Here is a 288358-nt window from a genome sequence, read left to right as displayed (position 1 = left end):
TCTTCTGCCTTCGGTTGCAACCAGCATCTGTTGGAAACTAAAACAGAAAGGGCCCCCAAAAACGTTACTGTAACTCCAGTAACGAATTCCTAGACTGTCAGCAAGGATGCCAAGCAATGCGTTATACCAACTACCACGAGTGTCCTGTAGGTTTTAACATTACAATTGATATTTTAAAATATGGAAGTACTTTAAATAAGGCATGTCAGGACAGCTCACTTTCCCACTCAAAAATATGATTAACAAAGACAACAGTTTTGCACAATATAAGGAGGAAGCCTCAGTTCTGCTGTCTGTATACAGACTACCCAGCAGTACCTTGCAAGTGGGCATAAAACTTTATTTATTGTTTTAAAGGCTATTACAGAATCTGGTAGGTGTTCAATTAAATCAGTAAAGTACTATGGTTAGGTTAATTTTGTATTCTATCAAAAATGTGATGAGAAACTGAATAGCCTAAACCAAACAATAGTATGATTTAACAGGAACTCTTTGAGAAACCAATTAGGAAAAATATAAGAGGACGAAATTCACAACTAGCATAATAAAAAGTCAGGCAAGTTAAAGTGAAAAAGTAACTAAAGATAAAATGTAGAAGAGATTCTATGACCATGCTAGAAGAAAGGACAGATCGAGTATGCTGAAGGTGAATAAATAGTTAATGACAAGATGGCTAGGATGTTTGGTTAAAGAGCTGTCAGATTCTTCAGAGAAGCATGGGACTGGGAAAACAACCACTGAGAAGAAAAGTGTTGAAGATGGCAAAGCCTGGCAGAATTTGCTTAATTAAAGTTCTTCTGTGTTCTAGAGCATGCTCTAAGTCATTAGCAATTATCTTCAACTCATAGGGCTGGAAAGGTCTCATTGACTGAAAAATTAAAAATAAGGATCCCCTTTAGATGTGTGACAACATGAGAAGAAACCAGAATAAGAGTTAGAAAAACATTTAGACTATTCTCCCCAATTTTAGCTTCTAGAAGGGTATTAAATATTGCTGATTCACCACCACCACCAAGCCATAGCTGTTTGAAAGGAAGATAAAACTTTGGTTTGAAAAATCACCCATAATTTTTTTTTTTTTCCTGCTTTGGCAAATTAACTGGTCTGATACACAAGAAGAAAAGCAGTGAGTGGGCTATAGATGGACTTAAGTTATCCAACTGGCAAAAAGCCTTGCTAATTTCTTTAAAGACAGACAGACTGTGGAAATACAGTCCAGGTAAGGAGATTAAAAGGCTATTACGTGATGGTAGGAAGAAGATCACACATGTAAGGAGCAGGTTTCTAAGGTGCAACACCAGACTGGGATAACGTACTACACTGGACCCAAGAGAAGGTATTTCAAATTCCAGGACTCTCTAGTGTGTTCTTTACAGAATTAGGTGACGGACTACAACCATATTATTTATAAACCCAAGCTGAGACATTGCATGAGCATTATGGGGGGAGATGAGAATTCGCCGTTCTAGTCCTAAATTGGAGCGCTGGTCTAAAGTTCAGCAAGAGAAAATTCAGCAGAGCTTAGTTATGAAATCTTACTCTTAAAACAGAGCAACTGAACACAAAAATACGATATTCCTGTACATCTTAAAACAATGTTAACTTCCCCCCCTCAAACAACAGACCTGACCTCAGTTCGTAGTCAGTCACCCCTACACCCTTTTATGCAGTGCCACTGCCTTAAGTGGTTATTTACCAGTTTGTATTGGTGCAGTAGTTGTCCTACTCTTAGTCTGGTACATGCTATTGCATGTATCGTACTTCAAGACAAGACAGAAAAGAGGCTTAAGGGTATGAGGACTAGTTATTATAAAGAGATGAGACTGAGAGGGAACACTTCTTTTCCAAGTTTATCAAAGCAAAAGTTGTACTAATTGGTTCAATTTGCAGCAAAGAAGGTTGTTGCATATTAGGGAAGAAAAAGTAACCTTAAAAAACTTACGTACCATAGACCAGTTTGCCACTTTTTAAGAGGTTAAAAAAAAAAAATACATATGCCAGGAATGGTCTAGGTATAAGAATATCCGGTCTTACAAGAGAGTAGTCATGAACTATGTGACCTCTGAGCTCCTTCCAGCCATATATGCAATTTCCACATGAAAGAGCTTATTACTCATTCAGTCTCATCATCTGAATACCAAACCAAGAGAAAATTCTTAGTTAAGCATGTATGCATCTGCAGGATTTAAGGCATAAGACAGAACAAAGTTGAGTTTCGGGGGGAGTTTTGGTGTTGTTTTGGAAATGAGGTACTTCACAGCAACTGCTCAAAACACATGATAACCTAGATGCAAAAAATGTCAACACATAAATCAGTTTATTTTAGGATGTATACTTTAAGTATCAAGTCAGAAAATCAAACCTGTAATGCCGACTATGACCTGACAATGTCAAAACAACAAAAAAGAAAACCTGTATATCCATGGTGGGAGGACAGACACAAGTACTCCCCCCTCAAGTAACTATAATTACTCAGATCAGGATAATTACCAACTCTGAAGACACACAGTTTAAGTGGCACTTACACTATCATATATAACTCAAACACCAGACTCTATAACTCTAATTCAATGGTAAAAGTTGCGTAGTGATCTATGATTTATTAGAATTTAAGGGCTAAGGTACTGGTTGCATCCCATTTATGCTCTCTAATGAATTCTGTTCCCAAAATAAATTCCTCTGTATGGTCTGTTAATTCTTATCACTTGCTGGGGACGGGGAAGAAGCACCTGACCGGTCTTTATGTGCAAGGTTATTAGTGTTACATTGCTTAGAGAAGCTCTTGGTGATCCAACAGTGCTCCTCTAGTGGTCTGCTGCCCTGGAACCACTGGAGATGCCTGCAGAAAGATGGGAGAGCATAAGGTGGTGGTGCTGAGGATGCCTATGCACCGTTGGCACTTTCTACATTTCCACAGAGATTATGCGATGGTGTCAGACAACAACAACAAAAATGTGTTTTCCCTTTCCTTGACAGAGGATTGTCTTGATCTAATAAAAATGACTAACCTACAAGCTCTGAAGGACAAAGGGCTCCTCCTGGGCACCTCCAATGACAGAGTTATGTGGGAATGGGGCAGGTACCAGTGGAGAGAATAGCTACAGTTACTGCACTGTCTTCTTTGAAGAACTTCCAGAAACCACATAAGAAAAATAACAGAAACATATTTTTTGCAAGGGAACATTCAAAGTAAAAGCAGGTCTGGACTTCATTACATAGCTTTTGGTCACAGGTGCTACATGAATCCACCTGCTCAAGGTGTCATTTTAGAAACACACGTTAAATAAATAAATAAATAAATAAAGTTTTTGCCACCTCAAGAAAGAAGATGCAAAACCCCACACAGCCTTGCTGCCAGAGGAAGGAATGGAAGAAACACAAGACAAAAATGGAGAGCCCTGGAGGATGCGCTCTTCATGTTTGCATTTGAGAAATAGGGGGGTGGAAAGATGAGAACGGTCACTTTTGTTCTCTGCCCCATCCCCTCCAGCATGCACGGACAGTGTCCAGCACAGACCTCGCATAACCCTGTCTCAGGTCAGCAGTGGGGACATGACTTTTGCTACACCTTGGTATCCTGCCTTTGCCTATACCCAGCGCTGGAGAAGGAGCGAGTCTGGATAATTCCAGTTCCACTGCTGCTTCCAGCAGCCCTGTGCAACGTTACCGCTGAATTCAGGAAGGTTTCACAGAAACCCGGCAAGCTGAGACAACCCCAAGGCCTGATGACCAAACATTTCATGGTAATGGCAGCTGGCACAAGAACCTCAAAAAAATCCCAAATATGAAAGTCAGAAGCTGGTAGATCAGAGGTAGCCCTCCAAGATTTTATTTGGACAAAGATCTGTAGTAGTCAAGGCTACATACACTTTAACATGTCCCAAATTCATACCAATATGTATCTCCGTCAAAAGATACATCTATGAAAAGCAACTGACAGTCTTTGTATTAGATTTATCAATAGAGATCAAAGGACAGACTTGGGGTCAATAAAGGGACTGGTCCATCTTTCATTCAATGGCTTTGAAGAAGCTAATTAAAATTAAATAATGTTCAAGAAAACCAACAAAAAGTTTGTTAATATTCTTGCCTACATGCAGGAAGAAGTCTACAATATAACTACCCAAAATACATTATACCAAAACAAAAAATGGGTACAATAAAACATTTCTGAAAAATATATTCAACATTATTTGAAGACAGCTTATTCTGGAATGAAAGGTTTCCCTTATGAACATTGTAATGGCAAGCTGAGAATCCCTGCAAAATATCTTCTGAATCCTCGGGATGTCACAATACACTGCAATGGAAGACACTTATTTTAATCAAATCTGAAAACTTTGCACAAAGCGAAACTGGATTAAGTAAGTAAACATTTTGCTGGCTAATGGGAGTTTTTGTGAGCAAACTTGTGATACCAACATTTCTGCTAAAAAGGAAAAAAAATGCTACATGTGAAAAATACTATGGCAGAAAATTCTTTGTAGCTCTTCATAGTAAAGTAGTTTTGCAAACATTGTAAAGACTTTTGTGCTATTCAAAAAAGCACAGCAGCGTTCAGATTAACAAAAAATAACTGACAAAACATCAACTCTACTCCTTCCTGTGTCTTGATCCTATTTTTTCACATAAATGAAACATTTGTGAAATTCATAGCATCTGAACGCTGAATACACATTTTTTCAGTATGACATAGCGAGGGCTATTTTAAGATGCTGGAATGTCATTAATTTGTGCCCCTTACCTCAGCAATTTGTAAATGATTAGCTCTAAAGCACCAAAACAAAGTAAAGCCTGTCTAAGCCCATTGCATTCAACTACTGGCGTTTAATTTAAACACGATTTCAAGATCGACTGCAAAAACCCAGCATATACTATTTATCATAAAATTGAAAAGGAAGCCTGAGGTATGATACATACCCACAGGAAGACAAGAACAACTTTTTTTTTTAAAAACCTAAAGCTTGGCCCTTCCAGTTTCCCAAGATTTCAAACAAGTACCTACATTTCTGCTGGTAACGAAGCCCCTGAGGAGTAAGTTTAGCTTGAGATCTCACTATCAAACCTCTTCCTATAGCATCAATAGGAAGGGAGGGAAAGAATATGATTAAGCATAATGGTATTTAAATATCTATTTCTCTGGGTACAAGAGATTCCTGTATTTAACGGCAACCTCACACCTTAAGGAGGGAAGAGACTTACTATCAGATTCCTGTTGAGTTTTATGGGAAATAGCAAGTCCTTGGCTGTTGTGCTCCATCACAGGGGGCTGCACGAAGGGTTACAGGACTGCAGCAGCTCTGTAGCTCTGGTCTCTGGAAAAGCCTTAAACTCTCAAGAGGTCATAAGACTCCCCAAACAAGGCTAAAATGAAACCATCCGGGGAAAAGTCAGGAACTCCAGAAAGATTATGAAAGCTTGGCTCTCAGAGAGAAGCTCTCCCGACAGCAAACCGCTTTGAATGCAGCAGCAGACACTACTTTGTGTTTGTTTGTTTTTTAAATCCATGAAACAGAACACACCTACCACTTCTTTTTTCATCCCAAGCAATTCATTCAAAGTCAAAGCTTTGGTCTGAAGCTTAAGGCCTTTTATTTTATTTGGTTCTGGGCTAGCCTTAAAGGAGCAGTGAGAGAGGTTTAAAACTGGCAACATCATTCACAAGGAAACATAAGTTACCTGCTATTATGCACCTATGGAGTACACTTCTTTCAAGTTCTTCAAGTTTGAGAAAAAAATCTGGACTTCAGAAATTCCCTACTGTAAATAATGACTTGCTCTAACTTGACTTTAAATGTGTTTAATCACTATGAAGGAACAGTAAGAAAAAAAGTTCGGCATCACCTGATATTTTAAAGTAACAGCTTTAAAATGGTACTTTACTGTTTAACCAACCTCCACTTCGAGCCACAAGACCTTCACACTAGGATTCAAGAAGAAAGGACAAGAATAAGCAGTGAGCACATTGACACAATTCTGAGACTTGGGTAAAAAGAGAGGCTGAAGATTCCAAGTGGCGGTGAATGGTCCCGCTGCATGGTCCCACTCCTGGCCAGCTCCTCTCTGGTGGGGGTCTCTGTCCTCACAGCAGGAGAGGACAGAGGGCCCCTGTGGCCCCCTTTACCTCCAATCCAAACATTTCCGTCAGATAGTTTTAATTCATATGTACATGAGAATTAGGTTTTTAATAATTCTACAAGTCTTCCTTATTCAAAAGGATGCGGAAGTCAAAGGAATATATAAGTGAAAAGAAATTTTGAGAAAGTATGATATAGAATTCTCCACATTTAGACAAAGAGAAATAAAATTTAAGCATCCAATTCTTAACTTTAAAAAAAAAAAATATCTAAAAGAGCTCATTTTTGTTTTGAATAGTTACCTGGATTTTTTTCTAAGTCCTTATCCACCTAAAAGAAATTTTAATGAGAAAGGTATCACATTGAAGCACTGAAACCCAAGTCAGATAATTTCCATAACCACAGAAAAGACATTTCAAGTTTCTTTTCCCTTGCAACTGTTTATCTCCAGTTGGAAATATCTTCTCTCTCTTTTGTGCTTGAAGAAAAAAAAGTTCAAATATGCAGGCAGGCTGCTATAGCAGCTCCGAGTTGAGTTGTTCCTGTTCAACTCAGTTGGGCAATCTCCTAACTCTGACTGGTGCCACTAAAGCAATCAGATTGTTTAACATCCTATGCAAATTACTGGACATGAATGCTCAAATCCACCAGCACACATACAACTGGAAATTACCAAAAAGCAGCAATATGATAATTCAGCATGATGCTGAATTTAATACAAACATCTCTAAAGGAAACCAACAGGAGATAGGAAGCAAGACAAACTTTGGGACTATAGCATGAGTTACAGCAGAAGGCCCACATGATGATATTCAAAAACAGAAAACCCCACTCCGTAGACTGTTTTTGGGTTTGTTTTTTTTCTTATCTGGAACAAAGAATACTTACCTGCTCCTAAAAAAACACAAAGCAAAACAAAAAAACCCCACCAAACCTCTGCCAGCCATGAGTACATCTTGAAGCTGTTGTGGCAGACATACAGTACTAACCACCTTGAACCTCTCCCCCCCCAACTTAATCTCCAAGTAGCTAAACAAATACTAATAATTGAAAAGCACACAAAGTGATTTTACTAAGGGGCTAATTAACAACTTCATTTCAGTTTAGCAGCTGATTTTTAGTTGGCGTTAAACCAACAGAAGCTTAAAAAAACCCTATTACACACGGGTAAGATTCTGAATAACCTTGTGAGTTACTAGTCGGCAGTTTGATGTGGCCCTCAGACTTCAAAGGTCTCTTTTATAAGAAAGGAGGACAAAAGGCAGAGAGGTCTTTATCATCATTTACGGTAAATAAGATAGACAAATCCACTATGTACTAGAAAGCTGATGTAAGGAAAAGACTGAACTTTGCATGAGCTTCATCAATGTTTTAGGAGCCCTACGTTACCCAATAGGTTTTTGATTAGAAGATGACAGTAATTTGGGAAGGCAACAGCAAATAGTCCAGTAGCACAGAAGAATCCAGATAAAAAATTTTCTCCTACTTTGCTATCAGCAGATGCTTGGGAGGACAGATTGCAGCAGAGCATGTGCCCAAGCATTTCCTAACAACTTAAGTGAACAAATCCCATCCTGGGCACACACAGCTCAAACTCTCTTCGTTTTCTACTGCTCAGGCTAAACGATTCTTATTCCCCCAGTCATGAACACACAGGCAGACAGGCAAAACTGAGGATCCCTGGAGTCGGCGTTAGAGGAATTGCATGTTAAGGTCTACTCACTAAATACACACACTGCTGATAATTAGGCCATGCAGAAATATAAGGATCTTCCCCTTACCAGAATTCACTGATGAAAAACCAGCAATGACATATGACTTAAAATTAACGTAGTATGAAATGAAAAGTACAAACCTTTAAGTGGAAAGCTGCCTAATGTAATTTTCACAATTAGCATTTAATTTAACAAGCAGATCAAAGAAGTGCATCATTTACATTTTCAAACATTAAGCTTTAAAGATCAAAGACCTCTAGTATTTCCAGACTTCATATATGTGAGTAACTTGGTTAGAGTAATGAATCTATGCAGAGGGAGAACGAGCCGCGTGTTTGCTCCATGCAGCTGTTTCCCCATCATCTGAGACTGTAGCAAGTGGCATCTGCAACAAGCATCATCAACAAGCACCTGTTGACACAATACATAAATAGAAGCAAGGGGCTTCGGGGTCTAAAACAGCATTATACCAAGTTCTTGACTGCTGGAGAACTCTCTCCCTGAAACTAGCCACTGCTGCAGAGATTTTTCACAACTCCAGCCTGACAGCTATGACTTAACAGTGCTTATATGATGTTCCAGAGGTCATTACAGACTTCACTTCATTGTAGTGTTTAACCAAAACCATGTTTTCATGACGGTGCTGTAGCCTAATTATGCCAAAAAGTTAAATAGAGAGAAGTGCCCTATGTAAATATTCCAAAACATGTCAGTTAAATTCGATGTAGAAATGAACTCTCAGCAGCAAAACTGATGTTTTAATGACCACTGAGAGTTGCTGCAACAGACCCTCGTCAAATTCAGTGTAAAGTAGAAAGTGTCCTGGAACTTATATCCAGGAAACAATCAAACTTTTAGTTCATATTGAAGACTCATGCTTACTTCTGTGTGCCTCCCAAAAAATGCAGCTTAGAATTCAAGATTAAAACCAGATTTTTCTCAGCGGAAAACCAGAGAGCATCACAGCCATAAAACCTAGGCTAAAAAACCAGACGATCATTTAAATTGAACCAGTAAACAGGAGCTGCTCATGGAAGTTGAGAAGATGGCCAAAACTTCTCTTACTGAGTTGAGCAATGTGGCAACACCACATGTTTAACGTGCAACGATATCTGGTACCTGATTGCTGGTGTTACAGTAACATTCCATCCCCACAGTCTTCCTTATTGTACGCTAAGATCCTCAATACATCAAGCTGCCCGTCAGACTGGTCCCAACCACAGGATGGATTTTTATCTGCATCTGCCTTGTGTTACCCATTTCCCTTCCAAATCACGGGATTAAAACTATTTTAAAAGTAGATGGGAGGGGATATATAATGCTAACATTTACACAGAGACTTTTATTCTTATATCACGGTATTACACATCTAATACAAGAAAGAAAGGGGCCTATGAAATCCGCATACCTACCTCTAAACATGAGAGGATTTAAAGCAGCTTTGTCAAGAGAAACTTCTCCGACAGACACTTCTCATGCTAAGGATGTTGCATTCTGTAACTAAGACTATCAAACTCTTAAAAAGATGAACAGCCATTACACTTTTACAATAGTTGAGGAACCTGTGTATTAGTACTCTGGGAAACAGTCTTCCTGACAGACAAAAGAAGTTATATAGAAGCAAGTTTCATACTTTAAATCTTCTCCCACAAAATAGAAACGTGAGCAATATACAGGCTCTTCAAATGAAGAAAATTATGAGCTGTGTCCAGCTGCAATTAACTCGTAGCATCCTAATCTCAAAGGCTGTTTATGTTGCATAACACAGTAGAATAGGTGGGTATTCTTGCCAGACCTAAACTGGCTTACATGGATTTCTGTGTGACAGCAGCCACGCTGCTTCCAATTCCCAGCCTACATCAGGCAGGGAGACACAGTCAAAGCACTTAAAAGTCTTAATCTGCATCTCTGACAAAAAATAAAACCACAATGTGCAATCTAAGCAACATTATATGCATCGGTAAATGAAAAAAATTAGTAAAATTGGTGCATGTCACATCTCCCTCCACTAGCAATCTGCACAAGAGTGCCCCTTCCCAAAGGGGAATGTATATCCCCTACCTCAAGAAGACACAAAATCACGTACGGTTCTTTACTGCAGCGGAGAAGCACGTACTGGTTGGGATGAGAAGGATCTGGAGACCCAGATCTCTCCTCTGTATCCTCCCCCCCAGGAGCAATGTCTGTTAAACTGAGCCTGCACCAGGTTCATCCGTTCCCAGACTGCGCAACAGGGCAAGAACAAAGAGAAGATGTGGGCGAGCTACAGTCATGGTGCAGCTGGGCTAGGGATAACGCTCTAAGGAGATAAAAAAAATAAGACCGAGGTGAGGAAGACTGTCATACCTTTAAAAACAGCCGAGACACACCAATATCCTTTCCATATTTCACTCCCCCGTATCTGAAAGGTAGCGTGACATTAGAGATGTCTTCTACTGCCTGAGAGATACCATCCTCTACCCTACCTCCTCGGCTGATCACAGAGGAGAGAGAAAACAATCAGATGAGTCACCGCTGGAAATCTGCACGGCTGGATTGCATCTAACCCATCTACGCACCAGACACAGGAAACCGAATTACTGCCGGCCTCCCCACCATGTCTGCTTAGACGCTGGAAAACGCTGCTTTAACCTTATGCTTAGTTACCGTGACCAGTAGATACGATTCTTGCAAGAGACCTGCCCACATGCAAAGACTGAATCTTGTTGCTGAAATGTGCATGTTAAGTATTCTGTATTCCGACAAAATTAACCATTATATTGAGAACCAGACGTGATTTAATAGCATTACTCTTCTTAACTATGGTATATGTAAGTAAGTTTAAGAAAAGAACATTCACCTTTGTACTGTAATTTTCAAGGGGACACAGTTTTCACAAAGAAAGATCGAAGATTCCACTGGAAAATGGAATGCCACAAGATTTTAATTACTACTTTAAAAAAAAATAAAATATATGTATTTTAGAAATTCTTAGTTGGGGAGGTAAGAAAGGGAAGAAAACAAAAAAGGAACCATAGGTACACACATACAAGCATTTTTCAGCCAGGTCCAACAGTAGGCTTCCATACCCCATGGTAGGTAAAGCAGATGAGATACTGATTTTACAAATATGCAAGTGAAAAAATTAAAATAAGTGTAATAACACATTCAGACATTTAGAACAGTTGAGACTGTATTCTGCCAATCTTTTAAATTACCAAAATGCAAAACAAATGTAAAAAAAAAAAAAAGCAGATTTAAAAAGCCAGTATGTTCTACAAAATTTCGTAATTTAAATACTTACGAGGTAAGAAATTCACTCCAGTAAGAAGGAAAAAGTAGCTATTTACCAATAATCTTAGGTGCACATTTCTCCTCTTCCAAGCCTCTCTCCTCTGTCATTTCTCCACAACACAGAGCTCCCAACCCCATCCACTGACACGTGACATGCAGAACTTTCTGGAGTCTTTAACGATGCTCTCAAATGGGACTACAGCCCGTGTCTGCAAAACCTACCCCAACGTCACAGAGGACTTTTGGATTTTATCAGACGCATGAAAGCTAGGTCATTAGTGAGCAACCCAGTCTGTGCATTTTAAAGGGAGATTTGTCTTTGAAAAAATTCGTCGACACGTAAGACTCGTAGTTGTGAAGCAATACCCTCCTGAATAATCATCGAGTCGATGTTTATTATATCAGGGTTGTTTTTTTTTCCCCTACACAGCATCAGGCAAATGTCTGTGAAAGATATCCATCTGTACCTGGAGCTCATGCCTTCATCCTCACCCCATTTTCATTCAGTCCAAATAAGAGCAACTCCATGCAACCTCTTTATTGAATGCCGAGAACTCGTAATGAGGATGCACACCTGACATTTATAAAAAAAAATTATACAAAGGTGAGACCTTTGTAGCTAGCTAAGACAGTCAATGTCACTTAGTTACAATCCTGCAATCAAATGTCTGGCCCATTTTTGTTCAGGATTACACTCTGAGGTGCATGAAAAAGGTAAATATGTCAGTGGCAACGTTCAGGCAAACGGAGCATGGTGACACAAGGAAGAAAAGAGGTTTTTCCTAGAGTGGAAACGCAGTAATGCCAAGCTTTGTCCCCAGCTTCACCTAACCTGAAATAGTATCCAAAGAAGCATTTTCAAGGCAGTGCAACAGCTGTTGCTGCAAAAACCCCTACCCCTGTACTGTCAAACCTGGATCATAATTTTTCTTCCTCTTCTCCACAGCCACTTTGACATCTGGCTTCATTTGCTTCCGTTCTTTATCACATTGTGATTTACTAGCTGACATGGTCATTTGACCACATAGAAAGTCTCAGATCAAACGCCGCAAGCTAGATTTTTCAAATTCCTTCCTGAAGGAAAAAAAAAAAACCACAAAACCCCCCCAACAAATAGCGGGGCCAATAAAGTACTTCCAGGAAAGAATTTGCAAATAACACTGGAGATTAGATCTGGGATTAGATTGCACCCCTGAAGGGCAGGTGATGATCACTGCAGAACTGCCGGGCCAGATGGCCCAACACCTCTGAAGGACCATCTCCCAACTAAGGAAACTCCAGCAAGATGCAAGGGGTGCTTCTGCCGTAGCGGAAGTCAGTGTATAAGCATATCAAATACTTTCAAATGCTTTGGTCCAGAAACTCCTGGCAGTTTCTATTTAAAACAGCTCCAACTGTATTTATAAGCCTTATGAAATTCATCCTGAAGAAGTTATTTATGGCTGGAAGCCAGCCTCCCTAATTCAGGTGTCTAGCTTATAACTCGACCCCAGGCGCCTAGTGAACAGCTCCCGAGTCCTACAAGGAAAAGAGCCAGGCAATGAGCAGAAGCAGGTGGCTTGAGAGGCCTCCAGGGAAAGAGACGGCTTGTCTAAATTCAGGTGTCTGCCTCTCTTCATCCCACTAGCTCAGCTGCAACCCAACAGCAAGCTGCCACCAAAAGGCCAACTTGCCATCACCACCTCTTCCCTGGCACGAGCACTGGCACCCATCTCGCCTCCCAGGAGCCAAGCGAGTACCATATAACACAAAACAAGCAGAGTTTCCATCATCAGATGAACTCCCTGAGCCAAATCTCCAGAGGGTCAGACAAACACCACTGCCACCACAAAAAAGGCAGGAGTTTCAATGACACCTTGCTGTGGTAACGGCCCGGCACTAACACTAAACCACGTCTTTGTGGGACTTACCCTAGGAGGACAGCTTGGCCCAACACCCAACGTCTTCACTGTCTGTGCTAGTTCAATTGATTCCATCCCAGACATTCCTTTAAAGCTGTGTTACACGACAATGACTGACTTTTTTGGCCAACGTAGTAATGACGATTTCCCAAAGTTAGTATATCGAGTTTCTTCTCTAACAGTAATACTGAAACCTGAATCACATCCAGAAACAAAAGTTTGGACTTTCACGTGAGCTGGTGCAAAACAAAAAAAAGTGCCAACACACTCAACACTGGCAAAAAAATAAAGCAAGTCTTATAATCCTCATGCCCTTCTAAGATATTCCCAGATGTTTTGTACTACAAATGCAAAACACTGTTGAAATTAAGTTTCTCTATTCAATGTAACACAAATTAAAGTTTTACAGCTAAATACCCCACTGGAAGCTAACACACTGTGAGTCAGATGCATACATCTTTCTTTTTGCTGCAAAAATAGAAATTTAGCCCTATTCATAAATGCTAAATTTACAACTGTCTGCAGAAGCTCACAGCATGAGGAACCAAAGAACCTATTCTTATTCACTACATTCCTTTAAAGTTAGTTTTTTACTTGGACTGACAGTATTCAGATATGTGAAAAACAGCAAAACTAAAACACTCTTTGTAAGGTAACGTGGATAATACGTTAGGTGTGTCAAGCACACCTTAGACCAGCAGAAGCACTTCTAGTACACTGGGTCTGAGGGCATGTGCTGTTTTTCATTAATTTGCTGAAGTTGGAAAGCCCATTCTAAAAATTATAGTTAAGAGTTATGTTAGTCTCGTTAAGCAGAAAAGGTTGAGGGTTTTTTAAGAGTTTGGGTTTTTTTAAACAAAACACAAAAAAAACCTCTTCCAGAAGTGGATAAAGGAACTTTAAAGAGGAGGAGTGATAGGTACAAGAAACAGCTGGAATGTATCTGGTTCTTACAACACAATAAACCCTAAGTGGTTTCCAAAGCTCAGCAAGGTCACCCTCTAATGTAATACACCCAAGTGCTCATTAAAAACTTTAAAATTTGGACCAAAAAAAAAAAAAGTGTTTGACAAAGAAAAGGTGCTAAAAGGGAGTCCATAGTAATGGGGGGAGGGGGGAGAAGCATGCTGAACACGGAAATCATCATCTCACCTCCTCCTCAAACTATGGGAGGAAAAAAATACATGAGTTCACAAAACTGAAAAAAGGATCAGGTCACAGTTCAAAAAACAAACAAACAAAAGGACAGGAGGAAAAAAACATAAGTAACACCATGACAAAATACAGAAGAGAAAAGTCCAGTCAAAATTGCTCGTAGATCCCCTTAAGCTGCAATGCATTTCCCCAGTATAGAAGACATACCCATTTCTACAATCAACAAGTTAATTCTTCCTCTTAAAGTGCCTGCAGATGCTGCTTTCATGCGAAATTTTAAAACAACGCTCAAAACTACAAAGAGAAACCATCCACAAAGGAAACTACACTGTGAACTCAGCTCAAAGCTATGCATGCCCATCGCACAGGACTGCGTGAAGACGGACTTCAAGCATCTCTGAGAAATCCAAATACAGACTCAACTTGAAAATATATAAACCCACCTTGCAGAAACCAGGAAATAGATTTTACTCTCAAGCAAAAATCAGTCCCCTTTTTCTCTCAAACACATCACCAAATACAACACAGATACCTTGCCTGAGGTCCAGAAGGAAGGGGACAAGGTAAAAGAGAGAATAACGTTCAGCCACATAAAGCAGTATTACTGTCACCCTCTCCCTCTGAAACATTATTGCTAGCCCTGTTATATGACATTCTGTCACAGCACTTTCACAGTCTGCAGCCAGAGAACATTATTTCTAGGATTTACATTCCCACAGTATTTACTTAACAGCATGTATATTTATGTATCAATTCATATTTATATATTAATTGGATACACTTAGATTTACTTCATGCAAGGGCTCACTATACACAATATCTATACACAATAATGAAAAATTGATGCATCCACCCAAAGGCGGGTTAAATACATGCCTTATGTAGACGTGAGCCAGGACTTCGGCAGCAGCACTGTAAGAAGTTCTCCAGAAACTAGCCCACCCAGGTTTTATGACTTGACAGAATTACCCAGTATTAGACATGGTTTAGGCAACACAATATATAGATTTTGCCTTTTTGTTCACACATTTTTCATTCTGACACCATCCAGGACATCGACTGGCTCTCTACACACTATTTGAGAATACCCTACCCAGAACAAAGAAAAACCTTTTCGTAATGATTAGTTCAACTGAAATAAAGGTACCTATGACGAGAGGATTTGAACTGTAAGATGAGTCTGCTATCTCTAGAGTTATTCCTCCCATCTGCCATACCAGACTGTATGCATTAGATTCATGCTTGGGGGAAAAACAAAACAAAATAATCACAGAGGTAAGGTCTCTATGCACATACAGGGAAAACATCACTGCTAGACCTCTTGCTGCATTTGCAGAAGCCATAAAAATATACAGTAGAAATGCAGATTTCTAACAGTTTCAACAAACAGAAACATTTGGTGACCACATGTCAGAGACCATTCACTGGATTTGATTGCTGTACTGTTGGTCCAAACCAAAAGACTTCAGTAAGTAGTCCTGGCTCTCAAGTTCTATCCTCAAGCTGACTCCTCCTACCAAGCTACTTTGCAAATTTGCTTTTTTTAATCTTCTGAGCAGACGGGGCGGGGGGGGGGGGGGGGGTAAACACACATTTGTTTTTTCCTGTGAAAAGACAAAAAACAAAAGCCCCCAAACAATTTTCCAACATTCAAAATTTAACAGATACTTTTAAATCACAAAGGAAGATAGTTTTGGACTCTGAAAAGCACACTGTAATGTGATAACAAATGAAGCTGTTTTAGCACATAAAACAGCATTCAGATAAATTAGGCTATTTCACTACCTATTTAATGGCCATGGCAGATATGAGCAGCAGAGGTATCTTTAGTTGCCATCCAGACTTGCTGTGCTCTCCTCCTCTAACGCTGCTTATCGAAAATGATAAAAACTTTATCTTGCTACAGAAATCCTAACGGTGACAAACCTCTTTCCATCAACATGGGGTAGTGTTAGCACTGGAAAGGACTTCTGTTCTGCTGCAGTGCCCCTGCATGAGGAGCAGTCCCAGGACTACAGGGTCCTACTTGTGACTCTGAGACTGATGCTCTCGATGATGGTATCAGATGACATTAGCAGCTCTCAGAACACCTGACTTTAACAACTCTAGATCAGTTATTAGGGGAAGAAATTCAGCTCCTGAGTAGGCCTCGTAATAGCTTGCGATATTAAGAGCTACTTGGCTCAACACCTATGTTTCACTTCAGTGGATTTTTCAAGGTTGCTCCACATGCTTTCCTACAGCTCTGCTGCTTCTCTCCCAACAATTCATTCAGGCACACGCTCGCTGCCTACCCTCCCTCAGACTCAGACGGCATCTGTAGGTTCGACTACTTCAGGGGAAAAAAAAAAAATGCAAGTGTTATTTGCCTCAGGGCACTCCAACTAAAGATTTACAGACTTTGTGGGTCAGGTTTCAAGTTGCTTTAGCGAACAATTTCAAACCCCAGACATTTACCTGAGGATTAGGGTTCATTTAAGACACAGAACGGGAATCAAAAGCTGAGATGTTTTACAAGAGAACAGCACACACTCTTCCTTCCTCTCGAACTCTTAGAGGGGCATCACCCCTAAAATGGTGAAGGGTGTTTTGGGGGAGAGGGACCATGTCTCCCCTTCGTCTACAAGGACGAACTTTATGGTGGACTGCAGAGAGGAAGACGCAGACTGCCCTCCCACATCTTGAGGCAGGAAAACAGACTCGGCAGTCTGGGATATTTAATAGCTTGGGAAGAATGCTTTGGTTTGGAGGAACAGCTTTTGGCTTGCTTAAGTTATAATATGGAACAGAACGCAGTAAAATAATTTTAACCCAGCTATTTCTAGCTTTGGCAAACACAGCTCTACCTTAAAGAAACTATGTCTACGCTGTGTTGTTTCAGCGTTTCATTCTGGTCTCAGCACGCACCATCTGTCCAGCTGAGGTGCAAAGTAAAGGCTGAGCTGCATGTGAGCGTGACCAGCACCAGTTGTTACAGGCAGAGGTCAGAGGACTCCAAAAGTCCCAGATGCAAGAACCCAACACCACTAACCAGTGCTGGGTTCTGGATAAGGGACACCTGAGAAGAGCTTGAGTTTTGCACAGAAAATGAGTACTCTTTCCCCAAAAGAAGTAGATGTCCCCGACAGCCCGCTCTCCCAGAGTGACTAACCGTCTCCAGCTAGAGTAACCGATGCCGAGACAAGCAACATTATCTCCCCTCCCAGTTCACCACAGCACACAAAACACAAGAGGTTGAGGACTACACTTGAAGAGGTCTCTGCACTGCAAAGACTATAGACCTGCCTTGTCCGCATTATCATAAACTATGCCTCAACATGAATCTGAATTAAAGAACAAAGCCTTTCATTAACCAACACCAGATATGAGATGCAACTTTTTGTTGTTATTACTCTTAATCAAGTTGTTGGGTTTTTTGGTTTTGGGTTGGTTTGGTGGGGGTTTTTTTGTACAGTGTAAGCACTAGGATCAAATGTTTGAGCTCCCACCAGCCAGTGGCTGCCATACAACACAGAGACTCCAGCTGGGAACAGGCAGAAGACAGTCCTGACCAGGACACAATTTTCTCTCACCAAAAGCTTCAGGAACAGATGGGGTGAAAATTTTTGATGTTTTGGGGTGGTTTATTCCCCGAGATCTGACAAACACAGCTGCCCATTCCTGCTACAAAAAGCCCTCAGCTTCAAGGTTTGAGCTCAGGTCTTCTGAGGTTTTTTTAAATCTCAGAGTCCAAAGGGCTCTGTATTGAAATATGTTAACACAGATTTCATTAGCAAAGGGAAATAGTAACAGTTTACAAAGAGATTTTTGCTTGTTCTTTTAAATACATAGTAGCTGGTGTTTGTATGCTTTCATCTTCCTCTAATGTTAGGGGGAAGCTGGCACACAAAACCTTACTAAAACAGAAGAACTTCAAGTTCATAAATATTTGGAAATCTGCCTCATCTTCAAAACTAATTGCTTAATCATTAGGACTCACCAAGTTTCACTCTCAATCCTGTACACACCACTGCGTTTCACCAAGACTCACAAAACCTTGGGACACATCTCATTACTCTAAAAATATCTCTACTCTTCTCATACAACAACGGAAATGGTTGGTCCTGGCTTTTTAATCCATCTGGATTTAAAGAGTAGAGAAACACAATGGACTCTCTGAAACGCAAACCTCATTTCACAGGGAAATAAATATTTACATTTTCCTTCAACATTACGGAATTCTTAACATCCTGTTTATCGATACCTTCAGGTTTTTAAGTTACTCAATTTACAATAAAACCTTTCTCCAAGGAGTAAGTTTAAAAGTTACTTTAAAATGAGAACAGCTTTCACGTATCAGAAAGAAAGTACAGCCACACAAATTAGATGGGGAAGGGGGGAAGCTGAACATACTGTTTTTATGCTACACGAACAGCGCATGCTGTACACTTACACCACGGTGCTAGTGCTCCCACGTGCTATTGGCAGGCAAAGAGGGTGCCTTTTGTAGGAATGGTACAACCAGCCAGTATCAAATGAAAATTAGTATAAATAAAAACAAATCCCCGAACCCTTAAAATAGGATTTTCAAAGACGACATCACATCAACATAATGAAACTATTTAAAGAAAGCAATGCAAGAAACATATGGGAGAGAGGAATGCTTTAATTACCTAAACTCACAGCTAGCTCTTACAAAATTGACACTTGGGGAAGCCACCATAGCTTTAATTACCTACATTCACCGATGGCACTTACAGAATTGACACTTGTGGAAGTCATTTGCGATACCCTCGCCTACGGTGCTCTCGGTTCAAAATTCTCAATAGATTTTTAAGCACTAGATGTCATCGTTTTACAGAGGAAACAAAGAAGCCTGGACTTGGGTCTTTGACAAGCTTGCAAAGATGGGGGGGTAAAAAGTAACAAACACCCTCCTTTGAATATTTACTCTTTTGAAAGTTGCTAGAATAGCATTTCTGAGAACATAAGTTTCACATTGAGTGAATGGCTGCAAAGAAGTAAGTTTACGTTATTTAGCTGTTAAAGTACGCATAAACCAGCACGCTAAAGCTCCTCTTTAAAACCACGCAATGACTCTGAGTGAGGCCGTTGAATATTTCTAACATTTCTCAAAACGCCTTCCGTGCCATCAGCCTCGCTTACCCAACTGCACACCGCCCTGACCCTACTCACACACGGACAGGCACTCAGGTACCCCTCTGAGCTGCCTCCCTCCCCGTGCGTTAGCATCCACTGCGCCACTGTGATTTAGTGTAACGATACAGAAACACAGGTATTTACGTCAAGCGCTATGTGCAGTCAGACACTCATGTTTAAAAATAGGAGAGAAAGAAAATGACTGTAATTTCAGGTTACTTTCTGTCCTGAACTCTTTTGAGACAGGAAGGAGTGCCTTTAATTCAGACTGTCTCAGAGCAAGCGCTGGAGAAGTAATTTACAAGATGGCAAGAAGTTACAAGCTTTAATTACAGGAGGGTAGCCCTACCAGCCTTTAATTTGGATTTTGGGGAGGGGGGCGTTGGCGATACTGCAAAGACAGATCTCTGCAAGCTTTCACGATACCTTCTAAAAATAGCAGCCCGCAGCTACTGACAAAGAAACAAAGTTTGGGAGCCGCGTCCCTGGCGCTCCTGCCCGACGGCCGACGAGGGGGGTGCCCCTGGGCCGTGCGGGGGGTGCAGCGAGCCCCCCGACCCGCGCGGGGGACCCGGGGCGACGGGCGGCCCGGCCTCTGCGCGGGGAGGGGACCGGGGGCGACGCGCGCAAGAGGACCGAGCGACGCCTCACCTCTACCCATCGCCGAGCTTCGGCAAACGCCGCCTGGCAGTCGCACTCCGCGTCCTCTCTCCCCTCCATGGCCGGCAGAGTAAGTGAGTGAGTGAGTGAGTGAGGGGGACGGCGGCGAGCGGCCGGTCCTCCGGCGGGGTGGGGGCGCGGGGAGCAGCCGCTGTCATTCAGCTGCCGCCTTTTAACGCTCCCCGCGCCGTCTCCTCCCCCTCCGCCTCCTCCCCGCGGAGCTCCCCCTCCCGGGAGATCGCCGGCGCTCAGCGACCGCAAGAATGTGAAGGAGCCGCTGCCTGTAAAGCAACGCCGCGCCCCCCCGGGGGCAGCCGGACGCCCGGGAGGGGCTGCGCCCCCCGCGGCGGCGGTGGCGGCTCCGTCCCGCCGGGCCGCGGCGCCCCTCGCCCTCCCGCCCGCTGGAGGCCGCCCCCGGCGGCTCCCGCCCCGGCGCATACCAGGAATAGCTGGGGACAATCGCACCTTTCAGGGCCGGCCACCTCCGCCCCGGCCCCGGCCCCGGCCACCTGCCGCCCCGCGCACCGCCCCGGCCGGCCGGGACTACCCCGCGGGCCGCCGCCTCCCTCCGGCGGGGCAGCGGCTGCCCTGACCGCGGCCGGCTCCCTCACCTCCTCACCAGCGGGTCTTCCTCCCTCGCAGCCATCGACAGGCGGGAGCCGGCGGGGGACACGACTCCACGCTCCTCTGCAGCGTTGTCCCGTTCGGGGACGAAGTTAGAAGCCTCTTCCGCTGCTTTGGAAGACGAGAGAGGTCCACGCTTTGTTTTGAACTCTTTCCACGCAGAATGACAGAAGCAGAGATGCCTGGGGCAGAGCTGGAGCTGCACAGCTCAGCCTCTGGGCTTCCCTCCTGCCCTGAAGAGCGTCTGCAGCAATTCTGGTGTTGCTCACAGTACCCCCGCTAGTGCCCATTGCTTTATTTCACTCATGTCTCTGCCCCCTCCGATACACCAACAGTTGCTTTGTGACTTCTCCACTCCCCGCACTATCCTGCGCTCAGGCTCAGAGCTAAAGCCCTGTCTTGGTGAGGCCCTTCTCAGCCCAGCTCCTCCTGAGCCGGGGTGGATGGCGTGCTGGCCTCCAGCCCCTATGGTAACCACAAACATGGGGCGAGTTGGGATTATGCTACGCCACAGGAAAGTTTCTTCCCCCCGACCTAGCTGCTCAGGCGGGAGGCAGGAGGTGTGCTGACTAAACACAGCAAAACCCTTTCTTCCAGTAGAGCAGTAGAAAGTAGACACATTCAGAGCAGAAAAGGTAATGAAATACCAGAAAAAGAGCCCTTTTCTAGAATATTCATGGACAGCATTAGGGGTTTTTTTAAAAAAGTACTTGATTGCCTCTTAACAGGGTATTTAGAATGATCTTTTTCTACTTGAACCGTTAATATTTTTCTTTCTATATCACCTCTGTAAGCAAAACTGAGTTGCTGCACGCATCTTGTTTGTAGTGCCCAGGGCAGAACATACCATCATTTTTTAAGGACTATTGAGAAAAGGTAACTTAAAATTTGTACTGCACACAAATTAGCTTCTCCCAAGCTGTTTACCTGGGAGCACATCTTATTTCTACTCTGTAAACAACCTTCTTAGAATAAGAAAGAAGAAAAGAATGAGAGAAGAGGATTTTAGGAGATCAACTCAACATACCAAGAAACTATTAGCCATCAGTTTCTGCAGTACATGGAAATTTGTGTTACTGGTGGTACACAGAGGAAGGAAAACCCAGTGACCCTAGCTGAAATAAGTTCCACAGAAGATGTGTGCCATTTATTAAAGTTACAAATGCATAGAAATGATGTAATTAGCTCCTCACAGTGGTACGACTTGAGACATCCATGCTGTAGAGCCAGTGATAAATAAAATTATAATCAAAGCTATAATTCTTGAAATTTTTCCTACTCCTTTTTCCTGCTCCAAGCCAGATCAGCCACAAGACCAATTACAAATGAAGAATCTGCCTTTTGCTTGAGTGGGAAGCCTGAGCATCAGAAAACAACCCTCTCATCTCACTATTTAACATTCATGACTACAAAGGCTAAAAAAAAAGTCTAAATAAAGCGCGTATGTGCTGCTGCTGCTGGCTGACATCAGTTTGTGTTAGCTGCCATTACTAAACATTTTTCTGGAAAACTACTGCAGCCTTTCTCGGCTGTTTAAGGTCTGCCTTTTCACTTCATATAAAAATATGATGCTTATCCCTAAGTAGGAGGAAGTAACTATGAAAACTAAAAAGTTTAAATCTATTTGAGAGTAAAATTCTATGAAACAGGTTTCAAAAGAGGTCATGTTTAGAAGTTTCCAAGTTCTCGCTTATTTCTGGCTGGTTTATTTCACTTAATGGCAAATCAAATCACTTTCCTTGTGAATCAAGTGTTTAATGTTTTAGATCAAATAATTCAAATAATTTGAGTAATGAAGTAATTTGATTATATCCTCCTTTTAGTAAAAGATGCATGGGCCACAGCAGATTTCAAGTCAAAGTTATTCACTGAGTAAAAAAAAGTTCCAACATGCAGATTTTTTCCTCAAAGTGAATCTTAAATCACTTGTCACAGATAATTTATCTATGAAATCCCAAACAACCAAAATAGTTTAATTTTCCTTTGCACTAACAAGGTAAGTCACCAGACTCCTAGATCAGAAAAAGACTATATATACCAGGTATGACTGCTAATTGTTGGTGTGAAAAGTAGCAAACATAGTATTGTTCTACTCAGCAACTGTGTATGCTCCCAGGGATAAGTCAAGCAACAATTTATGTCATATTCTTTTCACAGAGAGTTCTACAAATATTTGATACAATACTATTTTCTACCAAGGCAGGCTTCTTCCCTTAAGGAACAACCATATTTTTTAAATGTGGGCTGTTAAGTGTGTTTACTTTCTAAAACTTACATTTCAGTGACAGACAACACTTCTTTCTCCTTTCCTTAGCTGAATCATGCAGCCATGATTGAAAGGAAAGGGCATTGTACTGGTTATTAAATTCTTACGGTTTCTCAATAAAATCCTTGTAATAACATGGGAAAACTTACACCAATGTACTTAAAAGAGTTTGAACAATCCTGAGTGATTAATAGCACACCAGCTCCACTCAGCTAAAATTAATATAAGTGCTGAGCATGCATCATCACTTCACTCCTACATGCACCATTTCTGTAAGATGATGTGCAGGGCCAGCCCAGACTGCAAGAGCTGAAGAGGGATTTCCTGGCAGTCACTAGCGCTGCATGCCTGTGGCCAAACCATGCTCCACACAAAGGTGGCAAGGCTCTGGCAGGGCTGCACAAATTTGGAAATACAGCATTATTTTCCCACAGAGCTTGAGCTAACAGGCACAGACTGTACAGATAAGGCAATGTCTGCATGGGCATCGCAGAGCCAAAAGCACCGTGTGGCTCTGCAGGGCCCATCAGCCCCTGGTCAGGACCTTGCTGGACTATGCAAGTTGGCCAAGTGTTTGTACCTCACTCCTTGGATACAAGTGATACAGGTTCTGTCAATACCAAAAATATTCCAGCATCTTGTAGATCCCTTTACTTCCTGTGCTCCTCAAGATGGTCACCAATGCCTATGTCAAAGCATGGTCTTACAAGCACCAGAAGGCCATCACACCGTACATGTAAGGAGAGATAGCATTTCTGCAGTGCAGTCTTTCAAAATTTCAATCTAGCAAGGGACCATGCAGTGAGCAGATACAGTTCAGCATAAAAACTGGTGCATTGCTCCGCTTTTGTCATCTCAAACTTTTGAGAATCTTTCCAAAAACAATGTTCACTACAAAGTACCATTTTACGTATTAATAAACTGGAAATTAACACTGAAAGTACAACAAAATGGAAGGAAACCTTACCCTGTAGGACAACTGATTTGAAGACTACGTAAAAAACACTGAGCAAAACTATCATATTGCCAAAATACTAAGGATTCTTATAAGTTTTTGCTTAAGATGCAAGATGTATTTTTCCAGAGTGACCATGAAAAATTCCACCCCAAGTTTACTATTCTAACCTTGATTTCCTTTGTTGTGAATTCACTTCATCAGTCCTCATATTCAATTAAAGCTCCAGTTCTGAAGTGATCTTGCAATAAATAACTGCTCAAAACCAGAACTCCTCCATTTATTACCTAAACCCATCGAAATCTTCTGAAGATTGAAGAGCATATATGGTGTGCATATTTCCCTAACTGATCTAGCTAGTTTAACAGATTTGAACTGCACTGCCTCTTCCTCTCTTTCCTCACCCTCCTCCCTGCCCTAAAAGCACCTTACCTATAGTAACTATGGCTTACTTTAAATGTAATCCTTCAAGTCATCTTTAGCATAAAATATGCAACATCCCAATTAAATTGTGACAACTTTTATTTGATTTTTCTCATATTAGCAAGAAGACAGTGCAGTTGCTTTGGTTACTAAAGCCTTTGAATTTTATTTAAAAGCAAGTTTCAGGGCTTTACTAATGAGCATGGCAACATAAAGCAAGTCTTAATGATACTGCATTTTATTGGGGTGAAAAAGTGCTCAAAAGTAGAAGCTCATTAGTGTTGTTCTTCCCCCTCACTTTTTCAACCAGCTCACTTATAGAAAACAGACTCTTGTTGTTAGTGGACTCTCCAGGTGACATGTTTTAGACAGACACTCCTACTTTTTCTTTAGAGTGCAAAAGATGTTCTTAAGTGATAAGACAGACTCCCAGGCCTCTTTCTTTTCTATAAAAAAGGAAAACTCTGCCAGATTGCTTCTGGCATAACCCCATTCGTTTTTCCTGCAGTGACAATTGATAGAGAATGAAAGCACCCTCTGGGACCTGGAGGGTTCAGTTTCCTTTGGCAGCAGTCTTGATTGGAAGCAAACCTGAATCATTTCACTTCAAAGCAACAAATAAGGAATATTTTTCAGGAATGTCAAAAACATGTACATTAACCAAAACCAACCTTCACAAGAATCCTAAAGCATAAGATTGCTTAGATAAAAAAAAAAAAAAAAAAAACAAAAACACAAAACCACCCAACCAAGTTGTTACTAATTCAAATGTAGAAATTGGTCAACTGTACCTTAAGATCCAGTGGGTGGGGTGGGAGGGATGGCACGGGGGAAGGGTATCACATAGCATTCAGTAATGCCACCTGACAAACTTACAACAGATATTCCTAAAGGGAAAAAAAGTATATGACCATCATGGATATCTTAAAATCTATAGTCTGGTTCTGTTCTTGTTACACAAAACTTCATTCAACAATCATTACTTTTCTATCATTTCAGTTAGGTGAGATACTTCACATTGCTGTATTCACCTCTGTGTACCCTCCGCAGTCCTACCATTTGAACCAGCATTACTAGTGTGGCTTTTCCGGGGCAAAAAATCCATGTTGTTTTTCCACATATACAAATAGCAAACACTGGTTTAACTAAAGCTTTTTGACAATTTATTAACATTATTAGGGTTGAGAAACAAAATTAAAGTTTTATTCAAAACTTAAAGATTAAGATAATTTTAAAATGTTAGTGCTCACCAGCGATAAGAAGAAACAGTCCTTTTTCTGCCTTTTTTCTTCCATATATTTATTTATAAATAATGTACTGAAAAAATGCCTTTGTCTTTTGAGTCACCTGCAAAAGTTCTTATTATATTCTTGTATCATTTTAATTAAAAGATGGAGATAGCGTATTTCAAGTTTTTAACCGTTAACATACCACATACTCCACTCAGAATGTTATCTGTGAATGATACAAATGATAATCCTGCTCTGAACTAGCTCATCATTATTATGATGAAACATCACAGACAGTAACTCCCACAGCTTTTAAGGGGGTGGAAGGAGAAAAACCCACCACATAGAAGTCTTGCACAAAATGCATGCGTGTATACAAATACCCGAAGTTGCTTTAGGAACAAGCAGCAAGATACAGCAAGGACAAATGCAAAGTTTATTCCATGTATGCTACAATTAATCAACATGTTAGGGAAGTATCAAAATTTGTACTATTAACATATGGCAACAGTTTTATTGTTACAATACATTGCAATAGATTATCCCCACTGGAAAAGGCTTTTAAGCTGCAGACAGTGCAATTGCATTAAATCTTAATTCTTCTGGGTCACGTTCCATGAATTTCTTGCAAACTTCTATTGCATCCTAGGGAAAAAAGTGAAAAACAAACAAGAACAAAAAACCAAACAACAAAAAACAATATAAATCATACTTATTAAAAAGCTCCACAACTGAAATATGAAGATACGCTTTATACAAACTATGCTCAAAATGGATTTTTCCATAAAGAATTACTAAATAGTGTGATGAATCAACATAAACTGTATTTCTGATCTGAGTTACCACTATTCAAGATTATAAACAGCGCTCATATGGGCAGCATAAGAGAGCAAGAGTTTTATGTAGAACCTTAGCAACAATGATTTTTCTTACTGAATATTACTTTGTGCAACAGATGTGTTGCTTGTCGGACTTTCTAAATGCATCTCTGAAGTTTGCCTTTGCTAGTACTGCTGTATTCAGAAATTCTTCCTTTGTCTCAAGATGAAACTAAGCTGTGTGGGGTAAGTGAAAGATTATAAGTAATTCCTTCATCTAGCTTTAGGGTGCAATCTGGAGAACACATGTTATCAGTAAAACAGAAAAAAGCCACATATGAAAAAAGGAAAGCTTTATTCAACTTCTCCCCCTGCCCAAACAAACACAAATTATATGCAAACTTTACAGACATAAGTCTATGCTACTAAACTATAAAAGGTTTTTGCTTGTTTGTTTTTTAGTTCCTCTGGTTTCTTCCTTTTGTAAAGCTAATCCAGACTGGATACCATAAAAGTCAGATCTCTGCATTGCCTTCTCTCTGCTTCAACTTCGCATCATTCTGTGAGGATGACAGTTTATCCTCCCAATTCACTGTATTCCCTTCCAATTCATTTCTCAACTAAACAGCTCCCGACACAAAGAAGAACCCAAAAGAAGCTACAAAACTGGAGAAAAATTATTAGCAAGTGTCAAAAAGGAAATCAACTTCTGTCTAGCATGGCACCTATCAAGCTGTAACTAAATCAAAGGAAAGAATGAAAAATTATCCTAAGTTTTCACTCTGATTACTTCATCTCATGTACAGTTTGAAAGGAGCAGGAGTATATGAAAATCTCAGCACAGAATAAAAGTCAGTCTGATCATCTGTTATGGTCAACCCTTCTGACATTTCTTGTTATCATGTTACGATACTCTGTCATCCAGAGTCACAACATAAGCATTCTGAAATACGTTTCAAAACCGAGTAAACCTAATTTTGTCTCATACCACTCCCTCTATTCCTCATCCAACCATAAATATAGCAAGACTTTTGTATAAATATTTTTATAAATATTTTTTATAAATTTTGTGGCAATATAGCAAGAATTTTGTGTAACAAACACCATTTAAGAAGGTTTTCTGTTCCTACCTCTAAAAAAGAATCGTCACTAGTTTCCCCGTGGTTTATTGGAAATGGCTTGCGCCCGTCTGTTGAAACACAAAGCAGGATTGAACAATACATTTATAAAACTAGAAAAGCTTCATTTTTCCAGTTAAAACTATTTGAATAGATTTTTTGCTCTTCTTTTACAAAAATGCTACCTCATTTTTCATTAAAGAATCACACATGCAGCTAGCTATTCCCTGGTCTCACCTCCACTGCTGACTACTTCAACAGGTTATCATTATATAGTCTATTACATTAAAGAAATCCCATCAAAACAATGAAATACTTTTTAATATTTTATTTGAAAACTTTAAGGGTGTAAGTTGGGATTGTTTTAGTGCTGGTATAGTACTTCAGTTTTTCAAGTAGAGAGGAACAATTTCAACTACACTTAATGGATTTACCCAGACAGATAGCTGTATGTCTGTGGTCTTTGACAGCTGTGATCAGGGACTCCACGACAGAACAGAACACCAAACCCACCAGTTTGAAGAGTCTGGCATAACTGAAATGTTACTCTCATTTAAAAATAAATAAGCAAACAAGCCCAATAACTTCATACTTAAAAGTACTTTCACAGCATTTAAAAATGGATGCTATAGTTAATTATTTTTTCTCTTATTTGCGATATAATAATGCTATCATTCTCAGTATTTTAAAAACAATTTCATTCCTCAAAATATGTTTCAGGTTACTTGTGAAGAGCTAACAGTATGAGAACATATGTCAGGATATCCTAAGTATTTGCTAGACCAAATTCCCTTTTGGCTCTGTCTTCCCTTTTAAAGACTTTTCCGTCCCCAAAGATTCCACTGAAACTGGCAATACTTCCAAACTACATTTTCCATAACTAAAAATAGATTCGATGTTAGAAAACTTTTGGATTTACATGAACAAGAGGTTGTTCATTATTGTAACAACCATGATTGAAGATACAACAATGCAAAACCTTCAGAACATGCCAGGGAAACAGAACTGAATGCCCTGTACTGTTGCAAGCTAAGTTGGATTCGATGGCTTTTTTGTGTTGTTTTTCTTTTCTTAACATACATCTTGGCAGAACAGCATTTTAATTTCGTGTGCCTATAAATAACGTGTTTTCTATGGCAAAAACATTATAAGCATTTAATATGCATGTGCTTCCTTAGCATTTTCTGCCTGCCAAAGCCCACATGCTGGCCACAGTGACTGAAGCCAGTGAATCAATTGAAAAACCACCTCCCATTTTCCTACTTTTAAGTATTTTTTGCTTTCTTCCACTGGTACAGAGAGAAGTTATTTTAAGAACAAAGGAAATAGTAGTATTGCCATTCCGCTATACAGTGGAGCTAAATGTCTTGTTTGTTTTTTGTTTTTTGTTGTTGTTTTTAAATTTAAGCAAAAAATTCAAGTGGGTTTTCTCTTGCATTATACTTATGGAAAATAGGTAAACATGGTAATCATGGTCTGTAGTGCGCTTTTTAAGCAGAGCAAATTAATGCACAATGAAAAGGTAACATGGAAATAGTATCACACAACTAAAAGAAGAGCGAGCCATCCATCGCACCTTGACCATTAGAGTCGTAAAAATATTTATATTGCATCCTACAGTAGTTGCCTCATTATTTGATCTAGTTCACTGACAGACATACAGCATCATAAAAATACAGAAACATGTGCCTATTGATCATGACTTACCAGTGATAATACTCCTCAGATCACCTTTATATTATCATAAGCACTTCTAATATACCGCTGATGTACCAGGTTGTGATTAGTTGTCACCTGTTAAGGGCATTGCTTAACTACACGTAGATTTTCAAAAGATGAAAATATTCTCACCATGAAGTACTGCAAAAATTATGTTAGGAAAGACCAGTGACTTGCAGTTTTTAAATCCTGATCTACTTGCTAGCTTTCTGAAGCACCTGCAGCAAAACCTAGTTGCCCAGCAACATGTTTAAGATTGGAGTCATTAAAGAATATCTGGGCAGAACTTGGTGATACACAATCTGAAGAGGGGAAAAAAATAGCTGTAGTTCAGAAAAAAGAGACTACTGTTTTACAGTTAACTGTCTAGTGACCGCAAAAAGGAGTTACATAATATTAGTATCTGCTAGTCTCCTGACTACATAATTTTAGTTTAAACTGTATCACACTATTTAATAATATAGCTAACACTTCTGAAGTGGCACACTGTTCATTTATTAATTCCACAGCAATTCAGGGACATAAGTATAACAGTAATTTCCTCTTAAGTGTTCATCAATTCTTTCTTGCCTCTTGTGCTTGTAAATCATAAAGGAAGTTTAGTGGCAGTCTAGTGTTCTGTACCATGTTATCTTAATAGGAGGGAGTTGAGGGAAGGAGAGTCCAAAAAAACAATGGGAAAAAGGCTGCAATTGTTCCACAGAAACCCCCACCCCCCAGACCTTATGATTCAGTTGAAAAGAACCTAAGCCCTACTTTACATCAAGTAATCTCTCTCAAACTTTGATAGTTAACATTACTACTTGTATTTGTTTTAAACAAATGGAGAGAGCAAATGAAAAGTGTTCTTACCCAATTCATAGAGATGACCACCTACATTAACTAATGCAATAAAGTGAAGATCTACTTTTTCATCTATACTTGGTGCCTGCAAGACAAAAGAAAACAAAAAGAAATTGTGCTCACTAAAACTCTTATCACAGTATGATTAATGAGAACATATCATCATAATACGTAAAACACCTGGCCAAGAGAAATCACAAGTGAGAAGCATATTCTGGATCTATACAAAATGGCGGAATGCACACTGCAGAACATTTCAGAATAAAAAGAAGCTTTCTGCAATGCACAGAGCAGTAAGAATCCTTTCAGTAAAGTATCTGGAAGTACTTCCAATTATAGCTCTACATAAAAGCTTTATTTTTCATTATTGAATTAGAAGTAGTATCAGCTCAAATACATTAACGTTAAAAATAGATACTCATATAAATAGCAACTCCTTCACTAACCCATCTCCCATAACAAAGTAATGCAGGGCTGAACTCTGAACCTGTACTATTTTAAAACCAAAAATAGTCACTTGGTCAAAATAATGTTTTCCTCATAAGCCATGTATAGTGCAGTTAACCTGTTCCCTCTTCACAGGCCGTCAAAAGAAACAGTTCACATATCTTAGGTAGGGAGGAAGGAAAATAACCAGAGGTGCCTAGACTGAAATTTCAAAGTGGCATCATACCAAGAAAGGACTGAAGTGCAGTGACAGCATCAAGTGACATGACATAAAAAATGGTTACAGTTGGTAAAGATCTATCTAACCCAGTACTGTGTTGCCAACTACAGCAAGCAAAAGCTTTTTCAGAAGAAAAACAGGGCATGCACAGCATTGTACTCTGCCAGCACACAATCCCAGCATCCACTAAGCAGTGGTTTTTGAACCTCTGAGACAAAAGGTTCATCACCACTGTTGTGCTCAATAGCAGTTCATGACCTTGTTTCCTCAACAATCTGTCCAGTCTGCATCTGAGCCTCAATCCACAATTTAAGAAGATACTGTTTGAGGGAATGGGAAAAAGCACCTCAGTTTTTCTTAAATTATCAAGAATCTGACTTCTGTGAAAATGTAATTTCATGCAATTTTCTTCCATCTGTAATTACTGTTAGCCTTATGTGAATTTCTTGAACCACCCCAAAAATCTAAGAATTTGCCAGAAACAGATTAGAGTGTAAAAGGAGTTGTAGAACCTTACAGTCGCATCATGTTTTCAGGACTGGTTTAAAAGTTTTCTTCTTCCTGATGGTCATGAAAAAAGACTTTAAAAGATGATCTAAATGGAAGAAACGTAGCAAACAACCAGAACAATAAAGCAAAGGACAAGAAGTCACCAAGTCCTTCAATACATCAGGAATGCCAAAGAACACAGCATTAGAGGAACTGCCAACAGCTTACAGAAATTCTATGTAGCAAGCTCAAAAACAGAAGAGAGAAAAAGAAAAAAAAAAAAAACCACCACACAACCTCCCCTCACCCTCCTTTGAGATTCATCTCCATGACCAGTTGAAGTGTGAAAGGCGTAAATACCCTGTTTCATCTCTATTTCTGAAGGCCTAGAATGGAGAAAGAGCATTCCTGCTGTTGAAGATGAGGTGGCTATCAAAGGGACAAGAGGACCTTTTCCCCAGAACTCCAAGGAGTCTTTTTCCCCTATGGCGTAAGTGAATTGCCTTTGAGAATTTTGCTTTACAGAAGGCCAAACAGAGCCGGGGCTTAGAAAAAAAAACAAGCAAAACAAGCAGCCTCTAGAGTTTGGCTACCCCAGCTGTAAACTTCCAAGGACCACAGGTTTCTGTAACTTCCTGAAAACCGCACAAGACAGTAGGTGGCAACCAATGGGAATAACAACAAGGCGCCATCGATCAACCAACAGCTAGAGGCATCTAAACCATGGTGCTACAAAAGCGTGCAGGCAGGCAAAGCTGAGAGCCCTTACCAAATCCCACACTGCCATCTAATCCCTGTGTAGAGATAAAACTTCACGGCTGTTCACTTGCCAATTAAACATACCAACTGGGAAATCTGGGCTTAAGGAATTTCAGGGTTCGGGGAAAGACTAGTGCCAGTTAGTCTTACTTTAGGAAGGAAATGGCATAGCATTTAAAAGCTTGCATCTGAACCTGGGCTCAAATTGACATTAACTAGAAGAGCTCAAAGTGTCACTATTTCAGAGGACTCTGAGATGTTCAGGATTTGGTTTTGATCATATTTAGAACAAAACACAGTTGTCCCTTTGACCATTTTGAGGGTTGTGTTCTTTGCCAGCTTCTAATGAACACCTTTTCTATAAAGGAACACTTGGCATGCTGAGCCTATATACACAGCTAGAAGATGGATAGGGAAGCCATCAAAAAAAGCATGATTAAATTTTCAGAGTTTACTTGAAGACAGTGCTGCTCCTATAGAATCCTGGTGAGTTTTTGTACATGCCTAATCTAAATAATGTGCTTCCATTAAGTGCTATTGCCACAACCCATGAGAAATGTTGGGTTTACATTTTTAATTCCCCAACCTCATAGAAAGAATGAAAGTGCCACGCCATTATTAAAGTTTCTACCACATGTTCTAATGTAGGCAGTCTCCTTCCCTTGTGATTTCTTTTTATCTAATGTAGATAGTAGTGAATTTATTACCAAGTAGATCTATTAAATTTCTTGAAAAATTAGGATTTCAGTCATTTTTGACAGACAATTATTTGCATAATCATAAGCACAGAGAAACAATAGGGTCTGAATAGTCAAGATGACCTAAAACTTTATAATACAAAATCTGTTGCTTATGACTTCGGCAAACAAGTAACTGGATTAAACTTTCCCAATGTGATGAATCTGATTCAAAATCCCCCCACCCCTCCTTAGGGACAAAAGACATACATTGCATACGTGTGCATGCATGTGCACACACAGACACACACATGAGAAGCAGCCTAGTCAGGCCAATTTCTACTTCACTGGAAAGACCCTAGAAATTCTAACACTTGAACCAGAAGATTTTATATTTCAAAAGAATGGAAAGAAGAGGGAATGTTAGCTTCAGGGAGATGCCTTTTGTGGTCTCCTTGAAAAACTACACCTTTGGCCAAGTTTTCAGCTTTTAATGAACAGTCTGAGTGAATGCTTAGAACTAGGTTCTGTTGTTCTTTTAAGAAGGCTGCCTGCATGTTCATCACTAACTAGTGTTTTCAGAGCAATTACAGATTATTTTCTCTTGATAACTCTTCTTGTCAAAGACCACTGTAACATCAACATCAGTAAAAAGCATTGAGATGACCTGTTGCTTTGATTTTTTTCCACTTAGAAGCCCACTCAGTGTGCAAAAGGAGACAGCAGTTTTGAATGACCACATGTATGAACCACCAGGAAGGAGAAAGACACAGGAGTCTAAACAAAATGATTGTCTAACCAGGATTTGGAACTAACCTCTGGCATTCAAGACTAATTTTTCAAGTCTTCCGAATAGTTGTAGCAGTCAGTGAAAAAAAATTTATATTTCTTTCCTATCCGGAAAAGACAGAAGGAGGACAAATACCTTGGACAAGTATCTTGGGTCACTTACAGAAGCTTATGCTATGGTTTCAACCTTATTATAAGAAATAAGTTTTGATAGCATGGGTTAGTGGACATCACTTTTCCAATTCATCCCTTCAAAAGAAAAAAAAAAAAAAATCTGAAAAAAATGACCAGTAGACTTGAAACTGATTTGAAGAGGGAAAATGCAAGAAGTTTAGCACTCGAAGTGATGGTTCTGAGAATATCTCAGCTGTAATTTGTTCTCAAGGTATTAAGATAACACTCAATAATAATATAGCATATCTTCATGAATACCCTGTCTCATATACAAAAGTGACAGCCAAGGTTGTCGTGCCCTCTAATCATGGATACCACATTCAAAGCACCTAAATAGAATCACAGAATCATATAGGTTGGAAAAGACCTTTAAGATCGAGTCCTGATTTTTCAGAGGATTTGACTGCCTTCTCTGCTAACCTGGACATTCAAATTAAATAATAAGCAATTGCTGACTGCTGTGAGAAGTCAATTTTAACTGACTTTTCTCAGGTCAATACCCATTAGTTCATGTTATCGAAACAGCACCTCTACATTTCTTCTTCTATTCTCCACTAGCAGATTTCCAATCGGTAATTTTTAAAATAGCACTTCCCAAAGTTTTTACTGTACAAATGGTAACCCTTCCTACCCCCTCTTGTTGTACTGAGAAATTCCTTGATTTTACCTTTCACCACTGCATGCTGCCCTCTTCTCATGAACTACAACACTCTTCTTTCTTGTTGTTGCACTAACCTTCAGAAACTCAGTGGTACACCCCTATATCACGGTTTGCCCAATCACAGCAGCTGGTCTAATAAAGTATATTTTATCACCTACACAAGTTATCTTGCTAATGCACTTAGGCCATTATCCCAATCTAAACGTCAGTATTCAATTTTCATGCATTTGAAATCTTTTCCTCTTCAAATGTTGCTAACTTAGAACAAAACTGTTCATCAAATTTGATGTGCAACAGGTTTCTTTTCCCCAAAACTGCATTTCTGGGACAAAGACACAATTGGAGGGGAAAAAAAAAAAAATGTCTTGCTCTCATGGACATCCTGAACAAGTCCTGACCTCATCCTGCTTAAAATTTATTTATGAAATATTACACTGTAAAAACAGGTTCAATGTTACATGACAGATTTCAGGCAACTTCTTCCAACTAAATCTTGTATTTTTATTATTTCCTTACACTTGCTCTTGAGAGAATGGAGTGAAGCAAGAAGTCTCACAAACCAGTTTAGTAGAATGCTTTGCATTACAGGTAGTGACTGGGAAAGAAAAAAACCCACCACTTTTGTTAAGTCAAAAAATTGGCATCAAGAGTCAGGTTCTGGAAGAAGAGCAGTAAAGACTGATAAGGAAAAGACAATTTTGCAGAACCTTGAGGAATAAGAAGTTTCAGATGCATCCAGTTGGAAGATCATGACAAAAATAACTGAAGTCTAAGAGAAGAAAAAACCTTAGGGGTTTAACTATACAATTTCACTCACAAGTAGGTACAAGAAGACAAAGAAAAACATATTAAAAAAAGAAGTTTACATAACAGAACATTAGGTATGGTTTGGATTCAATAAATTTTGAAGGGGTAAAAGTGATGCAATTGCTATTGGGTAGATTAGGCATCTGTAATTTCCATTTTGAAGCATGGAACATGCTTGGGCAAATGTACTGTATAGGCCTGTGAAAGGCATTTGAATCCTGGTTAAAATACTGCAATTAAAACAAAGACCACTGGAATGATGATCACAAGTTTCAGCAAGATTATTTCTGGCTCATTCTCAGAAAACAACGACATCTCTATTCATGCTCAATATACTGCAGTGAGTTTGAAATGCTCTGGAGTTTCACAGTTGAACATACATAACTAATTTAGATCAAAGTATCCCTTTTCCAGAGTAATGAAAAAGAATTTCTTTAAGAAAGGTGCTGAGGGACTGTCTTGAGTGCTGACCCAAGAACAGACAAGAAGTTCCCTTGTTAAGCACTGCCTTATGTATTTTTCTACCATGCTGTCAAGGTAGACAAGCTGCCTCAAGCTTATTAACTCTATGTCCCCAACTATAGCTGGAACACACAAGTGTCAGGTGAGGTACAATTCCAAGCTGCAGGACAGTAACATCTGATTTTGAACGGGAGAATGTGAAGCAAGGAGGTGAAATTCAGAGATGGGCTCTATCAATGACCAGAGTATCCGGATACAGAATGTTCATACAAACACAAATCTCCCTTTAGATCCATAAGCAAGAGGGATTATTCAACAGTATGCTGCTCTAAATAGGCATTTGGTTTTTTTAAAGAACAGGAACTTTAGTCTGACACAAAGTAAATGGGAGGAAAAAAAAAGAGCATGTTTTCCAACTTGAAAAGTATAGGAAAGAAAAATTAATTAGGAGAGTAGCTTGACATATAAAAGGCAGCAAAATGATCCTAAGGCAAGCAGAGAGGCTAAATTAAAAGAACCGATGAGCTGGAAGAATAAGAGGTCATTACAAGGACTGAGGAAAAGTCAACATTACTAATGAAGCATATTGTTACCTATAGCTTAAAAAATTGCCACATCTACTGCAATTTATCAGGTTTGCATAGAACATTTCAGGACAATATTTTCAATTTTTTTTTTTTCTAGTATATGTTCTTAATTCATTTGGAGACCTTATCTAAAAAGTCAAGAAAAGTTTTCAAGCAGAGAAAGTGGTTTTATTTAAGGAGCATAAATACAGTCTCCCATCATTAAGACTTTTGGTCTTAAATTGGAAACAATCTATTCTCTGTCTGTCAAAGTTTAAGTAGTAGAAATGTACTTAGAACTACAAGAAAGTTCAACTGTATTTTAAACACAATATACATACAGGATGTTTCCTCCCCTAAATTTAAGTGCATAGATTTCTTAATAAAAGCAATACTAGAACATTTTCATACAATGCTGAGACCCATTCAGCCTGTCTCTACAACTAGCAGAATGATCAGAGCTTGTTGAAGGGCACTGACAGGACAAAATTTGAAAGACAAGGTACTATTTATTATCAAGCCAACTAAGACAGCTTTAATCCCCAAAATGCTGTCTGGTTTTTTGCATATTAAACTAATTTTCATATAGTTTGAATGTTCTTGAATCTTTTTGGAAAGGTATGTTATACAAAAGTATAAAGACAAGAACAACATATTAGTAACCAATAAATATCAGACAATATTGTATTCAGTGATAAACCTTTGCATATAGGACTTATAGTTTTAATCTCAGACAGGCAGGATCTCAGTGGAGTTAATGAGTAATATTTTAAAACTGTTTTTATTCTGTTTTGCCAGATACAGTTGTGTTGAAGGCCATTTATTCTTTTGAATTCATTTTTTGAACATTTATGAAGCAAATGTTCACTGCTCATGGATGAGGAGCTGGTTTCGGAAATTTTCTTAAGTAAATAAGACTCTCAACTTGCCAACAGTGGTTTTCTGGTATAATCACAACAGATTATGCTGTAATGTCCATCCTTGGATAAGTCATGGTTTATTTAGTGTAGTAAACTCACAGTCAATTAACGTTTTTGTTCTAGGCGGGGACACTCAAGCTCAAGTCTTCCTCAGTAAGCCTTTTGTTAACAACAAGCTTATATAGGTTGAATTCATATAAGATCCCAGTTTCAAATTACAGAAATACGATGCAGAATTTTCTAAGTTTTGCTAAACAAACAAAAAAGTCTCCAGGTAAAATGTCAGAGGTTTGCCAAGGCTAATGGCATAAATACTAAATGGAGGGAAGAAGCATGAGTTGGAGAGAACTTAACTCTGTGCGTCCTCAAATCCCAAGGTATTTAACTAGCTCCAAATGATAACATCAAGAATGTTCCATAGTTCTGAAGATTACAAGAGAGCTAGATACTTAAAAATAGCAATTATCATTCACAGAAAGAGAAAGGAGTCTGGGAAAAGGTCTCATCTTGAGATACTTATCAGGGTAAGAACATAAAAGCTGTAAAGGAATGGAAGCATTCTGACACTAATTTTTAATAGCAATAATACATTAAGAAAGATTCCTACACCTGGAAAGACAGATCTGTATGAAAAAGGAAATTATTTGGACCACAATCAGAATACTTATTTCACCTCAGTAAAAAGATCCACATACCTCAAATAAGAATTTCTAGTAACATAGGTGAAACGTGGTCATTACCCAAGAATGATAAAACAAAATCACTGTCCCAATTTTGCATTCACTTTTATATATCAAGAATTTTTTTGTGTGTACTAAAAGTGTGATCACTCCTTAAAAGTTGGATGAAATACCACTAAACCATTATTTCAGTTTAGTGTTTCTGATGGTGGTCATAGCACAGTTTAGAAATATTGGCTATTCTGTGCATGTAATTTGTTTCTACATTTTCAAGATATGCTTGTGCCCTGTGACTGAAGAAGGAAAAAAGTGTAAGTATGTTATTTGATGACAAGCTTTTACTTACTAGAATGTCTTCACCTTCAACTAGAGAATGTCTACAAACTGGATAAAGAAACAGATGTCAAGTGAGACAGTAAGCCAGCCCCTTGGGATTACAGGAAACATTTCATCTTTACTGAAATACCCAGGGACCATTAAGCAAGACTTAGAATGAAAGAGAAGGAGACTAGGTTTAGGATATGAGAACATAAACCAGGTCTCAAACACAGAAGAAATAATATCATGTGACAAAGAATTAGAGGCCCCTTGGTTTAGCACATCCAAATGAAAGATCATGAAGATGAGGTGAAAAGTAGAGACTGGATGTGGAGCCTATGGCGAAAAAAAAAGCCTCTTCATGAAGGGCAAACTTCATCTATGCTTTGAAAATGATTTGGCACGTGTATTGAATCAAAAATACCTGTACAGCAAAGCATGGAGTGATGTACTTTTGCTGTCTGACATGGGGGAAAGGAAAAAAAAAGAAAATAGGAAGAAAGAAATCCTAAGAATGGTTGAGAAAAGGCCCCAACAAAAAATGATGCCTTGAAGACTGGAGTTACATGGCAGAAGGCCAGTCATGTCAGAGTAAGAAAAGACTGAAGATGGACTACACTTACAACAGAATGAAGCCCAACAGATGGAAGGCGTATCAAGGGCCGCCAACGACGGAGACGGATTGACGGACTGGTAGCCTTTGCAGGACCTACATGATTACGTTTGGCCCAGGAGAGGGATGCAGAGTGACACAATGGTGAAGCCTTCGTTCTGCTGTGGCTAACCTGAGGCTGCGATGAGGATGGTGGTGAAGACAGCGAGGACGATGACGACTACATAAACATTAAAAAAGAACATACTTAGCCCACTTAAACTTGAAGTAACATACCTAAAAAGGCAACTGCAAAGATGTCCACTATTTATTATACTGTCCTTTAACTGATCAAATCTACACAGATAATAATCAAGAGCGTGTTGAATTTGAATGAGAAGACAAAAGAACAATGAAAATAAGCAAAGACAAGGTCCAAATCTGAAGTTTATCACCAGATAAGCTAGAGGTTATTCACACCCAGTGAACTTCATAATATGAACACAAGTTAACTGATTCATTCAAGAGACAGACTGTTGGAAAGTGAGGAGACAGAGGATTTAAGTACCATCTCATAGAAGAAATAGCTGAGAACAGAGAGTGATCAGTTTTGTCTACAGCTACAAAAACTGTAAGCAACAGTTCTTTGGTAATTTGGGAAAGCTAGGTTGTGCTACTCTGGGATTTAAAATTAATCAAGTAACTACTGTAACAGAACCCAGAGTTTCTTTACTGTTCCATGACTAACATAAAAGGAAAGCAAAGGAAAAGGGAAGCTTACCGTGGTGAGGTATGCAACTTCCTAAGTTTTTCACCTATTCTTCTAAAATAGCAGGCCAGTGGCAGTATTGCCATTAACACTCAGGATCCCTTTAGTATCCGTGGAAGCAGTAGGACTATGTTAAACCATTCAAATTGTTACTATTAGAAGAAAGACCACAGAAGTATTAAAAATGACTCTCTGCTGCAACTGACAAAGTTACAGTATATATATTATGACCAGAAAGGACCATTGTGATGATTTAGTTTTGATCTTCTGTCCCACACAGGCCACAGGACCAATCAAGTTCAAGTTTTGTTTGGATCAGAACACATTCACAAAACAAAACCAAACTTTCAAGCTTAACAATTTTTTTTACTACTGAAGTAAATCAGAACAAGTCAAGATTTCAATCAATCCTGTCTGCAGCTACAGAGGCAGTAAGTGGTAACATTTTCATACAGTTTACTAAATACATTAGTGCTAAATGAAAAGGCAACCTTTCTGTTCCCACTTAATGATTATATGAACATGGAACAACGGATTACATTAGTTCATCTGGCCACGATGTCAAACCAAGGGCTCAGCTTCAGCTTATCATCCACCATTAGTATTTCATCTTCAGTCTTTCAGAGAGTCCCTCACCTTCTGCCAGGAAATAAAGTTTATCTTTTCTGCTAATTGCATAGTTTTTATTTGGCCTCAAAAAAATACTCTTTTGTTTGCCCTAAAGGGCAATTCAGATTGTCCTGTGTTGATGTCTTGTGCTTTACTGTCTCTTGATTTTACACTGCCTGTAGGTTTTGAGGTGTATTTTTATTTTGTCTTCCATGTCACTGATAGAAGTTCTTTAACAGTACAGGCCTTAGAACCAAACCCTGCAGAGCCCTACTAGCAAACAAAACTTACTTGTCAATAATACCTCACTTAGCTGCACTGAGACCTGCCAGCTGCTTGTGAATCCATTAAAGTTTTGCAAACAGAATAGAAACTGCAGTTCCTTAAGGTACGTCCCACATTATGCACTCAATGGAACGATTCTAGTAGACTTCAAAAACCGATAGTGTCTCTGAAAAAATTAGTTTCACTGTTTAATGAATGCATAAGTGCCAGTCAAAACCATTTAATTTCTTTGTATTATTTTTGAAGCAAGTCACCTTCTTTCCCGTTCAATTTTATTTTTTTTTCCTTTTCCAGTCAAGAGTGGGACAATGAATTGGTTCTTTCTGCTCCCATATTCCTGACCTTAAAGAACAAAGACAGGGATAGGAATTCTTCATGAAGGGCAAGCACCAAGTACAGTAGAAACTGTAGAGCTCAGAGATAAGCATGGAGTGTTATAAAGTCTCATAACCTGTCCAGAGAATAGAGTTTTCCACAGGTTTGTCACAGGTTTTTTTTTCAGTTAGCTTCTGATTTTCAAGCATTTTGATCCACCCCTAAATCTCAGCAGCTCCACATAAAAGAGGACAAAATCAGAAAACCTGTAGCCCAAAAATGTAACTATTAGAATAAAGAGGAATTTAGCAATGACAATACTTGTAAGAGTCTGAGGAGCTTACAGGAGTTTAATGACTATTATACTTCATCTGTATTATGAATTCTTTTTTCAAATTCTTCACTTGAAGAACTGATTTAAAACAAGATATTTTACATTTAGATAATGTACCAGATGGCTTTAAAAACAATTGATGCTCGGCTTGCCTAAGAAAATTCCAAAAGACGACAGATAAAACACTGCTCCTAGAAGTCCTCATAGTCCACAGACCTCCCTATGGAGGGAGGAACCTGTAAGATTAGAACCTGCTGTGGGGCAGAAATTTAAGAGAGCTTTGCTGACTAGAGTTCACAATAAAAGGCAAGACACACTACATTATGTTTTATGATTTTGTAAGCTTCTGCTATGAAAACAGACAAGACTGCTAGTCTTCCTGGAATCTGCAATATAGTAACCGTTTACTTACAAATAGTTTAAAAAATGGAACTGAAAAATGTGTTGAGAGTAGGAATTTACTCCGTCTTTGATGCATTCCATTGACTAGAAGCTATTAAACTGTATACTTCTGCTCCGAAAAAAACCCTATCTTGTAGCACTCCTAGTATAACTACTATGAAATCATTAATAAGACTTTGAACAATACCAAATTTAAGATTTGTTTAACAGTCCAGTGATGACCAGAATATCAGAAGATAGTTTTTTATAAAGCCTTTTTTATTTTTTTACCACATTTACCACAATTCCTCCCTTTTACCATTCTTAATGATTGCACTTATTTCTTTGTTTTCTGGCTAATATTGCTAAAATATTAAGAATATATTAAAAACTCCCCTCACGTGGATGTAATGAGACCAGAAAAGACTTTAAGTTCTCAAAACTGAATTTATAACCTAGAATGCTGTTTAAGGCAACTATTACTAATATTTTAGTATTTCTAGGTCAGTATGTGTCCTCATTTTAAATTCCATTCATTGCATCTTTTTATCCTTTATTTCCTGTACTACTGGGTCCCCTAGTGAGATCAACCAAGACAAAGGGAAACTTCCTCCCCACTGAAAATATACTTTTGCATTTGTAAGAGTGAAATTTTGACAGACAGTATATAGGAATTCTGGAAAAGCAAAATTAATACTGGATTATATCTAATTAACAAGGCTGCAATAGCCATAAAATTCCATGCATCGCTTTAATAATAAGCACAAATTAAACTGTGTCAACTGAAGTTGTTTTCAACTGAATATTAAAAAAATATATTAAAATAGAATTACACTGCAATATTAATATGAAATGAGTGTTAAATACACATCTCCAAATAAAGGATACAAAGTCATACATTTCACATTAAATTTAAAATGTGGAAGACAAATTGTAACTTGAGATGCTCTATTCAAACAAGACATTAACAGCTGGGAACTGCAGAGAAGAGAGAATTAGACTAACTTCACAAGATGAAAAGATCACAGGAGTGTATTTCTGTGCTGAAAATTGTAGCAGGTCAAATATCTGAAGTGGTAAAACAAAAACCCTGAAACAGAATTAAATGTTATTGTCATATAAACCAGTAAGCCCATTAAGTTTATGGTTTGTAATGCAAAAAATACATTATAAACAAGTTAAAAGCTTCATGGAATAGGTCCAAAAAAAAGAAAAAAAAGAATGTTCAGGCAATTACCATCTGCCCCAATCCAGAACTCATTCCTACATATAGCTGTTACTAAAGCCTAGAGCCATTTAAATCTAAGATCCAGGGAAACACCTATAAGTTCCTCAGGCATCAAGAGCTGTGCTTTTGCACATACCTAAAACTGCAGCAGTTTGATAGGGCTGAGTAGCTCATGACTTTGCTCACGCTCAAACCTGTCAGGCTCTAGAAAGAGGAATCTGTCTGCTCAGCTTGTTTGGGGAACTCAATCCAGCAAAGTATCTCAGTCCACTTCTAATGCATTGAAGACCTGACAGGACAAAGTGGCATCTGGTACTGCATGACCACTTCTTTCTAAGAAGAAATATTTATTACTTATTAATTTGCTAGCGGTTACAAAAATTCATCTATCTGGAAGCTGAAGTTCAGGGCATCCTCTCAGTGGAAAGCTCAAGCCCATGCCACCTTCCTCTAAGGAGGCTTCCCTTTCTATGAACTGACGAACTACATTGGGACTGGGGCTTTCTTCTTTCCTCCATTTTGAGGTTGTGTCACTGTGTAGAAAGAAATGCTAGTTGCACTGGGACAGAGATCAAATGAGCTTTAACTGCATACCAACATCACCGCAAGCTTGGGAAACAGAAGGAGATACAATACTTTTAATCCTGGTCTTTGTTTTCAATGCATAACCCTGGGATCAGAGGCCCTGCCACATGTTCTGCATCTGCTCAGATGAGTCGGTCGATGAGCGTGCAATATCTCCTCCCAACAAACTAAGTCTTTACGGCCTCATTATACCATTCCCATACAGCAAGACCTGTAGCAGAGATGGGGGAAGGATGAAGTAACAACAAAAAGCGCAACTTTTCCAGCCAAATGGGCCATATAAGAGCTACTATAGCTTTAAGACTATATTCAGAAAGGATGTACTTAGTATCTATTGTTTTTCCCCACCACCTTTTGAGGCTTTTTTTGTTTTGCTTAAGTAATTGCTCTTTATTGAATTAAACACAATATTTTAAAGGGTATGTATTACAGTTCAAAGTGTAATAGCACTTTTCTTCCTTAGAAGTCATTATCCATAGTGGATTTTTTACATGCAAATTAAATCTATGCATTGCACTGTCTGAAAAGATCCTCTTCCTCCTCCTTCTTTCACAAGTGTTTTTAATCTTTTAACAGCATTTCAAGCCTGTTTTGGTGGTGAAACCTTGAGAGGCATTAAGTTCCTTCAGGCTTTTACAAGAAGGGAAGAGGAGCCTGACAAAAGGAAGTATTCCACAGAGGCAGAAGCTGATTCATGAGTTCATCTCCAACAGTACACCACAGAATTCACATGAGAGACATGAATATTTCTACTGCAAGGAAAGCATTGTTCCTAACTAGAACTTCCTTACATGCAACAAAAGCCTACACAACATGCAAATTCTTCGGAAGTTAAGGTTCATAAACTCCACTCCTCACAGACCCACTTGTTTAGTCAACATTTCAATGCATGTTGATGCTAATAATTGCAACTGAGACTACAGTTTTTAAACTGAATTGGGCTACATCTGCTAGCTGATCAACTTTACACCAGTAAGTTTAGTGTTTCTGCAGCTGGTAAAAAGAAAATCTTTACAGTATTCTCCATGTCAGTTTAATCCATGATTAAGAAGGGACAGTATCCCGAGAGTATTGCTTTGCTAGACATATGGGTGAAGACAGAGCTTAAAGACAAGAAAAATGGTGAGATCAGAGCACCCAAAAAACACCTTTCCAAAATCAGTGATAATTTATCTCTCTCTGAAGACCTAAATTTAAGTTCTATGGTTTATGTTAGGCAAAAGTCAAACTAGATTATCACAATGGTGACTTCTGTGATCAAAAATTGGTGAAATTACAGAAAAGAAAATTCCAAAGGTTAGGGAGCTCTGCAAAACCTAAATTAACTAGATTTTTCAAATAGTTTTTCCTCCACAAGATTTTTTTTCTTAAACTAAGTTGAACAGCATTGTTGCACACCCAATTACCATATTTTCAGAGTGCTTCCTTGAGCAAAGTCGGTTAATGCAACATCAATTCTCTGAGTAGTTTTAGTCCACTGTCTAGCTTCGACATATTGGTAAAATGTTAGCAGCCTTAAGGATTGTAAGTTCTTATATTTTTTCCCCCCAAAATCAGCAGTTGGATAAAGAAAAAAAAAAAAAAGAGAGAGAGATCCAAATCAGGTTCTCTTCTACCTGAGGGAAAGAGGTTAAGTGTGAACTCAACCATCACCTGTCATGATCAGCCTGTTAAAATGCCAGTGAGCAAATACATGGGTAGAGCCTGCTGCTTAGTGTCTCTTACACAGATAGTGCAAGAACAGCACTAGAAGCATTATGGATTGGAGAGATGGAAAAAAAAAATGAACCCAAACACCAACGTATGGAAGTAGATTGGCAGAGATGTTGGATGCAAAACTGTAGAAACATTTTGTTACTTTCATTCGTTATTTATTTCTTATATACTTGTTATTTAAATTCATGGGCAGCTTTATGGGTGCGAATATCCTCTATAATTATGCTTCTTCCTAGGAATCAGAGTTCCTTTGTACAGATTTTACGGTTAAGTGTAAGACCCAAAATAACAATTCAGAGCAATATTGTATTAATACCTTGTTAGTTATTTGCTCAGTAGAGTATAGAAATCAGATTGATGCATGTCTCTGAAACACTGACACATTAAAAAACAAGGCAATGCAATGAGTCAAAGACTAACCAAGTATAATTCCCAAAACATTTCACGTGATTCTAGTAAGCTGATTTTTACACATTTTACTGCGTAGGCTGTAAAAGAGAAAAAGCTATAGCTAAACATTTTTAAGCAACATCATTGCCTTTACAGGAGAGCTTACATGCTTGTTCTGTAATGCTAAGCTAACCAAAAATCATCTTAGAAACAGTTATATAATTGATTTTATAGTCTCCTGAGATGCAAATGTTTTTTTACAAGACTATGGATTATTCAGAAGAAACACTGAGGAATATGGGCTATTTAAGAAAAAAATCCCACCATATGTTCTTGGCAGGAGTGAAAGGGAAGCTCCTTTATGCTTCTTCTCTAACGATAAATTGTAATGCCCCAGGGAGCCAGACATCTTTGAAAGTTCAAGTTTTATAGCAGCTGAGAACAGAGTGCATTGACTCCACTTAGTTCTTGCCAATGTTAACGACTGTTACCGTGATCAAAGTCTAACTTAGCGCATTCCAAGCAAGATTATAGTTCTCAAGGCACACTAAACAAGTTTACAGACTACAGTTTGCAGTTATGGTTTGAGTTAAGGAAGAAATCAAGCTGTGGTAGCTTTTTAGTGGCTGCCAACTTCAATTCATCTTAAAAATATTCCTGATCGTATTTGTGAACAAAAAGTGTATCTAAGTATACATACTAATGTGCACAAGTATTTCAGTTTTTTGTGAACATCTGAGACCAGTTCTTACTTGTGACTTTTATACTGACAGAGTCAAATACCAATTTTGATTTTCAAAGGCTAATTTTTCCACCATCAATATTTCTGATGGAGGTCTAATGAGTGGCAAGAATGTTATTTTCATTTGAAGTGGCAGCTCACATGCAGCACCTCAGTCTGATCAGTTCTGAGCCTCATTTAGCCCAACATACAGTTCTAGTAGCCAAAGCTGTCAGTTGGTAAATACATGTATGAAGTGTACTAAATAAAAATCCAAACAAATAAAACAGGAGGAGTTAGAGAACCAAAGGCAGTATTTTCTGTGCTCCCAGAAATACTTTATAATCCAGTTCTGTTTTCTTCTGTCTTCCATAATAACTAGTAACTGAAACACTGTACATTAAACTTCATTTAAGGAAGAGGAAAGAAAAAACAGGAATTTGAGATCTCCTAATTTTCTCCTATGAACAAAAACAAGGCCATGAACAAGATCAAAAGCTCTTACTGTTTTCTAACCAATATCCAACACAGGTATTTCAAGTGGCCATTTCACTTGTATTTATTTGTTTGATTGAAACATTAGTTTGAGCTATGCTATAATAACAGTTAAAGAAGCAAGCTTCCCAAAGACTACAAATCACATTCTGCTAAGCAGTAATGCATAAACCATGCTAAAACTCCCCCATCCAAAAAAATTTCAACCTTAAACACAAAAGTGATTCCATATGCCGCAAGTACCACAAGACGTAATAAAAAGTTCACTCTATCATTTGAACTTTATAACAAAATGTGATATGGAAAGCCATTTGTCAGCAGTTAGTGATACCTTGATGTTGCACAAACAGCCTGCCAAATGCTTAACACCACAACTATTTGAGTATTTGCTGTCCACAGAAGCAAAAAGCTGATCTAACTCTAGCCTGTTAAACCTTCTCCTCTCTTCCCAGGAGCGTGCTTCTAACGCCCCTGTGCCAGCATTAGCTCCTACAAGGCTACAGGATGAGCTGTTTCAGGAAGCTGTTTGGGAGGCTGATGGAACGTAGAAGATATTGTAGATAATCTGACAATCCAGAATGATTTCAACAGCCACAGACACACGCAGCTGGGTAAAACTGATACTATTACCAGAATAGTACTTGAACAGGAGTTAAGCATGTCAAAGCCTTTAGAAATACAGAAATTGAATATAGTTTTTTCCTCTAGCTCTAATTCCTTGACTAAAGGCCAATTAATCTTTTTAAAAGTACTTTATATGGTAGAGCTTGCCATTTTCCTTACTGTAGAATTGATGTGTAATGAAGCATAGTTGCAAAGTAGTGTATATGGATATCAGTAATACGAGAGCAGAACAAAAATATCTTACTACTCACATTATTATACTCACATATTAAAAAAGGTCATTTATTTCAAGAATCAGTACAGATAATATTTTCTACCTGAAATAACTTCCCTCAAGCTATCATAGCATATCATTGTTTAATTGAGTCAAACGATTTCTATTGGTTTATTTCTGTAACAAGTGTGCCTTTGCATTTTCCTACTTTCCTAGTCTCTCAGAAAACTATACAGTAAATTTTTATTATTAATGAAAATTAGTAGGTAGGATACAAAATAAGTTTCTTCCCCAGCTCCAAATTCAAAAGGGCTGTTTGCTCTGCAAAGGACTCTAGACCTGGAACACTCTTTCATGTAATGACACGTTTTCCTGTTTTCAAAAAACTCTCCCCTCAGATTTTCTGATCTGTTACTTGAAAATAGTTACTATGATTGTTTTGAAAGAAAGCAACCCAAGATAGTAATACAAAAAAGTTAGATATGAACCTAACCCTGAGCAGTACTATTAATTGCTACTTTTCCTCCCTTAGATTTTGCCGTAACTTCTTCATTAATGATCATTATAGATTAGACAGCTAATGCGGATGCTCTAGCATCCACAAACGGTATTGTCTTTTTAATATTTTTGAGGGGTTGTGGTTTTTCAGGGTTTTGGTTTGGGTTTTTTTATAAGAGGGCATCAGCAATGTTAAGATGTGTGGTAGTACAGGGTTTCAGCAGTTCATGAACTGCTGAAGGAGGCACAGGAAGAACAAAATTAAAAAGAAAAAAAACAAAAGGCAAAAAAAACCAGAAAAACCTCAAACACTGCTCAGTACAAAGCAACAATATAAGGACCAGATTAGAAGTGTGTGCAGTTCTGCAAAGAAGCAGGTTATATTTCTACATCTTCAGACATCCTAGATACTATAAACAAAAGTATATGCTCAGCAGAAGACTCATGAAAGGATAAAGAGGATCTAGAGTAGCTGGCAACTATTCTAGTCTCAGCAATAGCTGCCTTTCAGGAGCTATCACATAGAAAGGAGAGCGAGCTGGATCCATGAAGCTTTATCATAAAGACCTAGATCCTTTTCTTGGTGGCTTTGGACATGAAATACCTGTCACTTGAGAAAGTGTAAGCTTCAGCAGCATAGAGTTTAACAGAAAGACTGTTACAAAAGTCTTAGATTAATTGCCCTCATTATGGTACTGGAACACGGGACCAAAATCAAACCACCCTTGAAACCAACACCACATTTCTCCTGTGGAATTATTCCCAGATCCTACTGCTTGCTACTAAAGTAATTTTAAACAAATCTACATTTCTTACACATAGACGTACCAATAGGACTGCTTTATCTATTTATTTGCTCTTCTGTAGCAAAAAAAGTGAGTCATGGAGCCACAGAATCCAGGAGTCTTAACACAGAGTTTGAATCAAACCTGGTCCAAAACCTGGCCTGAAGAATAAGTCCAAATTTACAATCCTTTTAATTTGCAAACCTAAAACGAATTAGCAAAATGAAAACTGCTTAACTGTTCTTAAAATTTAATCTCTTCAAAAGAACAAAAAAACTTCTCTATTTTTAAGAAAATCTTCAAGTAGTTTAATAAAAATTCAGCAAGCTTCACTAAAAACCTCACATATTTCAATACAAAAACCTCCCCAAAATACTCAGTTCTAATCCAGTCTACAGATGGCCTGTAGAAGTTTTAAACGCAATACCAGAAGTTATATATAATGGCTAGGAACACAGCCCTTTATTTTTTTGAAACTAGGCAAATTAATCACAGCTATCAAACTTGGGAAGCCTGTTCAAGCACTCATCAAGGCAGAACACTCTATAGCGCTCAGCCTCAATCCATTTGCTTAGCAATTCATCTTAATGCTTCATCTAAATAGATCACACATTAATGATAAATCCCAGAAGCAAACTGATTGCCGTTCACCGTAACTCTTCTCTTCCCAGCAATCACTAACTGGAATATAGAATCTAGCAGTCCACTAATATTAAAGTTCTACTTGGAAGATATTACTTGTATAACTCTTCTTCAAAACATAAGAAATTTAAAAAAATAAATGTGACTACAGATTATTCTAAAACAGAAACAAATCCTACCCACCAGATAAGACAAATAGATGGAATACACAGATACTCTAAAGATAGCATTGCTTTACTCTACTACTTCTAACCTTTTATTTCTAGATAGCTTTATTTCAAGGCTGGAAATACTCACATACATGGAACAGAAACAAAATCAGAAAAACCACTAGCATATTGTACAATTCAAGTAGCCACTGAGATGATAAAAAAGCTTGTGAAGACTTAGAAAGACTGTTAGGAGCAATCAACAAATAGAGGCTTTACTTAAAAGCATTAAAGGCTGAATCCTCAAATATCTGTGAAATCAGAGCCCAGAAGAAAACAAAAAAAAAGTATTATCAGAAGAGAACCTGGCTGTATTCTTTGCTATTTTAAAGCCTTCCACATCTCAAGATTCCAGAAAATTTTAGTTTTATTTCAATGCTGTGATGGTGTGTTTTACATGGTGGAAGGAAAGAACAGGATCTTGAAAGTAGTCACAAAGCTTCTTAACCAAATCAGCAAAGCTGCCTGCCATACATCCCACTTTTGGAAGTTATGCTGTCTGACACAGTTGAGCTTAAGCAACATTTTCAGAAGAATTTGAGTGGACAGTAGTATGCAATACCTATCTAAAGGACAGAACTACCCACAGTGCAGGCTATTCTTAGGAAGCACGCAAGCCAAGTTAATCATCCTAAAAGAGCAGGCCTGCACGTTTTCTGGAAAGGACTTTTTGCTCACAAAGCTACAGCACTTGCTATCATTAAGAAACTACATAAGCCATATGTAAGCAACTACATAAGCCATACATATTCAAAGGAAAGAAAGATTTCTATGCAAAATGCCCTCGCTGTTCGGGGGGCGGTGTTGGTGGCTGAACAAAAAGCCAACAGAGTCATAGGAAGGCAAACATGTTCCTTTTCAGTGCTCTGAAAGGAAGTTTAAATTCTCAGGAAAGTAATCGAAACAATAACGGACATGCAGGAGGAATGGGGTTCTCTTCTCTCTTGCTCCAAAGGTGCTAGAAACTATCAACTTACCCTGCAGGACAAGTCAACATCCTTGTATGACCTGCATATCCTAACTTCAGCATCTTCAAGGACATGCTGTTCATCAGTCCCTTCACCACTACATGAAGAGGCATACAGCAACATTTAAAATGTACCATTGGAAGGAAAAAGACTAGGAGATTAACCAACTCCAACTCTCAATTACACTTCTCAGCATATTCACGCTTCAGATTTTGTTTTGCTTCAAAAGAATTGTACTTTAAAGTAAAGTAATTCTTCCTGTACAGATGAAAGGTAAGGCCTTGCTGCCAATGTAACTACACCACGGTAGGACAGGATCTTCAGGCAATGAGATGTTCCAATAAGATAACTTGTTTATTTCTTCCCTCCTTGGGAAGAACTACTCTGAAAAATGGTCCTAGGACATGTACTCAGCCATCGTACTATTTCAACTTCGGAATCAGAAAGACGGGAAAAAGTTATTTTACCAGTCCCAGGAATATCCATGTTGAATTACTTCCAGGTTCAGTTACGCAAAATGGAATAATAAATATTTGGCAAGGAAACTACCTATTCAGTATTTTTCTTTAGACATGGTTGCTAAGAAAATCTCATAAATTTTTATTTTGAAAAACAGTCTTCATCTTTCCATATAACTATTAATCTTTTGTATTGTGGTTATCTTGATCGGGAAACAAATTAATTTGTGGAAGTTCAAGAAGTTAACTGTCCTTTATTAGGAGATTCCATCATCACTTAGACACTTCCTGAATCTTCACAAAGACTCTCAGGAACTACTAAAAAAACGGCTGGATGGCTGGGCCCAAAGGGTTGTGGTGAATGGAGTCAAATCCAGCTGGCGGCCGCTCACAAGTGGTGTTCTCCAGAGCTCAGTATTGGGGCCAGTTTTGTTTAGTATCTTTATCGATGATCTGGATGAGGGGATTGAGTCCACCTTCAGTAAGTCTGAAGATGACACCAAGTTGGGTGGGAGCATTGATCTGCTTGAGCGTAGAAAGGCTCTTCAGAGGGATCTGGACAGGCTAGATTGATGGGTCGAGACCAATTGTATGAGGTTCAACAAGGCCAAGTGCCGGGTCCTGCAACCCCATGCAACGCTACAGGCTTGGGAATGAGTGGCTGGAAAGCTGCCTGGTGGAAAAGGACCTGGGGGTGTTGATTGACAGCCGGCTGAATACAGGCCAGCAGTGTGCCCAGGCAGCCAAGAAGGCCAATGACATCCTGGTCTGTATCAGAAACAGTGTGGCCAGCAGAACTAGGGAAGTGATTGTCTCCCTGTACACGGCACTGGTGAGGCCACACCTCGAATATTGTGTTCAGTTTTGGGCCCCTCACTACAAGACAGACAGACAGATGCTCCAGATGCTGGAGCGTGTCCAGAGAAGGGCAACAAAGCTGGTGAAGGGTCTAGAGCACCAGTCTTAGGAGGACTGGCTGAGAGAACTGGGGCTGTTTAGCCTGGAGAAGAGGAGGCTGAGGGGAGACCTCATCGCTCTCTATAATTACCTGAAAGGGGGTTCTAGAGAGGTGGGTGTTGGCCTCTTCTCCCAAGTGACTAGTGATAGGACAAGAGGAAATGGCCTCAAGTTGCACCAGGGGAGGTTTAAATAGAATATTAGGAAAAAATTTCTTCACTGAAAAGGTTGTCAGACTTTGGAACAGGCTGCCCAGGGAGGTGGTTGAGTCACCATCCTTGGAGGTAAATTTTAAGACATGTGGACGAGGCGCTTGGGGACATGGTTTAGTGGTGGACTTTGCAGGGTTAGGTTAACAGTTGGACTTGATGATCTTACAGGTCTTTTCCAAGCTAATCGATTCTATGATTCTACATAGCCCTTGCATTTTTTTTCCCAAACATTCCATAATTTCTGCCAGAAGAATGCATAGACAAACCATTCCCTGGATGAATATCACAGTACATCAAAGCAACTAAAGAAGTTTTTCTTTTACACAAGGATCTTAGGAATAAGATTCAGTCTTCAGCAACTTGTTGGAATAATCTCCATAGCCTCTCTCTTACTGAGCTTGCCAAGAATATCTAGAAAAGGACTCATCTGTAAAGAAAACAGACCAGAGTTTTTTGATTTTCTTATTTAGAAAAGGAAGAGAAATATGAATTTGTTCTGATTGTTTCCTCTTGAAATAGAGAACCTTGACTAATTTAGAGAAAGAGATAAGAAGTAAGAGTAGTGGGATTTTTTTAAAGAAAATATCACAAAGGAAGTTGATAGAATAGAAATATAATAGAAATGGTTAAAACAACCCTCTTAATTTTCATTTCCAGATGGTGGGGCAAGGGGGAGCAGAAAGGACTGCTTTGCTTTCTCCTGCATTGTTTAGAAGACACTGCACAAGCCATAAGAAGAAAGAAAAACTCACCTACTGTATTGAAAAAAAAAAAAAAAAAAAAGAAAGCAGATGAGCCACTGGAGTCACAGCCAAACAGAAGGGTTCCTCTCTTTGCCAAACAAAGCAGTGCTAGCAACAATCTAATAAATTTTCTGTTTGGGAAACAGATACTGAAATCTGAACTGGAAATATGGAAAACTGCCTTAGTATGACTGAAGCAGAAAAATGTTGAATGCTAAGTTTATGTTTATTTTAAGGGTTTTTGTTGGGTTTGGGGTTTTTGTGTAGTTTTTTTTCTTTTTTTGTTACCCAACCTGTTTGGGGACAAAAGCTTAGAAATATATGTATTAGTGAGAATTTATCTAAATTAGTATTTGTATACAAACAGCACATACACAATGGGAAACCAAATATTGTACTATTTCTTTTCCTGAAGTAAAACTTTTCTGACTCTCATAAAATGTTTGTTCCACTTGTATGATTACTATGGATCTTACAGTCTTACCTACACATTTGCAACATCAAAACCTCAAATTTCATTAAAAACACTATTACTGGCTGTTTTACTCTGAAATGAAACTTCAAAAGATCATTCATGTCACATAAAAGCTTAAAAAACCCCACCAACAAACAATAACAAAAATAACCCAAACAAGTTTGGTTCCCCCCAACAATGTCACTTGATTTTGTGCATTGATTTTTGACTAATGACACAATACTGCAAAGCAAGCAATAATCTCTGTAAACCTTTAATATATGATTGTTTTCAATTCAATTATATTCAACTCAAAGTAGATGTTAACAAAGATCTTTTTAAAAAATTAATACCTCAGTCTGACCTTCATGGGCACTGGATTCATGAGTGACACGAATAGCCTAAAATTAAAACATATATCAATCAGACTTTAAATTAGAGACTTTCAGTGTTTTAAGAATCACTGTATGGTCTTCATTTTATCAAATGCCATAGATATAACTATTATTGTTCAGTGCTTGTAATAAATAAATGAATAAACAAATAATCTCCACTGACAAGGATCTTGGAAGACCAATATTTCAGTTTCATCACAGCCAATTCAAATCAAATACCTAACAGTTTGTAATGGCACTTTTACACACAGAAAACACTATTTGCAAGTGCTTTTCTTATATATCACTTCTTGAACAGACAAAATACTTCAGACAGAAGCTCTGATTAGACATCTTATGTCCAACATTTCTACAGAAAATGTCATTGAACCTCTATTGTTTCTGGTTATTAACTACTTCCCTCAGTCACATGTTAACACCCTTATTCCTAAGGGCTTCACAATAAGCTTAAATTTAACTCAGACTTGGAAATCATCAAGATTTTCATTTTAAGAAAGTATCATCATTACCATCAGAAGCAACAGCACCATTCCCCCCTTCCACCACTGGCCAGATGTTTCTGCCGCATCCTTTCAAACAGCAGTAATGATCTGGCTAATCACCCTATCAGCTAGCTCATCTAATTGTTTGGGGTGGTGGGGGAAGGAGACTGTATTTCAGCCAAATCAGCTCTTTGTGTGCCCCAAACTGCCAGAGCCAAAGAAAGATGACTAGAAGGCACAAATGAAAGGAGGCAACAGAAGGACCATCCTTTCAGCAATAGCCCCAGATAAGCTTAAATTGATCATTAAACTGCATCCTGAACCCACTGAAATGATTATGCACACATTTCTCATCCATTTCAAAGTAATTTTAAACTAATCCAGTGAATTAATGTGGATGAGGAACACTGACAAAATCCATTCTGCTGACTGAGCTATGGGCAGGCAGGAATACTTTGAACTACCAAAGCAGGGTTTTCTTTGTAGCAACTGTCTGATCACAAGCTCACATGTACGATCAAATTGTTTAAGTGCTTCACTGGATCAAGACCTAAGGACAGTATCTGCTCATGCAAGTAATTCTTACACCATTTTAAATAAAATTAAAAACCACGTGATACTAACTTCATAAGTTTCTAGGTATTTGGCCCTTTCTTCAGGAGTCATAGATAATGAATCTTCTAGGAACTTTTTCAGTGAAGAATTAGTTTCTTAAAATAAAAAAGACATAATTAGAGTCATGGTTTAACTCCAACTTCATGCAAAGCTTACAGAATGCTTATACCCAACAAAAGATTTAAAGATGTAATTACATCGTATCTTTAAGACACTGAAGGCTGACTGCAATTGCTATCTGTTGCAGTTTGCAACATTTTGAGTGCTTTAGTTCATGGATTAGTATGAAATGCTGTTTTTATAATTATAGGTAGAAATGCTCTTTGAATAGACATTGTCATTTATGAATGGTTATATTCAGAGAAAATAGTACAAAACGTATCCTTCCCTCCATGCCTCCCCACAGTTAAGGAAAAAAAGGGAGAAGCCCACAAAAAAAACCCAACCAGCCAACCACCCAAACTTACCAAAGTTCATTTTATCTCTGTTATTTGCAATAGCATGAATTAGCCCAATTGTTCCACAAGCATTGTTAATGGTCTGCTTCATGAAATACACTGATGATTTGACATCTTGCCCCTTAGCTTTTATTCTCTCCTCTTCTTCTGTTCTGAAGGTTTCATACTGGAAGGAAAGTTACAGACATTTCACAAATAGTACAAATAGATAGTAGCTACATTATTCAAGCAAAAATAATTTTATAAAAAGCAAGAGCTAACTAATAAAAACCAAAACTCAACTTGTAATTTGAAACGCTTAACACCTGTGATCCAGCAAGTATATGTAAACTTACTTAACTGAACAGCTCTGTATTGTTTCTTAAACCAATGCCTTGTCACTAGCCAAAAACCAGTCACACTTGAAACATCATTTTGAAATATGTGTTACCTAACGTAATTGCAAAAATGTTCAAAATATTTGCTTGATCTGAGCACCTGTCACCGTCTCTCTTCAATCCAACAAGAAGCTTTTAAGAACAGAAGTCTCAAAGTGCTATCAAGCAAACCATAATATTTCAGGTGTTGAATGAGCATAAAGCATTTGCACAAGTTCCATTTTTACGTTTCATTTTTTCCAGGAATATAAAATAAGATTTATATAATGCTCACGGCCTCAAAACAGGCCCTTCAAAAGCCATATTCATAAAGTGAATGTTAATTTTCTGTAGTACAAGAAAGAATTTAGTTTGATTGAACGATCTAAAGTATTGCTTTGTAAAGATCATAATTGAGTAAAATCCGTTATACTGTGCAACCGTGTGTTGGCTTCGTGGCTTTTTGTTGGTTGTGGTTTGTTGGTTCTTTTGAGGGGGCTGTTTTTGGGGGTTTTTTGTTTGGTTGGGGGTTTTTTGTTGTTATTTATTTATTTATTTTAAGATTTTCATCTCAAATAGAAAAAGAACAAAAGAAAACTGCAAATGTTCCAGACAAAGCTGTTCTTTCTTCCTCCTTTGCCTCTTTTACTAGGTACTTTTGCAAACAAAAAAAAAATTGAAGTAGATGGGCTTTTTATACAAGCATGACAAAAGTAAAGTTTGAATGCAGAATGTTATCAAGGAACTCTTCCTGTAAACCCATAAGAAATTTCTCTCAGACTTTATGTACCGTCAGTGACAAACAGAAACAGGAAATTTTTCCAGCATCATGATTCCACACTTGCAGCTTATCTGAATGCTCAAAGTAATAGCAAGAGCATTTACAAGGCATTTTAATTTGATACCACTTATCTACAAGTTAACAAAAATAGCCTTAATTGAGAAAAAAATTTCATAGAGCATAATTGCACAAGATTATAGAAAGGAAATGATATAGCTGCCATTCACTCCCTGCCAACCAAAACAAACTCCACGGCAAAAATAAATATAAATGTTGACAATACTGAAAGTACGATTTTAAGCAAGGGTTAGATGAGATCACCTCAAGAGGTCCCTCCTAACCCAAGCTATCCCGTGATACGTACTCATTGGACCATGCCCAAAATGCCCAACACTCACTCTGTCTAGAACCTACAATGAAGACTAAGAAAGTCTTTGACCTTTAAACTGGACAATAACCCCAAGATTATCCGTATGCTAACAGGAGTATCTTGTCCTAAAAGCAAGTTCAAGCAAATTGATACATAGGAAACATGAAAGAAAGGAACTTCTAAACAGAAGAACAAAGACATGATAGAAAAGTGTTTACAAAGGCAGCAAAATTAAGTAAGAGGCACATTTTCACCAACTTAGACACAGCCAAGAAACTTAAATAAATAATAAATTAAATAAAAGCAGAATATAACAGGCCATATTGAAACGGAGACTGAAGAGGGGAAGACTACTCCAGAAATACCAAATAATGCTTAAGAGTCTTGTGGAGTTCACACTGAACAACAAAAGCTTCAGAATATTGGGACTTAGCATGAAAGATTCAGCCTTCACACACACTCAGGCTAAACAGTTGATAGAAACACTTGTGTTCCTTGTGTTTCTGAAGGATTAACGTGCTGTAGAAAATCTCAAATATTTGGCCGGTGGTCAAATGCGACTGCTCAATGCAACAGAGCATATGCCATTTCTCTGGTTCTGTCTGTCACACGCTTGCTTCTTCAGGATGAAATCAGATACACCTTCTGGTTCAAGAGGAAGGTTGTTCCTTCCCACGGCATGATGCTCCCGTAGCATGATCCAAGAAAGGAAGTTTGCACAGGCAGGGAGGCAAAAGAAAAGTGACAGTCACAGAAGCTGGTCAGACCTGTAGCTCAAGCAGCCAGAAAGAAACCACAGCACACAGAAAACAATGTCTCAAAGGTGACAGAAAGGAAGTTTCCTGAAGACAGGTGAGGACAGTTAAGAGTTTGCTTAAAATTAAAACTATCAAGGTAGCTGAAATCAAGCCTGAAAAGGAGTGCCTGCATAGCTGTTTTGGAGAAACCGAGAATGCAAAGGTTTACAGGACTTAATGAGTAAGAGGACTGACTTAGTCACTCGCCTCTCTATTTAAACAGGTTGTTAGAGAAGTTAAGCTTTAATAGCTAACTGCTTTGTCCTTATAAACCATGTGTTCTTTTTGAGAGACACATTAGAAGGAAGAAGTTTGGGCCAATTCACCTCAAACTTTTTGGCTGACCTTATGACAATTACGTAAGATTTTTATAAACTGAAAGATCAATATGAATCATGCGTTTCAACCTACATAACACCCGTCGGAGATTCCTAAGATGGCTGTCTTCTCTATACAGAAGCCTATGATGACACAAAATAAGTAGACTGGCAGATTTAACCAAATCAAGTATTTCAAAGTCTAACATAGAGGAAGAAGCTGGGGGGAATTCTCTTTCATCTTAGAAATATGCCCCATCTGTCCAAGAAGCTAAAGCCATATTGGTACTGATAACTGAACTGAAAATGGATTGAAGTTGGGTCAGTGCAACAGTACTAAAACTCAAAAAGTAGTTGCATTTGATATAGTCCTACACCCCACCTCTTATTTTGCTTATGCTATTGTAGCTTTCTGGTAAAAGTAGCAGAACTGAGCCAGTGCATATTTAAAGGCAACCTTAAATTGTCTGTAACACAAAACTGTAAGGCGTATTTCTGTGCTTTTACATTAGCTTTTCCCACTCCAACTTGAAAAGAAATCGGAAATACACATGTAAGGTTATCAAAAGAAGGTTCTGAAGGAAGCATTTTGTTGTTGTTTTTAATTAAGAGGTGTCTTGAATAAGGTTTGAGTCTCATCTTGATTCTATTATGACACCAAAGTACAAGATTCAAACTGTTCATTCTCATTTCATTTACAACAAAAGTGACTAGCTGATTATTAAATAAACATTTACCTTCTCCGTTATTGGAAAGAGAAGTAGCACTGCACAGACAGGTCTTGGCACCATGCTAAGCAGTTCTGGTTCCATACCATAAACATCTACAAATTGCCAGTCAGGATGTATACCTAACTGTTTGAGAAACTGGAAAAGAAAAAAAAAAAAATCAGAATAACATTAAGTGAGTATGTTCACATACCTGTCTTTTTAGAAGTAAGTATAACAGAGTATTTACAATGTGAAATACATTGCAACAACCCATACTTTCCAAAATTTAAGGAGAATAAATGAGATTTAAGTTTTAATAAATAAGGCTGAATAAATCGTAGTGCTAACAAAGACACGCAAAATCCCCACGTTTTATTTATTTAAATAGCTTTAGAAAAGGGAAGTGAAAACACTCCCAGCACTATTTACTAAAGCATTAAAGCATTTCAGCCATTTTGAAAGCGTTTTGGCACAAAATAGAAAAGTACTGAATATTCACTTTAACTAGAAATCATGGGTCAGAGCACACATGAATAAACATATGATACTATTTGACTCTATGAGTACTTCAGAATACCCGACACCAGTGCTCATACTGGAGCTGCTGGGTTTCAGCAACTCAAAAAAATTGTGATCTTCAATGGCCTTTTGAGCAAAGAGATACAAGATACATATTTTAGTAGGTGTACCTTTTAAGGTGTTCTTTTACATGAAAAGTCCTTTCAAACTATTATAGAGTAACATATTTTGAAGCAGACAAAGATTAAGTGTCAGACAATAATCATGAATCTTCAAGTCATTTTCAGTTGCTTCTTTAGAACTTCTGAACGGTGTCTAAGTCAAAGGCTTTCTGATCATCTTTCCTATACTACAGCTATGTCACAACACAAAAAGTGATTTTGGATCTTTTACCCGACATTAAGCCACTTAAGAAGGAAAGAGAGACTGTAGCACCTACTAAGCTTTGACAACCTTAGCCTACAATTGGGTGCTCACTTTTTAACCAGATACTCTTCTTTTACTCAGGTAAGTTATGTACTGCAACAACAGCTGCAGAATTAATAACTATATATGATCTAAACCGATTTGAAACATTTGTGTTATCAGAGTCTAGAAGAACCTAACTGAATGCAGAAACTATCATTACTATACACACACTGACCATTCATAATTATAAGAAAAAGCTAATTGTACACTGTGGCATACAAAAATCCTATTTTGAAACACTACTTCTACTGGTAAAAGAAATACATTTTGGAGAAAAACTTAAAGATGTGGGAACCCTGTGTATTTTCCAAAAAGTTAACATTTCACAACTTACTATATTTCTACTGGAAAAAAACATATTCTACAGGAAAATCACATCCAGTCACCTGGGGCTCTTGAGTTTAAAATAAGGAAAGTCTACTGATAAACAGCTGCAAATTTAAATACCTGAAAAAACATGCAGCAAGTAATATTCCTCTACCCTCTCTAATGGAAAAAAAATGAACTTCTAAAGCATTTCTTTAGCCAGCTCTCAACAAAAGACAACTCTGCAGTTCCCAATAATGTTCCCAAAAGTGATACTGTAGAAGACCTCTAAGAAAGATAATGGGCAAATTACTCAGGAGGAAGATTACTTAAAAAGCTTCATCATACTTCCTGCCCAACGCTATTTGAGGAAATCTATTTATTGATACATTTGCAGTAAAGATGCTTAAGAATCAGGTAAGATGATAAGCCTAAATGAAAGGCATAGATGACTCTCTCTTTCTTCCCATAATTCACCTAGTGAGCAGGTTTACACATACACAAAAGAATTCAGTAAAACTTATACCGTGTTTGAATAGATTCATACCTACACAGATATAACTGTAAGAAATACCCAAAATTAATATTTTATTAAAACAAAACACGAGAACATAAAATGAAAAATAAGTGTCTTCGTCTAACACGAGATCCCATCAAATACCAGTTTCAACTTGTATTGGGCAAGAGGCAAGGTGCTTCTCTTTCAGGAGACATAGCCAAGGGGGCGATTCTCAATATTTAGACGTATAAAGGAGACAGTTTCTACAAAGGCTAAATGTATGGACAAGTATTTATAAAGACTAGGGAAGAGATTTACCAGTAACACTTAGGAATATCTTCTACAAGGGGGCAAAACAATAGAAAATATACATACCCTTGAGTTTATTAAGAGAATGAAGCTGCAGTTTGCAGCCAGTGTTTTGAAAGGTGGGGGGCGGGAAACAAAAACCCCCACACTTTATCATTTGGCTTGTATCAGAAACAGTGTGGCCAGCAGGACTAGGGAAATGATCGTCCCATCCCTCCTGTACTCAGCACTGGTGAGGCCACACCTCGAGTGCCCCTCACTACAAGAAAGAGGTGCTGGAGCATGTCCAGAGAAGGGCAACAAAGCTGGTGAGGGGTCTGGAGCAAGTCTTATGAGGAACGGTTGAGAGAACTGGGGTTGTTTAGCCTGGAGAAGAGGAAGCTCAGGGGAGACCTTATTGCTCTCTACAACTACCTGAAAGGGGGTTGCAGAGAGGTGGGTGCTGGTCTCTTCTCCCAAGTGACTAATGATAGGAGAAGAGGAAATGGCCTCAAGTTGTGCCAGGGGAGGTTTAAATTAAATATTAGAAAAGACTTCTGCACTGAAAGGGTTGTCAGTCATTGGAACAGGCTGCCCAGTGAGGTGGTTGAGTCACCATCCCTGGAGGTATTTAAAGGATGTGTGGATGAGGCGCTTAGGGAGATGGTTTAGCAGTGGACTTAGCAGGGTTAGGTTAATGGTTGGACTTGATGATCTTAATGGTCTTTTCCAACCTAAATGATTCTATGATTTTAAATGCATTATTTTCTTTCCATTTTACACTGGAAGACATGACATCAAAACCAAGGGCAAGTAAAGGCAATTTAAGTTGGAAAAAAGTTTAAAGAGTATCTTGGAAAAATTAATATGGCTTTCTGTGTATCTACAGTAATAACCTATACAGTTCACAGAGCTAGTTCACTATTTGATTCTGGCTGCCTTGCAAAATGTCAAGATTTTCTTTTCATAAGGCCATGTAAATACTTTTTCCCATTTTTCTTACACTACCTACTAATAAATTGACCATAAATTCAAAGAGGAAAAGGGGGATGAGGGGGAAAACAAAGTGTCTTTATCAAGCTCTTAAGGAAATTCTGTTCCCTTATGTAGAGGTTTGTGGGACTATGCACAAGTCATAATTAAGGCTTTGCAGAACCTACCCTTTTTGACCAGTTTAAAAAACAACGTAGTTTTGAAGTACAGTAAGAAAATTCACTCAGAAGATTCCTTATGTAATACACCAAGCTCTTTTGGTTCTGTACCACTTTTAAGTCTTGCCAAGATTGGGAAGAAGGCCAAATTATTATCTTTTAATGAAAATGGGCAAGAGGGAAAGTGTTAAGTATTTACTAGTTGATGAAACAGAAGACAGTAGATTTTTAACTCCTGTTCTAACCCTCTAGGTTGTGAAGATAATTACCACTTTGTGAATAGCAAAACAAAAATTCCGAAGGGGAAGGGAGTACGTGTTGAGTGCATCAAAATATTATTTGTACTGCTAGTACTTTTCTTATCAAGCCAATGACTAATCTTTCCATCATTTTTACTGTTGTTATTCAGAACTGTGGGAAAAGTAATGCAACTGAAAGAAATACCATTTATTATTTTGCAAGATTACATGAAATAAGGGTACAAAAAAAACAATAAAAAACCCCAACAGTCACCTAGAAGATGACCCCACAACCAGAAGAGGCAATGCTAGAAGGATCACATTAAGCTGCTAGACAAATAAGTGATTTCGGTCTCCTGTCCTGTTCGACACCACTGGAGAAAAGAAACCCAACCAACAAAAACCAAACAAAAATACCCCCCACAAACCCCAAATCAACAAAATGCTCCCTAAACACAAGAACAGCTACTCAAACTCCTGAATGAAATATTCAGCATAACTAAAACTCCACAGATATAAAGTGCCTTTCATTACTCACGTTACCATACTGCCTAGAAACTTTACAATCTGAGAAATTATAAGTTTCAGTATACAATGACAGTGATGACTAGAAGTGATGATCAGTACTACAGAGAACAGCAATAGCATAGGCTTAGTATGACAGGCAAGCAGCCTAACAACTTTACTGTAGAATCATTAAAAAAAAAAATACTAAGGAGAGATCAAGCCTGGGAAAAAAAAAATGAGAGATCCTTCGGAAAATTTAGTAAGCAGATGATAACAACTGGCAGCATAAGCCCCTGTGTAAAAGAGACTTGACAGATGGGTAACAGATGAATAATAGATGGCAGGATGGGAAGAACCCTTAAAACAAATATATGGAGATTATTTTTAATGTGAAGACATGCAAAGAAAAAAAGGAGTTCAGTCAATGACACAGCCAGGTAATTAGTATTTTGCAACTGTGTTCTGAATGGATAAAAGCAGGGCAAGACTGTATTTAGCAAGGTCAGGGAAAAGAAATTTTATAGGAATAAAACCAAGCTGTTGGGAACCAGGGAAAGTTCTTTAGCAGGACAAAAATCCATATTAGATGTGACACAGGGAGGTCAGAAAATAGATGTCACAAGCAAGAGCTTCAATTTTGGCAAGTTACCTGAATACTTTAGTAATAACTAAATTAAACCTCCTTTTTTTCTCCCTCAGTCTTTTTCTAGCTCTTTCCTAGGCCAAAGATGCTGGTACAACAAGGAGTCAGTTATGCACCAGGAGATGAAGCAAGTCCTTCCCTGCTGACAAAAGCATTCCTGTTTTAGGACAGCAGGCAGTTCTGTGCATTTTTTAGACAGTGTCATTCATAGGGAGGGACCTCTCCCGCTTTGCATTGCAATTATTCAGTGATTACCCAAGCAATTTTATTCTACAGATACCTACTGGATGGAGCAGTTAGGGTACTTCACACTGTATCTGAGGGCTCACTCACTTTCAGCTGTTTACTTCTTCTTAGCTTATTGATACTACATACTCAGGTTAACATAAAATAGCAGCTTTATATTTCTCTAGATCTGCACAAGAGAGTATTAGATACTCTTTTTCAGTCACTGCTTATCACATTGCTGACTATTCTTAATCTATATGTCTTCAAGTATTTACCTTAGAAAAGAAAAAGATACTTGGCTACATTACAGAAGTCTTACAGGGACTTAGGAAGAACAACAACAGCAGCAACAACAAAAAACTCCACACAGGTCTTATCTAGTTTATAAACTTTTTCAGAACTTTATTTTTAGTGATTGTTGTCATATTTTCAGTTGTCTCTTTTCTTATTGTATTAAAATACCTTCCTGAAAAACACTTCTTGGTTTTTCACTGGTCCAGCTAACCATTAAACAAAAAATCACTTTTGAAATTACTTTCCCCACACACACCCCTTATCTGCACTTCTCATGAATTTATCCTTTTTTCCCCAGTATTCCAGAAGGCCCTTCCTTCTCACCTGATCATTACAGTTTTCAAGTAGCTAAGGGAGAGCACAGAGAAGATGGAGACAGACTCATCTCAGCAGTGCAGAGTAGAACAATGAGAAACAATGGACATAGGTTGGAACACAAGAAATTTAAACTTGATAAGGAAAGCATTTAAAAATAAATTTAAAAAATAACTATCATGGTCTAACACTACCACAGGCTGCCCAGGAGGCTGTGGAGTCTCCAACCTTTGAGGAATTCAGAGCTTCACAAGTTCCCGAGCAACTTGTTTTGAACAGAACATAGTTGAACTACAGAACTCTAAAGATCCCTTCCAGCGTACCTGATTCTATTCTAAATCAACATAAACTGTAAATCTGTATGTCTAAAATGTTAGTTAATAGCAAAAACATTACAATAAGCACATTTAGGCACGTTACCTATGTGGTATAAGCTACGCTGTTTTCATTGTTGGTACCACTACTTTTACCTACTGTTAGGCATTCAAAGAAGCACAGAACAGTTATCTTTAAAACATGATTCTGCTCTGAGGCACACTGGCTACCTTTAAGGTTCATGAAATTTATTTAATTAAAAAAAGAAAGAGTTCATGCCTATTTATTTAAGTGCCTCAAAAGTAGAATAGAAACTCAGTGGACAAAGGAAACCTAGCAACATCTTGACCCAGGCAACTTGACTTCAGCAGTTTAAAATGGTACTTCTGCCAACGCAGTAGGAAGATTTGATGGAGATGTGGAAAGGGTAAGTGGGGTAAGAAAAAGTAAGGGTGCAATCTATTTTATCAGAAAACTTTTGAAGTAGTTGATGCACAATTTCAATATTGTCTGAAGTAGCGATGCTCTTTTCAACTTTATCACTTATATGTAACAACAAAGTGAGGACAAATACTGAAACAAAACGGACTTCAAAATTTAGGTGCAATTAAAGTTGGACAGCATTTGCAAATTATTTCAAGAACGCCACATTCTAAATACTAAGGCATTATAGTCAAGACTTTTGAGTGTACCACATTTTACTGCGGTATTTGTATACAAGTTGAAACCATGAAAACATAAAACCGGCAAAATGCACAAACATTTACAGACACTCAGATGCAAAAGTCAAAGAGCTTTTGTGGGAAGAACCAACTGTTGTAATCCTCTTCTAAATGCAAACTAAGACACCAACAGAGTCCTCATTTTATTGTACTTCTGTTCAGTGGATTAAAGCATTGCTGTATCACAGTTAAGACTTTCGTCTGCAAAAACAAAACATGCCTATGGCTTTAGGAAACTGGAAGGACTACATCTAAATAAACCAATTAAGACAATCAATATTTTGTAACTTTTTCATTAAAGCATAAGAATTTTTGGCACTTTGGTAAATTGAAGCTAGTCTTTTTCCCTATAAAGTAGTAAGACACTGCATAAAATGTCTGATGGAATTATCACCAAGAAAAAATGACAGAAACCCACTTATATTACAATTTATGTAAATCCATAAATAGATGGTTGTATTCAGCCCTTTAAGTATCCAATTGTTATTAAACTAATCTATATTACAAATATAAATGCACAATATTTTGCTTTCAATTCTTAATACATCATTTCTAGAGGCATATTACAAAAACCTGTTTGCTTCAGAAGTGAAACTCCTTTATGGAAATAAGGGACCCACCCAAACAATATTTTATTGTTTGAGCATTATAAGGATATATTTCACAATTCTTTCATTATGACATTTATGGAATTAAAATGAAGGGATCATTTTCCAATACATTTTAGAGAAGGCGCCTTTTAGACCGTTAATGAAAATGACTGACATGACAAGATGGCAGCAGCTGTAAAAGCTTTAGTTCTACACAGCAGGTCAAAAGGCATACCAGATGCAAATACATAGCTGTAACTTACAACTTCTTTACAACTACTCCTCACTTAGAGTGGCCACAATACAGTCTTGCTCAAACAAGAGATGCTCCATTATAATAAACTTACTTGGGAAATTCAAGACCTATTACAAATTCTTTAATATCCTCAAGTGCTATATTTCAGGACCTCATAATAAAGTTCAAGGAATACAGCCCATTTATCATCACAAATTTTTTTTAATTATTTTTTTCAAAATTTGCAATGAAGGAGGAAAAAAGAGAATACTTTCAACTTAATCAAAAATGTGATAAATCTTACACCCACAAAATTCTTATCCTTCCCATTGTGTTAGTTTCTTCAGCATGTCTAAAAGAGCAGCACCGACTTACAGTTAGTGCTCCTGAGAGGTATATATTTTTAAGATATCCATCAAGCAGTTTCAAAACTTAATACTCAGTATGCCCAAGCACCTCATATATATCGAGCCAGGACATCACACAGGCAGCAATGCAAAGCACACAGAAAGCCGGGCTAACTGGCTGACCCAGGCTTCCTCCAAAAACTGCCCTAGCAAGTGATAGCTTTACAATGCTCTGAACAGAGTCCTGAGGTGCAGCTACTGAGCCATTGGTTCAAAACAGGACACCACATTATGCTGTGAAAAACACTTAAGAGACCTGTTTCTATGATCTAAATAATTATTCATAATGGGCACAAGCTGGATCAATCCACTGTTCCAAATAAGACATTATACATGTTATTTTTATAGTATACTAAAGCAACAATTGGATTCTACTGATTCTGCTGGTCCTTTAAGCCAAGGAAAATGGGGAAGCGAGGAACAGCATCTTCAGTGCAACAAGATAACCTATTGCATGAACCACTATCACTTGTTTTCCACTCTGAGGCACTCCATTCACTTAAACAGTGTTGGGGACAGCAAGGGTTTCCTTGTTACAATTTTTAGTTTATACCACTGCAACAGAAATAAGAAACTAAGCAAAAAAGAGTGTAGTAAAAGGCCAGAAGTGGCAAGTACAAATAGAGAAATGAAATACGTGGTTTTCTTAGCTTTCAATTACTGAGGAACGTATAAAGACAGATCTAAGTCAATCTTTGAACTATTCATATAAATAATGCTCTAAACCCCAAAACAAGTTACAATTTTCCCTTTGCAACATACCTATATAACTGAATAACAGGACTATATAGCTTGAGATATTTTAAACTAGAAGAAGCCATTCAACAAGGGATCTCACAGCAGGTATCTACAATCCCTTCATGTTTGTCCTTGTGCTTATTCTTTGCTATGCTGGGCCACAGTCTCAACACTTCCCCTTTGCTGGCTCTATGGAAGGCTTTCTGGGGTATTCCCTTTACAGAAAGACACAAACTGAGTCCAGGTCTTCCACTTTCCGAGGCTGAACTCATAATAACAGGCTGTTTTCCAAGCATGCACACTATCTTCGCTGTTTCCACTCTGCTTACAACAGAAGAGTTAAACTCCACTCCCCCACTGCCCAACTCAAAAAAAAGTAAGCTTAGCTAAGCATTTTCAGAAGGACATCTCTGTTTCTTCACATCCGACATGCTTTCACTCCAACGCAGTAGCTCATCTAAGAGTACTACCACCCAACGCACTTCAGGAATAGTGGGCACTGCCTTTTCAATGACTTTGATCAGTAAGGCTTTCTTTTGGGAAAGCTTGTGCGATCGTGTTGCAGAGTTCATAAAATGGAGAGACATTTTAGGAAGAGTAAAGTTTGTTTCCTCAAGATACTTAATTAATCTCTGTATTTGCCTGACACCTTTAAAAAATTTGTTCCATAATTGGGTGAAGACTAGCTGTGTCCAGTTTCTGCCATTTGTTCTGTTTTGCTATCTTTATTGCCCCTGTGACTTTAAAGTCACAGCTGTCAAGGGCATGCATAGACTAAAATTAATTTCTTTTTGTAGCTGGCTCTCAATACCTTAACGGCTTTAAAAAACCAGAAGGTAGGATCAAAGGCCTGAACATAATGCTGGAAGGTAACTAGGAACCAGCAAGTAAGTCCTATGTAACAAAAGAAACCCAAGCCACAGCCAGCTCTCAATAGTTTAACTCTGAACTACCTGAAGCCAGTGCTTGAGTCTCATAATGAGATGCAGTCAATTACTCTATCCTTATCTGGATATAACGAAGGCATGAGTTGACATGGTACCTTATCTAGGAAGAAAGGATCCTTCTTAGAACATGTGAGATGAAGAAAGGCAAGAGAGATCATGGGAGATCAAGAAAGATATCTGCCAATACTACTTTTTTGTTTATCTACTCTTGCTAGGGAATCAATCGTAGATTGCAAGCCAGACTGAAGGAATGTCATGATGAACAATCAGCTTGTGTCTGATCTTTTCACTCCAAAATTTTGTATGCAGTTTGGCTTTTTTTTTTTTTGGTGGTAGAAGAAATAGAGAACAAGATACACAGCGAAACATCATCCAGTAAACAGTGGGCAGATAAGCCCATTTTCTTGCTTTCTCTCTCCCATCAGTGGGGAAAGTCTCGTAACAGATTCAGGAAGAAGGGTAGCACTGGTCATGTCAAGCCACCCAGCTGAAGGCCAAAGAGAAGAAACCATTCCCTGTCATCACTGTACACAAAGTGGAGCTTTGTAAATGCTGAATCATCAACTCTTTCTGTATCAGAGGTGGACTAACAATTCATTCTACCAGACTGTAGAAGTGGGGGGTGGGGTGGGGGGAGGGAGTATTGTGCCAATTAAATTAGCACTGTATGGTACATTTAACTACGCTGACTTCTCTTTTAAAAAGATCACTACAAATATGTGGCTGTGGTATTCCAAGTGAGTCACTGCCACTGGAAATCTTTAAAGCTAAGAAAGAATATTCCTGTTTATCCTCATCAGCCAGTTTCTGAACTTTTAAAGAATTCTAACACATATGCACAAAGAGAGATCCTATATACACTAAGGATTTAGAAATTCCTAGACTTGTATTATAATATAAATGCTTTCAGATAGAGAAAAACTTTCAAGATATTTTGGAAAGATTTCACATACCCTACAACTGAGAAATATCAGTTCTTCTCCATTATTGTCTGAATTTCTACCACTAAGATTGAAAGAGTCCCAAATTTGCAACTTACATTTCAAAACTAGAGAGCACATAGTATGGTAAGAACATATTAAAAGCAAATGAACCTGCATTTTGTGCATTTCCTTTCTAGCTACTACTAAAAAAAGGAATAAAACTATTGGTACAATAATCAAAATAGGCTAAGCATTTAAATCATAATGACAGTTCTGACTACAATCTAATACTTAAGAATCCACACATCTTACAGCTGACTGGATTTTTTGGGGGTTTTAGAAGTTCACTACCACACCTAGCAATAACATTAACACTAACAGAAGTAGTATGTTCCAAGGATAGTCTAACACTCAAGTAAAACAAATAAAATACAATTTTAAAAAAATAGCAAAAAAACCCCACCACCAAGAAATACATGGCTGGATGTCTGTGTAAAGAGATACATGTATTAAATTACTACTAGACACATATATTATCACTATTAGGACACACCATTTTTTTTTTTAATCCTGAAGGATTCTAGAATATTTTACACAGCATAGAATACCACAAAAATGTCTGTCCTTGCAATTAACACAACAGGATTTTTTTTTTTAAATGTGTTCGCAACTTCATTTGAATCTCAAATTACTATTATTGTTGTTTTAAGCAGGATACGAATAACTGGTGACTAACAGCCCTGTTGTTATACAGTTTACCAGTGTACTGATGAGATTAAAAGAACAATGACTAATAATGTGAGGTGTATTCATATTCAACACTGACCATTTTTTTCCCTTCTCCTTTTTTTAAAAAAATAAATACATACAATTCTCAATCTAGATAATAACAACCACTGCTCAGTTAAGACTGGCAAAATATAGTGAATGAGGAAGTGTAACTGGTCTGAAGTGGCCTTTTCTGTACAGAAATATTAACAAAAAAAATCCTTGCATATAGAAGTTCCTATAATCCATGATCATCCACAACTGATAGATATCATCCATCATCAATGCAAAGCCAATAGGCAAGGGAGATACGTTTTGAACACACTTAGAACTGTTCATTTAACATTCTTCTAGCATTTTCTCCATATAATGTAAACATATAGTGATACAAGATAATTCAGATATTTGGAAAAAGTCACTGGTTTTTCCTCCTCAATTTCTACTTTACAGCTGACAGGACTTCATTTGTACCATGATAAGCTCAACATCTGGAAAGTGAGAAGAAGTTAGAGAATTTGAAATTCTACTAGTCATTTATTCACATTTATCTTCTTCCAAACTGGAATTTAGTCTCTAAAAAAAAAAAAAAAAAAAAAATCATCTAAGACATGAGGAAATTATAGCATACATTCAAGAAAAGCTCCCAGGAAAGGTTGTTAATTTTAAATCAGGACTGGAATTAAAAACTTCTCAAATTGCTCTACAGCAGCAATACTGTAAAAATTATAAAATTATTTGTCCTAGGAAACTATAAAGCCAAGTACAAAACGACCCAGCATCAAATAACCCTTCACTCTCCTGCAGACTCAGTTAGTATATTACAGCATCAACAACAAAAAAAAACCATTCTTCACATACAGAAATTCCTAATTTGCAAAATATTTCAACAATATAGTTTTAAGAATATCATCTTACTGCTGGAAGCTTCAGAATCCTGTGGCTTAAACACCATCCTTAACATTATCAATAGGCCTCCTGGGATCAACATGTGACTTCTAATGCTTGCTAAAGATACTCAAAATTATCACTGAGAACATGATGCAGGGTTGGAGTATGTGTGATTTCCTTTCAGATTTCACTTACATTGTTTTGTGGACTAGAACAAGCTTGTTTTCTCTAGTGTGGATTCTACTACACTAACAAAACCAGCAACAACAAATCATGTAGAAATATGGTAAAATAACATTATTTTTTTATGGTCAGCCAAAGAAGAAAAAGACTGCGATCCATAAGCAAATCCATACAAGTGCACAAAGCCATCACGTACAGGTCCACAACTAGCACACATTCTATACAAATATATAATAATGTTTTAATAATTAATTAATGAATTAAAAACTACCTTGAAAGACATCAGAGATTACACTACATTAATAGCCAGACCACATCTAGTCTCTTTTCCTTTACTGTTTTTTCTTTCACATAGTATGTTTACCTGACACTACGCACTCAGAGGTTTCAGGAGGTGCCAGTAAGGTCCAATATTATAAGACTGAACACATACACCCGTGGGGGAGGAAGGGGCTACTCCCGTTGGAGAAGCAGGAGCCTTTACGATACGAAAATGAAATTGAATGGCCCTAAAGATGCAGAAACACTAAAGCTTACCTCAAATAAAAGCTGCTTACCTGATTCGTGACCTGAAAAGCAAGCAGAAAACAGAGGGGAGTTAAGACCTCAGTCAGACCCGCAGGCTAAGACCTCCCCCGCTCCCTGCCCCCACCAGCCCTCCCTCAGCCCGCGATGCTGAGCCCGGAGCGGCCCCGAGCCCTCTCCCCTCCACCACCCTCCCTCCCGCCAGCAGCCAGGCAAGCAGCTCGCCCGCGCACCCGGCAGCTCCCCCACCACCCCCCCGCCGCACCCACCCCCCGAGCCGAGCACTCACGTCGGGGTTGGCCTCCAGGGGCAGCCAGCGATGGGGCTCCATGGCGGTAGCGGCCGGGCAGCTCCCGATACCAGCACTCGGCTGAACCTTGCAGCTCGGCACTGACAGCGCCTCACGCCGCCTCGCCTCAGACCTGACCCGGGACGGCACCACCGAGCCGCGCGGCAAAGGGGGGGGGGGGGTGGGGGGGGGTGGGGGGGGGAGAGAAGAAACCAACTCTCCCGCACCCCCACGCACACCTCTCCCCCGCTCCGGAGCGGCGAGACGAGGCGGCGTACACGACGATGAAAGCCTTCCACCCCTAGGTGCTCCCGGCCAACGATGGCTCGAAGATTTCCCGCTTCCCACCCTCTTGGCTCCCTCCGGCAATGGACTCTTCCAGCGGGGCAAGGGGTGGTGCCTCGGCCGCCTAGCCCCGCGCTTGCTCCCAAACGTCGGGGCCTGCGTGGTGCGCAGGAGCCGCCAGGGGGCGCCCCGCCGCCTTCCCCTTCCCCTTCCCCGGCCCCGGCCCCGGCCCCGGCCCCGGCCCCGGCCCCTCGCTTGCGGGGAACACCAGAGCGCGTTCCCGGGCCCGCTGCAGTGGCCGCCAGAGCCCCGGCGGGAACCGGGGGTGGGTGGGAAGCAAGCGCCAAGCGCTTGAACAGCCGGGCCCCTCTGAAACGGCCTGCATCAGCTAAACTGAATCCCAGCCGTTCACCGGTGGTGCGGTACATAGAGCGTTCAGGAGAACACACCCGTGGGAGCGGGATAGGCCACGGAGCGAGACAGGACAAAGGGATTCAGATGGAACCGTAAAGCAGGGGCAGTGAGCAACCTCCACATCACCTGAGACGACTTCAGTGTGTGTAGCAGCAAGGACACAGGCAGTGAGGTCCCCATATGTTCTGCCACAAATTACTATAAGATGCATGAAAACCAATTAAAAATAGCATTTCTCTTCTAACGCTGGGAATCCCCTCATCCCTTCCCTTCTCAGGAGCATAAACATACCACTTCGTGGCCCTTTGGCCAAGATCAAGCATGGTGTAATATATACATATCATATACAGTGTAATATACATTTTATATGTATACATATGTATCGGATTTAGTGTTATGCCTTCTTTTGAGTTCAAAAATGAAGGAATGCATCATTTTTTGGCCCCAGCCCTCCCTGACTGCTTCCGCCCACCGCTCTCCACAGACTGCCGCTCACCTATGTGGCCCCTTGCAGCGCTTGGGTGGGGCCTTGCATTTTCAGAAGCAGGCACTTGGACAGGATTTTTGTTGAGGGCCATGAACTGGACCTCTAGGCCTGCCCAGCATGTGACCAGAAAGACCTGGGACCACGGGAAGCAGGTGGTTGAGCATGCATGTATGTCCAGGGTTAGCAGAGAGGCTGCAGGACAGATAGAAACTGTGCCAGTCTACAGGAAAATCAGAGTGCCATGAAAGAAGGAAGCAGTGCAATATGATCAAACGGTGCTTGTAGGTACCGTAGGGGCAGGAGTACCAAAGTGCCAGGCGGCAGTAAAGGCAGGGCGTTGGGGGTACCACACAGTCGAGGGCCCAGGCACTGGGTAAACCCAGTTAACAGATACACTTTCTCCTGTCCGCCTGAAGAGCTTGTTGAAGAACTGTGTGTAGTTCTTTACAGACTGTTGATGCAAATTACACCCTGTTCTGTAAATGTCAAGTTTATGAAATGGAGTAAATTACCTAATGATGTTTTTATTTTATTTTACCCCCTGTAATCGCTTAGCAGGACTATGGTGATGCTACATGCCTGTGCCTGAAGCTTCGGTATTGACCTATCAACAATACAGTGGTGTATCTCTTCAGCAATCGCGTCTACTCATAGCTTATGAGATTTGTCTTCTAGTTTCTATACCAAGTGTCTCCTCATATTAAGTTATCAGTCCTTACCTAGCTAGAAGATGGGCCTGTACTGTCAGATCACCGTCACAGTCCGCATCTACCTTCCTCCGCCACGAAAAGCTTCATAGAGCACACTTACAGAAGGCAGAATTTTTAATGATACACAGTAGATGGGCAGACAAGCCGAAATCATTACAAACTTCACCACCTTCTGTTCCAAATTCAAAGAACTAAATGCACATTTACATGTTGATGAAAATAGCCCCAAAATAACTCCCAATTTCAGCAAATGATTCTGTAATTACCAAACCACCAAGATACTCAACTTCACATCTATCTCCACATCTTGGAGAAAGAATGAAAAGTAACATAACAAATATTAGTCATAGTGCTAAAGGCACTGCTAAAAGACTTGTTGAAATTGTAATGTAAAATAATACATAAAGTTCTCTAGATAACAAAGTATGTAATAGTTACCTAAGTTAAGAACGAAGGGATTGTTAAGTCAAGTCCTTGCTATCACAGACAGATCTTACCAGTACGTACATTGCTAGTGTTTTGACAATCATGAGGTCATAAAAACACATACTACTCAAAAACATTTGCACACTTAATTAGATGCTTTAAAAGGGAGAGGCCAGGATCAGACAGACCATAAATGTATAAAGCTCATAAACACACACCATGTTCCATAATAATTACTCTTTTCCTGAAATATCTTGTAAATTCTTTTAGTAACATTTATTGAAAATGCATAATTTTAAACTAGCAAGCGCTACTGCATGACAAGTTATGCTTTACTTCTCTGTCACAGTCTGTCTTACAATAGATCTACTGAGATTGTAGCATTACAATATCGGGAAAAAGCTAAAAGCAAATGTAAAACTGGTTACCAGAGAAATCTAAGTGTATTTGCTATTTTTAAAAGGTGAAACTGGTGAAGGATCAGCATTGTTTTAGGGCTCCAGCCACACCCCAAACTTACGTAAGTTCAGTATGCAAAGCTTATTGAACATGGTTCTAGCTGTAGTTTTGCAATAAATGGCTATTTTCCCATTAAACTGAAGACACAGTTTATCTACACAAATCATCCATAAACCGCACAGTTTATTTGCAAGTGTACAGGCCAATTCCACAATACACCTGTACAAAGCATGGTCACTCTCTGTATCTGTATCAAGTTCAATATACCACATGTGCTGCACACACACAGAACAGTGCATGATCTATGTACCCGACACTGTAACAAAGAGCACCAAGAAAAGCCCGATGCCAGTTAACAACAAACCGAACTGAGTAAACAACTTGTTGCGCAAACCAGCTGTGACTTGAAACTGGCATTTCCAAAACCCTCCCCAGACAGCTCTCACGCCAGCGCAATTTCCCAAGCCATCGCTCGCGTAAGCACCCGCACGGGCACCCGCAGCAGGAGGCCAGGGCCGGCCTCAGGCCAAGCACGGGTAGGCCCCGGCCTGCAAGGCCCTGCGCCACCGTGTGCAGGTGACCTTTTCCACCCGCTACCTGCAGACCCAATAGTCTCTTAAAAGGCAGTCCTGATTTGACTTGCATCTATTTAAAAAGCGATTTACTTGGAGAAGGACAAAACGCCGCCTCCCGCAGCCGGCGGGGCTCACACCCACCCAGCGTCAAGGCGGGATAAACGAGGCGGAGGACACAGGCCCGCGTGCGGGTACGATCCGCCCTCCCCCGGGGAGAACAGCGCATGCTCCCTGCCCGGCAGCCAATAAGAGCGAGGCCACTGGCCCTGCCTCGCTCTGGTATCTCCCGGAGCCAATCAGGACGGCGAGCGTTGTGTGGCGGAAGTTGGGCCTCGGCGGGTGCGCGGCGCCATGGCTGCCGGTTCTGCGGTGGTGCTCGCGCGGGCGCTGGAGGCGCTGGGTGAGGGGGCAGGGGGGGCACACCGGTGCGGCGGTGGAGGGGAGCTGAGAGGGAGCTGGGCTCACGCGGGCCCGCAGGGTGGGGTGTGGAGAGGAGCGGAACGTGGCGGGCCGGGCCGGGCGGGGGTGCGGGCGCTCCCCCCTCCCAAGGGCTTAACTTGGGGGCCGCCCCGCAGAGCCACCTCACCCAGGGCCCGGGGCGAGCCGTTCCCGGTGGGTCCTGGCGAAGGCTTGTGGTGGGCCAGCGGGGGCTTTTCCGGCCTGTCCGCGGGTCACTGGGAGGCTTCGCCGCCGGGAGGCGGCCTGGATGTAGCAGCGTAGCCTTAGGGAGAGCAGCGGTCCTGTGCTGCTGGTGCCAGAGGGCAACCTTGGGCATGCCCGGCTTCCTGGTGAGCTGAGGGACTTGGTGCGGATACTGCTCCACAGGGTCGGGGGAGTTATTCGGGGCTGTCAAACTGTGCAATTGCATAGACTCAGTCTGGGGCTCTAAGGCCTTGTGGAGTTGCTTCTGTTAGACTATACTTGGGGTGCTGAGCATGTTATGTTGCTGCAATTCAGGACAAACTCCTTTAAAGAAAGCTTTGCTTCTAAGGTAAATGCATGCATGATGACCTAGGAATTCTTCAGAGGGAGAGTAGACTTATTACTGTAGCACTTTAAGGATATGCTTCTGATCACTACTGCTGGTGTTTTTCAGATGTTAGTGGTGCAGCAGATAAGATTAATTTAATACCTCAAGACTTTTTTGCAGAACTGGTAAGTAGGGCAATAAATGGGATGTGGAAGGGCTTCTGGCACTCTTTGATTCTAAGAAACCTTTTTGTTCAAGTTCTTCTGGTTTTTGTCTGTTGCAAAGAGCATCTAATGTATGTGGTAGCTTAGTTTTACGTGACTCATAAAATGGACCAGTCCTGCTAAGAGCAATGGGATTGCTTTAAATTTATGGTTTTATCTCAGAAGATTTTTAAAAATGTCTTTTTGCCTTTCATCTAAATGAGATATCAAGCTAGTTTGTCTAGAAAATATTCAGCTTGTTTACTGTAGTGTGCACTTGAACAGGGTGACTGTTCAATTAGTATGAAAATGGTGTGTTAAGTAGGAACACCGAGTGAGGTAGTAACTGAAAGTCTTGGCTGGGTTTATTTGTTCACTTGGATTTGATCTAACTTTTAAAATCACTCATTTCAATTACTTTATTCTTCACTCTGCATTTAAAGCATCCTCCTGTTGTCCATTTTTGCATTAACAACTTTTCTTTTTTTTATTTTGTAACCTCCAAGTATTCAAACTAGCTTTGTCTTGTATGTTAAAATATGCATTAAGAATGTTTTCAAGCTTACTTTCTTTTACAGTGTGAACAAATAATTCAACATCTGAACCATAAGATCCCAGGTGTAAATACAGCTGAACTGTGTCAGGTAAGTTTGGATACTAGCACTTATAAGCAAGTATATTAGATGTATATGCTGTAAAGGCTAGATTCCCTAAGGTGATTTTATTGGGGGTGTGTATATATGTATACACATACAAAGAGGTTTTTATTAATGCATAATTTATTATTATTTGTAATTGTTTGAACATTCTGTTTCTAGAGAATTCAAACATCTGGGATTGAGATTAATGTTGGTGACCTAGCAAAAATAGCTAACATTGTTTCCTTTCTGTTTAGGTAAGCACAAAATAATTTACTATGCCTCATGTCTTTATTCCCTCCATCCTAACTTAATAGTGGTATTGCAAAGTGACATCAAATGTGGGTATAAAATGAACTGATGTGGGAAAAGGGCAAAAGTTTGTAACTCTCAGTACACAAAAAAGAACTTCTGGGCTTAGTTTATGTTCTTAAAAAATGTGTCGTTATTTAATATATAGTCTCATTTTTTTGTAATAAAAACTAAAGAGAGGAAATCGTTCTAAGATCCTGTCTGCAAGCTTTAGAAGTACTGGTAAAATAAGAGGAAGTTAAGCTCAGTTCTAAAGCTAAGTCAGCTAGGCCTTTGCCTGGAAGAAGCATGTTCTAAAAACTTCTTGTTTCCTGGAGATTAGAAACCAGCATTTGTGCCTGTTTGAAGGACAGACAGTTTTATAATGTTGAACTCTGCCATGATAAAGATAGAGTTTTTAGGTAGTATTTTCAGCTGTTATTGTGCTGTAAGTTTTTCTATTTTCAGAAATATAAAATTTTCAAGATCTTGCTTGTTCTTTTAATATCTAATATCTAAACATTTTCCGTAACATTAATATGACTGAAGAAAATACACGAGTAGAAATTTAACATGCTACTTTTTTCTCTAGAAAATATAAAGACTTAAATTATATTAGACCATGCTACTAGGAGCACCAACTCTTTTTCTCTTTTATTAACGTCTCTTTAAGAGGACTGAATCTGCATGACAAACCTAGGGTGGGAATTTTTTTTACCTGTTTCTGTAGAGGAAATCGAGTGGCAATTTTCTTCTAGACTTGCTGCCTTTTCAGTTGAGGGCTTATTGTATCATTTGACTCCTGGCGATACTTAAATTACCTCTCCTAAATGTTTAATTAACTGCCTTGTTTCTAAAGTAATAGTATTGTTTAACTGCTCTATGCACACATCTTTCACTAAATTATGCCTTTTTTCAGTTGCTACAGCACTTGGAGGCTGTGATTATTTTTGATTTAACGTTGCATGTTGTGCAAGCCCAGCAAAGCTTGGTATCTCCACATTAAGACACATTAAAAGTCAAGTCGTGTTGGTTTTTGCATGTGGATACAAAAGATGAATAAAATATTCTAGGGAAAAAACCCCACAGGCTGCCTAATTATTGTAAAGTGCATAGGCAATTTTTTATTTCTGCTTTATGTGTCTATTTGGGGTGAAGTGAGACATTTTGTTACATTTGTGGAGAATGAAACTGATGCAGTGTTCTTTGGATATACCTATAGCACAGCAGCCAGAAACAATCTCTCTACGGAAGAACTTGTCACCACCTTGGGCAATGCAGTCAGCGCGCTGCCAAAACATGCAGTTCAAGTTATTCGTCATGTATGGAATGAGCAGGGCAAATCCATTAGTGCGTCAGAAGATGCAAGAAATATGGCCACAGTGGGGCAGGTAACTAAATGAGAGTGCAGCTGAGCTAACTATTAGCTTTTCAGAAATGTCAGTGCTTCATTGTGTATGTTGTATTGTCAAGCACATGGTGGTATTTTGACTGCTGAAAGCTTTCCTACATATATGTTGCCAAATGTCTACCCAGATAAAGAAGCATATACAATAAAGGTTGTCTAAATGCTGAACAGTTTTCTAATATTGTTTGGATGATAAAGTCACATTTCATACCTTTTTAAAAATTAGTGCTTCATAGTAGTGTTAGGGAAGGTGAGTGGCAGCCAGTGTGGCAGATAATTGTATTAGCTGGTTACGTAAATCTGTTTTAAATGTAAATGGAATTGTTCTTTAGAGTTGGTAACACCAGCACTTGATTGTTTTATTTTTTGTCTCCCTTCAGTTTAAACTTTTTTAAAGATACTTTCTGTCAATTTCAGCATTCCCTTTTTTCCTTTTCAAAAAAATAATACAGTATATGTGCATTTTAAGATTTCTTTTTCTAACAACAGTTTAAAAGACTTTGGAATTAGTGAAAAAAAAAAAAAAACTTTGTCTGAGGCTTGATAGTAAGCTTCTAAAGGCTCTCTTCTTTATTGAACAGTTCTGCCTATCACAAAACGCTAAAAATGATAACTTACCTGTCTGAAACGTATTTATTATGTACTTTATTTTAGATAAATCACAGTTATGAAATGCCTTCATTTTTTTCCATTATTACTATTATAAAACTTTTGTGCACTGTCTGAGGTTTTTTTCTCGTGTTTCCATTTGATTTAGAAACTTCTAAAAAAAGCATGACAAAACCACAAATGATCTATAAGCCAGGGGAACTCTGGCTCAAGCTCCTCTTACTGGAACTTTAAATAGACTGTACTTGACAGTATTTGAATAAGGAATACAGATTAAGTGAAGTAACTTATTAAATTTCTTTTTTTTTTCCCACTGTTAAAAGAAAGGGCAGATGATTTTGTATTCACAATAATATCTGAGTGTGTATGTTTGTTTCCCATTTGGATATGAGCTCTAGATGTCCTATATTGTCTGTAAAACATCCATCCAACAGAATAGTAATGGTAGGCTAGATCTCTTTCTTTAACACTTGTTTCCAATGATTTTCTTCTTTGTAGTTTGTAGATATTAAATGGAAACTGGGAGTTGCAATGAGCTCTGACACCTGCCGGTCTCTGAAGTATCCTTATGTTACAGTGACGCTAAAAGTGGCAGATCCTTCAGGACAAATAACAGACAAATCTTTTGAAATGACGATCCCACAGTTCAAGGTCTGTAATAGGTGTTACTTGATTCAGTCTCTTAAAAACAACAGTGACATTGTTATGAAGAAGCAACTGTATACCTTGATGCATACGTCTGTTGCTTATTTACTGATGCAGTCATTCAAAGATGAAGCATTAAATAATTATTTAAAACACTGAAGCTAAATACTTATTTCATAGCATTTAGTTCTACATCATTTATCCAAAAATGTTAATTTAGCAGTAAGTAATCTGTTCTCTTACAAATAAGCTAACAACTGAAGAAGTAAAAACTTTTAGATCTTTCTTGTCAGCTGTCACTCTGCCTTATTAAAAACGGACGGAATATTCTAAATCTATGGAACTATTCCCCAGCCTCGAAACCTAAAACTTGGGTTACGTCTAACATTTGCTAATGATTAGGAATGGAGGTCAGTCTGCTTTGTCACCACTGGCTCTTCATTGCTATGCTTTCATCTATGAACTTATGTAACTTTGTTTAATTTTGCACAAATGCGGCACTTCTGTTGTCATTCTTTTTTAAAGGGTGGATACATCACTTAGAATATCATACAAGCTTACAAATAAATCAATCCTTGGAGTTGGACTGGCAGGAATTTGAGAAAGATTCTTAATCCTTCGGTGTTGTGAAATGTTGTATTCGTTCCGGTTGAAACATATTTAATAATTTGCTGTTCAACTACTATAAGAAATGGATGCTATACTTAAGAAGCCTGGATTACTTCAGCTGGGAATAGAAACATTTGTGTGAGAAGGTTTTTTTGGTGGTTTTTTTTTGTTGTGGTGCGAGAGCTACTTTGTATTTTTCTTTCGTAGCATCTTCTCTTCTTAATAGGCAAACCCATGCAAATAAGGGATTACCTGTGGAGATTTAATAGTGAATGTGCCCAAATGCCAACCAGCCCACAAAAAGAAAAGTAGAAACTTTCAGTTCAATCTGCACATTGTAACTGGAGGAAAGAGGGAATGTGAGAAACATGGATTGTGATTTTTGTCTAACGTGCTAGTTTGAACTATAGTTCGAGCTTTTCTTCAAGCAACTGAAATTTATCTTAACTCTTGCTTTTTAGAACTTCTTCAGACAGTTCAAGGAAATGGCAGCTGTTCTCGAAACAGTTTGAAGAGAACTCTTTTTTTTACACTGAAATTTTGGACAGACTTAGATCAAGTAAACTTTCCGTTCTGCACAGGGAATGAAGTGCCATTGTTCAGCGAGGTACGTATCCTTGTCTTTTCGACAGGTATTTGTCAGCATCATCCTTGCATTGCAGTGAAGATTTCTTCGCTTTTGAATACTTGAAGCCAACTCTGCAGTGTTTGTGAAAATGTGTTCAGCTTTGTTCATCCTGGTAGACGAAAGATCAGGATGTGTACAGAGAAGCATCACTGTAGACTGTCTAATATCCAAGAGTAAGAAACTACATGTAAGAAACTACACATTTAACTCTGGAGTGCGGAAAGACACCTGAAAATGTTGACTGGGAAGATACTGAGAGAAGTGTAAATCCCATGTTAACACTCTTGTCTGTAAAATTGAGATGCACTTGGACTCAACAATAATATTAAGTATATGGAGTATATGAAGTTACACATAACAAGCATACAGTTATTCTTGAAGAATAGCAGTGTCAAGTAGTTAGTTGCAGGCATTTGCAGACCTGGCTTCCAGTCATCTTTTAATAACGAGAACGTACTTGCCCTAAGAGCTTGTTTATTTCAAATACTTATTTCCCCACCACCTAGGCTATAAAAACTGAGTTAATGCATTAAGCTTTTCTGGAGACTGAAAATTTATTCTCTGAAATGAAGCCCAGAGGCTAATTTTAAATAAAGGTAGAAAGGTGAATTTAATTCAAAAGCATTTTAATACATTTTTGCCTTTGCATTTAATCCAGCTCTAATCTGTGGCACTCTGCTTGATGTTTTGATCAGTAGTCTGCTTTCTACTTAAATTAGAATATTGATGTAGTTGCCTCACTTCAAGCTCTGAAGAGTCAAGAGGAAACTTGAAGATTCAGGCTGGAGTGTTAGCCAGGCACATCAGAGAACGGACCACACTAAAAGTCAGCAAGATGTCTTTGCTGGTTGTATTGTGTGGCAGGAGTTCACTGGACTGTGTTGCGCTTGCTCACAGAGAATGTCCTAACCATGTGAATTCTGACTTTGATTCTGAAGAATGGGGGCATTTCCAAAGGGGGAGTGATTAATCCAGTGTGCTTGCATGCTCTCCTTTTTCGTTCCCCCCCCCCCCGCCCCCTTGAGTTTTCCATAAACGAAACACAAACTGCAAATATAGTGGGACGTAATAAAAAATGATACTGTTGGTACACAACTGCTGGTTGTGTAGTAGGGCAAGTACATACGAAGAGAGACAATTCGTAGCGATAAGCAGACTGAAGTTTATGCTGCAACTGCAGAATGGTAGAGACTGAGAACCACTTCTGCTGGGACAGATCCTCAAGTGATTTCAGTTCTCCTTAAGTGAGAACATCTACCTTTCTAACCCACTTACACATTTTTCTATTAACTTTTTAGAAGGTGGCTGAAAGTCATTGATATAGGATATGCCTGCCTTCTTGTGTCATGAAAATAAACTGCAGCACATTGTGCGTGCTGCATACTGCAGTCGTTTCAATACAGAGGGATACACACCCACTATTTGGGCATTACGCATGGTGCATAAAAACAGTACTTGGAGCTGCTTAGAAGCCCAAATAAGTGAAACAGTGTTGGCTTTTTAACAAAAGATAGTAAAAGTTTTGGGCCGTGGTCATTGATCTGGATGATACTTCCTTTGTGCTGCTGAAGTCTGAGGTGTTTGCTTTGTGGATGGGGAGAGCACATCACTCTTTTCTGGTACCCTCTGAATGGAATGTCACAAACTGGCCTCAGGAACGGACTTCCCATTTGCCTTTTCCCTTGTCTGTCTGTGAGGGCTCGGGGCTGAACGTAGTGAAAAAAATCCTCTCTGTGGAAAAGTGATGTGAGCAGCTGATTTTTTTTTTTTTAATTTGCAGAAATTGGAGTATAAGTCTGCTATAACTGGAAAACATGCTCATGCTTTGGCCTAGTGAATTAATTGGTTTATATCAATGCAAGAGTTCCAGAAAAAGAATACTTTTTTTTATAGTAAAGCTGGAGCCTTACAAATACTTCCCATTTGTTCTAATGCACTTAAGTTCTTCATATAGCTGGAAATACTTGTGCCTTTGTTGGAACTGGATGGAAAAGATTTCATTAATCATGTCTTAACTTCTAGAAACTATCTTCCAGCATCTACTAAATTGTTCTAAGGAAACTTTCAGTTACTATTTTTGCTTGGTCCATCACTAAGAGGAGAAAGTTGGCAGGCTTTGAAAAGTCTAACTTACATGTTGCCAAGTCAAATATTCTAGAAATATTAATATCTTTGAATGTCCCTGAATTCCAGCATGTTGTAACTCTGGCTGGAAGATGCCTCGACATGTGTGCTACACCAGTTTACTGTCTGAGAATTTTCAGAGGTGTTTATGGACATCTAGGAGATGCAATTAAAAGTTGGCTATGTACTCAAACTTAGGAGATTTGTCCTGATCGCTATCAGTAGGAATTCCTATATTGAGTAATGGAAGAATTAAGTACTTTATTAAAAAAAACAAACTAAAAACAGTTTGCAGGGTAGCAATATTAACATGTTCAAACAAGCTGTTGAATTGTTTGTCTATATGTGCAGAAACCAGATCTTTTTCAAAGAGAATCAGGAGTCCTTGCGTGTTCCTAATTCTACTTGTTGATTGATATGAAATTGTATAACATGAATATTTTTGTAAGTCCACAAACAGTCATTAAACATACCAGTAACAAAGATAAAGATGGTCTGTATTTTGTGTTAAGCCTACCCCACGAAAGTCTGTCTCATAAAGACTATAATGGGTGAAGTTCAGGACTAGACTATGACTAAACTTCTTTCCTTATTAAATTAGGATGAAGTTCAGACATAGGCAATCTTTCTTTGTGATGGGGTACCAAGGAGCTGAGGGATAACTGCAGACTGCAAGGAATATTTGTATCAGTTACTTACAGCTAGACAAAATGGTGTGTTGAACCAGGAAAAGATAGAGGATATACGAGCTTAATGAAATTTTGCAGGAAATCGTAGTCAAGTGTTTTTCTTTCCTTAACTGATTTAGGAAACACGTAAACAATTTTTCTTTCCAACATTTGCCTGGAACAGAGTAAGAGGAAGGAGGGGCGGTGGGCAGGGGGGAAGGGTCTTACACAGTAAACAAACCCAAGGGAGGGAATAATGAAGTAATCTCCTGGTGATGACCGTTGTCTTCATCGCATGACTTTTTTTTTTTTTGCATTAGTTTCAAACACACCAGCCCACTTGCAGAAGGCTATTTTGTAGAAAAATGGAGAAAGGCCCACAGAAAGAGTGCACAAATGGGTGTAGTTGTGTCTGTGCACTAGTGTTTTATATAAATAACTTATGCACACTTTGGCCTAGTCACGGCCAAAGTAAAAGCATGTCTCTGTTCCTGCTTCCACAAAATTGTACTCCCTTTCTTTAAGCATGTTTTAAAGGTATATAACATCGTTGCTCACTGTGAGCCCATCCACCTTTATTTTTTACTTTCCTGTTTTCAAGCCTTTGCACTCTATTTGAACACCTGAAAATACATGAGCTTGGACCAATTAAAAACAAAGGTAAAGAGATGATAAATTGGGGGAGAGGAAGAATGTTGTTTCTTCTTCTTGCTTGCCCTGTTCCCTATCATATTTGAATGTTTTATTGCCCTTTAACTGTGGGTATAATGAGAGGGTAATTTCCACTTCTTTGCAGAGGCATGCAGGGTTCTTCTGTTTAGCCCTTGCGGGTACTACAGTAACACAGAAGTGCCTGAGTCATTTAATCTACCTGTAGCAAAAAATGCCGCTTCTCTGAAGAACTTTTGCAACAGGGGAGGGGGCTTAAAATCTAGCAGCCCCTATCCTATCCAGTACCCTGGTGCTCATTTCCCAGACAGATTTTTAGTAAAATGTTCTATGACTGTTGGTTGGGCTGCTAGCTTACTGGGCATTCACTCGATCAGGAAGTTGGATCTGTGCAGGTCAGTACATGACATAACAAGTGCCTCGACCTGGGTTAAGCTTGCATGGTATACTGCTACAGTCCTACCTTCCTGAGGCTTGGTCACCTCATAAGCAACTGGATTGCTTGTCACTATGCAATTTTGGCCAAATGTTTCCTTTACTTTTGCTTCTACCATACAGCGCTGTCCATGCATACTCATCCAGTTGCACTCTTGGTGCTTGAGTTGCTCGAGTGCATGAGGAAGCATGCATGTTAGAAGGATGATGCTCAGCACTCCTCATACCCAGTCCTGGATGCTTTGAAAGACTTCCTGACTCTTGTTTCTGAGGCTTTTCTGGGGGAAGCTGGAGAAATGACCTGCCATTTGAACTGAGTTACTGGGATGCATCTGTTAGTTTTTTATGACTTTGTGTCATTGAGAAAGTAAGGAAGCTGAGATTGCTGATCTTCTCCATGAAGGCTAATTTTAGTGTTTCTGCGTTTCCTCTTCCCTGTACTGCATTTTCCTCCTATGGCTAATTACGGTCTAGCTGCCCTAACTTGAGAACCCTTTCTGTTCAGTATATTAGGTGTCATAGTTTCCAAATACTATGTTAGTGTTTACATTACAAATATTGTTACATTTATAAACTGGAAATGTCAGTGTCCTTTTTTTACTTCACATACTGAGCTTTGAAACAGTAAGGTTTTAATATGCATATTAAAAAAGAAGGAAAATTCTATTATTTCATACAAGGAATTTCTGTGCTATATAGTATTTTAAGAGGAATCTGTCATAGCATCGGTCACCAGGTGGCACTGCTACATATAGTTTTGATACACGGTAATCCTTTGAGAGCATGTCTGACAATGAGATGAGGACTTCTTCTGGTTTTCTCCCCTGTGTGGCTTATATCTGGTACTGTACAGATTCATGTCACCATAACCTCCATCCTATTTCTTACATTGTAGGGAAATACTCTAACTTCTGTGTTAATTATTAAAAAGATGAGTGTAAAGATTTCCAGTGACATAAACAACATTCAGCATTTGAACGATGACAGCATATATACCATACATTGTATCTTTGCAGTAGCTTAGAACAGTAATTTAATCATACTAACATTTCTGCATTATGACTTGTTCCTTAAATAGTATCATGTTACGTTTCTATTGGGGCCTATTCTCATTTTACATTTTTTCTCCTATTTATTCATCTCAAATAGACTTTTCTAGATCTTGTTCATAGAGTAAGCATTTGCATTTCTCTATCCAAGGTTTTCATGCAGTTTGACCACTCTAAAATCCTTCTTCCGTATTTCGTTATGCAGCGTAGTTTTCAGTGTCTTTATGCCACACTTAGGAATACGCTTCTCTGCCACTGAAAGTGGCCGCATTGCTTAATTCCCCTGTGAATGACCACTAAATCTGAAAAATAATGTTCCGATTGTTCTTGGTACTACTGAAGCTGCAAAGAATTTTTCTGTTCCCTATTAATGGGGCCAGAATGTCATCGCTACTGTGTCTTAGGCAGGTTACAGGTGTCTTTTAAAAAAAATATTCATCTGAGAGCTTGGCCAAATTAAAGCAAGACGGGCTTCCCTCTCAGTGATGCTTCTGAACCGGCAAGTACTGGCTGCTGCAACCACGCATGAAGCTTGAGAGGGGTGTTAAAGTTTACATTTAAAATGGGTAGAGGAATGTAAGTGCATGTCTCGCATGGATCACTGGTGTGCTGTGCAATGCTGCTTCTCGCAGCTGGGAATGTGGGAAGACAAGATGCTCAGCAGTCAACAGAGTCAAGACAACAGATGTCAATTTACCTAGGAGAGAGTCAAGGACAATGAGAAAGACTATTAAGGGGTTCTCATTTGTTTTTTGTTGGGTTTTTTTTGGCAGCTACACTGGCACCATTCTTGGTATTGTGTTGGGACTACAAGTGCCCTGTTGTTCATGGTAAGCTGTACCTTCTCTTACCAGACGTACAGTACTGAGTTGTGAAGCTGCAAAAACATCTTTAATATTTGCATTTTCCTCTTGAAGAGATATAATTTGTGACCTTTGAAGTCAAAGTACTCTGGCCTTCCAAAGCATCTCTATTCCGTATTATTTCTCCACTCTACTACAGATCTGCTAACCTTTCTAGCCTGTCGTTCATCCTTTGTAATAATGTATTTGTGGAATAATATCAAGATGTTCCTTTTAGCCTTGGCAATGAGAAGAAATCCTGTCTTAGTTTCCATTTCTGGAGAGCTGGAGGGGACCAGCATCCCTTCCAAATCACAAAACGAGGTAGAGGTAGTGGGCACCGTCAGAGTAAGAAGTAGACTCCAGCAGCTGCACTACTCTCTTCTTCCTCATTTTTTTCCTTCTTCTTTGTATGTTACTGCAGTGATCGGGGAATAGTAGGGAAGTAAATGACTCCTTTATATAAAAGCAGAAATAATTGGGAATGTGGAAGTTCTTGTTGCAGAAGTTGCTCTATCTCCGGTAATAACTAGCTTTGCAACTGGCCTGAGCTGCTAACAGCCACCAAACTCCGTATTACCTCAACAGCGGGGATTTTAGTAAGCTGATCTGATACCCTTTTTGGGGGGAGAAATCGTAAAAAAATAAATTAAAAAAATTGCAAATGTTCTCACCTGGAAAGTTGCTATGATCACACAAAAGCACACAGGACTCAGGATTGAAACTTAGTTTTAAACAAAAAGCATTGTTGTTCTTCACTGGATTCAAAGTCTGCTGTGCCAGAAAGTTTCATGGGATGACTGTTACATGAAAAAATGACAAAAATAAGAAACTGTTCCACAGTCAAATGCTTCTTTGAAGAGAAATATAATAGTACAATGCATTGCCTCTCTTAATCAGTGCTACAGTTAAGTTGAATAACGATACACTGAACACAGACATAAAATGTGGTGGGTTGCCTTAAGTTCTAGAGATGTTTATGCAATTTCTAGCTAGGGATTATTCTCTTACGATCTTTGCTCATTCCAGTTCCTCTAAGTCTGTTTTGGAGTGGTTCTTATTGGCAGAACAAATTATAATCTGTCGTTACAATCAAAAAAGATTAGTGCCATTTGAGAAGGAAAAAAACCAGCAAAACACCCAACCCCCTAGCAGACTAATTTTCATCGTTTTTATTGTGTACAAATTGCAGTGAGTGTCTCCCGCTACTGACATGTCTCTGCAAGACTGATATGTCTTACTCAAACCTTTGGCATTACATTTTAAACTATAATAACCTTTATACATCCTGCAAAATACACAATTTTTATTATTTCTAGTGATGTTTTTACACACTTAATAGAGGAGGCACCAGAGTTTCTCTAGCAGCTAAAGTTTAAAGCCTTGGCAATATGACCAGTTTACTGAACTTACTTTCTAGTACTTCAATTATATTTCCAAAAGTTAATTCATTAGAGTCTTCAAACAAGACTGGGTAGTTTAAATCAATAAAATGTTTTCTAAAGTAAAAATGTCTGTATCTGTATCTCAGATCTTACTAAAAGGCAATCTGAGAGTAAAATAAAATTTGACTAGCTAAAAATAATGCAAATACGGTAGTGGACCTTGAAATCTCAGAGAGTTAAGTGACAGCATTCTTGGAAAAGCAATAGGATGAGAAGCAATTCCAGCTACAGGGCGTATTACTGAAATAAAGTACTCTAGTCCAAGGTTGTTGAAATTATGCATAAATTATGGGATTGTAAAGTCAAGTCTACGGCTCCTCTAATAATATTTTTTCTGCAATTAAAATTGTGGCTAGAAAGCTCAAGGGGATAGATAATTACTAGCAATTAACAGTCTGATCATGTGAGATGCTGAGGTCTCTCCACTCCTGAAGAAATTAGTGAGAACTGTGCTTGCTTACCTTTTTTCAGGTTTAAATCCTTTAACACTGAAGATGAGCTGATGATCCAGATATGATACATGAAATGTCTGCTGTGGTGCCATGTGCAGAAACAGTGTAATTGTCTTAACGAACAAAACATACCTCCTTTAATAAACAGAAGGAAAATATACTTACCCATTTTATTTGGAAAAACAATCTTTACAGGTAGTGCTCCACTGACGAGCATATTGAATCCAAAATGTTCAGAGGCATTTACTGACATTCAGTTAACTGTATCCATGTTTGGTCACTTGACTAGTATACCTTATTTTGAAAGATTTTGCATCTAATGTCTGTTTAGTCAACAGAAATCAATGGCAGGTTATCAACAATTCAAAATAGTCTGACTGGGTATGCAGTTGGTTTTATTTGACCAACTGAACGTGTATTTGCAGCACATCATATGGCAATTATCAAGCATAGTACTTTATGTACTTTAGATCTTCCAATATAGTCTTTACTTTTAATTTTACAATTTGTTTCAAGAAGCCTGGCCAATAATAATAATAAAAAAAGGAATTTAAAAAAATCCTGTGGCCTCTCGTCAGAGGCATTGTCTGTCACGTCTCTGCATGGGTGTTGCATTTACATTTCTTTCCATTTGGGATGACCTGGAGAGAAACTGCTCTTTCATCAAGAACAGACAGGTATTTTCAAAGCTCTGTGGATAAGGGCTACGGAAAGCTGCTTTCTCCTCTGTCCCAAAGTTTCTGATTCCCATTAACTGAGCTGTAAGGATTATATAGTTTTGGCTAATTCCTAACTATATTGTGCAAATAATTAGAGGATGATGCTTTTATTACCATTATAAACGCTAGGGGAGAAACTACATGAGAAGCATGTCAGAGGTCATGGGCAAGGGAATACCATGCTCAATATGAGAGAAATTAGGAATTTTAACTTAAAGGTACATGAAACCTTACACGTGAAAAGAAAGGAGAAAAAGGGACCAACCTCAAGAAGAAAAGTTATGTAACTAAAGGACTGAGCTTCTAATGAAACACTATTAATGAGATGGGGGCATAAAAAGTGGTAGGCAGATTAAGGGATAAGAAAGAAATGATGAAGTAAATGGATAAAAGTAATGGACAGCTAAGAGGGATTACTATGAAGAATCGATTCAGAGAGACATAAAAAGCTGAAGTGAGAAGAAAGCATGAAAACTTTGGATTAACATCTGAGAATTTGATTTTGAAGGTAGTTAAAATACTAGTGGTAGAGTTTATGTAGATTAATTTCATCTTAAAAGGGATTTGTATAAAGAATTCAATAATAAAAATGAATTAGGTGAAAATAAGCAGCTCTCTCATTATATTAAGCAAATCGCCCAGCTGAAGGAGAAACCAAACAGCTTTACGTAATTGGGACAATGGTGAAGAATTTCAGATTCATTTTCCACATTTCGTTCCTCACAGTTCTACCTGATAAAGTAATTTGTAAAAACTGAAGTGTGTCCTTAGCAGCTGAAAACCCGGCTCTGTAGCGTCTTCAAGTGAAGGCTTCTTGTTCTATTTGAGTAATGTGAGAACATCAATGGATCTGTGATTGCTTAAAAGAATTTCAGCCTCTTTTTGCTGTTTTTTAATGCATTCACATGATTGTCCTCACGTTTCCTGATTATTATTTGTATCGCCACAACACCTAGAAGACTAGGTGGTTGTCTGCAACCTGGTTTGGGAAAGTCGTATACAACTGTAATACAAAGGGATCGAATAGTCTCGGAGATGGTGTTTGTAAGGAGCTGCAGCAGTTCAGTATGTTTCAACCTCTCCCTTAGGCTGCTTCCTTAAGAGCCATTTCATGATTACCCCATCTAAAATCATTGCAACAGAACGTACGAGGAGGTTTCGCCGCTGTTTTAGCGCAAAGCCAGTGTTCTGTTCACTTCCCTGGCAGTTTAAATCGGTCCTTACAGGCAAGCGCAGCTTTACGCTCGGGATGAATCATCTAACTGACTGGTCCCCAAAGGAGCGAGTGGTCTTGCTGCCCTCTTCACCCCCGAGCAGCCTTTCCCGCTTCCTTTCTGCCAACAGCGGTGTCTGTGTGAGCGCTGTCACTTAAATTAGAGGGGGCTCACGGAACCGAACTGGCAGAAAACGAGCAGTTCACCGCAGCATCAAAACAGTGCCAGCACTGCTGCCAGGAAGGAAATGACTCTTCTCCCAGATTGCGCTGTTAGAGGATCCCAGCGGCTCCCAAACCGCCATCCCACAATGCTGGGGCACAAAATCCCACGTAATGTTCTCAGCTAAAGGGTTAATGCTAACTGTGCAGACTGAGGGACAAGAAACTTGTTAGGTTTTGTGATCAAAAATTTCAGCCATTATTCTTCGAACTACCCACCCCAGTTGTAAAATCTACTGTACAACAACACAGTTCAGATGTTGAAGTGTGTGAAAACAGTTAGCTTGGAAAAGCAGTTCCATTCTGGCTTTAACTTGTATCATTGCAGCAAATATTAAAGCTGGTGTCCAGCCTACGTAAGACTTTTTGCATTAGCTGCCCTGTTCTAAGAATAGCTCATTTTAGGATGTTGTGGGAGGAGGTATATTCGAGGTCTTTCCAAGCCAGAACGTTAAAACTGAAAATTACAACTGATAAACCAAAATGCATTCAAGCAGATGATTAAACTGGGAAAAAGAAGAGCAAAGTACTTTGCTCAAGAAATGAGCGTAGTTGCTTGTAACGCTATTAAAGTATTGTTAACGCGACGGTTTTTGTGTCGGTTCAGACTGCTGTGGGTTGTGACCTGCTCTGCTACATGACCCCTCTCTGCCCGAATAATCTAGCAGGCAGCCTCAAATTACGCAGGGCAGCTCTTCAGCTCAAACTACAGATTTGTTTTTCCTAGACAGGGCTAAAACGGTTGCCGTAATAGCATGTTACGGGGAATTATCGCCGCTATTGCTACCGATGTAAGCACAAGGGCAGTCCCTAAAATTTACGATTACAAAATGGATACGGATGCTGGATGACTGGAAAAGCTTTGTCCAGCTACTTTCTCAGGTAGAGGAGACTCGTTACTAACATTTACAGTAGGTGGCGGATTTTTCGTTGACAAAAGAGATGTTATCGCGATAGCGAGGGGGGAAAAAAACACAACTAAAAGCTCGAGTAGGAAAAATAAACCTAGAAATAATTATCTTAAATCAGCCTTCATTAAACTCTGACTTGACAGTGACTCGACAAGGAGCCACTGCTGTAATACAGCCGTGGAGGGACCTCAGCACGGTGGGGAGAAGGCTGTTTCTCCCCGCGTGGGGGAGAAGCCGGCGGCGAGGCAGCGGAGCGAGCAGAGCCGCTGCGGCGCCCGGGGCTGGGGGGGCCTGGGCACCCACTGGCTCCGGGGAGGCTTCTCCCCGGCGCCCCTCCGGCTCCCAGAAAGCAGAGCCGGCTCGGAAAAAGCTTGGGAGCTTTTGCAAACGGGGCGGGGGGCGGCCCCCCCACCTCCTTCCCTCCGCCGCTCGGCGACCTTCCTCCCGCTGCGGACCTCCTCCCTCTCCCTCGGCGGCCGGTCGCGTTGCGGGGCCGCAGGGAGAGGCCGGCACCCCCCGGCAGCGGCGCGGCCGGCAGCACCTGGCGGAGCGGGGCGCGGAGCCGAAGCCACGTTGTGTTTTTGTTTGGAGCCCGGGAGGGCGCCGTCCCGCCCCTCGGCCGGGGGTGGCCGGGCCGCGGAGCCCGCTCGGGGCGTAGCCTCTGCGCTCCTCCCCGGGTCGTGGAGGAGGCGGAGGCGGGTGACTCGGCTGTCCTTCCCCGCCCCGCGGGCTGACCCCGCGCGGGTAGGCAGGGAGGCGGCGCGGCTGCGGGGACGTGCCCGGCGGGATGCGTGCTTAGCGGCGGCTCCGGCCGAGCGCAGGCCACGCCGGCTGCACCTGGCGCCGGAGGGAAGCGGCCGCGGAGCGCCGCGCCCGGGGACCCGCCATGGAGAAGCGAGGGGAGGGCGTGCCGCTCTCCCACCCTCTGGAGCCGGAGCCCGAGCCCGAGCCCCAGCCCGAGCCCGAGCCGCAGCCGGCGCCGCCGGGGGAGAAGCGCTTCAGGCTGTGGTACGTGGGCGCGTCGTGCCTGGACAGGCGGACCACGCTGCCCATGCTGCCCTGGCTGATGGCAGAGATCCGCCGCCGCGGGCAGCGGCAGGAGCCCGGCGGCGCCCTGGGCAGCGGGGTGCCGGCCCGCGAGGTGCTGCTGCTGCTGGGCTCGCCCACGCTGCGCTGCGTGCCCGCCGGACCCGCCAGCCCCGGCCGCCCCACCGGCACCGCGCCCGCCGGCCGCCCCGCCAGCCCCGCGCCCGCCGTCTTCATCTTCGAGCACAAGGCGCAGCACATCGCCCGCTTCATCCACAACAGCCACGACCTCACCTACTTCGCCTACCTGATCAAGGCGCAGCCCGACAACCCCGACTCCCCCATGGCCTGCCACGTTTTCCGGGCCACCGACCCCAACCAGGCGAGTGGCGGCGGGGGCAGAGGGAGGGGGCGCTGCCCGGGATCCCCCCGCTTTGCTTCTCTCCCCCCTGGCCTGACGGGACCCCGGGCGCAGCCCTCCGCAACCGCGGAGGGGGTCGCTGTGCCCGGACGGGGCAGGGCAGCGTTTGCGGGACTCTGCGAGACCGTAACCCCCCACACACCCACCCGCGGAGTGGGGGGAGCCTGCCCGGGGCCGGCCGTGCCCGCTGGGCTCTCCCTGGGGCAGCCGTCCCGGGGCTGCACCTGCGCTTCGCCGCGCCGAGCTGCTCGGGCGGCTGCGGCACTCGCGGGGTCCGCGGAAGGGCGGGGGGGAGCCGTCCCGCGTGACCGTGGGGTGCTCCGCCACCCCCTGCCGCGAGCGCACGGCGCACCCACCTGCCAGGCCGGGGGTACCAGCCTCTGCGAAACGCGGGTGCGCTGGGCGAGGGACCCCCTTCCTTTCCCCCGGTCCCTCTTCTGCGAGGCTGCCTCGTGCCCCACAGCAGCTCGGCGGCGAGCGCGCAGTTTGCTCTGGGAGCAAGATGCAGAATTTGTGTTAAACCGTCCTTATGGTGGCCTGAGTGTTGGAATCGAGTGGCCAGGGTGGTGCTTCCAGGGCTGCGCAGACCCCCGGTGGTGTGGAAACCATCGTTGGCGACCAGCGGGCCCCATTTTGCTCACGGGTCATGCTGAGGGCACCTGGCCGTGCTCAGGCGCACTCAGTAGTGCTACAGACAACCCTGGGTTTGGGTGGAGACACTGTTGGTGAAATGCCAACTGGAAAAAAAGACCTAACAGTAGGACTATTTTCCTGACTCTTCAACAGGCTTTGGGTCCCGCATCAAATGTGCAGGAGAGCTCTTTCTCCTCCCTGCTTAGAGTACATGAGAGGTGGCGGTTTGATGAGTAGGTTTGATCGTTGATTTAGCATAGTGACAGCAAGAAAAAGGCCTTTCAATAAGAATCCTTTTGTTGAGTAAGTTAAGACAGCTCTGCCTGAGTCCTCACAGACATGTATGGAGGAAAGCCACGTGCGATTGGAAATGCTGGATTTTACTGAAACCACTTAGCTGACTTACTAGATCTACTGAACAGTTGCTTGGGTTTCTTTTGGTTTTGTTTTGGTTTGGGTTGGGTTTTTTTAGGTAAAGAGGGTAGGAAGCATTAAGAAAACGACTGAAAAGTTCTCAGTATATTAATTTTGATTTGAGCCAACATACTGCTGGCGATTATAACATTGGAGGGATTTAGATTGCCTACATAGCTGTGGCTTGAGCCATCATCAAAGATAGGACAGGAGGTATCCCAAATGGATGTAACTGCGCTTAACTTGTTGGCAACTGCTGCCACCGTCATGCTCTGCCAGGAGCAGAGGAGGAGGTGAGAGCACGCAGAAGGAGCATGAGATGGAGGGAATCGTGTCTGGCAAGGGAGGAGCCAAAATGTCCATTTAGGAGTCTGACCGTATGGACTGAAGGGAACCGAGGTTCCTGCTGTTGGCAGAAGATGCTGAGTCAAATTTATTTCTGGGGTAGATCTGCTCTGGTCCTGTGACTTTGTAAGACAACCTCATGCTATAAGATGGTGAATCCCTGTTACTCTTCTGAACATGCAGAATACTACATACATTTACATTTGGGAGGCTGTTTCTGACTAAACCTTTTATCCATATGTCTTCCCTCCTTGCCTCATGGAGGAAAATGTCCTTATGTGCATGGAATTAAATCAAATTGATATTATAGATAAAGCCTTCCTATTGAAGGAAGTTATTAGTATCAACAAGTTCCCTTTTAAAAACTCCTATCTTGTTCTGACAATATAGGATAAATTTTATCTGGCAAGATTTTTTTTTTTTGCCTTGTTATCATTCATAAAGAACAAGTCCCTCACACGAGAGTTACTCAGCACATGATTTCCAGACAAAGAACTACAGTAAGGGTAGTAGATGCACAGCCAGCGATGTGATTCACAATTATCTGACTAACACGCAGGTGTTTTTAAGGTATCAAAAGGAAAAGAAGGTGAAATTTGTTTTCCCCTCCTGAGTTTTGTTACTAATCGTTGAGGCTTGGTTGGCTAAGTCTGTGCAGGCCTTTAGCTGTTGATCTGTGCTTAAGCCTAGCCCTGAGCAGATGAAATCAGGCTGCAGGTTGCTAGCTCTGAAAAATCTTCTTTTGAAGCTCTTAATTGTTTGTTATAAAATAGATACTGTTCTTGCATGCTTTCAAGATCTTTAAGTATGTGCTTCTGTTTCATATTGATTATGTGAGCTTCGTGGTGCATATTAGCTTAGAAAGTACTTTTCAACAGCTGTTATTTTAAGACGACCCCATTTTCCATCTTAGGCCATAGTCACTTCCAGCCAATGTAAGTTGGCACCGCTACTGAGGGGAGTGATCCTGTCCTCTTCGGCCTCAGCCCCTCGTTCCTTCCTCTCGGCTGTGTCCTCATGGCAGCGCAACTGTTTGTGCAGGTGCACAGCAAGCAGGATCAGGGAGTTGATGGGCGTTAAACTTGCTTTTCCCCCACCATTGCTGGATTAGTTCTAAACATCTTCCCCTGTTTGCCTTACTATGCAATAGTAAATAATACTATTTACGTCAAGACAGGTAGGTTGGAGGCACAAGGGAGCAATGAGTGGCCAAGAAGGGAAGGGTGGGATAGCCTTTTCAGCGGTTATACTGACTTCAGGCTAGCCGGAGGTGGCCACAAAGCCATGGTGTTATCCGTCTTGGCAGTGTTAAGTTCATCAGCATGCTAAGTCATTCTGGAATGAAGGAAGGGTGCAGGAGATGTCATGTGGTCTTTCAGTTGGAAGACAGCTAGCCGTAATTTACATCCACCATTAAAAGTTACGAAAGTGAGAGGATAACAGTTGACTTGCAAGAGATTAGTGCTAGCGCAGTAATTCAAAAAACAATATAGTTGAGAATGAAAATTTTGGCTTCGAGCCCATTGCTTTGCCCACCAGTGGTATTGCACAGTGCCTAGGATGCACGTGCATTCACTGTGACCACGAAAGGGGCTATTACTTGCAGAAAAAAGTAATACTTTCTTCCAGTCCCTGCAAATTTCTTTAGCAGATGACCAATAAAAAGCCGATGCAATATGTGCTCTGATAACATCGGGTGGGATGATAACATCTTTTAATGTTATTTGCCGTGACCGAGGAAAAATGAGAGAGTGAGGCGGTATGAAATGTCTTTACGTTTTATTTGAAAACCTGCAAATTGTAGGCAGAGCTGGGAAGTAGGAGCCAGTGGGTTGACTCCTGTTCTGGAGCAGTGCTTTGGCACAGTCTCAAACCCAGAGTTCCGCTGTCGCTACGGGGGTGGATGCTAAGATGCTTTTATTGGAGGGGTGTCTTTCTTTTGCCCTTTAATTACAAGGGAAGAGAAAACTTCTGGAACCATCTGACTGGTGAGGATGGGAACAGAAGTTTTTGACTTTTTTCCCTCAGAATTATTACAGTGTTAACCACTCATCCTAACTTTTCAAAGCAGCAGCCAGCTGAAGTGGATTAGGGTAGTTGTCTGTTTTAGTGCTGGCTAGTAGCTTCTGAATAGCAGCCAGAGAATTGTTAGTTTTGTATTGCTGTCATTTGAGAATTACCTAGGATGCACGGAGTCTGTCTGTAGACATCAGATGACAGCATTGTCTCATTTTATATATGGCAGATTTTCTTCACAATGCCAGGAACAGATTTTTTTTTTTAAAAAACTGTAAGTCAGAGTTTAAAAATATAGCAGGCATACCCTTCTCCCAGCCACCAAGAAAAGCCCTTTTGATTAGTGTTTTCAGGCTCAGCTTCAACACATTTTTACCATGAAATACTGGTTTTATTCTCTAAACCAGATTTTAATTGTGTGAAACGAATCAATGCTGTTGAGTTCCCTGTTCTCTGCGAGAGAGGCTTATGGGCTCATCTCTTTCTGCCCTTTTTTTTTTTTTTTTAATTATCATGCTGATCTAGACTGTGCATTTTCTTCTTGAAACATGAATAAGCCTGTTTTGGGGGATTTTTTTTTTTTTTAACCTGAACTGGTATCATAAATCTAATTATACTATAATTGATTCTTATTGGTGAAGATAGTTGTCTCCTCCAGTTAAGCAAGAACTTAGTTGATGCATTTTGTATTTCTTTTAGAAACCTTATAAGCAATGATCTAAATATATTGTTATGGGGTTTCAAAACTAATCCAAGGTGGCTGTGAAAGAAAAATGTTCCAGTGCACAGACCTCAGTAGGGTTTAGCTCTCTTGTGTATAACTTGTAGCTGCGGCGTTCCGCTGTAACCATGCGTTAGGGGGACTAGCCTGTCTCAAGGCGAAGCAGATATAATGGAGCATTTTGCTGACAAAGTAAAGCTGTGATAAGAACTGGAGAGGTAGAGGGCCAGAGACAAGAGCTGGAGGCAGCCTACTTGTAACCCAGATCCCTGCTCTGTCATCGCTGCATGGGCTAAAAGTCGAAAATGTTTGGCTATTCCAGGAGTGTGTTAATTGTCTGTTAGATAATGTATTTCAGTAAAGCAAGGCCGTAAGACAGTTTATTCTGAAAAACAAGGCATCAGTACAAAGTCTTTCATTTTAGCTATTCAAAGGAGGCTTTTATGCTGTAATAATATCACTTTCTGTAAGGCTTCTTATTGAAGAATGTAAGTTAGAAACGTTTGAAGAATGAAGTTCCTGAACTTTACATTCATCCTTCTTTTGTGCTTTGATTTTTAAGTGACATAGGAGCATGGGCTGAATGGTAGCAAGTTCTTGGCATATTAAGTACATATGTACAGCATTGTTGCGGTCCATGTTAAAACACTGCACAGATTGAGTCATCTGATAAGCTGTGTTTTGAATAGGTGTAACAGACGTGATAAAGAAGATGGGCTCTGGGTTTTGAAGGATTCTGCAGGAAATGGGAGAGATGCAGAGTTTGGTTGCTAGATCGACTCAAGCGCTCTTTGATGGCAGAGGAAAGAGGTAACACTGTTCTCCGTGAGAAAGATAGGTTGTCCCAGTTTTATCAGGAAAACAAGTCTTAGAGAGACCAAAAGAAAATTTTCTCTAATTTTGTGTGGGTCAGAATTTCATTCATGGGGTGAGAAACTGAAAAGCGATGACTCAAAACAAAGCGTGGATGCTAAAGGCTTGCAATGAATGCAGGATTGTTTGGTGAGCAGCCTCATTATCTCCAGCCTACATGGGCTGTACAGCCTCAGATACAAGTCTTGTGCTCCTTTTTTTTGGTGTGTGTGTGGTTTTTTTTTTGTTTGTTGGGTTTTTTTTTTTGTCTAAACAGTGTCTGACTTAAGATTTTGGAATTGGAACTGAAAGTTGAGAGCTTAAGGTTTCATTTTTGTTTTCCTTAATGAAGATTCGGTACTTTTTTCTGAAAATGAGAGCGCTTCTCATTTCAGGCTTGTAAAGCTGTCTTTATAAGTTCCAGTTTTGAACATCTTGTCCACGTAATTTTCTGCCCTGTCCCAAACAGAAGAAATAATAAAAACATAAACATTGTTAACTGTTTCTAAATGCTGATATGTAGCCTTTTTATCCCTGATTACTGTTCAGGAGAGGAAAGAGGGAATGGTTTTAAATACTATCACATCTGCTGTGTTTGTAGAAAGAATTCATTCATCTTCCCTCTTGCAGTTCCTGAAAACCACCCCATTACTTGGGGAGTAGAAGTGACGTTGCGGAGAACTGTATCTTCAGAAAGGCAAAATAAAATACAGAATGATAAATAACTGAAATTATGTAAGCTCACTGAGAGTGGCTGTAGGTAATACAGTGACCAGATAATAAGGCTGTTTTATTTAACGAAGGGAGCTTGTATGCATCTGTGCACACCAAATCAAGGCTCTTCTTCTGATTATCTATTTCTACATTTTTCTGTCCTGTTTTTCAAACTGTAGAGGCAGTTCCTTTTAAAAATAATTAAATAGAAAATTCACTTCCAAAAGGTTTGGCTAGCTTATGTATGTCTTGGCAACAAGGAGAGGCTGATTTTTGGGGATGGTAAAAATCTCAGACCAAAATGCTTGAAGTTGGTGTTTATAAAAATGAATGCTAAACCAGATCAAATTTCTAAACAATCATCAGCGTGACTGACTCCTACCCATCTCTCTTTGCTAGAGTTTGGTGTAGCTCACCCTTCCTTGCATCTCTTCCAGCCGTCTTCCCCATTTGTCTGGAACTCCTGAGCATCTTGAGTTTCTCTGAGGTAAAGTGGTGAACACCATGATGAATTTCGGGGGTTGATCATGGAGATTGCTGTCTAGGCTGTAGGTCATGCAGAATTTTCAGCAGTGTTGGCACAGTCCCCTCATGGCACCAGCTGTCCTCTGCCACCTGGTTTTGTTTCCTTTGTGGTTTCAGATACTATTTGAAGTTCAGAGACAAGAAAAAAAGAAGAATTTATTTCCGTGTGGCTTTTATCATTTGTCCCATAGGTGACTTGTGGCATCATTTACCTTCACCTTCTGCACTGTTCTGAGGCAACTTTAGAGACCACAAGGAGATGACTGGGTAAAAAGACCAGACCTACTGGAAGTCTTAGATCGGTCACTAAATAATGCAGTGTTTGAGGGCAGCTGGAAAGCAAACTTGAGGCAGCAAAGTGAAGTGACTTAATCCATAAACAGGATCTGTGCTTTTCTGTTCTGTAGAGACTGTAATATAATGTGTGTCACTTTATGTTCTGACACAAATAGGTACATCAAGACCATATGCAATAACATGGATTTCAAAATAAAGTAGAGCATCACTAATGGAGGATAGTGTATGATCATGTCACGAACAACTAAATCTGCCCTAAAGAGGTCTTCAAAGTACAAAAAGGCAATACAGAATGTTTGGCGGGGCTGAAAGCACGAAGCGTGGAAGTGGTTACCCGAGGGATACGTGAAGTGTTGGACCTCCCGTTCATGTGATCTGTTTTAGGTACCAGAGAACATGCATCAGTTTTGGATATGCATGTTTTCATCCATGAACATTCTCCCCCCCCGCCCCCCCGAATCACAGACTCATTCAGGTTGGAAAAGACCTGTAAGATCATCAAGTCCAACCATCAACTAACACCACCATGCCCATTAAACCAGGTGTATTAGCTAGGTGATAACTGGTAGATCAGTGAGGTGGGCAAATAAACATACTTAGTGGTCTTGTAGATCTGAGAGTACGCTGGTAATTCAATCTTCCTCTCGGTGTCGGTCAGAGGTAAGCCTGTTTGTGCTGCAGGGGATTAGTTCTAGTAGTATATTTAGGACTGCAGGGAAGAGGACATTAAAAAACCCAAACGAGCAAACAAAAGCATATGCATTCGTGCTAAAGGGCTCATTGTAGCCCATATTAGAGTCTTATATAGTTAACTTTTATAAAAATATAAAATATATCTTGGAAAAATCGAGTTAGTCTTCATTCTGAACACAGTGATGCTTTACCAGCACAAAACCTACCATCGTCTGAAGCTGCGCTCCCTCGCTTCTGCCTCGCCGCAGCAGCCACGCTGCTTGAAATGAACAGCATTACGTCCCACCCTTTGAAGCAAAGCCTGCTTAAAGCCATCCCTTCCATAAGGGAAATCGACTGCTTAGTCCTCCCCCTCCCTGCTGCAGGGAATTAGGACTTCCAGTGAGAAGTTAATTACTCTTCTGGAGAGGATGGTGCTGCTGGGATTTCCTCTGCTCCCCAAGGAGCATTCTGAGCAAAAAAAAAAGGAATACCATGGCAGCAGCGGGGCCTCCATGTGTCATTTCACCCTCCCAAGGTGAAATGCTGTGTGTTGGCTTCAGCCAGCAGTGCTTAAACATGGCTTTTCTGTCCTTCTACACGGTTTTAGTTACTTAAGTCAACTGAATAAAAACCTGGGACGTGTACCTCAAAGGCTGTCATGCCGTGAAGACTGTTGAGACAGGGTAGATGGTATATAGCGAGTCCATGTAAAACATGTCTTAAATTTTATTTTTCTGTTCAGAGCCTCTGAAAGATGTCACGTACTAATAAGCAGTTACCTAGATGCATTACAATTCTCTTCAGTTTGGATCATTCGCAAGAGAGGCAAAATATTTCAGTTGAACCACTGCAAAAAGAAAAATTTTTTTTTTTTTTAAATGGCCTCTCAATGCTGTCTAGAAATTCTGCTTAATGCTTTGGAGGAACTGTATCTACTAAACCACATTTCCTGACTTTCTAAGTTACTTGTAATAGTTGTCTTCATCTCTGCTCAAATCTGGTTGCTTTCTCACTGAAACCATATTTCCTTTTTTATCGTTTTATCTCTTCAGAATTAGATAGGCTTTTACAAATGATCTCTTCTGGAAATTTGGAAGGGCAATATGGCAAGGTGTTTCTTGTTCTGCATCTCTGGAACCACTGAAGAAGATAAGTAGGATTCTATGGTATTGGGCGTGTGGCACTTCTCTGAAAGATTAAATTAATTTAAAATGCAAACAAGAGAGATCCTTATTCAAAGCCTATGTGAAAGACTCGCAGAAGCTATTAGATAAGATAAAACCAATACCATAGAAGTGTGGCTTTTTCCTGACTCTACCAGTAATCTCTGGCTCTGTGGTTTTCCCCCTCCCATTGCAACTTACTTTATTTAAAGTGTATTTCAGTCATGCAGCTCATTTTTGCATGTTGATAAACGTGCAACTTGCTCTGTTAAAATGACTGGGGTTGTGTTTTATTTCATTACGCCTCTTGGCAAGAACATCTAGATCTGCACAGTGCTGTTTAGAGATCCTTGATGCATCAAAAAACATGTTGTGGGAAGTCAGAATATTATCCTCTGGGGCATAGCAATGACTGCCTTCCAGACTGTTCACAATTTTGTTTTTCCTAGCAAGATTTATAAATATTTATTTCTTAGGATGCTGATGTTAAATATATTTCATGTATTCTGTGTCGCCGATACAGGTTTCCTGTTACATTCATTAAAAAAGAAAAAAAGAGCAATGTCCCAGGAACTTTGGGAGCAGTCAGTGGTCTGTGGGTTCTTGAGTATTTCTGAACTAGAGTAAATAGTCAGTAACAGAGCCATGAAAGGCTGGGACATGCAATGCTAAATCGTTGAAACATTTTTTTATATGCCTTCTCATAGTTTGTTTCTTGCTTTGGCTTGATTATTCGTAACAACTTGATCTCAAGTTACGGTAGGATTTCTAAACAAAAATAGAAGTAGGGTAGTACATATTTAACAGAGCTGTATTTGCCAGAGGGGAACCAGTTGCTTTCTTTAGGACCGCTCGGCTGGAAGGGTAGAAACAAAGCAGCATGTAAACTCCAGCTAAACCCTGCGCTGAAAGCTGATGTATGACCTTCAGGTTGATGTGCATGGGCGGACTGCAGTACACACGCAAAGCTCTGCCATGCCTGCCTGCCCCGGCTCTCTCATAGCGTGCAAAATTACGGCTTCAGTAGTTTAGGGTGAAAAAAATCATTCCTGCTAGTGTGCAGATTAGGAAGAGAAGGGATTGTGTGTACAACCTGCTGCCATACTTGGCATTGGAAATAAATACCAGGCTGTGGTACTCTTGTGGCAATCTAAGTGGTTTAGGATACAAATTGCTAAACAAGCTATTGTAACTATACTTTAAAACAAAACAAAACCATCATTTGAGATGCTGAAATGTTGCTCTAATGTGCAAATCCCATAGCATCTGGTAGGAGAGCTTTCTATGGAAGATACTGCTCTTCCTGTAACATTTGGTTTAGGCTTGTGTATAAGACTTTTTTTGATGGAAAAAGATTTTAAACAAGTATCCCTTTTGTAAAAAATACTTCTTGCCTGACTTTGTTGTCATACTCAGTGAGAATCCCTTAGTTTTCTGTGCAGCAGGACTGCAAGCTTGAGCAGTACAAAACAGTTTGTAAAGAGGATCCACTTTTTTTTTGTAAGCCAACTACGTTATAAATAGAGGCAAGATATTGGCTACTCTTCAGCAGTACTTTTTTGAGTGAACCTTGCCAGAAGAGAAAATCAAGTGGGCCTTTCAGTAGGAGCAGCCCATCATACTTTTATCTGAATTATTCATGAAGAAACACACCCAGATTATCCATGGCATATGTGTGCATGTATTCAGATTTAGCCTTGAGGAAATTTGCTGACCTAAACATGGGAGCGGGGTGGGAGCAAGGCAATGTGATTAAAGCCAGCTCAGAAGGAGTGGGTTTACATCCTGGCACTGTGCCTCGGATTCCCTGTCTGCTTAGTGCTAGGGAGAACTAAAAATAATATCTGCAGTTTAGTGGGGTGGCGTGAAGTTTACAAAATGAATGCATTTCTTCCATAGTGACCTTCTGTCTGCAAATCACCACAGAAGAAGGCAATGTGAAAGAATTATATACAGCACAACAATCGATCTGTATGAATGCTGGGTGTTTGGGGTTTTTTTCTTCTTTTTTTTTTTTTTCTTTCTTTGCTCAATATGCAGGTTGTCCTTAAAATACACAGCATCACAGTTGGGAGTGTGAGAAATGTGGAGACCAGCCCAGACTACAAAATTAATGGGCTTGATGCTTTTTTATGTAACCAAATATTTTGTTCCTGCGTGCTCACCCACTGTTCTGCACTTGGTCTGTTTTACTCAATATCATATGCTTGCTAGTTGTTGTTGTATGGAAATTTGGAAGGAAACTTTCTGGTTTTAATGAAAATTATAGGTTAAAACTTTAGCAATCCTTTTTAACGATACCATCAGTAGTAAGCTGAACAGAGGCTTAGCCGTAATGCCATTCTGTTTCTTACCTGAGTCTAAATTTTTCAGATTTGACGACCTATTTGATATGCTTCTGTCCTGAGTTCTCACATGACCACCATAAAAAGGCCAGATTTTGAGAGGACAATTAATACTTGGATTTCTGCAGCACAACAGAGTGGATGCTTCACCTGAATTTTGTTACTTCTGGAAATGTCAGCCTCGGGCAAGCCAGGGATGTATATGTATAGGTTGCTGTTTATTACCTATCAGGTAGTGCATCACATTGTAAACTGGAGTATCATTAGCATAAAAGGAAAGTTTAACTTGAAGTTTCATTCTGATACTTTTCTTCAACATGGCAGTGCTAACTCTTTGGTTGCCAACCCAGCCTATAATATTTGAGTTTCTTTAGCTATTTGGTCCTGCTGTTAGGCTTTGCAATTGTACTATTAAGTTTTAGACACATAGTATACCGCCACCTGAAAAACTCCTGCGGAGTTCCACTGGCTTTCACGCTCATTTTGCTGATTTTAAAATTCTTGCTGTAGCTCTGTGGGAAGCTCGGAATACTCTGTGGAGTCACATGGATTGTTGCCATCCGTGTAGAAACACAGCACCAATCTCGTGCGTGCCTATGCAACCATGTACATAATAGTTAACACCTCATAAGATAAAAACACACTGATAAAATGCTCAACTCTGCTATATATTTTAGCCTTTTACGTAATGATTTGAAGCATGCTCACATCTATATCATGCCTTTGAGTGGGATTATCAGTTTCAAGTAATACCAGGTAGGGTGTAACGTTTAAACGTAGGATCACCTGAGTTTCTTTACAGAAAGTTCAAGCTTTATTTCTGTGTGATATTCTTCTTTCCATCAGTTATAAAGTATTTAAGTCCGTTACCTGTGTAACATATAGAAAATACTTCCTTTCAACCCTGTACTGGGCCAGTTTGTTGGGAATAAAGAGTAGGCTTCGTGGTGTCCTGTTACAGAGGTCAATTAATTCACTTGAGCGTACTGCTGCCACGTGGGCTCCCCAACCATGTTACAGGGAGCAGCGCACATAAATTGTAATGGATCACTGCTCCTGGAAGGGCTGTTATGTACCCACAAGAGCCCTGCATGAAACTATGCAAGGTCTGCTTCATGCTTTCATCCCGGGCTTAATTGGTTTGGGTTGGTTTCAGGGGACTATTCAGTCAACAACTTAAGACTCTGGCCGGAGAGCCCAGCTCTTAAAATAGGAGCCAAGTCACACAAGTCGTTCTGCCCAAATTGCACGGTGTTCTTCTATAGCATCACCAGCTGCTAAAAGATAGTACTGCTTTACTGGTCTGTAGCACATTTTGGATTTTATACCCCTTTAAGTATCATTCTACCATCAAATATAGCAGTCTCTTGCTATTATTATGTCATAAAAATAATAGTCTTGAAGTTTCTTGTTTCTACTAGTACAGCTCTTATTAAAATGTCAAAATATCTTCCAGCTCAGTTGGATAAGCAGGTGGATAAGGAGGTGACAGGTTTCTAACTCAGATTCAGTACGTGGTGCTACTGTCATTTGGAGCCCTGCAGAGACTTAAGAAAACGTGACGATTTTTCTTGGCATGTGGATTTGCTGGCCTTATTGTACACGCTGGGACCATTCATCCAGGGGAACGCATTTCTTAAAGGGACGTTTCCTCTGGTTGATGCCTGCAAATGACCACAGTGAAGTCAGGGTTAGGAACCGCGACATGAAGATAATGGGGAATCTGGTACAGAAGTCAGAGCTGCCCACAAAACAGTGAAGAACACAGATCACTGCGAGATCCCTTGCTGTCTGTCAACAGATGCATTAGTTTTCAAATTTGCAGGCCTTTCCAATCTTTTTACCATATGTGTATACAAGGCTACTGCTTATTATTTTCTCATGTCATGTCTCTTGCTCTTCCGTTTTTCTCAGCTCCTTGAAATTTTCCCAATCCAGGATTATAATCTTTTTTTTGCAGGAGTTGTCTGTACTGCATGCAGTACTGTTAACTTTGAAAAGTCATGATTCTGACCATAGGAAAAAAAAAAACAATAATCCCTTTCCCCTCACTGCTTCCCACAAGCCCGCTGGCCCCAAGTTAAAACTTTAAAGAAGAAAAGCCATTCATTCTTTTGATTGCATGTTGCCAGGAGCTGAGCTTTTCAAATACAGCTCTCAGGATTATAAAAAATTTAACTTTATTCCTTTTCATATTGGTAGTTCCAAGTTTCACATTTTAGAAATAACACCAAAACTAGCTCCTATCGCTCTCTCTTTTTTTTTTTCCCATTAACTTATTTTTTTCATCTATGTTTTGGTAACAGTTGTTTGTTGAATACAGACTTGAACAGAAAATTTTATGTAAAAATAAGCATGCATGAGGATCGTTTCAGTTTTACTAGATCTATTCTAATGTTTTATTTGCTCAAAGTTACTTTGTGTTTAATGTTTGTTTTCACCTTCACGCCCTTTTTTAAAAACACATGACCTGGCACATGTTTATTTTTAAGTCAAGACTGCATATGGCCCACGAGAAGTGGAAGTTGGCTTCCTTGGTGATCAAGTCAGTCGTATCACGTTTCAGAAAGAAAGTATGAGTAACAGAAAAACCCCAAACAAACCAAAAAAACCCCAACCCCTACTATGGAGGGAAAGGATGCTGTGCTGTGTGGTAAAAAAGGCTGTAATATTAGCAAAGTAACTCCTGGGGCGTGACATGAACAGCTGAGTCATTTATAGCTGCTACTGAGACAAACCGCTGCTGAAGGATGCTTGTTATTGCATGGCTGCTGCTCCAGCTGGTAGATTGCCTGGTTAAGAGCAAAGTAAACTTGAGCCCGGTAAGAACTGCTGTGAAAAAGTACACTCCGGATACGCGTACTTTAATCTCTGCAACATTTAATTGGTTCAGCAGCATTTCCTAGTGCCTGAAGTTTTCAAATGTGCAAACATATTCATGACATTGACATAATCACCGATTTCTAGTTTATTCTTCCGCATGAATCCACTAGAAATAGTAGCAGAGGACACTTTCTTTTTTACTACAGTTAATACAGTTATGGTTCATATGTCAAGTTATAAAGTTAATATCTGTCCTTGAAAGTGTCCTGACTTCTCTGCATCTTAATGTAGTACAAGGCTGCTGTTGTAGGTCACTGTGCTGTGTATCGAATAAGGTTTGAATATGTTTAATATGAGCCTCAGAATATGCTCTCCCTGCAACTATGTAAAATTAATCCTTTCAAAAATTTATATTCAGTTTGTGGTCTCTGAAGATTGCCTCTATTGGAAGATTGTTTTGACAGATTAGTTGTTGATAATGAATTTTTTTAAAGCGTGTTTAACTCCTTATGATAGGCAGTCTGGTAACTATCAATCAAATGTTTTCATATGTAAGATACTGTTTGGAATTTGATTTGAAGACAAAGAGGGCTTCTACCTTCCTTAATAATGCCTTTGCCTCCCAGCTCCCAAATGCTTTTTTCTTGATGCTCAGTTTTGAGTTTGCTTGCTCAAGCCTTTGCCCCGGTGCACTGTGGCAGGGCTGAGAAGGTAGAGTTTTTAACTCTCAGTTCTTTCACTGGTCTTAAAAAAAGCTGTCAGGTTCATGGGGACTTGAAACTGTATATCTCAAAATTTCAGAGTGAGGTTTCCGAGATGATACGGCAGCATAGGTTAAAGTTAAGGGGAAAAGAGGGAGCAATTTCCTTTCTCCATGAGGGAGTTGTAACACTTCCATGGGAGTGCTTGCTGTCTGCTGAAGGAATGATAATTGGCAGCTTGGAGGAAAGGGAGGCTTCTAGTGTCCTGCATGATAATCAGGCTCCTGAGTAATTAACCAGTGACTTTGACAAATATATTCCTTCCACTTCTTGAATCATGTTATTTCTAACACCAAGCACGGTTAGCTGCCAGTTTGCTTACAGATGTGGCGTTACAACTTTACCGGCTAAATAACTATCTGAATACCTTCTTGGGTGTCATACCCCCCATTAGCCATGTAACCTCTTGTCTCTTTTCTTTCTGGTGCTATTTTTCCTCTTGGCTCTATTTTTTTAATACAACTTGGATGGTAGTTGATCAGAAGGGTATAACGTCATGGTTATTTATTTGTTTTTCTGCTTTACTGAAACCTGCATAGTTTGAATATAGTAACATGAAGGAAAGAAAAAAACAAAACACGGTAGTAATTTATTCAAGTAAATTACCTCTAGGCCCTCACAGATTCAAGTACCATAGAGAGCCAGACCTCTATCCATATCTTTTGGCCTGGGGACTCAGAGAGCTGCAATAGGTCTTTATCACCCATTTCATCCACTTGCTTCTTTCTGTCAGCCTGGATGGTCTCACTCTGTAGCAGAGGCGTATATGACAGTATACATCAGGGCATACCTCTTGCTCCAGCCCACAGAGCATAAACTAACGGGTGGCACCAGCTAAGGAAAGAGAAGATAATAACTACATCAAAAAATCGCATATTTTAAAGTGTGCTGTTGCATGAAAATGTGTTTGAATAGCTCGAGCATGGAAATTCCATTCATAAAAGTATTATTTCTCTGTGCCATTGTGGGTTTTTTTGTAGGTTGGAAATAAATTTATATTATTAGACTAGATATAGTCTTTTAGAGATCAGTAAATTTAAAAGAAAGTACTGATTGTGTGGAGTTTTTGACTTTATGTGCAGAATGCTTATTAGGGCTATAAAAAATATCAGATATTTTCAGGAATAGATTGAGTCACTAGGAATGTTTAATAGCCCAGATGAACAAAAATGCCTCTTTTGAGTCTTTGGGGAGCTCTACTGCTTGTGTATTTCTCCAGCTTTTCTGTGAAGGATGATTTTTGTCTCAGTAAAATTCCCCTGCAGCTTCTACCATTATTATATTTTCTCAAGCATAAGTGACTTTCACTTTGCTATTTCAGATTCTGGATATCTAACATTTATATGCGAGAACTGCGTCTTTCGCTGTGCACCCCAAGAATTCCCCAATGCAATGGTGTAAAGCAGAAACATCCATGCCTTGCAAAAAAACTATACATGAGAACATCTAGACCTTGTAATCTGGATGTGATCAAACATAACTGAATTTTTCTAGCTGGTTCTGCAGTTTCACATAAAAGAATCTGCAAATAGGGTACTGATGGCTGCTTCGAACAACGTGAGTCCTGTTTCAGCAAATGTCGACCTCCTGTTTGTGGGACTGATCCTCTTAAAATGTCCAGCTCTCTCTAGATATTAAGTAAGTAAGATCCTTTCCTATAAGCCTTTCCTTCTAGATCCCTTGCTGAGAACATGCAGCAGGGATCATTATATATAATTTCTAATGAAGTACCTTACTTCAGGTTATTTCCCAGCTTGCAAATAACCTTTCTCTATGACCTTGCAGTCATGCTGCCTTCTTGTGAGCTGCAGTTCCTGGTTGAACTTGGGACACAATTGCCCAGTGTTACAGTTGGGCTGGCACAAAGATGACTGTTACTGCACAGAACTACATTATTCTGCTAATATCTATGCTTAAATACTTCGAAGTGATGATTCTCTCCAAGCTTATTTCTAAAGGCGCAGGTCTTTCAGGGGTTCTTGGACAAGTCTAGCTGACCTCGGAGAGTTGGCTCACATGTATGAATTCTCCAGAAATTGGCTGCAAGCCCAAAATTTGACTGGGAGGGTTAATCTGAAGAGCACCGTAGCTCGGGCTTGGTTCCACATTCACTGAAGGCTTTTTGTAAGTTTTGATTTTTACCAAGACCTTTACAAATGTTCTTTTACTTATTTGTTAGCTGCTTTGAAATGTGCTTTAATAGGAATGTATCTAGGGTGTCACTCGTTGTCTTCCAGCAGGCCTACTTCACTTTACTATGAGGTATCAACTTTAAATAATGGCAAAATATTCTCAAAAGAAGCTGTTACTTGATTTGCCACAAACTCAAGAACCTGCTATTGGATCTTTCTTCCAAATACTTTTTTTAGTAAATTGAAGTTTTATGTTACAATCTGATACTTTGGGATCTATTGGATCTGTTGGAAAAAGCAGTTTTATTAGAGGTATGCCATGGACATTAACAGTGAGGGCATTGCTCTCTCACAAAGTCCCTTTTTTGATTGCAGGAGCCCCTGTAGATGGCAGAAGGTACAAAAAGTCTGTAGAAAATAACCTGGTGACAGTTTCATGTATACTTAACTATTTTTACCAAATGTTACAAATACTTTGTGTTATACATCGAGGTACTTACTAACTGCTTCAAAGGGTTTTCTGAGCTATTTATTACTGTAGCATCTGAATGTTTTACAAAAGCATTATTAAATTTATTTTCACATTTGTGAGAGAAGGGAAGAGATGTCTAAATTCTGGGGGGAAAAAAAAAATCCCAGGAAGGGATTTTTAACTGACTAGAAATAGAAAATATCTATTATGTGAAGGCCCAATTTAGGGTGTTTAGGAACTGTCTTGACAAAGTAGTTGATATATTCAGACCTCATACTGGCTTCTGTTCCAGCTGTAACTTCCCAGCCTTCCAGCTCATCAGACTCCAGGACCTTAAATCAGTCACTCGGACACTGAGAAGTGCACAAAACGTTGGACACTGAAGCAAAGTTTAAGCACTTTGCCTAGCACCATGGGAGACCACAGTGGTAGATGACAACTGACAATCTCCTTTACTACAGTTTATTTTCTGTAACTAAAGCGTTCTTCTCTGTTTTCTGTTTCTCAGGCCATGTATGACAGACTTGCTTATAAATTGACAAGTAGACTGTCTTCCACTGCAGTTCTGGTTCTTAGAGAAAAACACCAGAGCTTCATAAAAGAAAAGGCTGGTACTCACAAAAATTGTAAAAAACCTCACTGTGTTCACTCTGCCCGTTTGAGCTAATTGGGTAACTGATGGCAACAGAAGATTCTCATCCTCCATAGCTATTGAAAAAAACAACAAAAAAAAACCCGTTAATTTTTCCAGACATTTACTGAGAGAAAACATTTCGGATGCTGGAGTGAGAATTATAATGGGTACTGAATTCGGCATTCTGCTTCCAGCTCATCTTTGCCTAATCCCATTCCTTTGCCATTACAGCTCCTTTCCAGTTTGCAGGCTGCTGCCGCCATGCTCGTTTGCAATCACCATGCCTCTAACTTCTCGGGTCTTTTTCTGATCTCTGTGTTTTTGTCAGTCTTTTTGTATTGGCAGTCCCTGGTCTGACACAGGTCCTCATCAATCTCTCTTGTTTGCTTTTACCTCATTCCTTCTGTCATGTTTGGCCGCATTCCCTGTTACTCTTTCAGCTCTCCTTGCAGTTCTCTTCTTTCTCTCAATCCTGTCTGGGACCCGTCTTTCCTTCTTTCCCCTCCCTAGCTCATTATCCAAACTCAGTCTTTCCTTCCCCCTCCCAAATTTGTGGACTCGGGCATGTTGCAAATCCACTGTGAGCTGTATTTGCAGAAATCGCTAAAGGTTGGATGAAAGTACTTTCAGGGTCTGGTTAGCATCCAGGGAATGTGACTGCTTATATATGTAGTAGATATAGATTTATTATGGAACACCTGTTAGCCAACATTTTGCAGAGATTTATAATTTGGATAGATTTTGGTGGAGACGAACTGCAAATTATACACAAAGGTCAAACTGAAGAGTTTGCATGTCCTAATGCCTTGGAAGAGTTGCTTGCGGTGTTTTTTTTTTTTTTTTTTTTTTAAAAACAGGAGCCAAAACCCAAAAAAACTGTTTCTTTCTTAGCACTGACTGAAGTATTTTGAAGATGCCAGTCCAGAAAGCTTGGCAGAGCTGTGATCTATAACCAGAGCCTTGTAGCATGAAATATTGGCTCACCTGAGCAGTCTTTAATTCCAGGACACACATGTAATTTTTATTTTAAAACTGTTGATTGGGGAAAAACAATCCAAAGTGATGCTCTTCCATAGAGCAGTGGGCATTGTTTTAAATTTTCAAAGGTGTCTTTGATTTTTTTCAAACAGATTTTCTGGGATGGGGAGGGTGGTGGTGGTGTCTCTTTCTGTAAGACATTTTCAGCTCAGAAGTGATGAGAGTTTTACCAAATATGTGAGGGGGGAAAAAAGGAATGAAGCTGAATGTGTTATGAATTAACTTAGTCTCAGACATATGTACGTGGAAATGAGTGATTACGTATGTTAAAAACACATTCAGATTTAACATAGTGAGTGTTTCCACTTTGTGCTGGAGGTTGTAATAGAAGAGACAGAATTTTGAAAGGGGTTAGGTGAAATTAAAGCCCTGCTAGTTCCTGCTATTACCTTGAACTTTAGACAAAGATTTCCATCTCTAACACCAAACTTGTGCTAATACTCATTAGCGAAGGGCCCCATCTTTCCCTGGCTGGTGCTTACAAGTCTATGTTATAGAATGATAAATCAGTATTTGAAATTCTGCTGATCAGTAAAATCAATTGAAAGCTCAGCTCCTTCACAGAGGAACGTCCATCCCACGGATGCAGGTTAAATAGGGTCGAAATTTCAGCTTGTTTTAAAAGACGAATGCTAAATGAGAGGTGGATGTCCAGAAAGAGTTGAACAGATGAGAAGATGGGTAGCTTGCCTTTTTGGCCTTCTGTCGGAGCCCAGGTTTCTGATGCTGGTTGTCTGAATAGAGTGGCAGTTTACCCCAATCAAAGCCAAGATGAGGTATATTTTCTCAGATGTGGGAAAGGGGCATGTGCTCACACCTTACTGACTGTTGCTAGACATGGCAGGGTTACTCCCTGTATGTGAAAACAAGAAAGGGGGGAAGATCTACCACCTCACTTCTTCTCACTTAAAAGACATTTTTGTAATACTGAAATCCACAGACGCCTTTTCTATTTTAAAAATACAAAACATACAAATTATTCTTAAATGCAGTGCATATTCCTTTGAACTCACCAGGACGTTGGACCTTCGGGACCGAACAGCCACAGACTTGGTGGGCAGCTGGTTTCACTACAGGCGTGTTAGTGCCTGACTTCTCAAACATTCAGCTTTCTGCAAGCAGCACAGTTCTACTGCTGCTGAAGTTCACCCGTTCAGAAGTGTTGTTTCCATTCATGTTTTATAACAAGAATATTGTGTTTTCTGATGTATTTTAAGCACCGGAGCACTGTAGTTTCCTTCCAGATGGACTGACAGACCAGCAAGAGGAACTAGAGAGGAACCCTAGTCTTTGGGAGAAGCTCTAAAAATGGAGATTTCTTTTTGAGATCATCTTCAGGAAGGATGGAAGATTGTGATGCTGTTATCCAATCCTTTTCCCACTGTCTCCTTATTTCTGAACAAATGCCAGGGGACAGAGCATCTTCCTGGTGCAGCAGTATTAGGATTATGAAGAAGTAAACCTCGGCAGACCAGTTGGTCATCCCTTGTACCTTAAGAGTAGACAGTAAAGACGGAATACTCAGACTATGTATTGTATGCAGTCTGCAGAGCTGGTGAGACCCATATATGTGAGGTCCAGTGCTGAGCCTGCTTCTGAAACGAGAGCCCTAAAGAGATGCTTTTCAGGTCACAGTAAAACTAGAAGGTAATTGCACATAAGCATCTCGAACCAGGAGCGTGATATAAGTTCCCCTGATGTTATGGAAAAGGTCGATGAAAATCCAATCTATTTCCATAATATTTCAGAAAAGCAAAACTGGTAAATTAGAGATGCTAGGAAATAGTAGTTAATGAATCCCCTACACCGTTCAGTAATAGTAATTTCATTTTAAAGAGAAAGGCCTTCCCATAGCATTGAAAGTAATTTCATGGCTTAAATGAATTCAGTCATGCCTCTATAGTAAAGAGTGCATTACCCTTTTTGTTACTGTCTGTGAAAACTGCTCTTAGTTACATTTGAATTTGAGACACAATGGTTAGACTGGTCTGTGCATAGTTGAAAGCGACTGATCTCATTTTTGAGAAGGTATTTCCTAATAAATACGTCTGTTTATCAAATAGAGTTTCAGGAGGGAAATGATTACTCATTTACTGAATTTAAATATAAAGGGCAGCTTTTTATAGCCTAACCTTTAGTAATTGTTCTAAATACACAACGGCTACTTTTTATAATATGTTGACATGTATTAAGGGCAGATATGACTCTCTTTGAGAGGAAAAGTCTGTCAACTCTTAAAAGACCTCTGTTTATCTAAAACTAAATGTAAAATTCCCTGATATCCCTTTGAGACAGATATTGAATATTTTGAAACAATTTTTTATCATTTCTTCAGATTTCCTCAGGTTTTCAGTGACTGTAACACTTAGATTACTTGTAAAGCCAGGGGTAATCTGTCTGCACATACTTGAGTTTCCGTTTGATGTTTCCAGCTATATTTATTGGTAGTGGCTGCTTGGTCTTTTTTCTTTCATAGAGTAGACAAACTGTCATTGTTTTTAATCGCTATCAGGTATTTCTGAATTTGAAACAATCAGTTTGGAGAGGCTGAATTTGAGGCAGAAGCAGATTTGGTGCCCTGTATCCATTCAGTATTACAAACTTGTTTAATATGTTTAAAATAAGCAGATTTTACTTTTATGTATGAGATAAGATGCAAAGATCAGAATTCTTTGCCTACTGTGGGCTGAGGCAAATGGGCCTAACATGGACAGAGGTCTGTTAAAGTACGTAGCACTTTAAATGGACAGTGTTGTGGACCATATAATTTATTTTAGAATTAGACTTTACAGAAACACCTGATTTTGCTTCATGTCTGTTGTTAACATGCCTTTTCTATCAAATGGAGGTTATCATGTGCCTTTACAGGTCCAGCTGAATTGCACTTGAAAATATTTTTAAAAAATCTAACCTAACTGTATGCAAACATTAAAAATTCAGAAATAAGCTGAAATGTAACTCTCTCCCAGAGAGACCATCATGGAGTCTGACTTATTTTTGACATAATGCTGCAAAGAGTGAGCACTGTTTAAAAAAAAAACCAAACAACAAAAACACACCACAACAAAATACAAACTTGATGGAGGATGGTCCTTCAGTCTTCCTAACTTTTGAAGAAGGTCGGACTTGTGCTGCAGAGCATGTTCCTTTATGTCAAGATGGCACGGCAGCTTCAGTCCCACATCCAACCAGCATCCAAAGCACCATATCCTCACCCTTTCAGCAAGAATCTTGCCATTGACTGGGAACAAAAATTGTCATGAGTCTCATTTCTGGATTTTTGTATACGTGCACCAGCTGTGATATATGAAGAGAGGAGGCATTTCATTCATTAAGACTCCTTCAAAATGATGGGGGGTTTTTTTGAGACTTTTAATGAGCCGATGAGGTTTAGAAACCTTTGGAACAGACTATGTGATGGGAGCAGTTGAGTGTTCAACAGTTACTTACCAGCATGTCGTTTGAATTAGGATTGCAACAGGAAGGAAATCTCCATGGGAGATTGCCTCATGTACCCAGCAGAATACCAGTCTATTTTAGTCGCTCAGTGCAAGTTTTATATAGCTTCAATGTAAGTTGAGCAAAATGGCTCTGTTTTGCACAAATAAGCTGCACAAATTATGCTAGTCTAGTTTTCAGATGAAAGGTGGGTGACACATTTGTCTTTAAAAGGAGAAATCCATAGGGATTGTTTCTTGAGGTCAGGAAATAAACTAGGTTCTTAGTTGGTACTTGTAACACGGGAGAGACCAGGAATGTTTTTTATCTCATAATTCTGCTTTACTCTGTCCATGGCACGCAAGGTCTGGTTTCGCACCGCCGCCTACGTCCCTTTTTTCATTAGAGATAGAGCCCCCAGAGCAAGAGAAGAGCTATGCTGCACCCTAGAAGACACCTCAGTCTGAAAACCAGGTCTACCTCATTGTTCAAAGGGCATCATGGAATGAACCCACCTCGCAGACTTAGCACCACTGTATCAGAGCTGTTTGTTGCATGCTATGGAAAAGGGTCAGAATCCATCTTTGGAAATTGGGCATACCAAAGTAAATCCCTTTTCCTCGGAAACTGGAATGGCTTTCTTATCAGAAGATTTTTTCCTTCTGCTTTCTACCTGTTTTTGAAAGCAGATGTTTGGCAACTGACCTCTCCTAGATTTGCAGCCTGGAAAGATCCAAGCTACATCCCAGATCTGTTGGTTAGCTGGAGCTGATGCTGGTCCCCCAAGCACTGGTGCTGTCCTCTGAGCAGTGAATCAAAACATGAGAATTCTTGCCATGCATTTCCTTAAGCCATCACTCATATGTTACAATTGATTTAAAAAAAAAGTTAACATATATTCTCACTTTACAGTGTTTCGAGGTTGACTGGGTAGCACTGTCTGCTTTAGGGTTCCTAATCTGAATACAGTACTTTTAAGCCTTTACTGGGAACACCAAAATACTTTTGTGGAACATAACCTCTAGGCACCATGGACAATTATTGTGTTATGCAAGAGCTATTTCTAATGTATTAAAGATTAACATCTATGCAGAAAGTTAATAGGGAGTAAACATCCTGTGCTGATAAGGTAAAAATCATTCTCCATCTAATAATCACCCCTATTTTTAAGAGTTCCCAAATTAGATCTAAAGCATGTTTTTTTAGACAGACATTGGTCTATGGAGTAGTCAGTCAGAAATATAACTTTTTTTAAAGAATTGTGTTGTTTACAGTGACCTTTTTTCTCTGAATTTTCACCTTCATTATTAAATGAAAATGGTAAATCTGTTCCTTCACTTTTCCATTGTTACACTTTAAGTACAGGTAATCATTCAGGCTAATGAAAATGCTCATTAATCTCTGTGGTGGCTTGACCCTTGCTGGACGCCACGTGCCCACCAAAGCCACTCTATCACTCCCCTTCCTCAGCTGATCAGGGGAGAGAAAATAAAACAAAAGGCTCATGGGTTGAGATAAGGACAGGGAGATCCCTTCCCAATTACCGTCATGGGTAACAGACTTGACTTGGGGAAATTAGTTTAATTTATTACTGATCAAAATCAGAGTAGGATAATGAGAACTAAACCCAAATCTTAAAAACACCTTCCCCCCACCCCTCCCTTCTTCCCGGGCTCAACTTCACTCCTGATTTTCTCTACCTCCTCCTCCTGAGCGGCGCAGAGGGACGGGGAATGGGGGTTGCGGTCAATTCATCACATGTTGTTTCTACCGCTCCTTCCTCCTTACACTATTTCACTGCTCCAGCGTGGGGTCCATCCTGCAGGAGACAGTCCTTCATGAGCTTCTTGAGTGTAGGTCCTTCCCATGGGCTACAGTTCTTCACAAACTGCTCCAGCGTGGGTCCCTTCCATGGAGTGCAGTCCTTCAGGAACAGACTGTCCTCCCAGCATGGGTCACCCACAGGGTCACAAGTCCTGCCAGCAAACCTGCTCCAGCGTGGGCTCCTCTCTCCACAGGTCCACAGGTCCTGCCAGGAGCCTGCTCCAGCATGGGCTTCCCACAGGATCACAGCCTCCTTCGGGCATCCACCTGCTCTGCTGTGGGGTCCTCCACGGGCTGCAGGTGGATATCTGCTCCACCGTGGACCTCCATGGGCTGCCGGGGGACAGCCTGCCTCATCATGGTCTTCACCACGGGCTGCAGGGGAATCTCTGCTCCGGTGCCTGGAGCACCTCCTCCCCCTCCTTCTTCATTGACCTTGGTGTCTGCAGAGCTGTTTCTCTCACATGTTCTCACTCCTCTCTTCTCCAGCTGCCATTGCACAGTTGTTTTTCCCCTTCTGAACTATGTTATCCCAGAGGTGCTACCACCATCGCTGACTGGCTCTGCCTTGGCCAGCGGCGGGTCTGTCTTGGAGCCGACTGCCATTGGCTCTGTCAGACATGGGGGAAGCTTCTAGCAGCTTCTCACAGAAGCCACTGTTACTGATGCTTTTAGTTTTGAAGTCAATACTTTAAAGTATGAGCTGTGCACTCCTGCTTTTTTTTTTAGTGCATGTAGCATACTTTATTTTAGGTTAAACATTTATTTTAAGCTAAAGCAGGGGTTTAGATAATAAGCTGCAGTACAGACGTAGGTAACTCACTACGATAGTAACTGTAGTACTAAAGGTCTAGAATAAAAAAACCCCATAAAATTACATATACAGAATAGTTTGTTCTACAGTAACATGTCCAAAAAGATGACGTTGCTGCTTGGACTATGAAAATTTCAAGAACATTGTTTCAAAAATTAAAAAATATTTAAATGGGGAAAATTGGACTAAGAAAAAACCCCACATATTCTTAGGGGTGAATTGAGACCCCCAATTATTAGGGAGAAAAGAAACCAGAATCTAAGGAAGCACTGACTATAATAAACATCCTTTGACATTTGTAGCATGTGTATAGGCTGAGAAACAAAGTCATTATTCATTTTGGAACATTAATTTGCATTTTGCAGTTCTAACTAATTGATGATCCTAATTGACGTTTACATTTGACATAAAATACAATAAAAGCTTGTAAACCAACAAGGAAAGAATGAGGAGATGAATAAGAATGCCAGTGATGCATTCGGAAGGGTTTTCTCTAAATACAACTTGAAAGCATGATCATAAAATTTCCAGATGTTTTTGCAAGTGTCAAAGCTCTGAAATTCCACATAGTTTGTAAGTAAAAGGAAAAGGTCACATATAATCAGAGGAAGCATGGTGCAACACAGCTTGAGTCTACTGAACCTTTCTTTGGCTGGGTCTACCATCTGAAGGTACAGAAGTGATGGGTATTCTTGTTTCTGGAGTTTGCTCAAGCTCTCAGCATCTTTGCTTTATGATTAGCTACTACAAGTTCTCTCATAGTCAAGTAAGCTTCTAACTCTCGGAAGTGGAATAGGAGATTGTCATTTGTACTCCTGAGGTTTCTTGGAAGACAGTAAATGTAACCCTGCTCCTTAGCGTACTTTAGAGAGGCTTTTGTGTTGGCCCAGCATGGTAGGACTTGCTTTCACTCCTGTGCAGCCTCCCTTAAACGCCAGAAAGTTTTGATTGCTTTTGTGATTTTTTTGTCCACCTGGAGAAACAATCTAGGCACTTCCAGGGCCACCTTTTCCCTCACCGTTTAGATGTAAAAGAACACAACAAAAATTAGTTTGCAGGAGCAAATAGGAGTAGTAGGTACTTGTAAGCGGTGGCCCTGGGGACATTTTCCCTGTCCGGTACCAGCAGGAGAAGAGAAAGCCACAGCAAGCACATGTTATGTTGCTTACTACCCCTATCTATATTTAAACTTTTTCCTGTAACAAGCCATATGCTGCTTTGGAGGAGTGTGAAGTATCGGTAAGGATTTTATGAGGAAAATGCCTTTGGAGAGGCATTACGTCTTCACCTGGGGAAGAAAAGGGTCAAATGTAGCATCATTGGACTCTCTGCCTTTTGGACTCTCTTCCAGTGCAAAGGCAGTCTGCAAGGCTGTCCTTCTGTTGTGAAGCTCCTAATATTTCTAGTGGTCAGCAGGCTGTTGGCCGGGGTGTTTCAGTTTGTGTGTAGTTCAAGCTGTCATATTTTGATTGAAGGGGAAGGATGTCAGTTATTTAAGATTTTTAAGGTTTTCAGGAATGAAACCTGCTTTAACAGTGAAGTTAATCACACCGATAAAACATTTACATCTCAGCAAAAGCCTTAGCTAGCTATTTTGGATATATTACTTGGACTATTTTTCTCAGTTGCTTAACTTTCATTTTACTTGTTCAAGGGCTGTCAGAAAGGTTCCCAAACTGTCTGAAGATGTCACATCGGCAAAATACATTGGAAGGTGGCTTGAAATTTTTAAAGCCAAAATCCTATAAAATCTAGAAAAACAGTGAAGATGTTTCTGCTATAGTCACTCAGTTGAAGTTATTTATACTTCATCTGCTTCTATATTTAATTATGTTGCAATTTAAGTTCCAGTTGGAATACAGCTGCAAGATGACATACGATGCTTTTAAGCAGTAACATTGTGCTGTTCTTTCCTGGAAAAAGTAGTGTATTGGCTAAGTTATGTCATAGTTGACAGGCAGGATTAATTTTGACAGTAAGCTTTAAAGCAATGTGGTTGGAAAAAAATTCAGCAGATGTGCATATTTGCTGAAGAATCCGAATTTGCAGATTATTACATGTGTTATGAATGGCAAATTAAGACTACTCGAAAGCTTCTTTACCTCCTGTGCCTGCAACTGTGTTCTTAGTCTCCATGATCTGAAAAGCTTTTTTCCTACTAGATTACAAAACACTAAAAAGAGTAAGTCTCAGCTTGGTTAGCTAGTTATTTTGTGATGCAGTTCAATAGCCATAACTGAATAACTAACTACAAAAGAATGCACTTTGCTAGTTACTATTAAAAAAAAAGGCAAGGAAACATTTCTTTGAGAAAGGGAGAAAATTGTCAGTTTTTATGATGTCCATTATAATGCTTTTATTTTAAAATAAACTTGGATGTTTCTTAGGGGGAGACTGAACTGTAGGGAGAAGAAGCATGTGCTGCAGAAGAGCTAGGTGAACGGCACCAGGAACTGCAAGAAACAACGTGGGAACAGCTAAAGAAAGGAGGACAGTTCAAGGGCTCTTCACATCTAAGTTTGGGTATCCAGTGACCAATTCACTGTGGCTCTCCACAAGAAAGCTATAGACTAAGAGACATCCAGACCCCTATTTACAAGATGCTGACATTCCCTAACTTTAACCATAAGCTTTTAGGGTGGTTTACAGTTTGCTGTATTTTAACCACATTATTTCACATGTTCTTGTATTTCTGTAGGATGTGTCCCATACATATTTTTTAAAAAACTGCTGAATGGTTAAGCACCTTCCATCCAAGCTTATTTTTCTGCATGGGACAGGACATCATCTTAACAGGTCTGAAGTCTTTTATTTGTGTTGTTAACTACAGCAGTGCTTTATCTCACCCTAGGTTGAAAAGGTCATTATCAGACAGGTCTTGAATAGCAGGTGCAAAAGCAAAACAATCAAACAGAGTAATTTAAATTAACTAAGGGCTTCAACTCACAGTTGCTGAATATTTGAAAAGGCTGATTAGCATTTTCATTAGATAATGAAAACTTTGGCATAGGTTTTTCCTTGGGAGGCAGTGACTGAGAAAATTAACACTTTCATCAGCCGACATGTTCCTCATGCATGGTCAAAGCCCTTGTATGCTTTGCCATTAACCAGGCATGTTCACATATTTCTAATTGAGTTTTCAGTGCTGAGGTTCTGCCTCCCAGTTCAGCAAGGTTAGCTGTGTTCAACTTGCAGGCTCTGCCCCCAGTTACCCTGATGAAACTCATAGAATCATGTAGGTTGGAAAAGACCTTTAAGATCGTCAAGTCCAAGTGTTAACCTAACACTGCCAAGTCCACCACTAAACCATGTCCCTAAGCGCCTCATCCACACATCTTTTAAATACCTCCAGGGATGGTGACTCAACCACCTCCCTGGGCAGCCTGTTCCAGTGTCTGACAACCCTTTTGGTGAAGAAGTTTTTCCTAATATCCAGTCTGAATCTCCCCTGGTGCAACTTGAGGCCATTTCCTCTTGTCCTATCACTAGTCACTTGGGAGAAGAGACCAACACCCACCTCACTACAACCTTCTTTCAGGTAGTTGTAGAGAGCGATAAGGTCTCCCCTCAGCCTCCTCTTCTCCAGGCTAAACAGCCGCAGTTCCCTCAGCCGCTCCTCATAAGACTTGTGCTCCAGACCCTTCACCCACTGGACAGTGGGGTGGATTGAAAAGTGGCTGACAGAAAGAGCTCAGAGGGTTGTGATTAGTGGCACAGAGTCTCGTTGGAGGTCTGTAACAAGTGGTGTTCCCCAGGGGTCAGTACTGCCTCCAGTCCTGTTCAATATATTCATCAATGACCTGGATGAAGGGATAGAGTGTGCTCTCAGCAAGTTTGCTGATGACAGAAAACTGGGAGGAGTGCCTGATACACTGGAAGGCTGCGCTGCCATTGGCATCCTGGGGTGCATCAAGCAGAGTGTGGCTAGCAGGTCAAGGGAGGTTATCCTCCCCCTCTACTCTGCCCTACTGAGGCCACATCTGGAGTACTGTGTCCATTTCTGGGCTCCCCAGTTCAAGAAGGACAGGGAGCTGCTGGAGAGGGTACAGCAAAGGGCTACGAGGATGATTAGGGGACTGGAACATCTCTCTTATGAGGAAAGGCTGAGGGACTTGGGTCTTTTTAGTCTGGAGAAGAGAGGACTGAGGGGGGATCTTATTAATGCTTCTAAATACTTAAGGGGTGGGTGCCAGGAGGATGGGGACAGTCTTTTTTCAGTGGTGCCCAGTGACAGGACGAGAGGTAACGGGCACAAACTTGGTCATAGGAAGTTCCATCTAAAGATGAGGAGGAACTTCTTTACTTTGAGGGTGGCAGAGCACTGGAACAAGGTGCCCGGAGAGGTTGTGGAATCTCCTTCTCTGGAGATACTCAAAACTTGCCTGGATGCATTCCTGTGCAATCTGCTCTGGGTGAACCTGCTCTGGCGGGGGGGTTGAACTAGATGATCTCCAGAGGTCCCTTCCAACCCCTGTCATTCTGTGATTCTGTCACCCTTCTCTGGACACGCTCCAGCACCTCAATGTCCTTCTTGTAGTGAGGGGCCCAAAACTGAACACAGTATTCGAGGTGTGGCCTCACCAGTGCTGAGTACAGGGGCACGATCACCTCCCTGCTCCTGCTGGCCACACTGTTTCTGATCCAGGCCAGGATGCCATTGGCCTTCTTGGCCAGCTGGATTAAAAAAGGCAGGTTGTCATTGATGTATTGGAAAGTAAATTCTCTGCCATTTTTACACAGGCCTTATCTGGGTTATCAGGGTGTTTTGTTTCCTTCCTCCCTTCCTCGTTTTAAGGAAAATCAGCTGAGACTTGAGGTGTACAGTCTGGAAGTACAGACACCTACTAATGTGAAGATGGAACAGTTGTTGTATACAGATTCTATGCATTGTTAATGTAGTGGCTGAAAAGCGGCAAAATCCTTGCCAAGTACATATCTGTAAGCTGAACGGTCACAGTTGATCATTAAAAGTCCAGAGCATATTTGGGATAGCTTTTAAAGACACTGGTCAAAACAAAACATCTCATGATTAGGCATGGGGTTATGAAGGCTCAGTAAAACAATATATAGGACAAGCAGAAATAATTGTAGGGTAGGGGCCTAAAATGTGAAATGTTTTGCAGTCTGATACTTCTTGATACGATGAAGCAATCAAAAACACCGCTCCTACTGCCTAAAGGCAGGAGAGACAAATTTGAAGCTAGTCAAATTAGAAACAAGTATTTTAAGCAATCACAGTGTTTTTGTGTGTCCAAATCTGAAGTTTGCTTTCTAGAAAAGCAGGATAGAACAAAAGTTACTTTTGTTAAACATTATTATAAGGTAATGACATCTGAACTGTCTCTCATTTGAGAGAGCTCTTCTGAGCTCTCATCAGAGCTGTTTGACCTTCTGTCACATCAGTACAGAAAGTTAATTTTTTCACTGTAAACTTCCTTTCCCCCAATTCTTCCAGTTATTCATCCTCAATTTTAAGTCTTTGTACATGAAGCTCTAGATAGCAAGGCTTTGATCATCCTCAATCTCTTGCTTAACAGTGTTAGAATTAGCCTAAGAAAACAATGTTTATTTTTATAGGATTGTGGGGTTTTTTTCTGTTGTAACCCATAAATTTGTCGTAGTTGTTAAATTTGAGAAGTTGACACTCATTTTGGGGTTTTCTTTACAGAAACAGGTCCTGTTGAATCATCATTTTTAATCCATACCTAGCAAATAAAAATATCCTAGTTGTGTTTTAAAATTAATCATCTTTTCCAAGCTAGAGTTTTCTGTATGCTTTATCTGTGAAATTTTGAACAAGTGTGTAGTAGCTCAGCCTTAAATGTTTCTCCAGGTCTGCTATATCTAAATCAGGATACTATAGTATCTCCCCTATAGCAGCAGAGATCAGTGGTCACAAAGTCGAGAAATAAAGAATGGGACAAGAGCCTATCAATGCAAGATTTTATAGTGCTTAGTGGGAAAACTTTAAGCACCCATGTAAGCATTTACAAGAGTTAGATTTTGTGGAGTAGAGAGAAATTAAGTTTTCCTAACAAGTGTGGCACAGCAACTTTTGCTGGTAATTAAATAGAAATATTCTAGCTTGATAGGCAGAATTTTAGAAAGCGTTGAGATTTGGTCATTGTAATTCATGAGTTTTTGTAGCAAATTAGCTACATATATCAAACAGGGCTGTGGGTGTAGCAGCAAGATTTTTTTTTAAGCAAATGAACACTAGGCGTACCACTAAGAGTAAGTTCATCAGACTTCTTCAACTATAAGTAAATTCATATCTTATTGTTTAGAAGCACTTAGAAGCTCAGAAGACCAGCTAAAGTAAAGGAGAGTTTAGTAATACACGTATATGGCATATAATATTCTAAGAATATAAGACGACCAGTTAGGCAAACTTAGCACCCTGGGAGAAAATTGAGGTCCATTACCATCACTGAACAACCAAGGCACAATAGTTCTTACATCTTTACTGTACTAGCAAGACACAGTTGGAAACAATGGTATAGAATAAGTCAGGAAGACCCATGAGATGACAGCGTAAAAGTCAGTATTTGAAAACATGTAAAGTATTAACCAGATTTAAACTCTTATTCTTAAACTAGAAAGTGGTAGTATATTTAATTTCATGAAGACTTAAACCAGATTTTGGTTATTATGTTAAATTTACTCTTCCTTTAATTTAGGAATGTAACAGTATATCTTATATCAATAAATGTTGAGACAAACTTCAGGAGCATCACTTTCTGGTTAGCTTATAACCACCAAACATTGGAAGTAATTTCACTTACAAAAATTAATAGTTGTGTTTTGTATAGCTTCTAGATCAATGAACTTAAAACATCATGTTTTCAGAATTAATTGTGGCACCTAAAAAGCTAAATAAAAGTCCTCTATTTAAGAAGAAAATAATGAAATAGTTTCTTGAAGTACTATCTTAAGCAAACATCACCTCTAGTAAATATTTTATATAAGCCTTTGAATGTGGTGTCAGGTGTTTTCAATGTAAAATCTTGGCCCCACCTCCTTAGTGCTCAGTTGCCAGCATTCTTGAGAGGAAATAGAGTCTGTAACATGAGTATACTTCTAGGAAAAGGAACTCATCTATGTTAACTTCTTATGCGTATTTCAATGGAAATTTATGGTGTCCTTCGCTATATTAATAAATACAAAAGGACAACTTTTGTAAAAGTAAGTTTTCTGTATTTGATTTTCCTTTATGTTGTAGTTATGCGTAGGTTTTATAAAGCTGTGAAAGATAATGAAGGGAATTGGTAACTATTTGGGTTTAGTAGCTGTTTTAATCATATAAGTGTTCTATTCTAAGGTTTCTCATAGTTTATTAGAATGTCTCTAGAGCTGACTTGGGTGATGCCTTGTTTCAGTCTCTTGCTCTGCTCTCCCCAAAAAAGTTCTTTCATCGTTGATGTTAGTGTTGTATGTCTCTCTCTTATTCCCCTTATCTGTGTAGTGTTTTCTTTTATACAAACTGATTTCTTTTTTCCTTGCGAGTAAGTAGCTAAATCCTGATTTTTTTTTTTTTTTTTTTTGTTAATTGCAAAAAACTCTTGCATAGAATAAATCCACAAATACTAATGCTTTTGTGCTTAGGATTTATATCTAAATAGCTATTGCTGCAATGAGGGACTGAAGCTACAAAAAGTGCCTGTCCTAAAGCCAGGGAGATGATTTGTATCATTTGCATTGGAGCTCCTATTTTGCTATGCAAAATCTGTACTCTAGGCATAGGTTTACCATTCCTTGTTTTTCTCTACTTGCTATTGTTTTTCTACTTACACTGTTATGAGACTTCTGTGGTGTTGCCTTAATGGTAAAACTGTTTAGGATAATGATGGCAGGATAGGCTCTTTGGAATAGCTTGCCATGTGGATTGTATTTACAATGTATTCTGGAATAGTTCCTCTGGAGAGCAATTCTAAAATAGCTTATCCTTCAGTAGGAAACTCTGACTAGAATAGCTACGTTGTTGGGACATCCATTATTTTTGGTTGGATTTTGTACTGGATAAAAGCTTGCAGGAGGGTGAGGGAAAAAAAAAAGGAGCGCAAAAAAGTCATAGCATGTGTATCTCTTTATGGGTACAGATTTACAAGTTGCTGAAATATGGAGGTCGCTAGGTGCTTGTGCTGAGTGTAGCGTTGCTGTATCTAGTAGAGCCGAGACATGAGTGCTGTGGAACTAGTATTTCAGAGGTCTATGAAGATGGAGAAAATAAGGGAAAGGAGGATTGCTTTGGGCAGCGGGGCCTATTCCCCAAGTATTTTGGGCTAAGGTGTAGTCTAATTTTGATGTTCTTTTAGTCACGGGAGAAGACAAAAGCTGAAGCTAGGAAAGAAATTCCACTGTAGTACAGAGACACTGGCTTTAGTGCACCAAGTTATGCATCAGGCTGTTACCCTCTTGTATCCAGAGAGCAGCTACCTGGTACCTTCACTCATTATAGCTGGGATTTCAAATTGAGGTCTATGTGGGAGATAATGGTGAAAATCCTGTGACTGTGCATTCTGTTTGACAATGACACCTCCATCAGTGATGCAGGGTGCATCTGTTCACCAAAATGGCATTTTGGTGATCAGATAGGAGCAGGGCTTAGATCCGTTATGAACCCACTCCCATTAAACTCAAGTGTGTTACCATGGAGTCCTGTCATTCTTGGAGAACAAAGCTGCCAAAATTGTAAGTGTTGAGCATATTGATACTGAGAAGCATATGAAGGCATTACTAGTTGTAACTTTCTTGGAGGATAATGACATCGTGAACAGCACACGCCTTGCTGGACGTTGTGTTTTCTGTGAAGTACAGTTTGGAGTGGCAGATTTAATCTAATTACCGTGAAGCTGATAGCATTAACAGTTGAGATCTCTCTTGCATAGCTGAACAGCTAGAGTCAGCGCTGCATTGCAGTGGGAGCTGTGCAAGCGTAAATAAAGACACAGTCTTGTCCTTCAAGAGCTTCCCATTTGAATTGACATACATCCTGCTGAAGGCATCTGCTCTGGGAATTGGTTCTTGACTCCAGCACCGAACAGATGGAGTCTTCTGTTCAGGTTTGCCCAGCTAGCTCCCTCCAGAGGGTTCTGACTGTGTCCACACTGCCTGGCATCTGCTTGGGGTTTTATCCGGGTCTCCTGTGGACAGGTGACAGGGCCTTCGAGGATAGGTAGGCGCTTTGCGTGGTTCAGAGTGCTTCAGACATGAGGTTGGAGTTGGCAGCCACAGGAGTGACATGATGGCATGGTGTTGAAGTGATTGTATCGTGTCCTGGGAGTTGGCTGAAGGGAAGGTTGGGGGTGATTGAGGGTGGAAAGCAGCACTTTAAGAGTTAGTGTTGGAGGTACAACACGATGAAGGGTCAAATTTCATGCGCTGTTTTCCCTTCTTGTAAGGGTGCCCTGCAGCAGATAAACATGAAGCATTAAGCCAAGGATTAAGCAAACCAACTGGATAAGATAATGAGAGCCAACAGGGTGCTTGGGAGCGAGTTTGTATGCACAATGTGGGCAAGCAGGGGTGAGTCTTCAGACTGAAATTGGAAGCCAGTGGCAGGCTGATAGGCATCAAGCAGTGTTTTCAAGGGGTTTTATTTTGATGGCACTTTAAGAGCACCAGTGAAAATACTTGGCCAGCTACTTAGCCACAGTGAACAAGAGAAAGCTGCTAAATGACTTGATATGAAGAAGTAAACTGCTGAGGACATTTTTTAAAGGAAAGTAGGTGCGAGGAGACTTTTTTTGACTGACTGCTGCATTTCTCTAGAGGAGCTTAAAGGCAGTTGTAGCCACTCAGACTGGTAGTATAAGAAGCAAATTTTTTAATTAATCACAGCAAAGTTTCTGGGTGGGTGGAGATAGCATCAGGTGAAGTTAGTTGTTGGGAAGCTGGTCACATTTAACAGCAACTGTGTCTACTTACCTATGTAAATTAAATCATCTTAGTGATGAAGAGGCAGTTTCTTCCTCCATGAAGAGAGAGCTCCTGCAGAGAACAAATAGGTAATGCTGGACCGTCTTCCTCACTCTGATGAATGGGGGAGTTCTGCGGTCTGTTTCTATGGCTCATTTCCTTTCCATTTATGCATGAAGTAGGATGCTAAAAAATTGTTCATTTTGTTGATGCAAAATAGAATATTTGTGAATCGCTGTTTATATTTAGCAGAATGCATCTTTAGGAATAGCCAATTCATTTTACTTAAAGAAAATTATGTATCCAGTTTATAAAGTTGTAACTTATTTCCAGTATTATACAGGAATATGACAAAAATTATGTGCTGTAAATTACTTGGGTTATTCTTTGTGTCAAATAAGGAGTTGGCCAATGCCTCTCAATTCATGATTGAATGCGTATATGACACTTGGATTTCAATGCCTTTGTATTTAATTAATGAGAAGAACCTACACTCTGAATTTCAGAGCCAGAGGTATTTCCCTAATAGTATCAGGAAATGTTTCCACAATAGGGCTGTCAAATTGCCTGCTGATTAAAAGCGTCATGATGAAAAAAACATGGTAATCTTTTCTGCCAGGATCTGTGAAATTTCACATTGCAGTTTAATATTGCAGATATTTTCAGATTTTTCAGATTTTTAGAACTAAATTGTTCTCTAATAATTGTGGAACCTAATTGATACATATGATGTTTTTAAGGGATTTTCTGCTGTGTTGTCTTGGTAATATGACTTCTCTGGCTTATCAAAGCATGTAGGTAAGTGAGGCTTAGTGTGCTGCAGGAGTAACAAGGTCAAGTATTGAATCCAAGCTGCAGCTTAAGAATCTGTTATGCAAATATTGGTGTAAACTGCACTTAGTTATGAGCTACAGGCATGGATTAAGAAAATGGAGTAGTAATGGGAATGGGGGAACGAATCAGATAAAACATGCATTGTTTCTTACAACATTTACATTTATCTTTGTCTCCTTTGCTTTGTTACAGTTATAAATTACATGTCTTGTCCTGCTACTTATTCCTCCACTTGATTGCACTGAACAGCAAAGGTGGTTCATGCCATTTAGGTGGTTGAGAGTGTGCATAATGTTTGCACAAACACAAGCTTGCTGGACATATGCTTCTGCTATCCATTATCAGGTACACCACAATTACAGCCACTCACTTCCGAAGGAGCAGGTGTTTTAACCTAAGCTGTGCTTGTCTCATTGACTGCACTGATGAACTCCTTTCACTCTTATAGCAATTTCTGTTTAAAGAAATGTAAATAGAAGTATTTCAATCACAAGCTTAGCGTTTAAGAGGTCCAGCAGCGAAACTCATGGTAAGGTGCTTGCACTATATGCACTAGAACAATACTAGAGGAGATAAGGGGGAGAGAAGGATAATTATTGCAGGAAGAGTTGAAATAGTCTGGGGGGGGGGGGGGGGGGAATCTGCATCAGTGTGTTTAAAAGATGATCTTTGCATTCTTCTACGTCTTTTCTACAGTCTTGAAGCTATATTATAAAACTGTACCAAAAAACCAAGTCTTATTCCCTCCTTATAATCGTGTACCAATCCTTGTGTTTTTCAGTTGACTTGCGAGGATTGTATCTCCAGTAAAGCAGGAGATGCCTTTTTTTTTCTTTAGTTTTATGTCTGTTCCTTTGTAATGTTCAGAGTGCCTTAAGCAATGTGCATATGAAAAGGGTGCTGAACTTCCACACGTTCCCCTTTTTAGTGCTAAAGTTTAAAAAAGCACTGAAGTTGCATGTAGTCACATACAAATAAATGTTTTGCATCTAACTTGGCTACTGTAACACTTAGGTTTTACAGAATGGTGAAAACTGAAGCATATCAGCCCCCAGTTAGGCTGTTTCATGTATCAAAAATGGTAAAACCTTAGTTGAAAAACATTCTGTACTTGTGCACCTCTCACTCTGAATCCACTTTTGAGAAGCTGCTTGTATTTAGTGTTTCACTACTCAAGTGCTTGCATTTATCATTAATGCAGTGAACAGTTACAGAGCTGTGTATCACTTATATAGAAAAATGTTAGTTGTTTCCTGCCTTCCCCCCTCTCCCACCTTATTCCTGAGCATCCTCCTAAAGCAGAGCTCCAATCCTGTGTCCTCCCCTGCTGCAACATCCTCGTGGCACCACTCCTATAAGGTGCGTCCTGTCCACCCCATCCATCGATGTCTGGAGCTGGATGTGCGAGGCCTGGGCTCACGAGACACTTCCCGTGCTGTGTGAAAGAGGCGCCTGAAGCGGCTGCTCACAGGGGCAAGCTGCAGCGGGGTATCTGCTTGCGTAGCTGCTTTCAAAAAGCAAAGCTTTGAAGTGCTTCAAAGAACCCAGTGGTATGTGTACCTTTTTATCAAAAGGATGTTCAGTACAAATAGGAGAATATACTGAAATATTAAGATAAGCAAATTTTGTGGTCATGAACAATGATTCCTAGGGGAGAGCTGATGGTGACCAAAGTGTACCTAAGCAAAACCTTACTTTCACCTAGTTCTTAATGGCTGAATAAACAAACAACTGTGATTAAAAAGAACGTGGACCAAAGCGTGGTAGTGACTATTGGTGTTACTGCCCTGTATTAGAAGAGACAAGTTACGGGTAAAGCTAAGGTCTTCACGCTACTGAATTTTTCTAAACTTCAGATCAAATGTCTTGAGTTTAGTTTTATAGATCTTACTGCTAATACCTAACCAATCATGGGACTACCCGTATGTTGTTAAGTGGATAACCTCCTAAAAATGTTTTTACTTATGTTGAGGGTTTGTTGTTTTTTTTTTTTCTCCTCTGGAAAAATGAAGCTAGGTTTTTGGCTGTCTGTAAAGTAACAGAACTTAGTTCATCTCATGCCAAACACCAACACTTGATATCAGTAATCTTCGACTCAAATATTGCTCTTGGGTACATTTATCATTCCCATTGTTCCATAACACAGCAGGAAAAACAGTCTTTAACAATTGCTAGCAGAGAAAATCTACACACAGTGGGAGCTGAAACAGTTCTTGCAGTTGTGTAACAAAACCCCAAAATGTTGGCAACGCTCTGGATCTGGAAGGGGATTGTTGTTGGTGAATGCTAGCAGTGGTTTCAGGCTGGTGGGCATCATTCTTTTCACTCTGTGCGGTATTAAGTTACACTGCAAATACAAAATGTAATCCTTAAAGGATGTTTCTTCGTCTCCCCGCCCCAAGGGAAGTAACTTGTAGGGAACATATGACTGGTAAATTGTGACAGTGTGAATTTGCATTTCCCTATTGAATGACTAGCAGTATAAACCTGGGTGATACATTTGTACTGTATGGTCAGATCAGGCTTTTCTAGCATTCGGTGGTGCTAGCCTCTGCTTTGAAGCATGTGTACATTTTAAGGGAAAAGAAGATACAGGGTATTTCCTTTCAGTTTCTTCCTAGTAAGAGTGACTAAAGCACAGGATGTTTTCTTCCCTCCTGTACCCTTCTCCCTGTTGTTTTAACTACAAACCATGCTTAGAAACAGCAACATCACTTACTAAGACAAATAGTTTTAAACTTCAGGTAAAGATCCTTCTAACTTTAAAGGATTAAGAAGATCATTTGAGAAACTAAGATTCTGAGGAAAGCACAGGATGATGTCTCCCCTGCTCCCAGTTAACGCAACATTTGAGAAGGTAAATTGAAGCTCTTTTGGGCTTAGGCACATTGTTGTCTTCATGCTCTATGAAAGTAGAAGATGATGAGACTTTCATATCTTTAGGAAGATATGAAAGTGCACTGCCTTTATTTCCCGCTCTGTGCATACTCTGTTTTCCCAGTCTTCCATGGAGACCTGCTGGGTGGCAGCCCTATTGCTGGCTGTGAGTGCCCAGGATCCTCAGACCTAGTAAATTGGTTCAGTGCTGCCTTTGAGTACATTTCTGCTAAACCCAAGCTCTCATCCGTTAGACTGCAGCACTGGTGTGGAAAGACTTCAGACCAGCCCCAAGACTGTTAGAGGTGCGGGTCAGAGCATGAGATGCATTCCAGCTCTTGTTCAGACCTGTCTGCTTTGCAGCAAAGGCGCAGGGAAAAGAGCTCAAGTGCTGGCAGCTCCACAGTAGTTTTGCCATAGCTGTGCATTAGTCAGAGTAGTAATACAGCAGGCATACAGCACCTCCCTCCCACCCTCAGCTAGGATAAAGCGTGTCAGCACAGCCAGCCATGGGAGATGCCATACAGAAAGAGAGTGTGTAAGCACACGGTGGAACTTCGCTTGGGTAGATGGATGCAGTTGCTCATCAGCTGCAAAGACGGCAATTGCCTGATAACTGTGCGTTGAAGATGCATACTCTGACTTCTGATTGATCATTGAGACACTTAAAATTTTTAAGTCTTCCTTCCATTAAGATTTTGAGCCTCTTTGGAATACAGTTTGATTCAAAGGGTGGGGAGTCAGGGCTAGAGAGGGATTTCTTTACTAGGAATTGATCTACAGCAAAACTCCTGATCCAATAGATGCATAAGCTTTCTAATGTGATGTCTTGAGTGTCTCAAGCATTTATTTCATGTTAGTAATTTATTCCAGAAATTATCTGCCTTCCTCTAGAGTGTTGGCATGCTTTCTTTCAGGTAGTTAGATGCATGTGTGGGTCATCTCAAAGGATTTTAAAAGGATCCACTCAGTGGTGACATATTGCTCTGACTTTGTTGTTCCAAATATTAGGATTTAGGAAGTTGTTAGCCTGAGTCTTATGCCTGAGAAGAAATGCTCCACCCACAAGAATAAACTTGCCTGGTCTCAGTTGATCTGAAAACACTTTATTCTGGGTACATTCAGCTAGTTTGCATTTTGTACTGGGAGCAACTGTGTTAAATACTTTTATCAGCCTGTTTACCTGGTGCACAAGACCTCTTCTGTTTATGTTGATGCTTTTAGAGAGACTGCCAGACTGAATCACTGATGTAGCAATAATATTTTATAATACTGCAAGATCGTTGTACCCTTGACTCATTACTGTTTTCAAGAACAAAGTCTAGGTAGGGAGTTACGTGCTGCCAGGTAGTGTCTGCCTACATACCAGAAGCAGCAATGCTCTTCTTTCTAGCAGAGCTATAGTTTGGGAAAAAATCATGACATCTTTTGAAATATTTAATGGCATGATAGTTGGCACTTGTGACTAAAAGGGATTTTCTGTTGTAGGAATTATGGCTGACAAGGTGGTTTCTTAGTCTGTTTTATTGGTCCTTTTAAGTAGGAGTTTTAAAGAGCAACTTCTGCCTGCTTAGCATCAGAATGGGATCTCAGTAAAGAACGGCTCTTACTGCTGCTTGTGCAGCTTTCCCCAAAGAACTGGAAAAATGCTAGTTGCTGCTTTTCTTCCTTCCATCACTGAGAACAAAATCTCTTCATGTTTTTTGCAAGCTTCCTAAAAATGTCAATTGCCTTCTGCCAGAATATTTAATGAAAGGCTGTCATGTCAAAGGTCTAAATCTGTATAAGATTTAACTCCAAAAGTATTGTTCGTATTTAAAACTAAAGTCAGTTCTTCACTGTTATCCAACTGTTTCTCCTTTGCAACTGAGCTGTCTCCACAGCTATAGTAATTTCTTGGGTAATGTCTTTCAGTTCATAGATGGGGGGACAGGAGGAAAAAAAGCGGCGGGGGAAACAGTTGTAGTTAGTTACGCTTGATGAAATACTTTGATAATGGCACTTATAGGCAAAGAATCAACTGATGTAGTGCAGCTTGGTTTTTTGGGATTTTAGCAATACCTTGTTGCCCAGATGATGGCACTGGAAGGTGTTCAGGTTGCATTGACAATGCCATGCAACTGGTTCAGCAAACAGGTTCTTTCCTACAGGTTACTTTGTCATCATTTGCAGATGACCCTCTCTGACCTCATTTGCATAATTTCTTGCACACACACTTAATTTTTCTGTTGTCAGAAGTCAAATTGCAAAAGATAATCTCTCCTACAAGCTAACTAAAACTAAGTCCTTTTTATGATTTGAACTTAGATACAGATTTTTTTTTTAATATTTTTCTTTTCTCCTCCAAGTTGAGATAAAAAAACAACTTTCCTTACTCCAATAGTTCAGACAGAATCAGGAGAGAGGTTACATGCAATTGGCAAGTGTTTGTCTTTCGCAGAACTCTTGAGTCTCGGTATTTGGGTTTCTCTTTTCAGATCTGGTACCCTTTGCTTTGTCTAAAATAAGAAAAAAAAACAAACCCACAACAATCCAGAAGCCCTGAAATAATAGAGTTAAGATTCTTTGTATGTTTTCCTCAAGCAAGGGGTTACTGAATTGGAGAAATTGACTTTGGGGTGCAAAAATACTTTCTTTGTAGGCATAACTTAATCATAACTATTCACTTGAATTGAAAAGTTGACTCTCTTTCTACAGAATTGTAGGATGGTAGAAGGATAAAGGAGGATTTACTTGTACAACTGACAACTTTGTAGGCAGATTTTTGTTTTTTTCTCCAACTCATAAGCTAATTACTTGTATAGTAGACTGTACAGTTTTCTGAAAGCTCGTATGCTTTTGTAGAAAACTCAATGCAAGGCACACTTTTGGTGAAGCTTGTCTGCTAATTAGGTTCTGTCATAAAGAACCTTTGGTAGACTCCTTTAAATTTATTTTTTCTTTATCAGTGTCGCTGCCCGAAGTTAACCATTTGGACCACCTTCCGCATAAAAGGGAGTCTGTATCTCAGACTGATTATAAAATATTTTTAGTTGCTTTCTGTGAGCAAGGGTCATGAAGAAAACATTGATTGATGTCGAAAACTTGAGCAAGGATTTTTTGGAAGCTAGAGACTCCCTGCAAGAAGGGAAGGGCTGGAAGGGCTTTCTGCAGCTCCCAAAGCTGTCAAAGCTTGATAAATTGTTCAGTAAATGCACATGAGCTGATCCTGTAGCGACTTGCTGGAGCTTTGTGGTGGGACTCCCTGAGGATCCCAGACTCGCTAGACACAATTCAGCTCAAGCCTCCTTAGGATTTATCCTGCTAACTGTAAACTCTGATTGGAAAGGATCCAGAGCTGATAGTCGGGAGACTGCTCCCTCTGAAATCAATGCCTCTTTTCAGGCTTACGCATGAAGAAGGAAACTAGCCCTTAATGACCGTGCAAGGGCGTGGTGGAGGTGATAGGGCAGAAAGTTGTTATGCTTACTGTGGTATAGATGTGAGACCTTCTTTCTATTAGAGTATACTTATTACCAGATGCTGAAGTGGAAGCCTTTGAAATGCATCTGTCAGGTAATGCTGAATGCGATAGGCAATGTCGTGCCTTCCTGGATGTTTATGCTTTGGATGATAATAAGTAGTACCACTGGTGAATAAGCAGCTCAGATGGCAGTTGCTCATTTAGCCATGCTAGAGGGTTAAAGAACCTTTTGGATAATAGTGCAATATAAAGGAAAAATGTGAAGGTTTTTTTTTTTAATGCAAACTATGGTCTTCCCTGGAGAAGAAGATTGTATTGTGGATAGAAGCCAAAATTGAGGTACATAAGTTACATAATTAAATAGTTGGATATTAGGAAATGCGCCTGTTGCCTTAATCCATTTTTTAAAATGGTATAACTGAGGAGTTTATGAAGGATTTGCTTTAGGAGAAATAAGTTTCTTAAAAGTAAGAATTAATTTTTGACTTAAACTGGGCAGCGAGAGAAAAGTAATAGGAAATATCTAGGAAGAGAATGGTAAGTAAATAACCAAAATGAAGTCAAAAAAGCTTTATCTGTTCAATATCATTTGAAGTAAACTTGGTTCTGATGTGGCACTCATTAAAAATGAGTCTTTCCAGTTACTTCAGTGGAAGCCAGACTGGATTTTTTTTCCTTATTGTTACATTATTTAAATAAACTGGAAAATGGAAGGCAACAGAAGAAGATAAGCTGTGTTTACTTGTCTTCAAAGGGACTTTTGCTTCGTTTGGGATACTTAGATAGTAACCTTGGGGTTGGTGTACGGAGGGATGATTAAAAATTAAGCTCCGTGTTAGTGGATTCTTGCTCTGTTGCTGTTTCAGAGTCTTGAGTTTATTCACCTATAGGCACTTACACCTGGGCTTAACAGAGATGTTCAAATTGCCATTATAGTTGGTGATGATCTAGTAAATTTGGTCTGTGGAGTCTGGAGTGCTAGTGCCTGTCCACATGTCGGCAAGATGAAAGGCAGTCTGCAATCTAACTGTGTTTCTGCTGTGGGAATTAGAATTCTTTAGTCAGGCTCATTTCTAGGGGAAAAACTGAAAGCTGTTTGGGGATGGGACAGGGCAGGATGGGATTCGGCTACAGGTTGAAGTTCCATCTCCTACATCAGGTGGCTACTGTACCTCATTCACGTGTAGTAATAAAATTCCTCTCCCATCTTTTATTCACCATCCACTAAATTATTAATCCAGTCTGTTTACTCATAATAAATAGTCTTGTCTAAAGCATGAGAAAGTCGTGTTTTGATTGATAGTCACAGAAATACTGTATGCATGAATTTCTCTAGCTCATTTTGTCAAAAACAACCAGCATAGGACCCAGACTAAGTATTTAAATGTTACGTAGCTATCTAGAATTTGAAGAACCCTGATAGCCAAACACAGTACTTCTACACAAGCATCTTATGTGCTATTTGAAATCCATCTTTCAGTTGAAAACAAGTAAACCAAAAAATCACTTTACTAATTTTTTAATATTGAACTCGATTGTAGCTTAAGTAGCTGTGTCATTGTCTCACAGGATAGCAAAATCCCTGCTGTCTCTGCCAAGGTTTAAGAATTATTTCTGTGCATGAGGGTTGTATAACACTCCTTGAATTCAACCACTTAATCATTTCAGTCCTTGAAGACACGCAACAGATGTTCCAGCTTGGTAGTATAATACCCTTGAAAACGCTCTGTGGAAGGAGGTGAGGGATAGTTCTTACTTATTTGGAAAATGTGAAGTCTGAAGTCTTTATGTGTAGAAGCTGTGGGCGTGCACTGTGAGACAAGCTAACAGAGATGTGTTAGGCTCACTGCTATCCTGCTGGGGATAAAGCTCCATCTTGTTGCTCCTGCAGAGTCCAGCTGTTAAGTCTCTGATTTGGCTTCAGAGGCAGTATCTAAGCTAGGGAAATGTTGTCCAATGATTTCAGTATTCTTAAATACCGGATGGTGTTGAATGACATCCTGCAAAGTGTAGATATGAACAGGTCAAGCTTAAACACACTAAATTAGTATAGCAATGGTGATAAAATGAATAATGTAGTCTTTGTGTGATCTTATCAGCTGTTTGAATCATTTGGCTTAATGCTCTAGAGAGCTATGATTGTAACCAATGAAATACTGCAATGTGTGTGTGGCTGAGAAGGAGTAGGAAGGAGGTATTGAACTTGTAAAGCAAAGTGATCTTCACCGTGCCTGAAATGACTAACACTGTGTTAATGTTTATGTAAAACTGTAATACAGCTTCTCATTCAGTAATGGGAAAAGTCCAGATTGCTGCAGAACAAACACTCCTGCCATTTCATGAGTTACAGACTTTCTCGTTTTGATCCACTTTCTCCTATTTAAAAGAGATAAGAAAGTTGTATTGTAATTTGCTGGATAGCTCAGAAGATTCTGCTAGGCCTTCAGCATTTCCTGGAAAATGCATGTGAAATCATCTGGTGAAGTGAAGCAGAAATAAGAGGGAAGGGAAAATACACAAATAAAATGCACAATAAGATTTTTTTTCATATAAAGCAATTTATCAAATTCTCTTTTTTTAAACAGTTTTAGTTTTCCAGCTTATCCTATGTTCTCAGCTAGTTGCTGGGCAAGAATCGGTGTGTTGTGCCAGCTGCAGCTGATGTTTGCTGTGCACACACTTGTGTGTGTATTGGCCAGCTGAGCAGAACAGATGCCTTCAGTACATGCTTGACTGTTCTCCTCTGTGTGGGCGTCTCTGCTTTACACAGCCACTTGCTCACTTTCTCTTCTCCACTCCCCCCTCACCCTTCCCCAAGAAAGATCGATCTTAAGGTGGTGAGATAGCGGTCAAATTCTGTGGGAGACATGGGCCGTAGATGCTTATGAGAATGGGGAAGGCAAGAAGGAACTGATGATGCAATTTCAAAACCTTTTTTTAGCCAGGAAATGAGCCTTACAAGGTGCCTATAGATGGTCCTTGATGTTTCACATGGGACCTGTGATTATTCCTTCCCTTCCCATGGCCTGGGTATGCAACTCTTCCCATGTGAGAAGCCTGCCAGCACACTATGATCCCTTACAAAGGCAGATGAAGCACCTCCAAATTAGCTGTGGACATCCCAATAAGGTCTTTTACTATTCTCTAAGTAAGTAGGTGTTTCCTTCCAAACATTCTCTCCTTTTGCTGTCTAGAAGCTGGGGCACTCTATTTACACCTGAGAGGATGAAATACCTGAAGTGAGGAATGAAGCTTAAGCTCCGCACATGGTGTAGCTCCTAGCGAAAGAAGGCCACTGACTGTATTTTCTCTTGATCTGTGCTTGAGGATGTAATTTCTCAGTATTATCCTTCCTCATGACGCTGGGGATGGGACACAGCTGCTTGTGCGTGAGCAGCATTCTGTATATTCCTGCCTGTCTCCCAGAAAATGACTTCGGATGCTACCTGTTAGCAGTAACTGAGACAAATGCTTACCTCTGTGAGTGACAGGGCTTGTCTAAGACCTGAACTAAGTCAGGCAATGTGGAATTCCACTCTGAGTTCTGTTTCTGAACACTAGTTTTATACAAAAAGGAAAAAAATGAGCATTGTTATGTTCTGTTACACTGCACCTTTATAGTTTCATTCTGTGAAATGATAAATGATAATGCTTTGTAAACAGAAATCAGCCTTGCTTCCTGCCCTGGAATTTAATAGGAACCTAAGGGTGTATAAAAAATAAATGTAGCAAATCCTGGTTGTCACTACAAGCACTTGTATGTAGGTAGTAGGAACACGACTGTGAATGGTTAAGTTGGCTACGCTTTCAGCAAAAGTGGAGATGTGCAGATGCAGCCTCTCCTGAATCCTCAAAACAAGCTTTTAAGAACAACTGACTCTCTTCCCAGGCCTATTGAGTTGGACTGAAGAACCATAGTTAGGCAAATAACTTCCTTCCTAACAGCTGAAGCTCTTCTTAAGTTCCTCAAGAGTCTGTTGTTAAACAGGAGCTATACAGAATTTATTTTGGCTTTGCAAAAGCGTTTGAGAAAGGCTTTGTCTTGGCTTTTTGCGAGATGAGATGAGCAGCCTTTCTTGGCATTCTGCTCTGTATTTATGAGGCCGTTCCATTAAGTGGTAGCATGGATGAATGGGCAGATGTCCTGTCTGTTGTTCGTCAGCCACCACAGATCAGATAGTGCTTTTCATGCAACTTATGTGCTATGTAATATAAATGGACTTCACGAGGGAATAAAGTATCTGAAATACCATTTTTTGAAGTATGAAGACACAGAACTTGATGCTTAAAAATAAACTTGGATATGAATAGAGTCTGACTTCAGAAGATAGGAGCTTTTAATCTTTTTTTTATGCAATTCTCACCAAATTTTTGACAGTGCTTGCCAGTGCTTTTAAGTGTCTCCAAGCAGAATTCACTGTAAAGCTCCTGTATATCTTATCTCTCCAAGTTCACCTTCAGGTTGCACGGTTGCAGTGTTTTCAGTTGCTTGGTGCATAAAGACTCAGTACTGTATTTTTACAAAATTTAAAAAAAAAAGTATTTGATGGCTTTTCCCTGTTGCTGAAATTTGAGAGGGTGGCATCTTCCAAACCATATCAGATTCCTTGAATGTGTAGGAAAATGATGGTAGTATGAGTGACTTCATAAAGACTAACAGAGATACTAAGTGGATGCTGCTGGATCCCTTTGTGTGAACTATTGTAGGTTGGTTAGAACCTGGCTGCTTTGGGAAGTGTCAGCATGCAGCTGCATGTATGAATGACACAGGTGAAAGGGAGGGAAAAGCTTTATCTTCTATCATCTTCCTCTTGGGAAAGGTGGACTTTGTTACTTGGCTCAAGTTTTGGGAAGAGTTTCCCCTCCTCTCTGGAGGAAGGGAGGGGAAGAATGTGCAGATTTAACTTTTTCAGCATAGGCTACAAGACATAATAAAGGTCTAATAAAGACTTGGCCTTTTTTTTTTTTAAAAAAAAGTCAGATGGAAGTAGAGAAGCTTTTAAAATTCTGTTTGCTCTTCCCCTCCACTGCTAGCAAGTGAAATGAAGAGCATTTCCTCTCTAGCTTGTTAGTCAGACATGTAGGACAGAAGGACCAAAAAAGAGTAATATTTCCAAGGAACAGATGAGCTACTTCAGCTGTCAGGGGTTAGGTGGGAAAAAGTCATCAACTTAAAAGCAGAAAACACCACCCTCCTTCCCCCCCCCCCCCCAAAAAAAAAAAAAAAAAAAAAAAACCAAAACAAAAAACCAAAACCACAAACAGCCAAACCCCAAAAACAACCAAAAACCCAACGAACCCTTTTGACCTTACAGCTAAACTGCTGTTGTTCAAACATTCTGATACAATTACTTTCTAGAAATCTTACTGCATATATCAGCTCAGATGAACCTATGTAGGTATTTAAAACTCTGATCTTGCAGGTGGATTTGAGAGGAAGACCCTCTGTCCTTTTATAAAGACCTGCTGACTAGAAATGGTTGGTCAGTCTATCTGGACTCTTCTGGACATGGCCTTGAAAGGAGAGATTAAAGCCTACATTTTTACAATAATGGAGAAACACTGCTGGGGCAGGGGGGAGTTTAGTGCCAGGAAGAGTGGAGGTCTCCATTTTTCATCTCATTCTTGAGTGTTTCAGAAAACCAAGTTCTTCTTTTTCCCTCAAGCAGTTAGACTCTAACAAATTCAGTGTTGTAACCTTAATCTTTTACTAGCAAACTTACTTGAGAGTTCTGCTAAAGAAATGAAATTGCCTTTGTAAATATAATGAACACTGTAGTAAACAAATTATTTTCTTTTTTTTTGCCCTTCAGAATAAAATGAGGAATACTTAGTAGCTTCTGCTTTTAAAATTAAAAGTACTTGCAGAGGGTCCTCACTGAACCTTGAGAATATAGCAAAACAATAGGAATGAGGATGGGCATTGTAGCCTCTTGGCCACACCTCTGTTCCTTTGCCAAGCGCTCTAAAGCCCACTATGCATGTTGGAAGGTTTATTTACTGCACCTTTGCATGTGGGTGTTTCTTGGCCCCTTCCTTGATGACTTCAGGATTTCATTTTTAAAAAAAAAGTCTCACTGTTTGGTTTCTGTCTGTCTAAATGGGACGCTCTTAGCTGAGACACTCAGCTGAATGTGGCTGTTGATGTGAAAATTAAGATGCAAAAATCTCAAGTTAAAATCAAAATAAAGTAGTGGTGTGCACCTTGAGTCCTGGAACTGAGATGCTGCTCTCGGCAGCAGTCCTGGAGGCAGCATTAGCATTTGCCGAGTGTTGATGCTTGAAGTCTGCCCCCTCGGTGTGTCTGTCAGTTGGCCACCAGTAGCAAAGGCACACGTTGGTCCCTGTATTGGTTTTTCAGTTCAGCGACTGTTACATGTTGGTCCCTGTATTGGCTTTTCAGTTCAGCGACTGTTATGCGTTGGTCATCCACACTATGGTGTATAACAGTCTGAACAATCCAGGGGTAAAACCAGTCTGTGTTTGAAGGAAAAAATAAAAAAGTTTCTTTAGCAGCATGTGGATAGTAACAAAAATTGTAAGTGTCTCTGTTTTTCGACCATCTGTTGTGGGTTAACCGTGGCCAACAGCCAGACACCCACCCAGCTGCTCACTTGTACCCCCACCCCAACCCGATGGAGGCAAAAAATAGGGTGGAGAAGCTTGTGGACGGAGGCAAAGACAGGGAGATTGCTTACCGGTTACCATCATGGGCAAAACAGACCCGACTCGAGGGAAAATCGGTTCCATTGGATGTTGAGAAAGAAAGGCAAAACCTAAAGCATCTCCCTCCCGCCCTGCCCCTTTCTTTCGTGGGCTTAACTTCACTCCTTCATTTCTGACTCTTCTACCTCCTCCCCGACCCTGAGGGGCACAGGGGGGATGGGGAATGGGCGTTGAGGTCAGTCCATAACAGCTCCTCTCCTGCTCCCTTCCTCCTCACGCTGTTCCCCTGCTCCAGCGTGGGTCCCACGCGGGCTGCAGTTCCCATCAGGAAAGCCTGATCTGGTGTGGTCTCCTCCAGGGGCTGCAGCGAATCTCTTCCCCGCCATGGAGCACCTCCGCTTCTCCCCTTGGTGTCTGCAGGGCTGTTTCTTACTCTTTCTTCCTTGCTCTGCCTGTGTGGCAGGTTTTTTTGCCCTTTCTTAAACCTCTTTTCCCCAAGGTGTCCCCGTCTTGGCCGCGGGCCTCAGCCGTGCCCTGCGGTGGGTCCGCTGGAGCCGGCTGTGTCCAGTACCAGGCAGCCCCGGGCTCTCCTCACAGGGGCCCTCCCTGCTACCAAAACCTTCCCACCTACACCCAATACACCATCCAATTTTTAATCAGCTGAGAGGGGCTTGCAGGCTCCTAAACCTCAGTGTGGCTTTTTGGAGAGGGAAGAGTAGTTAGAAGTATCTACTTCAAAAGGTAAACTTGAGGTCTTAATTATTTGGATGTGTCCTTTTTCCCTGTATGAAGGATGCAGGGTTTCTTTCAGCCCTATAGACTAATTTTGTAGGTCTTCTGATAAACTCTAGCTGACATCATCTGGCACTAGGTTGCAACAATGGAAGGTACTAAAGCTGAGGAAATTTAACTCTTCAGAGGAAAACATGAAGGGTTTGCATTCATCCTGCAATTTCCATTCAGGAACGGGGAGCGCGGGGGAACAACCCACAAAAACCCAAACAAACCTCAACCAAGCATTGGGATCCCTCGTTTCTTCTTAGGCCGCCTCTGCCATAGTCATGTGTGTTTTGTCCTCCCTTGTCATCTTATGCTATCTTATGCTATCAAAGTAAATGTAGGACTTAGGCACAGTATGTAATTTAATTAATTTCTTATTAATACACTATGCAAGTAGCATTTGTCTGAAAATGTTTGGCTACTCGGCTAGCACTCTTTCAGACTTGTGGGTGTGCGGAGGCTTTACTGAGCAGCAGCTGATTAAATCCAAGCTGAGTACAGCAACCTGAAATTGGCTCTTTCTGTGGTGCTTGTAATGGGGCTTGGGACATGTGTTCATATCCTGGTGGAAAGGTAAGGCTGCCTTAGCATGGGGTATTTTATCACAAAAGCATGGTGTGTGTTTCACTAGATAGCGCAGGGCGGTGTTCAGATAAGCGGTGAAGTAATACAAATACAGCTTTGTTCTTAAAGTGATGAAGGGACCTGTTGTATTATAAAGAGCAGCTCCCTCCCCTATTCAGTCTGTTAGATATTTTTAAATTATTTAGGGACTTAAGAGCTGTGAAAGGCCATTTTAGCCAGTTCATGAGCAGCAGCTGCTGGGTAGAGTCACATAGCCGCAGTTTTTAGTCTGTATTCGGCAAAGCCTTCTCACAAATCCTGTGAAAGCGCTGGGTAAAACTGGGGTGGCAAAACTTGATGATTTTTGTAAATGAGTGTGTAGAAGTATGTTCTTACCTTCTGTGGGTGTAAGCATCCAACCAAGCCTTGTAGAAACATAACAACATCCGCAATCACATTTCACAGAATCACTAAGGTCGGAAAAAACTTGTAAGATCATCAAGTCCAACCATCACCCAACACCACCATGCCCACTAAACCATGTCCTGCAATGCCATGTCCACATGTTCCTTGAACACCTCCAGTGATGGTGACTCCACCACTTCCCTGGGCAGCCTGTTCCAGTGTTTCACCACTCTCTCAGTAAAGAAATTTTTCCTAATGTCCAGTCTAAACCTCCCCTGGCACAACTTGAGGCAGTTTCCTCTTGTCCTGTCGCTCGTCACCTGGGAGAAGAGACCAACACCCACCTCTCTGCAACCCCCTTTCAGGTAATTGTAGAGAGCGATGAGGTCTCCCCTCAGCCTCCTCTTCTCCAGACTGAACAACCCCAGTTCCCTCAGCCGCTCCTCATAAGACTTGTGTTCCAGACCCCTCACCAGCTTCGTTGCCCTTCTCTGGACACGCTCCAGCACCTCAATGTCCTTCTTGTAGTGAGGGGACCAAAACTGAACACAGGATTCGAGGTGCAGCCTCAGCAGCGCCAAGTACAGGGGGCACAATCATTCCCCTAGTCCTGCTGGCCACAGTGATCCAGGCCAGGATGCCATTGGCCTTCTTGGCCACCTGGGCACACTGCTGGCTCATATTCAGCCTGCTGTCAACAATAAATAATTAGGAGTAAACATTTTTGGTGTCATAACTTGAGAAAATACTGGGGAGATGGTGGTGGGAAGCTCTTTAGCATCTCAATTTCCAGGTGCATCTCTTCCTTCCCAGCTGCACATAGAAACCCTTCTAAGGACCAGCTGTTTAGGGGGTTCCCCTTCTGGTAGGAGTTTCATCTGTCCTCTAGTCACTACTTCAGTAATTCTCGTAAATTTGAGGCTTTCTAATCGTGCTGCATATAATTATGGGGTAAGAAACACTTACGCTGTTTTGTCCACTGCAGTTTTGATAGATGCTTTGGAGTTTTGGGGTTGACCGCAAATGTGAGTGTGCTTTTAGCAGCTGGAGTTGCTTGCTCTTTCATCTCTTCCCCAAACTAATTTCATGCCTTAAAATACCAGGCCTTGCTCTGAAAGCAAAACTGCTTGGTTTGAGAGGGCTAGTACTGTCTAAGTACTGCTTAAGCCGATACAACTGAACTGTTAGCTGCATGAACCTAGTTCCAGGTGCATTCCTTCAGAGAACTGCAGATTCCAAAGCACTGTATTAATCCATATTTTAACATCATAAGTGATTTGTAAAAGTTTAACTAGCATATACTCTGTTCTTACCAGAATGTCAGGTCTCAGGATTTGACAGCTCCTATAGCTACAGGTCCTTTTTTTCCCCCTGAAAAGAATGGTAAATCAAAACCCTGAAAGAACAAAACTCAGAAGAACATGAACAAAAAGCAGTCGGTTATTGCTTCCTTCATCAAGTATCTACTTTCATTGTCCACAGCTTTTTTCCATGCAAAGAATCTTCTAAGTTCTGAAGCTGATGCATCATAACTATGAAGCAAATAAAGGTGCTCTTTTTAAATCATTCTATAGTACATAAATATTCTTCCAACTATCTGTATGGGGTTTTTTTTTTAGGATGAAAATGTAGGGTATTCTATAAACTGGGTAAAATTATACAAATATATTTTCTTCTTAGAAGAATAAGTGACAGCTCTTTTACTGTAAATTTCTAGTCTATGAAATCAGACATAATTTAAAGTTTGGGGGGAATCCTAATTTCTGAGTGGCAAGTGTGCATCCCTCAGGTTTTATTGAGGTGGGGCTATTTGTGGAGCTTGTGCATCATGAACAGTTCTTAACTGCTTGGGAATACACAGCAAGCAATCGGTGTAGCTGTATATTAACAATACAGGACTCTTGGCAGAAGTTGCCTGTATAGATGACTCTGTTTATTTCTGGTAAAATCTTTATTACAGTCAAAATCTGTTACAGTAGCATGACCTCAGTTTGATCTTAATTTCCTGCCTACATCCATAGGTACAGAAAAAAAAACGGAATAAAATACTAGCACTGCCAATTGTTCTTCGCTAGTATCTGAATCTTACAGTATTTAGATATTTGCCATTGGAAATAAGCATTGTATGTCTTAAATCCTATATTTTACCTTCATGTCTCTTAAGAACACTCAGTATAATGCCAGCATGTTATTACATGATGTGTATCTGTTACTACCTAACATGTCTCTTTGAAGTACTGCCTTAAAATTAGCCTCCTACTTACCTATTTATCCACTTAAACCAGTGACTGATTTCCAGAAGTGACGAGCACTCAGCTTTGACACTTTAGGTATTTTTTTTTTTTTAACTTGAAAGACTGTAATTCCTTGGTTGTACCTAAAAATTTCAGACCTGTCAACTCAGCAACTTAAAACAGGCTTTGTTCTGTGTCCCCATAATTAACTGAATTTGTAGGTAACAGTCTTTTTTTCCTCTTTGGTTAGCTCTTATTTCGGTACGTCTTTAACATGGATTGATTTCTAATGCGTGCTCGAAGTGCTTTCCTCTTGTGTTCTTAATACAAAAAGAGGGTACAAGTTTTAAATTTGCTGTTCGGTAGCATTTTTTACCGTTTGTATAAAAAATGCTATTGAGCCTTACAATTTCCTTGCAGCAACTCTACTTCATGCGTCCTTCTAGAATCCCTCTTCGCTATGGTCAGCCTCAGAGCAGGCATCATCTAAATAGATTAGGCTAACAATCATCATGAAGCTGCTACTAATGGAAAGTAATACAGTTTCTCAAATGTCATATGCTGGTGAGCCATTCCAAATTGTTTAATTCAAGATTGGTGTGTTTATATGTGATGCATCTTTTGAAGCAGTCAGACAGGCTGAAGAAGGATTGTGATAAGCATAAGGACCTTGGCATAAACTGGGTCCTCTCATACTTTCTTACTGCTTGGGGAGAGGAAGCATGTTGAAAAAATAAGATCACAGATCAAATTCAGAAAAATGGAAATCTCCGCTCCACACAGCATGAAACGCATGTTAGCTGTCTTATGTAGTAGAGTCAGTAGAAGCTCCTTTTACATCACCTCATAGACTCTTCAGAAGTGCACTACTTTTAGTGTGATATTAAGTTGAACATCCAAGTCTGAGCTAGTCATTCCCAGTGTTCCCATGAAGGGAAATAGCATGTAAAAATCTCTTTACGGGACATAGGTTCAAGCATCTGTAGAGAGCAGCCTCAGCTAGGCAGGTTGCAACACTGCAGAAAGCTGCTCTCATATGCCACTTTAATTCACATACCAAGTTCTGGATTTGGGAGCAAATGTGTCTGTTCTTATGTTTTTCTACTACTTTAACTTACAATTTTGTCGTTGTTTGCTCCAGTGCATCATAACCCTCTTATAGAGGTGTCCCCCCCCCCCCCCCAAACAAAAACAAACAAACTCAAACAAAAAAAGATTTCTACTTGGGTCAACTTGGTTTCTGTTCATCTAAAAATACGGAGATGCATTCAGTTTTACTCACTTCTATTCATGTAAATCCCTATGATCTAAACTCCATCTTGGTCTATGAATTTAATTGGGTTTCTCAAATGAATTGTGTGTTTTTCAGATTTTGCTGCCAGCTGACTGTCCATATTCATTTCTGAGCTTTTATAGTTCTAATAAAAATTCTCTTGATAAACTATGAATGTTCCACCTGCTTCATTGTATCCTAATTCTATTTTGAAGTTACCTAATTTATGCAAGATGTTAAGTTTTTCTGAGCGCAAAAAATGCAGGAATGTGCCAACTTGTGTCCTATGCTAGCTTCAGCTCCCTGAGAGCTCATGAACTAACAGATACTACAGCATCTGGGACTATGCCAAATTGTTTAAAAACTCCCCAGAGAATCATAAATGTAACTAGTGTTGCATATTTCTGTCATGTTTGGGATAACCCTTGAAGTTGAGATTTCTATTGTTCTTCCCTGAAGTGTGCCAGTATCTACCATATAGAAATGTATGGAATTGTTTTGGAAGCCCTTGTGGGTGTCACAGCTGAAATTGGAAGGCATGCTTGCGAATCCCACCACACAAAAGGCTGAGGCTTGGTGAGTAAGACATATCTTGTCTTCCTAGATACAGTGCTGGGAAGCACAGAACAGATATATTATGAAATGTGCTTGCTCTTACGATACAACTGACATGTTTCCTCTCTGGCTTTGCAAAACAAGTTTCAGCCTTGACTTCAGTGAGAACAGGACATCCAGACATGACCAAGAATAAATTCCTAATGTAGCTAATTTTCAGATAAGCTAAGCTCCCCCAGGGGAGGGAGAGTTGATGGGTGGGAGGAATGAAGTTCATCCTCAGGGGAGCTTATTTTCCGATTTCCGTTAATAGTTACGTGTTCACTGCTAACTCTCATCAGCAAACTGACTTTCAGTTGGCGGAAAGAAATATTTCATAATCTGGGGTATCATAAGTAAAAAATAACTTCAGCTGAAGAATGATCAATCTATGGATAATCTGAGTTTTAAGTTCATCGGTCCAGATAAAACTGTCATCTTTTATGAAAGGAGGACTCGCTGATTGCAGCTGAGCATAACAAGTAATACCTTAGCTGAAATGATTTAAGAAACTCTTGTGGTAATCTAAGTGAATGGGATTTGTATTATCCTTCAAAATAACTTATTTAAATGTCATGAGAATACTGTTTTGTCAGTGCCACTCTTCCCTTCCGATCCCTCCCCCCATCATTCCAGAAATGGGAATTTAGTTTCCAGGCCCAACAAGAGCCACATGACGGGGATTGCCATGTTATATTTAAGCATACTTTTGCCAAGCCCTAGACATTGGGGCTGTGTTGCCCTTCTCCTCTACATGCAGGCAACGTACCTTAATGCATAGGTACCCAAGTAAGGTGTGCTAATAGTACTAGTAAGATGAAGATGCTGCTGCAGAGGTGAAGCAGTGTGGGCTTTGGTGTGCTTGAATAATGAACTTAAATTCCAGAAATCCTGGGTATATCTGTGATTGTATTTCTAGGACACGATAAAGGCTATGCCACTCTTCCTATGAATGTTGTTAGCAATGTTAGCTCTAGTTAGTTAACACAACCTACCTGTTCTGCTTACCTGTGTAGACTCAAGCCAGTTCCAAAAGCTGGTTCCCTAAATCTTATTGTTTATACTGTCAGGCAGTGCTGTACAGCTGCTGGCTCTGAAATATCTATCACATACCAGGCATGCTAAATTGAGAAAAGTAAGGTTACCAGTAGTGAAACAAGTAGTTTCTACAAGTCGCAATTAGTGAAGCATTGCAAAAGTTACTTTACCTGAGGTATATGAAAATGTTGCCTAAAAAACAAACAGAAACTCCCCATGTACCCTCAGAAACAACTTCTTCCTGTCCGTCTTGATTCATCACCTATTGTGTTTTCTTCCATACACTGTAACTGAGTGCCTTTATGCTCTCTTTTTCCCTACAGTTTTACAGAACCCAGATTCATAACGAAAACAAAACACTCTCTCACAAGCTTTTTGGGAATATATGCAAATGGTCTTATGTGTCTTTATCAAACCCTTAGGTTATTCATCATGTATATCACTATTAGTGCAAGAGTCTCACCTTATGAAGCTGTTCCTCTGAAAGGACGTTACTGGCTCTTTACTTCATTGACTCATTTGTCTCAAAGCTTTCTGGGAAAGCATTTCCTTTTCTGTTGCCTCTGTGTCTTTTTTTATTATTAACAGTAACTCTGTAACTCTTTTGGAATTCTTCTGTGTGAAAAAGTAAAACAACCATACACTTAATTACTTTCAGCTATTAAATCTGAAATATCCATTGAACTGTGTCTGTACAGATTTACTTTTGAACACCGTAACTATCTAACTGTATTTAACTCTTCACAGCTAACATAAGCAGCTGATGAAATCTTAGTATTCTTAACAGTCAGTGATTGACAAGATTAGACTACTGTGACTTCCTAGCAAGAGTAGCGCTTGGTGTTTTGTGGTGTGCTAGCTCTGCCTTCAGGCATGGTATTCACTATTCCTCTGTCTCTGTCGGGCAAAGTGGTAATTCAAGACTCCGGTGCTGGAGAAAGCGTAGTTAGGTGGAAGCTCCCTGCTTTGCCCAACACCTGGTTTCGAAGCAGTTGGGAATTCAGCATCTGGATCAATATGGCTTTGAAATCCTCTTTCGCTGTGTTTATGCTAGGGTTGTTTGCTGGTTGTTATCTGGGAACAGTTAATTGTACTACTGGTTGCTTAGGCATTTGATACTGTCGCAAGATAATGCGGTTGCTCTTGTGAACTGTGAGATTACCGGACAAGCTGGAACTTGTACAGGTGTGTATTTCCAAAGTACTAAAAAACTAATGAACGTTACTTAGCAGGGGTGGAGAAGCTGTTGAAAGGCTATTAGGTTGGAATCCATATTTTTTTTTTTTTCTGCTCCATGCACACTGTCTGATAAATCGTGTGCATTTGCCTTTCACAGTTTCTTAGTGAATGTCCTTTTGAGAAAAGGAGCCTTGAACCCAGTAGTAACTTCTTTTGTGTCTCTGCCACAGTGTCACCTGCTGCTTGATACTGTTTTGGTGTCCAACTTTTTGCAAGAAGAACCTTTTTTAAGGAAGGTTTTGTAGCCTGAAACTTCTCAATACTGCAGTCAAGAGTTTCTGGAAAAACATCAAATAGGAAAAGACCTCACTCCTTAGTTTCATGTAATTGAGGAACTTCTAGCCTCATTAAGGGGGCTAGAAGTTATTGCAGTCCCTGACTTTTTCTGGACCAAATATATAGACACCTCCTAGATCTCTTAGACTGAATAGAGTCTGTAATTTTTCCCATCTCCTGGAGTGAGTGCTGAATTACTAACCACTTACCATCTTCTCCTTCAGTGATAGAAGAAGAAGGTGGTTATTGTAGCAAGTAAGTTATAAAGGTGGTGGCATACATGGAAATCAGATGCAGGTGGTCTTCAAGCAAATCTGGGCTGATACTCACTTTAGGAGTCATCACGGTCTGCCATGCAGGAGTCCTGAAACCTTGATCTCTTGACTAGGGAAAAACAGGCATATCATTATATCCACAGTGTTCGTTTCATAGTGAATCAACATGTTAGTTCATCTTTTAAGATTAAAATATTGAGAGCTTCTATCTAAAACTACTGAATTAAAAAACTCTGCTGCTTAAACATGGTGCATGGAGCACTTATTTCAGACTTAACACTTGCACTTTAAATCTGCTAAAATGAAGTTCGCTATCTGATCTGTACTTGAGAAGTGGATAGTGACCATAAATGGGCAAAATACTTCAATGAGCTCTCCAACTGTAGCTTTTTTTTTTTTCCCCCCCAAAAGGAAATGAATGCAGAGAATGTATTAATTGTTTGGGACCGTCCACGTGACAGCCTTATCTTCTCAGGCAAGCCCTTTTTAAAATAGGGTATGTGTTAAATATGATGGAGTTCTTAAAAACAGCATCTTCTTTAATAAACCTCTAACTAGAAAATTAAGTGCCAAATTAAGTTAAAAATGCAGAGTTTTCAGGAGAAAATTCCTAGTTAATATCTAAATTTGTGCTCTCATAGTTTGGAAGAACTTGGGTTAAAGCAGCTGGAAAGTTTAAGACTAACTGATGTTACAAGCAAGCTGTACTTGGCTAAATCTTTGACTGGGAACTATGTCCTGAACTTGGAAACAAACTTGAGAGCACTTGTGTGTGCTCAAAGTATGTAACTGGTAGGTGAATTGAGATTTACTAGTCTACGTATTCAAAGAACATAAGGATTGTCATGAGACCTCTGTACTGACACTTCTATGGGTATTCAAGAAGAGTGAGTGTGAGCTGTATCTGAAAGGTGGCAAAGGTATAAAAGCATTGGCCTGACTGGGCTAAACACAGGAGCGAAATAATGAATGCAAGAACCTTTCTTACTTAAAGCAATGTTCCTGTTGGGCTATGCTGTCACTGCCATCATTAAAGTTCTTTGATGTACCACTGTAGGGTGCTTGCATGCAAGTATAAAAAAAGGCATCTGTTGTCTGCTCAGGCATCTAAACAATCTTGTAACTCTTAAACATTCTTTCCTATTAAGTAACTTGATCCACTTTCTATCATTATACTGCTTATTTAAATTTGGATACTTGGCAAAGCAGCATCTTGTGTGCATGTGTAGCAAACAAAACATGTTAGGTGATCTACAAGTTTTCAGTAGCAAATTAGGTAATGTGGTGGGTTCTCTAAGTGTAAGCCGTGCAACTCTGGTAGACTTTTTTCTGCTTGTTGACTGTATTAAAACTAAACAGCACAAGTAATTCCTCGGTTCATCTCAAGTAAGAATTATTTTGAGAACTGTGTTTTATTTTATTTCGTTTTAGCTTACCTATCTAAAGATCTCTCTCTTTAGGCTGGTTTAATCGTAGTCTTCAGCTTTTGGCTTCAGCAGGAGTATGTGATCTCCCCAATATATGGTATGAAGTTGAATGTCAGAGTAAAATAAGTGCATTGCTCTGTAGTAGTTCCTTAGAAACAAACCTAATTGGGTCCTGACCAGTCACCTGGAAAAAAATATAGGCCAGGCAAATAGGAGAAAGACTGTCTCCTGAAAGCAAAACTTTACTATATGCAATTCTTTAATAGGTTTTTGGCTTGTTCCTCATGTGCTTGCTGTTGCTGTAAGCTTTGGCTACACTCATGAACCTGCAGAGAACAGCAGAAATGTGAAAGCGCTGGCTGCCAGGGATGAGAGCTTGAAGCTCCAAAAGCTGTTTTCACTGGGTCTTTCTTTGCTAGCCCTGGTATTCCAGCTTTCCTGCTTCTGGGCTTGCGTTGTGTTAGCCCAGACTTGCAGCAGAATGAACTGGAGTTGATGGCAGATGCTTATTACGGCCTGCTTTGTGTTTTCTAAACTATATTTTTAGAAGTACCCTAAGTGCAGGTGGGTTATAGAAATGCTTAGCAATTCAGCTATTATTGTTTCCCCTTTGTGGTAGCATTTCTTTTGGCTACAAATCCTCCTCCTCATTTTTGTAAAACCGAAGATGGTCAGTATTCTTTCAGCACTAAGTCAGCCAATGGAGACAAATTCTTCCGCTCTAGTTTCTGAGTATCTCTAGCATAAACAAAGTCAACAAATTGCTTGTGTGACTGCATAAACTGAATCATTCCGAGCTGGTCTTTTATGTCTATCGGAAAGGTGCATTTTTTTTAATGGTGAAAACTGTTAAGTGGAGCACTGTCACCAGCGTGTGAAGCAGCAGACTGCTGTAGATTTAGAAGTACAAAAGGTCTGGATGATCAGTGCTGTACTAACTGGATGGCAGTAAAAACATTTATAGCAGTTTAAAAGAAACAATTGTCCCTCTCCCACCCTTCTTTCTGGTTGAGAATAGTTACTGATATCTGCACTTTGGCTGGCATTTGGGTGTGTTTTTGTGTAAGATAAAAACTTTGCCTCAGTGTCCAATGCCTGATACATAGCAGGATGTGATATGTGGCTTATTTTGTCTCTGTTCATGTTTCACTGCTGTGGCTGGGTTCTCCTGTCTTGTGGATATGCAACTTAACACTAACTGAAAGGAGAGTCATGTCTGATTGCTTCTAATTTTTTTTCACATTGCGCTGGTTTGTAATTGATAGATGTCAAACTCTTTCAGTAATTAGCAAAGCATGGGATGTTGATTTCTGGACGGTATCCTGTTTCTCTTTTGTTCATTTTTAAGTACACATAGCTAGATCGTGAGTGGAACTCGTTATTCAAATCTGAGACAGCGCGGGTGCTTCCAGCCCGAAGTCAGGAAATACTTGGCTTTTGAAGCATAACGGTTGCTGCGTGGAGCTCTGGCTGTGCCGCGATATCAGGAACCGAGCCTGAGGAAATGCTGCGACAGCACTGCCAGCCCTTCTGCGAGGGGGATCTTTCTGCACTCGCTAATCCCAGGAATCTGTTCCTGAGACCTCATGTTCGTGACACTAAAGTTTGGTGACGGTTTTATTTGGACATGCCTGTGCTTCTGAACCAGAAGGTACCAACCGCTCCTAACGCGTGTGCGTGAAGTTAATTCATCTCGCATCTCTTTGTATGGTGGAAGGGATCTGACCCTGCACCTCGTGTGGTGATGGAGTGAGAGGGGCTGAGCTTTTTCCTTGCTTTGAAAATAATTGCTTTGCTGGAACTGCTGTCATTAAGTAGCCAGATTTGTTAGGCATGTTTGTTAGATCAGTACTTCACAGTCATGCTAATGTTTATGGTATGAAGAGGGGCTTCGCCTTTTTAATAAATTCACAGACTGAAATTTTCCATGTGGAAGCCAGAAACAAGCTAAGAAGAGCTGCAGGTTCTCTGCACAGGGAGATTCTGTCCAGCTGTGGAAATGATTACGTACAAGTGAATTTTGTTGTTCTTTGCAATATCCGTAGCATTTAAGTTCTAAGGTTTGGGTTAAAATTGAAAGCACCACTTGGTAATTACTGAGGGATGAATTTGAATGTTATCCCTCCAGCAAAAAGGGGAGCTCCACCTTTTGTTCACTGAAGGCTGTTGTAAATTCAAAGAGAGTATGTTGTTTTAATGCCTCAACTTCTGTCACCGCTATTCAAGAAAGCGTGCAGTATCACCATGGAGATACTCTGCCTGTTCTAGAGTTGTGACAAACCGTTCTAGTGTTATGCTGCAGCACGCATGATTTAGTAGGCTTGATAGCCTCTCTGTTTTGCGACTTCAAGATATTGGTGATGAACACCTCATAACTAAAGTTCTTTTTTGGGATTTTAAGGCAGGATTGATAAAGTTGGAATTAATTTTAACAAAAACCTACCTGCATGACATGAGAAGACATGCAGAGAAAGTTTTAATTTGACATTAATTATTTTCCTGTAGTCCTCTCCTTGGTTTTAATCAAGTCAGATGGAAGAGCTTGCATTAGCTTCATCAGTTAAACTGATGTTTCCAACATGAAAATACATTTCTGCATTGAACACAGTGAAGTTTCTCAATGTATAGGAGAACAGTTCTTGGCAGTACTACTCACATGCACTTTGAACAGCGTACTACTTATGCGCGAGGAAGGTGTTTGCTCTCCATTATGTATTGACCCTGTTGTAGGCCTAGTCACAGGGGACAGAACTGGATGGAGCCCATGAACTGCAGAGCTGTACGTCTGCCTTCTAGCCAAGGTGAAGTACTGCAGCCTTATTCTACTCTAGCTGGCCAAATGGATGATGTACTGCAGTAGCTCATAAGGTCTGTAATCAAGGTCATGGGGCAGGTGGGGCAAAGGGCATGTGAGGTGCAAATAGAATAGATTGGGGGGCCATTTGGCTAAAATTGATGCTGCCATTAGTTTCAGCTTACTAAAACTCTACTGTCTGTAGTAAACACAGTTTGGGACAGTATAACCCCTATCATGCTTTACTTCTCACTGTGTATATTCAGAGATGAATCTATTGTAGGTGGTGCAGAACTCTCGACCAGTGCCATCTGTTCTGATTTGAGTAGAGCTAGCTTTGCTTATTGAATCGCCACGTATTGAATCAGATCCTAATTGGGTGAAGAGTGATTCATACAATCTTAGACTACTCAAATACGAATAATAACAGATTTAATTTGTTTTCCCAAGTGTGGGTTTTTTTTTTTTAGTTAGATTTATTAGATTGATCATGTTTCCCTGGAGTGAAATATTGCCTCTTTAATGTCATTATGGAGCTCTTCTTACTTGCCTTAAGCTTAACTCACAGTCTTGTTTGTTTGGTTTTGGTGGTTTGGATTTTTTGTTGTTTTTTTTTTTCCTCCTCGACCAAGTTTTGGAGTGTTCCTCACACTGAGGAGCAGAACTAGTATCGCGGGTCTAGTCTTGTACTTACAGTGCCCACTGTCCATCCTTGTCCTTTTGGCCTCTTGCATTTGTGGGGGCTTTAGTACAGGCCCTGAAGAAGGATCTCTGCTCTTCTGAGTTCTCCCGGCTCTATTCATTTAGGAGTTACTATGAGCACTGTTTCAAGGGTCTTAGAGTTCACATGCCACTGTTGTCTCCTGACAGGTGTGTGCAGCTCTTGACATCCTGGAGGAGAGGAAACCTCATCTGAAGCTCTCGCATCCATTTTGTTTGGTGTCAATTTATTAATACCTGACAGTGTTCAGTGTGCCTGTAGCTGTTTAGGCACGAGGTCGCTGTTGTATTAGAGAAAGCTTTGTGTGCTGTTCCAACATATTTGAGTAAGCGTGTTGTTTAGTCCCTTCATCTAGATAATATACCACATCTATCTAGTTCCTCATGAACCTTGTCAGTATTTTTCTTTGGTTTTTTGACAACTTGTCAGTTTTTTGCCGGGTGTTATGCATGCTCCTGGGTTTTAGCTCTTAAGGACTTCGCAGCTTCTGTTTTAGGAGCTCATCCTCTTCTTCTCTTTACCATTTAAAGTGAGAAATTAATAGACTTTTTACATTCTGTGGTCAATAAATACGATATATTGGACAATTGACATTTAGAATATCAGTTTAAGATGTTTATAATGTTAATTCATGTAGACTGGGAATATGTGTATCTCGAACAAGCTTGTATTGTCCTATCACTGTACTGTTTTAAAATTTTTTTTGGTAACTGCCTTGTTCCATTTCATGTAATAGTCTGCTACTTCTCAACAGTTAAGGGAAACTTAATGAATAATACATATAGGCATGGCCTGCATTATGCTTCTGGTTTCTCCTTCTGGTTTGAGAACTGCTGTGCTGTCACGGCACCTACCTTTCTGCCTGAGAAGCCCTCTGTAACTCCTTTTGGGACATAGCCATCTTCTCCTTCTCTACCCAGCAATATTTGGAAAAAGGTGATAGGCCCCTAGACCATGGGAGCTGGGAGAGGCAAAGCATGGGAGAATTAACTCTTCTTGCATTGTTCCAGCAATAGCACCACTGGCTTTGTTCGGGCTGGAAGTCTACCTCTCACCCTGCAAATACACTCCCTGTCCCCCTCTACTCCAGTCTCCCTCTTCGACATAACTAACTTCAAGGCTTGATGACAGAAATTTCTGAGTACGTTAAATAGATTAATTACTTAAATATTTTAAGGATATATTTTCTTTACATACAGGTGAATGCTGAAAAACTATGCGATAACTTATTTAACCTTCTTGTTTTGCTCTACTGTAACAGCTGGTAGTATATGTCCAGGAAGATCTGCAGTGGCCCTATGGGTTTCAGGAATAAGAATCCCATTTCTCCCCTTTGACTGCTTAATTTCCTGAGACTGCTACAGGGAAATACTAGAACTTGGAAACAAATTAATAAGTTTTGATTGTTTCAGGAGTCTGTCATCTTAATATTACTAAACTGATTTCTAAAAATAGTTAAGCAGTTTCATCCTGTTAATACAGTATTTTAAAATCTCCATTCTGCTTACTACCTTGTCTAACTTTTCCCTGCAATTTCAACATGACAGCTAGTAAGCTAATATCCAAATCCAAAAAGTTACACAACTTTGATGGCGAAACTTTTGTGACTGGGGCTTCTTGATACACAGAGGAGCAAAATGTCAAAAAAACAATTATATATGCCAAAGACAAGAAAAAGCCACGTTGGGGTGGTTGCTGTGCTTGATAATGGTGTAATTTTTCCTGTATCTTGCATTTCAGGAAAATATAGATGCAAACTCTTGTTTAGACTCTGCTTGATCCCAGTTATGTTTTTTGCCCAAAGTCAAAACATTAAATGAAAATACTGTAATCTGATCAGGTGTGTCTCAGATGGCAGTGGCGCTTGGTTCTTGATGGGGTATTATCACTCTGGAAGTGAAGAGAGTCAGGTCTAACAGTACAAGCTGGCACATTGTCATCAGTATACAGTTACTCCTACACTAAAGACCAATAAAATCCATGTGTATGACTAATTGCCAAGCAATGTTTGTATATGTCTTGCATCTTATACTTGAAGCTGTTTTTCACACCACACTATCTAGACAATCCATGAAACAACCAATGAGCATCTGGAACTGCTTCTGGACTGTCTGACAGATATTTCTTATCCATTGTGATATCCCTGTATTACAGCGTTTTCATCTGTATATTAGAAAAGTATTCATAACTATGAAGATTAAATGGGTCTCAATTTTTCACCTTGATTTATCACTTTAATTCTGTGAATAGGAAATCAAATAGGAACAAAGTGAATACTGATGAGGGTGCACTCTAAAAAATAACATAGCTTGTAAAAAAGGTTATCTAAGCAAAGCAGGGAATAAGGATTGGTTGGGCAGTATGAGCTGAAACCTCTGCTCTAATGCTAGGATCCCTTTATGCTGAAATAAAAATACTGTACCTACCTATGTGGTAGGTAGAAGCAAAAGCCATAGAGGGAGCAGGGATTGTGAAATAGTAATTGTGACTCGAATACAAGTGACTGAAGAGTATGCACCATCTGGAAAAGATGGAGATAAAACCAAGTGATAAATATCAGGATGGTAGGGTGTATTTTAAAATAGAATGGCAATTACTTTAAAACTCCGTGTGTATGCTTGTGGGGGAGATGTCTGAGAGAAGAGTGGGTGGATGGGGAATCCTATTGCGGTAGAGTTGGTAGTGTCTTATCCCCAGCCTGTTTGGACATGTGCTGGCAGGGGAGGGAGGGATAGGATGTGTTAGGAGGCTATTGGGCATTATTAGAAAGGCTTCAGAATTTCTTCTTCAGTCTTTTATCTCAGAAGAGATGAGCAAGTGGCAGAACCCAGTTATTGGAGTAGAAGGGATGGTACACTTTTTTTAAAAATCCAAATTGCTGATTAAACAGCTGACATTGTTTATTCTGTTTGATTGCATGTAGCATTTGTGTGTTTTGAGTAAAATTAGCATTTGTCACTGTATTTTTGAATAGAAATGTAAGTGAATTGTCATGTAACGGGTTCTGTATTCTAAAAAAGGAAAAGTTAATTAAAAGACAGCTAGCTTGTGAATTTTGCTAAAATAGAGAACTAAGGGATTTAAACTCTAGAGATGCTTTAATCACAGACCATAGAAAGAATAAGAGGACTGATCAGTGGAAAAAGAGCTTCATCTTGGAATATGAACTGGCATGTATAAAGTAAGAATTGTCCACGTCCAGCTGAGCTGGCATGGCTGGGAGAAAGCACACTTTGGGCAATGGTAAAGCAGCCTGGTAATGAGAATGAGTGAAGATTAAATACACTCCAGTGTCTGTGTCATATCAACAGTAACTTTTAGCCTCACTGAAAACTGAGATGATGATGACATCTATAGGGATGAAAGGCAAATGGTCAGTAGATCTTAAGGTAATTGAACTTCATTTTGCAATAAATGAACTGGAAGCAGATTTTAATTGAATGCCCAATGGAGGAGGAGTGTGTAATGGGAGACGGGGATTAAGACAACGTAATTCTCAGCTGTGACTTGGAAAAGTATTGGCATATAAGATTACTGCCTCATTAGCAAGTTTCAACTGGTATCCTGTGACTGAAAGAAAGAGATACTGTAGGGAGCATGGATTACTTACTAAGGTGTGAATTCAGAGTTATCTTTTTTTAACAGAAAAAATACTTTGAAAAAAATTGTAAAATATTATAGATATGGTGAGAGGCTGTATGGAATACAGAAGCTGTTGATTGATTGTATTGGATTAGGTGAGTGTTGAGAAGCAATTTCTCTTGAGAAGAAAATCAGATAGATATCCTTTCTTGATCTCATTGTCACTAGTAACTTCCCCAATGCATGCAAAGTCATGCCAGTCATTATCCTTCCAGAGAGGATGAGACCTGGTGAGAAAGAGATTGGGTTAAGCAGCGGTAGGTACTGTCGAAAGAGCAACTAGAATCACTCTGATCTGTGGTTAGTAGAGTCGGACAAGTCCTTGTTTTCTTTCGTGAAGGCAAGATGAAAAAGGAGCTTGCGTATTAAATACTCTGATACTGAAGGCAGACATCCTCCCAAGGTGAGTAGGATCAAATGGAGGAAGAACCAGGTGGCATTAAAAGACTGGGTGATACAGGGCTGAAATCGAGGGTTTCTACTGGAGATGTGCAGTTTGGCCTTACAGGGTGTAGTAGGAATCTGTAGGTAAAAGTGACGGAAGAGAAGAGAGATTTGGGTCTGCTTCTTCATTGCATGATGACTGAAACAGCATGGAAGTATGCCCTTAAAGTAAGGTATGTCATAGGATGGATGGGGTAAGGTTTTTGTAGTAGGTAATAAACAAGAGCTAATGCAATTGTACATGGTACTTTGGTAAAATCTCCATACACTTGCTGCCTGTATTCCAAAACTGTCAGTTGAAACTGATGGGGATTGCTGGTCTCTTTTTCATTCACAAAACTGTTTCCACAACTGTCCTAAGAATGGAATATCTGGCTCTGCAAAATAAAAACAAAGAAACAGTGATGGCCCTATGCAAAATACATCAGCAAGAGATGCTGATGTGGGAAGTGGGCTACAGAGATGAGAAGGCAGTCTTGGTAAAAAAAAAAAAAAAAGGGGGGGGGGGAATAAAAAAAAAAAGTGAACATTTGTCAGTAGACCTTCTGGTAATTTAAAATCTTATGTTCCGAAACAGGTTCCAGTAAAAAAAGTAAAAATTATCTGCTTTGCTTCCACTGCATAAATTGTCTATACAGAATTTAGAATTTATTATTTTTATATTGTCAGCCAAGAAGCTAGTGGCACTCTACTGAAGAAATAACTTGTGTAAATATTTACATTAACAAATGTTTGATATATCACTGTCTGTGTGATCTTGTTTGTGGCTACTAAACAGCTTTCAAAATGTCCCTTAGGTTCCTGATGTCATCAGCAGCATAAGACAAGTCTCCAAAGCAGCACTGAAAGAAGATGCCAAACCAAGTAAGGATAGTGAAGATGCCTTCTATGACTCTCAAAAATTTGAGGTCTTATATTGTGGAAAGGTGACAGTGGCTCACAAGAAAGCTCCCTCCACACTAATTGATGATTGCATCGAGAAATTCAGCCTTCATGAGCGCCAGCGTCTGAAACTGTTAAACGAGCAGCGGAATAACGAGTCAAGTTTGGACTTACCCTTGTGTGAAGGAAATGTGCCAGCTTCTCCTTTGGATAGCCCATTTGAGGAGCTGGACAGCCCAAGTAACACTGCAGGACATGCTGCGATGTTTACAATTGGCAGCCAGACCAACTTGACCAACCTGGCCAGCACTCGTGGCTCCTTTCCAGAGCGAATTTTAGAGGACTCTGGCTTTGACGAGCAGCAAGAGTTCCGCTCCCGGTGCAGCAGTGTTACTGCCGTTATGCAAAGAAGGGTTCATGACACAAACCTGAAAATACAGCCACGCAGAAGACATGCAAGTGCACCCAGTCATGTTCAGCCGTCTGATTCTGAGAAGAATAGGACAATGTTGTTCCAGGTGTGTGCTAGGATGAGCAATTTGATGTTGGTTCTGCACTGTATCTTCCCCTATGCAGTTCGAAGCTGAAACAAGTTTTGCAAGATAAGTAGTATGGATCCAGTATGGTTTCATGATTTGTCATAAATACTTATGTATCTGTCCATAAATGATTGGAACACAAGTAGCTGAATTTTCTTAAGGAAGTCACCTCAACCCATGAGCTCAGGTAAATTTTAAGAAAAAAGAATTGCTTAAGGAGTAATTACTTACAGAGGCAGAGTTTCTAGGGAAATAATTATTTTACATGCAGTTCTGGTTTGTCTGTATTGGTGAGATCTAGGCCATAGCTGAAAAAAGTGAGTATTCTTTCAGAAAGAGAATCAATGAAGACTTCCATGTGAACAAATCCTCTTCTTTGTGCAATTAAAAAGAAGCTCACAACTTCACGTAAGGCTTTCACAACCTTACGTTTGAGCCAGCCCCTTTATGATAACTTGTACTGATGTTCGGCTTGTCTTTCCCAGATGAGTACTCAAATGTCTCTGCGCTGAAGGCTTCTTCCTTCAGAGCTCGCAGTTATTTCTTCTCTTGCTTGAAGTCCATTTGACATCTTCAGAGCTTGTATTGAGAAAACAAAAGGACACTTAAAGGAGGTGACTGATAAAAGGAAAAATCTTTGGACCTTAAAATAACAGGGGGCTAAATGCCTGGGTTTGGTCTTTCCGTTTGCTTTAAAGATCATTCTTACCTTTTATTCTCTTGGTGAAATGCTAACTGAAGTGAGAATGCATTGCCCTTTAGAAAGCCACCGCTATCACTAGTAATGAAAAGGATTTAGCTGAGAAACTCTCTGAGCTCAATGGAATCAGTTCCATATGGTTGAGAAGCAGTTTGGGAAAGCTGAAACATAGCTTGCTGCAGAACCTACTCTTTCTCATCTGGAATTTTGACAGAATCAAAAAGTATCACCTTAAGATCAACATAGTTTCTCAACTGATTTATGGTATAGTTTAAAAAAAAGAAATCGACAATTCTGGGTGTTTTTGCAGTTTTTAATTTAGCCACATTGTTTACTAAAAGTTTTAGTATTGTCTTTCAAACGTGATCTTTGGACCAAAATAACTCAAAGAAAAGGCGGGGGGGGGGGGGGGGGGGAAGCTGTCTTCTTTCTAAGTCTTTTTGCTATTCAACTGAGTGTATTGTTCTTGCTGAAATATTCTTACTCAACATAGGCTGAATGATGGCACCCTTGTTCCTGCTGAGTAAGCTGTTGTGCTGAACGTACTCTACGTGAACAAGAAAATGCTAGATTGTGACATTTTTTTTGCTGTTAATGTTGTGCCTCCAAGAGAGTCATAAACAAGACTTATTTTTCACCCCCCCGCCCCTTCCCCCGCTAGGTCGGAAGGTTTGAAGTTAACCTCATCAGTCCGGACACCAAATCTGTTGTGCTTGAAAAGAATTTTAAAGATATCTCCTCATGTTCTCAGGTAAGCATTAATAAGAAGCAACATGTAGATTATCAGAAGAAAAGGAATTTATTTGCTCTTCAGCTGCATTGTCTTGCTGATCTATAGGCAGCAGAAAAAAAGAAATGTAGAATTTTTTTCAGCATTCTGTGCTGTCTTCCTTTATTTGGTTTCCAGGGCCATTTTTAAAACATTTATCCTATCTAAATTACCATGACTCAAAGTAAATTGCTGTTTTACCCCATTGGCTCCTTAATTAAAAAAAAAAAGGGGGGGGCAGATTTTGAGAGATTGACTAATGTATATACAAATCCTGCATGACGTTTGATACATCACCTTCTTTGGGGAGTGCAGCTGAAGAAATTGGATCTTAAACTGTGATTGCTTCATGAACACTTGCAGCAGACTTTAAGTACTGACTTGCCTTTATGAGTGAGAGAGCTGTTACTCAAATCAGGGCTTTCATTCGTCTGGTAGCAGTTTCAAGTAGCTACTGCACAAAAATAGTGCAATGTCATTCCCAAAGAGCTTAAGTACAGAAAAGATGAGCGCAAAATAACCAGTCTGAGCTGTGGTAGTGGAAACTTTGATCACTGGTCAGAAAGCAAAGTATAAACTGTTCTGCTTTGGGAGAGCATTGGATATACTTTTGGAAGTAGCTTAATCTCCATTTAGGATGCTCTGAGTGTGCGGTCTCTGAGCAGCTAAGTTCCTGAAAGCCTCTGGAATGAAAAGAGGACAGCATCAGATCAGCCCTCCAGAAAAACAGCAGTTCGCATCCATCATTTCTTAGGGAAAATATGGCAGTAGATGAACCTAGCTATGTCCAGTAATAAATAAATAAATGAATGTGCCTTACAAAGTTAAATGTCAGGGCTGAGGGATTCGCCTTTCTATCTTGCTGTTGTTCAGCAGCTGTTACTTCTGGGACTTTCTGTTTTGAGGTCTTGTTTTATTACATTATTCTTTCATTCGCCATGCACATGCATCACTTCAGGCCTCCTTAAACATTATTATTACAGTTTAAAGCACACTTACTGAGATGCTGTGAACCTGTATTTCACCCCCAAGTGCTTTCATTTTAATGCTAGTAACAAATCTGCTCTTGCATGACTGTGCTACCAACGCTAATACAAATTAAGAACTGGTTGGTACTTGTAACTCAAGCGGAGTCTTGAGCCACCAACTAAAGGTCCAGGCCCTGAAGTTGAGTCTGCTGTTTAACTACAATTTGTATTGCTCTTGGTAGAGAAAAAAGGCAAGTGCAAATATAGAATGGGACAGTATAATCAAACAAAGATGTATTAACAGCTTTATAATAAATGCAGATCAAAGAGATACTTAAAGCAGTAGTATTGAAAGCAAAATTTACAGACCACTTGAGTCTTCTCCCACTTTGTGGGTGTAATGAACTGAATAAAAGTGACACTTCAACTTTAAATACGGGGCTCCTGGGTTGCGTGTACAGGCAGATAATAGTTAAACAAAACAGTCCTAAGCAGGGACAACCTTTGTTGTGGTGGAGTGTGGGGGAGACCAGCAAGACCATGGCAGACCTTCAAGGCCTAGCTTTCCTTCACTAAAATAACTGTGTGCAGTAAATAGTGTTAGGTAATGCTGTGTGTTGGGCTTTAGAGGTGGATTTTCTCACTACACCTCTTCGCTTTCATTTGGAGCAAAGCTTTTGTTGTTTTGCATGCTTGGGTAACTCAGACAGGCACTAACAATACTGTGGGGTTTTTGTTGCTTTTTTTTTTTTTAATGCAAAACTGCGACTTTAGAGAAGTTGGGTTTTTTTTTTCTATGTTCAATAGAAATGAAACATTAATTTCTTCAAGACTAAGGATTTGGTTGCATAAACCTCATCAGTACTTCTTTTAAGAGCTCGGTGCTAGCCACAGGGCTTCTCTGTTGTGGATTTATAGGGCAGTGATTTACTGTGTATTGTGAGACTGCAGCTTAGGAATGTTTCTTCTTCTAAGCTTTACAAATGATGAAAAGGAGATGTTCTCTTCAGCTTACATTCTGAACTCTTTTAGTCTGGTCTAACGAAGGTATTTTTATTCTATAGCTTAAGTATGGTTGATCTGCTGCATTCAGTTCATTATCCTCACTCCATATAATTGTCCAAGCAGCAAATATAATTGATGATAAACTCCTCTGTGTGGTGTCTAAGCTTAGGTGTCAGACAGCTGTAGAACTTTTCTTGTAGCCTGACTGACCTTGAGGGAACCCAGAACAGCAAAAAACTTTGGCACGACAAGTCTGGCCACCCTTTTAAAGAAATGTGATGGAGGTACTGTTAATTGAGGAATGTACTGTCTGGAAGCTACAGTCTGTGCTTCAGTGGTGCAAGTGTCACATCCATTTCCCCAAAAATGTTCTCCTGTGGAGACTGAGAAATCAGACAGCAGTAGACTTTTCAGGCACTGTCAGCAGTGAGGGAACTGGCATCTCACTGAACCACCTTAAGTAAATACAGTTTCCTTGCAAAACAGAGGGCAAAGCTTCACTGTTACATAGATCAACATATGTGTATACATTGGTTCTTTTTCACTTTATGCTTTTGAAGACTTCACATGTCACAAGAAAATGGGTTCAAGTAAGTCAGTATTAGTGTGGACTATAGTAAACTAATGCCATTTGTGCCATCTTAGATGCCTTCTGCACCTTTGTCAAGTTTTGTTTAAGTAACACAAATAAAACGTCAGGAATTTTGTTTTTAAAAACTACAGCGTGTAGTGACAATATGTTCAGTCTGTCACGTAGTGCATTACCAATTTTGTCTAGAGTGTTTTCTGTAGTGACAAAGCAAGTTGTTTTGCCTCCTCCCCTCTTTTACGATACAGGTGTTTTCTTTGGAGAGGGATCCAAGCAACCGAGTTCTGCTTTCTGTTGTATTTGAACTTGAGGGATTAGGCTTTCTTTTGGAGAAAATCTACTATTACCATACTCAAATGATGAAAACATTGGCAAAAGCTTTAACAATAGTGAGTCATGTTCCATGAATTGAGACTGGGAATACAGTGCTTCTTAGGAAGCAGCTCTCTGATCTTCGCAATGCTGTTTTTAGCAAGGCAACATTCCCTGTCAAGCAGTTAGACTAGGATCTTGAAAGAAAACATCAGTAGTAATATGTAGGAAGTCTTGAAACTTCTGGTATGTAACTCAGTCTCAAAGAATTTATTTAAGAATTTGGTTGTAATTCTGCATGTCACCACTCATTCCTTGCTCTCTTTGGTGTAGTTCAGACTTGTGTTACAGGAAAGCGAAGATCTGTTGCTACTTTGATGCTACTCCAGTCCCATGTTTTACCGTGGGCTCATTACATCAAGTTTTCACTACAGAGGCAATTCTAAATACAACTTAGGGCTCTTTTGGTCGCTTCCTTGAAAATCCAGTTTTCCTATTGGAAGAAATTCAGGTCCAGGTCTATTGCTGTGTAACTTCTGTTTTGATTGTGTAAAAAGCTTTAAATTGCTTTTTGCATTTAAAAATTACATAAAAGATAACTATTGTAGTTGTAAAGTAGATCATCAGGAGTATGCATTTATAGTTTCTCAAATTTTTGTGTTGGCAAGTGTTGGAGTCTGGTTACTATTTTCAGGATCACTTTGGAAACTAAACCTGTTTATAAAATAGTCCACTAATGCTGTTCTTAAACTATTCTAGGGTATAAAACATGTTGATCACTTCGGCTTCATTTGCCGGGAATCTGTTGAACCTGGGTTAAGCCAGTATGTTTGCTATGTGTTCCAGTGTGCAAGTGAGTCTCTGGTGAGTATTTATTAATGATCCTAACCTTTCCATCAGAGGATGTCTGAGGCATTTCCTAAACCTTGGGAGTCTCTGTTATTCTGCTGTTTCAGCTGAGCCTCAGTGGTCATGTCTTCTCAGGTATGAGACCTCAGTTGTGAATATGAAAATATGCGATAAGAAATGCGTACATTCTGTTCATATATAGCCATTTCCTGGTACTCTGCTGATGCATATACCAATAAAAAAATAGAGAAAATCCAGATGGATCAGTTCACAAATGCAGACTGTGAGCATATTTGGGCTCTATATTTGACTGTAACTCTTGCATTTCTAACTGTTGAGACACTTGGTTACCCATTAAACCTGTAAATACATGTATTGAATCAGTAACAAAGCTGATGATAAAACCTGAACATACTTTTCAGGGTAGGTTTTAAACTCCTGGCCTGATCCTGCGTGTGTCTTTAGCCTGCATGTAGTTTTAGCATTTTCCCTGTAGTCTGTTTTGTTCCTCAGGAGAAGAAAATAGCATCTAATTAGAGAAAAAGAAAACCATTACGGATGGAAAACCATAGTGGATGTGTGTAACTATAGAAAAGTCCATTGGACATGTGATAAAGTATGTATCAATTAACTGAAGTTCCAGGTGCCAGTGATTAAACCAATACAGGTAGCTTCATAATGTGAGAGGCATACAGGAAATCATTTTGGCAACTATATTTTTATTTTAAAGCTCTGACACTTTAAAAGAGGTTGGTTTCTGTTCTGAAACATGTTTTTTCCTGATGGCTGTGCTAACAGCTGCTAACTCCTTTTCAGCTAAACTTAAAAATCAGTCTTCTAGCTAGCTGAAAATGTGATTTGTTAATATTTTGACTAGTTTGAGAGTGAATAGATTTACATCAATAAAATTTCAAACGGCTAACAGCCCTAGCTGAGGCTGCACTTTTAGCAAAATGGGAGCTTGTTATGAAATCAGCTCTGTCTTTGTACTAACAGAAAATGTTACATCTGACCTATTGATAAATCTGACTATGCATAACTCAAAGACTTAAAATGTGGTGTATAAAGAAACCATGTATTCATGAACCTCTACATATTCTAGTACTGATATGTGTGGGTATGCCCACATCGCAATATAAAATGAACGTTCCTGAGCTACTTTCAGATGCAATCACTTGGACCCCAGTGACAGTTTCACTGTGGCAGGGCAGAGCTGTAAAACCTAATGCTTTCTGGGTTCTGTGCTCCCAGGCAGGCTGTGTTGGTAGTCTTGTGTATATTTGCTCTAAACCTAACTACAGTCTGTGCTACAGTTCTCATGATTTTAGTGTAGTCATAATCCATATGCTTAGCACTGTTCTGTGGCTCTTCCATTTTGGAGGCATTGTTGCCAACTTTTAAAAACTAGCAGTCTGTATTGCAAGATGGATATTCACTATTTAATGCCCCGCTTTATTGCTGAGAAGAGAGATCACCCAGGAATTACTGGTAGTGCTTAAAACTGCAGGTGTTTAAAAACAAACAAATGAAAAAATCCCTAAACATATCAGGACACAAACGAATTCAAATGTCCACATTCAAGTGCCCTTCTGCTCTGCCCCCCCCCCCCCCCCAAATGACAGACTCTCAAAAAAGTCTGTATGATTTCGATGTTAGACTGCATGATTTTGGTCTCAAATATTTCACCTTTCTTCTTCCTGCTTGTAAAAAAAGCAACAGGTAAGAGCAACGACCTGATTCTGAAGTAGAATACTGATTTCTTTCCTAAGATTGTTGTCAAGCGGTTGTCTCCTTCTTTCCATGCTAATGCAAAGACTCAATTAAATAGCTTTTAAATAAGCATTGTATTCCCCTAAAATACAGACAGGAGAACTCCAAGTGCTTTGTATATAAGGTCTGGGAGTGTATTTGAATGAGTGTGAAGAAATACTGTCACCTCAGCCTTTCTTACACAAAAGTTGAGCTTTTCCAGTGCTGGTGTGTGTGAACATAGCACTGCTGTGTTTGTGGTAGTGGCAGAGGAAAGATCAGGGCAGACTGCAAGGCAGGCTGCCAGTACTTGAAGATAAGTTGATGGTTGTAATGAAGCTGATAGCCAGCCTAGTATCCTGGAGAAAAGTGAACTGCTGTGGGAAGCTCCTGTGTGCCAGAAGGATGGGCCTGTGGGGTTTTGTTCAAAAATAGTACCACAGTGGGAGGAAGATCATTGAGAGGGAGCATGTGCAGTTCACAGGAGAAACTTGAAGCTAAAGAAGAAGAAATTAATGCTTTTTATTTAACCAGCATATATTCAAGCCAAAAATTCCTGCTTGCAGCTTCTTAAAACAGCAGCTGCCTGCCCAGTAAGCTTGAGTGGCTGCAGTTGGATATTCAAAATTACACTCTCTGAAGTAACAACAGCTTGAAGAGGGTGAGCATCCATAGAAAAGGCAGAAAAGCTGGGAATACAACCTTGATCTCTTTAGAAGACAGCAAACAGCCTTTTCTGATTGTAAAGCACATGTCTATGATGTGATTTATAAATCTAATTTGATGTATATGGCATGCATTTTTGTTTATATACTGTCTTTTTCCTCCTTGCCCTTCAGGTTGATGAGGTAATGCTTACCCTGAAACAAGCCTTTAGCACTGCTGCAGCTCTGCAAAATGCCAAGACGCAGATTAAATTGTGTGAGGCCTGCCCTATGCATTCATTGCACAAACTTTGTGAAAGGATTGAAGGTAGCAGCTGAGTTTATTTTCTAATTGTGTTTTTCTGATTGTTCTAGAAGAATTTTACTGTATCTATTAATTTTAATTATGCCAGCCAACCATGCGCTTTCAACTTAAACAATGTAAGAATAGAGGGAACAGTATCCCAATAAGCGATTCTTACCATCACTTTGCACTGTCTGTAATCCTGTGTAGGTGATAACAGTAATGATATTGCAACTGAATATAGTACAGCTTGTGTTTTAAATACATGCTCTTTCATCATTGTACCTCTCTTAAATGTTAAGCAGAGCAGAAAAACCCAAAAGTTCCTCTTCCTTTTTTTTTTTTCCTGAAGATGCATTCTTTCAAAATGGATCATAAAAGACAGTTGTGATAAAAAAGGGTCTTGCTTTCTCTTGTGTTCGTTCCTTCCTGTGTGGGGTTATTTTTTCCTTCTTTGTGTTTATTCTTTTATGCACTCAAAACCTAGTTCCATTATGGGAAATAAATGATTAAGTTAGGAGGTTAATATCTAATAAAGAAAGTTAAGGCCAATACCTGGCTTCAAATATGAATACGCAAACCTTTGTAGTTTATCTGGAAGTGAGGTATGCCAGAACACAGGCACAAAGTCTTACAAGATAAAATTTTTGGAAAAAAGTTAGTACCAGGATCTTATTTTTATAGTCACTCCACTATGTCTTATTGCGAAGTGCTGTATGCAAAAAAGCAAATATGTTACACTAATCTTGCATCTTCGGTCTGGTGATGAAGGTGCTGATAATTGCCAATTCTCCCATTCATTAAAAGTCACTATTGCTACTTACCTCCCTCTGGTGGATGAAAAGCAAAGTATAAAATCTTAGTAGAGTGAAATTGTGTTAGGTTGTGACTGGTATTTTCAGGGTTTACAAAGATACTCAGAAGTGATAAAGCTTAACTGGGAAAGTCTTCTGTCAATGAAAAACTAGAGGCTGCTGTGTAAGGCAATGTAAGTATCTTGAATACAGGTACTTGCAAGCCTGCTGTAAGTATCCAGTATCAAAATAAAATCTGTTCTAGGGTAACAACATGAGTACCATAATAGTAGTTTCATAAACTTTGTACTTAGTGACTGATTTCTTTTAGTGTCCCTTTCCTTTTATCCATCTGCTTTGTTTAGAGTCTAGAAGTTTATCATAATCAAACCCAGGGCTTCATGACTTTGGAAAATCTTGATCTGTTCTGGTTGCAATACTCTATGAATGATATCTACCTTGGATGGAAAAAACATACAGCTTCATCTGATTTTGGGGGTTTGTTTTCCCCACAGTTTTTGTAGCGTCCTAGAACAAGCTCTGTGAGCAAATGTGCACTTTATTGAACATCAGAAATTCTTTATTCTTCTGGCTTTTATGCTCCTCTTGCTTTTAAAAGTGTCCAGTTCTCTTGTGTGACCTATACTCTATCCTTTCCTTGTGTAGAAATGCATCTAAGCTTTTCAGTTAAAAGCATCTGAAAACTTCTGAGTATCTTGTGTATTGAGTATCTTTCCAGTTATATCCCTGATCTGTTCCTCTCTTCCTCCTCTCCCATACAGTTGTCAGGCTTCCATCTTGGTCGTCTCTTGGTACTAAAACAGAAGACATCAGTGGGGTTAGGGAGCACGGCCTTTTACACAGCAGTCAGCCACTTAGCTGCTGCTAGTTCTGTTTTTACTGCTACAGAAAGGAGACAAAACCATGTGGTTTAGCAAATCCTGAAGTATTTTCTATCATGGATACTGCAGATATACAGCTGTCATACGTTAAACTTGTATAAACTCAAATGCAGGCTTATATCTTATAGTATCATTTTTTCAAAAGTTTTTGGAGAGATCATTTGAGAGTCTAGAAGCTTTAATGTTCCCTTCTTTTCTCAGGACTCTATCCACCAAGAGCCAAACTTGTAATTCAGAGACATCTGTCATCATTAACTGATAATGAGCAAGCGGACATTTTTGAACGTGTTCAGGTAATATGTTAGACATTGTCTCAAATTTGAAAAAGACCACGATAAAATGGAGTAGACATTTTTTCTTTTGATTATGTTTGTTTTGTTACGTAGTTGATCTAGAATCTATTATTGTTCCACCAAACATCATACTGAAATAGCATGCTCCAACCTAACCTCATGTGTGATACACTGCTATTGGAAAAGTTTTGGTTCCCCGGGGTCTGCTGAGTTGTTCTGTGTTCACACCCAGAGTGTTTTTTTTCTGAGCTTAGTTTTTCATCTGTAAATGCATTTCTCTGCTTGAAAGTGATATGGGAATGAGTTGGGAGCAGGTGAGATATGCAGGTATCAAAGAGGTGGTTTGCAGAAGCTCTCTTTTGACTTATTCTGAGGCAAGAGGTGTAAGCAAGTGTGCTCAAACAGATGAAGTATACAGTGATTGTGTTCCAAAGGCTGTGCTCCTCTCTAGCTGCTTGAAGAGGGGAATGCCTGTTTGGTTTTCGTGGGCTCCTTATTCCATTTATAAGGCTGTACAATGGCAGACAACCTTAGGAAACAAAGTGTGTGGGCATAAGGCTCTCTTCTCTCCACAGCATTCTCCATATGGAAAGCTTTAGTCTATTTTGCTCAGGAGCGCGAAGGCACACAAACAGTAGTGCAATTTGACACACTAATATGCAGTCTGGCATCTGGCGTATCAATATGCTAACTTTAAAGAATACATACATATGGAAGAGAAAATAAGCAAATAGTGACTTGAAAGACAACTTTTTTCTTTTTTTTTGCTGTTACTGACAGAAAATGAAGCCTGACAATGACCAGGAAGAAAATGAACTTGTGATCTTACATCTACGCCAGCTCTGTGAAACTAAGCAGAAAACGCACATTCACATCGGTGAAGCACCATCGGTAAAGCTTATTTTTGTATCATTCCTCTCCCTCCTCCCACCCTATTAAAATGCAACCTTGAATACTAGCAGGGCCACTGCTAGAGTTCATCGGGGTAGCTGAAGCTGGGTATTGTAATTAAGAGAGGACTGTGAAAGAGAAGTAATTTGATTTGATTTACAGTGGCATGCTTGGTTTTTTATAAGTTTGGGGGCAGGAAGGGAGGGAAGAAAGACAACCAATTATTTTTAGGTCTAGATTTCCTTACAGTGTGAGTATACCTCTTCTATCCTTTTCCTTCCTCCCTGATCCCCACTCCCAAACAGTCATTTCTAGAGGGAATAGGGATGAAGAAGGCATTGGTTTCAGTTTGTAGTTTAAACTTATCTAGCAAAGGAAATGGGTAACAGTATTGTTCAACTGATATGCTTTTGCAAGATAGTCTTTAGGGGTGAAACGTGCCTTCAACTGTGGGTTTTTTTGTGGGTTTGGTTTTTTTGGGGTGTGGGGTTTTTTGTTTTGTGGGGGATTTTTTTGTTTGTGGGGTTTGGGTTTTTTTTTTAAATAAAGGCCACAGATATGTTGTTTATTATGTAACTTGGTTCAGCTCTAGTCTTTGGAGGTCTGCAGTTGCAAAAAGAATTGCCAAAGCTGAATTGTGTCCTTGCTCATTTCAACAGACCATTTCTAACAGTGTGATTCCAGAAAGCACCACCAGTGGTGGCAGGTTTAAACTTGACATTCTGAAAAACAAGGCCAAGAAATCCTTGACTAGCTCTCTGGAAAATATCTTCTCAAGGGTAAGACTAACAACTCATTGTCAGCAGCTCTCCCAGATATCCTTGACAGTAAAGACCTATCAGATTTTTTTGTTTGTTTCGTTTTGGCCTCAGTCTGATAAATACTTAATGAAGCAATATCCCTGTTGTGAAATCTGAGGGTTATAGCTGGGCTGATTGTGACTTAAATGTGATAGAAAGTTTAAGGTAAGACCACACATACAGAGGGGAAAAAAGGCAACTTCTTCCGAATAATGAACATTCATTGTAGGTGGCAAGTGAGTTAGCCGAGCATTATCAGTTGTGTTGCTTCAGAATAAAAAAAATTAATCAGGATGGTTGCATATTCCCATAAAGAGACGCGTTATCTTTTTTGAAAGTGTGACTAAATGTGCCTGCATAAACTGGAAATCTTTCTGTTCTGAGAAGTAATGCCTAACCTCTCATAGCTAAAATTGCTCATATTGGTCACTAAGAATCTTTAGAAAGTAGTAACAAAGTTGTCCTTTCACAGGAAAAAAAAAACCCCATAGATTAAAAAAGAAAAAAAGTGAGTTCTTCATTTCAGTGTTGGTAGCCAGGTATGATGTGGAATTGCAGATAATTACTGGAACTCTCTTACATTAAATAGTCGTCTTTAGAAGAAGTTTGAATTGCAAGTTTTGCTTGGTATCCCCTGCTCAGTATGGAGAGTCCTGAAAGCAAAGAGCGTATAGAGGAAGAAGAAGGCTGGGTGCCTGGGATCCAGTATGTCATTACAGAGAAAGTGTGATAAGCTGTGAATACTGGATGGACAGGTCTAAATGTAATTTGGAGCAGTGAAATTGAGTTCCTTCTGCTAGTTAATTTAGAAGTACCATGCTAAATCAAGGCCTAAGTTGCATTTGTCCTGCAGCTTATATGGGTGTGTAATAAAGTAACCTGCAAATGTAGGATGCCACAGTTGTTCCCTGTAAAGAAGGGCAAAGTATTATTTGCCAGGGAGAATCCTTGGAACTGCTTGTATTTAAGGTGAGATGTGAATTTGACCTAGGACTGAAGCTAGCATTAAAACTCTCCTGGTCAAATCTGGCCTATGTTGTTTAGGAAGTTTTACATACTAGGGCCTTGGTCTGAAGAGGGAGAGTGAGCAAAAGAGAGTGATGACAGAAGATTTGGATAACTTCAGTAGTCTGGAATATCATCAAATGGTGACAGCTACAGTCATGCCTGTGCTGAGTCTGATTTCTTTTCCACATCTAAAGGACATGTGACTGGAAAGTGATCAAGCTCTGACGGTGGGTCACTAACCCTGCGATGGTTGTGGAACAGGCGTACATCACTGGGAATAACACAGTAAAGCAGCCCTGCTGTATACGGACATACTAGCACTCTTATCATGTCAAGGAAAAATCATTTAGATGAAATGCACTGCTTAAGTTGAAGGGTCTCTGAAGGGACATTGCTTATATATTGCTGTTTTTGATATAGTATGTTCCTCCTCACCAGGGCCACTGTGACATGCTGCATGTTATATATATATAGTATAAGGATCTACACAGTCTGTGATTGAGTTCAAGAGAAGTGGACACGCAAGTCTGGATTAGGGCCATTTTAAGTTCGCTATTTATGAAGCAGACTTGCTGTTGCGAGGAAGGTTGTCTCATCTTTAACTTGAAACTGCAAGAGATCAGGAACAGCAGTATGTTGTAGTGAATCATGATACACGTAGGGGTTCATCCTTGCAGATCCATTTAAAGGTTGCCCAGTGCAAGACCGAGAAAAACAATTTACAGTGCAGCTCAACCACTATTTATTTGGTTAAAGCAGGTATATACAGAGTGTTTCTGTGCATGTATACTGTATGTTATATGCATACATGTCTTATACAATGACTGTTTGAATAGTTCTTATTCTTTATCAGGCTATTACAACAAGCCTAATGGATCGTGGCTAATTCCTAAAGGTATTTAGGCCCCAAATACCTATTGGTGTGGTGGGTTTTCCCCTCCTTAAGCCAGCTGCAAATCACATGATATTGATGTAATGGTATACTAATTATTGTATGACTTATTATCTTTATTTTAAATTATATTTAGTAATAAAGAGACCAGGAAATAAATTATTATTATTATTTTTTAAATGGCATTCATCATCATCTTGTAGATAAAAAGATTTAGGTAAAAAGTAAAAGTCAGTATATGTGGGGGAGAGACTTACACAGCCTTAATCTTAGCAAAATTAGAAGTAAGTATGTAGTAACCAGATATCTAGGAACACTTTAAGTGGATGGCTTCTTAGCTAGATGAGTAGCATCAAGTGACATTTTAAGCTACTTGAAGGAGTAGCTGCTCACTACTCACTATAGGGAGACATGCTGGGTTCTGTGCTCCGGCTTCCCTTTAGTCCCACAGAAATGTCACTTTTCATTGTTTGTTTGGCTGGACTGATCTTATTTTTGTCAGGTTTGAACTGAAAACAGGTTGTGGCTTCCTAATGAGGTACCTCAGAAAAATAAATATAACCTCTCTTTGACCTTATGAACAGATTTATTCCAGCCCATGCTGCACTGACTGCTTCTGTTGTTGTTTTTTCTGAACTGAAAAGCCCTTCTTACAGGGCCAAAAGTGTGTGTTTTTTAAAGCTAGTGAAATACTTCCAGCTTGTTCTTTGCTCTTACTTTATTGTGAGGGTCAGTGAAGAGATGCTTCAGGCAGAGTATTCATTGGTAATGAGCTTTAATGGGATAATGTACTTAAAGGGCACTCTTAAGTCTTGAAAATAAACCTTACGAGGATAAAGTAAGCTAAATAAATACTGCTGATGTTGACAAAACTTCCCCTGTAGTTGCAAGCACACCAAGAGGAGCTCTACCTGTAGTTTTCCTAAAACCTAGACTATTTTTCCCCTGATAAAGTGCTGAAAGCAAATTACTTCAGTAGTTGGAAGTGTCCAACAGCATATATCACCCATGTTTCATGGGAGTTAGTGGAAGGTAGTCAAAAGTATTGCAGCTCTATCATCTCTTACTGTGAAACCAGATGACTGTTAACAATTTCAGCAAGGATCTGCTAACACTGATTTCTAGCAAATTTGCCTTAGAGTTATCGGCATTATAATTGAAAAGGCTTGTTTGTATCTGGTGCTATTTGGCTGGGTTAGCAGTTAGAGAGTATTTTTTCCCAGTTTTGGTGCTTTCATTACTTTTGCTGAGGTGGAATTAATTTGTCTGAAATGTCTACATATGGAGTAAACTCTCTGTTTAGGTCATAGTATGTCAAATGCATCCATTAGCTGCAGTGCATGCACAGTACTGAAGTCTGAAGCTTTTTGAACTCGGCTGTTTAAGCCAGCTCAAGCTATTTTGCCTCAAATGGATCAAGAAATACTCAGTTGCTTCAGACAACAGAGCTGCAGGTTTAAAACTCCTGGGAGCAAGGGGGGAGGGGATACAGTTTTGCCAGCAAAAGTTGTCACTGCTTGTAAAATCCAGTGCTTGTCCCATGACCTGTGGTCTTACGTCAAATTTGTCACGTGCCTGAACTGTCCTGTGTTCACCTGCACAGCTGTTGCCATCTGCTTAACCTTGAGAAAAAGAGGAAAAAGACCAGATTAAATTACTCACCTTTTTTCTTGCAGGGAGCCAACAGAATGCGAGGCCGCCTGGGAAGCGTGGACAGCTTTGAGCGCTGCAACAGCTTTACTTCTGACAAAGTACGTAAGGAGCTTAGATAAAATTGGCACATTTTCATGCATGGGTGTAAATAAAGCGTAAATGTGGCACTCTGCTTCGGTTTGAAGCAAGTAGCACAAAGCACGGCGATTTACAAAACTCAAATAAAAGTTTCCACTCGGAGGCGGAGGGTGTAAGAAAGCTGGCATATGCGTTGACTTGAAGCTTCAGCTTTTATCTATTGTTGGCTTGCCAGTCCTTTTTTTCTACACTTCCCTTGCTTTTACAAAAAGCAGGGAATTTCTGGTCAGCTTCTGCTTTGTTTCACTGAAGTAATTAAAAAAAGGTCGTATCTCAATGAAAGGAAGTGCTCGGAAGGTGAAGAATCCTTTCTGTAAGTAATACTTGCTTTAGGGAAGTGAGAATTTTTGACCTAAAACCAGCAGTTGGGGATGCTGTGTTGGGGGCAAGCGGGCGGAACTCTGTTCACTTTCTTTTTATTTCCTGTTTTTGATGTTTTACCTCACGTGAGCATTGGTTGCCGGTTTTCCCAGGAGGTGAAGATTCTGTTACGGTTTTCCTGCTACAGTTTCTCATAAACTGGCTGTGTAATAACAGTCTCTCTTCCAGGATATCGCTATGACGGTACAGGAAGTATGCTCGCGATATGTCGAGGAAACTAGCTAAAAGCAGTTTCCCTAGTCTTTTCAATTCCTGTCTTTTCCCAAAAGAGCCAGAAGTCCAGTAGCTGGAATGCCGATCCCTGTGAAAGGATGCCTAGAATAATTAGTATGTTGTTTGCGTTGTGTATATATTTTTATTCCTCCCTCCTCTTTCTTTTTCTTTCTTTTTTTTTAAAGAAGGACGCTGCTGGTTTGGAGTAAATTAGCAAAGGATGTCTGGTTTTGGTGATAATTAGCATACAATAGGCCATGACCAAGAAAGGGGAGAGGCTTTGGTGCCTCGATGCGGTGCGCGACCCGTGGGGTTAGGCGAGAGCTCTCGTAGGGCACAGAGTGGCAGGCCTCACTCCGCCAGCACTTCCTTCCAGGACGCTTCGCCAGGCGATTCCCCGCCAGCTACTCCTCCGGCGTCCCCCGTGTCCTCGGCCTGGCAGCCGTTTCCCGAGGAAGACTCGGACTCCCCCCAGTTCAGGAGGCGCGCGCACACCTTCAGCCACCCCCCCTCCAGCGCCAGGCGGAGGATAACCTTCCAGAACGGGAGGTCCCAGAGCGTCCGGTCCCCGCTGCTGCGGCAGAGCTGCGTCGAGACGACAAGGTGAGTCAGGGCATGCCGCGCCATGCGCCTGCTGTGTCCTGTGATTTCGGCACACGAGCCTCACCCGTGTTCCTTCTTACGGAAGTGGTTTCTGCACTGCTCTGGGGTTTGTTTATTTTTTTTTGGGTCTGTCTTCTCTGCCTTGGAGTGGTTTGGTGCTTTGCAGTAATTTGCTAATCCCTGAATTAGTGATTCAGGGGAAGCGTCAATCCAACAAATTGATCATCAGGCTGGATGCTGGCACCGATCTGTTTGTTTATTTACTTGTCACCTCTGAGCTGAGCTTTTTTGGCAGTGACGGTAGTCAGGCCCTTTGGAGAAGAGGTCCTCACTGCTTTTAACTGCAGAGATGATAGCCTGATGGTTTTATGCCAGGATGAAAAAGGCACCGATAGCTACAAGTGTCAGTCTCTGTGTTAACCAAGCTCCCAGAGAGCATGCCTGGAATTAAAACTGGTGAGGAGTCTCACAAAAGGACTTAAGGATTAGACACCTCCACTGAACTGTGAGACATATGATTTCCCTGCTTGCCTTTTTCCGGAGCTTCCCTCTGTAACTTCTTTCCCCTTCCTTTTTGGAGACTCTCCAGCTATTAATATGTGGAATACTGTTCCTTCAGGAGTTCCTTTGCTCAGTCAGAAGAGGTCCCCACAGTTCATTGTGGGACTCTGGTTGTACTTTCCTTCTCTGCCTCCATCCTGGCTATCTGCAGTAAGTGACCGTGCAAACTCCAAAACCTTTACAAGATTCAGGCCCAGATGAGCTGAATTTTTTCTGTTGGAGGAGCACCTTCTCCAAACTACTCATCTGTTTCAATGCTTGGTTGCAGTTAAGCTTTTTGTGGGCTTTTTCTAAAAATGGCTTTAAATAATAATTTGTCACCTGTTTGATGTCTAGGCACCAGTGAATGCGGCACCAGCTTATAGAGTTTATTCTGTTTAAAAGTTTAATTCTTAAATTAAAAAGTTAATTCAAAACTTTAAAATGTTATTCTTAAATGAAAAAGTTTATTTTGTTTAAGAGAATGGAAGGGGGTGAAGGGTAAGAAACTAGCCTTGAAATAGCTTTATTACATTGTGTTTCTGAGAAGATAAATGTGTTTTTTACTGAGATAAACTTAGCTTATTTTTTTTTTCCACTGACCATGTTGTATGCAAACAGGAAACCCTGACAGTTCAAACTGAAGGACTTGCTGACTTCACATCTTTGTAATAACTTTTAAGAAGTCACTGATTTAGTGGTATCAGCAGCAGATTTTCAGTCAAAACAGTTTGTAACAACTTCGTTCTAGGCTGGGATTTTTCCTTCTCACCTTTCCTATTGAGGATTAATCAAAAATGTTAAGTAAAAGAAACTGAATTAATTTTTATGTCCCCCAACCTTGTTACTATTATTAAGTAATGTTTAACTGTGTGCTAGGACTATCTTTCTTAATTTAAACACTTCAGAAAAATGTATCCAAAAATACTGCATTTAAATAATCAACTTTCTAATGTGTTCTAGCAATAAGTGTTATTTAGAAGAGCAAGAAAAAACTGAAGGGAAGAAACAAGGTGTTTCATATAATTGGAAGCAGGTTTCTAAGGATGTTTTCTGAATGTTTCAGACATTCTTTTTCTGAATTTGATAATAAATAAGGCTAAAGAAATAAGGTGGTCTGCCTGTTCTGCAATGTCATTGAAAAGTTTCTTAAAAGAAATCAGCTGTAACAGCAAAATCAATATCATCAAGGAAACTGCCCAGTAGTGCATTTGGTACATTTTTATCTTCTGGGAAACAAAGTTACTGTCAAGATGAGGTACTTGGCCAGTATCTTTACTCTGGATGGTTTTTTTATATCCAAATCAATGCTGACCCATCTGCTATGTTTTCTTGTTGCCTGCACAGCCCTGTTGTCGGGGTTCGGCGCGCTCTCAGTGAGAGTGAATCTGTGTCACCTGGTCTCCCCTCCTCTGTCTCTGCCCCTTCTTTCCTGAAAAGCTTTTACCAGAGCTCAGGAAGGTTGCTCCAGCACTCAGAAAGCGACCTCTCCAAGAGGTGAGAGCATTGTCTCCTGCTAGGTCTTCAGTGCCACCAGCTTAACAACAGGATTCCTAGTGCAATGCAGCACATGGGATCTCTCCCACTCTGCCTTGTGCTCCTGCATTTCTAACAGACTTCCTAAGTACTTGATGCAAATGGGTGAACAGGCTTTTGGCCAAAAAAGCCTGTTAAAAATAGAGGCTTGTCTGCTGACATCTAGTAGCTGTGACCTATTTCTGTTGCGATGTTGTAAATCTGTTGCATTGGTTTGTCACTTGAAATGCAGTGGTTTTTAGGAGTGTCACGCCAATTTAATGCTTTCTCTGCTGAATGCAAACCAGCATGTGTTGCTGTGATCATTGGCATGTGAAAATAAGAAAAGAGCATTGTGAAGAGTCTACAGTACTAACATGGGATGCCTGTGCATGAGGAAGGGGAAACGCTAAGCTAGGTGGGTGATACTAGCTGTGAGATGTTTAGGGAGAGTAGGAAAATAACTTGCAATTGAAGAGGAGTGGGGAAGAAGCGAAGATACAAGAAGGGCTTTCTGACATCGGTGTGAAAGACTGAGTATCTGTGGATACTGGAATGGAAGTCACACTTCTTTTTACTGACAGAATAGGCCCTCCTTCAGGAGGGTGTTTGAGGAAACTGCATATGGGTTATTTTTCTGAAATAAGCCTGTAGTGAATAAGGTGGAGCCATAGTTTTGAACTTCATGATTTTTTTTTTTGCCAGTTGCTGGCCTTTTTATTTCTCTTCTGTCAATGACAACTCCTTTTTCCTTCTTCAGTCTGTCCTTGTTCACTGAGCTATACTTGTGTTTCTGGTACTCTTCATCTCTGAGTGTGGCTCACCCCAATCATTCCCAACAGAAAACTGTGGAGTTGTAGAAGGTGCTTTTGTGACTAGTTCTTCCTGGAAAAGTAAGAGTAGATTGCATTCTTACCAAAACCAAGTGTTGATGAGATCTGGATTCTGGGTGTGTTAGGCCTCTAATACACGGGGGATTTCAGGTCTATGAGATGGGTGTGGAAGTTTTAGGTGTGCCTAAAGAAATTTTTTCACCTTGTAGAGTGCAGTTTCATTAAACACAGAGTAGTTTGTCATCTCCATTTTAGGGCAGACTGTAAGAAATCATGTAGATACACAAACTACTGTGAGAGGCAGTTGACCTTTAAGGTGGCTTTAAGGTACAATTTGGATTAGTCATCTGTAATAACACATAGGTTAGAAAAATACAAAGTACGAATCATCTCCTTGAGCACACTGTATCCTACCTTGATTTCACTGACATTTAAAGTGTCTCTTTCTGGCCTCTAATCTGCAATTGGTGTACAGCATGCAGCCAAGAACTGTAATGTAGACACAATTACAAAACACCTAGCGGGAAATTTCTACTGTTTAGGTCCTTCCAGCAGAATAACCTTGTGTATAAATGGAATAAGTTGAGACATCCGTACAGGAAGGTGACTACATAGCCTTAGTGGCAGGACCCCTGCTGCCCCCCCACCTCATCCGTCCTGTCCCATCCCACAGCTTTTAAGAAGCAAATGTTAAATTGTCTAGATTCACTTTCTAATAGAGGGGTAATATAAACTAATCATTACTTAATTTTTAGGAGGTCTTTCCAAAACCAGTCGTAGAAATATTTCACAGTTTTGAAGAGGGAGTCACTTTAAGGTGACCCTACCTTTCTACCCAAGCACAAATGAATAAGGAATAAGCAGTGTATGTTTTGGAAATTTGAGAGGAGAGATTGACATCTCGTCCAGCGTGGAAGTAGACTTTTAATATTGCCTGTTCTAAACCTTGTGTGCAGTAATAGTTAGTGAATTGGATTCCTAGATTTTCCATTCCCTACCACACTGCAGTAACACTAGACTAAGTAGCAGGTGAATTATTAAAGTTGAAATTAAAGCAACTGGTGAGTGCACACCAGGGTGTGCAGACAAATGGCAAAAAAATAATCTGTCTCTGACAGACTGCCTCTTATTTGGGTTCCAGGCCAACTTTGTTTCTGTGTTCCCTACGGTTAGCAGAGTTGGTCCAAGATGAACCAATGCCCAGGTCAGTTTATACAGGCAGCTGGATCCCATTAAACCTAGCTTTCTGGATTTGGGAAATGTAGGTATTGAGTATTGTACTAAAACAGTACTTTAATGCCAGTTGATTCCAAGCTGAAATGTCTGAGGTATTACTCCTTCTGGATTTGGTTATGCACGCTATTCAAGATACTGTCTTTCATTATAATGGAGTTTGAACTGTAAGGTGGGAAGATCTTCAAATTAGGAGCAATTCCCAGAAGACCACCCTGTTTCTGCTTAGGTTTCATAGTATACAAGTTTCTGATACCATTTAATCTTGAATTTGTGTGAAAACTTTTGTGAAAATAGGATCTCATTGGCTATAGATCTTGCTGGGAGCAAATGGGCCTGAACTACCATGGTAAGGAAATTGCAGTAGCAAGGGTGAGGTGTTAGCATCTAGCTGGGTTCATGAAGTGAATACAACAAATACAGTCGGAAAGAAGTGCCAAATGAATAATGCTGATGTGATAAGAATGACTGAGGTAATCCAGCTGTCACTTGAACTGGCTAATGGAGAGTGAAATATATTGTCCAGCTGATGGTGGCTGAAACTCTTTAAACTTTACCTGATTTAGTTTGCAAATATGTGTCGTGCCATCAGGTTTATGAATTAGAGGAAGTTCAAATCTTTTGTGGTGTGTTTTTTCTTCTGGGTTGGTTTGTTTTGTTGGGGTTCTTTTCCTTTGGCTATTTTTCACAGAGAAGACCATCTTCTGTCCCTGATAGGCTCAACATGAGGTGTTCTTAGCACTCTCATGTGAGTGTATTTTAGGTTGGAATTGAGCACAGTGGGGCAGTCCTTTACAATCTGAAGACTATAAACTGTTTAACAGTTAGGAGCCCTAATTAAACTTCACTGCATTTTCCTCTCTAAGAATAACCATGGTTACTATGAATTCATGAAGTGTATTCTAGCCACATTGCACTGGAGAAAAATTCTTTATAGTCTGACTTCCTGTATCATGTAGCTTTGAGATCACACGTGATGCCACAGGCAGCTTTTCTTGGTGTTCTGGTGAACTTTGATGTGCAGGAGCAGAGCCAGTTTCAGTCAGAATTGGTTTTAGAAAGATGCTTGATTTGTAACATTCACATGGGCCTATGCGAACAACACCAAGCCAGGGTCTCCTCTGGAGATATTAAAAACTCGCCTGGACACATTCCTGCGCAACCTGCTCTAGGTGAACCTGCTCTGGTGGGGGGGTTGGACTAGATGATCTCCAGAGGTCCCTTCCAACCCCTATCATTCTGTGTTAAAAAGCAACTCTGCTTATTACATATGTGTCTTTAAGTATTGGCCACTGTATAGAAGATGATTCTGATCGATGTTTACATCACACTTAGCATGTGGTCGCAAACTCAGAAACTGATACTAGGGTGTTGGACATCCAGGGTACAGTGGCTCTCACCTGATTGTATAGACATCTTCATCTCAGCTAATCAATGGAGCGAAGTTGGTGTTTTTGTGGCACAGTTGCTCTCATCCTAATGTGATTGGTTTTAATATTACGATATTTACGGAGTTGATCCTGCCTATATATCTACCTTCCTACCTGAACACTAACACAGCCAGTTGGGCCTGTCACTGGGAGCATCTTCCTTTAGAAAGCATGAATCATGCCCTAAAAGTGTCTTGACCTTCATTAAAAAGGAGGCCTCAGCTGATTTGCTAGGATTTAAATGGCTGTGTTGGAGACAGCTAAAGCCAGGAGGAAAAAAAATTATTCTCCAGGAGACCCTGGCTTGGTGTTGTTCGCATAGGGTGAACTAATGTTTGTGGGGAAGCTGAGCTTTTTGGATTTAATTCAAATTATCACTACTATGATGATTTATGTGGAAGAGAGAAAACACTGATATGTTATCTGCTTTAAGGAATGAGTGGTATAGCAAAGTTGGACATCAACACAATATTAATAGATGCCTTCAGAATGTTTTTACCGCATTGTCAATTCATTTGTCTAGAGAGAAGTCTAGGGTAGAAATGGTCTGCATAATCTTGATTTTTGACAAGTGTGTTGTGCAGCATTTAATATTGAACACATGCACACATAAGGATTAAAAAAAAATACATCCTGCCAACACAGAGGTAAACAAACAAATCTGAGAGCATCATCTGTTTTTAAATTTTCATTTCTGTAACTTCTGGAATTTCTGGCTTTTATTCAACAGCTCCTCCTGAAAGCTAGGCTATTGGAAGAATCTGTATATTTTTTAATATAAAAATAAAAGCAGCATCTTTAAAAATGGGACAACCTTCAGCATAGGTTTGACTAGGCCACACTGTCTCTCTTCATTGCGTTGTTATGCAAGGATAATCTAAGTTGACTTACCGCGACTTGAATTTGAACAGATTGCTTTTTTAAAACAGCTTCATTTCTCGTGAAGAAAGTAAAATTCTTGAGAACGTTCTTTAAACAAAAAGTAGAAAGTAATTATTCAGCATAAAAATACATGACAGGAGTGAGAACCAATAGAGAGGTGTAAATTGATTGGAACAAGTTTTTCTTCCTCTTGGAGGGGAGGAATACTTCACTTATTAGGCTTACATATGGGCTGCTGCCAGCTTAAGTCCTGGGAGTTGAAATATTAGCTGTCTTTCTGTACTTGATTTGGGGGATTTTGTACCATCTCAGCCTCCAAATTACAAAGTAGGTCGAGTTGATTCAATTGCTACTTAGAGCAATCAAGAGAAGGAGTTGAACTTGAAAGCAAACTGGGGAAAAACGTAAAACTTGGCATGAGCAGCAGCAGTATTTATTCTCGAGTCAGTTGGCTTGCATGGACTCAAGTTGAAAATAATTCGGGTATGTATTGCGTAAAGAGTTCACAAGAAATGGGGTAGCTTTGTGGTTTTTTGAATATCAGTCTTTGGGAGCATTTTAAAGAACAGTTTTGGGAAGAGATTTGGGTAATTGAAACCAAGCAATAGCATGTTCGTAATCTGAACAAGTTTTTTGGGTTTCTTCTTTTTTTTTCTTCCCCCCCGCCCCCCAAACTAGCTGTCTCATCTTCATACTATGCATTAGCTGATAGAATAGTGAATGGGATGATGCTTTGGTGAAACTGAGTTGCAGTTAGCCGAGATAAAAATTTTAGCTGATCAGTACTCTGTACTCTTGAGTACATGGGTTATCACTTGTAACAGCTTAAGGATGAAATTACAAACTGAAATATTTGAGACATTATATTGAATTTATAGCTTTTCACTTTTTATTACATACAACCTGATGAATGTATTTTGGTTTCTGTGTTGGGTCAGGAGCATAGGCTAAGTAGCCTTATGGAGAACCATTATTCTTCAAATCTGTGATGCATTTGTCTTAAATATAGAGTATTACATTGTTGTTTTCCAGAGATGCATGGGAGGTATGTTAAGTGATTAAAACAGGAACACTAAGTAAAATAAATTGGAAATACTCCATTTTGTGGAATTTCTCTATTGAACTGTTTGGCTTTGTCCTTTCATATGTCTGTTTTACCAAGATGAAATACTCTGATGTAGAAGCTGTACCATAATCTAGTTGTCATTTCCTTAAAATAAATAAATTAAAGTTTAAAAAAAAAATAATTCTTGCAATCATGTCCCAGTGTGCAGTTCAGTTCTTAAATATCTCTTCTGTAGCTCATTAAGATTTTTATATACTGCCATCTCTTAATGTGCAGCGCATTGACTCTGGTGCATTTCATCTTGATCAGTTGTTGGTAGGTTGTAGCAGAACAGGAACTTGTAGAAAGTAGTTGCGTGTTTTTCTTGTTGGTGGCTATGTCACTGTATAAACCAAGAAATATTGATCCTCTGCCTTGCCTCAAGGTCTAGGCTCTATAATCCATAGTTTACAGAGCAGTTACAAATTTCTGGAGTTTGAGGTAGCAACTTTTTCTTAAAGTGGAAAACATCATTAAAAACTGGGATTAATGATTGGACTATTTCTAATTGACCTTGCAGCATGTTTCTCATGTAGATGTTTAAGCCTGTGTGTTGTCAGAACAGGGTCTTTTCTTAAGAATTCTTAAGCATTTTTCCCATGAGTGTTTGAGGTTCAGTATCAGTGCCCTGATAGGAAAGTTGTGAAAGTCTCCATTCCCCCAGGTTGGGAAGTAGTGAAAACTGCTCTGCTTTTCGGTAGCAATGACTGAACTCCATTTAAGAAGTTATTGTTGTTGTGGAGTTGCTTTTACTCTTAGTCTCTCTGCTCACATTAATAAACCGCTTCATTTTGTAGGGAGCTGATAGCTAATGGTCAGATATACTTTTTTTTTTTTACCCCCACCCTGTTTAGAGGAACGGTATGAGGTGTTGCTGGCCTGTCTATGCAGAGCACCTACCTGCCTGGCTGTTAAAATCCAGGGCTACCTTAAAACCTGAAGTAGTCTTGTAAATATGACCAAGAGGGAAACCATCCAGTTAAGTTTAGGTATGAGAGATGGTAAAGTCTAGGGAATAAGTATTGTGCAACTCCTGTTTCGAGGTGGGGAATGTGTAATTGAGTTAACTCATCTGGTTTTTATGCACCAACCTTCTGAACCATTTTGTCACAAGATAGGAGACATTACTGTTTTACTCTGACTTCTTCCTGCTTTTACTCTGTAGGGTATTGTTTCACAGCTTCGGATCTGATGTTAAGCTAGGACTTGTCTGTCTGCCTTGAAATGAGGAAACTTTCTTTGCTCACCTTCTAGCCTCCCTTTCCTAAATCTTGGTGTTTTCAAAGGTGCCCTTGCCTTCCATTGAATATGGCCAGGTGTGTGCATGAGACTTCCAAAAGTTTTCCTCTAATCGCTTATCAGACAGCTCTTTGAAAAAGGAGGTGATTAATGTTAGTTGCTTAAAATGCCAGGGGAATTTTGGAAGGGAGGGTTTAACAACAGAAATACAGGTCCTCAGAACTGTATGATTTGGACACTTCACAGGGTAGCATGTGTGACTAATCTGTTCCACTGTAAACTCTGCGACTCAGATCATAGAATCATTTAGGTTGGAAAAGACCCTTAAGATCATCAAGTCCAACTGTAAACCTAACGCTGCTAAGTCCACCACTAAACCATGTCCCTAAGCGCTTCATCCACATGTCTTAAAAACCTCCAAGGATCGTGACTGCACCACCTCCCTGGGCAGCTTATTCCAATGTCTGACAACCCTTTCAATGAAGAAATTTTTCCTAATATCCAGCCTGAACCTCCCCTGGCGCAACTTGAGGCCATTTCCTCTTGTCCTATCACTCATCACTTGGGAGAAGAGACCAACACCCACCTTTCTGCAACCGCCTTTCAGGTAATTGTAGAGAGCGATAAGGTTTCCCCTTCTCCAGACTGAACAACCCCAGTTCCCTCAGCCGCTCCTCATAAGACTTGTGCTCCAGACCCCTCACCAGCTTCGTCGCCCTTCTCTGGACACGCTCCAGCACCTCAATGTCCTTCTTGTAGTGAGGAGCCCAAAACTGAACACAGGATTCGAGGTGTGGCCAATGATGTGAACAGCTTTGTTTCATACCCTAAAATAGCCACCCTCTTATTCTGACTTTTCTTTAAATTTTACTCCTGTAAATTGAACACTATTCCTAGGACTGTCTACACGTTTAGGGGCACAGTAGCTGAATGTAGATTTTTGTACATAGTAGTAGAAAGGAAATTTTAATTCCCTTGTTAAATGGCTTCTGTTTAGTAAGCCCTGGAATGACTTAGTTTTTGTGTTCTAACACATGATACGTAAGACTTGAAATAGCAAGAAGTAGTTTCGTTACAGTTATTTATAGAAACATGAGTTATAATGATTAATATATCCAAACTCAATACCTTACTCCAAAGAGTTGTTGGACTGAAATACCTTTGGGAAACAGCAGCTCTAGATTCAAAATTAGTTTTGTAGTCTATGTTTAGCTAGCACAAACAGTGGTTACCCCACCACCAAAGACTGTCTAAGAGTTAGCCAAAGATGATTGTCACAGGGTTTTCTGCTGCTATTTTGGTTAGTGCAACATGAGGCTTTACTGAGACCACCTACTAAGTATGATGCATAGGGAACTGTGGCACTGTAGAAACTAAGTTGGGAGTAGAGAGTAATTCAGACTGTTAGCCAGGGCTCCCAGCCCATAGTGCTATTCTTAAAGAAGAGCAGGGGTGGTCCCTAATGCTGGGTGGTCCCTAATGCTGGGTAGGTGAACTTGAAGACACGAGGTTATTTCTCTGCCAGGATATGGCAGGACTGTGTACGACAGTGAGTCCAGTTTGCTCACTGAGGCTTACAGATGTCAGGAAGCTGTTGTAGATCATTAACACAGGGACAGCTTTGATCACCAAAAAGGCCAGTACTAGCTTGGTGGATTATCATTCAGCACAGAGTATTTGGTATGAAAAGTGCTGATTGAGATGGTGTAGCTGGTAGACTGGTGTAGCTGAAACTTCAATAAGATGTAGTCTGCCTCCCTTGCGGATCTCTCCTTTTGCGCAAGCTAAATGTGAGGAGACCGACTGCAGCTGGCAAACTGCCATCATCTGCAACTAACTTACTAGTACAAACAGAGTGAACACTTAACCTGCTGGGCTTTCCTTTCATCTGTCTCTCTTTAGGGACTTTGCACTGTAGCATGGAAATTCTTCACAGGATGAAGGTTTGAGCGTAGCTACTACTGTGTTGATGTAGCAGTTTTCCCTGTGATGAAGATGAAGCTGCGTACGCAGCTCCCTGTATTTGATGCTGTCTTACCAAGAAGCCTGTAGTTGTGTGTCACACTGTTGAGGTTGCATGGAAGGATTTGTGGCAGATAATCAATGTACCCATTGCTATACGAGATCTGTGCACCTATTCTACTACCACAGATGCAAAATGCTGAAATACTTCTGAAAGTGGCTCAAGTACTTATTAAATGTCCCTTCCTCTGGCAATAGTCAGTAGAGAGGTGTGCCTGGTGTCCTCTTAGAATGACCTCCCAGCAAAGCTTCCCTGTATTCTCTCCTTGCCTCTTCCAGCAACATAAGCTAGTATTAAAATTACTGCGTAAATATATTTCTACATGGCAACTGGGGAGGAAGTCAGCTCCTTTCAGGTCATTGTGGTAGGAACTGAGCCTGCCCGCTGTTTGCAAAGGCTCTGTTCCTTCAGCTGGAGATACTGATGAAGCATGAGGACATTTGGCCCCATTTGTGCAAGTGAAGTGTCTGCTTCTTGAAGCATAGGGAAGAGACTGCATGAGAAGGCCCAGAACATTGCCTCCAAAGAAATACTCACCTATAAGCTCATCATGCCATTTAAAATGGAACTAAATGGAGCGTTGTGCTCTGCTAAAGCAACATCTGTGCTTTTAGGGGTATTACATCAGATTGCCCCTGTAAGACTAATGTATGGCAAAGCAAAACTTATTGTTGCCTAATTTAGAGCCTAAGTATTACCATGTTTTGCTCTTAGCTTTTCAGAAAGTTTAGCTTTTATTCTGAGCTTCCAGCTGAACAGTTCATGAATGCTGTAAATTCTTTCTGGTGATACATAATGCAAACTTCACAGCACTGTGTTACAAGAAAACAATTGGGCACTTCTGTATTCAAGGTGAAGCTTACACATAGCATGCTTTGCTTTCTAAAGCTTCCCAGCAAATGCTCCTTCAGGTTTGGTTGTACATTAGACAGACTTCGTAAAGGTGGGTTGTTTTTTTTTTTCCTCCAGAGATGACTGACTTTGATTACCCCATCTGCTTTTTCTCTCCTTCAGTGATGGGGAGGGAAAGAAAAGAACGTCAACCGTCTGCAGCAGTGAATCTCTAAATGCTGTGGGGGCCACGCTCACACCTCGCCGCATCTCCTGGCGGCGGAGAATATTCCTGCAGGTAGCTTCACCTATGAATAAATCTCCTTCCAAGATGCAGCATCCAGGTCTGTGTGTGCTTTTAAAGAAAATAAACAAGCAGTTGTGACTGAATAGTTATTACTATAGTGAGCTGCAACATGTGAAAATATGAAAGGGAGAAGGGAGTCAGCTTGATACAATATTCTTGCTAGAACCTCATTAGAGATCAGTTGTGATCAGTTGGCTTTTAGGTCTTTGTTGCTTTGAATAGAGGATTCTGTCATCAAAAACAAATGAATTGCAATCTGCCATGGCCGCACTGCTAGTGAGGAAATGAAGAACTGCCTCTTGCTGACAGAGATATCCTCTTTAACAGTTAGCAAAATGTTACCCTAGCCTGCTTACATAATAGCAGTGTTTGCAGAAAACGGTTAATTTTTCTGCCTTGTCTTTGTACTGCACGTAGCACCTGTTGAGTGTGTTAATAATTCTTATAGCTTTAGGTCATTTAAGGTAGACACCTCTGAAGAATCTGAAATCCTGCTATGTTGATATAGTCCCGTTGGTGGAATTCACAACCATAGGTAAATGACAAACTATATTTAGTGACAATAAAATGCTGTAGCGCTGCCTATAGTGCAGCTTAGCAGATGGAAAAAGTTGTTTTTAGTATAGAGCCTGTGGTAAATCACAGCAGTTAACAATCTCAGCTGTAAAGGAGACTTTATGGATAAATTCCTCTTTGTACCTCTAGAAGGAGCTAGCAGGGGAAAGGGTTGAAATACTGGGTGACCCTTTATTTAGCTTTATTTAATTTAAATATAACATTATTTAATTGAAATAAAACACTTTATTTAAAAATAATTCTCTACTGTTGAACTGCATTTTCTGTCTTTGGAATCAGCGCCTCACTGCTGAACGTGGAAGACATTTTTGTTCTGCTGTGACTTAGATTTTCATGATATGTCAAACAATCTGAGTTTCCTGTAATAGCTTTCTGATTCTTTGCAGATGGTCATGACGGAAGTGAATTGTTACCATTATCCCCTCTTGCTCCACCCTTGGAGGAGGACCCTCTTGTCCTAGTATTGCAAAATGAGGATGGTCCAGATAAAACTGGAGAGAGGAAAAACTCAGAAGAACTACAAAGTCTGTGGAGAAAAGCAATCCATCAACAAATTTTGTTACTTCGAATGGAAAAAGAAAACCAGAAGCTGGAAGGTTAGCTATTTAGAAAATACCCCTAAAAAATACTACAAATCCTGCTGCCGGAAGCTGAAAACTGTACTGGTGTTGGGCCCCTGAAACAGAGGTGTGGTTCTGTAACTTTTTGGTTAACAGTGCTAGAAAGAAATGTGTTCACCCAGTTGTCTCACAGTCTACCAGGTTCTCTGCCCACCTGCTGACTCTTAATGAGTGACCTTAATTAAAGAAGAAAGCGATAACTTTTCCTTTTTTAGTGCATGTTAGACAAAGGTTATTACAGTCTGTGTTCTAGCTGACTAAGTCTAGGAATTCTAATGTGAAGTGGTTTCAGGAGAACGGATGCTGTGTGAACACTTAGGTATGGTAAACCTTACCCTCTATATCTTGTTTCAGTCCTTTGCAGCACATGACATTTCTGTCCAGGCTTTCTGTCCTTCATTAACCACATCACAGTGGTAACTTATAAATATTTGAATCCAAATGTGAATTTTGAGCAACTGGCTCTTGAGGTATGTCAAAAAGTTCTTTTTTCAGAAGACGAGCACTGTACACTGAAAATTGAGTGCTGTTACTGAGGTATCTGAAGTTGGCCATGCTGACTTGTCAGCTGCCTGAGCTTCTGGCGAAGATATTTTATTATGACTGGTCAAGATTCACACAAATAAAAGGCAGGATGCAATGTCTGTCCTAGCATATAGAATCTCTTCAGTATAATAGACTATTAGCTTTTGGTGCAAGTTGAAATTTTCAAATGTCCTCTCTGCAATTGCTGCCTTCCTCTTCTCCTGTATGGTGATTAACCTCATTATATGGTAGTCTGATTCTTCAAACAAAACATAATGATCTTGTTAAGGTCAGTTAACTCTTTTTCCTTCTTTAGTGGTCCTTACTGAGAAGGCAGGAGGAGGAGAGAAAAACAGCAGGACAGAAGTCTTTCCATGTCCCTATAAGCGTACATCTTTGAATGTATTTCCTACACATGTTGCATATTTCTCTGTGCACTCTCTCTACAGTTTGTCTCCCTGTTGACACATACTTCTGTGGAAGCTCCTAGATTCATAGGGAACATCTATAAAGAAGTCTGTTTTAACTTCAGCCAAAATCTTCATTATTTGTTTTAGCAAATAGTCAGTCTACTGTTGTGGGGTGGAAAGCTAGACATCCACTGTAGTGACTAATTTCATGTTGTTCCCTCTGGTAGTATGAGCTGCTGAGGGACGAACTCTTTTCCATACCCTCCCTGCATGGTTGGAGGTACTGAAAACTGTTAAATAGGTCTAGTTCCTTAAGACTCATTTGGACGTTATTTCCATTCTCTGTAATTGATATGTAGAAATTAAGTTCTGCATGCCTCATTTTTCGTGGTGAAAACAGGAGTGTCAGCAATGGAGACTCCAAACTGGCACCCATCTGCCAGCCCATATCTTGGTTTGTCCTCCAAGGAGTGTCTCTCCATTCTTGTATGCAGGTTTGTAAGTACTGCTAGTGAAACTGGTGCTCTGGCTAGCTAGAATTCATCATCTTATTTTGAAAGGGTGAAAAGTAAACTGTCTTAATGCCTATCTCTAGGCTTCCTTCCTATGGGCTGCTGTAACATGGGCCATTTTACAGACAGGACATACGCAAAACTGATACGTTCCAAACAAGCACTGGTTCGGGCAGTGGTTGGCATCCTAGCCTACAATTAAGTGTAGAACTCGGAAATGGGAAATGTAATAACAGAAACGCAGCCATTTCTCTACTTGAAGCCAGGTTCCTAGCTGTGAATTTACTCAGCTGTATATGACTGGTTTAAGACTGGAATTGCTGTGGACTTGTTTTCACAGGTTTTCGGTTAATGTTTTGTTGATTTTTCTTATTTGCAAAATATTAATAGAACCTCTTTTCCTGTTCCTTTTGCTGTCGAGGAGACTTGAATACTATTAGCTCTTTGTTTTACAGAAGGTAAGTTCTGTGAATTTCACAAACTTGCTTATTTATTTTTTCTGAGCAGCTAAAAGCTACTTTTTCCAGTAGCTCACCTAGAAATGTAAGAACTACAAAAAGTAGCAGGCCACCTAGCAATTATTAGGAAGAACGTTAACAAGGACGGTTGCAAGCAACCATGGTTGGCATAGGAGACAGGGCAAGTACGATCAACAGGCAAGCTTGCTGACTTTCAGTAGGGTTAACTGCAGAGCCAAAGTACCGTTCAGTGAAAGATAACCCATGCACTTAATTCTGGAGTTCGTTGTCACACTGAAATGTGTTACTGTTGTCTTAAATCTGTCGCATACTGCTTATGAGAGTGAGCATTCTCAAATGAAATCGTACAGCAATAGGGTAGCTTTTGAAATTGCCTCAGTTGGACTGCAAATTCTTGTGGTGAGATCACGTTCACATTTTTATGGAAGTGTACTGCACCTTGCATAATAGTTGCTTCTACAAGGCCCCCTGTAGTCTTGAATAGGTATGGTCTCACTGGTATAACACACATTTTTTGGAAATAAATTGTCACCTACATTTTTAGAGTGGGTTGGGCAATGATCTTATGGATTCATCCAATATTGGCTGTATCTAAAGTGTGCTGATTAGGCGAAGGAACTGATTGTCTTGTTTTGCAGGTTGTATAATAACGTAGTGAGAGTTTGCTTTCATCTAGAGATGATGGTCGGGATGGGGTTACATCTGTAAGAGGAAGGAGTCTCCTGCAAGGAGCAAGTATTGCACACAGATCAAGGCAAATTTGGGATAAACTCAATTGCATCTTTCGAAGGTCACGTTGTGAAATGTACAATTCAGTTCAATGGTAATTAAACCTGTCTCTGTAAATTAGGACACATTTAGGTCTTGATTCCAGTTTTTTACACCAGTAGTATGAGGATTTGGAGTGTTATTCTGCACACGTATCATGTATAATAAAATAACTACAGTTAATTTCTCAGTAATGGAAATGAAAGCTGCTCCTCCAAGAAATTCCAGAGTAACTCTGCAGCTTTATTTCAGAAATGGTGAGTCCTCTGGAATAAATATCTTGTGCCAGGTGATCCTATGCAGCAAACCTTTTACGTATACAGCAACATGAGTTCTGTGCTTCAGCGCGGATGTACCTTTCTAGATAAGGTTCATGTTGGTTCATTCCATTTACTTCTAGTCAGCCTGATGATGCCAGGTAGCAGTGCCAAGAGCTCATATGACTCTCTTAAGGGACATGTAAAAACTGGGACCAGTGTGACAGACTTCAGTTTAGACGACTTGCCTAGCTTGCTTATCTAAATCTCTAATACAAACATTCATATGTTTGAGACTTTCCATACTAAAACAACTGTAATGTTCAATATAAACAAGAGAAAAATGATTAAAGGTGTTTTTGCAGTTAAAAGAAGCAGCAGATATCGTGAAGGTTGACTGTGTTGAGTGGGTTTTTCTTCTTGCCTCAAGCCTTAAAAACTGGTTTCATGTACTTCATGAATTACTAACGTTCATGGCTCAGTAACAGAAGTTAAATTGTTGCCTGCAGCATCTTATGACAAAAGACTGGCCCCATCTCAGCTATTAACTGATGAACTGTAGAAGGTGTATTTATCCCTAAGTCAGATTATCAGATATATCTAATTTGAATGGGTTTTGTGTATTTGATGTCTCTTGTAATTTTCTGATGTTCTGGTTTTCTGTGTGTTCTGTGCTCTAGCAAGCAGAGATGAGCTCCAATCAAGAAAAGTCAAACTGGACTATGAGGAAGTTGGTACATGTCAGAAAGATGTCATAAATGTTTGGGATAAGAAGTTACTAAACTGCAGAGCCAAAATCCGATGTGACATGGAAGATATTCATTCCACTTTGAAAGAAGGTATTTATGCAGGATGGCTTTTAATTACGAAGTCTGAAGATTTTTTTTGTTGTTGTTGCTTTTTGATACCGAAGGAAATCTGCCAGCAATACGCTTTTTCCAGTAGCACAAAATCATGAAAAAATTACCTTCTTTTTGCAAATGTACTCATCTCCTGTTGCCAAACACAAAATAGGTTCTGCTGTGTCTATAGCTTACAGTGTCAGCAATGCAGAAACATGTATAGTCACACTCCTGAAAGTATCATCTTGTGCCCGTGTATTGTTACATTGAAGACTGAACTTCAAGCTTCTGCAGCTAACATTGTGACCTTCTGGTTTCTGGTCTGCAGTTCCTATCCAATTGACTCTGAGTTTCAGATGCTCTGATTTTACCTACTTACTGAGAAGGCATGACCATAATGTCTCATGTAGACGGTGCCCAAAACCTAGGGGAATCACAACCAAGCTTCAGAGAGTCAGAAGGACCACATCTTGTGGAGTCTGGACTATGGTCTTTTACTATTTTGTTTCCTCCAGTGAAAGATTGGGGATTTTGGCTTGAAGTAGGTCTTCATGTGGCCTAGCCATAGGCCAGAAGGGGAGCCAGAGGGCCTTGTTAATATAATGCAGACATTGAGTCCGATTGCACCGCTGTGCCCTCCTCCGTAGAATCTCATGTCTGTATTACAGATGCTGAAAAATAATATTCCAGTGTAATCTGGCTGTGGTACAGAAGGAAAGCTTAATCTGCTACCAAAGAAAATCGTGGTAGAAATAAGGTGGTTCTGGTTAGTGACGTGCAGAAGGCTGCCAACAAACGTCTTTCCTTGGTGCCCTATCTTCTGTTGCTGGACTGCAGTTCAGAGTTGGGAACAAGGATATGCTTTTTCTAATTTGTATTCTTTTTATCTAATTATTTGCCTGGTAAGCATTAGCGGAGTTGACTATTTTGACTTTCAAAGGTCAGTTTATGGAGTCAGGGGGATGTATGCGGAAGTCCGGAAGTAGCATTTTAATTTAGTTTATGCTTTCACAGGTGCTTCGCTGACTTGAGAGAAATGCTGTCTTTCAATATGAGTGGTTCTGTGTCCTTCCTTTGGTATGCAGCATTAATGCTTTTAGGTTTGAACTGAGCATTTTGTAATCTGTACATCTTTCTCCAAGGCTATGGACTGACATGAAAAGCCCTTCAGGAAGGGCAAGAGGAGGTGGACCTCCCTGTATTTTACACCTCTGAATTCAGTTCAGCCTTTCTAAACAGGGAGGTCTGCATTCTGCATGTAGTCGTGCATCTTTTCCTGCTGGAGGCTAACAGCTCAGAGGTGGCAAAACAAGTGATGTCTGTACCTCAGTTGCCCAATGTACTGCTCAGTGTAATTACCATAAGTTTGTAGTTCATGTTGAGTTAGTGGGACTGAACTGTGGCTGCTGGGGGAATACGCTGCTGAGTGTTTGTAAGGGGTCCTCCAGAGTGGTTTGGCCAAGATTATGACAGGCAAGGTTATGACAAAGCAAATGCTTGTGTTGTAGCACTAAAAATATGCCCCTGCTTAGGCCTCTTGTTTTTTGACTGACCTGCAGGTGTACCAAAAAGTCGTCGGGGGGAAATTTGGCAGTTTCTGGCTGTGCAACATAGAGTCAGACACAGACTGCCAAACAAGCAGCAGCCTCCCGACATCTCCTACAAAGAACTTCTGAAACAACTGACGGCTCAACAACATGCCATCCTTGTAGATCTAGGTATGTCTGTAGCTGGGAGATTATTCTGATTTGTTTAATGTGTCTGAGTGGAAACACACCATTCTTAATGGAAGATGTTGCTGGAGATAGTTGCTGCTGTATCAGCACCACTTTCTATGTTGTCAGGATATATTCTGTTTATGCCACTTAGCGTCCTCTAAGCAAATGATTTCTTATGTTATGCTCTTTGTATTTATGCTCTTCTACATCTGTCTGAAAAGAGAGATCAAGCAGTTGCTTCTGCAACTTCTATGCAGATGAGAATATGAAATGAGCTTAATGGATACAGTCTAAAATCAGTGGTAAATTATGGATTGATCTGACTAAAATCAACCTGCACATGAAAGCAAAGAGAAAAGGTCTATGGGAAGAGAGAAGTGCTGGTTGTCAGATGGATTTGGTTTGGTTTTGTTTTGTTTTAAATGAGAAGAATTGAATATCGACTACTCTTCTCTCTTTACATCAGGACGGACATTCCCTACGCATCCTTACTTTTCTGCCCACCTGGGAGCAGGACAGCTATCACTCTTTAATCTCCTGAAAGCATACTCTTTGCTGGACAAAGAAGTGGGTTATTGTCAAGGTATAAGCTTTGTAGCTGGAGTGCTGCTTCTACATATGAGTGAGGAACAGGCCTTTGAAATGCTGAAATTCCTCATGTATGACCTTGGCTTCCGTAAACAGTACAGGCCAGACATGATGTCGCTACAGGTAAGTCAGTCCTTCTCCTAAAGCCAGCCAGAGTTTTAACTGAGTTTTGAGCTCTCAGAGGTTGCTTATGTTCTCCAGGGTGTTATGAAGTATCTTCTGTTATTTTGGAGGTTGTGAGGTGCATGAAAATGTTACTGTCAAACCCCTCTCCGACTTTGAATTTGTAAACAGAGAAGTTCAGAACTTGCAGACTTTTCCTGTCACACGTCCCCGTCATCTCCTGTTTGGAAACTCTGCTTTCTCTGCTATTTTGCTCTTCCTTTTCTTTTCCTCACTTCTCTCTATTCCTTATGCCAAAAAACCGGTATGCATGCATCTGTATAGATGGAGTTTAAAAATAAATTTGATTTTGTTTTTCTTCAATCCATAAGCACGTAGATGTAGACTCTCTTGTAACTCCAAGACAAATCAATAGTGACACCCAGTGGACAGTTAATGTACTCCACAGGCATTTGTGCTTGGGGCTGCTCTGTCTTGCCTCATCATTTGCACCTCTTTTCTCTCATCATCCTCTTCCCCACCACCCTCAACACAGAAAGAAAACAGATGGATTTTTAATCATTTAGTTTGCTTATGAAACAATGCATGCTCTGCAATATTAGTCTTTTAACGGCTAGCTGTAGATACTAGAGGCTGCTTAGGAAGGAGACAGAAAATCTTTCAGATTTGTATAAACTTCAGGGTTTAAAGTCTGAGAAACTTTTCACCTTGAGATGCAACTGTCCACTGACTTGAGTAACTATATGCTATAAGCTGCTAATATTATAAAGGGATATACCACTGCTGAGTTAAAGCTTGTAATCCACAGTGGAGAAAGAGAAAAATAAGAGGCAGATGCAAAAGTCTCTTTTATTTCATGCTCCCTGCATAGCAAACACTTATAATTAAGTAAAAACTTAAGGCGGAGTTTCAGTCCACTTTTCATGACCAGTCACTTTAGGTGCTTATTTGACAAATATCCAGAACAATAGAATAGATTGTAGTTAAAGAAATTCACAGATCACAGAATCACAAAGGTTGGAAAAGACCTGTAAGATCATCAAGTCCAACCATCAACCCAGCACCATCATGCCCACTGAACCATGTCCCACAATGCCACATCCACACGTTCCTTGAACACCCCCAGTGAGGGTGACTCCACCACTTCCCTGGGCAGCTTATTCCAATGCTTCACCACTCTCTCAGTAAAGAAATTTTTCCTAATATCCAGCCTGAACCTCCCCTGGCGCAACTTGAGGCAGTTTCCTCTTGTCCTGTCACTAGTCACCTGGGAGAAGAGACCAACACCCACCTCTCTGCAACCCCCTTTCGGGTAATTGTAGAGAGCGATAAGGTCTCCCCTCAGCCTCCTCTTCTCCAGGATAAACAATCCCAGTTCCCTCAGCTGCTTCTCATAAGACTTGTGTTCCAGACCCCTCAACAGCTTCGTCGCCCTTCTCTGGACACACTCCAGCACCTCAATGTCCTTCTTGTAGTGAGGGGCCCAAAACTGAACACAGTATTCCAGGTGTGGCCTCACCAGCACCTAGTACAGGGGCACGATCACTTCCCTACTCCTGCTGGCCACACTATTTCTGAGACAATTGTATGTGCTTGTTCTAAAAATTGATGAAGAGGAGTGTTTTACAAGTTATTTGTGATGAATTAAGGGTGAACAGCCATAAAGAGCATCATTCTGCCTCTTCTCTGTCCCATTTTCCCCACCCCCTCAAATATGTTTTGAACCAGTGGGGGTCAAAGCATGATAAATGCATGGTTGTGGGATTTTTTCCCCTAGTGTTTCTCTTAGTGTTTCTATGTTATACTGCAGTTGTAGACTTTCAATAACACCTGATGGTTTTAGAGCATTCAGATGTCCAGGATTTCACCTTTTGATTTAAATGAGTCGGAAACATTCATTGTCAGAAGCTCTTAGGAAGAACACTTTTTAGGTTTGAGAAGGTTTACTGCTTGTAGTACTGTTTGCCCTTTAAATGAAATGACCTCTCTTTCCCCACAGTTTGCTCCTAGGCAGTTATCCTGTTCTAGACAAAAGTACAAGTTTTGTCTGCTCAAGACAAATTAGACTATTGAAGATGGCTTAGAGGATCTCACTAAAGCCTGTCCCTCTGGTTTGGTTTTTAACAGGAGTGGAGCACTTGCAAATTCTTTTGCATTTACAGTACTGAAACATAAGTAGGCTTATATGCTGAATTAGCTTCTGTCCTGTAGACATTATCTTTACGATAATGAAAACTTACTTGACTTATATTTTTAATTGTCATCTGGAAAAAGTAGTAATGTAGATCCTTAGTTCATAATGAAGTCATCCAGTTGGTTTACTGCCTCTGTGATACTACTCTAATTTCACATGTAAATGTGTTTTGTATTGACACTGTCCAAACTGTTCTTAGTATCTTTGGCATTTAACGCAAGGACTGAAACGCATGTACAAATTTAGCTAATTTGCCTGAATGAGAAGTGATCGGTCTGCTTGCGGTCACTGCTGACTGACAGATAGTTCAAGTGCAGTCAGTTTTTGGTAGGGAAGAATCATGACCACTAAAAGTAGGAAACTAGCTGGATCCAGTAAGTAATTTTCTTATTGAGGAATGGATTCACCTTAAGCATAAGGCACTGTTGACAGCAAAATTGGACCTGGCAGCTAATCAATATATGTCTGCTTCTCATCTTCTGCTTTCTGAGAGAAGTGTCACTCTGCTGTGAGCGACTTACTGTGGAGTATAAACTATCAAAATTGCAAGGAAATAATTTGCCAGAGAGGGATATTTTTAGCAATGAATAGCAACTTCTAACCACTTTGCTTTGCAACCTTTTACAGGTTGTATAGCAGCATTTTTTGCATTTATCTTAAATTTCGCTGGACCACTGACATGTGGGAGGTGTGCTGGGAAATACGTATGTGGTACACCTCTATTGAGCCGTCATATCTTATGTACTCTGTGGGTACAGAAGCTGTCTAAAGTGGTGATTGTAGCATAGGAGTTTTAAATGCAGCAAAAATAAGGCCAAGATTCAAAGGGTAAAAGCTGAAATGTGTAAATTTAGCCAGAAATAGTTCAACTCTGTAATGGAGAGTTTAGTCATCTTGGAAGAGGTACTTCTACTTTCATTGCTGCAAGACTGAAAGTTCTGGTTTATCGATAAATTTAGATCAATATATTCTTTTCCTACCTTAAGCCTGTGAATCTGAAATGATACTTCATTAATAATCAGGTTCAGACTGTTCTTTGTTATTGGCTACTGTGTTGGTTTTAATTCATTAGTGAGGGGTGGGTTGTTTATACATGAGTAGATATCACTTAAGGCCCTAGGCAACAATTAAGCTTCATTTTACAGTACCATCTGTACTGGAGTTAATTTCCCTTGAGTGAAATGTGAATGGTTTGGAAAACTGAGTAAAGCTGAACTTTTCTTTCTCTACTTTCCTTTCCCTCCAACCCCCTCATGCACTGTAGATTCAGATGTACCAGCTCTCAAGGCTTCTTCATGACTATCACAGAGACCTGTATAATCATCTTGAAGAAAATGAAATCAGTCCCAGTCTTTATGCTGCACCATGGTTTCTTACGCTGTTCGCATCTCAGTTTCCATTAGGATTTGTAGCCAGAGTATTTGGTAAGAAAGTTTATTCTTTTGCAATAACAAACAGAACAGTGTTGTCCATTGTGTTTTGAAACTCTCAGGGAGTAGTTTTCTACATACTAAGGTCATTTGGGGTGACTATTGTGGGTGGCAGGTAGCAGCACTCTTCATGGTGGGATATTGGCTCCTTTTCAAAGAGGAAAACCAAAATGTATTCTTTGAAACATCAGATTTGAGCAACTAAGTATGTCTACTGTTACTAGTCAAGAGACTTCGGGAGTGTGAACAGCAGGAAGTTTATTGTTGCAAACGTATTTTATGCATCAAGCATTTAGTTTATGTCTATAGAAAAGTTCATCTTGTTGAACTTGCAAATTAAAAAAGAGAATGCATTGGTTTTTGATAAAGTGTTTCTGAATAACTGATTCTAAAGTGCTTTCTAATAAAAATTCAAATAAAATTGAACTTAAAGCCTTTTTTCAGCTATCCATGTATATATTGAACAGTTTCCTAGTCTTAGTATGCCTCTTAATCCATTTAGATAGTTTTTTCATAATATGCTCCTCTTCAGATAATGTCTAGTACAGAAGCTTAAATATTGATTGTGCCTTATACTGTTTACAGTATCAGCATGTCAAGTACTTGGTTTTGTGTTCTTTTATTGTCAATAAGAGCTGCCAGCTTAATCAAATCTCCAGTAACGCAGCTTTTAAAAAAATTTATTAATGTAAAACTCACTGCACTCAGATATGCGCTGAGAAGCTAGGAGCATATGTCGTGTACTTACTCTTAAATCAGACTTTTTTTCTGTTTGATTTTTCTGTTTTTGGGGTGTGAAAACAGTCAACAGTCTATAGTCTATAGCAGACAGTAATGAAATGCTTATTGCAGATAACTGTTCAGACATGACAAGCATGCACTATTTTCTTTAATGCTCTCTCACATCTGTAAGATGACAGAAAATGCTTTTATATGCTTTAACCTCATGTTGAAATAAGACAGATTGCACTTCTGAACTGAATAAATCTGCAGTATGATTGATTAAAAACATCCCAGCAAATATATGTATTTATCCAATGACTTTAGCTCTCATTTTCAAGATATTTTACTGATTTTCTTTTTTAGACATTATTTTTCTTCAAGGAACGGAAGTCATATTTAAAGTAGCACTGAGCCTACTTAGTAGTCAAGAAACATCTATAATGGGATGTGAGAGTTTTGAGAACATTGTTGATTTTCTTAAAACCACTATTCCAGATATGACTCATCCTCAAATGGAAAAAATTATTACCCAGGTAAGCTTGTTTTTCTCTTTACTTTTTTTCCCCCCCATTTACTTTACTTTAAAATAATCATGCCTAACGAACATGTAAAAGTTTTCTCAGTATGTTCCTTTTGTTTTGAAATGCAAAGGAGTCATCCTCCCAGTAACTTGTATAGAAATAGGATATGACCTAATTTCAGTGGGTTTTGAACTGCAATTTTAGCAAGACTTCAGTTGCTACCTCCAGGTTTAGTACAAAGGTTCTTTTGTGCCCCAGCTATTGGGAAAACATGACTTTGCTTATAAATTTCATGTCACCATCAGAAGGGTAAAAGTTAGCCTATTTTTCCAAACCTAAACCCAGCTGTTGTTCCCTGCTAGTGGGTGAGCAGTCCAACAGTTTGTGACGGGAAGTACAATTTACCATCTTGGGAAGAGGCAGCATCACAGCAACTTCTCCTCTTGATCCTTCGAACTTCTGGCTGTACAGGGCTGGGTGCTGCCATAGGAGCTTTGCTGACACCTCCAACTTAAAATCCTGCAAGTTAGGATTGCAGGTGGTTGGTGAGGCCCTGTTTTCATGATCTGTATTAAAATCAAGGTCAAGCAAACTTTTGCTGTTCTGTTGCGGGAGCGGCTTCTGTCCTTCTGGGGATAACTTTTAGGGTGCTCTTATGCAGCTTCCCCTTTTCACCTCAACCCTGTCCTTGGAGGGATCACATTTGGCAGGTGCTTGGTGTGAGGGGTAAAAACCCCTCAGGATTGATCCCTGCCTTTCTTGGTTAAGGGAAAGGAGGACTGGAGTAGTGTTATTTCATCAGTATCATTGCAACTTCATGGCAAAGGGCAAGAACAGAAGAGAAACAAAGATTTACTGATGCTGATATAGGAGAAGCTTCTTGTGAAATACTGTCAGTGGTTGGGATCTTCATCTCTCTACAAAGTCTCCCTCTGCATTGAAGCTGCAAATTGAAAATGAGCCTCAGTCTAGTACCTGAACTGTGAACCTGTGAGCAGTTTTCCCCCTTCAGGTGGCAGTTCGGAGATAACGGAAGAGCTCTAGAAAACCATCTCCATATGCAGGAGTGCAGTTAACACTGATGCATTCCTATGGCCTCGTTAGTGCTTGAATGTTTCGGGTGCTGTCAGTTAAGTATTCATTTTTAAACGATGTATAAGTCTTCATTTCCTCATGGCACTGATTGTGATTGCCATGCTAAACCTGTGTCAGGCACTTTAGTGTCTATCTTCACAACTCGCTGATTCTGGCAATGATAAAGATATATTTTTGATGCTACTAGAGATCAAATCTCTGTCCTGTGGTCTGTGTAGGTTGCAGAGCAATCATGCTGTGGTGAGCATGGTAGAAGTGGCTTTGTGCAAAGCCAGGTCTGATTGAGTAAAGAATGGGTTATATTGCCTGAGTGGAGGTGGATGTGGTTATACACAGGTCAGCTCAGCTCTGAGAGGAAGGTCGCCTGTTTGCCTGTGATGCGGTCTCGTGCTGAGCAGCCTTCTGGATCTGCATTCACGTGTAGACTGCCTATATCATATTGCACCTACCTAGGGTGGCTGCAGGTGGAGTCGTTTGGCTGTCTCAGCATTGTAATTCCCAGGACTGTCCTCTTATAGTGGATAATGAAAGAAAAATGTAGACATTATGCAGGACTGTAATACACAGATGAAGAATTGACCGGGTAGCTACATAGAGGAAAATGGCACTTGCCCAGCTTGAACACCGTTTCTAATTTAAAGTTTTACCTCGTTTGAATTACCTGAAGAACAGCGAACGTAATGCAGAACTTGTTTTGTTGGGGTATCTCTGTATGTCTTCCGTTGGTGTAATGTTTTTGATCTCTAGAACAAAGAACAGAATTAATGTCACTGTAGACATCCTTCCCTTCCTAGTCTAAACTATTTGGTAAATTTCTGAAGGTAAGAGGCTGTGATTAGATGTATAAACAGATAAGGGAAGGGTCGTATGGTCCCATTGCTGTTAGATGCTCAGTTCCATAGTCTTCACAATGCTTTGTCACCAAAGCATCCCAGTAAGAAAATAGTGTATCTTCACGCAGAGACAGAGCACAGGGAAACTGTAACCATGAAGAGTGTTTTTATAAAAGTCTATAAATGAGCACTTGGCGTCAAGAGATCCAGTTTTGAGGGTGGAGATCTGACAACTCCTGGATTATTCTTCCTCATTGTGTGATCCTGCTCCCATCACAAGCTGGTGAGACTTGAATTTAAAAATTTCTTCTTGAACTTCTTAATATTCCTGAGCCAAGCAATGATAAGACTTGGCCATATTATAAAATTCTTGGATTAAATAAGACTTTACTGCTAATACATGTCATAGTAAGAGATGGTATTTGGTAATTGTAAAAATGATGATCCAATTTATTCTAAAGTCTATGATTTATTATGGCTACAATAAGAATTCTAGATGCTAAAATGCTCTTACTTCCCCTTAAAGTTCTTTTTTGAGAGGATCAGGAAAAAACATTAAGTTAATCAAGCAGAGTTGCCTCTTAGCCAAACATTCATGTGGAATAAGTGCTCTCTATTGTAGTTAAAAATTGGTTTTTTGTCTCATGGCAGGTGTTTGAGATGGATATTTCAAAACAGCTCCATGCCTACGAAGTAGAGTACCATGTTCTTCAGGATGAACTGCAGGAAAATGTGAATCTCTGTGATGAAGGTGAACCCCTGGAGAAGCTGGAGAGGGCAAACAGTCATCTGAAGAGACAAAACATGGATTTGTTGGAGAAGCTACAGGTAAATGACTTAAGACTACAAATTCATGGAGAGGTCATTTCTGTGATTCAGCCAATAGAGGAGTAAGTGTCTTTTTTAAATGTACATGAGAAGTCTCCTAACTGCAAGACCTTAACACAGTTGAGTGGTTCTGTCAATTACAGTGACTTACTTCTGTTATTTTTAACTCCTTTTGTCATTCCTTGCACTTTTCCTTCTTGATTTAGATTTCTTTTTCTCAAAGTATCTCTACCCTTATCTCTCATAAAATCTGTTGGCAAAATTTGTGTTGCTGAAAAATAAGGTCTATGTCCCTTCATCTCTTTGCTTCCTTATCGGAAAGTTTTAAGAAATAATCCATAGTGCTGTAGGCTTGCTTTCTCCAGACCTTTGTAGGCAGTTTCCTTCTGCTGAAGCTCATAGTCCTACTTTTGAAAGGTGGTCTCTCCTAGCAGACTTGAATACAGCTGAGTGCCCACCAGACTTTGCCCTATAAAGTCATGCTTTAAAAACGTCTTCTCTTCCTCCTTCACTATTCACCCTTTCTCCCATAGCCTGGCCAAGACTTGTTTCAAGTTTCAGTATGCATTGTCTTGCATTTTCCTGAAAGACAAGCTCTTCTTTTTGCATCATCAGGCCATTTCTTGTTATATTTGTTAATTTGAACAAGCATTGGAAACAGCTTAGAGAGCACCTTTAGCAACCTGAAAATAGAAGCAGGGAAAAAAGGAGATACCAAGTCCTCATTATTTTTGCATTTATGGGCTAAGGGTGCTGTGTTGTGTTCTTTTGATATTGGAAACAGGGATCACTTGTTTTTTTACTGTTATTATTTTTGCTTTATTATTTTCATTTATTTATGTATTTACTGCTAGCTGGGCTTTTATCTCTGTTCTGAAAATCCACCAAGGGCATGGAATAGTTATGAGTGGCTGATTTGAAAGGCTCTATCAAAGTTCTTCTGTTCTTCCAGAGTGCCATACTGTAACGCATCTTCCTCAGTTCCTTAACCTTTTCATATTTTGTTTATATAGCTGCTTCATTCCTCTGCTTGGGCCCTTCCCTAGGAATGGTCAGAATTCCCCCACTTCCCACAGAGAGACATTTGCTACTGCTGAGATCCAGGGTTTCTGATTACTAGTCAGTGGGGGTTTTTTTCCCCAGAGGAAGCTGAAGGTCTTTTATTGGAGAACAGGGAAAACTGTCTGCTTCTAGACTTAATGTTGAGGTTCTCTTTCCCTCTAACCTCTCCATCCTGCTAATTTACTTTTTTACATAGGGTTCCTATTGTTCCATCACTGTCAGACAAGTCGTCTTTTCCAGTGCTACTGCAACTGCTGATTTCCTTTTTCTTCCTGCAGCTCCAGTTCCTTGTCTCTCTCAACTGTCCCTTGCTTGGTGCAACTTGCATGTCTCCTTCCCTCTGTAGAGCTTTCAGAAATCCTTCAGATTGATCTGGCCACTATAAGGCAATTCTGTGTATGATACACAGTGGGCTTTCCTTGTATCATCTGTCTACACAGATGTCTTTTAGAAACATCTATGTAACTAAGTTCTTAACATATAATATAAAAAAGTTATTGAGAACATCTCAATTTATTATATCAATAATGTTACTGTTTACAGGTTGCTCATGCTAAAATTCAGAGTCTGGAATCCAGCCTGGAGACTACTTTGACTCGAGAGAACAAAATGAAGACTGTAATTCAGTCCCTGGAACAGGAGAAGATAACATATCAAAAGACTCTTGAGCAGATAATGAAGTATTTGCCAGCAGAAGCGTTGGCTGACTGTGAACTGCTCCTGAAGAAAGTAAACTACAATCCAAATAATAAAATAAAATAAGGAGTAAGCCATAAACCAGGTTTTTTTAGGCAGCATTTCTTCAAAAAAAGGGAAAGAAGAGATGAGTATGCTGCTTTCAAAGGACTTAGCAATAGGCAACGGTATTATCCAAAACTAGTGCTGGGACACTCATAGCTACAGATGGGCCTTCAAATGTCAGTATGCAAATTCAGGCTATTAATTTTTTTTATGATTGTGTAAATAAATCACAAGGGGGAAATAAAGGTTTCTCACATGTAATTATGATGAGTAGATGTATATTTAGAGTTGACCTAAAGGAAAAGAGAAATTTCAGTAGTCAAAGCCGAGATAATGATGATCTACGAATTCGCTCTGGATGTGGTTGTCTTATAGTGAAATGAGGATAGCGTGTCTTTATATATATGTATGTTGAATAATACTTGAAGACAAAAAGAAAAAGAATGGAATTTTCCCTCCAAAGAGCAGCATGTTTCACATCTGTGGAAAATCGGTGTGAACTCATGCGTGCCTCTCTTTTAATTCTACTGACATTGTGTGCACAGACCAAGCAGCAGAGTAAGTATCATGACTTGGTTCGTACAGAAAGAGCTCCAGTGCCATCCGCTGCCTGGGCTGTACTGGTCAGCAATGTAATTCCACATGCATGTTGGAACTGGAAACAAAAAGCATCACATCATAGCTCCGCCTCCATAGCTCAGAGCTAAGAAATAGGTACCTATACACACTTGCAGAACTTGTAAACACAAGAGCTAGTAGTGACTGCTACTTTCTTCCCAGCCTGTTTGCTTCCACCTGTCCTGGGGTTGGTCATGATGACAGGTAGAAGGAAGCAAGGCTGTGGGGTGGTATTTATTCTGATGTTAATTTTCCCCAGGAGACTTGCTGTCATAAGAATTAAGCGTGTAAGAGGTTCTCATTTAACCAAAGAAATACTACAAGAAGCCTTGTCTTACTGTAGTGGGAGCCAGAAGGCTGTTCTTAAATTTTATTTGAAGAGAAAATTGAGGCAGGTTGCAGAAAGTTGAGTGTAAGTGTGCAAGAGAGGACCAAGCAAGTTTCAAATATTATGTACCTTTCAGTTTTCACATACACAGTGGATATACATTTCAAAGGGGATTCTGAAGTACAGGTGCAGTTTTAATAATGCTTTCCAGGTTATTCCTGTTTTAATACTGCTTTGTGGTCTTCTTTTTAAAACAAAAGTCATGAATTTATGTGTTCTGGGTAGAAGGTAGGTAAGCTCTGATAATTTCAAGGGAGAAAATATGTTTATAAAGGTATAAAAAGATGCATATAGATTTGAAAATGGTTTTGAGTGGAATTTTTGAGAAGGTTTAGACAACTGTGTAATAGGCACGTATTTTGGAGTGCATGTCTGAACCATTCATTGAGTGTTACAGTGGCTCATGTTATCTCTTACCATTTATACTGTATTTCAGGAAACACTCTTTTTAGTAAGAAAAACAATTAAGCAAAGTGCCAAATCCATCAGTGTCTTTATGCATAAGATTGTCCAATTTAGAAAGCAGGGACTGAATATCACTGCTTTCTAAGTATTATGCTTTATGTTAACATAACAGTGAGGAACAACAATGCTGATTTGCTGCACGCTGCTGTGGAACTTAGGGGCTTGGGGGTCTCCGGTTGGTTTTTTTTTTTTTGATTGTTGTTGTTTTTTACTTCCATAGTGTTTTATTTGATTAAAGATACTGATTTACTTAACAGTCTTTCTTCTTACAGTTGGGGTGCAAGGTCTTAACACTGTGTATAAAACTATGTGGAACCTGTCTAGATATTTCAAGAATATTGTATTATTGTACTAGGTGGGAAAATGCCAAGTGAAAGGCAGTTCTTTACAGTTTTGTTCAGAGTAAGTTTTAGCTGATGTGTACATACAAAACCAATCCCAGGAACTGCAGTAGTGAGTATTACAAAGAACCAAGGTTATTCACATACATCTTTTTTTTTTTTTTTTTTTTTTTTAAGATGCACTGAATGTGCTTATTCTCTGTTTCACTTATAAAATTTTTCATGTAATGCCTGGAGAAATTCCAATAAATGTCATTGCTGCATTTCCTATGGCCTGTGACTAGTTTTATTTTTCTACACTTCAAGTACCAATCTCATTCTCAATAGTACTGTTTACGTGAAAGATGAAAGGATGTTTCGTTTCTAGTTGTGCAGAAAAAAAACACAGGATTTGTAGAAGGACAGGGGGATGATAGAAATCCTTATCGGGGAAAATAGTCTTGTGTTGTTCATAATAGAAGATGAAACGATCAAAAGGTATTTTTTCTTCTGTAGCAGTTCATTTAGTACATATGCATGTTGAGAATAGTGATTTGATGAACTATACGCTGTACATCTAGCTTGGGAGGAGGAGAACACCATATCAACAAGTAGGAATAAACTACAGAAGTAAAACCAGAATGAGGTAAGTGCCTCATGACGTTAGGACACTTGTGATAGCATTTGTATTCTCGACACAAGTGTGGCTTGTAACTGGTTATCTCTGGGGTCTCTAGCTTGAAGTCTGCACTCAAGCAGGTGTGCTCCAGACCATCTTCAGATGAGTAACAAGCAAGATTGTCTAGAAGACTGTGAACAGTGTGTTTGTGTCCATCTGTTTGTCTCTCCCTGTCTATCGTATAGATAACTTTACAGCTGTTTTGTTCTGGCTGCAGTTGTGCAGCTGTGAAGAGGGAAGTCTAAGGTGCAGTGGGCCAGAGACAGAGCTGCAAGGATAGAGAAGGTATGGTTCCTGGGTTTGGACAAATTGCTTATTTATTCCTCTATCTTGTTTTTCTCTTTGGAAGAAAAGTCTTCAGAATAAAGCTGTTGTTCTAAGCTAAACACAACGGCGCTCTCAGTTTTTGCAGTCAACTTGCAGAGAACTAACTCAGAAGGAAAGTATCTACTGTTTTTAGGAACAGCTAACTTAGACTGGTTTTTGCTGGCAGAGGGCTTTTTAAAAAGTCTGGGAAGAGGGCCATCCTTTTAGCTAGCAAACTAGCTTGTAAATGAAGAGTACTACTTGCCAGGAATACAGTTGAAATAGGTCAGTCTGGTAAGAAGGGCTAACGCAGGGAACTCTGTGGTATTTACACCTTTTATGGATGGAAAACTTGGCCAGAAAGTTGTTGGGTTATTTTTTTTTTCTCTCCTAAAAAGGACAGTATGTATTTCTCTCCTAAAAAGAGGAGTGTTTATTTAAGGTGCTTTTAAGTTGCATTTTGTTCACTTTTCTCTAAAAAAGCGTTAGATATCACCGAAAAAACAGTGTCCTGATAAATGGCATGTTCCAGCTGAAGACCTAACTTGAAATCACAAATCTAGCTAATCTTAAGTGGTTTGATTATGCCCTCTTCAACATGACACTGCTTTGCTTAGTATCACTACAAGAAAGCTGAACAATTTGTAACATAGGAAAGAATTTGATGTTCTTAGCATGATCCAGAGGATCTACATTTGAACACTTAATCTAAACCTAAAACCACATAGGTATTAGTGTGAATAGCCTTTTGTGTGTTGAGGTGAATAACCCCAGGCACTGTTAATAGTAATTATCTGCTCAGTCTTTGTAGTCATAGATGGGTGTTGACAGGCATGTGCAGGCCGTAACATTTCAAGCTTTATGCAGGGCTACACCATACATTTGAAGAATTGTAATTGATTCTGTATTGCTGTAGTTCAGCTTTTACTGTCAGTGTTAGCGATTGAATGCATTTATGCATGCTTTGCCTTCCTCAGTCTTTCTAGTGACTGGAAAGAACAAAATTTCACTGTCTTTTCCAAAAAGGCGTATTGAATGCCTAGCTATATCCTTCCTCCAGACATCTGGTGTGCAAAGGATAGAGTTTATATGCTTAAAGTTTAATATGTTAGCTCACTCTGAGAGCGTATTAAACTTGGCAGTGACGGTAAAAAGCTGGGGACTAAAGCAGAGATGACTGTGTGCCTTGAGCAGCTAATGGGTTGTGTGCTGACTGGCTTGCAGTGAAGTGGAATCTGGGCGGATTGGTATTTGGTGTGTTGTTTGGTTTTATTTTAATGCTGACCTTCATTCTGGACCGAAGGAAGGAGCTGGTGGTGCTCCTTTACCAAAATGTTGTGTTGGGGTTTCATTTGAGTTGAGAAGGTTTTCCACTGCTTTACTATTCTCTTCAGAACACTTCCTCAGCAACCACTTTTCAACAAGGGCATTGGGAATTGTTGTTCGCAGTCTTACCATCAGAATAATTTCTCTTAGAGCTTATCCGAACTGTTCCTGTATTCAGATTACAACTTACTCAAGTCTTCATCCTGATAAGAGAAAGATAGAAGGTTTTAATATATTGGTTTTATTTTTGGTTAGAGTGCATGCTGAGAGATGACATAAATGCCATACATCCTGTATTGCCGGAACGTACATGGGGAGAAGTATTGAGTGAGCTTGTGCTTGTAAAACTCTGGACTAAGAGGCGTCACTTCATAGTGTGGGAAATAGGTCTATATCTGACTTCAAAACGGAGACCTAGTTGCACTGGCTGTGTGTACTCTATGCTGTTACCTGTCTGAATAATTACTTCTGTCGCCTGCGTACACTTACTATTTGGAGTTGCAGAGATTTAGATGTATACAGTCTAAAAAGTTTAAACTGCTTGTACCATCCGATTTTGAGCGTGAATGAAGCATTCTGTGTAGTATAAGCATTCTCTTCACAACCAGGGTAGCTGTCCAGCTGAAAACCTTATTTCAGAACAGAAGAGACACACGCTGAAGAAAGAGCTGATTTGAGCCTGTAGTTACTTTTCCCTTGGCTGGGCAAGTGGGCTACCCAAGATAGAATCATACAATATCTCAAGTTGGAAAGCACCCATAAGGATCATTGAGTCCAACTCCCTGCTCCTTTCAGGACTACCTAAAACTAAACTGTGTGACCAAGGAACATCTGGACGATGCTCTTAAACTCTGACAGGCTTGGTGCCATGACCACTTCCTTGGGGAGCCTGTTCCAGTGGCCAGCTACCCTCTCAGTGAAGAACCTTTTCTTAATGTCCAATCTGAACTTCCCCTGACGCAGCTTCATTCCATTTCCTCGTGTCCTGTTGGTCGTCACCAGAGAGAGGAGATCAGTGCTTCTCCCTCCGCTGCCTGCCTTGAGGAAGTTGTAGACTGCAATGAGGTCACTCCCCAGCTGCCTCTTCTCCAAGCTGAACAAGCCAAGTGACCTCAGCTGCTCCTCTTAAGTCTTGTCCTCAAGACCTTTCACCATCTTGGTTGCCCTCCTCTGGACACACTCTTAATAGTCTGATGTCCCTTGTATATTGAGGCGCGCAAAACTGTGCACAGTACTCAAGGTGAGGCTGCACCAGTGCAATGTAGAGTGGGACGACTGCCTCCCTCAAGTAGCTAGCTATGCTGTGCTTGATGCACCGCTCTCCATTATTTTTCAACAGTCCTGGTTAACAGGGGAGGTCTTGGACGACTGGAGGCTTGCCAGCATGACGCCCATCTACAAGAAGGACCGGAAGGAGGATCCAGGGAACTACAGGCCTGTCAGCCTGACCTCGGTGCCAGGGAAGATTATGGAGAGGTTCATCTTGAGGGTGCTCACAGGGCACGTGCAGGACAACCAAGGGATCAGGCCCAGCCAGCACGGATTCATGAAAGGCAGGTCCTGCTTGACCAACCTGATCTCCTTCTATGACCAGGTGACCCGCCTAGTGGATGAGGGGAAGGCTGTTGACGTTGTCTACCTGGACTTCAGCAAAGCCTTTGACACTGTCTTCCACAGTATTCTCCTGGAGAAGCTGGCGGCTCGTGGCTTAGACAGGTGCACTCTTTGCTGGGTAAAAAACTGGCTGGATGGCCGAGCCCAGAGAGTCATGGTGAATGGAGTGAAATCCAGCTGGCGGCCGGTCACAAGCAGAGTCCCCCAGGGCTCAGTTTTGGGGCTGGTCTTGTTTAATGTCTTTATTGATCATCTGGATGAGGGGATAGAGTGCACCCTCAGCAAGTTTGCAGACGACACCAAGTTGGGCGGGAGTGTTGATCTGCTTGAGGGTAGGAAGGCTCTGCAGAGGGATCTGGACAGGCTGGATCGATGGGCCGAGGCCAACTGGATGAGGTTCCACAAGGCCAAAACACTTGGGTCACAACAACCCCATGCAATGCTACAGGCTTGGGGACGAGTGGCTGGAAAGCTGCCTGGTGAAAAAGGACCTGGGGGTGCTGGTGGACAGCCGGCTGAAGATGAGCCAGCAGTGTGCCCAGGTGGCCAAGAAGGCCAATGGCATCCTGGCCTGTATCAGAAATGGTGTGGCCAGCAGGAGTAGGGAAGTGATCGTGCCCCTGTACTCGGCGCTGGTGAGGCCGCACCTCGAATCCTGTGTTCAGTTTTGGGCCCCTCACTCCAAGAAGGACATTGAGGTGCTGGAGTGTGTCCAGAGAAGGGTGACGAAGCTGTTGAGGGGTCTGGAGCACAAGCCTTATGAGGAGCGGCTGAGGGAGCTGGGGTTGTTCAGCCTGGAGAAGAGGAGGCTGAGGGGAGACCTTATCGCTCTCTACAATTACCTGAAAGGGGGTTGCAGAGAGGTGGGTGTTGGTCTCTTCTGCCAAGTGACAAGTGACAGGACAAGAGGAAACTGCCTCAAGTTGCGCCAGGGGAGGTTCAGGCTGGATATTAGGAAAAATTTCTTTTCTGAGAGAGTGGTGAGACACTGGAATAAGCTGCCCAGGGAAGTGGTGGAGTCACCCTCACTGGAGGTGTTCAAGGAATGTGTGGACGAGGCATTGTGGGACATGGTTTAGTGGGCATGGTGGTGTTGGGTGATGGTTGGACTTGATGACCTTACAGGTCTTTTCCAACCTTAATGATTCTGTGATATGGTTGGTGATTGCCCCGCTCTCTGGTCTATCCAGATCTCTCTGTAAGACCTCTCTACCCTTGAGGGAGTCCACAGCTCCTAGTTGAGTATCATTGGCAGTCCTGGGGAATAAAGATACCCGGGGGCGCAGTGTGAGGTGAAGAGTGCATCCAGGCTAGCCGGAGCCTGGAAGCAGCTGTAATAACATCGTGCAAAGCCTGGGTTGCTAGAACTCCAGGAATGCAGATGGGTCTGTGCACAGCCCTGGGACGGCTGGACATCTCTGTGCTGCATCTCAGGGCTCCTTGCTTCAGATGAGGTCAGGTCTGTTCCTGTGGACAGAGTGCCCATTTGTCCCATGCAGTTTGTGCTCCTGAAAGACGTCTTCCAGTTTAGTTTTATGCACTGAGACAGCACTATGATGCAAACCAAATCAGAGTAAGTAGGGGTGAGTGGGAGATTTCCTTCAAAGTGTACACCTGATGCTAACTAAAACCCTGCTTGCTGTAGACCCCCAAAGCCAGTCAGCACCCCGTCAGCACTTCTCCAGGAGGATACAAGACTAGTTTTGTGTGAAGCTGCTGGGCTGTCTGCACTATCCTCTCCAGCACTCAGTAAAGGGTGACTACTTTTTTTTCCAGTGCTACAAAAAACATTTGCCTTAATTTTTAGTGATCAATCTGCTAAAGTGGATGCTTCAGAAGGAGTCGTAGTTATTAAATCTGTACCTGAATATTGTCCACGCGGTGTCACTGTTGCTTTTGTGTGTGTGTGTGACGGTGTCAGTGTCGTGGTTGCACTGCTCCTGTGTTATGCAAAGTGTGCGAGCAGCACACTGGCTTTTATCTTAGAGAGGAGAATTAACTTATTCTCCTGCCTGATGAAGCATGATGCTCTATTTGCACACTATTTGTAATAAAATGTCATGTTCATGGTCAAAACATTTATTGTAATGAGAGGACTTACTAAATGATAGATACGGCCTTCTCAGAAACAGATGCCTCAGTTGCCTCTGCTCTTGTGTGAGAGAACTATGGAAGCACTTTTACACGCTACAACAGGAATATTGGCCCTAGCACTGTGATGCTGGGTGTCTTTTTTTGCACTGTTCTGGTCGAGCAGGACTTAATTTTATGTCTCTTGAAACCAGCATTGAGCTGATCTGGTCTAACTGCAGTCTGATTCTGCACTTAGTAATTTTTATTTTTTTATATAAGACTTCCTTGCAATAAGCTTCCCTATGCCCATTAAGTCTCAAAGAACCAGTCCTTCTTTCCAGGTTTTCTTTTAATTAATCTTATTGGGTTTTCAGTGATCAGAACAAAAATGAAGGATTTGCTCCTATTTTTACCAGAGCTACAGAGAAAACATTATTTGCTACTTCCATTTTCCAGTTAACACTTTTTCCGTCCAACAGCATTGCTTTCAAGTGTCGTGCTTGCTCTGAAATGCAGAGGACACAGTCAAGATAACACGCTGTTCCAACCACCAAGACACAGCTGTTCTCAAATATGTCTGGACAGCAAGCGCAAGGCATGTTTACCTCCCGACCAGAGCCTAATGTTCAAACCATACTCGGGTAATTATGGCATCAGCATTTCCCTGGGGACTTCTGGGCATAAACAAAGAGACCACATCTCTTCTACAATGCGTTTGCATTTCTAAAAGCACCAAATTATAGATGGGCCTAATGGGTTGAAGGTGCTTAAAGCAGGGCCAGTGCACTTCATGTGCAATATACCATCATTTTGAAAAGCTATCACGTTGTGGAAACATCATTCAAGTGCTAATTTAAATAATACTAACATCTAAAATGAAGGCATGCGCTGACATTTGTAGGTTTAATGTCTATTTCTGCACTCTACCAAAATAGATGGGCTGTGGGTGGATCTACGATTATTGCTGTGCATTAGCAAGACAAAAATTGTGTAGGCAGCTGGTATTATGCCTGGGTAAATATAGATGAGGGAGAATCTACAGAGTAATTTTTTGATGTCACATATTTATTTAAGAAACAATTAGAAACAACTTTAACTTCAGTGGTGCTTAAGGCTTTAGAGAGGGAGAGAGGATCTTACAAATCTGGTGACCAGGCACAAGTCCATCCAGCACAGCCTGCGGTCCCGGTAGTGGGGATGGGGTTGTGCAGCCCAGGGAGCAGTGATTCCCTGCTGTCCTTTGCCTACTGAGCAGCCACGGCTGCTGGAGCTGGATGCGTCGCCAAGCCATCATCCCAACCAGAATTTGTGGTGTTTGTGTCCTCTGCCCCTGTGGTAATCCTGAAAACTTCAGAGGGCTTTGATGGGCTGAAATGGGTATTTTTTTTTGCTGACTCCTGGTATTGCATATTATGGGAGGAGCAAAGGTAGCAGACTTTTTGGAAGAACGTCAATTTATCACTTTCTGGCTAAAACAAGTAAAAGCTACATGGTCCTTCCTACTCCAAATGGACCAGTGAAGGGAGCGAGGTACGCCGAACCACTGAATTGCTCACAGTGGCGTAACTGCTTTTAGTAACGTGCTTGTGCAGAACTATAGTAATTGTCAATTGGAGGGTAACTTCTAATAGTTTTCTAATGGGGGAAGACCAATAGATAAAGTTCTCCACAAAGCTTTTGGTTTCTCTTTTCTGTGTAAGAATAAACGACATAGTGCTGCAGTAAAATTCTGCTTTGTAGGAAAGGGTTGGGTGATTTGGTTATGTCAGTGGGTGGGGGAAACGTAAGAGTGCAGTGGAGGATAGCCCAGCTCTGACACTTGGTACCAACTCTTCTACAGCCTGACCTGTGCTGCAGGTCCCCATTGACTTTCTCCTCAGAACAGAATGTGCAAACTAGCATTAAAACTGGGTGTGCGTGTCTTTTTTTCTTCATATTTTTCCAACTTTTTATCCTCTGCAGGAGGATGGGATCCTGCTGCGTATTTTGTCTTCCTTTCAGGCCAGCTGGTCCCCGCTGGTTTAGTCTTTCCCCTCCCGCTCATGTTCTTCGCAAAGGGTGAGATCACTGACTGTTTCCTGGGCTTGTGGGCGATGTTCTCACCAACCCCAGCCTGCTGGAGGAATGTAGCATCAAATCCCTGTGGTTTTCTAGGAAATGTGTTTCTATCAGCCCGACAGACAGTGGCATTGCTGCCCATCTCTTGCGAGAAGGCAGAGAGCCTTGTCTGGCAGTTCCTTGGGGTTAGTTCGCATGCTCCTGCAGAGGTTATGCACAAGCAGTGCAAGAGGATGCTTCATATGCCTGGCACAGCTGGCTGCTTGTTAAAGGTCCAGGATTTGGATGACTGTAACAGCTCTAGTACATGAAGGTGTTGGGGGTTTGCCTAAGGGTTGGAAGTAAGCCTAATGCAGTTAAACAGCCCTGGAGGAAATTTTAGTTTAGTTTAGTTGGGGAGGCTGGGGATGTGTAAAGTGGCTGTGTGTGGGTAAGTAGGAAGAAATGGAATTATGGCAGGAAATCATAAAGTAGATGTGACAAACACTTCTGCTTTTACAGCAGCTTATTTATACCAAAGCACATGATAACATGCCAGTTTTTGAGGATTTCTGGCTTCTTGACATTTGTCCTACTGAATCCTTACAAAAAGTATGTATTTTTCCTAGCACCACCTGAAATGATCGTAGCATCCTAAAGAGCCAAGGCACTAAAACGATGGAAAGTTGTGAAGCATTTTAGAAATTATTTGTGATATAACAGGGCCTAGAGAGATGCTGCAACATAAACCTGGCAAGACAGCAAAAGATGTACAGTGTCCCACAAAATTTACCATCACAGAATCACAAAGGTTGGAAAAGACCTGTAAGATCATCAAGTCCAACCATCAACTAGCACCACCATGCCCATTAAACCATGTCCCACAATGCCTCGTCCACACGTTCCTTGAACACCTCCAGTGATGATGACTTCACCACTTCCCTGGGCAGCTTATTCCAGTGTTTCACCACTCTCTCAGAAAAGAATTTTTTCCTAATATCCAATCTAAACCTCCCCTGGCACAACGTGAGGCCATTTCCTCTTGTCCTGAAAATCAAAATCAAAATTAAAGAGGTGGGAAGAAGGATGAGAGAGTGAGTTGGTAAGAAGAGCAGCATGGGCCCAGGGCAATTAAGATCAGTTTAGGCAGACGTACAGCTATATTGTAGATGCCTGTTCTTAGAAATGGGAAGGTTTGATTTTAGTCTTTAGCAAGCTTTCTGGTTCAGCACTAACTTTATAGAGACCTCCAAAGATTAAATCTCATTCATCTAATTTTGATATTCACCTTTCTCTGGCTGTGGTGGGTCCTAAAACATTTGCCTATTCCTTTCTTCTCTCCCACCCACTCCAAATACCAGCAAGAAAAGCAGAGGTGTGGCACCTCCTCTCTCTCCCTCTATATAATAACCTAACGGTTAGCACAATTGTTAAGGAAGCTAAAGGCCCTATTTCTGGTCAGAAATGCATCCTGGAAAAAATGCAAGGGGAAATATGTAACACGGACAGCCTCCACAGCCTGTTTGATTATTCTTAGACTTAGAGATTCAAATAATGAGCGTGACTAGACCCTCAAAGGATCTCAATTACTGACTTTCTCTACCATTTATGGCATGCTTTGAGGGAAATTGTAATGAACATGCTATTAAACAAAACACGAACCCTCAGGCTATCCGGGCTATGGCAGATCCTCTGCTCCTTGGAGTGTGCATGAGCCTCTCTCCCTGCTCCCCTGTGTGAGCCAGGATCCTGACGGGACTTTCTGGCCCTTCCTTGCTCCTGGTTCAATATATCTATCATAAAATAAATATGCGCTCTACCACCATCTGTAATACGTGCACAGCAGGAAACCACTCCAGACACAGCTAAAAGTGTAGTGGCCCAAAGGCGAGGAAGGAAAAGGAGAAACAGAAGGGAAGGAGGGAACACGTATTGCAGGAGATAGCAAGGACTGGGATTGCGTTGGGCCTGTCACCATGAGGTCTGGAGTCACAAATCAGGTTGGTGATATCTCTCTTGGGCTCTGTCAGCAACCCGCTCTAAACTGCAGACATTTCAAGATGTAAAGGTTCCATCCCTTTCTCTATAACAAAGTAGGGAGGAGAAAGCCCTTGCAACCAAATCCTTGGTAGCCTCAGAAACACCCTGACGGCCCCCACAATCACTGCTTCCCACAAACATTTTCCCACGTGAAATAAGCCACATGCTAGGTTTTGTCACAAAATCAAAGGCACTTTAGCAGTGAAGTCAGTAAAACTTTTCCCTCTTCCCAAAGAGCAAGTTCAGCACCATTTAAACTTCTGAAATCCAGGAAAGGAGGAGGTGAGCTTTTGAGCGAAGATCCGGTGCACAAACCCCCCGCATCTATTGGGCTCGGCTTCTGAACTGCGGGTGAAGAGGAACTCTTGTTTTGTTTTCAGAAAAACCCAAATACCAAGGCAGGTACCTAGAGCATGCAACCTCTTTGGGGTTACCTTTTTGTAACCCTCCAAATGCAACAGCATCTGTCTGGTCTGTTCGTTGCTTTTGTTTTTTTTTTTTCTTTCTTCTTTTCCTTAATGTTAATAATATACACTGCTCTGTGCATGTAAATGATAAATACAGTTTCAGTACAGAGGGCTCAGGGGTGTGTAGCATATTTCTTTCATTTCGGAGGGCCGGTAAAACTTGTGTACCAAGAGTAGCTTCCTTTGGGCATCTTTTTACAGAAGCTTTTAATACTTCCTTTTCCCCCACATGAAAAAGCCACACACAGTCATGGCTATTATACCATGTAGGATTAATTTAAAGTACAGTACTGAGCTTGCAAAGGTGTTGAGCTTTCTGCAAAGTCTGCTACCTAATTATTTAAGCACTCTTCTCATTTACATAATCTAATTGTTACATTCGTTAACAGTTATTCTCTCTTCTAAATCCTACATCTGATCTCCACTAGGCAAATGTTGTCAGAGCAATTAAATGGAAAAGTATTAGATGTAGACGGGAGGAAAAAGAAAGCAAAAAGATGATCACGAGTTTCTCGGCAGGGTTGGCAGCCCTTTAACCACAGCGCAGAGCTGATGTGGTTGCTGATTCTATCTCCTTATTCAATTTTGTCCCTAATAGCCATGGAAACAAAGAAATGTCAGTAAAAGTAACTGTTTCACTCAGTTCCTTTCTGACCACAGCCTGCACTAAAAGCTTTGTTATTTGCTCTCCGCTCCGTGTGCTGGAGAGAAAGGTAGGTAGCTCAGAGAGGGCAAGGATCGCTGCAGATGTGGCAGGGAGGGATAGAGCAGCAGGGCACCTGGCTGAGGTAGTGATGACCCGGGCAACTGAGAAGTGATGCAGTCTTCAGAGAAAACAAGACCATCTCAATGTGCCCTCCCTGTCTGTCTCATACCCCTGCTCCTTATGCTTCAGCCCAGAAACCTAAAGCGAGGGGGCAGATGCAGGTGCTGGTAGAGCAAACCAGCAGCAGCAGAGCGAGCTCCAGAGAGGACTGTGGACAGCAAAGGTGAGGTGGACTCTTGGGGCTGACGAGTGGTCTTCCTTTGCTCTTTCACCAGCCTCTTAGCAAACCCCCGATAAAGGCCATGATAGGGCTGGGAAGCAGAAGCGGGTGGCTCTAAGCAAAAGGAGTGTGGGGACTATGAGGGCTGAGGGAGGAGAAGACTTGGGGAGGGCTGTTGTCATCAGTGTGGGAAATAGGCAGGAGGCAGTTGGGGACATTAAGCTGTGAGAAAGGAGAACAACTTTTCTTTAAGAAAATGGGAGGAGGAGGCAAAAAACCAGAATTGGAGAAGTGTACATGTGTGTTGCGGAGGAGGTGTCAAACAACCAATGAGGAGGACAACACCAATGTTTCCCAGATGAAGGCTGTGCAAGGCCCTAGCTGGACTTTGAGGTGCAGCAGGCTATACTAATAATTAAAAAAAAATTTCAAAAAAGAAAAAAAAGATGGTCATATCTGATAGCCACTACTAGTGTCAGACTATGAATAGGAGTACTTGAAGGTGGTGATTAAAACCTCTCCTGCTCTTTTTGCAAAACCGTCAACTGTGAGGGAACTTGGTAAAGAACAGTCAAAACTGTTAGTCATTCACTATTTTGTTTCTATCACCCAAACAGTAAAATAGCACCAGAAAAACGCAATCCGCAGGATCTTATTCATTCCTCTAATAAAGCAAGTTATGGATGCTTGCTGCTAGGTTTTGGGAGACTGACAAGACTAATGAATCTGAAACACAGGATTTGTGTAAATTTGCAAAATATACACAATAGTAAGCTATTATAGAACTCTCTTTTTAAATCTATGAAGCTTAGTTTAACCGCAGTGCTGTTGTCTGTAGTGTCTAATTGTTATCATCTTGATTTCCAGATAAATTCTTTCCAGAGATTCCCACTGAATGGGGATACCCACACAAACCTGGGCTTGCCCTGCAGAGTCGTGAGCTGTCACCTCAATAGTGCCACTGAGGTTATTCACTAGAAGCTGATGACTGGGAGCTAACATTCATGAGGATTGTTTTAGAGTACTGAGCCATGACTCAACTTTCTTAAATCCGAAGGAGACTGGGTATGTGTGAAGAATGATTGCTGCTAGAAACAGGATTGAAAGACAAGTACTGTATTAAATATATACTTAAGTGTTTCACAAAATACTTAATACAATATATGCTTATACTTACTGAAGTATATACTGGAGGAGCATAGTCTCCCTCTGGAATAGTTAGGTAGGGCTAGAAATGTCAGCTGTGTCTTGGATGTCCTTCAAACCACTGCAAAAGAGAAAGTCTCAAAGCTCAGGAATGGTGGTGGGTTGGAGGACAGTTATTGTGCAGATTTACCCCACAATGTGAGGCACTTATTTGAGTGTTGCTGTGCACTCTGCAGGAGGGGAGGAGTGGGAGACGTCCAGAGGATAATCCACACTTATGCTAACTTTCAAGTAATTTAGTCTGTCTAAGACTGGAATTGCTCTCTGGAGGGTCCTCTCTTGTTTCCCCGACTTTTGAGGAAGTGTTAAATTAATTGGGTGCACCTAACATAGTTGGGTAAACCTAGGCCTAAACAATGGGATTTCTGTTTTGTTGAAATGGTGCTATCGTTGCATGCTGTGTCCTGGCTGGTGAACACCTCTCATGTCACATAGTACCCAAAAAGGATAACATGTCTGTCTATAACCCACCTTACTTGGACCTACTAGCAGAGCACAGGCATGTGGCAGAGGTGTCAGGCCAGGGACCTCCTGCTCTTCAGAGCAGACCCTGAACGTGGAGGCACTTGATTGTTCAAGGGACCATCACTAAAATGGCCAGACAGGTAGGGTCAGGCTGCAGCCAGCCCAGCACTAGCATTGCAGGTTGTTTCAGTGTGGAGTCCTGCTGCAGATGAGAAGGTCCAACCCCAGCCAGGACTGATGCTGGTAATGTGGCTGCACTGGGAAATGGTGATGAAACACCTACGTGCTCTTGCCATGTGTCAGCAGCAGGTGACAGCAACAGAGATCTGATCTACTGTACCTGCTCAGCAGTGGCTACCTTGACGTGGGTTTTGTGTACATATGGATGCCATTGGGTCAAATTTGGTGACGGTTTTACAAGTCCCCCTCATAACCTTGGCTGTGCATGACTTCCGTGTTGAAAGCCTTCTGGAGCTCTTGGCTCTCTTCAGTTCTCCTTGCTGATGGCGGGTTTTGGTTCTGCATAGTTTTACCCCAGGGGAAATTAGCAATTCTCACCAAACTTCTCCTTAGGTTTCGAAATGAAAGGATACGAGTGCAAGAAGAGGGATTAGCAAAATACCAGTTATCAGAGTTAAATCTCTGCTTCTGTCACAGAATTTCTGTTGGCTCTGAATAGCAGCACATACCTGTGCTGTTCAACACAGCTGGAGACAACAGGGTAAATATTGCAATAAGGATGAATGCCAATATGTTACACATGCATTTTTAAAGGTAGCATCTGCTGTATTACTATAGGTTATTTAAACAAGATTTTCTTGTTCTGGAGCCTGAAAACAGCATAGCAAAATGTTAATGTTGGGCCTTTTTTTACTTTCCTTTTTTTTTTTTTTTTTAACTTTAATCATCTTTCTGTATTTCAGGGCTGGAATGTAATCATAAAAGTTAACATGGCTCTTCAGATTGTTCTTCTTTCTGTAAGCATGGCTTCATAATGGAGATTTAGTGGGCTGTAAACAGGATGTCGTATGGTGCTCTCTGTCAAAAATTAATGATGGCAATGAAGATTAAATTATTCTTCCATGAAAATACAGCACATACACAGGGAGATGTTTGCAAGCGGGCTTAAAATAGGCCATTCCCTTAGGACAGCCTGGGGAGTTTACTGGTTCCCTCCCGTTCCTGGTGAGAGTCTGGGTCTGCCACAAAGGGGAGCTGTGTTTAATTCCAGCAAAACCCTGGGACACAAAGGGAGGCTTTTGTTCCTTTTCCTTCCAGGTGGAAGCTGTAGGCTGTGGTGCCTTGGATAAGCTGATATTTGGCTACCTGCGGTATATTCCCATTGCTCCAATTTGCACTGCTGGCCTCCTTTCGCTGCCCTTCGTTGTCAGAGCTCAGAGTGTTTCAGTCTGTGGGGATTCATTGTGAATTCGACTGTGCATGTTGAGGGGGGTGGAGGGAGAGGGAGAAGGGATTTTCCACAAATGGAAACTGAAAATCTGCAGCATATCTATATGGAAAAGGCTTCCACTCCATCATCTGCTTCAGATTTTTTTTTTTTCCCCTTAGATGCAGCACGAATATGTCAGTGGGAGAAAAAAATATTACGTTTCCTGAGACAGGTTTGTCCTGATGCTGGCTCGTATGGATTGCCTGGTGTGCCAAGCAAAGCTGTTTCATGTGAGGAATGGTTTTCTGTAATGCAGCTCTCAGGAAGCCTGTGTGGCTGCTTTCTATTTCATTTTTTGGCAGTAGGTGGCTGTCTGCCTCTGTAGAGGCTCAGCCCAGGCCAGAGTATTCCCCAAGCTGCCTGCTTCTACATTCCCCAGACCTGTTTTCCATATTACCGCTCAGTAAAGATGTAAATATTAAGCAGGAGATTTCACGCCTTCCACAAGGGCATGGCTTTCTCAGTGAATTCATTCCTGGTACTGGGAAGAAAATTATGAAACTACGTCTTGGAGGGAAGACATCATCGTGACCTTTTATTCCCTTGTGGAAGAACTACTACCCATATTCCAGCTCAATGATCTTTGTCTTCTCACAGCTTCAGCGGTTACTGGTTAGGATCCTGAAAAGCATCAGGTTTGGGGATTTTTACGTTTTTTGAACACTTTCTTTTTTCTTAGTCTCATGAGCTGCCTTGATTATCATTATTTTTATCCCCCCGTCATATCCTATGTGACTGCTCATGTCAATCCCTTTGTGGGTAGATCTTTGTAGCTGTATAATCCTTTGAGCCATCTAGACCTGGAAAAACACCTTTCCCCCTTGTTTTTGAAGCCTGTTGTCTAAGAAGACAATGCCTTTGTGTATGCTTAGAATATATGCGCTGATAGAAGCGAAAGGGAAAAAGATGACTACAGTACCGACTCCATCCCCTTGCACGGGGAGCACGGTCCTTTGTGGTAGAAAGCAGCTCATTTCAAACAGGTACTGTGCTGGACCTTTGGCACACACGGATGTATAAACTGAAGCACACCTGACATTTTAACTCTCCTTTGAGGGTCCGTCATGATAGTGAAGCTAAAATGTACCCGATCTGTAAAAACTGACTATTCCTGTCTCTTCCCAAAGATCTCTGCTCCTTCAATTACTTGCGTATTTCATGGGGAAAATTACTACCCTGATAGAGTTAGTCTTTCAGTGAGCAGTGAATATTGTTGTTGTTGCTCAGAAACTAGCTGAATAACATAAATTATTCTGGTAAAGTTAAATCAACCAGTGTGTGCAAGCACGTCTTTCTGTTTTGACCCGTCAGTTGGACATTGCCAGCACCGGCTCCTGCTTTGGGGCAGAGATGACCTCTCCTGCTGTAGGGAAGGGAACCTGGCAGGGCTTCTCAGGTTTGCCTTTCAAATATGCCCTCTATGTCTGGGTAGGTGCGTGGCATTTTTGATGTTGCTGTTCTTTGATATGGGGAATGGTGCCTTTAATGACTTTTTTTTTTTTCTCAGAAAAGTAGATTTTACTTTACATGCTAACACACGATCCCTGCTCTTCCAGTTGTATTGGGGAGAACTGCTAACTGGGAAGTAGCCACCTAGCATGGACTGTCTAGAAGACAGAGTGAGGACAAAATACCACCCACTGCCCGCCACCCCCACCCCCCCCGCCTGTGCCTCTGTGGCTATTGCCCAATACACTGCATACTCCTGTGCTATGTGATAGGCAGCTGCCTGCACCAATTTTCATCCTCCGCCACACAGATACTTTCACATTTTCCTATTCTAGTCACTATATTGAGATCTCTGCCATGCCTCCAAGCATGCATTTTGCATCTCTGGATTCAGCGCAGTGGGTCTGATTAAGTCCAGTAAGCTGTGTAGCCACTTCTCTCTCTGCAGGATGAATGCAGGTAAGATCTAAAACACTTTAACAATAAAGTCCTCTCAGCCCTGGCACAGATCAGGGATTTGCCACCTGCTCTGTATAGCCAAGCAATTTGCAGCTGCTGTTGCAGCCCAGGGATGAGTATCTGTGGGCCTGGGACAGAGACCAGACTTGTGGGCAGCCTGTAGACAGAGGATGGCAACGTGCTCCACATGCCAGAGTGAACTGGAGAAGTCTGCCGTGGGTTTCCGCAAGGCTGCCTCCGAATGTTGCTTCAGTCTGGTGTGGGAAAGGAAAAGAGATGAGGAAAGATGTCATTTGTGGATCACACCTACTATCCAGGCTCTCTGTTTGCAGCCGTGGTATATCTTATTTAAAAAAAACCAAACACATCTGTAGAGGGATGCCTGTGGGACTGTGGGAGGACCTTTTGGTTTAAATCCCACCCACATATAAGTGCCTGTCTGAGCATCCCTTTACCATAGCTGCCTACTTCTGAGTAAAAAATCCAAACTGCAGGGAGTATATGAGCAATGTATTGACACTTTTTGTAATGTCTGTCACTCATGTTAAGTGCCGATAGTGACAGCAATAGGTAGGAACACTTCTGCTTTTTCAGATAACTCACCTGTATTTCTTCCCCATCTGCTGAATTGGCTTGGGTTGGGGATTCTTGCCACCGAATCACCAAGAATGGTCTTTAAGCCTCAAAGTACAAGACCAGCTGAAGTTTTATAAACACTGCCTAGTTTTTCTCTACCTGCAAACTGTTCAAGAAGCACAATTTAAGGTGTAGTATAGCTACAGGTCACACTGGCCTCAGGATGCAGGTGTTTACACTGCCTCCTGGATTTTCCAGGTCATTAATGGAGAAGTCAGTTCTGAAACACGATTAAATCAAATAATGATTTATTTAATAAGTCATCTTCCTTCTGGCATAAGTCAATTAAGTTGTCATATCTAGACTTGTAAAGAAATCCCTCCGGAATTTGGCCAAGGAAAGGCATTAGCCACACTAAAAGGCAAAGACTTTGCACCTAAGCAATGCGCAGCTCAGCTGAGTCTACAAACACAGAGCTGTGGACTCCTTAGCTGAACAAGTAAAGGTATTGTTTTCAGATAAACAACATTCTTTTCATTTCTTGGACATGGCTATCAGGGAAATAGAATCCTAACCACTGCTTCAAATGTGTAACCTACCCTGAAGGGGGAGTAGCAGAAAATATGAAATTAATTGCTAGTAACTTAACAAAGGGGATTGCAACAGAAGCAGCTCTGGAGAGACTGCTGTCCTTCACCTACCGTGTGGTAAAACAGAGGTGAAAACAGTCAAGAATGAATGGCCTTCATTAAATTTCTGTTAAAAAAAATTAAAGTGCTCTGTAATGGTAGCAATGAGCATAAATAAGGAATAAGGATTTCTCACTGTAGAGAGTCTGCCCAGACATGACAACAAGAATGAGTCTTGAAATTATTGGGAGCTCTCTGTGTATTTCATGAATTTTTCAGATATTATCCTGTGTATTTCAGATAAGCCAGAAAAAATATGGATGGTTATTTGAATAAAGCATCCAACTTTTGTCTTCTATTCATCACTAATATTTGATTTTTCTAGCCACGTGATGCTGAACGTCAAGTAAGCTAGTCAACGTCAGAGCCTACCTCAAGCCTAGGAGAAAGTAGTTGAGAGGAGATTCTCTCTTTCTCCACTGATTGTTGTCTCAGAGGAAAAGACCATGAATAATTTTACAAGCTTCTGATACATTGGACTGCAAAGACATATAGAGTGGAAATCATCTTGTTGCTGCTCTATATTTTCAAATTTTTTTTTAACTTCCTAATTGAATAAAAGCCAAAATCTCTGTTGCTTTATTCCAATCTCTTTCCCCAGTTCAGTGAAGGAATCTTTTTCTGGGTTCCTGTGTTCAGTAATGTAAATCTAGTCAATAAATTCAACAGCTGCACTATAGAAAGGGTAATACAGCTGGGACATCACTCTTAATAACCTCTAGTCTTTGTATCTGCGGTGGTCTTAGAGAAGTACAAAGGGAGATAAATATATCTCTTCTCATCAGTACAGGCTATATTTGGAAGAACTCATGTGGTGTAAATTTCCATTGTTAAATCATTGCAGGATGAAAAACCGCAACAAAAACCACCAAAAAGCTTCCCGAGTTCTCGGTCTCCGCAACATTGATGGAAAATCATGGTGTCCCACAGTGGCCTGTGGGTCAATGTGTCCTTCAGGAAATTACAGGTACCTCTGTGCAGCATTTGCAACACTACTGTGAAACTAAATGAGGGCTCTCTTTCACATTTGAGTTGCTCTTGAACCTCAGTGAACCTGATATAATAAGCAAGACTATGTATCGGGCAGCACAGGCTGTCAAACGAAGTAGCAAATACGTGCTGCGGTAACAGAAAAAGTGTAACAGAAAATGTCAAAGGGAAACGGACCATAAGGATGGTGCCTCGAACATAACTGGCTAGTCTTGCTTGGTCCATTTCTCAGGTTTTACTGCAGAAATGAAAGCTGTGAGCTTTTTTTTTATAAAGCTTGCTCATAAAAGGGGCATCTTGTAGTGGAGACTCTCTCAAATCTCCTCTTTATTCTGGAGCTGACAGGCAGCACGGCTGCTGTATCTGTGTCTGTCTTCTCTTAAATGCTGCAGTTTCATTCACCCTCTCTTCCCCTGGAAAGACCTAGATAAAGCGTGATTGATTACCTGCTTGGATTCACAGCAAATTATCTCATTCAAAATGTTAATTTGGACCCATTCATGCTCAGGTGAGAGAGTACAATTTAAAAGGCTTTTTAAAAAGCCTCTTTCAGCTCCTAAGTTCATTATGAGCATTGAGTGACTTTATTAAACTTGAGTTTTTTCCCCAAGCATCATATTGTCCCACCCTGTCAGGTCCATAAGATACATCATGGGTGCTGTGACAAGGACAGTCATCTGAAAGACATGTTCATACTTGTAGAAGGCCCGGTGTGGACGTGACACTGTAGTTCACCATAGACCTTATCCAAAATCCACAGAACTCCACATCACTATTAGTCCCAAATTTGAATTTTTGTTGAAGTTTGACTCAGAGAAGAAAAGCAGAGTGACAAAAAACATCTCACTGGAGAAACAGGCATCACCTTAACAGCTATATGGATGGCTTTGCTTTGTTTAGGAGTCACAAGTAAGACCTCTATTTATTACTAAGTCATTGGTACATAGAAAATAAGCCTGGACAAGGTGGGTCCATTATGTATTTCTTTGAGGGACCAGAGTGTTTCATATCATGGGTTAAGATTTCAATTCCTGAGCATTCAACAGTTCCTTCAAAAAGTGATTCTAAATGTCGTTCATATTCAGAGCTGCATTTATGTTTGGTGATTGGATCGAGTCCTGTAAATATTGTGCACAAACACAAAAGAGAACGCTAACTTCTAAGCTGACTCTAAGAATGATCTTAGGGTTGGTATGAAAGAGTTAAAAATATTTTAAACATCTGAATTTGAACAAATTAATCCCACCCTTGTGATGTGACTGCCAATCATTATAATAACATCCAGATTTTTGTGGACTGGGAAGTTCTTTATAGAGGAGGTCGGTATTGTTAGCCCTGTTTAAGCTGAGGAAACCGGGGTATAGCAAAGGAGCTGGCCCAGCATCACACAGCCAGTGATGGAAGTGACAAGAACAGAATCCAGACCCCCTTTGTCCCAACCCAGTGAACTTTACCTAGGTCACTGAACATCACTATCCTCATTTTGTGAAGGGCAAAACCTGCCCCTAAACAGAATGGAAGGGCATGGGACCTGTGTCCTAGCTGGCATCCTAAACCTGGGTCTCTCACCTGGGGCATCGCTGCGCCAGCTCGGAGACTCTGGGGACTCTTCCATTCCTCGTATTGTTATTCCTCCCGATTTCTACATTATCTGTTCTAGCATTTCTGAAAAAAAAAAAAAGAAAAAACCCACTTGGTTTTGTTTTCTGAATTCCAACCAGACCATTATGCTGAGCTGAGCATTTCTGAATTGAAGCAAATCCAACTGCAGTGGCCTTGCCATAGGCACACCCTAATTAACAGCAAAAAATTCCATATGTTCCACCCTTCACACAGGCATGACTGTTCTGTGACCTAAATGCTCTGATTTGTCTCGTGTAGGGGAGTTTTCACACGGGGGGCAACTTTGACTCGTGTCATTGCCTACATCTGCTTACCTTTCAGGTGTTTTGTCTTCTTTTTCCCTTGAGCTGCTGTGGCTACTTTTCAAAGGCTTTTGTTTGCTTCACCAGGTATTTTTAACCCCACAGCCTGTTTTCTCTTTCTTCATCCCACAGTAAAGTTATAATGCTGAATTTATGACACGGCAGTTATTTTCATGGCAACAGACTGTGGCATCATAAAACAGGATTATGATGACTTCACTGCAGGATCAAGCAGAAGCAGCCAGGTTCTGGGCAGGGAAAGCTCTTTTTTAGCAAAACATTATTATCTTCAAAAACAATAGGAGGAAAATTGTTGTTAAAGTCAAATTGCTAGTTGCATAAACAAGCTTTGTTATCCTTCTCCCGGTGAGCAAAGCCTTCCAGTGATGAACTGCAAATCTTTGAGAAACTCTCAAATCCTGGAAACTCTTTTAGCGCTTATTTGTAGTTTCCTCTGATGTATTTTGACTTTTTTTTTTTTTTAAACTGGGTAGGGATGCGTCTTGAAATCTCCAAAAAGCAAACTTTCACAAGAGCTTTCCATTGCTGCTATTATAACTATTAGTATTCGACTGTATATATGGGGCAAGAGGTGTGCATGGTACTTTACAGGTAAATAAAATTACAAGTCTTTGCCTCCAACTGCCCTGAACCACCTAAACAATGGAGAAAGTGAAGCTTGGGTTGGGCTGGAAATAAACCCTCCTGTGGTAGTTCTGTACTTTGAACTTCTAAATGTGGGCAGTTAGTGATTTTTACAAATTGCCCTGGGTTTTTAGCCAGTTTCTCAAAGCACTCGTCCTCTTTTTTAAGGCTTTTCAAATTTCAGGCAACTCATGATGAGAATCCTACGCTTACCAGGATCGATTATTTCATCTTTTCTGCACTTCTTTTCCCCGGAAGTCATCTCTAGGCACTTATTATGACTTCATCAGGGCAACTGATGCACTCAGATGGGTTTGAGCCCTGTGCTCCCGAGCACTGGAGCTAAGACCGCAAGCGCAGGCAGGAGCGAGCAGTGAACCAGGGCAGGCAGTGGGGAACCAAAACAGAGCTGAAGAAAGTCACCAGGCTAAATGAGGGGCAGGTTGAAATATTGTAAGGCATTTTGATTCAGCAGAAACCTTCTTTTGGCCGAAGCACCGCTTGCCTCACTCTAGTGTGGGGCAGGTGTGGTGGGAGCTTGGCAAAAGTCCTCCTCCCCCTTTTTTCATGCAGGAATCGTACACAGGGGCAGCCTCTGAGATGCCCAGACTTTTGTCAAGATGTGACACGTAGAGTGTCATAAAGAAATAACTGACAGGAAAGAATAAGGCCTGAAAATGTTGGTTTTGTGAACACGAACATGCAGTGAACAAATCACACAAAAGTGGAGGATTCTCGTAACTGGACTGCTAGTGCAGAAATTCATCACTTCTATAGCTCTTGTATTCCTGACCAGCAATGGCTGTTCCTGTGTAGGAGAAAATTGCTATGATATTTCTATCTATCTCTGTCTCCCCTTCCAGGTTCTAGTGACAGCGGCATCTTATGTACTTGAGGATGGTACTAGTGTATGCTGACACTGCTTTGTACCTTCTTGGAGTCAGTTGGAAATGCTGTGGACATCTGAGCCAGACCGCTCTTTTTTAATGGGGGTACTTTTTCTGTGCGAAGGATCTACCTTAGCTGTGGGGTGCATAATGCAAGCCGTCAGGATTTAATGGGGTGTTTCATGGGACTCAAGCTAGCCCTCTGCATGGGGCTGAATTTCAATCTGATCCCATTTTTGTTAAACCCTATGCAAATACGGCATTCAACATTTTCTTCTTCCCGGCTCCATACCACCTATCTTTATTTTTCACTAACTCCCCAAAGCCCTAATTTGCAGTGCTAGTATGAAAAATCTGACAGGAACATATGACAGCTCTGGCCAGTCTCTCCCCTTAGATGTAAGTAAGACAGTTAATAACCTTTTTAGAAGGATGAGGCAGAAAGCCTGTATATATCATCTCTCTGTATTAATAGGCTACATATGTGGCCCATCCACCGCATCTGTCTGGGGAAAACACAGGTTTCTGATGTTGCTATAGGTTGCTATTTTCACAGCGCAGCTGAAGATGATGTTGGTGCCATCTTAGCTGGTTATGTCCATCAGTCACCTGAAGCACCTCCATGACCCACACTGTCCCAGCTAACAGGAACTCACCCAGTACAATCATCAGAATTTGGATTTAAAACGGGGGGTGTAAAGAAGTTCTTCAGGTTGCAGATGTTCTTAATTTTCTCTGTATTTGGGGGGAAAAAACCCAACCTTTAGTATTTAAAATAGTTATAATGGCTTTTTTTCTTAAAAATTCAATTTACCCCAGATATTTCATAGGTATATTCTAACGCATTTTAATGGACCATGCATTCAGTGACTAATCTTGAAAGGCCTTTGTAAGACTGCAGAGCTGTACAAGGTTTTGCATGCACTGGCCAAAGGAAAGGCAGATTCTTGGGAGTGTCAATCCAGAGGCATTTGACACTGGCCTCTCCCTGGAAAAAATAAGGTAAAACGCCCATCTTTCAGCCTGCCTTTAGGGTGGTACATTAATCAGAGGCAACTGGGATGCAGCACAGAGGTTTAGCACCAGCCTCGGAACTGCTGCAGCCTGGGTGAGGCAGGACTGTGTGCCAGTACTGCTCCCACCAAACTCCGCTGCCTTTCCTCCTTCCAAGGATCTGGCAAGGAGCACCACAAGTGAAACGAAAAGCGTTTCATGCAAGGAACGCAAAGCCAAACTGCAACTCAGATTTAGCTGGATAGCCAAAAATATTAGCTCACGAACAAGGATGGAAACGCTCCCCCAACAGAGTTCAAAATTCTTTGGCAAACCTGCTCGGTCCAGGGCTGCCGATACTGCAAATTAAGTCAGTGCGAAGGCTCGTATCTGCGTGTGCTTGCTGTTTGTGGACCGAACGGTCCACAGCTGACAGGTTTGCTGCAAATCCACCGAAGGCTCAGCTGCCGTGCCGTGGGGCCACGGCGCACAAATTAGCTGCTGGGGCTCCGCTGGCAAGGACAGAGGAAGGGATACGCAATCTGGTATCCTGTCTCAATATCTGTGGCATCAACAACCTCTTTATAATGATTACAGTTATTTGATCCCCCGATTTAATTGTGTTATAAGAACCTATTTATTACGCTGCTGCCTGTTTTGCGAGGGCGGCGCAACTAAAGACTTGGCATGGCCAGAGCCTCTGTGGTCGTCAGTAATTTGCAAGGCTCGCCTACCGAGTGCTAATTTTGGTAGGGTGCGAGAGAACCACCAGCAGACAGTATCTTTGTTAAGTGAGCAACATCAGCAGCGCGAGGGTGTCTGCGGCGAGCGTGTCAGTGATGGCTGGGAAGAAGGGAACAAAGGGAGGCAGAAATGCACATCCTAATCCAAGGGAGCCGGGGAAACTGCTCGCCTGCCCATTTGCCGTGCGATGGAGGCAGGAGCAGAAGGGAGACTTTCAATCCGGCTCGGCTGCCTCCTCCTGGGACTGGAGACCGGTTGCCATGGATATCTGCTGATGGGAAGGCACTGGCAGCGCTGCGGCCGGGGGGACTGTCTGGGGTGAAAGATGAAGTGGCGGATGCCTGTGGGTGGGGTGGGCAGCAGCAGGGATGTTTCCAGCAGCGGAGAAGCCAAAGGCGTTTTGGGGCTGGATGAGGCCTTCCCGAGAGTGGGGCATCCCCCCCACGGCGGCACTGATTGGGTGATTCTCACAGCACTGAGCCCTGGGATGAATTAGCTGTGCCCCAAGAGCTCAGAGGGTTATTTCTGAGCCATACCTTTGACACTTCTCTGTGTGTGTGTGTGTGTATGCGCAAAATTTGGCTGGGTTGTGCTTTGAAGCCTCTGCTTCTGCTCTCCAGCCATGAGGCAGATGCGGAGCTGGCATTGGCAATAAAATTGGCATTGCAGGAGTGTGTGTCTGCATGTGTGTGTGTGTGTGTGCAGTGCCATGCTGGAGGTTATGGTGTGTGGGGTTTTTTTGTTGTTGTTGTTGGCTTTTTTCTCTTTTAGACAAAGAACACGGTTTTACAACTTTATTTTTTGAGACCCTGGCTGCTGATTTCAACAGTGTATTCGGGTAGATAGAAGTATTTCTTGTATGAGTGAAAACATTGTGATTGCCTGAAACTGTGTATTTCTTGCTCCGCTGCTCACATGCTGCAGTCCCGATCCTCTCCTTTACCGTTTCTCAGAAATGGTAAATGCCCATGTGAAGAATAATAAACTGCAGTTATTCTTCTGTTCTGCTGAATTAGCAGAAATGAACTCTAGGTATGCTCTTCTGCAATGATATTTAATAATGATATGTGAGTAATGTTTTTTACATCCCTGATCCTTTCAAGCCCTGTATTCACTGGGTCATCTGTTGCCACAGTAGTTTAATTCAAACCTCTCTGAGCTCCATCCCAGTACGACCCTATAAAAATAGGATGGAATTTACCTGAAGTATATGAAACACATAGATTTGAACTTGTAATCATGTCCTCCACGAAGTAAGTCCTGACAAGGTGCTGTTAAAGGCTGTATTTTCTGTGGGTAGTAAGCAGCATGGGACACAGGGGTGAGGTCTGAGGAGGCAGGACTGGCCTTAGATGACTTGTGACTCATTTACCTGTGATATACTGGTGATAAACTAGTCTCGCTGAGAACACAGGATGGATTTATTTTCATTAAAAGAAAAGAAATACCTACATCATTGATTCTTTATACACTGTGCATGGAAGCACATCGATGAAAATTTATTCCCAGAGGTATACTCATCTCTGGGCAATGTTCCTGCTTCAAGATGCTTAGGAGCTAGGGAGTGATCTGGTGGACATGAATATGCTTAACCTTAGAAACGTGAGTAATAGCCACATTCAAGCGTCATCGATGTCAAGCATTTGCAGGATCAGGGCTTTAAAGGGTGCAGTCTTGTAGAAACACTCCACGCATTCTGCTTTGATGAATAGAAGTATTTGCAAATGGCAATGTTTTATGGCTAAGGACATTTTATAATGTAAAACCCTAATGCAGCTAACATGTAAATTACTGAAGGCAGCAACTGCCCAGTGCATTTTTTTTTATGATTGTTTTCTACAGAGGTGATTATGAGTACTGGTGGATTTTCACTGAAAGACTTTGAGCTAATCACAGATATGATCATCACATTACATTAAAGGGTACCCACACATACCCTTCGTAAGTGCAACATGTGTCCTAAATGTCACAAGACAAATGAATCCCTGGTATAATATTGTTAATTGATAAGGTTGTGTGAACGATTAGTCCATTATAAATCACTATAAATCCATTCTAGCAATTGGACAGATTTTCTTCTTTATAGGAATAAAAGGAAGAAGCAATCATGTTTCCAATCTACTTTCATGGTCTAAGTAATAAGGTTAGTACTCAATCCTGATTTTCTGTATTTAATAGGAAAGGATTCTACACAAAGGCCAAGAAAAAGGGTGATAATCCACCTAATACACTAATTTCCTAAAACTAAGGACACCGAAGCTATGATTAAAACAATTCAAACCCAGAAGTAACTACAAACAGATTCAACTGAATGTTAAGAGTGAGAAACTATGTATTTTGAAAGAGTGACATATTTACACTGATGTAACCGAACAGAATTTGGGTTATTAAATGTAATGTCCTTAATGAAGAGAAAATTCTATTAAAAGGGAAATGAATACACAGCTAGTCTAATTACTTAAAAAAAAAAATATGTTGCAGCTATTAGAAAGCAAAGAATTCTGGGTAACATTAAGGGGCTTTAAAGGTAAAATGTGGGTCCTTGGCAGGCACCATCCCAATATAACTTGTCAGGATGGGAAGGGGCCCAGCTTTGAGAAGAAGGAGAGCTAAGATCTGCTGAACTTTGGAACTCGCCTCATCTGTAGAGTTTCTTTCATGTATTAATGTGCTACCTGTCATTGCACATGGAAAAGCAGATAATGGTTATGGGAAAACTGACCACCTTTCTTACACCATAATTCACTAAAGTAACCTATCAGTGTTTTGGGAAATGTCCTTAATCTGGTCCTTAGACACTTGTCTCTGGGAAAATGACATATTCATAATGACTTTTTACCTCCCTGTAACTTACTTCCCAAATCGGTCCACAAAGTCTTGTCCTGCTGCTTCGCTCATCACTATGTCATTATCCTGCCTATCTTCGCCGTATTCTAGCTCTTTGTTCTGCCCGTCTGCCATTTGCAGTATTATATCTTACTACTCACAGGCCAGCACACACAAAACAGTTCTGCAGCGACTTAAGCACTTTACATAATTCTTAATCTGCAAGGAAATTTAATATGAAGTGTGGACAAAATGGAGATGAAACCATGCTAATCTCTTTGGCATTCTTCATCAGCTGAAGTGGACATTTAGCTCATAAGCAGTAGTGTCCTTTCTCAACAGCAAGGACAAGCTAATGAGCCAAAGAAGCAAATCATTTAGGTCTTCTTTGCAGAAGCATAACATTCCTTGCCCAAGAGAATAGACTTATCTAATACAGAAATCAAAGGAGACAGTGCTAGCTGGCAAGTAATCCTTCGATCTACAAAAGATATAGGACAATCAAAACACTGAAATCACGTAGGTGTTTCTTTATATTTTGACCAGATAATGTTGAAAGATGTGGAGAGCAATTGGACAGAATGACTCAATCTCTCCTCACAGTACCTACAGAACAGACTCTGGCAGTGTTAGCTCTATGCACTGTCCTGCCATATCCATAGAGCCAACTTTTGGAGTAAAGGGAGTATTCAATCATTAGCTATGTGCTGAAAGCACCAGGAGTGTCACTAGGGTGATTTTTGATATGGAAGACAGTCCACTTTGGTCTGGACTCAGAGTGCTGGGTCATTGCACTAGAGAATTAATTCCTCTTGAGCTTGATGAAGGGGAGAATTTTCCCTCTATCCCAATGCCATTGCATAGGTGTGACACCAAAGGTAATAAAGCTGCAGACAAACACTAGTAGCTGTGTAATAGTTGGAAGTGCACCCAAGGGCTCTTTCCTCCGTTCTGGTCTCCACAATGAGGCTGGTTTTGAGAGGTTAAAAGTCCTATGCTTTTTTTGTGGAAATGTGGCTGCTACAAATTTTACAGTAGACAATGTCAGCATGACATAATAGCAGTATTTTCCTATTTTCTCATTGCATTTCATGGTGGTGTGCTGTTGCATGCTATGATGTGAACGTTGTGACACTATGGTGCAAGTAGCTGCAAAGTCATGCAGGGATGTGTCTCACAAGACAGCTACACGGGAGTCATTGCCTTACTAGAGACTTGCACATGAAAGGTATAGTTTTGATAAACTGAACACTCACATGCATAATTAAGCAGCTACATGGTGTTGTGTGTCGTACCAATTTGATGATCAAGATGAAGTGCAATAATTTTCAAAAGTAATAAGGGAAATATAAACAGCAATAATATAACTATGTACAGCAGGAACAAGACAGAACTGGCATTAGTCTTTGTTAGAACAAGGGAATGTCTTTGTAGATCTACAAACAATATGATCTCAATAATTTCTGAACTTGGAAACAGATGTACAGTATATTCCCTCCAGCAGTAAGATTTTGATTTTCAGCTCATCTGCCAGAGAAATTACAAACAATGAGAAAGTGGGTGGGAGGGGAAGGAAATGAAGAAATCCCCATATCTCCAAGTGTCTTGCTGTGGCAGTACGTTTGCAAAAGCTGCATTAGCTGAGTCACTCAGCACTCTGAGACATTCCCCATTAAAACAAAACAAAACAAAAATCTTTCCTTGTGTCATAACTGCTTTAATACCACAAGCTACATAGAATATATAAAAAAATTTAAGCAGAAGGAGGAGTTGGGAACCTATTATATGTCCAGCTTTAGGGAATCCTTTGTCATAAGCAATAAAACAGCGCTCTACTTGCCAAGACAAACTTGCAATTCATTACGGGGTAGCTTTTCAGGACTTACTAACACTACTGAGCACTGTTAAATATCTGGCCCATGCTAGGAATGGCCCATGGTAGACTTCAAACTGGTGAAGAATGGCATGCCGAGTGCATGGGGAGTGTAGCCCAGTGTATTACTTGTCACTGAAGTGGCAGAAAAAAACAGAGAGAGAGGAAGAGAGAGAAAGATGTGCCAGTAGGTTTGGGTCCTGCATCTCCTGAAACCTGAAGGATGGAAAGCTGCAGGAAATTTGCCTGGAAATCCACAGATGGTGCATTTCAAAGGCAAAACATCCACTTTTCAGAAAGACAGAGAGTCCTTGATAACAACAGTTCACTACCAACAGGAGTGAGGAAGCGACCCTGAGGCAGGGAATCTATACTCCTCTTTAGGCTTAATCCTCGTGTCAGGCACGCATATGCTGCAAAGTGCAGCTACTCTCGATGACTAGGTCTGTTGCAGAGGGCAGGGTCTCAGGGGAGTGAGCAGAGTGCGTGTGATGCTCTGCATGGCAAACCCTGGTCCTTTCCCTGGAGAAACAACTGGCCAAGGCAGGAACTGTGCAGAGTGGCCAGTATGTCTCTATTTCAGTCACTTGAAGTACGTCCAAGGTCAGCTCACTGAATACTGTTCAGACTTATGTATCTATACGGCTCTTGCTGGTGGATTGTTCATGTTTCCTCCTAAACCAAAGGAAGCTGCATTTATCTGCTGATACATAAAACGTGTATAAAAACTTGAAGAGCATACCACTGTTGAAATACATTGAAATATGTTGAAAAATGAACTACCTTACACATTTCCATGCACCTGGCAGAATAAGGACACATCATGAATCTCTTGTAGCCACTTTCGGCCAGCCAGCTCCTCTGCTTGGACTTGGCCCACTCTCCCCTCCTTGGAGCACTGACATCGGCCATAAGCTGGTCCAGATCCTTTGGACGGAGAAGACGTACGTCAGGAAGAGTATGCTGCTACTAAAGGATTTCAGATTATTGTCTGCTAAATGCCTGCAGTGTGTCTTGCCACAGGTGAAGTTGTTCCCCACGTGGGCACCAAGGGTTCCTCCAGGTGAGACTGGCAGGGACCACTGGAGAGTATTTTTGACTGTGGCATGGGGGCTGGGACAACATTTCAAGAACTTCTGTGAATTTTCTGTTTAACACATGCCCTTTTATTGGAAGGATCTAGACCCTTGCTGATGTTCATGAGCTCTTCCGCTTTTTTCCCATGGCTCATTACAGCTGTGTTTTTAATCTTTTCCTTAAAGCTTGTGTATTGGGTTTGCATGGCAGCGCTTTGGTAGCAGGGGGGGCTACAGGGGTGGCTTCTGTGAGAAGCTGCTAGAAGCTTCTCCTATGTCTGACAGAGCCAATGCCAGCAGACTTCAAGACGGATCTGCCACTGGCTAAGACTGAGCTAATCAGCAACAGTGGTAGCGCCTCTGTGATAACATATTTAAGAAGGGGGAAAAAAACCGGGAAGCGGCAGCCGGAGAAGAGAGGAGTGAGAATATGTGAGAGAAACAGCTCTGCAGACACCAAGGTCAGTGAAGAAGGAGGGGGAGGAGGTGCTCCAGGCGCCAGAGCAGAGATTCCCCTGCAGCCCGTGGTGAAGACCATGATGAGGCAGGCTGTCCCCCGGCAGCCCATGGAGGTCCACGGTGGAGCAGATATCCACCTGCAGCCCATGGAGGACCCCACGGTGGAGCAGGTGGATGCCTGAAGGAGGCTGTGATCCTGTGGGAAGCCCATGCTGGAGCAGGCTCCTGGCAGGACCTGTGGAGCCGTGGAGAGAGGAGCCCACGCTGGAGCAGGTTTGCTGGCAGGACTTGCGATCCCACGGGGGACCCACGTTGGAGCAGTCTGTTCCTGAAGGACCGCACCCCGTGGAACGGACCCATGCTGGAGCAGTTCATGAAGAACTGCAGCCCTTGGGAAGAACCCATGTTGGAGAAGTTCGTGGAGAACTGTCTCCTGTGGGAGGGACCCCACGCTGGAGCAGGGGAAGAGTGTGAGGTGGAAGGAGCGGCAGAAACAACGTGTGATGAACTGACCGCAACCCCCATTCCCCGTCCCCCTGCGCCGCTCGGGGGGAGAGGTAGAAAATCGGGAGTGAAGTTGAGCCCGGGAAGAAGGGAGGGGTGGGGGGAAGGTGTTGGTTTTTTTAAGATTTGGTTTTACTTCTCATTATCCTACTCTGATTTTGATTGGTAATAAATTAAACTAATTTCCCCAAGTCAAGCCTGTTTTGCCCATGATGGTAATTGGTGAGTGATCTCCCTATGTCCTTATCTCGACCTACGAGCCTTTTCCTCATATTTTCTCTCTCCTGTCCAGCTGAGGAAGGGGAGTGAGTGAGCAGCTGTGTGGTGATTAGTCTGGCTGGGCTTAAACCACGACAGCTTGGTACCAGATACTAAAAATATTCTGTGACCTGAGGGGGAACTCTGAGAAGACTTTCTACAAACTCTTATGCATTCATCTGCCCTAAGCTGGGCATCTAATATAGCGCCAAAAGCCTGAGCTAGTCCCCCCATAGCTCTTTTAGGAGTAGGAATCCTCAGAGAATGATTCATCTCACTCTAATGCAGCTGTCTAGCTAGGTTAGATGTAATGCTTGTGCTCTCCACTATATGTAATGACCTCATGGGACCTGGGCAAACTGAGATGGCCAGTGAATCCTATCCTGAATGCCTATGACCTGATTTTCTAGGAATGTGGCTGTGGCAGCTATTTCCATCTGTGTGTCCCAATTTTAAGCAGTTGCCAGGTTATCCTACATGAAGATATTTTAGTGGACGTTTGGCTGTGGTGGTTCCATGCACTGCTTGCACCACAGGCAGCAGGGGAAGGAAAAGAGGGCAGTGGCAGCTCGGTGAGGACAGTGGATTCAGCTACAACCCAAGGGGAGAGTCTCCTTTTCACCAACTTGTTACACTGAGCAGTGAAAATGGATGAGAGGGTCTAGCTCATGAAGAGCTAAAACACCTGGAGAAACTCAGAGTGGGTGAGGGAAGGTGTATATCTTGTTATTTAGAGAATTTTTCTTCCCGTTGCATAATAAATATTTATCTTGTGCCTTGCAGGGCTTGCTGCTTCACCTTCCTTTTCAATACTTTGCTCCAAGAAGGAGGTCTTTTCCAGCCTTAATGATTTTGTGATTCTATGATTCTGTGACAAAGGAAATTATTTTTACTGAGTTTGAAACACTATTTTATTTGGGTTTTCCAAATACTGCAGCTAATATTTATGGCCCACAGCACTCAGGAACAGCAATGACTGAAATGAGGAAATTTTATCCACTCACAGATCCTGTTTTTACTTACTCAGTAGTTTGTGGGAAGAGGCAAGTGAAAGTGTACTGTAGTTTGCAAGGAGGACGTTAACGAACAGCACAGACGTTCACCGTTCCGTGTCTGAAAATTCATTTTCTGTGGGTTAGCACCAACTTTCTTGTGGTTCAAAATGTTGCTGGATTCCTAGTTCTCTTCTCTGCCCGCAGATGCAGCACATCAAGTGCTGACAGTAAGCTGTGCCAATGCTGATATTCAGTGGATAAACCCTGAAAGCTGGCCAGAAGTGTCTCAGCCATGTATGCCTCCCTTTCCATAGTTTCTTTCTGAATAGTATGTCAAAGCAGTTCTGGGTCTGGCTGGGAGACGTGCCCACCCACATGCCTGCATGGCTTAGGCTATTAGTGTTTATTAGCACTCTCTAACACAAGTCTATTCTATCAAACATGCCTTTCCTATTAAAAAAAAAAAATTACTGTGACATGCCAATCATCATAATAATTCAGCACTTGTTGGGCTAGTCTAAGGCTACACTTCGCGTTTTAGCAAGCTTTTTTTACTGTCTCTCATTTGGGTTTTGGTGTTTTGTTTTGTTTTGTTTTGTTTTATTTTTACTATCAGTCAGGGAATGTGAGGCAATTGAAAAGCACTTGGAACTTTACGATTTTGTCCAGCGCTTGTCTTTAAATAATGCAGTCCTGTGTCCAAGGAATGGATAGATGTGTAGAGCCACAAAAGCGAAAAACCTGATTACCTAGTATTTATAGCCTTTCGCTCCTTTATATAAGAGCGTGTTAAGCTTTCTTCCGTTGTGTGTACCTGTGTGCCTGACAGGCACTCTGGCAAATCTTTTATTTACCTCAACTTCCCAGTCTTCAGCTACTACAAAGAGGAACATTTTCCCTCACTCCATCACCTTGAAGGCAATGCTCATGCAAGGAATTGTAAAAGGACTTAAGTCAGAGGTAAAAAAAAAATACCTCTAACCTCACCTGGTTTGTCATACTATCTAAGTATTTTTCCAATTAATTTCCAGTCTAATTTTAAGCAGTAGGGACTTCAAATACAGTTTAAAATATCTCACTGATTTCTCAGACAACCAGCCCTGACTATATGGAAATAATTCTCTACCCACCTTTGATGGCGATCTGCTTTTATAAAAATGGCCCCATCCTCATGAGCACAAGGAATAGCAAGTATTGTTCTCTTGCCAGGAGACCCATACCTGAGAAGATAGTTCTCAGCCATGTTTAAGACGACATACAGAGGTGCAATAATAACTAAGCAAGGATTTTGTTGTATGCACTCCAAGCCAGCATCAGGGATTGTACTTCAGAGTCGTATTATTACAGCAGTAGATGATCTGTTGCCAGCTATCTAACTACGAAGAAAACTTGCCACAGCTAGAAAGTGCCCACTAGAGACCAACGCTTCCCTGCAGCACTTCATCTTTTTTAAACAAGGGATAAATACATTTCTTTAAGTTCTCGCTCACGGACTTGCCTTTTCATAATTCTCCTAGTGGGGGGTGGCTCCTGCCAAAAAAATTTGCCTGGGGATTCAGCTCCCAGAATACCTATATTCTCCGAGATGTGGTGAAGGTTGTAGGCAGCCTTGCAGGGGCTCTCTGCACCCAAACTGCAGCTCGTGCTCTTTCTGCTCCCTTCACTGGCTGTGGCTTCCAACCTATCCCACCCTGGCACAGGGGGTCACAGTACAAGGAGACACCAGCTATTGCTAACATTGCTTCAGAGCTAGAGATGGATAGGAAGCAATTTTCCTGTCTGAAAGAGAATCTGTGATGCTTTTCCTGGCCTTGATCAGGAAGAAAAGATGAAAACCTGGGGGGTAGAGGGATCTACTTGAAAGAAAAAAAACCCACAAAAATTGGACTGGGCCATTTGGAAATTTTTGTTCGAGATTTTTAGGCTTTGTTACTATAAATTAAGTGCTTTAAAGAACAGTTATTTTGATCTCCAAAAAGCAGCTATATCGCCTATAAAAGATAAGTACAAACCAGCACATATTAATAATTAAAAACTCATCATTTCAAATCATAGAGAAGAGTCCAGTACTCAGCAATCTAATGCTTTCCAAGAAAAAAAAATTAGACAAAAATTCTCAATTAGAAATACTCAGCAGTGCTGCACAGAGATTTCTGAGCCCGTTGTTTCACAAACATGTCCGCTGGTGTAAATAAGAGAGCCCCTGGGAGAAGCAGTCCCTCTCTCCCTTCCCTACCTCCTCACTCCTGCACTGCGTCCGTCCTTTCCCCTGGGGCCGTGTCGCGCAGGCGAGGAGGAGGATGCTCCAGAGTAAGGTTAAGGAGCGTGTGTGGTGGCTGGACGTGGGGTGCAATTATTGGTGTGCTGATGAATTCAGTTGGCTACACCGCCAGCTGCTGCTGCAGGGAGAGATCTTGCTGTTTCCCAGCTTCCCATCCCGCTGCTCCCTTGTGTCGGCACAGAAAGCTTTGCCGATCTTGTGGCGTGCCGGTTCAGGGAGTTCATCTGGCAGCAAAGTAACTACTAAAATAACAAGGGGAATATTTTCCTGCTAGTTTAGGTCCCTTCGCCTAGAGACACGCCAGCCCAGTGGAGGAGGATGGACTGTGTGCCTTGGACGGGGAGAGTCAGGACTAGTCGTGCAGCAGCCGCTTGAGTCAGCTCAGCTCAGTATCCCAAACACTTTGAATTTGGTCTGGATCTGTTCCCCCATCTAATTCACTGTTTGGCCACACAGATGTTTGTGTTGGGCTCAGGGGAGCCCGTGTGGCTGTGGGAATTAGGGGTTCAGGGCATGGAAAGGAGGAGGGAAGGGGACAGGGTGAGTCCCCCAGCGACGCTGGTGTGCACGGCCTGTGAAACTGCAACCAGCCTAGCTGCTGGAGAAACACTGAGCTCACAGGGGCACCAGGGCATTAACTTGCTTATTGAAACCATCGTTAGGGCTCAAATGAGGTGACAAGAGCTCTCACAGCTTTGGCTACATCAAAATCTTGCCCCTGCCGGCACATCCCACAGCTCAGCACTTCCAGCTCGGGACACGGAAGCAGCGCTACAGTGGGAATAGGTAGAGGGTATAATCCTTTGATGGGTGTAGGCAGGGAGCTGAGGAGATTGCTTGGAGACCCATGCATAAATATGTGTCTTGGGAGCTGGGGGTGGTGGTCAAGTGTTTCTGCTCATTGGGAGTGGGTCTTTTAGGGGCAGTAGAAATAAGGGGAGAGAGTCATTTCTCCTGGAAAAGGAGAGAAATGGGAAGAGCCCCCTATTATGCCTGCTTCATGCTCTTCCTCCCGCTGCCAGGACACCCCAGCTCTCAGGTCCCCAGGCGATGGGGTGTGCATCCCTGGTGTGAGCCCCGCACCCTCCAGCAGAAGCCCAGCCTGACTGCGTGGGGAGGCTGGGTCCGGGTCCTGCACCAGCACTGACCCACCGGCTCTGCCCTGGCCAGGTGCAGGTTTGTACCTTAAATGCTCCATGGAGAGAGGCAGGAATGCACCCTTGAAGGGCTGTTTGTGAGAGGATGGAAAAGAAGGAGCAGCCTGAAGTTGAGCACCTGTGTCAGCTGGATGGAGTCTGTAGGATCAAAGTGCAGAGGTTTTCTTAAACTCTTCATTGCCCACGGTCCAGCTAGAAATGTGTTTTCACTCACCTTCATAGAAGTGAGAAGTCAGAGCTGAGGCTGAATATAGACCAAAAAAAGGACACAGTTGAGAACAACAGTACTTTCTTTAGCTGCCTGAACTATGATGTGTGATAGCATCTTCTACTGCTCTATGTAGTCATATAATATTTGGGGGTTTCCTGCCTATTATAGCATGAGGTAGGTAAAATTCATCGTGTCCTATGGCTCAAAATAAGCTTTTACTGTGAGAAGCAATAGTATGAATAGTGCTAGAGCTATGGTTTTGTCTCATTAGTTTTCAAGGCAAATATGTTTGTTTGGGTTTCCCAGCTGCCAAAATTACAATCCCAGCCTGCGATTTGAAAGATAGTCTGTACTCTTTTTATTTGCATATCAGCACTGATCTTTTTTCTTTAAGTCTATGCAAGCAAATTTTTCTACCGGTGACATTTGTCCAACCTGGTTGTCTTCAGTGGATTCTCACAGTAAAGACAAAATGGAGATATTTCATCAATGTTTTTCAAACACTGTACAAATTAAGCTACTGGGGAAACTAAGGAATGAAGAGATGAAATTACTTGTTTCACAGGCATACCGCAGACGAGTAGTAGAGGTCTCTTGAGTCCTACCTTGGTACTGTCTCAGCTAGACAATACTACCAAATGTTATTTTTTGGAAGACAACGAATAATTTTTTGACAGGTTTGGCTCTTTCTCCCTCTGATAAATTCACTACAGAAGAAAAAAAAGAAAAAAGGCAGTTATCACCAGAAGGAAAAAACTTTCTACAGAGTCAGCAGATTTGCTAATATTCTGCCTTCCTTCCTGTAACACCTTTGCAAAACGGAGCCCAACTTCACCAAAGCAGAAATAAAATAAAAAATAAAAACTGAAACACCAGAAGATGCATTTAGCAGCTGTTGCTCACTTCATGTTCTGGTTGTGTTGTATCTGTCTGCCTTAATTAGTCTAATTAAAAAAAAAAAAAGATCTAAGAGTGTTCATGTAAGAGTTGACCCTAGTTTATATTGATTTAGAAACAGTTTAGTTTAAATGATACAATCCTGAACTGCTGAACAACCTGAGAAATAGTCGCTTTCACTGTTTCTTGGAAGGAAAAAAATGGCCTGTCTTCTTTCATTTTTCTCGTGTCCTCTTTGTTCCCCTCCCTTCTGTTAAATATGCATCCCCAAGCATGAAAAAAACATCTTTGGCAAGAATTTTAATAGCTGTTGTTAGCAGTTCTGGCACTAACTAATAATTTCAAAGGCTCCTCTGCTTCCCTGTTAGTGGCTGAGCAAGGAGTGGAAGCAGCTGCCTCCTTTTGCAGCCCCACCGGAGAGAGACGATACAGCAGTCCTGGGCTGTGTCTGCATGGACCAGAGCAGACAGATGCCAGCTTGTTCTGTCCAAACTGAAGCACAACCCCAGCTCCGGTCCAGGAGCTGTATGTCCCATGGTGTAAAACTCTATGCTATATGCTCCCATACGCAGTATGAAGCCGTCTGTAGTGCTTTGGGATCTCAGCCAGTACTTTCTGTATGTTGATGCTGCATTGCAAAAGTATAGCTATGCTATTAAATTTATTAGTGCAGTGTGGAAAAGGAGATACTGAGACTGGTTGTACCTACACCGCTTCCCTAAAAGCTGGGGCTGGGCAGTGAGCTGAAGGCTGACGTATTCCCTGACTCTGCGTGTCTACACGCTCTGCCACTCAGCAGCTCCTGGTGCCTCTGTGTCAGGCAACGCGGGTACCCTTCTGGAAGGAGACCCATGAGGATGTGATCCCGCTGCCCGGCACATGGCTGTCTGATGAGAGATGCTACGCTCAGCCCGTTGCCGGTGCAAGTATCTCCGTGCCTGAGCCAGTGCGAAGGTGTAGCCCAAGTCTGACTTTTCTCATGTAAGCACAGAATTTGAAGGGAAATCTGAACCTGAGGCTGGTCTTGGACCTTTGCATTAAATACACTGCAGATGTAGCTACTGAGACAGAAAAGTGTCAATCACTGTGACCAAAAACCAACTCCCTAGAGGAAAATGGGCAGAAATGGTTACTATAAAGTTGTGCTAAAGAGTGTAAGCTTATAAATTATGCTAAACGTTGAAGATCTCCTTATTTGCAGATCAATTGTAGTGTAGAAGGGGTTATTTGTCTGCCAAATGGCATAACCTACTAGGAAGAATTCGATGAATAAAAAATTTAATTTTCTGCCTTAATATGGATTCAAGCTTAAACCAGACATGATGGAGTACTATCCCTCTGGTATATGTCTCATGGAGACATATTCCAGGTTTGACACATTTGCCACAACCATTTTGCTCTGCAGGATCCTGTGATCAACTGTTTGTGGCTTTAATATCACTCAGGGCAGCAGGAAGAAAATGACAGTGTAGCCTTTTGTTTTGAGACTCCAGGAAACAAAGCCTTAGGAAAGTAGAGTCATTATAATGCTGATGCTAAGGATTAGTTTACTTCAGCTGAAAATCTATTATACAAATAATATTTGAGTTAAATTAAATTGGCCTTCTTTCCCTCCCCGATTCCTACAGTTTTTCCAGTGTTAGGCTTTCAGTTATCTTATTACACCATGCTTAAAACTTTATCAACCTTACTGTGTAAGCTAAAAAGATAACCAGCTATGCCTGCACAGAGAGAATGAATAGAATCATATAAAACAAAGTTTTTTGTGTAAAACATTTAAAATGCAGACCGTTTTATTATTTTAAGCTAGTTTGGATCAAAAGAAGTCTTAAGACTGTATTTTTATGTACGTAAAGTGGATGTATATATGATATATATGAATTTATTAAATGAGATGTAAATTCACCTCTCCCCTGTATTCTCTGTTATCCACAAACTTTTGTGTAATAATATTAGGCCTAGTCTCCCAAAACTGAGAGGGGTATATTTAGGCACACATACTTATACACAACTTGAGAACCTAAAGACACCTATATTGTGCTACCATTCCCTGCTTCACCTCACTTTAGATGGTGTCAATACATTTGTCTTCAGTACTTGTAGACTGACTACTGCTATGTGTCACTCAGGTAGAGGTGGTAGATACTTACAGGTTTACCAGTCTCAGCTATATACCATCCATGAACTCCTCACCACTGGTTCTTCCTCTAAACTTCTGAGTCGCTTCAGACTGTAATCTGCCATTACAACTAAAACAAAATAAATGGATCTGCCGCAAGTACGTTTCATTCATCCATCTAAATATAGACATATATTGACTCAGGGTGCAGGCTGGACAAAATTCAGCTTTTGATCAGCAGTTAATTTCTGATTGCAGTCTCAACAAAGCTAAAATAGGAGCTTTTTCCCATTGGAAAAGGTAATTACTTCGCCCTCCTGTGGACTTCAGGGAGCTACAGAAGTGCTGCATAAAAGAAAGCTCTACAAACATAGAACTGTTGCGCCTAAAACCAAACAGTAAAACTTCACTAAAATAATTTAAAATACTAAAATCAAGAACCTGAAAGTTAGGAAATGCCAGTTATCTTGTTTATATTTGAGTGCTCTCCATTACGAAGTTGCCTGCAGGACAAGCAGAGGCTATTCATATAACGTGGGTTACGTACTTAGGTGTACTTCAGTATTTATGGGTTCTCTCATCTCACTCCAGTCTTGGGGCAGAGCATTATCAAATGGACAGGAATTATGAGTGTGATTTGTGGTTCAGTGTGAGCTCAAGCCAATGTGACAGGTGAAGCATGGTATAACAAACTATATTTATCTGAGATGGTCCCTGAAACAGTGATTCATCAATCTCCACCACATGTTCTAGCCAATGGATTAGCTGTTAGATTAACCATTAATCTATATTTCATTAGTCCTACAAGTGCAAATACCAACACGCTTAACAGAAAAGCAAATTTTAAGTACTTTGATGCTAAGTGAAGATCTTTTAAACCATAAGGTAGAGACATTAACCTTTGACTGAGTACACACCTTGGCCCTAGGTCAGTCTGATTCAACTTGTTATATATTGATATAAATCACAAGAAACTTTGCTAGTGCTAAAATCCTGTGCTAGCATCAACTGGTCTGAGATCAGACCTGGACCTCGTGGGACTGGGATGGTGGTGAGTGCTTTTGACAGACTATTCAATAGGTTACCCGGATCATCTCTGAGATATATACGGACAATTGAACTGGTTGAATCTGGATGTGAGAAGGAAACTTCACAGATTTCAGCTTTGTTTGCGTGGATTGAAAGCGATTCTCCAGGGTGCATCCACTGCTTATAACTGCTCAGCTGTAAATCTGAATGAAGGCTGGAGAAACAAAAAGCTGCCTATGTAGACAAACCACTTGGCTCGATGCCCTCTTCAGTGTTTACCCAGGCTGCAGACTGTTTCAGCAAAAGAAATCAAAGAATAAATATGCTCTAAGGTCTAAAGATTCTCTCAGCTATGCAAAATCCAAAACAGGGGCTGGGAAGGGCAGCTGCTCATTTGCATTCCTGGCATCCGGTGCTAACGACTGGGAGAAACTGTAAGAAATGCCGGTTTTGAGATGCATTAATGTTTAAAGGAAAACCACACCTAACAGAACAGCAGCCTTTTTTTTTTTTTCCCATTTTTGCACTTTCTGTGCTCTTTAGACACATAGTCGAGATGCCCTCATACCAGACATTTTTTACACAGCATGTGTGTTTGGTTTTGTTACTATGCTGAGCTCTCCAGAGACTATTTTCTAGGCTGAGCTCTGTTCTCCCACTTGTCCCACTGCAGCTTCCTCGAGACATCTCTGCTGCAAGGGTGGCTGTTCCTTTGGCCCAGGGTTTTCCTCTCTCAGACACAGGTGACTTGCCCTGGATGTTGTCCTCTCATTTTATTTCCCAGTTTATGATGACTATTCCTCTCTCCTTTCTTTCTTAAAATAGGAAAAAATGTAAATGACAAAGGTTTCCTTGCAGTAAAACATGCCTGTTGAACTTTCTACCACAGCAATTTTCCTTTTCAGATTTGCAAAGCTTCTGAACGAATCTGGGCTGTAAAAGCCAATACTTGGAGACCATTCGTGTTTACTAGAGGAAGTGTGGTTTGGGGAACTGAGCAAAGAACTGGAAGTACAAGTTGTTAAGCTTTCCCCATCTCTGCCTGTGATGATTTCTAAGCATATTTTGCCCTAACAGGACTTGCTAGTGTTTATAATATCTTGCTAATGTTTATAGTATCTTCCACAATTCAGATGGGTAGAAGACAATGGTATGCAGCTCATTTTTTGGACTGGTCCCCAGTTAGATCACTGAAAAAAATGGAAGGATGAACAGCCCTTTTGGCTGTGTTGGCAAAAGAGAGCCAGCGTCACATTTACACAAATGGTTTTGCTCTAACAGCTGGTCCACATCACAAAAGACAATCCTTCCTGTATGCCTCAGTAGGGCAACAAGATGGAAATTCCCATTCTCCGCTACTTTAGCAGAAAGTGAGAGGCTCTGGTCTTGTATAAGAAATCATTACTCGTCTTCTATACTGAGGGGCTATTGAGATACAACGAAAAATTCGACGCAAAATTGTGCTTTTACTTTCCCTCCCATTTGCGCACTTGTCAGCACCTGAACCTATATAGACCAGGTGTTTGAGTTATTGCCTGATGCAGCTCTGCTTACGTGTAGTTCCTTTTCTGTATTGTTTTTGTGGTGGCATTTCTCTGGCCCTATTTCCTCCAGCAGGCCTCTGTCTCCGGTAGCTAGACCAAGAAGATGAAATCCCAGCCCACTTGAAGTTAATGGCAAAACAATCATTGCCTTTAACAGGGCCATAATTTCAGCACCTAACACCATAAAGCAGCCTTTGGTAAAATTGATTTCCTGAACTGCATTCACTGAATATATGGTTTATTCTAAGGGTTTCCGAATGTTGTTTGTTCAGAAAGTACCCACAGCGGCTTCTGGCTTCTCTTTTCTTTCCTCTGTAACAACAAATTTCATGGTTAAAATTTAACAAATTGATTTAAGGGTTTACCGGAATAAAGGATGGGATAATAATCTCTCTAAGCTCAAAATGGCACAAAACCCACCAGCACTAAGGTCCCATAGGATTCTCAACACATTAGCAGCTGAAATTTCACAACCATAACCCCCCCCACACACACACGCCCCAAAAGCGGGGCACAGAACTGTCTTCCTCAGTAGAAGTGGGTTTTAGACTCAAGGAGTTGAGTCAAAACCAAGCTAAAAAGCCTTACTGACTGCTTCAGGCATCGGGACTGAATCTGAACCTGAGCCTTTATCTTGAAGTTTCATCGAACTTGAACCAGAATTGAATAAGGACAAGCTCAGTCTCAGGTGGCCCCCAATCTGAACTCAGAAGAAAGTTTTGCTGGTTTGATTTCCTCCATGAAAATCAAATAGATGCATCTCAAGTTATTTTCAACAACACCTCAAGCTGGAGATGCTGTGGTTAGTGTGATGACAGGAAGCTGATTAATGGTTAGAGGGAGTATAGAGAAAATTAAGACTTCTTTAGAATAAGTGTAGATGGGACCATTTTTGCATGTAGCGAGTGAGAAGGTTGGCACAGGGAGATGAGAAACATGAGGCAGAGATGGCCTGACAGTCGTGTCAGGAGCATGTACCAGGTGACTAGAACTAAGCTGCACCTAAATGGATTTCCAAACTGCAGCTGTGTCCCTCCAGATCCTGCCCTTGCCCAAGAACTGAGAACACTTTATCCAGTAACAATGGCTTTTTTAGCAGTCTCACAATGGTATATATTTAGCACATTTTTGCATAATTACATATCACAACATGTAATCACATATTGCAATCTGTAATACTGCATATTACATAGGATGCAGTTATCCTGTGTGGTGTACAATTCATCTAAGTATCAAGAGAACGTGGTTAAGAGCCTATAGTTTCTATGTGGAATGTAAATTCATCTAATATGAATCAGTAGTAAAATCAGCATGACATATATTTAGAGGAAAATGGGTTTGACAAACAAGGTCAATAAAATTTTTATCTGTAAATCACACGGAGTAGAACAAATATTGTTGTTTGGGTCTGTGCAGTCAAAGGAGGAATCAGAAAATGAACTGAGTAACCACTGAAAATCAATTAGCATCTTGGCTGAAAGCACTAATGGAGTAAACACAGATTTTTTTCTGAATCATAAAAACATGCAAAAGAGAAACACCTCGCCTGATGTCCACAAAGCTGTCTAGACATGAAATGTAATGTTGCTGTTAGTAAATGCATATACCTCTTAATCAAACTACTGCAGGTAGAAACCCACAATTTCGTAAGAAAACATCAAATAAAATTACAGTGCGGTTTATCAACAGGCATTCTCTGTGTATCTTTGATTATATTTATTGCAGGCTTATTCTGCTGAGCTGAATCCCAGTAATAGTATTAAGGGAAATATCTATTTGCTTGATTTGTGTTAGTAGACGTTTTTATTTGAGTTCCAGCTTCTCAACTGCAGTTGAAGCTTTATTCAATGAAACCTAATAAAAGCACAGAAAGGGACCTCTTCCCTGCCTGACAGCACATTGTCATTTCATCTCATGATGTACATCATAGGTACGTACAGGCAGGGTGGTGTATGCCGATTGATATGGTGGCTTATGTCTATTAGAGACAAGGTTTTATAATGTTGTGCTTTCAATTCCAGGTGGTGACCAGCTTCCTAGAAAGCAGATTGGAAGTAAACTGTGCTCTAAGCCCAAGCTACAGAAGGTTTCCTGCGAACAGGTTAGGAGCTTGTGCTAGATCTAAAGCTGCTAGCTGATTTATCCATCTTGTTGGTAGGCTATTAGAAGAGAACATATGTTTATTAGACCCCTGGCTGAGCTAAACACAGTAGTTTCTGGAATATATGATGCAGTTATTCTTGAAAAAACCGAATGAAATGAAATCAGCTGAACTGCAATTAATTTGGTTTCTTCTGGTCTTACTTCATAGCATGTAAAACAAGGTAAAAAAGAAGAGGCAGTTGCAGAAAGCTCGTGACCCGTCCGCCACTCTGGCAATCTGTTAAGCGTTTGGATGGATGGCAAGTGTTTCCTGAAGCTTTAATGAAGCACATCCATGGCTAAGGTGGCATGTACACGGAGACTCGGTGCGGCCATTAAAACCATCCCCAGACCTGTACTTCTTCAAGCCTAGCCTTGGCAGCAGCCCACCCGTGGCACGAGGGCATGGGGCTCTGCCGACCTGGTGGCCGCCCTGAGCGGAGGTGGCACAGCCAGCTCTTGAAATGGCTCTGGTGCAGGCTGCTAAAGTGCAAGGCGTTTATAGTTTGGGGGACCTTTATGATGACGTGTTTGTAATTTATGAGGATTCTTCTTTTTTCTTTATTTTTTTTTTTCCACTGGCTACATTTTACATCATTGATGTGATTCTCAGTCATTCTTCTGTCAGGATATAAATCACTCACCTCCCAACAGCTATTCATGTGTCTGCAGCAAAGTGCTTTCTTTGTGGTAATTTGAAAGGCAATGAGGGAAAACTGGTACAGATCAATAACGTAAGATTTTTGGGGTGTTTAGCGCAGAAAATGGAATGAAGGATATTCTTTGAGGATAAAACATCTGTTACAGCCCATTACAAATAGGAGAACTGGGATTTAATGGTAAGTCTGGCACGTGGCACTGTTATTGTCCTAACCAAATAAAGAGTATGTGTTTACAAGGAATACATTAATGCTTGATGAGGCATGGATAGCACCATAAAATATCAGTTGCTTCATGTATTTATGAGGTGAACAGTGACTATTACTGATTTTGTAGAAAAGTCTATCTTGCATTAAAAGGCTCGTGATGAGGAATTTTATAGCCACAAGCACCAATGACATTAAAGAAGACAGAGCTAGATGCTGCAGAGTGCATAAGGAAATATGCTGTCTGAAAAAATGCTCTTATTGCTGTGCTGTGCTTTGAACTTTTTATTTCACCCCCGTGGGGCTGAGGTGAGCAGACATAAATTTGGCCTTCCCAGCAGAGCAGCAGCACTCTCTCCTTTGTCGCAGTTGTGACCCTTTCTGTCTCTGGGCCCTGAGATCTGCCCCTTCACAACCCGAGCGTGGTACCCCTACTGCCACCGAAATATTCCTGGTTCCCTTCTGCAAGAGGTGGCCCCTGAGATGCCTCCTTGGAGCACTACAGGAAAAGGTAGTGTGGTTTATGGGATGCTTTTAGAAGAAATAACCCACATTTGGAACATCTGTGCACTAGTGTAAAGGTTGCTTCTGCTTTTAGGGTGTAATGCTATTTAGTTTTTAAAAAGAGCTAAGGAGAAATCTTTCTCACTTCAGACAACGTTTCTTAAATGCAGTAGCAGGGAACATCAGATTGCACCTCCACCTGACCTGCAAAGAGGAGCCCTTTATGCAATTACGTCTATTTTTTTCTGTTTTTTGGAGGAGCAGGGGTGCGGAGGTGTTAGCAGCAGAAGATGGATTTTGAAAAGAACAATTTTGGCAGTTTTGTGCTGTGCAACCTCTCAGCTTTCTGTTTCCACAACAGTCTTAACAGCGGAGTGCCCTCCGTTTGCTTTTTTTTGGTGGAAGTACAGTGCATTATTGTAACCCTTTTCTTACTTATTATTTCTTATTAGGAATGGGTCCCCTAAGCTGGCATAGCATGTAGTTTCTAGAAGACTGTTGAATAAGGGATACAAAATATCTTACTCGACACTTCGTATTGCTCCTGATTGCCAGCTTGAAAATTACACCAGCAGTGACAAAAGCAGAAAGCCCCGTTCTGCTGGCCTGATTCGTAGGAAAACAATATTTTTTTGTGCAAGCTGTCATGGCGAAATCCCCTTGAAACGTTACTCAACATGACTGGATTGCAGAGTCAGGTCCTCTTTGAATAAAAGTCTTTAACTTTCAGGAGAACTGAAGGAGTATGGTTTCATCATTATAGCAAAAATAGATGCCAATGAAGAAAAGATTAATTTTCCCGTCTCTTGCTGAATCCTTGAAGACTTTTATATGATTCAGTGTGGTTTATGAGCTGCGTTTCCAGGAATGCTGGCAGAAAACAGGATAATTGCTATTTCACCATCATGTCAGCTTTATTTTAACCATCCTTCACTGACTTTTGGAAAAACGAGGAGCAACAGGAGCCATCAACAATCTCTGTTTGTGTATACCTCTGTCTGGTTACCTGACCTCGCCAGCCCACCTGCTTCATCGACTTTACAGCACACACAGGCCCCGTGAAATTACTCCGGGAGGGAGGAGCAGGACAAAGCGTGGAACAACTTCACCCTCTGAGCGGAGGAGGCAGGAGCCCTCCCAGCATCCCGGCTAGCAAAACACGCTGTTCCCAAACCCGCAGCTCGCTGTGCTTTCTGGCAAGTTGACACGCAGCATCGCCGCGATGGTGTTCTCACAAAGGCGACTGTCTGGATTGTAAGCTGGGGGTGAAACCCTGCCCCTTCCTCTCCCTTTCCCCCTGCACCTGCCCCGTTTTATATGTTTTCATACAATGGTGAGATAAAACAGAATTTTTTTTATGCTGGCCAAGCCAGAATCTGCTATCCAGCTCACCCCAAAGGAGTGCTGCATATGTGTACTCTGTGCATATGTATCCCGTGTTCTTTGGGAGTGATGCAGGTGTACAAGTATAAATTTCCAGTGCCCTCTTGAATGCCTTATACAGCCCAGCTGCCTCCAGGGGTTTGGTAGAAAGGACCAAGAGCGTGAAAGAGGCCGCTGCCCTCCAGAGTGGTTGCTGGTTTATTCTTGCCTCTGTGTTCACAGACTTTACAGCAAAATAATTTTACCAGTGTCCAAGAGAATATGCATTCTGAGTCTTAAACACTGCTGTTTGGGTCAGTCTAGAAACCTCTCCTGCTGTCTCTAATCACGACCTGTGGCAGATGCTAAGGAAAAGGGTGACAGGAGAAGGATGTGAACAGAGTGACCTTGAATTTGCTATACTCCTCAGCTCCCAGAAATCAGTTGTTTTGGGGTTTTGGAGATGAGGGTTGCAGATGATCATACTGAGGTGCCACCTATCCACTCTTCACTTAGCCGATCGCCCTCTAAACCCTTGTTCCTGTGGGTGAGTCTCGCCACAGGCTGTCAGTGAATACCATGATACTACACTATGCCATAAAAAAAAGGACTTCCTTCTGCTTGCTTTTAAAATTTCTCTGGATAAGTTCATTGAGAACCCTTTATTTCTTATATTATGAAAAATAATAAGAATCATGACCCATTTCATCTGCTCCATATTACTTAGGATTTTGCAGACCTTTGTCATATCCTCCTGGATATGCTTCTCTCCAGGCTAAAGAGTCATAGTCTACGGGGGTGACCCTTTTAATATGGGAGCTACTTCATCCTTCTGATGATCCCTATTGCCCTTCTCACTACCTTTCACACCTCTGTTAGACTGATCTGGAAATGGGGTGACAAAAGCTGCATGAGGTATCTATGAAATTACACAGTGGCATAATGACGTTTTTCTGTGCTCTTCTCTCTTTAACTGCTGCCGAATGTTTCAATGCAGATTATGTACCTGAGCAGACTTGCTTAGTGCCAGGTATTCAGCCAAACAGGTTTCAAAGACTTTCTAATAATTATTTAAATGATGCTAGTTTTCCCATACAGAATAGAACCTGATTTTTTATATTCTTTACCTTATACCTGAAATCTAGCACCGGGAAGAGAAGAGGGAAAAAAAAAAAAAAAAGGCTTAGATCCTTTCTAATTGTGATTCCTGGTTTTCTGGTGGGACATTTGCAGCCTGGATGAGTTGTACTGTGTTGGATTTTATACCTGCAACTGTTCCAGAACTAAATATTATTAATCCCAGACCTCAGAAACGTGTAATTATATGGAATAAAGCCCACATTTGAAGGAGGAGCTGGAAAACTTGTTCTTAAACCATTTGTTGAAAGCTGGGTAGAGTTTGAAACATTAAGAGGTAATCCCAGGGAAGATGGATTAGTGACCTGAATTCAAGAAAAGCAGTCAAGTGTGAATAATAAATTGCATTTTTTACAAGACTGTGTGATTTCTCACACGGGCACTTACATGGTACATATAAAACTATACATATGAGGTATAGTTTCCAGACTCTTTTTTCTTTATTTTTTGTAACTCTATTTTACAGGCAGAATTCATGCCATGTGTTTTGTCCACCTGAGCACATCTATATATCACAGCACAGCTCCAAGTGTCATGGGCAATTTATATTTTAATATTTATAGCCAATATGTTAAACATTAATGCAATGGCCATTGACCCTGACTGGACCCATGGGCAGCAATGCTGAACAAGTAACCACACTGCTAGTGACATTACACTTCGCTCTGCCTGTCAGTCTGGGCAGTAGCATGGCAGATCAATGTTTTGCTTTTGAAATTGTTCGTTGCCAGGAGCAACATCACAGGGCATTGCTGCCTGCAGGCTGGCATGGGGACCGCAAGTCAGGGAGCTGTAATCTTTGTGCTTAGGAGTAATAAGGTGCGTGCCTACACACTGACAAAGGTCATATTCACAAAATATGTTTTTCTTTCCTTTTCCATGCCACCAAGGACTGAAGGGATACATTGCAGTGGTCCCAGGAATGAAGTTTTGGAGACTGTATATGATCCACCTGTTTCAGGTGTCTGGATTCTGGGGTCTTGCTGCTTAGAAAGAGTATCAGGCAGCAGGTCTGCCCCTGGGATGTGTCCTTTTGGGATCCAGAGATAAGACACCAATCCCAAACCTAGAGAGTTTGAAAATATATGGGATTTGAAAACTGGATGCAAAGCAACAGCAATTCAAACAAATCCACTTGCAATTTTTTTTTTTTCTGTGAAAATTACAGGCACTTTCAATAGACAATTGTTATTGGATAAAACTTTAATGAAAAATGTGTACTTCCCACAGAAAACATTGACATTTTATTCTAAAGACCCCCATGTGTCTGAAATTCCTGAAGGTTTTGGGGAAGAGAAAGGTATTTTTAAAAGGTTTTTCAAAGAAAGATGAAAACAATCCAACAACCAGTCCAGTTTTCTGACCAGCGCTAATCCATGCATTTGGATGGCACCAGTAGGCTCTTGGAGAACAATCCCATATATTTTCTCCTGTTTTCTCTGTTGCACCTATGTAGGATTAGGACTATTTTGTATGATACTAAGTGAACTCTCCCCTTGTAGTAGGTGGTGTTTCTTCATGTATCCTTGACATGAATTCAGATAAAGAGAGACCAAAGCTCTTTCCACTTGAGGTTCCTGGTATCCTGCGTTCTCATGAATAGATGCATTTTCTTATGTCTCTCATCACATTTCTGTGTCAGTGGCAGCTACTACAACAGGGTCAAAAGGCTCAGTAAATCTAGGTCATACAACTAGTAGAAATTGTCTCATGTGACTTTCCCAATCTTTTTTTTGTTATCTTTTATGTTATTGCAGTCTTCTTCAAGCCTGCAGGCTCAAACTCTATGCGCTTGCCAGCGTTTCTGGTCCCTTACTTGGCCCATTCTATGCTACTCTCCAGAGTGGCCTGTTCTGGGCTTATTTCCTTCTCCTCAGAGCCAAGTCCAGCGTAGGTAGGATAGCAATCCTCTCTGGAGGCTGAGGTCATCCTTTGTCCATGTTAAAATGGAAAAACCAACATTAAACTCAAAGGTGTCTCTACACAGCTTCCACAGCCACTTAACAGTGCAAAGATCGAAGCGTCTCCAGAAGGTGACTGGAAGTGTGTGCCATTGCAGTGTGAGGATCTTACAAACTTAACCTCCCATGAATAGTTTTCTCTGTATCTATCTGCAGTGTCTACATATAGACACTTCACAGAACACATGTCCCTTTCCTCAGGGTTCTTCTTACTCTTCGGTTTATCAAGGATAACTCACCATAAAGATATGAGGGAGATAGGTTGCTGGGGGACAGAAAAAATCATTACATGTTCCTGTCACGTAGTCATCCCTACTGCAACACAATCTGAAGCTGGTTGACTGCAAACCGAATATAGGGACATTCCATTAGTAATTATACTACAGCGTATAGGACTACCAAGTGTGGTTTGTTATACTGGTCATATACTGCTAGTTGTGCTGTTCAGGCTCGGAGGTGTGAACATCTTTCAGATTTGTGGCTAACATATGAATAAATTTCTTCTTAGCAACATAAATCATAAAACAGATTAGCTAAGAACAACATCTGCCAACCGTTGAGCCAGGCCCTCAGGTGAAGGCGGCCTTGCCTTTAAGTCCAGCCATACATGAATCATATTCTGATAAGAAATTTGAGGGATTACAGGGTAGATCACTATGGTTTCATTAATCAGCATGGATAGCAATTCTTTGATAATTTCAGCTGTTCTAACACAAGGATTGATAGAAAATTCTGCAGATTATATACATCTTATGTTCCTGGTGAAATTTTTGTTCACCGTGGTCAAAGATAGACTACCGCAATTTCTGTAGCTGTATCGCTGTAGAGCTCATCACTGAATACACCATTGCTCTTTGTAAGACTTTGATGTTTTACATAAAATATCCTAATATTTTGTCCATTCTGTTTCCCTTCCCTCTGTACAGGACTAAAATATGCCAGAAAAAAGTTGTAAAGACAACACTAAAAGATTGTGTACTTATAAAGAGAGAAAATGTTTTTTTTCCTTTCCGGTTTTCTTACTTAAACAATATCTACATCTCTCTTCCCGAGTGCCATGAAATGTTAATAATGCCAAAAGTCTTGCTGTGGTAACTTGATTTGAAATCTCTCTATATTTTGGCCCTCGCTGTGATCTGAAGCTCGGAACTCTTTAGATTAGTAAAATCCAGAGGTGGAGTGCATGTGGAGATAACATCTGTTGAGACTGATGTTGTCTTTTAAAGGGTAATCTCTTATGCATGGAGCTGAGTGGGGCTGTATTTCACTGCATCTCTTGCTGTGATTGCTCATCATGTAGACATACCTCAAGCTAACTTTATAGGTCTCATTTGAGTGGGAGCACCAGCAAAGCAGAAGGTGCTTGGGTTTAGCACAGGCTGAACTACCTGAACTTTTTTCTCAGTCGCTGGGTGGATTTGGCTACCAGACAGAGCTAGTTTAAAACAAGGCTGAATATGAGCAGTGTGCCCAGGTGGCCAAGAAGGCCAACGGCATCCTGGCCTGTATCAGAAACAGTGTGGCCAGCAGGAGCAGGGAGGTGATCGTGCCCCTGTACTCGGCGCTGGTGAGGCCACACCTCAAACCCTGTGTTCAGTTTTGGTGAGGGTTCTGGAGCACAAGTCTTATGAGGAGCGGCTGAGGGAGCTGGGGTTGTTCAGCCTGGAGAAGAGGAGGCTGAGGGGAGACCTTATTGCTCTCTACAACTACCTGAAAGGGGGTTGCAGAGAGGTGGGTGTTGGCCTCTTCTCCCAAGTGACTAGCGACAGGACAAGAGGAAATGGCCTCAAGTTGTGCCAGGGGAGGTTTAGACTGGATATTAGGAAAAATTTCTTTACTGAGAGAGTGGTGAGACACTGGAATAAGCTGCCCAGGGAAGTGGTGGAGTCACCCTCACTGGGGGTGTTCAAGGAATGTGTGGACGAGGCATTGTGGGACATGGTTTAGTGGGCATGGTGGTGTTGGGTGATGGTTGGACTTGATGATCTTACAGGTGTTTTCCAACCTTAGTGATTCTGTGATTCTGTGATTCAACATTCTTGCCAGAACTTGTGTTGATCAACTCTCCTTCCTGCCCACAGGTCCAGCATTGTAAAGGAGAGGAAATGAGCTAAGGGGAAGATTGCTTCTCCTTCCCCTACATAGGTAGGGGTAGCTCTGCACTCATGGGTTCTCTCTGTCTTTGGCTTCATACAGCAGAATCACAGGAAAAAAGAGTAACTCAGGTTGGAAGGGACATCCACCTCTAGTCCAGCTTTCTGCTCAAAGCAGGGACAAATTCAAAGACCAGCTTCAAAGATCTCTGTCCTCTCCCATGAGGTAGTCGCAGACAGCAATAATCTGTTTTTCTTGAAGGCAAACCGTCCCAAGTCTCATAGTTTCTCCTCATATGTCATGTGCTCCAGCTCCCAGCCAGGTTGGTCACCCCCACTGTGCTCACTCCAGTATGTCCAAGTCTCCCTTGCACTGGGAAGCCCAAGGCTGGACCCAGTACTCCAGATGTGTCTTGCCTGGGCAGAGTAGAGGGGAAAGACCACCTCCTGAGACATGCTGGCCAAGCTCCCGTTAATGTAGCCCAAGATGTTGTTGGCTTTCTTTGCCACAAGGACACATTAGTGGCCTGTGGTCGACATGGTCTCCAAAAAGGCCTCCCTGCCCTTCTCTGCAAACTGCTTTCCAGCTGGTCGGTCCCCAGTGTGTACTGGCGCATAGACTTATTCCTCCCCAATGTACAGCTTTGTATTTCCTTCTGCTGACTTTCACAAGGTTCCTGACTGACCACTTTTCCAACTTGCTAAGGTCCCCCTGAATGTCAGCCCTGCCTCCCAGTATTCTGACAGCTTCCCCAGGTCCCCAACTCCGGTGTCATCTATGAACTCCTGACTTTTCCTTCTGGTTTATTTTATTTTATTTTATTGTATTTTATTTTATTTTATTTTATTTTATTTTATTTTATTTTATTTTATTTTATTTTATTTTATTTTATTTTATTTTTATTTTGGGGAGGAGTCAAAAACTTTGGCCGCATCTATACCATTAAATTAGACATGGCCTTTACTGTTCTAAAGCATGGTGGCCAGCTGACCCAGAAAGGGTTCCTAAAAAGTGTGGCTGCATTTGTGTACAGCAGTTGTCCTTGGACCAGATTACATCCTAAGTTATGCCTGGGAATTGTCTGGGAGTATTTTAGCTGGCCTGGGCCAAAGCCACACCAAAGATCCCTCCAACAATTTAGCAGTGTAGGTGACTGAGCTTGAGTGCCCAGAGATACTGCCTGGAAATGTTTAGTTCACTAGTACAGACACCGCATCCAAGTTCAGTCATATTTACCAACTAGACAGTCTTCTTGTGTTAGCAAGAACAGAACTTGTCCTCTTGAAAGCTATTTAGCTGTAAAGTGGCAAGAAAATAATAACTTAGATGCATCCTCATCTGAGTGCAGAAAGGTCAGATGAAGAGTTTAGTGTTTTCAGGCCTGTTGTTACGGCCATGAAAGAGGTTTTGTGTGTTCTCCTTCTCTTCAGCAAAGCATGGAACAGTGAGTACTTGGTGGTATGCTGTAGTTATCATTGGTCTAGACTAAGTTCCTGATGAACCAGCCAAGTGAGCTCGACACACACTAAATCTGAAGGCTTGCTTCACTAAGAACCAATTGCTACTGTAGATTTTCTCTCCACTCTGACTTTCTTCTTTCCCATCCTTTCCTTTTCCCTCCTAAATGGCCTGGGAACTCCTCCCAACACCACGCACCCCAGGCCCATAGTCTCCCACAACACATACACAAACACTTTCTCTCCTACTGCAAGCGACTTAGGACACCCTCACTTTCCTCCAGAGATGACTCCTAACTTTACAGCCTTAATCTCTTCTTTGCTGCCCTGGCTTTAGTTTATGGTCCGCCTCATGTTTTCCAGCATGTGATATCTTTCTAGTGTCAGCCAAAATGAGACAATTTCCCTCCAGAAGAACTGGCACAGTACTTCTCTTGGAACCTGGCATCAATTTGATGGAAACAGTTAAGGAAATTATAATTAAAGTAGATTTGTAGCCAGATAGGAGGGAACAGTAACCCTTGATTGGTGGGGATGGGAAGAGGAAATAGCCTGGAAAACAGAGGAAGTGGGGTTGGGGGTAGTAACCTCTTCAGCTGGCAAACCTGTAGAAGAAGGGTCTGTGTTTGCATTACAGCTCTGAGGCAAACAAGAAGCATCAGTCCCCCAGTGCCTACTGTCCTGCTTCCATTCAGCAAAAGTGTCCTTCTCCGTCCTCGCATGTTGCACTTCCAACTTTTTCAGCTTTCTCCGCAGCAAGAGTTAAATGAAATTAAAAATAAAACAGAAGCATAAGCTAAACTGCACCCTGTTGTATTACAACCATGTGTCCTATAACCACAATAAAATACTACTGTGATAAATCTTTAAGTAGGGGTCAATAAAGCAATAATACTGTACAGTGGAAACTGATCATTTAATATAATGACTGATTTATTACATCATTAACTTGTCCTTAGCTTTGTCTTAGGGCAGTTTACTAAGTGAGTGCTTGTTAACTACTGTAATAAACTGTTTCTTGGGGGAAATACTTAAATAAGAGTCTGTAAGTTATTGACAGGTGTGAGATCACCCCTTCAGTCTACCAGAACAATAAAGTCTGTAGCGCAAAAGAAAAACACATATAATTGATCATTTTCAGTCATTATGGTATCAAAGACAATATTCAAATGTATGAAAGTAAATACAATGAGTAAATAATAGGCTATAGTAACTGATGTTAAGAAATTAAGCCTTTGGGAGATGGATTATTTTTGTTTACCTGCAGCAGGTAGGTTTTGGGTTTTTTTTGTAATGGTTGGACTTGATGATCTTACAGGTCTTTTCCAACCTTAGTGATTCTGTGATTCTGTGATTCTGTGAAGTTACTATCAGTGGTGAAATCCTGGCAGACAGTGCCTTTGGCCAGTGGAGACCTGTCATGGCATTCCTTCTGATTGTGTCCCTAGAGGGATGTTGCAGAAGGGTAGAGGATGGCTATGTCAAGAGTGAGAAGAACTTGAAAACTTTATGAAAGGAGGTAATATGACTGTGGTAGCAGAGCACAGGACTCAGAGACCCAGCAGCTGCTGTCCCAGAGTCCCATACTTTCCTCTGGGTGGTCAGGAGGAACCAGTCCCTGACTCTTACCCTCCCGAGCTGGAAAGCAGTCCCTTCACCAGTACCTATCCCGTCTTTGTCACTGACATTGGAGTGCTTCATCTGGCTGAAGGAGTGTGGGCTAGCCCATACTCAGGACTGGACCTAGACCTCGGGGTAGATTATCCTGCACTGAGATGTGCTTACCAAGACAACTATTTATTTGCTCCGGAGTGTAGTCTTAGTGAACTAACATACGTGCAATGGAGATAGGACCTTAGTGTGGAACAGTGGGCTGACTGTAAGGATGCACCTTTAAGAACATATATGCAAGGGAATCAAATGTGTTTGTGGCAGTTTTCTGACACAGAGGCCAGCTGCCTTTGACCATGCAATTAAACCTTTTAGCTTCCAAACCAGGTGTCAGCACTCAAACTAAGCATGGTCCCTGGCTTGTGCTCAGGAGAGAACTATTTTGGGAGACTGCTATTTTGTATTGAAACCATGCCAGGGTCTGCTCCAACACTACTGAGAGATGATTGAATTCTATTACCCTGAAACATTTCCTGACACAAACTAATTTATTTTATGTATGTAGTTTTAGAGCTTTAGAGGGCTGAGGCAAGTTATCTGGTATCTGTACAACCACTATGATATTTTTATTTCTTGCTAGCATAGCTCCACTGACTTCAGTGAGGTTACTCTAGGCTCACCCTGGTGTGATCAAGATAAGAATTTTTCTCACGTGCTTTTGAAAGCAAAAATATCCACTTTCTCTTGCTTATAACTCTGTCTTTTAAAATTTAATGCATGGGTAAAACTCAGCTTGCTAATAAGCTACTTAAATGATGAACACATCCCTACATAGGAAAATTATCTGTAACTTGGACATCAGCAGAAATGGGCTTGTTACAGAGAAAGTTTGTTAGTAGTGATGTAGAAATCAGCAAAGATGAATATGGGAGAGGAAATATCAGAAGGAGTAAGAGAATAAGTGTCTCGTGAGGGAGATATGTGTGGAGAGATAGGAACGAGCAGAAACAGATGGAACAGGAAATAGTGATACTGGAAGTAGAAATATGTGGAAAGAGTCAAGATCGAGCAGAAATAAAGCAAAGATCAAGACAGCATAGACATTATTACAGGTGGCAGATAGGAGACCTGGAAATACAAAATTGTTAATGGACAGGGAGATAAAGTAAGCGAGCCTATAAGGTAGTGATGGGAGAAGATGGGGTGCTAGGGGAAGGAACAAGATGTGTGCCCAGTTTGAAGCTCGGGAGTGGGGAGACAGAGAGGAGAAATCTGGACCCAGTGAGGAGAATGGAGAGGCTGAGATTTGGGGCTCAGATGAGGAACTGGAGGAGTCAGAGTGCTTGGGAAACACGAAGGGAAGCAGACCTTGACACTGGAGAAAAGGTTGCCAGAAAAAGCCCTGACGAGGATAATGCAGGCATTGATGGAAGCTCTGACACATGTATGAGTTGACCATGTTGGGGGAGAGGAAGGTGGATCATCTGCCATGACAGAGTGTGCGAGAGAGTGCTCAGAAATAGCGAGAGAGGGGAAGGTGGCCGGTAGGCTCTGCTGGAGGGGAGAAGGAGAGGAAACTTAGACAGAGTCCCAGTTGGATGCAATGAAGTGCGTGATGCACTAGGCTTTAAAACCCTTATAAATCAGTGTCAGGAAGAAGTCTGCCAACAAATGCAGGATGAGCAAAGCAGAAACTGAAAACTTCACTATCATCCTGGAAAAAATCCACATTTTAAAATGCTGCCTGCCTCCTACATGAAGCTGAATACCACTGAAAATATCCCCTAATTTGCATACAAATAGCTACATAAATTGGACTTGATCTTGCTTTTGGTTGTAAACAGAGGCATGGGAGCAGGAGGCAACACAGTGCAGTAAACATTGTGCTGGACTCCGTTTGCAGCTCTGCTCCAGCCTCACTTTCTGACCTTGGGTGTGACGTCCCTTGGACAAAAAAAGGCAGAAAGAATCTTTTATGTTCAAGAGGAGCGTAGGAGCAGCTAATGGGAACAGGGAGACCATGTTCTTGAGAGAGCTGATTCTCTGGGATATTTAGAGTAGGACTGTCTTCCTTAATTTTGGATATTGAAAAGTTATGCACCTGAGTCTGAGACAATTACCTTAGGCTTGATTGATACTGAATGGAGGAAAATAGGTGGAAAGCCATTCTTCTGACCTATTATAAATGCCTGTCATGCTAGCATAAGATGAATTGCCCTTGGGAGATGGGATCCATTAACAGTCATAAAAGGAAAATAGCGTAAGTGCATTGGATTCAAATGTTCAAATGGTAGGTGGCCGAATTACAGCAGGTGATTCCAAACTAAATTGTCTGTCTTTCAGGAATTTGTCTGTAAATACATACTGGCAATACTTAACATTCCCTGTAAATGTTTTTGGGAGCTTGAAATGTGACATGTAAACATACACATTATTCTTAATAAAAATATGCCCAAATTTCACATTTTTAGCACTTGATAGATCAGATTTTGTGACAACTAAAACATTGAAATCTCAACATTTCAAAGTGTTTTTCTCACTCCTTTTTCCCTCCCACTTTAATAATTGAAAACAAAAATATTTATCTGTAACTTTTATGCAGGCCAAGTCACACTGCATGCAGATGATGAAGTTTAAGTCTATTATTAGAAAGTAGCTTCTTTGGCATGGTTATTCAACATCTCAAAGAGAAATAAAATCTTTTTTGTAATATAAGCTCTCACATATACTGGAAATGAACATTTTTTGGATTAAGTTATTTCCCAGCCACCACTTGGAAATGGTTTTACTGAAAGATGACACCATGTGTGGGATCCATGTCAGTTTTGTTCAGCCATCTACAATTTCTTGTCTAAATCTAAACCATTTGCTTCCATCCAGAGCTAATAGAGAGGTGTTCCTGAAAAGGCAGCTCATCCCGTACTAAAATGGGCACCCAAGGCAGATGAGATAAATCTTTCTTTGTAGGTGCATCTTTTCCCCATTGACTAGAGTTCAGACTAAGAGGACATTTACATGGCTACCGTGAAGACAAGCGTCTCATGCAGTGTTCTCTACTAGAAAAGTCATTGCCATTGATGTCAAAAGCCCCCAGGATCACCAGTGTTACTCCTGCCTCCACAGCATCTTTTCCAGGAATATGGAAGTGGTGAGACTGCCTCCATCACTGAATCCACTCCTGAGTCACGAGCAGTGATGACAAAAAACATGTTTTCAGACCCCTCCTTAAACGTGGCCAGGCTCTGTATCTCCTCATTCCTGTGGCACACTGCCCCTTTTGGGGCATCAGTTTTATTTGGTTTTAATTTTGTCAGTGTTGCTTGTTCCAGCGTGAAGAATGATCAGCAGATCTTTGCTGTTCCTTCCCTGGTCCTTTCCTGCTTGAGGCCCACATTGCGTACCTGTCTTCTTGGCAGACTGCACAGATCTCTGTGCTCCAGACATGCTTGGCTGACAAACCTGAAGGATCTCCTTAGCAAGAGCCTACAACCATGTTCAGGCTCCTTTTTTTCTGATACTTATATGCATGTGTTGTCTTTTCTCTTCCTCTCTGCCTTTTGGGTGTACATCTCCCTATCTTCTCTTCTGATGCTGAATAGTCTGCATTTCAGTTCATATTCTTCTCCAATTTCTGGTTCTCAACTATCTCAATCATCTCCCATTGCTTTACCACAGGACTAGTATCTCTCTCATGCTCTCATTCGTGGGTAACCATCTTCATGCAAATTATACTTGTGTCTTTGTGTCCTCCTGTACTTTTCCTGCTTCTCAAACACAGATACCTCCACTAAAACACGTCTAAAAGCCTCCTTCCCTAGTCAAATATCTGAATAACCTGTCAGTGCAGTGTTTGTGCGGAGGTCTCTGATGTCTGAGTAGAAGAGTTCCATAAAATACCATAATAGTTTCTTAAGTTATCTGCATTGAAAGGTGGTTGTTACACCCATCAGTTTCCAGGAGGTCCAGCCCTACCCATAACAATAAATAATTCCCTTGCTAGAACTCGTATGTTGTTATTCCTTTGTTAGAGCTGAGCTGTATCAGAGCCACAGGAAGTCAAAACCTTTTAACTGTGCTCAACATTAAACTGTTGCAGGTGGTAAAATGTTTTGCCCAGATAGTGTTACAGACTTGGAATCAGCTAGCACAAATACAACCCCGTCGTCAGCTGTAGACACAGAAAGCGAGGCCATTTCCATGCCTTTGATGTTCACATCATAATGCACATAGACATTCATGTCGTGGGTCAAAAAACAGGAACAAACCAGGAAGCACACAGGAAAGCCCACGCTGAAAAAAAATCAGGGAGAAATACCAAAAGGAGCTGGGCAGAAACCACTCTTGCTATGGTCATTTGAGGGGGTTGGGTCTTTCCTACGGACCTCTCCGATGGGCTGGATGTTGTGCTGCCTCGTTCCCTGGCAGCAGACCCTGACTCCGAGTATTGCCTCAGTCTTGTGGAGATTTCTTCTGATATTACAGAGCCTGCAGGGCTGTAGCAGCAGAACAACCTTCTTTGCTCACTTCATGAGATGGCGTCAGGTTGAGAGTTAAGGGAGTTTGTACACAAGGGGCTCAAGAATATGTGTGCAAGCTTTTACAGAACTTTGTGGGAAATTTACTAAAAGGCTGGCAGCTTTGGACTAGATTAATCTTCCTTAACTTCCCACTGTGAGGTAAAATCAAGTTTCTGATAGTGGTAGCCACTGAAAGATGACATACATCTGTAGCTCTAGCAGAGTAGGAGATTGGTATGGAGAGTGAAGGAGCAGAGGGTGTTTGGGCTGAGAGGCAGAGGTACTCTGAGACCACTGCTGACTGCAGCTAGCCACTTTCTGGTTCTAGCAAGCAATTTATGGCTTGAAAACATCCAAAAGTCAACTTGAAACCAGTGGCAAATTCAGGTCGAATTGAAAGAACAGCTCTGACTGAAGAAAAGCAAGCAAAAAAAAAAAAACCAAAACACCACCACAAAAAAGTGTTGGCAATGTCAAAAAGATTAGTTTCAGCATTCTCCAAACACAATGTTTCAATTTTTTTGAGCTGGATTCAAAAAGCATCTGCTAAAGGAATTCCAGCTCTCATAATCCTGGTGATTAGGGCACTAGCCCAACATGCTGAAGAGCCCAAAGCCCATCCCTATCTGATTCTGAAAAGGAGTTTGGGTATCTACTTTCTTCTTCTAAGGAGACCTTTCCCACTGAGCAATCAAGTTTTGCATCTTTCGTTATTCTTTCTCTCTGTTGGACCTGTTTCACTTTGAAATCAAATTGCTATAAACAAATATTCACTGGGAAGGAGAAAGACTCCATAGGCTGGGAGTCTAGAGGAGGGAAACCTGAGCTCAACTCTTTCTTCCAAGTAGCGCAGCAAGGGGGAGTTGGACCCACATGAGCGCTTTAATCAGCTTACTCTGGAGAGAGGTGACAAATGCTGCTGCATCTTTTTCGTGGTTTTGTGAATGGCTCCACAGACTAGCTTTTCAGGCACGCTATTTTTTTTTCTTTTCTTTACTTTTTTTCCCCCTTAAATGCTGCAATAGCTGGAAATGAAAAGTAACCTATCATTTCCAACTGAGTGACATTTTTCATGTTTTGTTCAATCCAAACACTGTTTTATTCATTTTTTGACACTTTTTTCCCTCCAAATTTTCATTTTGCTTCCTCAACTTTTCAGTTCACATGATAAACCAAATAATAAGTCATTCTTGTGGCACATATTCAGCTTCCTACTGGACTTCCAATCCAGCGGAAATTTATAAAGGAGCAACATGTATTTTACATTTGCTTTTCTCCATAGGTGTGGGTGACTTAATCTTCCTTTTATTTAGGTCCTTGTTTAATAGCATTTTGTAAAATCATTATTTCTGCATCAGAAATAATGACCTCATGGTCTGGCCCATTAAAAATAACTCATGAAAGGCACAAACCCCACAGATTATATTACTCTCCCATTATTCCATTTCTCTGGGAAGCTTTTCTTTCTGCAAAGCTTTATTGTACAAGGCAGAGAATAAAATAGTTTTGCAATCATTTCTAGGCTGTTTTGCATAGTGTGCTGTGCGTCATTTTTCAATGTTTCAAATCCTTTAATCCTTCAAGTAAGAAACATGTCCTAACTTTACAGCATTGGCCTTCCAGGAACTTGTGGGAATGAAGGATTTAGAAAGTCTATGGTAAAGGGATTACTACATATTACTATTGCTTAGTGACTATTACTATGTGCAAATTCAGATGCCAGTGTGAAATCAACACATTCAGCAAGTAGTAGGGGAGATATAATAAAGAGGAAAAATTAGGGTCAGTAAATTTTTTAACTGGGAGCCAGGCTATTTAAAGGAGGATGTAATTTCTTATATTAACATGTGGCAACGCAGATGTCAGGCACGTCAAATGTTCTTCTGGATGAACTAAACTCTGCTGACTATCAAGGGAGGGAAAAGAGCAACTTGGGTACTCAGTTGGCTAAATATGGACCACATTGCCTATTACCTGTTATCTGCATGCTTGATGTGGAGAAGATCTCCAGCAAAGAAGGCTGGGCATGCCCTACTGCTCATCTAGGGCCTTCCTTATTGCCATGGTGGTTCTCAACAGTGGACTAAGATGCAGGAGCCCAGTGACTGAGGTAGAGTGTTCCATGCAGCTGTGCACACTCTCTCTAGCTACCAGGCAGCCGACAACTGTGATGCAGAACTGCAGCTCAAAATAGAGGAATAATGACGGAGATGAGCAAGAGGGGTTCTTGAGCTCTGGCTTGCTGCATGCTCTCACTTTCCCATGTTTCACGTTTTCTCATCTATTGAAATAAAGATGATGGTAATTAACTGCCTACCTTGCATAGGTGGTGTGAAGTTTAATTAGCGCATGTACTATTCAGTTGCAAGATAGCTTAGTGCTGTATTGTTGTAGTGTCACTTTTTAATCTTGTGTGAGAAACAAGACACACTAGTCAGAAGCTGCTTGTATCTGAAAAGTGGGAGGGGCAGAGGAGGGTGAAGTAAGGGAGCTCTGGCTGGCACGGCTTTCACTGTGTTGATAGTAATGATCTGGAATAAAAAGGCTAATCAGTAAAACCATCCTTGTTAAATCTGTCCATTAGGAATAAAATAAATTTGAACCATTACCGTATGCACACAGATATACTTGCATGTCTAGTGACCTATTGGATGCAACGCGGTAAGACTACCTCAACGGCAATAACATTTTTGACAAGAAATATAACTCTGAGATCTTCTGCTGTTGGTGTAAACAGTGCTTGGCTGTGAAGGTAATTATCTCCTAATGAACAGAGAATTGTGGTTAGGGAAAAATCATGATAGAGGAAGAAAAGTAACTGATTTTTTTAAATGGAATTATACATGTCTTGCTCTTATTATCATAATTAGCTTTTCTCCTGTTATGCTTTTTTTTCTATATTCCAGTAGACTATTAAATCAGTAACAGTCTCTACAGTGTCTGAAAAAAAGTTCAAGGCAAATGAACTTTCCCATATGGATGTAATACTTGCAGCCATAAATAAATTCTTAAGGTTTTTGTCAGGCTTTTCACACACCCACAGATTCTGCTATCAGTCAGTAAATCTTTGTTTAAGACACTATGAGATCAGATTTCCCTGGATGAAGTGTTGGCCAAAATGGGGAGAAAATAACATTGCAGAAAAACTAGTATTTCCAAGTTCTGACTTCCCTTCCACCCCAAGCAGAGTATTCTCTTCCCCTCTGCTCTTCTTCAGGATTTCCTACCATGGTGTCTGCTTGGAATTGGGAAGGAGAAGCAGATAGTGTCCTCAGTGTGCATTTTTTCTAATAGCAGAGGGGATCTTACTGTTGGACAAATGGGATTTGAAGAGTCGAAAGTGCAGCAGGTCATCTGGAATCATTGCTGTCTTTTCCTCTTCTAACAGGACATCTGTTCAGCTAGCTCAGTTTCGTAGCTCAGTCCCTGTGCAATAGCACAAAAAAAGCCTCCCTGATTTCTCCAGCAATGTTTGAGAGTATCTCTTGAGATTCATCTGCAACGTATACAGGGGTCCTGTGAATGCTTTCAAAAACAGTTTGCTTGCAGCTATTCACATAATACTTCATATAATACTGTACTTTCCTACAGACCATAGCTCTTCACCTCTAAAAACTCCCCCTGGGAGTCAGATATGCAGATACTAAAGCAGTGCAGTTGCAGAGAATACTACGGTTTCATTAGTGACTCTGTTAGACAAAATAAAACAGTACCCTTTTTATCAAAGAGAGGACGAATATGAAGTATAGAACCTCATAGCCTTCCTGGAAGTCAGAGCAATGGTCTGTATGGTATTTAATCCTGAATAACCCATTTATTTTTGCATCTAGGGATGTTAGTAATTTCTTTTTTTTGGGGAATTGCTTCTTTTTCATGAAATACTTCCTTTAGACTTCTTTCCTTTCGAAGCCATGGCAACTGTAGCCATGGCATTTGCCACCTGTAAGAATTATTAATGCTCCACAGTTGAGCAGGCTTTAGTAATTAACAGATGAAAGGCAACGGCTCAGTAACAGTAATACCTCTAATCAGCAGCATGTATCTTATATGTGTGCTGGACCTCTGTACACAAGAAGACTCTGATGATGTCAGCTACAGATTAATTCCTACAACCACAGAAAAAGAAATACCACTGAGGGACCCTGTAAAGTCCATACTCATCCTCCTGCCCTGAAGCGGGATAAGTTACAGGATTAGTTATCGTGCTGCTGACACCCTGACTGAAGTTTGCACAACCTGTTCTTCCAATGTTCCCGTGATGGAGATTCCCCCACCTACCTAGGCGGGTTTGACAGTCTCGTTCCAGTGCTCTGTTATCCTGTTTACCCTTTCCATCATGATGCTCAACTGGAGTTGCACTGGAGTTTGCACCCCTTACTTCTTGTCCTATCCAACACAGACATGGAGAACAGCTTTGATACCCTTTCCTTAAGGCAGTCTTCTATGAATTGAATGCTGTAGAGGGAAAACAAAAAAATCAGAGGCATACGTCTGCAAACCATCTTTCATATGAATGGTTTATTAGCTTCAATGGGCCAACTAATACGAGTCAAGGTCTTGCTCACAAGTAGAGTTTTGCAGCCTGACTAGCACTGGCTAGCTAAATTCTAGCTGGTGGTTTCTGTGGGCTCTGTATGCAGCTAATTGCAATAACTTGTGGTGGAATTAAGAAGCACCAAGCGGTACACAGGATACAACTCCTGCACCAAACACTGATGGGACTTTCACCTTACCTGAATAAACATAAATCATCGTAGGCCTATTTCCAGATGAAATCTTATATGGACTGTTTTTCAGTGATTTTAATAAATCTTCTAATGCATCTTTAGCTGCAGTTCATAGCACTTAGGAATTGGGGCATTATTGAAATTTACCTTTGAAATTGAGTTTAATTGAAGAAAATATGCCAGTAAGTCTGGGAAGAGATGGTATAAATATATTTACTGAGTGCCCTCCTGCTCACCTTTTGATCACCATGCTTAATCTTCTTAGAACCATACTCAGTGAATCATACAGAGTGGCAGGATGGACTTTTACCTCTCTGATCTTTCATGTGGTGCTGAGCGAATTATTAATCAGGACATCTACCTCCCCCAAAAAAATCCTGCAAATTGTTTGCGTTTGAATTCTCAACACATACTGCAAATCAACTAAACTTTCCATAATTGCTAAACAAATTTACATACAAGATTTTTGTGTGTGTACATGAATAAAGCCAAAAGACTGACTACTCACACATAAAAATTCTGAAAAAAAGAATCTGGATTCAGGAGATGTGGGATTTCCACCAGGAGCATGGAATCTTCCAAAATTCACTGGCTCACATTAAAGTACTTTTAGTTGTAACCCTTAGGTGAGATTCATCATTTTGCTCAGGAAGAAAACTGAGTTAATAATTTATGCATCTAAGCTCATCACCTAACCCTGTGTTCTGTGTTTATACACTAGAGAGTAGGGCCTAAATTCTGCCCCTCCTTTATTAGTTACATAAAATTCAGGACTTGAACTTTCCAAGGTAGCAATGGCTGGAGACATCTGGCATCCCTGTTTATGTTCAGATCTTGCCTATGAAAAGCATCATGACAGATTTGAAAACAGAGGCAGTATAACTGGGCATTATCTAGATAATATGCCAGATGTGCAATTAAGTTTGATGCAATATTAAACTCCCTATTCATTAATTAACAAATTTGGATATCTCAGCTATAACCTGCTGAAGAATTAGCCAATCAATGCCCCAAAGTGCAGGGCATGTTTTGAAACTGTCTATTAGCAAAAGCCATTAACAGATAGACATACATTAAGAGATCTGTCATGGGACTGAGCATCCAAATACCTCTCATAGTCCTATCATAGTATGAATAAGGTTGTATCTACACTGCAGAATTAAGGCAGGATTATAGCCTGAGCTGGAGTACCTGTGCTAATGTAATTTCAACAGCTTCAGTAACAACCAACACACGTGACAATGTTGTCAAGTTTGTACTGTGGTGTAGCCATAAAAGTCTGTAATGCTGCATCTTGCTGCTGGTTTTTTATCTGTTCTAGCAAAATCAAGGTAGGACAGATGTGTCAGCTTCTGCTGCAAACACACATCCACTTAACTGTGAGGCATGCACTGAAACATTAATTTCAATGCTGAAAAAAAGCTGTGGACTGGAAAGAGCTGTGTAATCCAGGAAGAGGAAAGAGGCCAGTTAGCAACTAATTTCCTGCTGCCTTTATTACTCTAAAAACGAAATCAATTTTTGTGTCTGGATGGGGTTGCTGAAAAGCACAACCTTTTTAAAAGCTGCTTTTCTCCCCCTTTCAAACTCCTGAATCTGAACAAGTTCCACACACTTCTCTCTGGAAGCACAGCTTTAGAAAAACAAATGGATTGAAGTAGCCAAAGCCAGCATAAGAGTAAGAATTTCCATTTGGTGAATACTACTCAGATAAAAATAACTTGTTTAATGGGGAAAAAAAGTAGGAGGAAAACGATTCCTTAACAGAAAAATAGCCCATATCCTTTATTTCTCATTAATGGTGGAGCTTTGTAGGCAGAGCAGTACAGTATATCTTTGCATTCTCTCTCTCTGTAAACCATGGAACTATGAGATAAATTATGTGTATTTGCCTCCTTGAACATCCTCCTAAATTGCACTTTGTCCACTAATCTCTGCTGGAATTACTTCTAATATTCCAAACCTCTGTCGAGGTTTGGAATTCCAGCCTCTTCTTCTCCTGGTAGAAAAGAAAGAACTACCACAAAAATGTTTACTTCTTCTCCTCCAAAAACATATTTTTTGCATATGGGGTTTGGAAATGACAGTTCACCCTGGGGTTTATCTTTGACATGAATGGATTCTAGATTTACAGTATTTTTAAGATCCAGTAATTTGGGAAACAAAAGAACTAATTGAAATTGGTGCCTTGTTAAGATACAGATCTGACAGCGTCTTAAGCCAGGGGTGTGGAATTGATTTTTCTAGCTGAGGAATAAAAGCCTGTGCCTGCATAATTTTTACAGTGGTTTTTTTTTTTTTTCTGCTTTTTTGCCAAATGGGACTGGTGGCATGGAAAAAAACCTCTGTGTGTGTGTGTCTGTTGAGGAAAAGCAGAGTGGGTCTGTCATTAGATCCATCAGTATTCCCACAGGAGATTCTTACAGTAGATTCCTGTAGGAACGGCGACCAGTCAGGCCATGAGAAACCCTAACGGGCCCTTTTAAAGGAAGTGCCAGACTGTCAAGGCAAATTCCCTTGGCCACATGTAAATATGACAGGGGCAAATTATTTCTGTATGTAGTCGCTGCAATAGGCATGCGAATATGAGGTATGGTGTCCCAGGAGAAGCATGTGCAAAGTCCTCCCACAGCATGCTGCTTCCTTTGCAGGCACCTTGCCTTCCATCCCTTGTTTCTGTTAACAGCACCAGGCCTCCTAGAAAGAGCCCGAAGAAATGCTGCCTGTCACATCACCTTGCTGCAAAATCTGGTGGGACGGATGAGGGTGCCTGGCCCAAGTGCAAGGGGTGTGCTAATGGGTGAGACAAAGCCGAGTTTTTGTCCCTGGAAGCCAAGCCATCTGGGTTGGCTCAGAGCTAACCTGAAGCCTCTTGTACAGTGAATGTGGTGTGTCTGAGTCATACACATGGTGGCTCTTCCATAACAGGGCAGATGCATCTGATGGGTCTAACTCTTCAGAAAATTTAATGATCACAAAAAACCGACATGAACCAAACACACAAAACCCAGAAACAAACCCAGAAAAACAAAAAAGCTCAAAGATAGAAGGAATACTTTAATAGAGATCAGTAAGCTGGGGACCAGTTGACACATGGAAGTTGTGGCAGCTTTTGAGAAAGAAAAAAAAAGAAACCACAAAAGGAGTAACATGTTCTGTTGAAGATACTAGAGAGACCTGAGGAGTAAGTGAAGGCTAAATCCAAGAGCTCTAAGTCATTTAGAAGAATGCAAAGATAACACTGTACCATCCCTCTTGGTGTAAAGGAAAGCCTTTTACTGTAACTGCATGGAAGTGGTGGTTTAGATAAGACTAACCATGAAAGTAGGCTGGTTTGTTGCTTTAATATGCCTCTTTCACCTCTTATATCTAAATGTTTTCTTAAAGATATGAAGTAAACCACACCTAGGTTTTGAAATACCATTGGTCATAGTATCTCTGGTTGCAGAGTCTCAAAATGAAGCCGTAAAAGCACTTGAAACCGCTTCGATTTAGCTGGTAAAGCAAAGGAGGGATACTCTGCATAGAGTAGCCAGATCCCAGTCTCAGAGTAGTGTGAAAGTTTTGTGAAGGCTGTCACAAAGCGACCAGAAGGAAGAAGGAAGTATTGGAGCTCTGTAAATATGTGTCACAAACATGCTTCCATCTTGAAATAGCTAAGACACCTCACCCATTGTAAAGGACCATAGATTGAATGCCTTTTTTAACTTCCTCAGGCTTAAAGAGATTTACTGAAGACTAAGTGTAAACCAGCCTTGCACAATCCCTACAGATGAAGGCAAGAAGCTTTTTTTCATGAGTACCATATTGGGATGAGCATGTGAATTATCCTTATTTTTTTTTTTTCATTGTCCCCAGGACTCAGAGAAAGAGCTGAATGAATGAAATTTGCATAAGAATTTTGAAATGTTGCCCTATTGTTTTCTTAGAGGCTCAGTTTAATGTAGAAAACATCTGCCTGCCTTTGAGTGCTCTGTGGATCATTTGGTTGTTTGAGAAATCCCATTTCACTCCTTCCCCCATTGCCTGTCTGGGAAGTGCTTGCACTTGGTACCTGTCAGCCAAGAGAAAGAAGCAACAGGGAAAAAGAAAGAAAGAAAGAAAAAAAGATATTTTATGCACTTATCAACATATTTTTTCCCCCTGGGTATGGGAGTAACCAGAACTTGGCACATTCTGAGTCAGAGCAGTCCTAAGCGCTCATGGCAGTATTCAAGGCCAAATGTAACAGAGATAATAATAGATACTAATTAGAGTCTTCAGAAACACTATTTTGATTTCAGTGGCGCTTTTAGTAATATAAATAGTAGCACAGATCTGCTAGGCCTCATATTAAGGATTGCATCCTTAGTTTGAACACTGTGGTTTGGAGCAAGGCTCTTCCTCCCCAGAATTTTCTTTGCCTCTGAGGAATTAATTCCTCTTTCTGTCTTCCAGTACTTAAGTCTAAACAGCCCTTTAGGGCTTACGGAATATGCACTAGTTTTGTTTAACATTTGCTTAGCAGCTTTTGCATCATTACTTTTCTGTAATTAGAACACCTAGTGGCTGTAATGATAGACACTACACAAGTTAGTGATACAGACAAGTCATTCCCTCTTCACAGTCCTAAAAGGACAGTATCTTTGTTTTGCTACTTTATGCTGGCTGTCTTACTGTGACTCTGAACATACTTCTCCCCATACCTTGTTTCTTTAAAAAAGGGAATAGTTTTTCCTTATTACTTGGCTTTTCATTATTCCCCAAAGGGTACACTTGAAACCAAGCTATTCTCTTTTCTGTGGTGACGCTTTGTCTTTTCTATATCTTCCACAAAGATGTATAAGAAAAATGTTACTACACTTCTCCTTAAAAGCAGCAAAAGAATATTCATCTTTACTGGATGGTGTCGCAGAAGCTACACTTCCCTTCCAGAATTTTGCACAGGAAAAGGATGCATTAGCAGGTTAAAAGAGTGGGATTCAGTTACTTTGGAACCCAATGCTTTAGGCCTACCCAGACAGCTGCAGGTCCCAGCTTCTTCCCACACCTCCTTCTTCCTTCTGGTCACCTTGCGACAGCCTTCACAAAACTTTCACGCTACTCTGAGACTGGGATCTGGCTGCTGAAGCCCCCGAGGCGAAGGGCTCCGGAGAGGAGGATCATGACGGGGGACCCGTCCTAGGGGTCAAACTGTGAAGGTGAAAGCACAGGGAGAGCGGGTGCCCCAGCCCGCCCCTCCCCGAGCCATCAGCGCGAGCTCCTGACGAGCGGCAGCTCTCACCTAGCGTGGGCGGGGACCAGAGCGGTGGTGGCCTGAGCCCCCGCGTACAAGAGCAGCCCCCGGGGAGCGCAGCGCGTCAGAAGGGCGCGTCGCGTCAGTTCGCGCACGCAGGTCGCAGTCCTCCCTTCCTGGCTGTAGAGGCTCTCTCGAGGAGTGGTCATCGCCCTCCCAGAGGAGGCCCAGCTATGGTCTCCACTCGGCTGAAAGCCATTGGCAGAAGGAATGTGGCGACCCAGACAGAGCTCCCACCAGGTACGCAGCTGTCCAGGTCTCCGGCTGCCAGGAGTGCCTGAGCCTGTTGCTCGTGCCTGAGGCCGGGAGAGACAACACCTGTGTGTGGTGGGACCAGGTGAATGATCTGCTCAGCCTGGTGGCAGAGCTGAAAGAGGAAGTGGAGAGGCTGAGGAGTATCAGGGAGTGTGAGAGGGAGATAGGGTGTGGCTCCACCAGTCTACCATCCCTGAGGCAAAGGCAGAGGATGGAGGCTCCACGAGAAGCAGAGGATCCCTTACCCTCTTGCCGCCAGGCAGAAGGAGGGGACCTAAGAGATGAAGGGGAATGGGAACAGGTCCCTGCTCGGGGCAGCAGGCGAATCCCCTCCCGGCCTCCCTCACCTTCCCAGCTGCCCCTACACAACAGATATGGGGCTCTGGAACTTGAGGGCCAGGCTAACGAGGATACGGATGAAAGTCCTTCCAGGGGGTTGCCTAGGGCAAGACAGTCTGCCCCACACATCACAACCACCTCTACTGAGACAAAAAGGAGGGTAATTGTTGTCAGCGATTCTCTCCTGAGGGGAACAGAGGGCCCAATATGCCAACCAGACCCAACCCACAGGGAAGTCTGCTGCCTCCCTGGGGCCCGGGTGAGAGAGGTCACTAGGAAACTCCCTGGTCTGGTACAGCCCACTGATTACTATCCACTGTTGATTTTGCAGGTTGGCAGTGATGAGGTTGAGCAAAGAAGCCAAAAAGTGATCAAGAGGGACTTCAGAGTGCTGGGGAGACTGATTGAGGGATCGGGAGCACAGGTAGTGTTTTCCTCAATCCCTTCAGCGGCGGGGAGGAAAACTGAAAGGAACAGGAAAGCGAACCTGGTCAACACGTGGCTCAGAGGCTGGTGCCATCGAAGGAATTTTGGTTTTTTTGACCATGGGGCGGTCTACATGGCACTGGGCCTGCTGGCTGCAGACGGTGTTCAACTATCCTCAAGGGGGAAAAGGATTCTCGCTTATGAGTTGGCGAGCCTCATCAAGAGGGCTTTAAACTAGATTTGAAGGGGGAAGGGGATGAAACCAGGCTGCCTAGAGATGAGCGTAGGGGTGGTGTGCCGATGTTGGGGGCGAAATCAATAGCCCAGCTCAAATGCATCTACTCCAATGCACGCAGCATGGGCAGCAAACAGGAGGAGCTGGAAGCCATCGTGCGGCGGGGCAGCTATGACGTGGTCGCCATCACAGAAACATGGTGGGATGACTCGCATGACTGGTGTGCTGCGATGGATTGCTATAAGCTCTTCAGGAGGGATAGGCAAGGAAAGAGAGATGCTGGGGTGGCTCTATATGTTAGGGAGTGTTTTGATTGTATAGAGCTCAATGACTGTGACAACAAGGTTGAATGCTTATGGGTAAGGATGAGGGGGAAGGCAAACAAGGCAGATATCCTGCTGGGTGTCTGTTATAGACCACCCAACCAGGACGAAGAAGCCAATGAAGCGTTCTACAAGCGACTGGCAGAAGTCTCACAGTTCCAAGCCCTTGTTCTTGTGGGGGACTTCAACTTACCGGACATCTGCTGGAAATACAATACAGCAGAGAGGAGAGAGTCCCGGAGGTTCCTGGAGTGTGTGGAAGATAACTTCCTGACACAGCTGGTAAGGGAGCCTACCAGGGGAGGTGCCCTGCTTGACCTGCTGTTTACAAACAGAGAGGGGCTGGTGGGAGAAGTGAAGGTTGGAGGCCGTCTTGGGCTTAGCGACCATGAAATGATAGAATTCTCAATTCTTGGTGAAGTAAGGAGGGGCGTCAGCAATACCACTACAATGGACTTCTGGAGGGCAGACTTCAGCCTGTTCAGGACACTGGTTGAGAGGGTCCCTTGGGAGACGGTCCTGAAGGGCAAAGGAGTCCAGGAAGGCTGGACCTTCCTCAGGAAGGAACTCTTAAAGGCACAGGAGCAGGCAGTCCCCATGTGCCGTAAGAAGAGCCTGCAGGGAAGATGACCGGCCTGGCTGAACATGGAGCTTTTGCTGAGACTCAGGAAAAAAAGGAGAGTTTATCACCTTTGGAAGAAGGGGCAGGCAGCTGAAGAAGAGTACAAGGACCTCGTTAGGTCATGCAGAGAGGGAATTAGAAAGGCAAAAGCCCAGCTAGAGCTCAATCTGGCCACGGTCGTAAGGGATAACAAAAAATGTTTCTATAAATACATTAACAACAAAAAGAGAGCCAAGGACAATCTCCATCCTTTACTGGTTGTGGGAGGGAACATCGTCACCAAGGATGAGGAAAAGGCTGAGGTACTTAATGCCTTCTTTGCCTCAGTCTTTAACAGCCAGACCAGGTATCCTCAGGGTATTCAACTCCCTGAGCTGGAAGACAAGGATGGAGAGCAAAATAAACTCCCCGTGATCCAGGAGGAAGCAGTTAATGACCTGCTATGCCACCTGGACACTCACAAGTTTATGGGGCCTGATGGCATCTACCCAAGGGAGCTGAGGGAGCTAGTGGAGGAGCTTGCCAAGCCACTCTCCATCATTTATTGGATGACTGGAGGCTTGCCAGCGTGACGCCCATCTACAAGAAGGACCGGAAGGAGGATCCGGAGAACTACAGGCCTGTCACCCTGACCTCGGTGCCAGGGAAGATTATGGAGAGGTTCATCTTGAGGGTGCTCACAAGCACGTGCAGGACAACCAAGGGATCAGGCCCAGCCAGCACGGGTTCATGAAGGGCAGGTCCTGCTTGACCAACCTGATCTCCTCCTATGACCAGGTGACCCGCCTAGTGCATGAGGGAAAGGCTGTGGATGTTGTCTACCCGGACGTTAGTAAAGCCTTCTACACTGTCTCCCACAGCATTCTCCTGGAGAACCTGGTGACTTGTGGCTTAGACAGCTTTACTCTTCGCTGGGTAAAAAACTGGCTGGATGGCCGAGCCCAGAGAGTTGTGGTGAATGCAGTGAAATCCAGTTGGTGGCCGCTCACAAGCGGAGTCCCCCAGGGCTCAGTTTTGGGGCCGGTCTTGTTTAATATATTTATCGATGATCTGGATGAGGGGATTGAGTGCTCCCTCAGCAAGTTTGCAGATGACACCAAGTTGGGCGGGAGTGTTGATCTGCTTGAGGGTAGGAAGGCTCTGCAGAGGGATCTGGACAGGCTGGATCGATGGGCCGAGGCCAATTGTATGAGGTTCCACAAGGCCAATTGCCGGGTCCTGCACTTGGGTCACAACAACCCCATGCCATGCTACAGGCTTGGGGACAAGTGGCTGGAAAACTGCCTGGTGAAAAAGGACCTGGGGGTGTTGATTGACAGCCGGCTGAAGATGAGCCAGCAGTGTGCCCAGGTGGCCAAGAAGGCCAACGGCATCCTGGCCTGGATCAGAAATAGTGTGGCCAGCAGGAGTAGGGAGGTGATCGTTCCCCTGTACTCGGCGCTGGTGAGGCCACACCTCGAATCCTGTGTTCAGTTTTGTGCCCCTCACTACAAGAAGGACATTGAGGTGCTGGAGCGTGTCCAGAGAAGGGTGACAAAGCTGGTGAGGGGTCTGGAGCACAAGTCTTATGAGGAGCGGCTGAGGGAGCTGGGGTTGTTTGGTCTGGAGAAGAGGAGGCTGAGGGGAGACCTCATCGCTCTCTACAACTACCTGAAAGGGGGTTGCAGAGAGGTGGGTGTTGGTCTCTTCTCCCAGGTGACTAGCGACAGGACAAGAGGAAATGGCCTCAAATTGCACCAGGGGAGGTTCAGGCTGGATATTAGGAAAAATTTCTTTTCTGAGAGAGTGGTGAAACACTGGAACAGGCTGCCCAGGGAAGTGGTGGCGTCACCCTCACTGGAGGTGTTCAAGGAACATGTGGATGTGGCATTGTGGGACATGGTTTAATGGGCATGGTGGTGTTAGTTGATGGTTGGACTTGATGATCTTACAGGTGTTTTCCAACCTTAGTGATTCTGTTATTCTGATTCTGTGAGGTCTACTGGGATTCCCATGTCATGTCTTAGATAACCAACAGGATTTAAAGTTGCATGATACATCTAAGTTTATGTACCTGAATCATGTCCCAGTAGTCCAGATCTGGGACTCATCCTTTTACGTTTCTATGATTGTATCAACTAGATATCATGATGAGATGCACAATAATCACCTAAACATAGGCATCTATTGCCATCTGGGGCACCACGGGGTGTCTGAGGCACCTGTGTAGGAGATAGACATGACAGAGGATCTATAGGACACTGTGCCCTCCAGGGCTGGCAGCTGAAGAAAAGAAGAGAGATCATATGGTATTTAGAACCACAATAGGCACCTATATTTAGGCACTGTGTCCCACCCTTGGTGCCTGTTTTGCTTCTTCATGGTCCATAAGAAATCCTGAAACTCTGTGGATGTGCTATGTGGCTGGAGGGGCTTTGTAATGTTTTTCCTACTTGATCTGTTGATTTAGATTGTCATATTTCTTGCAATGCGTTTTTTCTCTCTCTCGTTTTTTTCTTCCCCCTCAGTAATTGCAAAGCACTTAATGAGCGATTCCCCAAAAGGAAAGGTGTTGAATTTTTGACATAGACTTTTTTCATCTGTGTTTATTAGGCACTGAAATTAAATATGTGTTAATAAAGAGTAAGAATTTATTTAGAGTTTTATAACTTTAAAATATTTTTTATTCACTGTCAGCACTCTCTTTGCTCATTTCATGCCATAATGCTAAGCTTTTTTACAATCACAGATGCACTTTCATGATAAGTATGGTCTTTCTTTTAATCTACCACGTGTACTGTGTTTTATACAACAGAAAGAAACATAGTGAAAAGGGGACTGTTACAGTGACACAGCCCAACTGAGGTACTTGATGTCTTCCACCAGGTCCATGTACGGCTCCTTGGGCTTGTGCTCTCCCCTGCTTGCTAGCTAATAAGCAAACACAGTGTTGAGGTTGAAGTACAGGGCTTTAACTCATCTTAAAAGATCTGAGTGCTGAAGTGTTAAGAGATCTGCTGTTAAGGGTGTGAAGAGTGCTGCTTTCTTCTCTGCCATACGCTTCCCGTGTGACCTTGGGAAAGTCACTCACTTTGAATTTCAGAAAAGGCTGTAGGAACTCAAGGTTAAGCCGACAGTGGAAGGTGGCAAAGCTCTTGCTGAACCACCAGCAGCAAGTGAGTCCCTGAGATACCAGATGCAGAAGGGGTCACTGACACTGCCAGATCTCCAGGTGGCCTTGTGTACCTGGGGTAGAACAAGCCAGGGTGAAGGAAGTAATACGTTTAACAGTGCTCTGTCTCCTCCCATTTGCTTGGGGCACTAGAGCTACTGGGAAAATCTCTGCGGCAGGGTAGCAGAAGAAATGGTATTCTGGCTTCCCAGGCTTGAATTATTCTTCATGGTGTGGTCTTTCATGCCATCCGTGACAAAAAAAAAAGGGGGCTGTTGGCAAAGTGTCCTTGATGAATATTGTGCATTTTGGACCACTCAAATATCCAGAGATAAAAAGTCACTCAAGCATAGCAATGTGTTATCTAAATATGGCCAGGATTATGTGACACGATGTGGAAGGTAGCATTACACTTCTGGTTTCTGTTGTAAAGGACTACATCTCTTTCTGTTCTTACAAATATTCACATTTATTATGTTATCCTAAACATGGAAGTACTGTCCTTTTCATTGTTGTTTTCTGAAAGCTTGGCTAACATATAGTCCCAAAGGGTAAAATATAGACTACCCCTTCACCCAGAAAATAGCGTCCCTGGCTTGTAACTCAGGAGAAAATTCTTACCCACTTATTTTTCTAGTAAATTCAGGTTGGTGTCTTGTTTAGGTTTGCTGTCCCATGTACGAGCAACAGGAGGGTGGCCTGTTAGCAAATTGGTACAAACTATATACAGCATAGAGAGAGACAGAATTTAATACATTAGAAGGAGAAAGAGTGCTCTTTTCTACCTTCATGCTGAAAAGTTTGGGTTTGTGCACTTGCATTTTAATAAACCACAAAAATGTCATCCAGCCAATGTTTTTACATGGCCTTGACAGTCTTCAGAAACGTGCTGGTGGGCTAGGCCCTGAGGGAGAAGAGTGGCATCCTCCAGAAGACACAGGGAGTTGGATGCCCAAAGGAACTGAAACACTCTGCTCTGAGAGAAAGTTGATGGCACATGTCGATGAGCAGAACATCTTTTTACGTGTGTATTTGTCAGTATCTTGGAAGTTGTGCAGTTTCTCAATAAAAGCTGTAGGAGCTGTGGATGTTATTGTGTGAAATATTGGGCAGCAGCTCACCCCAAACTAACTGATCTACCTGGCTGCCCCGGGGGCAGACGACTGGGATGAAGAGGTGACTGAGAGCTCTAGGCAAAGAAGGAAAGATATCCCCTTTTTGGTATCCTTCTCGACTTCAGAGGTTTTATAAAGGCCCTGCACATGCTGGGGTGAGACCTGCAGCCTGGCTGCTAGACCAGGGTAGTGAAGGTGGCCCAGGAGGCTGCATGCTTTGCTAATGCTGTTGGGCATCTACTACCTGTGATTGATGGGTGACAGCATTGCAGCTGAGCAGGGTGAACATCAAGATCAGCAGCAGCTGTACTGAAACCTCTTTATACAGCAGCCTAACCATAGCATAATTCGTTGAATCCCAGAAGCTTGATGCACCCCATAGGGACAACAAGCTGTGAATGAGGTGCAACTGAAGAGGGAGACAGTGACAAGCTGTGCCAGCAATCACTGGGAGTTAATAGAAGGATGATTTGATTTAAACAATAGTTTTGGGGCCAACTCATAACATGTATTGTATTTTCTTTTCCTCTCTCTGCCTTCCTTCATCCCCAGCAGTTCCTTTTGGTTAAATAATTTGTTTAACTCACAGCTTGGGAGCTAGAAAGTATTGCTTATGCTTCAGTTGAGTTTCCCAGATTTCAACCGGTGTTGGTGGGTTTATTTGTAAGTTCTGTTCATGACTGAAACTAGTCTTGTTGCCTAGCAAAGAGGGTAGAGGTATTTTTAGCAAGATGGGAATTAATAGGATGAATGATCCCCCTTCTTCTGGGATCTGGGCATTTTCTGTAGTGATTGAAATGAAAACTGTGAGCCTCGGTTGTGAAATGCATTGCTTTTACTGCACAATGTAGTAACCTAGTCTACACCCTGCTCAGTGTATCTTCCGACATATCCTTTGGAGTTCATGCTTTTCTGTGCCTGACATGGGACACTGGCAAGCTTGTTAGGGATGATGCATTTGCATGACATTCCCTGGATTCATCTGTCTGCTTGCCTTTCTAATCTCATTTACCTGCTAGTATAATTATTATTCCTTCAGCTGGCAATCAGTGAATTTTTCTGTGTATTTTCCAGTAGAACAAACACATAAAAAGAGCCAGTTTTGAATTTAAAAGCACTATTTTTTTTCACAGAATGAACTTCCCTCTACCTTAGCAACTTTGTCCTCCTGCTGGAGATGTTACTGTGGGAGGATCCAGTCTGCTACCTAAATCACACCTTCACTTTAGGCGCTTAGTTAACCAGTCCACCTGAAATAAGATCCTTATCAAGCCAGTTAAGGAAGACAAGTGTCTTTTAACGCCTCCAGGGAAAAATCCTGTCCGCGTAACTTAGGTGCCTAAACATAGGTGGACTGGATTTCTGGAACGCTGAAGGATTTTGAAGGTACTAGGAGTAGGATTTATTTGACTAAATGTCACATATATAAGGACTAAATGTATTGCATGCATCAGAGAGAGGTCCTCACATTTCCTATGCAGTGAATGGAGAGAATTAAAACATTCCTATAGCACAATTCTCCTGAACGTATTTTAACATTATCTGATCTGTGTTACAGAGGCAACCGTTTCTTTTAATTTACCAGGGTAGGGGGACTAGTTTGGATTAGGTGTTTTGGACCCTGCCCATAGTGTGGGCATAATGGATTTTTTGGTTTGATTTTGAATGTATAAAAAAAAAATTATAAAGGTTAAAATAAGAAGGAGGGGAGTTGAAACAGACCATACAAACTTCGTACAATTTAAAGCACTTTTCTCAACCCCAGACAGATTTTTTTTCTGTATTTTTGTCATTTGATCTTTTCTTCAACCTCTCTTTAAAAATCTAAATAAATGTTGAAAGTAAAGTGTTTTGAAACAAAAAATCTTGGCACTCAGGGAACTAACTATCCTGCCAAAAATAGGGTTGTTCAGTGATTTTGGTGTCTGCGGAGTTGAGGATTGCTGGAGAGCCGCCAGTTTCCAAATTGCTAGACACATCACTGCCTTTTCCATGCTGAAATCCTAATTTAGGCAACCTGTTTTTTGCTTTCAGTTTTCAGTGTTGGATTTTGCCAGACTTTGAATTTTCTTGTTTTCTCCTTTCATTGGCTTCTTTTACAATTACCCCCTCTCCCCTGCCTTCTTACTTACTGAAAGAAGACTAAGATGACAGGACAGAAAGTACCCAAAAAACCCTCCTCTTACCTCTTCTTCATGCTCTTATATATTTCAGTATAAAATACTGGAAAAAGGTAAAAAGTCAAAGCATGTGGTAGTGGGGGAACAGATACACACATCTTTAAATTCTTCACAGTTGAAAAATAAAGAAAAGTAGACAGTATTTAAAAAGAAACAGAAATTAGGCCTGTTGGTTCAAAACTGTTCATTGAAACTTGTCCCTAGGAACAAATGTCCCCTGAAAAGAGGTAGTTTTTAAAGTGTGTCTATTGCTATTCCAACAAGAACCTAGATTTTTTTTAACCGGTATTTTACAAACAGGGAGAAGGTCTAGAATCAATGCATGTATCATCGTCTGCTAGTAGTGAACTGACTTCGCTTGTACAGCACTATGCTTGACTGGTGGCTGTTGTCTCACAACAGGTAGTTCTGTGCTTAGATTGCTATACAGTTAAGTTACTGCACTAGTTTTTGAACATACTAATTTACATTCATGTGATGTTTTAGTCACTTTAAACTTGAGAGTGGGCTCTCCATATTTTATTTTCCTGGATCTTCAAGGGGTAAAATCTATACCTTGTTAGCACAATTTGTCAGCTCTAATGTCATCCCTCTATACAATAACACATTGACTGCTTTTCAGCTTAAGTGTTATTTCACGGTGTGGTGACTCTTACTGAGCTGGGCTTACCAGAGTATGGATAACCTGAGTTAACTCTGTTTTAAGTGTAGCCCGAGGTACAACAGACACACTGCAAAATTAGCTCAGGGGTTCATGTGTAGTCAGAGGCCATACTTTCCTCAGAAAGCCAAAAATAAGGAGTTCAGGGAATGATTTTCAGGGGCAAAAGGGCATTATTCTCAGGGGGAGTGGCAAGAGGAAACAGGGCCATGGGGGGGTGTCCTGGACATAGGAACAGTGCTTGGAATTAAGGTTGCTGGGAGTGACTCCTTGAACAGATCTAGGTGGACCCCCAAGCTGCAGCCCAGCTCCAGGAGTGGATGTGCAATTAAAACATGGCAGCGAGTGAGCTTCAGCCCTCTATCTCTGTCCACACATCTTCAGTTGTTAGCCCACTTTTAGTCTCTTTTCTTGGGCTAGTCCAACCAGGCCTCTCTAAGACAAATCTGTTGTAGAGGGGCCAGTCCTCGGCAGTGGGAGCATTAGTCAGACGGTGACACCTGGACTCAAGGAACATGGAACATTGGACTCAAGGATCATGGAACAGATCCTCCTAGAAGCTATGCTAAGGCACATGGAGGACAGGGAGGTGATTCAAGACAGCCAGCATGGCTTCATCAGGGCAAGACTTGCCTGACCAACTGAGTGGTGTTCTGTGATGGAGTGACTACATCAGTGGACAAGGGAAGAGCTACGGATGTCATCTATCTGGACTTCTGTAAGGCCTTTGACACAGTCCCCCACAACATCCTTCTCTCAAAATTGGAGAGATATGGTTTTGATGGATGGACTGTTCAGTGACCTGGACAAGCACAAGAAGTGGACCCAAGTGAACCTCATGAGGTTTAACAAGGCCAAGTGCAACATTCTGCAATTATAGAATGGTTTGGGTTGGAAGGGACCTTAAGGAACATCTATTGCCGAGCCCCCTGCCATGGGCAGGGACACCTTCCATGAGACAGCAGGTTGCTCAAAGCCCCGTCCAACCTGGCCTTGAACAGTTCCAGGGAGGGGGCATCCACAGCTTCTCTGGGCAACCTGCTCCACTGCCTCACCACCCTCATGGTGAAGAATTTCTTCCTTATATCTGGATCTACCTTCTTTCAGTTTAAAGCCATTACCCCTTGCCCTATCACTACATGCCCTTGTAAAAAGTCCCTCTCCAGCTTTCCTGTAGGCCCCCTTCAGATACTGGAAGGCTGCTATAAGGTCTCCCTGGAGCCTTCTCTTCTCCAGGCTGAACAACCCCGACTCTCTCAGCCTGTCTTCATAGGAGAGGTGCTCCAGCCCTCTGATCATCTTCGTGGCCCTCCTCTGGACTTGCTCCAACCAGTCCATGTCCTTCTTATATAAATAGTGTAATAGGGAGTTTTGGAAATAAAGAACAAAAGAGAGATTAAAGCCTTAGGTGCAAGGGCAGAAAGCCCCAGATAAACATGGCTCTGACTCCCTCTATCTGGGCAGTTCTCCCTGGGGAGAGCTGAACCGCTTGTAAGTGGATCCTTCTTTTACACCAGTGATTCCTAGGTGGGTTCGGCTGCTGGTTTTGTAAGAAACACCTTTAATTGTTTCTTCATATAGACATCCCTTCAGTGCTTTAAAATGAAACAAAAAGACCCCATTTAATTCCACCAGGTTTTTTGTGTCATGACCTGTGTGCAATGCTTGAGTTAGTTATACAGTAGGGAAAAGGTGTCCCTTTCTTGCATTACAGATCAATGAATTTTTAAACTCACAGGATGGGGTGGCTGCTGTAACAATGGAAACTGGTATTCTGTCCAGCGGTGCATAAATCCCAAGAGAGCAGGCAGGAAGCAGTAGGACCTGAAATGAGAGGTGCATCTCACCGCTTTTACCTCATTAGCTTTGTGTATCTAATATCTAAATATCTAAATATTGTTTGCATCCAACAGAAGTGAAAGGAAGCACTTATGTTAATTAACAAAAACAAATTAGCATCATTGTGAATCTATTGGCTGATATGCCTCTAGCAAGGGAAAGTGTTGAAATATAAAACCATAAAAGCTGGGAACTCTGTTGCATCTTCAACAACAACCTTTTAAAAATATCTGCCAGAGTTAATTTCTTATGCTAGTTATAATACCAGTTATAAGCAAATAAAATCTCTCCAGTCACCAAAATCAGGGAAGCACATCTGTGTCTATACCAATATTTTTCTTTTTAACTGAGAAGAGCAAAAAATCTGGGCACTTCCCCTTATAATTGCAGGACTTCATTTTGCCTACTTCGTCCATCTTAATTGTGGGCTTGCGCATGCGTAAGGCATTTCCAGCACTAGGTCGACACTACCACCTTTCCTGCTTCTAACAGAGGCTTCATCTCGCTAAATGAAGGTATGAGCATCATTGTGAAGGACCAGTGTGGAGCTGATGAAAAATCTCCTAATACCAGAATACCTCTATTGAGTCCAGTTATCCCAGGGGAGTTGCAGTTAATCTCCCATTGCCTTTTTGAGATCAAGCTCGGGATCACTGTGTCTAGATATGCTTCGTTAGATTGATTACTGAAGGCAGTAATCTCTCCAGGGCTATAGACTTAAGCTGAAAATTTTGACAATTAATGAAATACATTAATGTTATGAATCTTTCTTATCTTTCGGTGATTTGTAATCCCATGAGCTGTTATAGCCTAATCATAAAAGGATTCTAGAAAGAAAGTTGCTCATTCAAACAACCATGATATTAATGAAGCTAGTAAAAAA

The 288358-nt window shown here is 41.0% G+C and overlaps 3 protein-coding genes across 3 annotated transcripts; 2 read left to right on the top strand and 1 right to left on the bottom strand.

The window, feature by feature from the left end:
• Window positions 1-25606: 25606 nt before the first annotated feature.
• Window positions 25607-71085, bottom strand: UCHL3 (ubiquitin C-terminal hydrolase L3). The gene is made up of 8 exons (XM_059822401.1): window positions 71080-71085; window positions 58377-58505; window positions 55028-55184; window positions 54570-54655; window positions 53422-53469; window positions 29925-30000; window positions 27366-27424; window positions 25607-26062 (listed from the first exon to the last, which is right to left on the bottom strand). Exons 2-8 carry the CDS (start codon window positions 58449-58451, stop codon window positions 25979-25981), a joined length of 585 nt encoding a protein of 194 aa, XP_059678384.1. The 5' UTR covers window positions 58452-58505; window positions 71080-71085; the 3' UTR covers window positions 25607-25978.
• A 3958-nt stretch (window positions 71086-75043) lies between these two features.
• COMMD6 (COMM domain containing 6) lies at window positions 75044-81307 on the top strand. The gene is made up of 7 exons (XM_059819317.1): window positions 75044-75092; window positions 75789-75847; window positions 76444-76509; window positions 76684-76760; window positions 78017-78185; window positions 79310-79462; window positions 80527-81307. The coding sequence occupies exons 1-7, from the start codon at window positions 75044-75046 to the stop codon at window positions 80575-80577; spliced, it is 624 nt and encodes a 207-aa protein (XP_059675300.1). The 3' UTR covers window positions 80578-81307.
• Window positions 81308-92328: 11021 nt separating this feature from the next.
• On the top strand, window positions 92329-207725 carry TBC1D4 (TBC1 domain family member 4). The gene is made up of 21 exons (XM_059826992.1): window positions 92329-92850; window positions 159787-160389; window positions 161772-161861; window positions 165513-165617; window positions 168191-168323; window positions 170197-170288; window positions 171069-171179; window positions 171839-171958; window positions 175556-175630; window positions 176641-176867; window positions 178755-178904; window positions 188682-188842; window positions 189768-189977; window positions 191904-191906; window positions 193633-193791; window positions 195354-195512; window positions 195979-196223; window positions 199682-199841; window positions 200934-201103; window positions 203671-203847; window positions 205453-207725. The coding sequence occupies exons 1-21, from the start codon at window positions 92329-92331 to the stop codon at window positions 205669-205671; spliced, it is 3891 nt and encodes a 1296-aa protein (XP_059682975.1). The 3' UTR covers window positions 205672-207725.
• The last annotated feature ends 80633 nt before the right edge of the window (window positions 207726-288358 follow it).

Source organism: Gavia stellata, chromosome 1 (assembly GCF_030936135.1).
Source record: "Gavia stellata isolate bGavSte3 chromosome 1, bGavSte3.hap2, whole genome shotgun sequence".
Taxonomy (NCBI): Eukaryota; Metazoa; Chordata; class Aves; order Gaviiformes; family Gaviidae; genus Gavia; species Gavia stellata.
Note: the sequence above shows the minus strand (reverse complement) of the source record. Positions and strands in the feature narration are given on the sequence as shown.

What these genes read in the sequence shown, in the direction of transcription:
- UCHL3 (XM_059822401.1), bottom strand. Translation starts at nt 58,451, where the DNA reads ATGGAACCAGAACTGCTTAGCATGGTGCCAAGACCTGTCTGTGCAGTG. An exon ending in AATACCTAGAAACTTATGAA is followed by an intron (nt 53,470 to 54,569) that starts GTTAGTATCACG and finishes TTTTAATTTTAG; the next exon opens with GCTATTCGTGTCACTCATGA. An exon ending in GTGACGATTCTTTTTTAGAG is followed by an intron (nt 26,063 to 27,365) that starts GTAGGAACAGAA and finishes TTTTTTCCCTAG; the next exon opens with GATGCAATAGAAGTTTGCAA.
- COMMD6 (XM_059819317.1), top strand. Translation starts at nt 75,044, where the DNA reads ATGGCTGCCGGTTCTGCGGTGGTGCTCGCGCGGGCGCTGGAGGCGCTG. An exon ending in ATTGTTTCCTTTCTGTTTAG is followed by an intron (nt 76,761 to 78,016) that starts GTAAGCACAAAA and finishes ATATACCTATAG; the next exon opens with CACAGCAGCCAGAAACAATC. An exon ending in TGACGATCCCACAGTTCAAG is followed by an intron (nt 79,463 to 80,526) that starts GTCTGTAATAGG and finishes CTTGCTTTTTAG; the next exon opens with AACTTCTTCAGACAGTTCAA.
- TBC1D4 (XM_059826992.1), top strand. Translation starts at nt 92,329, where the DNA reads ATGGAGAAGCGAGGGGAGGGCGTGCCGCTCTCCCACCCTCTGGAGCCG. An exon ending in ACATTTTTGAACGTGTTCAG is followed by an intron (nt 170,289 to 171,068) that starts GTAATATGTTAG and finishes TGTTACTGACAG; the next exon opens with AAAATGAAGCCTGACAATGA. An exon ending in ACATCGGTGAAGCACCATCG is followed by an intron (nt 171,180 to 171,838) that starts GTAAAGCTTATT and finishes TCATTTCAACAG; the next exon opens with ACCATTTCTAACAGTGTGAT.